Raw genomic sequence first — 288358 nt, 5'->3', positions numbered from 1 at the left:
CTTGAAATGTTGACAGTGGCATACGGTGAAACTGTTCTGAGTAAATGTTTACAAGTGGTACAAACTCTTCCAAGATGGCCGGGAAGATGCCAATGACGAGCCTCGCTCTGGACTCCCAAGCGAGAGCGACAACTGATGAAAACGTTCAAGCAGTGAAGAAAATTGTTTTGGAAAATCGTAGAATCACTATCAGAGAAGTTGCTGTCGGTATATCGCTTTGCTCGTGATATGAAATTTTTTCAAACGCTTTGGGCATGAGTCGTGTGTCAGCGAAGTTTGTTCCAAAATTGCTGAATTTTGAAGAAAAGAACCGTCGCATGGGCATCGCTCAAGAGCTGTTGGATGACGTCAACGACGACCCAGATTTACTCAAAAGGGTCATAACTGGTGACGAATCATGGGTATATGGTTATGATTTCGAAACCAAAGCCCAATCGTCACAATAGAAGAGCCCAGGTAGTTTTTGATCACTGTATTCTTCGATTACCATGGCGTGGTGCATCAGGAGTTCTTACCATATGGTCGTACGGTCAATAAACAGTATTATCTGGCATATGCAGTATATGCGCCGTTTGCGAGAAGCAATACGAAAGAAACGTCCAGAATTGTGGAAAAACAATTCATGGCTTTTGCATCACGATAATGCCCCTGCTCACTCATCTTTGCTTGTGAGAGATTTTTTGGCCAAAAACAACAACACAATAATGCCTCAGCCACCATATTCACCGGATTTGGCCCCATGTGACTTTTTCTTGTTCCCAAAACTAAAGAGACCTATGAAAGGACGGAGATTTGCAACGATTGAAGAGATAAAGACTGCATCGCTGGAAGAGCTCAAGGCTATACCGAAAAGTGCTTATGGGAAAGGCTTTGAGGATTGGAAAAACCGTTGGCATAAGTGTATTGTATCTGAGGGGGATTACTTTGAAGGGGACAACATTAATATTGATAAATAAATTAAAAGTTTTTCTTGAGAATACAAAGTCACCTTACTTTTTGAACAAACCTCGTACTTCAAAAACTGGCGGCCACCAAATTGACCGCGATCAAAAAACTGTATTCTGTACGCAATATAGCCATTCCATTCCAACACGAAAGTATTATCCTCTAATTTGCCATTCTATATTCTATTTTGCTTTCTATGTAATAAATATAACAACATTTATAATTTAATTTGCATTTAAACTTCTATCCCGGTATTAAAAACTAATATTTTAACTCATTTGCTTTATTCTTAGTTGTGACTTTTATTGTCATTTGTATCCAGTCTCAAATTCAATATTATTAAAATTAGGATATTCATAACTTCAGTATAAAGTAACTTGCAATCCTTCGAAAACAGAGATCGCACTGGCGACCACCAAGTTGACCGCGATCAGAAAACTTTACTCTGTACGAATGAAAACCATTCCATCCCAACACGAAAGTATTATTCCCCTAATTTGCCACGATGTACATCAAATTTATGTATGCACGAGACCTTTTGATTTCTATGTAATAAATATATCAACATTTATCATTTAATTTGCATTTAAACTTCTATCCCGGTATTAAAAACTAATATTTTAATTCATTTGCTTCATTCTTAGTTGTGCCTTTTATTGTCATTTGTGTCCAGTCTCTATTTGCTTTATGTATCTTCCTCACGAACTCGAATTTGTTGCCCAAATTGATAATATTGCCACGCGTGTGATAAGCATGTGCTTGGTGTCGTTGGGCCAGTTGTATGTACTGTTCGAATATGGGTTCTCACATTAGGATCAGAGGAAATGAACGCACTGACACAGCGGCGAAAGATGCAACAATTTCACCCCTAATTTCCATACCAAATCTAAAATACGGACGCCATATCGATATTACGTATCCTCAACTACTGAATCGCACTTCAAGCACATACCCCTAGTAATTTTAATATAAAACAAAGAAGAAAGCTAAAGACGAGTGCCTCGACTATGAGATGCCCGTTAATCAGCTTAAGGGAGCAAAAGGGAAATGGAGATATATAAGCAGCAAAGCGATTTCAGTATACGGTCAATCGATAGGTATTAATGGGGCAAATACATTTAAGCAAAACAATTCTAGCATGAAAATTATGGACAGCCCATTTTTGGGCGGTTTATGAGCGTTAAAGTGAGCGTAGCACATTTTTTTAGGTCAGTCGATATGTACTAATGAGACAAATACATTTCAGCGGGCACCCCGCTGAAACAAACTTGCGCTGCGCAGGAAGCCCTGGAATCTGTAGTATAAAAAATCGGGTAAGCCATCATATGGAATTTTTAGAAATATGTGGTGGCTGGAACCGATTTTAATGTTCTCAACAGTCATTGCTATTTCGATGTAAATTTGAATTTTCAAATGATCCAAAGTTGTTTAACATCTTTGTTAATGCCAAGCGTAAGTCATCGGCATTGCCGATGCGTCTAACTCAATGGAGGCATCGACGTATTCAACACGACAGCTTGGTCAAATTCTAAATACCCTAATCCCTTAAATAGGGCAAACTGTATTATTTACCCGTTACTCGTAGTGTAAAAGGGTATACTAGATTCGTCGGAAAGTATGTAACAGGCAGAAGGAAGCGTTTCCGACCCCACAAAGTATATTTATTCTTGATAAGGATCACTAGCCGACTCGATCTAGCCATGTGGTCGGTTCGTCTGTCCGTAAGAACGCTGAGATTTCGGAAACTATAAGAGCTAGAGGACTCAGACTTGGCATGTACATTCCTGGGTTTTCTGCGCAGTGCAAGTTTGTTTCAACGGGGTTTCAGTTAACATTTTATATTTAATTTTATTTATTCATATTTTTAATCTAATTTTTAATTTTCTAATTTCATTTCATTTTCATTAATTTTAATTTTTAATTTCAATTTATATAAGTTCTCACTTTTTCTCTAAATTTAAATTCCAGTACGCTAAGTTGTGATGTTTAATGGTCAGGTGGTGCCCTTAAATAGTCTTCCAGTGTGTTTTTTAATTGAGTTGCCTTGATAATGTGTGGCAGTTGGTTCCAAATGCGAACAGCATATACAAGGAACTGCCTCCTTGTGCATAGGTACTTATACTTACGGCTTATTATATTTTTGGTTCTTCTTGACGAACTAAAAGTCAGTTTTTCATAAAGGTACAACGGCTCTTATCTGCTTATAATTTTATGGAGTAGTAATAGAGCCCTAAGGTTTGTGCACGATTTTGGTGTCATGTTAGAGACTTTAAATGTAACATCACTTATATGGTCAGCTCTTTGTCTATTATAAATATATCTTGCCACATTATTGAACGCTATCTGCAATTTGCGCTGACCTACGGAGCTGCAGTCCCTACATACCTCTATTCCGTAGAACAGTACCGGTATGAGGTACATTTTTGCAATAGTCTCTTTTATTTTGGTCGGTAAAAAGTCTTTGGTCAAGGATAAGTTTCTAAGTATTGCATACATTTTTCCCACAGATGTATCAATGTGATCATCCCACGTCAATGTTTGATTAAACGTAAATCCTAGATTAATTGCGGTTTTGCATACTCAATAGGAGCCTTATTAAAGGTTAATTTCTGCAATACATCCAAGCCCATTGACTTTCGCCCACTGGCTAACAATTTGCAGTTCAGTTTGACAAACACCTATACATTTATTAATTCTACGAATACGACGGCTTCATACATTTGAACATAACCAGCATACATGTGTACTTCACAGTTCGACATATCACTAGGTAAATCATTTACATGCACTGAGGACAGTAATGGACCTAGGACGGATCCTTGAGGCACACCACGTTTCAGACAGGCTGCCCACGATTGCACAAATAAGAAGAAATAAGTTGCACTGATGCATGCGAGAAATTACATAGACGTTTTAACTTAGTACAATGAATTTCGTGATTTACCGTGTCAAATGCTTTGCTATAATCTAAAAGAGTCAAAAATTTTATGTTGTCAGTATCCATTTTTACCCTGATGTCTTCAACTAATTTAATTATAGCTGTTGTACAGCTTCTGCCAACACGGAACCCTGATTGCTTATCAGTTAGAATGTTGTTAGCTTTTAAATAGTTCGTCATCTGATCAGCAATAAGTCGTTTGAAGATTTTTGACAGATATGGCAGGACTGAAATTGGCCTGTACTCATTTGCAGATTTTAGGATTGGTATTATTTTAGCTAATTTCCAAGAGTCTGAATATAAAAGTTATGATTGGTAATATTTTTGGCAATATTATCTTTTTTTGCAATTGGAGTCGATGATGGGAGTGACTCTATCGATAGGTTGGGCCGATAGGGCGATAGCCGCAGCAGCGGGATGAATCTGGCGGGCGATCTGGCTGAGGATTAGACCCAGTTCGCTCCGAGATTATCTTTGATGGCATTCATATGTCCAATGACCCAATTTTGGGAGAGGCCATGTAATATGGCAGGGGGCAGAAGCGAAGATGATCAGCAGATATGGGTATAGTCGCAGCCATGTTGCCGCAGCACGCAGATGCAGCTAGAAGCGTAAGCTAAGTTTTGTGCCAAAAACAAAATAAAAAGGAGTGGTAGTTTGTTAGTTCAAATAGAGTGTAGTATTTATTATTAATTATTTATAGGGCAATCTGGGTCCCGGCACAAAGCGCCCCGGCAGGTTTACTTAGGAGTTCGGCTACATACTTGGCTGATCTACTTGAGAGCTTGACAATTTACTTGGGAGTTTGACTACATACGGTGGAAATTTACTTCATTCTTGGGAATTCTGCTACACTACTCTTTATACTACCCACAATTTGGCTGCCAGTCACCGGCGTCACGCAAGGAAGACCAGCCGAGAACGCCTTCGCCATCCTCGTCGCCGACATCCAGTATTTCCCGGTGAGTCCGTTCCGGACTACAAGTCCACCTCACTTTGTTTATCATGTAATGATATAGTCTTTATGGATAGTGTAGTCACAACCCTTTAAATTTAAGCTGCCATATATGCCACGTTATAATATTTTATAAGGGTACTCCCACGTTTATCAATTATTTTTTTAAAACTACGCCAACCGACCGTATATATTCAGTTAACGATTTAGAATTTATAAGAGATGATATTGATTCTGCAGAACTTGTAAACCGCCTAACACTCAATGTTCTTGTTAGTAATAAATAGACCATTATTTATCATTTAATATGCATTTAAACTTCTATCCCGGTATTAAAAACTAATATTTTAATTCATTTGCTTCATTCTTAGTTGTGCCTTTTATTGTCATTTGTGTCCAGTCTCTATTTGCTTTATGTATCTTCCTCACGAACTCGAATTTGTTGCCCAAATTGATAATATTGCCACGCGTGTGATAAGCACGTGCTTGGTGTCGTTGGGCCAGTTGTATGTACTGTTCGAATATGGGTTCTTCACATTGGGATCAGAGGAAATGAACGCACTGACACAGCAGCGAAAGATGCAACAATTTCACCCCTAATTTCCAAACCAAATCTAAAATACGGACGCCATATCGATATTACGTATCCTTAACTACTGAATCGCACTTCAAGCACATACCCCTAGTAACTTTAATATAAAACAATGAAGAAAGCTAAAGACGAGTGCCTCGACTATGAGATGCCCGTTAATCAGCTTAAGGGAGCAAAAGGGAAATGGAGATATATAAGCAGCAAAGCGATTTCAGTATACGGTCAATCGATAGGTATTAATGGGGCAAATACATTTAAGCAAAACAATTTTTCCAGCATGAAAATTATGGACAGCACATTTTTGGGCGGTTTATGAGCGTTAAAGTGAGCGTAGCACATTTTTTTAGGTCAGTCGATATGTACTAATGAGACAAATACATTTCAGCGGGCACCCCGCTGAAACAAACTTGCGCTGCGCAGGAAGCCCAGGAATCTGTAGTATAAAAAATCGCGTAAGCCATCATATGGAATTTTTAGAAATATGTGGTGGCTGGAACCGATTTTAATGTTCTCAACAGTCATTGCTATTTCGATGTAAATTTGAATTTTCAAATGATCCAAAGTTGTTTAACATCTTTGTTAATGCCAAGCGTAAGTCATCGGCATTGCCGATGCGTCTAACTCAATGGAGGCATCGACGGATTCAACACGACAGCTTGGTCAAATTCTAAATACCCTAATCCCTTAAATAGGGCAAACTGTATTATTTACCCGTTACTCGTAGTGGAAAAGGGTATACTAGATTCGTCGGAAAGTATGTAACAGGCAGAAGGAAGCGTTTCCGACCCCACAAAGTATATTTATTCTTGATAAGGATCACTAGCCGACTCGATCTAGCCATGTGGTCGGTTCGTCTGTCCGTATGAACGCTGAGATTTCGGAAACTATAAGAGCTAGAGGACTCAGACTTGACATGTACATTCCTGGGTTTTCTGCGCAGTGCAAGTTTGTTTCAACGGGGTTTCAGTTAACATTTTAAATTTAATTTTATTTATTCATATTTTTAATCTAATTTTTAATTTGCTAATTTCAGCTTTAAAATTTTAATTCTTAGTTTCAATTTTTATAAGTTCTCACTTTCTCTCTAAATTTAAATTTGTGATGTTTAATGGTCAGGTGGTGCCCTTAAATAGTCTTCCAGTGTGTTTTTAAATTGAGTTTCGTTACTGATTGCCATTGTGTGGCAGTTGGTTCCAAGTGCGAACAGCATATACAAGGAACTGCCTCCTTGTGCATAGGTACTTATACTTAAGGCTTATTATATTTTTGTTTCTTCTTGACGAACTAAAAGTCAGTTTTTCATAAAGGTACAACGGCTCTTATCTGCTTATAATTTTATGGAGTAGTAATAGAGCCCTAAGGTTTGTGCACGATTTTGGTGTCATGTTAGAGACTTTAAATGTAACATCACTTATATGGTCAGCTCTTTGTCTATTATAAATATATCTTGCCACATTATTGAACGCTACCTGCAGCTTGCGCTGACCTACGGAGCTGCAGTCCCTACATACCTCTATTCCGTAGAACAGTACCGGTATGAGGTACATTTTTGCAATAGTCTCTTTTATTTTGGTCGGTAAAAAGTCTTTGGTCAAGGATAAGTTTCTAAGTATTGCATACATTTTTCCCACAAATGTATCAATGTGATCATCCCACGTCAATGTTTGATTAAATTTAAATCCTAGATTAATTGCGGTTTTACAAACTCAATAGGAGCCTTATTAATGGTTAATTTTTGCAATACATCGGTAGCTATCCCTCTTTTACCTACAACAAGACATTTACACTTTTTTGGGTTTAAGCCAAGCCCATTGACTTTCGCCCACTGGCTAACAATTTGCAGTTCAGTTTGACAAACACCTATACATTTATTAATTCTACGAATAGGACGGCTTACATACATTTGAACATAATCAGCATACATGTGTAAATTAAAACAAGTAATATTCCAATTTGTGTAAATTGATAATATTGCAAAGCCGGCTGTCTATGCCTCCGTGGCAGGGGTAGAGCCGGCTGATTAGGTATTGGTGACCGCCAAGGTTGGCAGCCACTGGAGAGTCGGGTGGTCGCTTCGACTTCCTTCCTCAATTGATTGTCCGGGCCGGCGGTAGGTCACTGCCGCTGGTTGGATATCCGTTGCGAGGGTCGGCGGAAGGTAACTGTCGCTGGTGGCCTACGTCGCTGTAGATCCCAAGGGATGGTCGTACTGCTCCTATGTTGAGATAGGGAGATTACGGTGGAAAGATGACTGTCCTTCGATACCGCTGGCCTAGTGACTCAGTCAGTATAATAATTAATAAAAGAGTTAACGGCTAAGTGCCGGTGTTTCATGCATGAGAGCTGGTGCTCTTTATTTATTGAATATCAAATATGAACTGAATATGTGAAAAGAACTTAAAGCTAACAAAGGCTCACAGCGGCCACGCAAATATGCAGTGTCTGCTGTCTGTGCACGAGCATACGGCCCATTGCTGGGTCAGCAGTATGGCCAGAGCTTCATTATGATGTTGACTGTGGTCAACGACTCTGGTCTGGCTGACCATAGTTAACTACTCCCCCTCTAAGTTAAGGCCGCCCTCGGCCGTATGTAATTCGTCGATGACCTGCCTAATCTGACCTGCGGATTTCCTTGCTTAGTGAAGTGCCTGTAGGTGAGCCCGATGCAGATGAGTGCGCAGCATATTGCTCCTGCAATAATTGCTGCGAGACGTGATCGGTTGTTATCGATCTCTTCTCTGAACTCCTTGATGAACTCCAAGTTTCGTTCACTCAGGCGGTGAAGATACGGGAGGCTGAGGACATCTTGGGTGGCGGTGATGTTTAATAAGGGAAGACTTGGTGTCCCTGGAGCTCTCTTATGGGTGTTATCATGGTTGATGAAGAGCGTGTCATTTATCGCGGCCTTTTTCTCAAAGGTAATGAGGTGCGTGCCGTGAGTCCATGTCTCTGTGCCGTTGTGCACTCGCACTTTGGCCGACCTGTCATTGATGATTACAATCCCTTCGTCCACGTAGGTTATCGGGTGCAGGTCACTCTCTTGTAGTCGGCAGTGTGCCACCCCTCCAGCGTGCAGTTCTCTGGCGCACGTACTCTCTGAGGCAAGGCGGCAGAATGCGGCTCCCGGTGATACGGAGCAGTTTTTAATGGCGTAGATTTCTCCGCTGCATTCGGCTATGACGTTGTCTATTATCTGCAGCATTGTCCCCCCATGGGCAACTGGAAAAACTGTGATCTTTTTGCAGGATAGTTTACTTTTGGGAAATTTAATGATAAAATGTAAAATGTTAATGGACTGTAGAATTTTTACGGACGAGACGGACAAAAGATCCCCTATGGGTGTGTCGGTGGGTTCCTCAAGCCAAACTGATTTTAAGTCTTCATGATCTAAAATGTTCGGATTAACAATATTAATTTTGGCTAGGGTTATTGCAAGCATTAAATTTTGTAATTCCGTCATCAACATACGGTTTCTAGCAAGCAGTGTCTCATATAAATGTCCAGTGTCTACTTGTGAATTTTTAGCTGATCTCAATATTGAATTGACGGTGTGGGTAAGTTGGTTAATTTGGTTTTGGACTTCGTCCTGAATCATTGCCAGCGTGTGCAAGTCGCAAAGAATGGCGTTTACGCCCTTAGGAACGATTGTGTCTGCGAGTTCATCAATTAATGACTCTTTTCAGGAGAAGTTAATCGCAGGCCGTCTCTTGTTTCCAAAGAGGACGAAGCTGCGTTTTGATGGAAAGCGTGCCTCCTCCAGAGTTATCTGGTTTTGGAAGCAGTTCAGGGGCTTATCAGTTGTCTCGATTGTGTGTGTCAAGGAGAGCTCGCTGTGAATGGTGGCTGCGCACGATTGGGCTTCATGCTCCTCCATGACGTTAAGTTGTTGTCGTGACAACGCATCGGCAACCAGATTTTCTTTTACCGCGTACAGATAATGTCGCAGCTTGGCCAATGCCCAGACTATGGCCAAGAGTTCCCTCTCGTTAGTGGCGTAGTTAACTTCCCTGTCTTTCAATGTCCTTAAGATCATTGTTATTGGGCGTCCCTCTTGGGACAATACTGCGCCAATGCCATCGGCCGAGGCATCTGTCGTTAGATCAAATGCCTTTTTGTAGTCGGGGTACCTTAGCATTACGTCGTCGGATGCCAAGATATTTCGTAATTTCTGGAACGCTTGTTGTTGCGCTCCAGAGAATTAAACCGGAATGTTTCGTGACCTGTGTCTACTAACTGTTCAGTTTTCCCCTTTTAGGATGTCCGATATAGGTCTCGCTATAGCTGCGAAGTCCTTAATGAAACATCGATAGTAACTGGCTAGGCCTAGAAACGATCGTACCTCAAAAACACTTTTGGGTTCCGGAAATTCTTTTATGGCCTTAACCTTCTCTGGGTGTGTTGTAGCACCGTTACAAGTGACTATAAACCCGAGGAAACTCACACTTTTCTTAAAAAAGCTGGATTTCTCTATAGATACTCTCATATTCGCCTCGTACAGGCTCTTAAGAACCCAATCTACGTGCTTGATGTGAGAGTTTTCGTCTTCCGAATAGATGATTACGTCGTCCACGTAAACATAGCAGAACTTGCCGATCTGTTCCCGTAGGATGTCGTCGATGGTCCTCTGAAAAATGCTGCCTGCATTTTTGAGACCAAACGGTAGTCTGCGGAATTCATATTTCCCCCCATTCACTGAGAAAGAAGTTTTTTCTCTGTCGCGTTCTGCGAGTATGATCTGGTGGTAGCCAAACTTGAGGTCGAGCGTTGAGAAATATTTAGCATTGCCCAGGTTGCCTAATATCATGTTAATATTTGGGATGGGGTATTTGTCGGGCATGGTTCTTTCGTTTAGCTTGCGAAAGTCAATAACTAGTCGCATTTTCCGGTTGCCGTGCTCATAGGTCCCTTTTTTATCCATAACCTAAATTGGATTGTTGTAGGGGGATACCGACTTCTGAATTATCCCGTTCTTAAGCAGATCTTCAATCTCTTTGTTGACGAAATCCGCTGCTCCCATGGGGTACGGGTATAATTTTGCGTATATGGGCTCCTCATCAACTGTTCGGATGGTGGCTACCACCGATGTGTTGTAAGGCAAAGTCTCATTAGGGTTTGCGAAAGCCTTTTTCCTGGTCCTCAGCATTTTCAGAAACGAGTCTTTTGCCGATGGCGGTGCATCTGAGCAGTTCACGCTGGTGAAATTTACGTCAGTGCACGTGTGGAACTCGATTTTCTCCGCCTCGGTGCCCCAATTTAGGCTACCGGAAGCTAGGCAAAGCGTTGCCCCTGCCTGCTTTAATAAGTCAAGGCCGATTATTCCATCAAAGGTGGCTAAGTCCGGTAGTAGAAAAAACGTAGTTTTTAAATTAAATAAGGACACAAAGCATTTTGTTGTGATGGTAGTAACGCCATGAAGTGAATGAATAGTGAAAGGGAATCGACGGGGCGAACGCCTTTTAAACCTTCGTGAGGTCGAATGAAATTTTTCGACGCGCCCGTGTCGATGAGGAACTTCATTTCTTTCCCCGCTACTCTTCGTCTAAAGACGGGTAGCAGGGATTTTCCCCTAAAAAATTAATCGTTTCTGAATCGTGTTCAGAGATGGCGTCATCGTCGACTTTGGCCGCTGCGCTGGAAGCTGCGGCTGCGTACGCACCCTCAGCTTGATCTGCGCTTTGGGCGATATGGTTAACCCTCTGTCTTTTGTGAGGGCCTGATCGACCGGAGGGGGTCGGCTTCCCGTTTCGGTAAGCCTGTGTCTGGGTCGGTTGTCTCATCCTGGAAATGGATGGGTCAATGTCCATCGGTTCCGGGGTATTTCCTTGCGGTACAGAATGTACCTGCGCCCTATGCTGTTTGCTAAAGTGAGGGTTTTTACCAGCACCGAACTGTTGATTTGCGTGAGGAAAGGATTTTTCCTGTTGGCGATCTTGTGGCTTTGAGGTTTGCCTACGATCCCTATCCTCTGGGCTCTTTGCAAACGAAGTTGCGACTGTATATCTGTCGTGATTAGATTCCACTTCCTGGGCTAATGCCAATGCAGTTGGCATGTCTTTCGGCTTCGCTATCTAGGTAGTTCCTGAATATGAAATATGCGGCTACCGCCGCCTGCCGCCAAGAGACATATGACTCTTGTGCTCCCGTAAACTCGGGCAAGCATTTTACGGCGTCCAGCGGCTCATTGCACTGGATGTTGCCCTTAATATCAATGGGCACATATACCTTGATTTTGGGGGCTGCCGTCTGCGCGGGTGCTGCTTGCACCGCTGCAACTTGGGCGGCTAATTCTTGAATGGTTTGGCGTAATTCAGCTTCTCTGGCCATGGCTTGGCCGGCCGCCTCTGCCAGGGCTTGGCTAACGGCGGCCTGGATAACATCCCTCAGCTGGTTCGAGTCCATCATCTCTACTTGGGGGGTATTAGGGGGTTCTTGAGTGGGTGTGGAAGTGCGCGGGGGCTTTTCTCTGTCGGATTCTGAGTCACTACCAAACCCCTTATTCTGCCTGTATTGCGTGAACTGAGAGTTCATGTGTAGTGGAGCTAAATCGCACTGGTAAGAACTGCACGCTTAATCTGTTTTGGAGGCAGTTGGCATGGTAAGGTGTACGCGGGGACGGAGCCGCCGCTTATCAACGATGTCTGTGTGCTCGTTGAATTGAGCTGCCGCCTTGCCAAGCACTGGCAAGGTGAGGGGTACGCGGGGCCTGAGCCTCTGCTAAGATAAACAAAGAAAAAAATAAAAAACAACGATTGCCACACAAATGCATTTGCGACCGTATCGGGTTCGCAGCAGTAAAGTGGAGACAAAGAATAAAAAATGAAATTGGACTGCGAAGCTAATACCGAGAATTTTTATTCGAGCGAAGCGACAAATAGAAACAAAATAAAATATCTGCACACAGGAAAAAAGGTTTTCCTTTTATATATTTAAATAATAAATGCCCAATAAAAATCCGAATTTGGTATGCTCAATTATAAGAGTCTTGGCTCTGATATTTATCCTCCACAATACGCTAATTTATACACTAAAAGTATCTGAAGGGTAACAGTACACCGCTGCATAGAGTTTATGTTGCGTACACAGTGCGAAAAAATATTAGTGAAAGAAATAAACACTAAACACTATTAACGTCGTAACGTTTTATATTGAGATTCTTTTTTATTTATTTATTTTTTTTTTTCACTTTAGACTTGTTAATTTGTGCCCTGGTCCGAACTATGGATTATTTTTTATTCGAAGACGTAAAAAGTTTGGCCGAAGGGCCCACTTACATGGTCTGTAATGGTGTGTTTATATCTCTGAACGGTAGCGCTGCTGTCACCTTCCAACTTCTGCTAGTTGGGCGCCAATTAAAACAAGTAATATTCCAATTTGTGTAAATTGATAATATTGCAAAGCCGGCTGGCTATGCCTCCGTGGCAGGGGTAGAGCCGGCTGATTAGGTATTGGTGACCGCCAAGGTTGGCAGCCACTGAAGAGTCGGGTGGTCGCTTCGACTTCCTTCCTCAATTGATTGTCCGGGCCGGCGGTAGGTCACTGCCGCTGGTTGGATATCCGTTGCGAGGGTCGGCGGAAGGTAACTGCCGCTGGTGGCCTACGTCGCTGTAGATCCCAAGGGATGGTCGTACTGCTCCTATGTTGAGATAGGGAGATTACGGTGGAAGGATGACTGTCCTTCGATACCGCTGGCCTAGTGACTCAGTCAGTATAATAATTAATAAAAGAGTTAACGGCTAAGTGCCGGAGTTTCATGCATGAGAGCTGGTGCTCTTTATTTATTGAATATCAAATATGAACTGAATATGTGAAAAGAACTTAAAGCTAACAAAGGCTCACAGCGGCCACGCAAATATGCAGTGTCTGCCGTCTGTGCACGAGCATCCGGCCCATTGCTGGGTCAGCAGTCTGGCCGGAGCTTCATTATGATGTTGACTGTGGTCAACGACTCTGGTCTGGCTGACCATAGTTAGCTTGTACTTCACAGTTCGACATATCACTAGGTAAATCATTTACATGCACTGAGAACAGTAATGGACCTAGGACGGATCCTTGAGGCACACCACGTTTCAGACAGGCTGCCCACGATTGCACAAATAAGAAAAAATAAGTTGCACTGATGCATGCGAGAAATTACATAGACGTTTTAACTTAGTACAATGAATTTCGTGATTTACCGTGTCAAATGCTTTGCTATAATCTAAAAGAGTCAAAAATGTTATGTTGTCAGTATCCATTTTTACCCTGATGTCTTTAACTAATTTAATTATAGCTGTTGTACAGCTTCTGCCAACACGGAACCCTGATTGCTTATCAGTTAGAATGTTGTTAGCTTTTAAATAGTTCGTCATCTGATCAGCAATAAGTCGTTTGAAGATTTTTGACAGATATGGCAGGACTGAAATTGGCCTGTACTCATTTGCAGATTTTAGGATTGGTATTATTTTAGCTAATTTCCAAGAGTCTGAATATAAAAGTTATGATTGGTAATATTTTTGGCAATATTATCTTTTTTTGCAATTGGAGTCGATGATGGGAGTGACTCTATCGATAGGTTGGGCCGATAGGGCGATAGCCGCAGCAGCGGGATGAATCTGGCGGGCGATCTGGCTGAGGATTAGACCCAGTTCGCTCCGAGATTATCTTTGATGGCATTCATATGTCCAATGACCCAATTTTGGGAGAGGCCATGTAATATGGCAGGGGGCAGAAGCGAAGATGATCAGCAGATATGGGTATAGTCGCAGCCATGTTGCCGCAGCACGCAGATGCAGCTAGAAGCGTAAGCTAAGTTTTATGCCAAAAACAAAATAAAAGTGAGTGGTAGTTTGTTAGTTCAAATAGAGTGTGGTATTTATTATTAATCATTTATAGGGCAATCTGGGTCCCGGCACAAAGGGCCCCGGCAGGTTTACTTAGGAGTTCGGCTACATACTTGGCTGATCTACTTGAGAGCTTGACAATTTACTTGGGAGTTTGACTACATACGGTGGAAATTTACTTCATTCTTGGGAATTCTGCTACACTACTCTTTATACTACCCACAATTTGGCTGCCAGTCACCGGCGTCACGCAAGGAAGACCAGCCGAGAACGCCTTCGCCATCCTCGTCGCCGACATCCAGTATTTCCCGGTGAGTCCGTTCCGGACTACAAGTCCACCTCACTTTGTTTATCATGTAATGATATAGTCTTTATGGATAGTGTAGTCACAACCCTTTAAATTTAAGCTGCCATATATGCCACGTTATTATATTTTATAAGGGTACTCCCAATTTTATCAATTATTTTTTTAAAACTACGCCAACCGACCGTATATATTCAGTTAACGATTTAGAAGTTCTTCTAGACCCCAAACTTAAGTTTGACTGCCACATAATGTCCACTGTTAACAAAGCGATGATTGTTCTTCGGTTTATAAAGCGTTGGTCAATAAAATTTCATGACCCTTATACAACCATATTATTATTTATCTCCATTGTCTGTCCTGTTTTTGAATAATTTTCGGCAGTTGAGAGTCCGAAACATCAACGCCACACCGAGCGTATTGTGTCGGTAAAAAAAAAATTATTTTATTTGTCGTGCGTAGTTTTCTACCAGAGTAGATTACAATTGCTTAATTTACCTACACTTGTAAATCGTAGAACAATGCTTGGTACTACTATAAGAGATGATATTGATTCTGCAGAACTTGTAAACCGCCTAACACTCAATGTTCTTGTTAGACTAACACGAAAGTATTATCCTCTTAATTTGCCACGATATACATCAAATTTTTGTATGCACGAGACCTTTTGCTTTCTATGTAATAAATAGACCATTATTTATCATTTAATATGCATTTAAACTTCTATCCCGGTATTAAAAACTAATATTTTAATTCATTTGCTTCATTCTTAGTTGTGCCTTTTATTGTCATTTGTGTCCAGTCTCTATTTGCTTTATGTATCTTCCTCACGAACTCGAATTTGTTGCCCAAATTGATAATATTGCCACGCGTGTGATAAGCATGTGCTTGGTGTCGTTGGGCCAGTTGTATGTACTGTTCGAATATGGGTTCTTCACATTGGGATCAGAGGAAATGAACGCACTGACACAGCGGCGAAAGATGCAACAATTTCACCTCTAATTTCCAAACCAAATCTAAAATACGGACGATCTTACGTATCCTCAACCACTGAATCGCACTTCAAGCACATACCCCTAGTAACTTTAATATAAAACAAAGAAGAAAGCTAAAGTCGAGTGCCTCGACTATGAGATGCCCGTTAATCAGCTTAAGGGAGCAAAAGGGAAATGGAGATATATAAGCAGCAAAGCGATTTCAGTATACGGTCAATCGATAGGTATTAATGGGGCAAATACATTTAAGCAAAACAATTTTTCCAGCATGAAAATTATGGACAGCACATTTTTGGGCGGTTTATGAGCGTTAAAGTGGGAGTAGCACATTTTTTAGGTCAGTTGATATGTACTAATGAGACAAATACATTTCAGCGGGCACCCCGCTGAAACAAACTTGCGCTGCGCAGGAAGCCCAAGAATCTGCATGCCAAGCACTTATAAAAAGTATAAAAAATCGGGTAAACCATCATATGGAATTTTTAGAAATATGTGGTGGCTGGAACCGATTTTAATGTTCTCAACAGTCATTGCTATTTCGATGTAAATTTGAATTTTCAAATGATCCAAAGTTGTTTAACATCTTTGTTAATGCCAAGCGTAAGTCATCGGCATTGCCGATGCGTCTAACTCAATGGAGGCATCGACGGATTCAACACGACAGCTTGGTCAAATTCTAAATACCCTAATCCATTAAATAGGGCAAACTGTATTTTTTACCCGTTACTCGTAGTGTAAAAGGGTATACTAGATTCGTCGGAAAGTATGTAACAGGCAGAAGGAAGCGTTTCCGACCCCACAAAGTATATTTATTCTTGATAAGGATCACTAGCCGACTCGATCTAGCCATGTGGTCGGTTCGTCTGTCCGTATGAACGCTGAGATTTCGGAAACTATAAGAGCTAGAGGACTTGACTTGACTTGACATGTACATTCCTGGGTTTTCTGCGCAGTGCAAGTTTGTTTCAACGGGGTTTCAGTTAACATTTTATATTTAATTTTATTTATTCATATTTTTAATCTAATTTTTAATTTGCTAATTTCAGCTTTAAAATTTTAATTTTTAATTTCAATTTTTATAAGTTCTCACTTTCTCTCTAAATTTAAATTCCAATACGCTAAGTTGTGATGTTTAATGGTCAGGTGGTGCCCTTAAATAGTCTTCCAGTGTGTTTTTAAATTGAGTTTCTTTACTGATTGCCTTGATAATGTGTGGCAGTTGGTTCCAAGTGCGAACAGCATATACAAGGAACTACCTCCTTGTGCATTGGTACTTATACTTACGGCTTATTATATTTTTGGTTCTTCTTGACGAACTAAAAGTCAGTTTTTCATAAAGGTACAACGGAGCCTTATTAATGGTTAATTTTTGCAATACATCGGTAGCTATCCCTCTTTTACCTACAACAAGACATTTACACTTTTTTGGGTTTGAGCCAAGCCCATTGACTTTCGCCCACTGGCTAACAATTTGCAGTTCAGTTTGACAAACACCTATACATTTATTAATTCTACGAATAGGACGGCTTACTTACATTTGAACATAACCAGTACTTCACAGTTCGACATATCACTAGGTAAATCATTTACATGCACTGAGAACAGTAATGGACCTAGGACGGATCCTTGAGGCACACCACGTTTCAGACAGGCTGCCCACGATTGCACAAATAAGAAGAAATAAGTTGCACTGATGCATGCGAGAAATTACATAGACGTTTTAACTTAGTACAAAGAATTTCGTGATTTACCGTGTCAAATGCTTTGCTATAATCTAAAAGAGTCAAAAATGTTATGTTGTCAGTATCCATTTTTACGCTGATGTCTTTAACTAATTTAATTATAGCTGTTGTGCAGCTTCTGCCAACACGGAACCCTGATTGCTCATCAGTTAGAATGTTGTTAGCTTTTAAATAGTTCGTCATCTGATCAGCAATAAGTCGTTTAAAGACTTTTGACAAATACGGCATGACTGAAATTGGCCTGTACTCATTACCAAGAGTGGGAATATAAAAGTTATGATTGGTAATATTTTTGGCAATATTATCTTTTTTTTCAATGTAATATGGCGGGGGGCAGAAGCGAAGGTGATCAGCAGATATGGGTAAAGTCGCAGCCATGTTGCCGAAGCACGCAGATGCAGCTAGAAGCGTAAGCTAAGTTTTATGCCAAAAACAAAATAAAAGTGAGTGGTAGTTTGTTAGTTCAAAGAGAGCGTGGTATTTATTATTAATCATTTATAGGGCAATCTGGGTCCCGGCACAAAGGGCCCCGGCAGGTTTACTTAGGAGTTCGGCTACATACTTGGCTGATCTACTTGAGAGCTTGACAATTTACTTGGGAGTTTGACTACATACGGTGGAAATTTACTTCATTCTTGGGAATTCTGCTACACTACTCTTTATACTACCCACAATTTGGCTGCCAGTCACCGGCGTCACGCAAGGAAGACCAGCCGAGAACGCCTTCGCCATCCTCGTCGAAGACATTCAGTATTTCCCGGTGAGTCCGTTCCGGACTACAAAGGCCACCTCATTTCGGGATCTCCTCGTCGTCAGGCAGCGGCCTGGCGAATTATCGCCTTTTCGCTTTGGGGCTGTCGAGTGTGCCGGCTAGCTATCTTGAAGAGGTCCCTGTCCTCCAGCAAAAGACGCTCGCCCTCCGTGGCTGAAAATTTAAAATTTAAATTAAAACACATGTACCTTGAATGTAACATTTACTTGCCTGCGTAATTGTGCATTTATCCGGACTTAGACCCGAGAGCCGTATTTGTCCTCGTCATTTGTCTGGAATAAGAAAGGTCGCGAGTGTTAGTTAAATGGTATATTTTACAGTGCAGTTACGTACCTTTAGGCCTGTCCCTTCTTTTCCCCAGGAGCTCCACAGGATTAGGTGACCCAACATGCACACCCTGCGTGTGTACTTTTTGAGGGCCGCCTTTCCATACGAGCTCTACCAATACATGGTAGAGCATAACTTTCCGCGGTGCCTGTAGCCTTTTCCACCAAAACAGATCCTCTGCTTTAACCGATTAAATCCCGAAGACGGTGGCCGAGTCTTGGTCTTGAAGGCAAGGAAGGATAGATCAGTTAGGAAGAAAATGAACACAAATTATTGTACTTACCATATTCAGTAAATGTTTATAAAATCCACCATGTGTGAGTAAATTGTCCCAGTGGGGGAAATGGAACCGCCGTAGTCGCGAGGAGGGGCGCCATCCGCATATAGAGGGTTCCCATGGTAGGGTGGTAGCGCTTGGCTCAAACATCAAAAGCCACCAAATAAAAGCCGAATTTCCTTCGATGTTTGTAAATATTTAACTTTGTTTACGTTTTGTTCTTAGTGATATAGTTTCAGTGATGCGAGACAGCGGAGTTGTCTATGTTTTTTTATGTTGCGAGCTGTGCCATTAGAGGTACTCTGCCCTGAAGCAGACTGAGCTAGCGGCACTGCCACCGACAATAAGCAGTTCTAAACACTTTATAAATTTTGGGTTTATTTCGTCGACTTCAGTTGCATTTGACTTAATTAGTTACATTGATTTAAGGACATCTGACTCAGTTAGAAACGAGAAACTAAAACTACTATCACAGATACCATTATCAAGTCCACAATTGATATTATCACAATTTCGATATGTAGTTTGTAGAAGGGGGTCAAGATAGTCATATTTTGTTACATTAGGTACTCTACAGTATAAAAATTGTTTATTAAGTTCATCAAGATTGGCATTGGTGTTCGATTTACCAATGCCTAGTTTATTAATATCAGCCTATTTCTGCTGACTCATTGTTGCCCTAGTAAATCTGTTAAAGAAATATTTACGTTTCTCTTGATTTAATAACTTTGAAACTTTTTTTCTTAAAGTTTTATATTGCGCTGCGTGCTTTTATATCGCTTCCATTTTTTAAATGCAGTATCCCGATTGTCAAGAAGCCACGGATTTTCACGATGCTTGGGTATTTTTTGTCATTAACGGTACTGATTGGTTGTATAAGTATATTATATTATCTAGTAGGACAGTCAATTGAGAATTAATATTTGTATAGTCATAAATAGAGTCCCAGTTACATAAATTACAGTCGGTTCTTAGCAAGGCGTAGTCAATATTTTTAAAGTCCCTATTAACTATATGGATAATTTCAGATAAGTCTGTATTAATATGTTTTTGAAAACATTGGCGTTGAAAGTTGACTATACATGGACATTTTATCGCATTCAGTTACAAAAAATAAGTCAAGTAGTGTATCACAGTGGTTTGAAAAATATGTAGGTACTAACTAAATTTTAGCAAATCTATTCGATTTCGTCCGATAATAAATTTTCCCTAATATCCGAATAAGAGATAGACCTAGAGGATAATAAGTCAATTAAATTTTGGTAGTCAATAAATCGGTGGTCTATAAATGCAGCCTATCAAAGATTTTGATAAGTATAAAGTATTTGTGATCTGAACCTATATTAATTCAACGGAATTATCACTCGGATGTTTACAGCGTCTGAACGAAAGAGATCGTAGCCACTACACTTTACTAACGAATCACTAAGATTAGATGAAAACCACGTTTCGGAAAAATTACAAAGTACTCTAAACATCGTATAGCTGCACGCACTCGGCGTGCATACATTGTCATCCATCTTAAAAAAAAACCAGACAATCAGTAACTCATACGCATCTATTGCTTTTGCTATAATATTTAGTCTACGCACCACTATTAAACAGATAAAAAAGAGTCTTAAGAGAAAGTGAGATAACTAATTAGGAGAGTCGTAATTTTAAGAGTTAGAAAAATCGTAAGTCTAATAAAGAGAGAATATACAAATTTAAAGTACCTACCTATAATTAGATTGAGATACAGGAACATATCAACGGCGAAATCCTTCACAATTCGCGGTGATTCAACGGTAGAGGAGAAGCTGGTTTATCAGCGCCAAGGTCTTGCGAGAGCGCCAAAAGCTGATCCATACTCTCGACGCAGTAGATTTTCCCACTGCACCGGACGTGGACTAGGCCTCTGCGGGTAAACACAGCAAAGAGCAGTCTGCGCTTTTTTTTTTTTTTGAGGCAATGAAGTTTTACAAATCACATAGTGCTCTCTCAACTCTCTTGAGAGTCAAAGCCCATCATATGCAGCAGACTGATTTTTTCGTGCTGATTTGCCATGCAAATTATGACCAACGGGTCTACAGAATAATTTTTTGCTTTTCTGGCCCGGAATAGCTCCTTGATTTTCGGTGGTTTAACTGACAAACAGAGCCTGTTATATGACACCTTTAAATTTTCCCCCTCAATAAATGTAATTCCATGCACGCGTAAGTCACATGCATGATAAAAATAAAATTAAATTAAAATTTTTCTCATCTTCACACACATAGGAAAACAAATATTTCCATAAACTCTTGCTTAAGAATTTTTCCTATTAACGATATATTTAATTTTCCTACTGTGATAGTTAATAATACAACTCATATCGGCTATCTTCTTTCATTGTAGTGTGAAAAATTCAAAGTTCGCCCGCAATGCATGTAGGATGGACTTGCCGTCAAGCCGCGACAGAGACAATGTGCCCCTTGAATTTTCCATGAAGCCTGGACTTCTTATTTCTTAGGTGGCTCAACTCTTCATTAATCCAATGATAGCCTGATATATATGAATTTAAACTTTGAAAATAAGCTTTGCGAAAACAATGTAATCGCTCAGTTTACTTCTCTGATTTTTCTTCAAACAAAGCACCATTGTCGATTGAGACTCGAAAACAGAATAGTAACAAACGGAAAATGGCATTTCTAATTAATTGAATAAATGATATGTCAAGAAAACCTTTATTCAAATCATGTTCTTTCTTTTGTGGACCATGTTATTTCATCTGGGAATTCAGATGCAGGCGGAATGCACAAGCAAGAGATAATAAAACTACCAGGAATCAATAGCTTTATACATTCAAATTCAGTATTAATAATCAACACCCCATAGAATAGGCCCTTCCTACATACGGCACTTCAATGAAATCTGTTCTTGAACCAATAAAAAGATTTCTGCTCAACGACTACAAATTACTTTGAACCAAACATCCAATCAATAGAAGATCGAACCGAATATCTTAGAGCACTAATTTTCAGTCCAAAGTCACCCCGCTCAACCAAATCATACAACCCATCTCAAAAAAAAAAAAATAATACAAGGAAGAACGCTATAGTCGAGTGCCTCGACTATCACATACCCGTTACATAGCTTGAGCAGGCAATCAATCGATAGGTATTGATGAGACAAATGTGGGATGTGGTAGTGGATCGACAAGGACCACTAGAAGTGGTCTCACCTTCTGAGCTTACATCATTCGTTTCATGTACTCGATATTTTTAAATATTACTCGATACTCCCAAATTGTACTGGATACTCAGTTGCAACTTGAGTGAAAACGGGCAACACACCGTCATACTCGCTGCCAGAATCTCACTAAGGACAGTTGAATAAACGCACGTATTTTGTAAAATCTAAATGTAAGCCAGTCGAATGTGAATAAAGCATATCATCATACTACATCAAAGTCAGCATAATCTTTTCTATAAAAGAAATTCCTGCAATTTTTGGAGGCTCAACCGAGATATAGCCTTCCATTTGACTGAACCTTTAATTTGATAAAAAAAAAAAAACACGTAGAATGCGGCGAAAGCGGAATACCGCAAACCGACCTGGAAAAGATCGTGATAAGCAATTTGGCTGGAGTATGACAAAGAGGCCGGAGATAGAGCAGACACAGTTGGTGGCTTTTGTAAAGGTTAGTTAAAGTTAAAAAAGAAAAGTTAATTTCAAGTTGTTTGTAAGGTAGTAGGATAACACTGAAATCAAGCAGTTCACAGACAGGGTGGTTAATCTTTTGATATTATATTTAAGACAACATTGCTTAAACTTAATAATCTACTGGACTAAGTTGTAAAATGGAGAGAAGCGAAATCTTGGCACTGCGAGTTGAAGAGTTGTGCCGGAAGTTGTCGGAGTTGCAATTGGGTACGACTGGATCGAAAGTAGAACTGCAAGACAGGTTGTTGTCCTACTATGTCCTAAATAACGAAAGTGAGTCGGAAACGGAAGATAATGGTGAAGATGGTGTATCAGTGACGTCCGCAGAAACCACTATAAATCGGCCAACACAGCAGGTTGCCATCAAGGGCAGGGAATTGAAAGGGAGGGCAGGCAGGGTTCACATTGAAAGATGTCAAAGGCAAAGTTTCCCAGTTTTTTGGGTAGATGTCTCCAGATATAAATCAATGGATAGGAGAGTTAGAAGATTGTGCAGCTACATTACAGTGGAACTCTTTACAGTGTAACGAACTGATTTATTTTCTTTCCGCTCGCTACGCGATTTGTGCGGCTAGCTCAGTAGATTGTGTGTGTTCGTCCCACCAAATTTATATAAACGTGACCGCCCAGTAGTTCAGTAAGAAAGCTAAAAATTCACGGGTTCGGAGTGGGTTTATTGCGGGTATAACTGCATTCGGCTTTATAGTTAGCTTGTCTCGCTGTCTCCGACAGTATGGGTTGTCTCGATGTTCGCTCGCCTCGTTGACACGGTGTTCCAGTTTTGTCGCTGCTTGCTCCTGACGCGTTGGCTTGGTGGCGGTGGCCACGATTCAGACTCGCTACGGGGTCAGCCGTGCGGGCTTAGGGAAGCGTCACCGTTTTCAGACTAGGGTAAACAGACTGACTATTTCTCCAGGATCACTCCTCTCGACACACGACCGCATGTCTCTTGCTCTGTCCCGGGTGTTCCTACTGGGGTTTCCGCTCAGATCGTGCGGACAGTCAAGGCGAAACGCCAGGAAGCTGCCTCGCTCTTCACTTCGCTCCACGCCTCACGTAAACGAACGTTCCACCCTAGCCTCACCCTTTCGCGTACTGTACCTTGCGTGGCTGTTGCGGTGTGGTGTCCTGCTTGCTGATGGCGGTGTCCTGCGAACTGCTCCTGACTGGGTGGCTGTACGCAGCGTGACCTCTGTCTTGGGTTCGTGGGCATATGCCGATCCGGGACTCCTCTCCCTTCTGGCTCGTTAATCTCGCGCTGCTCCTGGAAAATTGCACTCGAGACCGTACCCGTCTACCGCTCTCCCTTCTGGCTGATCGCGCCAGGACACGCCAAAGTAGTGCTTTGGGCGAGGTACACTGGGGTTCGACAGGCTTACCCCCGAGCTTACGATTTTTTGTCTGCGGTCTTCACTGCTCCAAGTTTGGTAGACCCTCCTGGCGTAACGCCAAAACTTCGTCGGCAGGAATGCACAGACCGCCTTGACTTAGCCGTGTGGTGCCTTCTTAGACCTCAGCCACCTGTGTCTCAGTTCAGATTCCTTGTAATTCCCAATCCCGAACGTCTCGTAGTGACAATCTTGCTCCTTGTAGACTCCCACGGCGCTGCTTCCGACGACTCGCCTTGTTGTGGCTCCCTCGTAGTTTGCTTGGTTGGTATTCGTTCAACTGCTTGTCTTAACTCTCGACTGATTGATTTCCACTCTCTGACTGCTTTTGACTGAATGATCCCGCTGCTAGCGCCCTACGGGTTTATATAGGACCTCCGGGAACCGTTATTTCCCTTTTGCACACGGCCCACCGAAACTCTCCACACCGGGTCCAAAGTTCATGGCTCCTGTTTGACCCTCTTGTCCTTCACGCACTGCTTGCCATCGTCTAGTCTGTTGCTGCCGTCCCGCTGATTCCGGTGATGCATGTGGCATGTTTGTGTGCCGCACCGCTGCCGAGATATGGCACCTTCTTTCTCGGTCCAAAGTTCACGGGCGCGTCCAAAATCCGGCGGCGTCCCGTTACTCCTTTTTGCACACGGCACTCTCGCTCAGCCCGCCAAGTCTCCGCTCTCTCTTTCTCCATTGTTGGTCTTAAAACTCTCTTGGTCTCCCAACCTTCTTGCTCTCCAAACTCTCTTGCTCTCCCAACTCCCTTGTCTCCAAACTCTCTTGTTCTCCAAACTCCCACGTTCTCCAAACTGTCACTTTCTCCAACTCTCACGTTGTCCAAACTCTCACGTTCTCCAACCGCTCTTCGCCGCGCCGCCACTACGCGAATTTGCCGCGTACCTGGTGAGCGGCCGGCCATCTGCTGCTGGGATTTGTGTGGAGTTTTCAACTCCTCACAACAGTTCTTTTTGTAAGCAAAACAGTTGCTTAGTGGAGCAGAAAAGATGTTTGTGCATCAAAGACTGGGAAAGTTTGATGTCAGCATTGTTGGAAGAGTTTGGTTATCCTCAGCAGAAGTTCACCGCAGGTTGGGAAAATGACAGCAGCATAAAGGCGAATCCATGCACGAATTTTTTTATGCAGTTATGGAAATTGCCAAACCCATTTGTTTGGAAGAATAGAGCTGGATCGAGTATTTCGTGAGGTATTCCAGATGTTAGATCAAATAAAGCAATGCTATATCAGGCCATAAACCTTAAGGATCTGAAGCTAGAAATCGACGAGTACCAAAAATCACGTGGTTCATCCAAACCAATAAACAAATTTGGCCTACAGGGTAGCTAAGCTGTGCATGACACAAATAGAGAAGCGGTAGCTGTTTCGGTTAGGAAATGTTTTCGCTGCGGAAATTCGTCGCACATGAAGACGAACTGTCCTGTGAGGGAGAAATGTTTCAAATGCGATCAACCAGGACATAGAGCAGCGCAGTGTAAGGCAGAGGCACAGGTTAAAACAAAGAGATCTATAAATGTCGTTCAGGATGATAAAGTTTGAGGCGTAAGCGTGTGTTTTTGAAGTTAGACGTAGGAGTTGGCAGTCTAATGAGGCAATGGCAATCAGAGAGTTTTGACAGGTATCGGTGAAAACATTCGGAAGCTTAATAACAGATGTTGTTATACCAGATGACGATATGAAGTTTGTCGCAATTTTAGACACAACAATCCTCGACAGCTTTGACATGAAGGTAACCAAGTCCGGCAAGATATTTTCGCCACGAGTTTTTTCCGTAGAAAAGGACAATCGAAAGAATTAGACCATAACCAGGAAGGACAAAATTCTTGGGTGCAGGTAATTAGTCTTAGTCTTAAAAGTCTGTGCATGATCAGTACGAACGAGTCTACGACAGTTTCTGCAGTAGATTCGGAGCCTCTGAGTCAGGAAGTATCTTCAGGAGTGGTGTCATTGATCGACAATTATAAGCCCAAAAGAAATCGCACTTCCCCAGTTGAGATGAAGATCCTGTTGACAGACGAGTTGCCTGTTTTGCAACATCCGAGGCGTTTGGCTTATTTTGATTAGAAAATTGTGAATGATCAGGTTCAAGAATGGCTAGAGAAAGGGGCTATCACGCCTAGTACATCCGAGTTCGCCTCGCCAGTGATTCTTGTAGATAAAAAGAACGAGAAGAACGCTTGTGTTGCGATTATCGCAAGTTAAACTAAAAGATTGTCCGAAATAACTTTTCAACAGCTCAAATGGATTATGTGATCGGAAAGCTACAGGGTGGACAGGTTTTTACAAAGCTACACTTAACCAATGGTTTCTTTCAGACTCCCAAAAGTATATATCGTTTGTAGCGCAGCGTGGTCAGTATGAGTTCCTGTTTGTTACATTCGGTATAACAAACTCTCCAGCAGTGTTTACCAGGTTTATTATGGCAGTCTTGCTTGATCTGATTAAGAACGTGGATGCGGTCGTATACATAGACGATGTTTTCATCGCAAGTAAGAGTATTGATGAGGGCGTGCAGAAATTGAAGCGAGTCTTGGAAGTGGAACAAGAAAATGGCATTAAAATTGTAGTAAAAGTCAGGTGTTGAAACGCAAAGTAAACTTCTTAGACTATGAAGTAGAAAACGTTAAGCCCGGGGATGAAAAGATTCGAGCAGTAGCTGATTTTCCGATTCCGCGCGATAAGAAAGTTGTACAAACATTCTTAGGATTGACGTCGTATTTTTGTAGGTTAGTGGAAGGATATGCCGTAGTTGCGAAACCGTTGCCCGACTTGTTGAGCAAGAAAGTGAAATTTGAGTTTCAAGATAAACAATTAGCAGCATTTCAAAAGCTAAAAGAGGTGTTGATCAGTGGACCAGTGGATACAGGGAAGTTCGGACTTGGAGCCGTTTTGCTTCAACGAGATTCCGGTGATAATCTGTGGCATGACATGAGCCTTAAAACCAAACCATGTGAGGAAAAGTATCATTCCTACAAACTTTAAGTACTTGCAGTCATTGGAGCCTTGATAAAGTGGCGGGAAAGAAGATTAAGATTGTCACGGTCTGTAACGCTTTTACCATGACCATGAAGAAGAAATAGATTCCGCTCAGAGTGTCTAGATGGGCAATGTATCTAGAAGATTTTGACTACGAAATAGAACACAGATCAGGTTCGAAAATGCGACATGTCGATGCGCTGAGAAGGGTGGCATATTTTATGTTGACTGATAGTTTGTTTGATAGGACCAAAGTGCTCAAAAGTGTTAAGACCAAAGGCTATGAAGACTTCTACATAGTGAACGAGATTCTGTTCAAAGATCCCAATAAAGAGTTACTAGTGGTTTCTTTGCTCAAGCAAGGACAAGAATCGAAAAGTCATACTATATTCCGAAACTGAAAAATAAAGTCGAACGAGTGGTTAATAGCTATGTAGAGTGCATCCTTGTGAATGCGAAAGCTGGTGGGCAAGAGGGGTTTTTTACACAGATAGAAGAAGGTGATAAGCCGCTTGTCATATACCACGCCGATCATGAGCTATAATCACATCTTCGAGATAGTAGATGCCTTTTCTAAATTTGAGTGGTTGTATCCTACTCGAAGCACAGGAGTTGATGAAGTCGTAAGTTGTTTGGATCGCCAGGCTGTTTGCTTTGGAAATATGATGCATTCACATCCCACTTGTTTAGGGGGTACTGCGACAAGTAACACGCATGCATAAAATAGTTGTAACAATGCTCTCCAAATTTAGCCTCGCAAGTCCACGTTGCTGATATAAGCATTTAAGAAAGGTACAGCAGACCATGGACAATACAGAGCCGAAGAGGACAAAAGTTTCACCACTCAAACTATTTACCGGACTAGATCTGTGTCTTTTTGGAGATGTCCAACTTAAGTCTTTGATACAGAACTGTTTAATATCCGATGATTGATGATGAACTCGACAAGCTAAGGAAGGAAGCAAGGGAGAACATTCAGCTTTTGATGCTAAAAGAAAGGTAGAGAAGAAGTTCGAGGTTATTGATTTGGTAGCCATTAGACACACCCAGTATGGTACCAGATTGAAATTGAAAGGAAAATACTTAGGACCATATAATGTAGTCAAAGTAGGAAACCACGGACGGTACGACGTGGAAAGGGTAGAAGAAGGTAATGGGCTATATAAAACATCAACCGTCGCAGAGTACATGAAGGCATTTGGGGCGAATCCTGCGTCAGGAGGGCCGATTGTGCGATGTGGTAGTGGAGCGACAAGGACCACTAGAAGTGGTCTCACCTTCTGAGCTTACATCTTCCCCATACTTTCCGATGAATCTAGTATACACTTTTACTCTACGAGTGGCGGGTATAAATACAGAAATTCTACCATCAACCAATGCAATAATAGCTGCCATGATATTTCTATTCGGGCTCCTCCACTCAAGCCAAAAAAACCACCCTATCTTTTAAGCACAAGCTTAACAGACATCTAATTTAGCAGTACCAAACAAATCGACCACTTACAAGGGTATTTAGCTTAATAAGTTCCTGGACATCAAACATAAAATAATAGACAAGAAGTTTTCTTTGACATATTCCGATGGATTCAAGAACAACCAATTCAAAGCTTTTGCAGTTACAAAAGAAGTGGCGATTATCAAGCAAGCTGTCCTACCAGATAACTCCTCAGTATACACAAAATCAGAGGCTATTGCTATTTTGAAAGCTCTAAAAATAGCGAGAAAAAAAGAGGTAAAACCTGCATTTGTTCCAAATGTGTTAGGAATTTTTAATAGATCTTCCAGTAAAGGGGTATGTATTTATAGTTATTTTAACATTTCTATTAGATTTGTTAAATCTCTTAGCTTTGTTAGTGTCACTTGCGCTTTTTAAACTTGCTAGAACTCCTTTACTCCCTCTCAATCTCTCCCGCTCTATTCTATAACTGTGATTTACACCTTCCATAAACCTTCTGAGTTTCTGGTACACCTTTTCTAGTCCTAGAAAAGAGGCGATCGAGTATGGCTAGATGGCCTCATGCCCAAGGTCAAGAAAGACTTGCCTGACTACACAAGCTTCTTGTGTCGTACACAACACATTCAACGACTGCATTTTCAAAGCTGGAGCCCCGCAAGGAAGCATGCTAGGGCCTACTCTGTTCCTGCTATACACAGCGGAGATTCCCACGAACGAGCAGCTGACAACATCTACGTTCGCTGACGACACCGCAATTTTAAGTAGCTCGGGGTGCCCAGGCCGAGCCACAACAAACCGCCTCCTCATAGCAGGGAGATGGCTGATTGACGGATTAAAATAAATGAACATAAATGTATACACCCACCATTATCATTGAATAATACGAAGATTCCCCAAGTCAACGACGTAAGATATCTCGGCGTCCACCTTAGCAGACGACTAACTTAGAGAAGACACATCGAACGCAGGTAAATACATCTAAAACTAAAAGCCAGCACCTTCCATTGGATTCTTAACGCTCGTTCTCTCCTTTTCCTGGACTACAAGGTCCATCTGGACATCACCAGCAGCAGCAACACAGGTGTTATACAGCGCCTTTAATCGAAAATCCGGCGAACTATCACTGGGCACCCATAAAAGATGAAATAGACAAACAAAAAGCGTCCTACAATGAAAAACTCTCTGAGCACCTCAATCGCATTGCATGGCGCCTGACTTGAGTTTCCAGCCAGTCCCTTCTGCAACGCAACGACCTTCCAAGCCAGCAATAACTTAAATTTCAATCATACAAATGTTAGATTGATTAGTTTAAGATTTGATACAATTATTGTTAGTATGCAAGGGAAAAGATTCAATAGATAAATAGAAAAAAGCAAAAAAAAAAAACTGCAGAAATTATTGGTACAGTTGTGCGATTTTGTATCGAGTTGCCACATTCATACGAAATTCGGGCGGAGGTTGTACCATGAAAATCAAGCACGCACGGGTATACTCGACTGGCAGCTTCTCGGCTGTGGAAATGGATAAAAATCCTTAGCTCCATGAAGTTCCCTTTATTAATGGTAATCAAAATTTAATCTCAAAAAGTTCCCCAATACCCTGGCAGAGGCTCAAACTTACCTCGCTAGATGTTCCCGAGGCCCCTTAGTCCTGACCGACTTATTTAAATAAAAGTTACCCTATCGCGGATTTATTCTAGCTGCGGCAACGAACTGCTAATTTAGTTCATTATAAAGTTTTTATTACCAGCTAAGAAAGTGAGTTCCTAAACATACAGGATTATATAATTTACATATGGGTACGATTAGATGAGATAGAAACTTTAAATTACAATTAACAAAATCACAGTACTGGGCTAGCTATTCCCTTGTTGTGAAAGGAAATTTAATTTTAAATACAACCGTATAAAATTAATGATGCAAGAAATACGAAATAAATAAAAATAAAACACTTATTAAAAAGCCACAAGGAGAGATCTTGACATTTCGATCTGCCTGATTGCAAGTCATTTGGGTGCGGTGTGATTTAGATTTTTTTCTTCTTTTTTTATACCGCCTTAAGTTTATTTTCCATCTTCTAAATGCCAAAATTTAGGCACTCACCGCTTGCAGGAACAGTCATCGACGAAAGCGTATTCGCCGAGACGTTTGCGGCGACCGAAATTCACTTCCAAAACAAGAAAGGAAGTTAACTTCGGCAAGCCGAAGTTTGTATACGCTTGCAGTTATAGAAAATAATCATGTGAACTTTTTAAGAATTGTTGCTGACTTCAGTGATTTTATAAAAAAAATATATTTTTAATTCTTATTTGAGACCATTTTTTTGACATGTATATGTTAGAGTAGTCTGATTTTTATTAAATTGAATTCAAAATTCTTAAAAATTTAAAAAAAGTTATTTCCAAGTCTAGAAGGTTGTATGTGAAAAAACACGAAAAATATAATTTTTTTCATATTTTCCGACTAATTTTCCGATAGTTTCTATGGCAGCTATATGATATAGTCGTCCGATTTTAATAAAATTTAATTCTAAATTTTCGAAGATATTTCCAAGCCTAGAAGGTTATGAGTTAAAAAACAAAGAAGAAGAAAATTTTTTTTAATTTTTTCCCAGATAGTTCTAATGGGAGCTATAAGATATAGTTGTCCGATCCGGCTGGTTCCGACTTATATACTACCTGCAATATAAAAAAGACTTTTGGGAAAGTTTCAGCCAGATAGCTTGAAAACTGAGAGACTAGTTTGCGTAGAAACGGACAGTCAGACAGACGTGGCTAGATCGGCTCGTCTAGTGACGCTGATCAAATATATATATATATATATATACTTTATGCTGCATTTCTGACTGCAGTTACACTCTGCAAGATTTGCATGTCTTTAAACTGCTTCTCCATCAACCACTATATAATGTTATTCATTTTTAAAACTTCACATAAACTAATTCGCATTACATAATAATTTTCCTTTCGTGTGTCTTCACAATTTTCTCAACCATACTGAATATAGCCGGTTACAAAATCTCTCATCAACATATTTAACAGGGCGGGGTGACAAAAACCCATGGAGGGTTAAATTTTCCGATTTCCCGTCCTCTCCCCTTTTAAATCTTAACTTAATTTTTAGACATTTTCACGGCAAATTTACGGCTCTATGACAAAAACTCCGCCGCGGTTTCGCGATGGACCGACATCTCATAGCGCTTTTGCTTTCTTCTGTTTTTCCAGCAGCTTGACAGACTCCGATTAGGGGATGATTTTCACAAATTTCGCTCAAAAAAACGCCGGCCGCAAAAGACCTTTTGTGGACGGGCCAGTAGCTGTCTGACCCAGAACATTCTGATATCTGCTGCAACTCAACCTAATCCACAGTTAATTTCCGGATTTTATTATAGCTGAAAACGTAGAACGTAGGCTAACCTTAGTCACTCGAGGATAAGCTTTGCAGATTGGACGCTTATAAATAAACTTTCATCTCTGATCGCCTAGGCTGCCAAAACGGAAAATACCGAGTCTGATGTCAAAATTCGGGCGGTCACCCAAACCCCGGAGTATGAGGTGGAAAACTAGATCCCAGAAAACCTGACACTTGACCCTGTTGAAAACTGTCACAGATTATTTTCCCCCACGAATGCTAAATGCCGCCACCCCTGTGTCACTACAAGCCACAGCCACTTCTGCTGAAGCAATCTCTACAAAAATCAAAAAATTCAGAAAAACCTTCTTTGAGTTTTTAACGACCTAGGCAATGGAAATTCCCACATAGCTGATATTTTATCTGGGTCTTTACGTACAGCACCTTTACCTACGATACGCTCTTCATGTAGAACTTGCTTTTCTCTATCCAAAGGCATCCTTCGGATCCAGACTGGTTATAAAATCTACTTAAAATACCAACTATCTATGGGAGAGGGTAACCGTCTTTTGTGGATACATAACCGTACCTTTTCTGGTTTCTGAACTAGTATAAAAGGCGACGACCACGCACTTTCCGACTCATCGATGACTTCAAGCTTGAGAATTCTGTCAACATCAGCGTATAAAAGCTTTTCCACCGATGGAGATACAGGAAAATGCCCCTTCTTAACCGGCTTGGCATCGCCAATATCGATTGAATGCGATATAAAGCTCGTCTTTCTCAAACCAGAGATTGCGATGGACGGAAATTTCTTGATCACTGCCGTCATCTCGTTGCTCTGACAGACAAGGCATACGAATTATATGCTACTTCAGCTATATTCATGTAGGATTGGCAGCCCTATTTTGTAACAGACCAGCTGTTCTGTACCATAACGTTGCTTCTTGAGTGTTGAGAAGCGTAATGAATACGCGACGAGGATTTGAGATTGAGCATCGGCAGAGGAGTGTGTCTCACATATATTAAAGTGTTAACTGAAGTAAAGAAAACTTTATCAGATAACTGTATTTATCGGAGAATAAACCGTTTATAATTATTTAATAAATCTACGGCAGTCTCGACTTGACCGAGAACACTCGACCAACGTGCCAATTGAGTATGATACGCGGCCAAAGAACCATCAAGTTTTTGTGCTAAAAATCTATCGATCGCAGTTTTATAATTAAAACCAAACGCAGAGACTAGTAAGTTAAAAAACTGATGTGATTACCATACAAAAAGACTAAAAATTCATACAGAAGAGCTGTATTCCACCAAAATTGCAAAGTATGGTAAAATTCTAAAACTAAAAAATTTATTGCTCAGTTTGGCAATCTAAGTGCAAAATTGGTTCTGTGGCAACAAGTAAATTCCTAACGGAAGACGATGAAAGTCTTTTATACAATCCTTTGCCATAGAGAGCGACAAACGGCTATAGCGAAGACTTGACCAGGGGGAGAACATGGAAGCGTAAAAGCTGGAGAAGATTACGACAATGGAGCAGAGATCCAGATAGGGTGATTGAGGCGAGGCGGAAAGCTTGATCGAATCTGAAGGTTTGATTGATGGCGTGATTGAAGGCGCGAGTGAAGACAAAGTTGAAAAGCAGTTCGAAAAGCAGTCATCAGAGCAGACAACGGTTGCAGCTTTTAGTTCAACGAATTACCAGAGACGAATGTAAAAGCAGAGGCAAATATCAGAGATGAGCAACAAAAGACGAGAGATAGCAGGCGTTTCGCAAGTATAAATCCATAAAAGCATATCCATATAAATCCATATATTTAATTGATACCACGAATTTAGAGTTTAACATTTTCTTTTGTATTAATTTAAGAGAAAAGTAAAGAAGAGATCACACGATTTTCTTTTCAAGTTCATTTACGGCACACAGTTGGTAAGGGGAGCAGTAAAATTATTCTTGGGCAGCCAACTAGGATTAAATAATTGGAACATTGAAAAAAGCTTTAAAAAATGAATTTGGAGAAAAGCTTACAGCAAAACCGGTGCACAATATGCTCGAAAATAGGAAGAAAACCCAGAAAGAGAGTCTAATAGAATACTTCTACAGTATGACCGCATTGGCAAATCAGTCATAGTTGGATGAAGAAGGTTTTATAGAATATATAGTGGAGGGTATTGCAGATTCAAAACAAAACAAAAGTTTACCAGGCGTCTAATCTTAAGAAGTTTCGGGAGAAACTTAAGTTTTACGAGAAGATTGGTGCGAGCCAGGGGTTTAAACCATGTTAGAAGTCGTTTGACCCCTCACAAATAGCGGCAACAACAGCAGCCGCAAAGCCCAAAGGCGTTGCCAACAACAGCGGCAACCAGCAGCAACAACTGCGGCCGCCAGCAGCACCAACAACGGCCGCCAGCAACAACAACAACACCAACCAGCGGCAATAACAACAGCAGCCAGCGGCAACAACAACAGTAGCTAGCAGCAAAACAAAACCAAAACAAACCATCGTCGGCCAAGAGCCGGAACAAAACAAAACCCTCGCGTATAACTTTGTAAAGAACTTTGTACATTTCATTTAATATGTAATCTTAACCAATAATTGTAAGATTTGTAGTTATATTTGTACATAATAATTATCTTAGCTTAAGCCTAAGCGATAGTTTCTGTTTATCTTTCCCCCTCCGTTCTCGCATTACCAGTAGCCACACACACCAGCAGAGCAACGAAATATTCACACACAGGAGCACAGGAGCAAGGGAGAGCGGACATCAATCGAGCAGAAGAAAAACAACCCCCGAAAACTGGCACGCGCCATGGAAAGAGTGAGAGAAGAGGAGTACCGACACTTCGAGAAATGGAAAAAACCCAGAGCGGACAAAAACTTGAAAAACGCGTGGCAAAGTTTTACTCTTGCGGACGTGGCAAACTTGATCGGAAGTGCGGGCGGAGTAATTAATTTTGACTACCAGATTATGTGCGGATTCCAAGTGCGGAAAAGTTGTGAAGAAAGTCGAGTGACTTGAACCCGAGACCCACAGGTGGCTCTCGACGAGGAAGTGCCAAAGTGACCAAGGAACCACCAGCGAGATTCGCGGCTGCCCATCAGTGGCCAGAGCGAAAAGCCAGGCTTCGACGCGTGAGGTCAACAGCGGCGGAGATACCGCTAACCGTTTCCAGCCATCGGCTGACGATTTTTGGAAGGAGCGACAACCAGGCGATCTCGAGGGAAGTATGCCGGCCCAGGACCAGCGGCGGGGAGTAGGCTAGAATTTATATAACCATGACCTAACCTAACTCGTTAACCTTTGAGCACTGAGAAAAACATGATCCAAGAAATGAAAATGAACAAAACGCAAAAACGACGCAAACTGAAATGAATAAAGCAATAAAAATTCTCCATTAAATGTACTTCTTGCCTAATTTTAATACAACTCGTAGGAAATGAATATAATTAAGCTGGCCACTCATCAATATAAATATTTCAAAACAAATGCCTAGATTTTAGGCCATAAATTCTTCCCTAGGGAAAAATTGACTCCATAATCGATCCTCTCTCTCTCCGCCTTCTCGTAGCGAATGCTATGAGCCAGGCCCAAATGCGCGTTACCGCTGACCCTTTTCACTCTGCTGCAGACACCGAATAATCTATTTCTATCACTCCGTATCGCGGTGGATGGCACTCTACATCTCACGCCAGCAAACCGATTTTCGTCCTAGACCTTTTTGTCCCATATCTTTACAAATATTTTCGGTAAAGAGACCCTGGCGGGACTGAGTATATCCCAGCCTACGAGACTTCATTACAAAAGTATGCTGCTGCCTTTTCACCAAGACTTCTAGCTGATGCCTTGACACGCGACCAGACTTTGTCAAACAATATGGAGTCGGCTCTATTTCGTTCACTCAATGCGTTGTTTGTAGAATATGCAATAACGTGCTCTTCCAGTGGGGTTATTCCTTGATCACCGCGTTCCAAACGTTTCTGTAACTTTGTACCCGGTCCACAAAAATTATAACCCGGAGTATGGACTTCAAACGGTAAAGTATTGATAAGCTTATCGACAAGACCACCATCGTGTTTACAATTAAAAACACGACTGAAGCTATTACGTTCCCTCATTTAATTGATATTTAATCATCAAAGATTTCTCATTGAATGAAGTACATTAGATTGAAAGATGCGTTTAATAAGCCAAAAACAAAAAATTGTAGTTAGAAATAATAACGATGAAAACGAAAAAAATCTACCGCCACGAAGCGAAATTAATCAAACCGTTCTCCCATAATGACGGTGTACTACACCCCAGTGATGCCAAAAATATTCCCATTAAGATTATCGATGACGTATCTTGTGAAAAACAAGACAACATAAAATCCTAATTTTGTATGGGTCGACATAAAAAAAATATTTATGTCAAACATAGTCATATACCAAAACATTTGATTCGTGACAATGCCAACTTTATTGTAATGTTTAAACAAGATAATTTAAATATGCGACATATATATCGGGATCATATTAACACTGATATGAATTATGAAACATTTGTAAAAATTTGTCAAAAGTGTTGGGAGGATAAGATTAACAAGGATGATGAAATGGATTTATGACCCTTTGTGGAAAGGAGAGAATTTACCAGTAAAACGTTCTATAAGTTCTAAAACATTTTCCACATCTGAGAATCATTAACGTATGATATTTATTTCATTGGGGTTCTTTTGATTTCTTAACTTGTCTTGCAATCATAGAAAACATTATTCCCAAACATGATCGGTCAGGTTTCTTTGAGATAATAGCCTTTTAATACTTTGGGTGTGCGACCTTTCTCAAGTGCATAGCAAGTCCTGGGATAATGACGTAAAAGGGTACGTAATAACGACCTTCGGATACTATAGGGATCATTAATCAGCAAATTGTCTCAGAACTCGAGTTTCCTATCTACTCTTATTGCCGCTGACCTCCAGCCCTGGATATTTTTAGCCTCCTGACGTATGTAGCTTGATTACTATATTTAATTTTCTGTTTATTTGTGAATTTATCAGTATTTAGAATCGAGAGCCTTTGTTTGTCCTTAAATGGTCATTCGTTTTGTTCTTAGTAATGACCGTCGGTGTTTTATATTGCGAGCTCTGGCATTAGGGATAAGATTGAGCTAGTGGCACTGCATCCGTAACACATTCAGTTCGTAACATTGTTATTTCTAGAATTTTTTATGACTCAACCATCTGTTTTATTTAGTGGAACTTGAACTTCCCTTCAGTTCTGCAGTAGGCTCTGAGTGACATGTCAGACGGCAAGAACAATTTTTTTTGTGCCTACAACTCAGTGCCGCTGTCGATGTTAGCAGAGAAGCCGGCGCAGCGTGAAAGAGTGCTAAAAAAAGCGGTTGTGCAACAAAAACAGGATGATCTTCAGAGATACCGGTCTTCTAGTGTCTTATAATCTGCTTGCCCGCGGCTCTCAGAAAGACAACCATCGTTCGGTCTTCGTTTTTCAGCTAGCGACCGAAAAATTGTTGAGGAGAATCGACATTTGAATACCCTGATATTTGAAAAGCATTTTTGTATTTGGAAATAACAACAAGCAAATTATTTCTTCAAGTCAAAATTACGTGAACTGAATTCACCTATAGTGTTAAGCTTATGTATAATACATTATTATTATATTATAATTTTCAGTTTATAGAAATTATGTCCGTTAAAATAAATTTCAATAATTTTAAGATTTTAGTATCAACATTTAAAAACATGCATATTGTCATTTTTTTTTTTGATACTCAAATTTTTAAATTGGTCAAAGTAATATTATTCTCAAGGAGTACAAGTTATATTGTCGGATTGCTTAAGAAAGGGTATTGGGGCATTGCCACGCGCCAACAGCGAAGAGAAAAAAAAAGAAGATCTGGTGCATTCTGTTTAAGTTATTAAAGGAGAAGCAGCATACTGTTTAAATAGTGCACTGCGAAACATATGTGATTTATTAATAACAGTAATATTTTTGTTGCCAGCTTAAGTGCAATATTTTGTTCATTGATCTAAGTTTAAAGAACGTCCCTTATTAATATGCTTTGTAGGTTTTCCAACAGGCTAACTAACAAGACCTGTAATTCAACAGAAAACTTAAACAACACAATCGAATAAAAATCTATTAAAAGGTGAATAAAAATGAATGTATTTGAAATTCAATACTTTGTAGGTGGCAACTCTATCTATATTGAGTGTAACTTGTTCTTCACTCTTTATTCAAAGCCAATTCTTGAGTGAAATTTTTTTTCGGAACTGAAGGGTTAATACACTAACATTATTACATCAAAAATCTTTTACTTTATATTATTAAGTATGATCGATCCCGACTCCAATCCAATGAACCTCGAAAAGAAGCTTTTCTTCTAAAACTTTAGTTCTTTAATTTTCGTTTAAAATAATTGCTTATGCTAAAACTCTCGAAGCTCATTGTAAAATAAAATTAATTTGACCGATGCAATTCAATTGAAAATCGAAACCTATATGATCTGAACTTAGAACGCAATACATTGGGCTTTCAACGACGGTTGGAAGCTTGTGTTTATCTTAGCAGGGCGATTATTCGCAACCTTCGAAGTCAACGGGAAAGCCAAAGACAAAATCTTAAGCAAAGGCAATATCGCTTAGGACAATAGCAATAAAGCTCAGACAACTTAAGTATTAGTTTATGAATTCCATAAGTGACACCGTTTCACTGGTTAGGTAACACGAACGCAAAACTTGTTTTTACGTAAGCCCTCCGTGTAAAGAAGATTCACATATACGACTAGAAATAAACAATGAATCTTGAGCCGAAGGGAAGGGTGCATGTAATAAGCCAGACTCAGGCTAGTAAAAACAGAAGAAGTTGCTGTCGGGTGGCCAGAATAACGACCACGATCGACCTACTGGTAACCGTTCTCCGGCAGGTGGCAAAGTTCAAAAACCGACCAGTAACTTCTCAGATAAGGGAAATAAAGAAACATTATCCCTAGGTGGGAACACCTAGTTAATTTGTCCAATATGGGAGGGCTAGAAATAGCCCTAATCCGCTTTCAAAGACGTCAGACAGAATTTGTTGTGATCTCCTCTGGCACCAGTCTAGAAGTATCACCTCCCTACACTGAAGTAGAACCGATAACTCATACAAGAAATTGGAGCTGCACTGACCAGCTCAAGCATTGATACTGCCGCTGTGAAACTCCCGTACGATGCATACATATTTAAATATTTATACAGCTATAGTGCTATTTCTTATGTAACGTAATTTTCGTGTTATGTTTTTGTGCACCGCCATCAAATATCGCACGTATATACACATATAAACCATTCATAACACCTTCCACAACACAGGATCCGGAGCGTCGAGATCTCATTGCACAGGATTGAAAAGAGGGGTAAGTGTGTCGAAACGAAGTTTCCACTTTTATGAATATATCTATGTATATATGAAGTGAAGTGAAGAGACTGGTGCCAAGTGACCCAGGAAGGAGTTTACCTAGACGACCTCGAGGAGAGTGTGCCGGCCCAGGACCAGCGGCGGAGCACCCGGAGTCACGCGTGGGTGTGTGCGTGAGAGCGAGACGGGTGAGTGAGTGAAGTAAACCGCATTTTGGCCAGCGAAAGTCCCGTGCAATGAGAAATTTCTCGAGAGCCCCGATGCGGCTTCGCCCAGACTAGGCTAGAATTTATAAACCCTGACCTAAGCTAACCCGTTAACCTGCGAGCACTGAGAAAAACATGAACCAAAAAATAAAAATGCTCTAATAAATATAAAATATTTCTCGCCTTATTTTAATCCAACTCGTAGGAAAAGAATACAATCAAGCTGGCCACGCGTAAATATATATAAATCAAGACAAATGCCTAGATTTTAGGGCATAAGTTCTGCCCTAGGGAAAAGTTGTCTCCATAATCGATCCCCTCTCTCTCTCGGCCTTCTCGTAGCGACCCTTTTTACATACCCACCGAATAAACTATTTCTCCCACTCCCTACCCCGATGGCTGGCACTCTACATCTTACACCAACAAACCGATTTTCGTCCTAGACCTTTTTGTCCCATATCTTTACAAATATTTTCGGTACAGAGACCCTGGCAGGACCGAATATATCCCAGCCTACGAGACTTCTTTTCAGAATGGCGCCCAAACAGGGACATGGGGTTTACGAAATTTTAGACGACCTAAATATGGCCTAAAGACCCATCTGGGTACATGGAGTTTGAAAATTTTCGGTTCAGCCACTTAGAAGAGAAATTTTTAAGTCGGAAAGTAAGGATAGTCATATATCGAGGGACACAAAAATGTACAGGGCAGAAAACAGGGAAATATATATATTTTTTATAAAATATACCAGCGCATCGAAAAAAAAAAAACTTAGAATTTAAGCAGAGCACAGAAGAGCAAAGTATACTCACACACAGCGAGAAATTTCTAACGCACGCAGACACACAGACATTTCTAAGCATAGCAAAGTAAATAACCTAAAATCAGGGATTATTAGTTCCAAGATCACGTGGTCAGCAAATCCCGTGAGGAAGAATCACACACAGGCAGATAAACGGAGAGAGAGAGAGCGAGAGCCCTCACGAGGTAGGGAAAAGCAAACGTATACCCTCCACAGCGCAGCCATTTTGTTTTTCGTTAAACTCTCATCGTCGTCTCGCTCACACCAGCAGGAGTCGATCGAGTACAGCCAACGGCATCACATGGGTTGCTCCTCTCATAAAACCGTCGCGGGGTCAACACGTGCATCCGCAGCTCTCTAAAAAATCGTTGTGCTAACTAATTTAAAAAAAACTACCTCGTCGTCGAACAAAATTGAATCACCGTCGGGGAAAATTTAGGAATTAAAATCATCGGTTGACATCGGATTGTGGTACCAGTTTGACGTCACCTATCGACGCGGGAGCCAGAACATTATTGCAGATGCACTTTCTCGACAGCCTTTGGAAGTACTGCATATGATCGAGGAGGGTAAGCCGGGATGTACATGGTACCAGCGGATGCTGAAACTTGTTCAGGACAGGCCTGAAGATTTCCCGGACTACGCGTACGAGAACCAACACCAACAGCGAGTACTGTCGGAATGCCATGACCAGCCCACGGCAGGACATCTCGGAATCAGGCAGATAACCACCGGGATCGCGCAGGGATATTACTGGCCGGGTCTTTTTTGCAATATTGCCAGGTATGTCCGCAAGTGTGACACTTGCCAACTGTTCAAAGTCAGCCAAATCCTTCCGGGAGAGGATTTTGAATCACTTTGGTATTCCCCGAACATTTGTCTGCGATAATGGGAAACAATTTACGAGTCGTTCATTAAAAGCTTTCTGCAAGCAGGCGGGAATGGAGATCCAACATACAGCACCTTATACTCCGGAGCAGAACCCGACTGAAAGGGCCAATCGCACCATTAAAACTATGGTCGCCCAGTATATCGAGGAAAAGCAGACGTCGTGGGACGGACTTCTGCCCGAAATGAATCTGGCAATTAACAGCAGCATCTCAGACTCAACCGGATTCAGTATGGCGTTCATCGTCCAAGCAGAAAGCCACGACAGATGGCGGAGCAAGTTTAGCGATCGATTGACGCTAAAAACCCGTAGCAGAACAACAGCCAGGGATACCTGCATCAAGGTGGAAGCAAAGGAGAAGCCAGCACGAAGAAATGTCCACATCAAGACGAGAGCAGCAGAGAAGCATCCAAGGATACCCGCAGACGGCGGGAGCATACACGAAGATAGTAGCGCAGCAGCAGCTCCAGGAGTCCGTACGAAGACGGCACAATAGCAACGAACTTGCTACAAACAAGCCGGCGAGTGACACTCGATCTAGCCGAGGCGAGAGCCAACCAGGAACACTGCGATGGGAGCCAATGTTTGAGTCACTGAGGCCACTTGCTGGAGGGAACTCAACGCTCCCAGTGCCACTTTAGCGAATCTTTACCCCATAATTACTAACTAAACAATTAAAACCCAGATAGTAATCGTCAAAACAAAGCACTAATTCACTTTTGTTCTCCCCTACAGACATGGCGTCGGACAACTCGTCCCACCTATGGCGCATGTCGACGCAAGCCCAGCCACCTGTCGACGCAAGCCAGCTCGACCCTGGGGGCGTACCCCACTTGGCGGGAAAAGGGCTGCCTGGGCAAAGCGGCCGTACACGTACACGGGTAGCCGCGGTGGTGCAAAGCTTGGTGCCATCCGATTTCCGTCTTGTGACTTTCGGGGACGTGACCGGGGTGGTCATACCCCCACGAGATGGTCATTACCCCAGCAGCAGCGACGAGGACAGCGACGAGGGCTACTATTTGGACAGCATCAGCGACGACCCCCGGAGGTCCAATTCCGACCATGCCGCCCACGAGGAGGAAATGGCCCGTTGGAGAGCAGAGCTGGAAACAATTGTGGACTACGTCGAGTCAGAGAAGGCCGGAAGGAGCAAGCGCAGCGTCCTGAGGACAGCCCGATACCCCGGCAAACCTGGCCAAAGAGGAACGTGCCGAATACCCGCCGGCCGACGAAGACTGGGTATTGCTTGAGACACGTCATCAGTGAGGAGGGAATTCACACGGATCCAGGCAAGATTTCTACGGTATGACAACTGAGTCCGCGCAATACGTGCAAGGAGTTGAGGAGATGTCTAGGGATCGCGTTATGGTACAGGAGATTTGTACTCAACTTTGCCAGCGTAGTGCAGACCATGTCTATACTACTTCAACGAGAAGTTCGTGTTGCAAACATACGCCAGCGACATCGGCCTAGGAGCAGTTTTAACGCAGAAAATCTAGGGAGAAGAACGAGTCATCGCATTCGCCAGCAGCCGCCTCATCGCCGCCGAGGAGAACTACTCCGCCACAGAAAAGGAGTGTCTGGCTATCATATGGGCCATCAGGAAACTCAGATGCTACTTGGAAGGTTATCGATTTGAGGTGATAACGGACCACCTCGCCTTGAAGTGGCTTAACTCGATTGATTATACCACCGGCCGCATAGCGCGCTGGGCGTTGGAACTGCAGCAGTACCAGTTTGACGTCACATATCGACGCGGGAGCCAGAACATTGTTGCAGATGCACTTTCTCGACAGCATTTGGAAGTACTTCAGATGATCCAGGAGGATAAGCCGGAATACACATGGTACCAGCGGATGCTGAAACTTGTTCAGGACAGGCCTGAAGATTTCCCGGACTACGCGTACGAGAACCAACAGCTATATCGATACCTGAAGACGAAGACTCCGTGCCCTGGAAACTGTGCGTGCCCAAGGAACACCGACAGCAAGTACTGTCGGAATTCCATGACCAGCCCACGGCAGGACATCTCGGAATCAGGAAGACAACCACCCGTATCGCCCAGAGATATTACTGGCCGGGTCTTTTTCGCGAAATTGCCAGGTATGTCCGCAAGTGTGACACTTGCCAACGGTTCAAAGTCAGCCAAACCAATCCGGCGGCTAAAATGTTCACCAGACAGATTAACGAGCCGATCGATACTGTCTGCGCCGATTTTATTGGGCCCTTTCCGCGATCCAAGAGTGGGAATACGATGCTGCTCTTATTTTTCGACGCCTTTTCGAAATGGGTTGAGTTGGTCCCCTTGAGAAAAGCTACTTCACCGCATCTCGAAAAATCCTTTCGGGAGAGGATTTTGAATTACTTTGGTATTCCCCGAATATTTGTCTGAGATAATGGGACACAATTTACGATTCGTTCATTAAAAGCTTTCTGCAAGCAGGCGGGAATGGAGATCCAACATACAGCACCTTATACTCCGCAGCAGAACCCGACAGTAAGGGCTAATCGCACCAACTATGATCGCCCAGTATATGGAGGACAAGCAGACGTCGTGGGACGAACTTCTGCCCGAACTGAGCCGAGCCACGACAGATGGCGGAGCAAGTTTAGCGATCGATTGACGCTAAAAACCCGTAGCAGAACAACAGCCAGGGATACCTGCATCAAGGTGGAAGCAAAGGAGAAGCCAGCACGAAGAAATGTCCACATCAAGACGAGAGCAGCAGAGAAGCATCCAAGGATACCCGCAGACGGCGGGAGCATACACGAAGATAGTAGCGCAGCAGCAGCTCCAGGAGTCCGTACGAAGACGGCACAATAGCAACGAACTTGCTACAAACAAGCCGGCGAGTGACACTCGATCTGGCCGAGGCGAGAGCCAACCAGGAACACTGCGATGGGAGCCAATGTTTGAGTCACTGAGGCCACTTGCTGGAGGGAACTCAACGCTCCCAGTGCCACTTTAGCGAACCTTTTACCTTAGGTGGCAAGCCCAGCCACCTTAGAAGACTTGGATCCGAACGGAGCCGCCATTGACTATCCGGCCGAGAAGGACGACGACCAACGCGCGGCGCTTCTACCGGGCGAAAGCGCAGCCCGATCCTGGGGGCGTACCCCACTTGGCGGGAAAAGGGTTGCCTGGGCAAAGCGGCCGTTCACGTACACGGGTAGCCGCGGTGGTGCAAAGCTTGGTGCCATCCGATTTCCGTCTTGTGACTTTCGGGGACGTGACCGAGGTGGTCATACCCCTACGAGATGGTCATTACCCCAGCAGCGACGAGGGCTACTATTTGGACAGCATCAGCGACGACCCCCGGAGGTCCAATTCCGACCATGCCGCCCACGAGGAGGAAATGGCCCGTTGGAGAGCAGAGCTGCAAACAATTGTGGACTACGTCGAGTCAGAGAAGGCCGGAAGGAGCAAGCGCAGCGTCCTGAGAACAGCCCGATACCCCGGCAAACCTGGCCAAAGAGGAACGTGCCGAATACCCGCCGGCCGACGAAGACTGGGTATTGCTTGAGACACGTCATCAGTGAGGAGGGAATTCACACGGATCCAGGCAAGATTTCTACGGTATGACAACTGAGTCCGCGCAATACGTGCAAGGAGTTGAGGAGATGTCTAGGGATCGCGTTATGGTACAGGAGATTTGTACTCAACTTTGCCAGCGTAGTGCAGACCATGTCTATACTACTTCAACGAGAAGTTCGTGTTGCAAACATACGCCAGCGACATCGGCCTAGGAGCAGTTTTAACGCAGAAAATCTAGGGAGAAGAACGAGTCATCGCATTCGCCAGCAGCCGCCTCATCGCCGCCGAGGAGAACTACTCCGCCACAGAAAAGGAGTGTCTGGCTATCATATGGGCCATCAGGAAACTCAGATGCTACTTGGAAGGTTATCGATTTGAGGTGATAACGGACCACCTCGCCTTGAAGTGGCTTAACTCGATTGATAATACCACCGGCCGCATAGCGCGCTGGGCGTTGGAACTGCAGCAGTACCAGTTTGACGTCACATATCGACGCGGGAGCCAGAACATTGTTGCAGATGCACTTTCTCGACAGCATTTGGAAGTACTTCAGATGATCCAGGAGGATAAGCCGGAATGCACATGGTACCAGCGGATGCTGAAACTTGTTCAGGACAGGCCTGAAGATTTCCCGGACTACGCGTACGAGAACCAACAGCTATATCGATACCTGAAGTACTGTCGGAATTCCATGACCAGCCCACGGCAGGACATCTCGGAATCAGGAAGACAACCACCCGTATCGCCCAGAGATATTACTGGCCGGGTCTTTTTCGCGAAATTGCCAGGTATGTCCGCAAGTGTGACACTTGCCAACGGTTCAAAGTCAGCCAAACCAATCCGGCGGCTAAAATGTTCACCAGACAGATTAACGAGCCGATCGATACTGTCTGCGCCGATTTTATTGGTCCCTTTCCGCGATCCAAGAGTGGGAATACGATGCTGCTCTTATTTTTCGACGCCTTTTCGAAATGGGTTGAGTTGGTCCCCTTAAGAAAAGCTACTTCACCGCATCTCGAAAAATCCTTTCGGGAGAGGATTTTGAATTACTTTGGTATTCCCCGAATATTTGTCTGAGATAATGGGACACAATTTACGATTCGTTCATTAAAAGCTTTCTGCAAGCCGGCGGGAATGGAGATCCAACATACAGCACCTTATACTCCGCAGCAGAACCCGACAGTAAGGGCTAATCGCACCAACTATGATCGCCCAGTATATGGAGGACAAGCAGACGTCGTGGGACGAACTTCTGCCCGAACTGAGCCGAGCCACGACAGATGGCGGAGCAAGTTTAGCGATCGATTGACGCTAAAAACCCGTAGCAGAACAACAGCCAGGGATACCTGCATCAAGGTGGAAGCAAAGGAGAAGCCAGCACGAAGAAATGTCCACATCAAGACGAGAGCAGCAGAGAAGCATCCAAGGATACCCGCAGACGGCGGGAGCATACACGAAGATAGTAGCGCAGCAGCAGCTCCAGGAGTCCGTACGAAGACGGCACAATAGCAACGAACTTGCTACAAACAAGCCGGCGAGTGACACTCGATCTGGCCGAGGCGAGAGCCAACCAGGAACACTGCGATGGGAGCCAATGTTTGAGTCACTGAGGCCACTTGCTGGAGGGAACTCAACGCTCCCAGTGCCACTTTAGCGAACCTTTTACCTTAGGTGGCAAGCCCAGCCACCTTAGAAGACTTGGATCCGAACGGAGCCGCCATTGACTATCCGGCCGAGAAGGACGACGACCAACGCGCGGCGCTTCTACCGGGCGAAAGCGCAGCCCGATCCTGGGGGCGTACCCCACTTGGCGGGAAAAGGGTTGCCTGGGCAAAGCGGCCGTTCACGTACACGGGTAGCCGCGGTGGTGCAAAGCTTGGTGCCATCCGATTTCCGTCTTGTGACTTTCGGGGACGTGACCGAGGTGGTCATACCCCTACGAGATGGTCATTACCCCAGCAGCGACGAGGGCTACTATTTGGACAGCATCAGCGACGACCCCCGGAGGTCCAATTCCGACCATGCCGCCCACGAGGAGGAAATGGCCCGTTGGAGAGCAGAGCTGCAAACAATTGTGGACTACGTCGAGTCAGAGAAGGCCGGAAGGAGCAAGCGCAGCGTCCTGAGAACAGCCCGATACCCCGGCAAACCTGGCCAAAGAGGAACGTGCCGAATACCCGCCGGCCGACGAAGACTGGGTATTGCTTGAGACACGTCATCAGTGAAAAGGGAATTCACACGGATCCCGGCACAATTTCTGCAGTAAGACAACTGAGTCCGCGCAATACGTGCAAGGAGTTGAGGAGATGTCTGGGGATCGCGTTATGGTACAGGAGATTTGTACTCAACTTTGCCAGCGTAGTGCAGACCATGTCTTTACTACTCAAGAAAGGAAAAAAATGGCAATGAAAGCAGGAGCAGCAAGATGCGTTCGACGAACTCAAAAGAAAACTCACGGAGGCGCCGGTTCTCGCCTGCCCCGACTTCAACGAGAAGTTCGTGTTGCAAACACACGCCAGCGACATCGGCCTAGGAGCAGTTTTAACGCAGAAAATCCAGGGAGAAGAACGAGTCATCGCATTTGCCAGCAGATGCCTCATCGACGCAGAGGAGAACTACTCCGCCACAGAAAAGGAGTGTCTGGCTATCATATGGACCATCAGGAAAGTCAGATGCTTGGAAGGTTATCGATTTGAGGTGATAACGGACCACCTCGCCTTGAAGTGGCTCAACTCGATTGATAATACCACCGGCCGCATAGCGCGCTGGGCGTTGGAACTGCAGCAGTACCAGTTTGACGTCACCTATCGACGCGGGAGCCAGAACATTGTTGCAGATGCACTTTCTCGACAGCATTTGGAAGTGCTTCAGATGATCCAGGAGGATAAGCCGGGATGCACATGGTACCACCGTATGCTGAAACTTGTTCAGGACAAGCCTGAAGATTTCCCGGACTACGCGTACGAGAACCAACAGCTATATTGATACCTGAAGACGAAGACTCCGTGCCCTGGAAACTGTGCGTGCCCAAGGAACACCGACAGAAAGTACTGTCGGAATGCCATGACCAGCCCACATCAGGACATCTCGGAATCAGGAAGACAACCACCCGTATCGCCCAGAGATATTACTGGCCGGGTCTTTTTCGCGATATTGCCAGGTATGTCCGCAAGTGTGACACTTGCCAACGGTTCAAAGTCAGCCAAACTAATCAGGCGGGTAAAATGTTCACCAGATAGATTAACGAGCCGTTCGATACTGTCTGCGCCGATTTTATTGGGCACCTTTCGCGATCCAAGAGTGGGAATACGATGCTGCTCGTATTCTTCGACGCCTTTTCGAAATGGGTTGAGTTGGTCCCCTTGAGAAAAGCTACTTCACCGCATCTCGAAAAATCCTTTCGGGAGAGGATTTTGAATTACTTTGGTATTCCCCGAATATTTGTCTGAGATAATGGGACACAATTTACGATTCGTTCATTAATAGCTTTCTGCAAGCAGGCGGGAATGGAGATCCAACATACAGCACCTTATACTCCGCAGCAGAACCCGACAGAAAGGGCCAATCGCACCATTAAAACTATGGTCGCCCAGTATATCGAGGAGAAGCAGGCGTCGTGGGACGAACTTCTGCCCGAACTGAATCTGGCAATTGATAGCAGCATCTCAGACTCAACCGGATTCAGTCCGGCGTTCATCGTCCATGGCAGAGAGCCACGACAGATGGCGGAGCAAGTTTAGCGATCGATTGACGCTAAAAACCCGTAGCAGAACAACAGCCAGGGATACCTGCATCAAGGCGGAAGCAAAGGAGAAGCCAGCACGAAGAAATGTCCACATCAAGACGAGAGCAGCAGAGAAGTATCCAAGGATACCCGCAGACGGCGGGAGCATACACGAAGATAGTAGCGCAGCAGCAGCTCCAGAAGTCCGTACGAAGACGGCACAATAGCAACGAACTTGCTACAAACAAGCCGGCGAGTGACACTCGATCTGGCCGAGGCGAGAGCCAACCAGGAACACTGCGATGGGAGACAATGTTTGAGTCACTGAGGCCACTTGCTGGAGGGAACTCAACGCTCCCAGTGCCACTTTAGCGAACCTTTTACCCCATAATTACTAACTAAACAATTAAAACCCAGTTAGTAATCGTCAAAACAAAGCACTAATTCACTTTTGTTCTCCCCTACAGACATGGCGTCGGGCAACTCGTCCCACCTATGGCGCATGTCGACGCAAGCCCAGCCATCTTAGAAGACTTGGACCCGAACGGAGTCGCCATTGACTATCCGGCCGAGAAGGACGACGACCAACGCGCGGTGCTTCTACCGGGCGAAAGCGCAGCCCGACCCTGGGGGCGTACCCCACTTGGCGGGAAAGGGGCTGCCTGGGCAAAGCGGCCGTACACGCCTGGGTAGCCGCGGTGGTGAAAAGTTTGGTGCCATCCCCTTCCCGTCTGGTGACTTTCGGGGACGTGACCGAGGTGGTCATACCCCCAGCAGCAGCAACGAGGACAGCGACGAGGACTACTATTTGGAAAGCATCAGCGATGACCCCCTATTCCGTCTAATTCCGATCATGCCGCCCACGAGGAGGAAATGGCCCCTTGGAAAGCAGAGCTGCAAACAATTGTGGACTACGTCGAGTCAGAGAAGGCCGGAAGGAGCAAGCGCAGCGTCCTGAGAACAGCCCGATACCCCGGCAAACCTGGCCAAAGAGGAACGTGCCGAATACCCGCCGGCCGACGAAGACTGGGTATTGCTTGAGACACGTCATCAGTGAAAAGGGAATTCACACGGATCCCGGCACAATTTCTGCAGTAAGACAACTGAGTCCGCGCAATACGTGCAAGGAGTTGAGGAGATGTCTGGGGATCGCGTTATGGTACAGGAGATTTGTACTCAACTTTGCCAGCGTAGTGCAGACCATGTCTTTACTACTCAAGAAAGGAAAAAAAATGGCAATGAAAGCAGGAGCAGCAAGATGCGTTCGACGAACTCAAAAGAAAACTCACGGAGGCGCCGGTTCTCGCCTGCCCCGACTTCAACGAGAAGTTCGTGCTGCAAACACACGCCAGCGACATCGGCCTAGGAGCAGTTTTAACGCAGGAAAATCCAGGGAGAAGAACGAGTCATCGCATTTGCCAGCGGATGCCTCATCGACGCAGAGGAGAACTACTCCGCCACAGAAAAGGAGTGTCTGGCTATCATATGGACCATCAGGAAAGTCAGATGCTTGGAAGGTTATCGATTTGAGGTGATAACGGACCACCTCGCCTTGAAGTGGCTCAACTCGATTGATAATACCACCGGCCGCATAGCGCGCTGGGCGTTGGAACTGCAGCAGTACCAGTTTGACGTCACCTATCGACGCGGGAGCCAGAACATTGTTGCAGATGCACTTTCTCGACAGCATTTGGAAGTGCTTCAGATGATCCAGGAGGATAAGCCGGGATGCACATGGTACCACCGTATGCTGAAACTTGTTCAGGACAAGCCTGAAGATTTCCCGGACTACGCGTACGAGAACCAACAGCTATATCGATACCTGAAGACGAAGACTCCGTGCCCTGGAAACTGTGCGTGCCCAAGGAACACCGACAGAAAGTACTGTCGGAATGCCATGACCAGCCCACATCAGGACATCTCGGAATCAGGAAGACAACCACCCGCATCGCCCAGAGATATTACTGGCCGGGTCTTTTTCGCGATATTGCCAGGTATGTCCGCAAGTGTGACACTTGCCAACGGTTCAAAGTCAGCCAAACTAATCAGGCGGGTAAAATGTTCACCAGACAGATTAACTAGCCGTTCGATACTGTCTGCGCCGATTTTATTGGGCACCTTTCGCGATCCAAGAGTGGGAATACGATGCTGCTCGTATTCTTCGACGCCTTTTCGAAATGGGTTGAGTTGGTCCCCTTGAGAAAAGCTACTTCACCGCATCTCGAAAAATCCTTTCGGGAGAGGATTTTGAATTACTTTGGTATTCCCCGAATATTTGTCTGAGATAATGGGACACAATTTACGATTCGTTCTTTAATAGCTTTCTGCAAGCAGGCGGGAATGGAGATCCAACATACAGCACCTTATACTCCGCAGCAGAACCCGACAGAAAGGGCCAATCGCACCATTAAAACTATGGTCGCCCAGTATATCGAGGAGAAGCAGGCGTCGTGGGACGAACTTCTGCCCGAACTGAATCTGGCAATTGATAGCAGCATCTCAGACTCAACCGGATTCAGTCCGGCGTTCATCGTCCATGGCAGAGAGCCACGACAGATGGCGGAGCAAGTTTAGCGATCGATTGACGCTAAAAACCCGTAGCAGAACAACAGCCAGGGATACCTGCATCAAGGCGGAAGCAAAGGAGAAGCCAGCACGAAGAAATGTCCACATCAAGACGAGAGCAGCAGAGAAGCATCCAAGGATACCCGCAGACGGCGGGAGCATACACGAAGATAGTAGCGCAGCAGCAGCTCCAGAAGTCCGTACGAAGACGGCACAATAGCAACGAACTTGCTACAAACAAGCCGGCGAGTGACACTCGATCTGGCCGAGGCGAGAGCCAACCAGGAACACTGCGATGGGAGACAATGTTTGAGTCACTGAGGCCACTTGCTGGAGGGAACTCAACGCTCCCAGTGCCACTTTAGCGAACCTTTTACCCCATAATTACTAACTAAACAATTAAAACCCAGTTAGTAATCGTCAAAACAAAGCACTAATTCACTTTTGTTCTCCCCTACAGACATGGCGTCGGGCAACTCGTCCCACCTATGGCGCATGTCGACGCAAGCCCAGCCATCTTAGAAGACTTGGACCCGAACGGAGTCGCCATTGACTATCCGGCCGAGAAGGACGACGACCAACGCGCGGTGCTTCTACCGGGCGAAAGCGCAGCCCGACCCTGGGGGCGTACCCCACTTGGCGGGAAAGGGGCTGCCTGGGCAAAGCGGCCGTACACGCCTGGGTAGCCGCGGTGGTGAAAAGTTTGGTGCCATCCCCTTCCCGTCTGGTGACTTTCGGGGACGTGACCGAGGTGGTCATACCCCCAGCAGCAGCAACGAGGACAGCGACGAGGACTACTATTTGGACAGCATCAGCGATGACCCCCTATTCCGTCTAATTCCGATCATGCCGCCCACGAGGAGGAAATGGCCCCTTGGAAAGCAGAGCTGCAAACAATTGTGGACTACGTCGAGTCAGAGAAGGCCGGAAGGAGCAAGCGCAGCGTCCTGAGAACAGCCCGATACCCCGGCAAACCTGGCCAAAGAGGAACGTGCCGAATACCCGCCGGCCGACGAAGACTGGGTATTGCTTGAGACACGTCATCAGTGAAAAGGGAATTCACACGGATCCCGGCACAATTTCTGCAGTAAGACAACTGAGTCCGCGCAATACGTGCAAGGAGTTGAGGAGATGTCTGGGGATCGCGTTATGGTACAGGAGATTTGTACTCAACTTTGCCAGCGTAGTGCAGACCATGTCTTTACTACTCAAGAAAGGAAAAAAAATGGCAATGAAAGCAGGAGCAGCAAGATGCGTTCGACGAACTCAAAAGAAAACTCACGGAGGCGCCGGTTCTCGCCTGCCCCGACTTCAACGAGAAGTTCGTGCTGCAAACACACGCCAGCGACATCGGCCTAGGAGCAGTTTTAACGCAGAAAATCCAGGGAGAAGAACGAGTCATCGCATTTGCCAGTGGATGCCTCATCGACGCAGAGGAGAACTACTCCGCCACAGAAAAGGAGTGTCTGGCTATCATATGGACCATCAGGAAAGTCAGATGCTTGGAAGGTTATCGATTTGAGGTGATAACGGACCACCTCGCCTTGAAGTGGCTCAACTCGATTGATAATACCACCGGCCGCATAGCGCGCTGGGCGTTGGAACTGCAGCAGTACCAGTTTGACGTCACCTATCGACGCGGGAGCCAGAACATTGTTGCAGATGCACTTTCTCGACAGCATTTGGAAGTACTTCAGATGATCCAGGAGGTTAAGCCGGGATGCACATGGTACCACCGAATGCTGAAACTTGTTCAGGACAGGCCTGAAGATTTCCCGGACTACGCGTACGAGAACAAACAGCTATATCGATACCTGAAGACGAAGACTCCGTGCCCTGGAAACTGTGCGTGCCCAAGGAACACCGACAGAAAGTACTGTCGGAATGCCATGACCAGCCCACATCAGGACATCTCGGAATCAGGAAGACAACCACCCGTATCGCCCAGAGATATTACTGGCCGGGTCTTTTACGCAATATTGCCAGGTATGTCCGCAAGTGTGACACTTGCCAACGGTTCAAAGTCAGCCAAACTAATCAGGCGGGTAAAATGTTCACCAGACAGATTAACGAGCCGTTCGATACTGTCTGCGCCGATTTTATTGGGCACCTTTCGCGATCCAAGAGTGGGAATACGATGCTGCTCGTATTCTTCGACGCCTTTTCGAAATGGGTTGAGTTGGTCCCCTTGAGAAAAGCTACTTCACCGCATCTCGAAAAATCCTTTCGGGAGAGGATTTTGAATTACTTTGGTATTCCCCGAATATTTGTCTGAGATAATGGGACACAATTTACGATTCGTTCATTAATAGCTTTCTGCAAGCAGGCGGGAATGGAGATCCAACATACAGCACCTTATACTCCGCAGCAGAACCCGACAGAAAGGGCCAATCGCACCATTAAAACTATGGTCGCCCAGTATATCGAGGAGAAGCAGGCGTCGTGGGACGAACTTCTGCCCGAACTGAATCTGGCAATTGATAGCAGCATCTCAGACTCAACCGGATTCAGTCCGGCGTTCATCGTCCATGGCAGAGAGCCACGACAGATGGCGGAGCAAGTTTAGCGATCGATTGACGCTAAAAACCCGTAGCAGAACAACAGCCAGGGATACCTGCATCAAGGCGGAAGCAAAGGAGAAGCCAGCACGAAGAAATGTCCACATCAAGACGAGAGCTGCAGAGAAGCATCCAAGGATACCCGCAGACGGCGGGAGCATACACGAAGATAGTAGCGCAGCAGCAGCTCCAGAAGTCCGTACGAAGACGGCACAATAGCAACGAACTTGCTACAAACAAGCCGGCGAGTGACACTCGATCTGGCCGAGGCGAGAGCCAACCAGGAACACTGCGATGGGAGACAATGTTTGAGTCACTGAGGCCACTTGCTGGAGGGAACTCAACGCTCCCAGTGCCACTTTAGCGAACCTTTTACCCCATAATTACTAACTAAACAATTAAAATCCAGTTAGTAATCGTCAAAACAAAGCACTAATTCACTTTTGTTCTCCCCTACAGACATGGCGTCGGGCAACTCGTCCCACCTATGGCGCATGTCGACGCAAGCCCAGCCATCTTAGAAGACTTGGACCCGAACGGAGTCGCCATTGACTATCCGGCCGAGAAGGACGACGACCAACGCGCGGTGCTTCTACCGGGCGAAAGCGCAGCCCGACCCTGGGGGCGTACCCCACTTGGCGGGAAAGGGGCTGCCTGGGCAAAGCGGCCGTACACGCCTGGGTAGCCGCGGTGGTGAAAAGTTTGGTGCCATCCCCTTCCCGTCTGGTGACTTTCGGGGACGTGACCGAGGTGGTCATACCCCCAGCAGCAGCAACGAGGACAGCGACGAGGACTACTATTTGGACAGCATCAGCGATGACCCCCTATTCCGTCTAATTCCGATCATGCCGCCCACGAGGAGGAAATGGCCCCTTGGAAAGCAGAGCTGCAAACAATTGTGGACTACGTCGAGTCAGAGAAGGCCGGAAGGAGCAAGCGCAGCGTCCTGAGAACAGCCCGATACCCCGGCAAACCTGGCCAAAGAGGAACGTGCCGAATACCCGCCGGCCGACGAAGACTGGGTATTGCTTGAGACACGTCATCAGTGAAAAGGGAATTCACACGGATCCCGGCACAATTTCTGCAGTAAGACAACTGAGTCCGCGCAATACGTGCAAGGAGTTGAGGAGATGTCTGGGGATCGCGTTATGGTACAGGAGATTTGTACTCAACTTTGCCAGCGTAGTGCAGACCATGTCTTTACTACTCAAGAAAGGAAAAAAAATGGCAATGAAAGCAGGAGCAGCAAGATGCGTTCGACGAACTCAAAAGAAAACTCACGGAGGCGCCGGTTCTCGCCTGCCCCGACTTCAACGAGAAGTTCGTGCTGCAAACACACGCCAGCGACATCGGCCTAGGAGCAGTTTTAACGCAGAAAATCCAGGGAGAAGAACGAGTCATCGCATTTGCCAGTGGATGCCTCATCGACGCAGAGGAGAACTACTCCGCCACAGAAAAGGAGTGTCTGGCTATCATATGGACCATCAGGAAAGTCAGATGCTTGGAAGGTTATCGATTTGAGGTGATAACGGACCACCTCGCCTTGAAGTGGCTCAACTCGATTGATAATACCACCGGCCGCATAGCGCGCTGGGCGTTGGAACTGCAGCAGTACCAGTTTGACGTCACCTATCGACGCGGGAGCCAGAACATTGTTGCAGATGCACTTTCTCGACAGCATTTGGAAGTACTTCAGATGATCCAGGAGGTTAAGCCGGGATGCACATGGTACCACCGAATGCTGAAACTTGTTCAGGACAGGCCTGAAGATTTCCCGGACTACGCGTACGAGAACAAACAGCTATATCGATACCTGAAGACGAAGACTCCGTGCCCTGGAAACTGTGCGTGCCCAAGGAACACCGACAGAAAGTACTGTCGGAATGCCATGACCAGCCCACATCAGGACATCTCGGAATCAGGAAGACAACCACCCGTATCGCCCAGAGATATTACTGGCCGGGTCTTTTTCGCAATATTGCCAGGTATGTCCGCAAGTGTGACACTTGCCAACGGTTCAAAGTCAGCCAAACTAATCAGGCGGGTAAAATGTTCACCAGACAGATTAACGAGCCGTTCGATACTGTCTGCGCCGATTTTATTGGGCACCTTCCGCGATCCAAGAGTGGGAATACGATGCTGCTCGTATTCTTCGACGCCTTTGGGTTGAGTTGGTCCCCTTGAGAAAAGCTCTTCACCGCATCTCGAAAAATCCTTTCGGGAGAGGATTTTGAATTTGTAAGCAGTGCACAACAGCAGTTTTAACAGCGAATGTTTCTGCTGCTAATGTTAGCAGCACACGACACGACGAAGAAGACATAAGGAGAAGCTGGTCGCGTTTATAACCGAGCTATTTCATAATTTGTAAATCAAAGTTAGCATTAAGTCAAAGATTGAAAGTATACATATGAATACAACTGGTGAAGTTCAACATATTTCCGAGTTTTTATTACAAAGTGTGTGAAAGACCACCAGAGTATACTTCTGCTCAACTTTGACGATCGGATGCGAATCGTCACAACATTTTTGTGGCCCATGAGGGGAACATACACTCATAACTTCATTAGCTTCCAATATTTGTAAACATACTTCAATCTTTGTGCTTACTTGTGTGCAAATTTACTATTAATTTAAACCAGCAAAGTTACGCAACCTTTGCCATTTACATCGCCATAACGAAGCCTCGAATAACGGAGGAATCAAGAAGTCGAGGAGAATAGCGGATTCAACCCATGCCTATTGCCTTCTCATGCGACACACTAGTCTCGTGAAGTTTGCCTTCCCCTTCCTTCAAAGCTTGATCGCAACACGAGCGGAACGACTGAAAATGGTGAGTGTGTTTGTGAAAGTATTTGTGCGTGGTTTTTCAAAGCAGAGTGCAATAGGAAAACATTAAAAAGGGTAAAAATGAAAGTAATGGTAGTGATTTGGCACAACAGAGCTCGGCAGCTTTGGCTGCGGTCGAGCCTTTTGCAGATATGTACGCAATGCAGATGGACTTATCTTCCAGGTTGACCCAACTAATTAAAAATACTAAAAAAGACGTTCAAATAAAGAAAACTTAATCCTACTATGAGTTTCGCCTCAACAAGCTCAACGAGCTTTCGAAACAATTTTACACAAATCATCAAGCGCTCATTTTACAGCAATGTCCACGATCGCATCCATATTTTGCGGATGCTGTTGAAGACAACTTGGAGCAAGCATACAGCCACATTTATTGTTCTTTCGCCGATGAATACGAAACCAAGTTTTCGGTCCCAATACAGGTATCAGGTGATCAATCCATAAACAACACCCTTGTGGCCATTCCTATTTGCACAATTCAGCTGCCCAAATTGCCCGTACCCCACTTTTCAGGAAAGTTTGCAGATTGGCCATCTTTTTATGACAGCTTTACGCGCTAATACATGAAAATCAATCTTTTTCAAACATTCAAAAATTTCATTTCTTGAAACAAGCATTACCGCGCGGACGAAACCAGGATATAAACCATATGGCATTAACAGAAACCAACTATGCAGTGGCATGGATCCTTGTGGTAAAACGATACAACAACCCTTGGCTGCAGTTCATGTACAATATGAATGCACTGTACGGAATCGATCCACTGTCCAACGAGATCGCGGTGGACCTTAGAAATTTGTTAAACTTGGCAAATGTATGTATTAGTGAATTCCGACGACTACACATTGCCATTGATTCCTGTGATCAGATCATCTATACAATCGACCAACCATCGCCAGACAACCAAACCATCGGGAAACTCCACTGTTAGGGGACACAGCTTCCACAGTACTCTTGAGTCTGGATCCATCAGGTGCTCGCTCTGCCAACAGAATCACGTTCTAAAACGGTGCCCGGACTTCCTTGCCAAGGATTGTTTCGCGCGAAAGTTATAGTCGACCGCTCGAAGGCATGCATCAATTGCTTCCCATTCTCTCAGTCAATACAGCAGCAACCGAAACTGCTCGCAGTGCTCAACAAAGTCCTTCATTGACTCCTGGGGTATCCAGACAGCATACTTCAGACTCTGGTCGGAGCGCAGACGCGGTACAAAATGCACCATCAACGCAACTCTTCAGCGCAGTTGCCTCCCATCTGAACTCAACGACCCTTCTTGCTACTGCACTGGTTCGGATCGTAAATAACTCCACTGGGCAGTCAGCTTTAGTTCGAGCTCTCCCTCATCAAACATCGTTCAAGCGCTTAGACTCAAATGGCATCCTGTTCGAGCTGAGATCACGGGAATTGGTAATACGTCGCATAATCAGTGCAGGCACAAAACCGACTTCACCATAATCTCATGTTCAGGATCGGATTTTAATGCCTACGTATCCTCAGCCTTCATCCTTCGGTCAATAACAGGTCATTTACCAAAACAAAATGTAAACATTAAGTCCTGTAAACATCTCCAAGGGTTATCCTTTGCAGATCCTTATTTCATCAAGTCGGGTCGCATTGACCTACTTATCGGTGTCGACATAATCCCGCAATTAATGCTTTCGGACATACGCAAAGGGACGGTTGTAGAACCAATTGCACAAAACACACAGCTGGGCTGGATAGTTTTTGGACCAGCTGAAGCAGCCCAGACGACATCGATCTCCATCCGTTGTAATTTGGAAAACCTAAACAACATGGTACAGAGGTTTTTCGAATTGGATCAGGTCTCCACAACAAGACAACTCAACGCAGAGGAAAGATGGTGTGAAGACCATTTTCAACAAACCCATATCCGTCAGCCGAATGGGAAATATCTGGTTCGTTTGCCTTTAAAAACGTTGTTTGATCCCACACAGGTGATCGGCCGGTCAAGGCAAATCGCATTAAACCGTTTTCACGCCCTGGATAGGGCGTGTATCACAGTGGTTTGAAAATTGTGTAGGTACTGATGAGTTTATGAAATTTAAGCCAATAAATTCGATTTGGTCCGGGAATTTATTTTCCCTTCGTGTGTTGCTGTTGAAAGCCCCAGCAAGGATAATATCCGAATAAGAGATAGACTTTGAGGATAATAAGTCAATTAAATTTTGGTAGTTAATATATCGGTGTGGTCTATAAATGCAGCCTATCAAAGTTTTTGATGAGTATAATGATGATGAGTATTTTAAGAGTTTAAAAAGTCTAATGAAGAGAGAACATACGAATTTAAAGTACCTATTTATAATTAGATTAAGATACAGGAACATATCAGCGGCGAAATCCCTCACAATTCGCGGAGATTCCATCTATCGCAGATGACGAAAATGCAGAGCGCGACGGGAGAGGAAAAGGTTGTGAGGAGTTGAATAACTCCCCACAAATCCCAGCAGCAGATGGCCGGCCGCTCACCAGGTACGCGGCGAATTCGCGTAGTGGCGGCGCGGCGAAGAGCGAGGACGAGAGAGAGAGAGAGAGTTTGGAGATCGAGGACGGAGAACGAGAGAGTTTGGAGATCGAGGACGGAGAACCGGAGAGTTTAGAGAGGAAGAGAGTTTGGAGAGCGAGAGAGTTTGGAGAGGAAGAGAGGTTGGAGACAAGAGTTTGGAGAGCGAGAGAGTTTTGGGGAGCAAGAGGGTTCGGAGACCAAGAGAGTTTGGAGATCAACAATGGAGACGGAGAGAGCGGAGACTTGGCGGGCGGAGCGAGAGTGCCGTGTGCAAAAAGGAGTAGCGGGACGCCGCCGGACTTTGGACTTTGGAAAGAAGGTGCCGCATCTCAGCAGCGGTGCGGCACACAAACATGCCGCATGCGTCTCCGGGATCAGCGGGACGGCAGCATCAGGCTGGACGGCTGCGGGAGGCAGTGCGTCAAGGCCAAGAGGGTCAAACAGAAACCATGGACTTTGGACCCGATGTGGAGAGTTTTGGCGGGCCGTGTGCAAAAGGGAAGTAACGGTTCCCAGAGGCCCTATATAAACCCGCAGGGCGCTGGCAGCGAGATCAGTCAGTCAAGGCAGTCATTGAGAAGAGTCAGTCAAGATCAGTCATTCAGCATCAGTCATCCAGTGGAGAGCATAGAGTCAAGAGCGAGCAGTCAGTCGAGAGCAAGGAGTCGTCGGAGGCAGCGCCGTGGGAGCCTACGAGTAGCAAGATCGTCACGTCGAGACGTTCGGGATTGGGATTACTAGGAATCTCCGAACTGAGACACAGGTGGCTGAGGTCTAAGGAGGCGCCACACGGCCAAGTTCTGTTCTGTCCTGCCGACGAAGTCCTGGCGGTACGCCTGGAGGGTCTACTAGACTGAGATTTGAAATCGAGAGTAGCAAGCCAGAAGGGAGAGAGGTCCCGGAGCGGCGTAACAGAACCCCTAGAGTAGCCAGCCAGAAGGGAGAGAAGTCCCGGAGCGGCGCAACGGAACCCCTAGAGTAGCGGGCCAGAAGGGAGAGAAGTCCCGGAACGGCGCAACAGAACCACTAGAGTAGCGAGCCAGAAGGGAGAGAAGTCCCGGATCGGCGTATACCCTCGAACCCAGCACAGAAGTCAAGACCTACAGCCACCTGTCAGGAGTAGTTCGCAGGACATCGCCACCAGCAAGCAGGATACCACACCGCAACGGCCACGCAAGGAGGATCGAGCCCGCAGGAACGGCACGGACAGTACGCGGAAGGGTGAGGCTAGGGTGGAACGTTCGTTTACACGTGGCACAGAAGCGAAGTGAAAAGCGAGGCAGCTTCCTGGCGTTCTGCCTTGACTGTCCACACGATCTGAGCGGAAGCCCGTGGGACCATCCGGGACAGAGCAAGGGACAGGCGGTCGGGTATCGAGAGGAGTGATCCTGGAGAGATCGTCAGTCTGTTCACCCTAGTCTGAGAACGGTGACGCTTCCCTAAGCCCGCACGGCTGACCCCATAGCGAGTCCGAACCGTGGCCGAGCAGTCACCAAGCCAGCCATTTCAGGAGCAATCAGCGGTCAAGGATCTTCGAGGAGCGACAAGACAGCCAGCTACGTCAGGAGCAATCAGCGGTCAAGGATCTTCGAGGAGCGACAAGACGACCCACACCGTCGGAGACAGCGAGACGAGCAAGTTATAAAGCCGACTGCAGTCATACCCGCAATAAACCAACTCCGAACCCGAGAATTCTGTGCTTTTTCACTGAACTACTGGGCGGTCACGTTTATATAAATTTGGTGGGACGAACACACACAATCTACTGAGCTAGCCGCACAAATACCGTAGCGAGCAGAAACCAAAGAAATCAGTTCGTTACAAGGTGTCTTACTTTTAATTATTATTGTAATATTTTAAAGAGTTAATTGTGTAGTTAGTTTCTGATTTAAAATGCATTAATTTTTTTGTTCTTTATTTAAAAGGTTTATTTGTTTTAAATCGCATTTTATCAATGATGAGCACTCCATAAAAAAGCATGGAGCCGTCTCCCTTAACAAAGAGCGTTCTCTGTGAAAAGCCTTTAGAGGCCGCTCAGCAGGCCAGGACCGATTGTGGGCATAAGTTCCACAAAATATATAGAGATGGGTTCGGACGTAGGACAGAGGCCTAATAAAGTTGGCCTTATTATTAATGGATGGAAACTGAGATTTAATGGTCAAGATGAGTTAAGCGTTGATAACTTATATATAGAGTAGAGGCGCTGTGTTGTGCAGCAATGCTAGCATATTATTTGACGGAAAAGAACGGGAGTTCTACTAAGGGTATTAAAAATCGTCGAGGAATTTGGGGTGGTTTTCTTTGTGTGAGGCTTTACGTAAGCAATTTAGAGATACCCAAACCGACGTAGACTTCAGAGAAGCGATCCAGAATAGTAATCAACAGGAAAAAAAAAATTCAGATAGCTGACTGTCTAGAGGTACCTATGCTGGAGAAGGACTTGGTAGAGAAGCCTCGCAGGAATCTCAGGCCAGAAATAAGGCTTGAACTACTGAACATGAGTGTGGATTCTATAGCAAAACTTCGAAATATTTGTCGACGCAGAGTGAGATTTCTCGAGGATGTAAGGAGAAGCTACGGTTACCAGAAATCAACACCATTCCGTCGGGGTGTTGGGATAACGAACAGACGGCCACGTCGACAGTGGTGTGTTCCCCGCCAAAAGTCGACCATTTTCGAGATAAGTCAATAACCAACATAGATTCAACGACACCAGCTAAGACAAATGAATACAAAATGGTAAAAAGTAAGGGGAATTTGTTCGTAAAGTGAAAATTCTTTATTTTTTCTCCTGAATCAATTTCATCCCCTTCGAAGTAATCTCCTTCCGATAAAATACACTTATACCAACGTTTTTTCAAATCCTCGAAACAGGCCATATAGTCCCTTTCCGGTATAGCCAGGAGCCGTCTTGTCGATTTCGCTTTTATCTCTTCAATCGACTCGAAACGCGTTCCCCGGAATGGTCTCTTGAGTTTTGAGCTTGAGAAGTCACGCGGAGCCAAATCAAGAGAACGATATGCGTCGAGTTCTTGGCGAAATGGTCACGAAGAACGAGTTCACTGTCTGACGGTGCATTATCGTGATGCAAAACCACACCACGAAAATCGAAAAAAACTTGAGCTTGTCCTGATAGTCAGAAAGCATTGTTTCACAGACATCAACGCGATGACTTTTTTGCATGAAATTTACCGTTTGGGTCCTTCTGATATTCCGATCATATCAGTAAGGTCTCTTACAGTCAACCGACGATTTTTGAGCATTAATTCCTTCACTTCATTGACGTGTTGGTCATCTGTTGACGTCGATGGTCGTCCGGCGTGCTCTTATGGCACTTATCTGCTCAATTAAAATAGACATTGTAAAAATCGACAAATGCACTCTTGATCGTTTGGTAAGCGTAAATATAGTACTGATATTGACACTGACATGAAATTACCGCCAGATGTCATTAACAGTCCTGCCAACTCAAGAAAAAAAACTAGTCCGCCATCTTAAGCCCGCGAATTTTAAGATGAAAATTCACCTTACTTTTTGCCCACAGTAGGAAGAGCAACGATAAAGGTCCGTATGAGGAAGTTAGTTTTTTAGGTCTTTTAGACACGGGAGCCGCGATAAGAGCTAAAGGAGGAAAATTGTCCAAACAAGTCATTAGAAACCGAATAAGGTTTAAAAGGGTTTTGGGATCTAGCAGTACTGCAGATGGTAGGAAACAGGATGTGGTTGGCCGCTTGAAAACATGAGTCCAATATGACGACGTTGTCAAGGAGTTGGATCTTCACACATTTGTCTCTCTTAGTCAAGAGCTGTATGTATGTAGAGAAAGACTTCCGTTGACTGTCGTAGATTTATTAAATAATTATAAACGGTTTATTCTCCGATGAACACAGGTATCTGATACAGTTTTCTTTACTTCAGTTAACACTTTAATATATTTGAGACTCACACGACCTTCCTCTGCCGATGCTCAATATCTACTCGTCGTCGCATATTCGTTACGCTTCTCTCCTGACATTGAGCCTGTTGAATTCAATGTCTGACTGAATCTTGGAGCAACAAGGTATGAAAGCGGCTTAAAGCGTCGACATTCATCGTCGTTTCGTCCTTGTGCATGGGCGATGCTCTATTATGTTTTGAAAATTTGACCCAACGAGATACTTTCATTAGGGCCTGTACTATAGCGAGTACTTCTTGCTCATAAGAAGGATATTTCTCCTCTGCATCTGTTGGTGAAACTCTTGATCAGCTGAATTTTTTTGAAGAAGAACTGCTCCATATCCGTACACGCTTCCATCACAATGGACCTCGGTAGCACTCCTTTGTTCGAATAACTTCAGCACTGGCGAACTAAGTATACTTTTAATTGCTTTAACGATGCTAAGGTGTTCTTTCTTAGCAAGTTCGACAAAAGACTGGCAATAATAGCGAAATCTTTGAAAAACCTTCGGAAATAGGATGTTAGGCTAAAATACCGTTGAACGCGTACTATATAGTATTGGCCGCTTTCGGTGACGAACGCACTGTGTTTGCGATAGCTTTCCTGCACGGGGACATGAAAAAATGTCCAACTTTGTGGACAATGATAAGTCCAACGTTGTAGATACTTTCCCCTTCTGAAGCTTGTGTAAATTATCGTCGATCAAGGACATAGGGAAATTATTACAAATAATTTTCTGGTTCAATTTGTGGTAGTCACAACAGAGTCTTTTGGTGCCATCCTTTTTTGCAACAAAAACTATGGGTGAGGCGTGTTTGGAAACACTTTGACCTTAAGCCAATCTCTGACCTGCTTGTCAACTTTTTCCGATTCTTCGTATGGTGAGCGCCTAGGCCTTTGATAGATTGGGACTTCATCTGTAAGGAGTAATTAATGGCTTGTAATTCTGGAGAAAACCAACCAGTGCTGATCTTACGTCGTTGCTTATGTGAAACAGATCTAAATAAAGAACAGTATCTACAATGAAATTAGATGCCATTAACTGATGGAAAGTTTCTGTCAAGTCTGAAATGCCTGTGAAGGTCGCATCTATACCCACATTCTGGTTGTCACTATAATGAGTGAGATCTCTGTCATGGTTTGGAATATTTTCATCTCTACCTACGGTGAGATTAGACATATGGCCAAGATGAACTGCGTGGAAAACGATTCCTTTTGCTCCAATTGTTGCGATTACTGTATTAAGGACATCGCTACCGATCACACCTTCATAAAGGGTATCCTTGTCACGCACTACCTGAAAGCACATGGCAGCTGTGAGTGAGCTCAGAGTGTATATCTTCTTGCCACTTATTCCAACTAGCTCCTTAATATCAGGTGTGACAATATTAGGGTGGATGCGAGTGTACGCCTTCTAGCAAATGGTACAAATGTCGCTGCCAGAATCGAATAACGCCGTTATCTGGTCGTTACCAATGTTAATGGTCTTAAACACTCTGTTGAAAGTCAACTGTGACAGCTGCGGAATGTTTGAGTTTTCACTTTTAACTTCCTTGCGAGCTTCCTATGCCTTATGACCGAACTGATTGCATTTGAAACATTTTATGCCAACTTAATTACAATCCTTTGCGATATGATTGCTGCCACCTCATTTGAAGCAACTTCTGGCATTTTGGTTAGTTTTGACTAAAAAACTGTCAAACTTCGGCTTTGGTTGTAAAGAAGTCTCGACTGGGATATAATCAGTCCAGCCAGGGTCTCTTTACCGAAAATATTTGTAAAGATATGGGACAAAACGGTCTGGGATGAAAATCGGTTTGCTGGCGTGAGATGTAGAGTGTCAGCCACCGGAATACGGAGTGAGAGAAATAGATTATTCGGTGTTTGCAGCAGAGTGAAAAGGGTCAGCGTAACGCGCATTTGGGCCTGGAGAAGGTCGAGAGAGAGAAGATCGATTAGGGAGACAACTTTTTTTGATGGGCTGCCGCGAATCTCGCTGGTGGTTCTTTGGTCACTTTGGCACTTCCTCGACCCACCTGTGGGTCTCGGGTTCAAGTCACTCGACTTTCTTCACAACTTTTACGCACTTAGAATTGATCGTCAAAATTAATTACTCCGCCCACACTTCTGATCAAGTTCCCCACGTCCGCAGGAGTAAAACTTTGGCACGCGTTTTTCAAGTTTTTTTCCGCTCTGGGTTTTTTCCATATCTTGAAGTGTCGGTACTCTTCTTCTCTCGTTCTTTCCTTGACGTGGGCAATTTTCGGGGGTTGTTTTTCTTCTGCTCGATCGTATGTCCTCTCTCCGTTGCTCCTGTGCTGCTGTGTGTGAATATTTCGTTGCTCTCCTGGTGTGTCTGTGTGTGTGTCTGCTGGTGATGCGAGAACGGAGGGGGAAAGATAAACAGAATCTATTGCTTAAGCTTAAGCTAAGATAATTATTCTGTACAAATATAACTACAAATCTTACAATTATTGGTTTAGCTTACATAATAAGTGAAATGTTCAAAGTTTTTTACAAAGTTATTCGCGAGGGTTTTGTTTTGTTCCGGCTCTTGGCCGACGCCGGTTTGTTTTGGTTTTGTTTTTGCGACCCCTAGACATCACCTCAACTCCTTGCACGTATTGCGCGGACTCAGTTGTCGTACTGCAGAAATCTTGCCGGGATCCGTGTGAATTGCCTCCTCACTGATGATGTGTCTCAAGCAATACCCAGTCTTCGTTTGCCGGCGGGTATTCGGCACGTTCCTCTTTGGCCAGGTTTGCCGGGGTATCGGGCTGTCCTCAGGACGCTGCTCTTGCTCCTTGCGGCCTTCTCTGACTCGACGTAGTCCACAATTGTTTGCAGCTCTGCTCTCCAACGGGCCATTTCCTCCTCGTGGGCGGCATGGTCGGAATTGGACCTCCGGGGGTCGTCGCTGATGCTGTCCAAATAGTAGCCCTCGTCGCTGTCCTCGTCGCTGCTGCTGGGGTCACGTCCCCGAAAGTCACCAGACGGGAAGCGAATGGCACCAAGCTTTACACCACCGCGGCTACCCAGGCGTGTACGGCCGCTTTGCGCAGGCAGCCCCTTTCCCGCCAAGTGGGGTACGCCCCAGGGTCGGGCTGCGCTTTCGCCCGGTAGAAGCACCGCGCGTTGGTCGTCGTCCTTCTCGGCCGGATAGTCAATGGCGACTCCGTTCGGGTCCAAGTCTTCTAAGATGGCTGGGCTTGCGTCGACATGCGCCATAGGTGGGACGAGTTGCCCGACGCCATGTCTGTAGGGGAGAACAAAAGTGAATTAGTGCTTTGTTTTGACGATTACTAACTGGGTTTTAATTGTTTAGTTGGTAATTATGGGGTAAAAGGTTCGCTAAAGTGGCACTGGGAGCGTTGAGTTCCCTCCAGCAAGTGGCCTCAGTGACTCAAACATTGTCTCCCATTCTACTGGGCGAAAGCGCAGCCCGACCCTGGGGGCGTAACCCACTCGGCAGGAAAAGGGCTGCCTGCGCAAAGCGGCCGTACACGCCTGGGTAGCCGCGGTGGTGCAAAGCTTGGTGCCATTCGCTTCCCGTCTGGTGACTTTCGGGGACGTGACCCCAGCAGCAGCGAAGAGGACAGCGACGAGGGCTACTATTTGGACAGCATCAGCGACGACCCCCGGAGGTCCAATTCGGACCATGCCGCCCACGAGGAGGAAATGGCCCGTTGGAGAGCAGAGCTGCAAACAATTGTGGACTACGTCGAGTCAGAGAAGGCCGCAAGGAGCAAGCGCAGCGTCCTGAGGACAGCCCGATACCCCGGCAAACCTGGCCAAAGAGGAACGTGCCGAATACCCGCCGGCAAACGAAGACTGGGTATTGCTTGAGACACATCATCAGTGAGGAGGCAATTCACACGGATCCCGGCAAGATTTCTGCAGTACGACAACTGAGTCCGCGCAATACGTGCAAGGAGTTGAGGTGATGTCTAGGGGTCGCAAAAACAAAACCAAAACAAACCGGCGTCGGCCAAGAGCCGGAACAAAACAAAACCCTCGCGAATAACTTTGTAAAAAACTTTGAACATTTCACTTATTATGTAAGCTAAACCAATAATTGTAAGATTTGTAGTTATATTTGTACAGAATAATTATCTTAGCTTAAGCTTAAGCAATAGATTCTGTTTATCTTTCCCCCTCCGTTCTCGCATCACCAGCAGACACACACACAGACACACCAGGAGAGCAACGAAATATTCACACACAGCAGCACAGGAGCAACGGAGAGAGGACATACGATCGAGCAGAAGAAAAACAACCCCCGAAAATTGCCCACGTCAAGGAAAGAACGAGAGAAGAAGAGTACCGACACTTCAAGATATGGAAAAAACCCAGAGCGGAAAAAAACTTGAAAAACGCGTGCCAAAGTTTTACTCCTGCGGACGTGGGGAACTTGATCAGAAGTGTGGGCGGAGTAATTAATTTTGACGATCAGATTTTGTGCGGATTCTAAGTGCGTAAAAGTTGTGAAGAAAGTCGAGTGACTTGAACCCGAGACCCACAGGTGGGTCGAGGAAGTGCCAAAGTGACCAAAGAACCACCAGCGAGATTCGCGGCAGCCCATCAAAAAAAGTTGTCTCCCTAATCGATCTTCTCTCTCTCGACCTTCTCCAGGCCCAAATGCGCGTTACGCTGACCCTTTTCACTCTGCTGCAAACACCGAATAATCTATTTCTCTCACTCCGTATTCCGGTGGCTGACACTCTACATCTCACGCCAGCAAACCGATTTTCATCCCAGACCGTTTTGTCCCATATCTTTACAAATATTTTCGGTAAAGAGACCCTGGCTGGACTGATTATATCCCAGTCGAGACTTCTTTACAACCAAAGCCGAAGTTTGACAGTTTTTTAGTCAAAACTAACCAAAATGCCAGAAGTTGCTTCAAATGAGGTGGCAGCAATCATATCGCAAAGGATTGTAATTAAGTTGGCATAAAATGTTTCAAATGCAATCAGTTCGGTCATAAGGCATAGGAAGCTCGCAAGGAAGTTAAAAGTGAAAACTCAAACATTCCGCAGCTGTCACAGTTGACTTTCAACAGAGTGTTTAAGACCATTAACATTGGTAACGACCAGATAACGGCGTTATTCGATTCTGGCAGCGACATTTGTACCATTTGCTAGAAGGCGTACACTCGCATCCACCCTAATATTGTCACACCTGATATTAAGGAGCTAGTTGGAATAAGTGGCAAGAAGATATACACTCTGAGCTCACTCACAGCTGCCATGTGCTTTCAGGTAGTGCGTGACAAGGATACCCTTTATGAAGGTGTGATCGGTAGCGATGTCCTTAATACAGTAACCGCAACAATTGGAGCAAAAGGAATCGTTTTCCACGCAGTTCATCTTGGCCATATGTCTAATCTCACCGTAGGTAGAGATGAAAATATTCCAAACCATGACAGAGATCTCACTCATTATAGTGACAACCAGAATGTGGGTATAGATGCGACCTTCACAGGCATTTCAGACTTGACAGAAACTTTCCATCAGTTAATGGCATCTAATTTCATTGTAGATACTGTTCTTTATTTAGATCTGTTTCACATAAGCAACGACGTAAGATCAGCACTGGTTGGTTTTCTCCAGAATTACAAGCCATTAATTACTCCTTACAGATGAAGTCCCAATCTATCAAAGGCCTAGGCGCTCACCATACGAAGAATCGGAAAAAGTTGACAAGCAGGTCAGAGATTGGCTTAAGGTCAAAGTGTTTCCAAACACGCCTCACCCATAGTTTTTGTTGCAAAAAAGGATGGCACCAAAAGACTGTGTTGTGACTACCACAAATTGAACCAGAAAATTATTTGTAATAATTTCCCTATGTCCTTGATCGACGATAATTTACACAAGCTTCAGAAGGGGAAAGTATCTACAACGTTGGACTTATCATTGTCCACAAAGTTGGACATTTTTTCATGTCCCCGTGCAGGAAAGCTATCGCAAACACAGTGCGTTCGTCACCGAAAGCGGCCAATACTATATAGTACGCGTTCAACGGTATTTTAGCCTAACATCCTATTTCCGAAGGTTTTTCAAAGATTTCGCTATTATTGCCAGTCTTTTGTCGAACTTGCTAAGAAAGAACACCTTAGCATCGTTAAAGCAATTAAAAGTATACTTAGTTCGCCAGTGCTGAAGTTATTCGAACAAAGGAGTGCTACCGAGGTCCATTGTGATGGAAGCGTGTACGGATATGGAGCAGTTCTTCTTCAAAAAAATTCAGCTGATCAAGAGTTTCACCAACAGATGCAGAGGAGAAATATCCTTCTTATGAGCAAGAAGTACTCGCTATAGTACAGGCCCTAATGAAGTGGAGAATCTACTTGCTGGGAGAAAGATTAAGATCGTCACCGACTGCAATGCTTTTGCTATGACCATGCGGAAGAATGATGTCCCAGTGAAAGTATCTCGTTGGGTCAAATTTTTAAAACATAATACTGACGCTTTAAGCCGCTTTCATACCTTGTTGCTCCAAGATTCAGTCAGACATTGAATTCAACAGGCTCAATGTCAGGAGAGAAGCGTAACGAATATGCGACGACGAGTAGATATTGAGCATCGGCAGAGGAAGGTCGTGTGAGTCTCAAATATATTAAAGTGTTAACTGAAGTAAAGAAAACTGTATCAGATACCTGTGTTCATCGGAGAATAAACCGTTTATAATTATTTAATAAATCTACGACAGTCAACGGAAGTCTTTCTCTACATACATACAGCTCTTGACTAAGAGAGACAAATGTGTGAAGATCCAACTTCTTGACAACGTCGTCATATTGGACTCATGTTTTCAAGCGGCCAACCACATCCTGTTTCCTACCATCTGCAGTACTGCTAGATCCCAAAACCCTTTTAAACCTTATTCGGTTTCTAATGACTTGTTCGGACAATTTTCCTCCTTTAGCTCTTATCGCGGCTCCCGTGTCTAAAAGACCTAAAAAACTAACTTCCTCATACGGACCGTAATCGTTGCTCTTCCTACTGTGGGCAAAAAGTAAGGTGAATTTTCATCTTAAAATTCGCGGGCTTAAGATGGCGGACTAGTTTTTTTTCTTGAGTTGGCAGGACTGTTAATGACATCTGGCGGTAATTTCATGTCAGTGTCAATATCAGTACTATATTTACGCTTACCAAACGATCAAGAGTGCATATGTCGATTTTTACAATGTCTATTTTAATTGAGCAGATAAGTGCCATAAGAGCACGCCGGACGACAATCGACGTCAACAGATGACCAACACGTCAATGAAGTGAAGGAATTAATGCTCAAAAATCGTCGGTTGACTGTAAGAGACCTTACTGATATGATCGGAATATCAGAAGGACCCAAACGGTAAATTTCATGCAAAAAAGTCATCGCGTTGATGTCTGTGAAACAATGCTTTCTGACTATCAGGACAAGCTCCAGTTTTTTTCGATTTTCGTGGTGTGGTTTTGCATCACGATAATGCACCGTCAGACAGTGAACTCGTTCTTCGTGACCATTTCGCCAAGAACTCGACGCATATCGTTCTCTTGATTTGGCTCCGCGTGACTTCTCAAGCTCAAAACTCAAGAGACCATTCCGGGGAACGCGTTTCGAGTCGATTGAAGAGATAAAAGCGAAATCGACAAGACGGCTCATGGCTATACCGGAAAGGGACTATATGGCCTGTTTCGAGGATTTGAAAAAACGTTGGTATAAGTGTATTTTATCGGAAGGAGATTACTTCGAAGGGGATGAAATTGATTCAGGAGAAAAAATAAGGAATTTTCACTTTACGAACAAATTCCCCTTACTTTTTACCATTTTGTATTCATTTGTCTTAGCTGGTGTCGTTGAATCTATGTTGGTTATTGACTTATCTCGGAAATGGTCGACTTTTGGAGGGGAACACACTACTGTCGACGTGGCCGTCTGTTCGTTATCCCAACACCCCGACGGAATGGTGTTGATTTCTGGTAACCGTAGCTTCTCCTTACATCCTCGAGAAAGCTCTCTCTGCGTCGACAAATATTTCGAAGTTTTGCTATAGAATCCACACTCATGTTCAGTAGTTCAAGCCTTATTTCTGGCCTGAGATTCCTGCGAGGCTTCTCTACCAAGTCCTTCTCCAGCATAGGTACCTCTAGACAGTCAGCTATCTGAATTTTTTTTTTTCTGTTGATTTCGATTCTGGATCGCTTCTCTGAAGTCTACGTCGGTTTGGGTATTTCTAAATTGCTTACGTAAAGCCTCACACAAAGAAATCCACCCCAAATTCCTCGACGATTTTTGATACCCTTAGTAGAACTCCCGTTCTTTTCCGTCAAATAATATGCTTGCATTGCTGCACAACACAGCGCCTCTACTCTATATATAAGTTATCAACGCTTAACTCATCTTGACCATGAAATCTCAGTTTCCACCCATTAATAATAAGGCCAACTTTATCAGGCCTCTGTCCTACGTCCGAACCCATCTCTATATATTTTGTGGAACTTATGCCCACAATCGGTCCTGGCCTGCTGAGCGGCCTCTAAAGGCTTTTCACAGAGAACGCTCTTTGTTAAGGGAGACGGCTCCATGCTTTTTTATGGAGTGCTCATCATTGATAAAATGCGATTTAAAACAAATAAACCTTTTAAATAAAGAACAAAAAAATTAATGCATTTTAAATCAGAAACTAACTACACAATTAACTCTTTAAAATATTACAATAATAATTAAAAGTAAGACACCTTGTAACGAACTGATTTCTTTGGTTTCTGCTCGCTACGGTATTTGTGCGGCTAGCTCAGTAGATTGTGTGTGTTCGTCCCACCAAATTTATATAAACGTGACCGCCCAGTAGTTCAGTGAAAAAGCACAGAATTCTCGGGTTCGGAGTTGGTTTATTGCGGGTATGACTGCAGTCGGCTTTATAACTTGCTCGTCTCGCTGTCTCCGACGGTGTGGGTCGTCTTGTCGCTCCTCGAAGATCCTTGACCGCTGATTGCTCCTGACGTAGCTGGCTGTCTTGTCGCTCCTCGAAGATCCTTGACCGCTGATTGCTCCTGAAGTGGCTGGCTTGGTGACTGCTCGGCCACGGTTCAGACTCGCTATGGGGTCAGCCGTGCGGGCTTAGGGAAGCGTCACCGTTCTCAGACTAGGGTGAACAGACTGACGAGCTCTCCAGGATCACTCCTCTCGATACCCGACCGCCTGTCCCTTGCTCTGTCCCGGATGGTCCCACGGGCTTCCGCTCAGATCGTGCGGACAGTCAAGGCAGAACGCCAGGAAGCTGCCTCGCTTTTCACTTCGCTTCTGTGCCACGTATAAACGAACGTTCCACCCTAGCCTCACCCTTCCGCGTACTGTCCGTGCCGTTCCTGCGGCCTCGATCCTCCTTGCGTGGCCGTTGCGGTGTGGTATCCTGCTTGCTGGTGGCGATGTCCTGCGAACTACTCCTGACAGGTGGCTGTAGGTCTTGACTTCTGTGCTGGGTTCGAGGGTATACGCCGATCCGGGACTTCTCTCCCTTCTGGCTCGTGATTCTCAGGGTTCTGTTGCGCCGCTCCGGGACTTCTCTCCCTTCTGGCTCGCTACTCTAGTGGTTCTGTTGCGCCGTTCCGGGACTTCTCTCCCTTCTGGCCCGCTACTCTAGGGGTTCCGTTGCGCCGCTCCGGGACTTCTCTCCCTTCTGGCTGGCTACTCTAGGGGTTCTGTTACGCCGCTCCGGGACCTCTCTCCCTTCTGGCTTGCTACTCTCGATTTCAAATCTCAGTCTAGTAGACCCTCCAGGCGTACCGCCAGGACTTCGTCGGCAGGACAGAACAGAACTTGGCCGTGTGGCGCCTCCTTAGACCTCAGCCACCTGTGTCTCAGTTCGGAGATTCCTAGTAATCCCAATCCCGAACGTCTCGACGTGACGATCTTGCTACTCGTAGGCTCCCACGGCGCTGCCTCCGACGACTCCTTGCTCTCGACTGACTGCTCGCTCTTGACTGTATGCTCTCCACTGGATGACTGATGCTGAATGACTGATCTTGACTGACTCTTCTCAATGACTGCCTTGACTGATTGATCTCGCTGCCAGCGCCCTGCGGGTTTATATAGGGCCTCTGGGAACCGTTACTTCCCTTTTGCACACGGCCCGCCAAAACTCTCCACATCGGGTCCAAAGTCCATGGTTTCTGTTTGACCCTCTTGTCCTTGACGCACTACCTCCCGCAGCCGTCCAGCCTGATGCTGCCGTCCCGCTGATCCCGGAGACGCATGCGGCATGTTTGTGTGCCGCACCGCTGCTGAGATGGGGCACCTTCTTTCCAAAGTCCAAAGTCCGGCGGCGTCCCGCTACTCCTTTTTGCACACGGCACTCTCGCTCCGCCCAAACTCCTCTCCAAACTCTTGTCTCCAAACTCTCTTCCTCTCCAAACTCTCCCGTTCTCCGTCCTCGATCTCCAAACTCTCTCGTTCTCCGTCCTCGATCTCCAAACTCTCTCGTTCTCCGTCCTCGATCTCCAAAATCTCTCGTTCTACGTCCTCGCTCTTCGCCGCGCCGCCACTACGCGAATTCGCCGCGTACCTGGTGAGCGGCCGGCCATCTGCTACTGGGATTTGTGGGGAGTTATTCAACTCCTCACATTCCCCTCTTACTTCGGGAAAGATTAAGAAAACTCAGCGCTCCCACTCTCCGGCGTTCCCTTGTATATCCTAGCCATTGAGTCAGGGCGCATCTCGTTCCGGTTCCCTCGGTGCTCCCTCGTTGCTCCCTCGACGTTCCCTCGACGCTTTCCATCTTGTTTCCTTTCCACAGCGCCGGTCGTCCTCCGTATAGCAATTTCGAACCTCCCGCGCCGATCCTCCATCTGTTCCCACTGGGCACCGATATCAATCAGCTATCGATACCCAGAGGGCCTGCTCACGGTATCGATATCGCAGGTGCGGCGTTGCCACTTGCGAGCCGCGATGTTCATCATCACCGATATTTCCATTTTCTTGTGCCCATCGATCGCACTATCGTCCAGAGCCAATCGACCGCCTATCGAGGCGCCCCCTTCCCTGTTGAATGGTGATTTTGCAAATTGTTTATGCCCGTGCACCGGTCGGCAGAAGTTTAGTTTTTTTCTACCCCTCAGCCCGGCGTTTCTCATCACACACCCGACTCCTTGTATGTGCTCATCACCTTCCTTTCTTTTGGCAGGTTGCCTTTGTTGACCACGAGTGCCCTTTCAGACTCCAGCAGCTGTGCTTCCTGGTTTGGACCCCGATCCGGCCCGCGATCCCGTCTCCTCGTCTGGGCATGATGTCCTTCTCCGTGATGCTTGGCCTCTTTCGGTACATCTTTCAGCTGTGCCGACTTCCCCCTTCCTTCGGCAGACTGCTGCTGCCAGTCCTAATCAGATCCTTGTAGACCTTCTCCTCGCGTCCTTGGAGCTATCCTTGGACCCCTTTCCTCGCGTCCTTTGGATATCCTTGGAGCTATCCTTGGACCCCTTTCCTTGTGTCCTCCGGGTATCCTTGGAGCTATCCTTGGACCCCTTTCCTTGTGTCCTTCGGGTATCCTTGGAGCTATCCTTGGACCCCTTTCCTCGTGTCCTTCGGGTATCCTTGGAGGTATCCTTGAACCCCTTTCCTCTGTCCTTCTGGTATCCTTGGAGGTATCCTTGCCTTTTGTCTATCGTATCTGTTTGTAGCTGCTCGTATGTGTTCTGTGTTTGTTGTTGTTTCAGCTCGCTCACATGGATAGTCCTCTCTTTCTTAAGGCGGTAGATCCCATTCTTTCCCATTCTGTTTATGTTGCTTTCACCGCTGGGACAATCACGTTTTGGGCGCCAGATGTAACGAACTGATTTCTTTGGTTTCTGCTCGCTACGGTATTTGTGCGGCTAGCTCAGTAGATTGTGTGTGTTCGTCCCACCAAATTTATATAAACGTGACCGCCCAGTAGTTCAGTGAAAAAGCACAGAATTCTCGGGTTCGGAGTTGGTTTATTGCGGGTATGACTGCAGTCGGCTTTATAACTTGCTCGTCTCGCTGTCTCCGACGGTGTGGGTCGTCTTGTCGCTCCTCGAAGATCCTTGACCGCTGATTGCTCCTGACGTGGCTAGCTGTATTGTCGCTCCTCGAAGATCCTTGACCGCTGATTGCTCCTGAAATGGCTGGCTTGGTGACTGCTCGGCCACGGTTCGGACTCGCTATGGGGTCAGCCGTGCGGGCTTAGGGAAGCGTCACCGTTCTCAGACTAGGGTGAACAGACTGACGAGCTCTCCAGGATCACTCCTCTCGATACCCGACCGCCTGTCCCTTGCTCTGTCCCGGATGGTCCCACGGGCTTCCGCTCAGATCGTGTGGACAGTCAAGGCAGAACGCCAGGAAGCTGCCTCGCTCTTCACTTCGCTTCTGTGCCACGTGTAAACGAACGTTCCACCCTAGCCTCACCCTTCCGCGTACTGTCCGTGCCGTTCCTGCGGGCTCGATCCTCCTTGCGTGGCCGTTGCGGTGTGGTATCCTGCTTGCTGGTGGCGATGTCCTGCGAACTACTCCTGACAGGTGGCTGTAGGTCTTGACTTCTGTGCTGGGTTCGAGGGTATACGCCGATCCGGGACTTCTCTCCCTTCTGGCTCGTGATTCTCAGGGTTCTGTTGCGCCGCTCCGGGACTTCTCTCCCTTCTGGCTCGCTACTCTAGTGGTTCTGTTGCGCCGTTCCGGGACTTCTCTCCCTTCTGGCCCGCTACTCTAGGGGTTCCGTTGCGCCGCTCCGGGACTTCTCTCCCTTCTGGCTCGCTACTCTAGGGGTTCTGTTACGCCGCTCCGGGACCTCTCTCCCTTCTGGCTTGCTACTCTCGATTTCAAATCTCAGTCTAGTAGACCCTCCAGGCGTACCGCCAGGACTTCGTCGGCAGGACAGAACAGAACTTGGCCGTGTGGCGCCTCCTTAGACCTCAGCCACCTGTGTCTCAGTTCGGAGATTCCTAGTAATCCCAATCCCGAACGTCTCGACGTGACGATCTTGCTACTCGTAGGCTCCCACGGCGCTGCCTCCGACGACTCCTTGCTCTCGACTGACTGCTCGCTCTTGACTGTATGCTCTCCACTGGATGACTGATGCTGAATGACTGATCTTGACTGACTCTTCTCAATGACTGCCTTGACTGACTGATCTCGCTGCCAGCGCCCTGCGGGTTTATATAGGGCCTCTGGGAACCGTTACTTCCCTTTTGCACACGGCCCGCCAAAACTCTCCACATCGGGTCCAAAGTCCATGGTTTCTGTTTGACCCTCTTGGCCTTGACGCACTGCCTCCCGCAGCCGTCCAGCCTGATGCTGCCGTCCCGCTGATCCCGGAGACGCATGCGGCATGTTTGTGTGCCGCACCGCTGCTGAGATGCGGCACCTTCTTTCCAAAGTCCAAAGTCCGGCGGCGTCCCGCTACTCCTTTTTGCACACGGCACTCTCGCTCCGCCCGCCAAGTCTCCGCTCTCTCCGTCTCCATTGTTGATCTCCAAACTCTCTTGGTCTCCGAACCCTCTTGCTCCCCAAAACTCTCTCGCTCTCCAAACTCTTGTCTCCAACCTCTCTTCCTCTCCAAACTCTCTTGCTCTCCAAACTCTTGTCTCCAAACTCTCTTCCTCTCCAAACTCTCCCGTTCTCCGTCCTCGATCTCCAAACTCTCTCGTTCTCCGTCCTCGATCTCCAAACTCTCTCGTTCTCCGTCCTCGATCTCCAAAATCTCTCGTTCTACGTCCTCGCTCTTCGCCGCGCCGCCACTAAGCGAATTCGCCGCGTACCTGGTGAGCGGCCGGCCATCTGCTACTGGGATTTGTGGGGAGTTATTCAACTCCTCACATTCCCCTCTTACTTCGGGAAAGATTAAGAAAACTCAGCGCTCCCACTCTCCGGCGTTCCCTTGTATATCCTAGCCATTGAGTCAGGGCGCATCTCGTTCCGGTTCCCTCGGTGCTCCCTCGTTGCTCCCTCAACGTTCCCTCGACGCTTTCCATCTTGTTTCCTTTCCACAGCGCCGGTCGTCCTCCGTATAGCAATTTCGAATCTCCCGCGCCGATCCTCCATCTGTTCCCACTGGGCACCGATATCAATCAGCTATCGATACCCAGAGGGCCTGCTCACGGTATCGATATCGCAGGTGCGGCGTTGCCACTTGCGAGCCGCGATGTTCATCATCACCGATATTTCCATTTTCTTGTGCCCATCGATCGCACTATCGTCCAGAGCCAATCGACCGCCTATCGAGGCGCCCCCTTCCCTGTTGAATGGTGATTTTGCAAATTGTTTATGCCCGTGCACCGGTCGGCAGAAGTTTAGTTTTTTTCTACCCCTCAGCCCGGCGTTTCTCATCACACACCCGACTCCTTGTATGTGCTCATCAGCTTCCTTTCTTTTGGCAGGTTGCCTTTGTTGACCACGAGTGCCCTTTCAGACTCCAGCAGCTGTGCTTCCTGGTTTGGACCCCGATCCGGCCCGCGATCCCGTCTCCTCGTCTGGGCATGATGTCCTTCTCCGTGATGCTTGGCCTCTTTCGGTACATCTTTCAGCTGTGCCGACTTCCCCCTTCCTTCGGCAGACTGCTGCTGCCAGTCCTAATCAGATCCTTGTAGACCTTCTCCTCGCGTCCTTGGAGCTATCCTTGGACCCCTTTCCTCGCGTCCTTTGGATATCCTTGGAGCTATCCTTGGACCCCTTTCCTCGTGTCCTTTGGGTATCCTTGGAGCTATCCTTGGACCCCTTTCCTCGTGTCCTTCGGGTATCCTTGGAGCTATCCTTGGACCCCTTTCCTCGTGTCCTTCGGGTATCCTTGGAGGTATCCTTGGACCCCTTTCCTCGTGTCCTTCTGGTATCCTTGGAGGTATCCTTGCCTTTTGTCTATCGTATCTGTTTGTAGCTGCTCGTATGTGTTCTGTGTTTGTTGTTGTTTCAGCTCGCTCACATGGATAGTCCTCTCTTTCTTAAGGCGGTAGATCCCATTCTTTCCCATTCTGTTTATGTTGCTTTCACCGCTGGGACAATCACGTTTTGGGCGCCAGATGTAACGAACTGATTTCTTTGGTTTCTGCTCGCTACGGTATTTGTGCGGCTAGCTCAGTAGATTGTGTGTGTTCGTCCCACCAAATTTATATAAACGTGACCGCCCAGTAGTTCAGTGAAAAAGCACAGAATTCTCGGGTTCGGAGTTGGTTTATTGCGGGTATGACTGCAGTCGGCTTTATAACTTGCTCGTCTCGCTGTCTCCGACGGTGTGGGTCGTCTTGTCGCTCCTCGAAGATCCTTGACCGCTGATTGCTCCTGACGTAGCTGGCTGTCTTGTCGCTCCTCGAAGATCCTTGACCGCTGATTGCTCCTGAAGTGGCTGGCTTGGTGACTGCTCGGCCACGGTTCAGACTCGCTATGGGGTCAGCCGTGCGGGCTTAGGGAAGCGTCACCGTTCTCAGACTAGGGTGAACAGACTGACGAGCTCTCCAGGATCACTCCTCTCGATACCCGACCGCCTGTCCCTTGCTCTGTCCCGGATGGTCCCACGGGCTTCCGCTCAGATCGTGCGGACAGTCAAGGCAGAACGCCAGGAAGCTGCCTCGCTTTTCACTTCGCTTCTGTGCCACGTATAAACGAACGTTCCACCCTAGCCTCACCCTTCCGCGTACTGTCCGTGCCGTTCCTGCGGCCTCGATCCTCCTTGCGTGGCCGTTGCGGTGTGGTATCCTGCTTGCTGGTGGCGATGTCCTGCGAACTACTCCTGACAGGTGGCTGTAGGTCTTGACTTCTGTGCTGGGTTCGAGGGTATACGCCGATCCGGGACTTCTCTCCCTTCTGGCTCGTGATTCTCAGGGTTCTGTTGCGCCGCTCCGGGACTTCTCTCCCTTCTGGCTCGCTACTCTAGTGGTTCTGTTGCGCCGTTCCGGGACTTCTCTCCCTTCTGGCCCGCTACTCTAGGGGTTCCGTTGCGCCGCTCCGGGACTTCTCTCCCTTCTGGCTGGCTACTCTAGGGGTTCTGTTACGCCGCTCCGGGACCTCTCTCCCTTCTGGCTTGCTACTCTCGATTTCAAATCTCAGTCTAGTAGACCCTCCAGGCGTACCGCCAGGACTTCGTCGGCAGGACAGAACAGAACTTGGCCGTGTGGCGCCTCCTTAGACCTCAGCCACCTGTGTCTCAGTTCGGAGATTCCTAGTAATCCCAATCCCGAACGTCTCGACGTGACGATCTTGCTACTCGTAGGCTCCCACGGCGCTGCCTCCGACGACTCCTTGCTCTCGACTGACTGCTCGCTCTTGACTGTATGCTCTCCACTGGATGACTGATGCTGAATGACTGATCTTGACTGACTCTTCTCAATGACTGCCTTGACTGACTGATCTCGCTGCCAGCGCCCTGCGGGTTTATATAGGGCCTCTGGGAACCGTTACTTCCCTTTTGCACACGGCCCGCCAAAACTCTCCACATCGGGTCCAAAGTCCATGGTTTCTGTTTGACCCTCTTGTCCTTGACGCACTGCCTCCCGCAGCCGTCCAGCCTGATGCTGCCGTCCCGCTGATCCCGGAGACGCATGCGGCATGTTTGTGTGCCGCACCGCTGCTGAGATGGGGCACCTTCTTTCCAAAGTCCAAAGTCCGGCGGCGTCCCGCTACTCCTTTTTGCACACGGCACTCTCGCTCCGCCCGCCAAGTCTCCGCTCTCTCCGTCTCCATTGTTGATCTCCAAACTCTCTTGGTCTCCGAACCCTCTTGCTCCCCAAAACTCTCTCGCTCTCCAAACTCTTGTCTCCAACCTCTCTTCCTCTCCAAACTCTCTTGCTCTCCAAACTCTTGTCTCCAAACTCTCTTCCTCTCCAAACTCTCCCGTTCTCCGTCCTCGATCTCCAAACTCTCTCGTTCTCCGTCCTCGATCTCCAAACTCTCTCGTTCTCCGTCCTCGATCTCCAAACTCTCTCGTTCTCCGTCCTCGATCTCCAAAATCTCTCGTTCTACGTCCTCGCTCTTCGCCGCGCCGCCACTAAGCGAATTCGCCGCGTACCTGGTGAGCGGCCGGCCATCTGCTACTGGGATTTGTGGGGAGTTATTCAACTCCTCACATTCCCCTCTTACTTCGGGAAAGATTAAGAAAACTCAGCGCTCCCACTCTCCGGCGTTCCCTTGTATATCCTAGCCATTGAGTCAGGACGCATCTCGTTCCGGTTCCCTCGGTGCTCCCTCGTTGCTCCCTCAACGTTCCCTCGACGCTTTCCATCTTGTTTCCTTTCCACAGCGCCGGTCGTCCTCCGTATAGCAATTTCGAATATCCCGCGCCGATCCTCCATCTGTTCCCACTGGGCACCGATATCAATCAGCTATCGATACCCAGAGGGCCTGCTCACGGTATCGATATCGCAGGTGCGGCGTTGCCACTTGCGAGCCGCGATGTTCATCCTCACCGATATTTCCATTTTCTTTTGCCCATCGATCGCACTATCGTCCAGAGCCAATCGACCGCCTATCGAGGCGCCCCCTTCCCTGTTGAATGGTGATTTTGCAAATTGTTTATGCCCGTGCACCGGTCGGCAGAAGTTTAGTTTTTTTCTACCCCTCAGCCCGGCGTTTCTCATCACACACCCGACTCCTTGTATGTGCTCATCAGCTTCCTTTCTTTTGGCAGGTTGCCTTTGTTGACCACGAGTGCCCTTTCAGACTCCAGCAGCTGTGCTTCCTGGTTTGGACCCCGATCCGGCCCGCGATCCCGTCTCCTCGTCTGGGCATGATGTCCTTCTCCGTGATGCTTGGCCTCTTTCGGTACATCTTTCAGCTGTGCCGACTTCCCCCTTCCTTCGGCAGACTGCTGCTGCCAGTCCTAATCAGATCCTTGTAGACCTTCTCCTCGCGTCCTTGGAGCTATCCTTGGACCCCTTTCCTCGCGTCCTTTGGATATCCTTGGAGCTATCCTTGGACCCCTTTCCTCGTGTCCTTTGGGTATCCTTGGAGCTATCCTTGGACCCCTTTCCTCGTGTCCTTTGGGTATCCTTGGAGCTATCCTTGGACCCCTTTCCTCGTGTCCTTTGGGTATCCTTGGAGCTATCCTTGGACCCATTTCCTCGTGTCCTTCGGGTATCCTTGGAGCTATCCTTGGACCCCTTTCCTTGTGTCCTCCGGGTATCCTTGGAGCTATCCTTGGACCCCTTTCCTTGTGTCCTTCGGGTATCCTTGGAGCTATCCTTGGACCCCTTTCCTCGTGTCCTTCGGGTATCCTTGGAGGTATCCTTGGACCCCTTGCCTCGTGTCCTTCTGGTATCCTTGGAGGTATCCTTGCCTTTTGTCTATCGTATCTGTTTGTAGCTGCTCGTATGTGTTCTGTGTTTGTTGTTGTTTCAGCTCGCTCACATGGATAGTCCTCTCTTTCTTAAGGCGGTAGATCCCATTCTTTCCCATTCTGTTTATGTTGCTTTCACCGCTGGGACAATCACGTTTTGGGCGCCAGATGTAACGAACTGATTTCTTTGGTTTCTGCTCGCTACGGTATTTGTGCGGCTAGCTCAGTAGATTGTGTGTGTTCGTCCCACCAAATTTATATAAACGTGACCGCCCAGTAGTTCAGTGAAAAAGCACAGAATTCTCGGGTTCGGAGTTGGTTTATTGCGGGTATGACTGCAGTCGGCTTTATAACTTGCTCGTCTCGCTGTCTCCGACGGTGTGGGTCGTCTTGTCGCTCCTCGAAGATCCTTGACCGCTGATTGCTCCTGACGTAGCTGGCTGTCTTGTCGCTCCTCGAAGATCCTTGACCGCTGATTGCTCCTGAAGTGGCTGGCTTGGTGACTGCTCGGCCACGGTTCAGACTCGCTATGGGGTCAGCCGTGCGGGCTTAGGGAAGCGTCACCGTTCTCAGACTAGGGTGAACAGACTGACGAGCTCTCCAGGATCACTCCTCTCGATACCCGACCGCCTGTCCCTTGCTCTGTCCCGGATGGTCCCACGGGCTTCCGCTCAGATCGTGCGGACAGTCAAGGCAGAACGCCAGGAAGCTGCCTCGCTTTTCACTTCGCTTCTGTGCCACGTATAAACGAACGTTCCACCCTAGCCTCACCCTTCCGCGTACTGTCCGTGCCGTTCCTGCGGCCTCGATCCTCCTTGCGTGGCCGTTGCGGTGTGGTATCCTGCTTGCTGGTGGCGATGTCCTGCGAACTACTCCTGACAGGTGGCTGTAGGTCTTGACTTCTGTGCTGGGTTCGAAGGTATACGCCGATCTCTCCCTTCTGGCTCGTGATTCTCAGGGTTCTGTTGCGCCGCTCCGGGACTTCTCTCCCTTCTGGCTCGCTACTCTAGTGGTTCTGTTGCGCCGTTCCGGGACTTCTCTCCCTTCTGGCTCGCTACTCTAGGGGTTCTGTTACGCCGCTCCGGGACCTCTCTCCCTTCTGGCTTGCTACTCTCAATTTCAAATCTCAGTCTAGTAGACCCTCCAGGCGTACCGCCAGGACTTCGTCGGCAGGACAGAACAGAACTTGGCCGTGTGGCGCCTCCTTAGACCTAATCCCAATCCCGAACGTCTCGACGTGACGATCTTGCTACTCGTAGGCTCCCACGGCGCTGCCTCCGACGACTCCTTGCTCTCGACTGACTGCTCGCTCTTGACTGTATGCTCTCCACTGGATGACTGATGCTGAATGACTGATCTTGACTGACTCTTCTCAATGACTGCCTTGACTGATTGATCTCGCTGCCAGCGCCCTGCGGGTTTATATAGGGCCTCTGGGAACCGTTACTTCCCTTTTGCACACGGCCCGCCAAAACTCTCCACATCGGGTCCAAAGTCCATGGTTTCTGTTTGACCCTCTTGTCCTTGACGCACTACCTCCCGCAGCCGTCCAGCCTGATGCTGCCGTCCCGCTGATCCCGGAGACGCATGCGGCATGTTTGTGTGCCGCACCGCTGCTGAGATGGGGCACCTTCTTTCCAAAGTCCAAAGTCCGGCGGCGTCCCGCTACTCCTTTTTGCACACGGCACTCTTGCTCCCCAAAACTCTCTCGCTCTCCAAACTCTTGTCTCCAACCTCTCTTCTTCTCCAAACTCTCTCGCTCTCCAAACTCTTGTCTCCAAACTCTCTTCCTCTCCAAACTCTCCCGTTCTCCGTCCTCGATCTCCAAACTCTCTCGTTCTCCGTCCTCGATCTCCAAACTCTCTCGTTCCCTCGACGCTTTCCATCTTGTTTCCTTTCCACAGCGCCGGTCGTCCTCCGTATAGCAATTTCGAATCTCCCGCGCCGATCCTCCATCTGTTCCCACTGGGCACCGATATCAATCAGCTATCGATACCCAGAGGGCCTGCTCACGGTATCGATATCGCAGGTGCGGCGTTGCCACTTGCGAGCCGCGATGTTCATCATCACCGATATTTCCATTTTCTTGTGCCCATCGATCGCACTATCGTCCAGAGCCAATCGACCGCCTATCGAGGCGCCCCCTTCCCTGTTGAATGGTGATTTTGCAAATTGTTTATGCCCGTGCACCGGTCGGCAGAAGTTTATTTTTTTTCTACCCCTCAGCCCGGCGTTTCTCATCACACACCCGACTCCTTGTATGTGCTCATCAGCTTCCTTTCTTTTGGCAGGTTGCCTTTGTTGACCACGAGTGCCCTTTCAGACTCCAGCAGCTGTGCTTCCTGGTTTGGACCCCGATCCGGCCCGCGATCCCGTCTCCTCGTCTGGGCATGATGTCCTTCTCCGTGATGCTTGGCCTCTTTCGGTACATCTTTCAGCTGTGCCGACTTCCCTCTTCCTTCGGCAGACTGCTGCTGCCAGTCCTAATCAGATCCTTGTAAACCTTCTCCTCGCGTCCTTGGAGCTATCCTTGGACCCCTTTCCTCGTGTCCTTTGGGTATCCTTGGAGCTATCCTTGGACCCCTTTCCTCGTGTCCTTTGGGTATCCTTGGAGCTATCCTTGGACCCCTTTCCTTGTGTCCTCCGGGTATCCTTGGAGCTATCCTTGGACCCCTTTCCTTGTGTCCTTCGGGTATCCTTGGAGCTATCCTTGGACCCCTTTCCTCGTGTCCTTCGGGTATCCTTGGAGGTATCCTTGGACCCCTTTCCTCGTGTCCTTCTGGTATCCTTGGAGGTATCCTTGCCTTTTGTCTATCGTATCTGTTTGTAGCTGCTCGTATGTGTTCTGTGTTTGTTGTTGTTTCAGCTCGCTCACATGGATAGTCCTCTCTTTCTTAAGGCGGTAGATCCCATTCTTTCCCATTCTGTTTATGTTGCTTTCACCGCTGGGACAATCACGTTTTGGGCGCCAGATGTAACGAACTGATTTCTTTGGTTTCTGCTCGCTACGGTATTTGTGCGGCTAGCTCAGTAGATTGTGTGTGTTCGTCCCACCAAATTTATATAAACGTGACCGCCCAGTAGTTCAGTGAAAAAGCACAGAATTCTCGGGTTCGGAGTTGGTTTATTGCGGGTATGACTGCAGTCGGCTTTATAACTTGCTCGTCTCGCTGTCTCCGACGGTGTGGGTCGTCTTGTCGCTCCTCGAAGATCCTTGACCGCTGATTGCTCCTGACGTAGCTGGCTGTCTTGTCGCTCCTCGAAGATCCTTGACCGCTGATTGCTCCTGAAGTGGCTGGCTTGGTGACTGCTCGGCCACGGTTCAGACTCGCTATGGGGTCAGCCGTGCGGGCTTAGGGAAGCGTCACCGTTCTCAGACTAGGGTGAACAGACTGACGAGCTCTCAAGGATCACTCCTCTCGATACCCGACCGCCTGTCCCTTGCTCTGTCCCGGATGGTCCCACGGGCTTCCGCTCAGATCGTGCGGACAGTCAAGGCAGAACGCCAGGAAGCTGCCTCGCTTTTCACTTCGCTTCTGTGCCACGTATAAACGAACGTTCCACCCTAGCCTCACCCTTCCGCGTACTGTCCGTGCCGTTCCTGCGGCCTCGATCCTCCTTGCGTGGCCGTTGCGGTGTGGTATCCTGCTTGCTGGTGGCGATGTCCTGCGAACTACTCCTGACAGGTGGCTGTAGGTCTTGACTTCTGTGCTGGGTTCGAGGGTATACGCCGATCCGGGACTTCTCTCCCTTCTGGCTCGTGATTCTCAGGGTTCTGTTGCGCCGCTCCGGGACTTCTCTCCCTTCTGGCTCGCTACTCTAGTGGTTCTGTTGCGCCGTTCCGGGACTTCTCTCCCTTCTGGCCCGCTACTCTAGGGGTTCCGTTGCGCCGCTCCGGGACTTCTCTCCCTTCTGGCTGGCTACTCTAGGGGTTCTGTTACGCCGCTCCGGGACCTCTCTCCCTTCTGGCTTGCTACTCTCGATTTCAAATCTCAGTCTAGTAGACCCTCCAGGCGTACCGCCAGGACTTCGTCGGCAGGACAGAACAGAACTTGGCCGTGTGGCGCCTCCTTAGACCTCAGCCACCTGTGTCTCAGTTCGGAGATTCCTAGTAATCCCAATCCCGAACGTCTCGACGTGACGATCTTGCTACTCGTAGGCTCCCACGGCGCTGCCTCCGACGACTCCTTGCTCTCGACTGACTGCTCGCTCTTGACTGTATGCTCTCCACTGGATGACTGATGCTGAATGACTGATCTTGACTGACTCTTCTCAATGACTGCCTTGACTGACTGATCTCGCTGCCAGCGCCCTGCGGGTTTATATAGGGCCTCTGGGAACCGTTACTTCCCTTTTGCACACGGCCCGCCAAAACTCTCCACATCGGGTCCAAAGTCCATGGTTTCTGTTTGACCCTCTTGTCCTTGACGCACTGCCTCCCGCAGCCGTCCAGCCTGATGCTGCCGTCCCGCTGATCCCGGAGACGCATGCGGCATGTTTGTGTGCCGCACCGCTGCTGAGATGGGGCACCTTCTTTCCAAAGTCCAAAGTCCGGCGGCGTCCCGCTACTCCTTTTTGCACACGGCACTCTCGCTCCGCCCGCCAAGTCTCCGCTCTCTCCGTCTCCATTGTTGATCTCCAAACTCTCTTGGTCTCCGAACCCTCTTGCTCCCCAAAACTCTCTCGCTCTCCAAACTCTTGTCTCCAACCTCTCTTCCTCTCCAAACTCTCTTGCTCTCCAAACTCTTGTCTCCAAACTCTCTTCCTCTCCAAACTCTCCCGTTCTCCGTCCTCGATCTCCAAACTCTCTCGTTCTCCGTCCTCGATCTCCAAACTCTCTCGTTCTCCGTCCTCGATCTCCAAACTCTCTCGTTCTCCGTCCTCGATCTCCAAAATCTCTCGTTCTACGTCCTCGCTCTTCGCCGCGCCGCCACTAAGCGAATTCGCCGCGTACCTGGTGAGCGGCCGGCCATCTGCTACTGGGATTTGTGGGGAGTTATTCAACTCCTCACATTCCCCTCTTACTTCGGGAAAGATTAAGAAAACTCAGCGCTCCCACTCTCCGGCGTTCCCTTGTATATCCTAGCCATTGAGTCAGGACGCATCTCGTTCCGGTTCCCTCGGTGCTCCCTCGTTGCTCCCTCAACGTTCCCTCGACGCTTTCCATCTTGTTTCCTTTCCACAGCGCCGGTCGTCCTCCGTATAGCAATTTCGAATATCCCGCGCCGATCCTCCATCTGTTCCCACTGGGCACCGATATCAATCAGCTATCGATACCCAGAGGGCCTGCTCACGGTATCGATATCGCAGGTGCGGCGTTGCCACTTGCGAGCCGCGATGTTCATCCTCACCGATATTTCCATTTTCTTTTGCCCATCGATCGCACTATCGTCCAGAGCCAATCGACCGCCTATCGAGGCGCCCCCTTCCCTGTTGAATGGTGATTTTGCAAATTGTTTATGCCCGTGCACCGGTCGGCAGAAGTTTAGTTTTTTTCTACCCCTCAGCCCGGCGTTTCTCATCACACACCCGACTCCTTGTATGTGCTCATCAGCTTCCTTTCTTTTGGCAGGTTGCCTTTGTTGACCACGAGTGCCCTTTCAGACTCCAGCAGCTGTGCTTCCTGGTTTGGACCCCGATCCGGCCCGCGATCCCGTCTCCTCGTCTGGGCATGATGTCCTTCTCCGTGATGCTTGGCCTCTTTCGGTACATCTTTCAGCTGTGCCGACTTCCCCCTTCCTTCGGCAGACTGCTGCTGCCAGTCCTAATCAGATCCTTGTAGACCTTCTCCTCGCGTCCTTGGAGCTATCCTTGGACCCCTTTCCTCGCGTCCTTTGGATATCCTTGGAGCTATCCTTGGACCCCTTTCCTCGTGTCCTTTGGGTATCCTTGGAGCTATCCTTGGACCCCTTTCCTCGTGTCCTTTGGGTATCCTTGGAGCTATCCTTGGACCCCTTTCCTCGTGTCCTTTGGGTATCCTTGGAGCTATCCTTGGACCCATTTCCTCGTGTCCTTCGGGTATCCTTGGAGCTATCCTTGGACCCCTTTCCTTGTGTCCTCCGGGTATCCTTGGAGCTATCCTTGGACCCCTTTCCTTGTGTCCTTCGGGTATCCTTGGAGCTATCCTTGGACCCCTTTCCTCGTGTCCTTCGGGTATCCTTGGAGGTATCCTTGGACCCCTTGCCTCGTGTCCTTCTGGTATCCTTGGAGGTATCCTTGCCTTTTGTCTATCGTATCTGTTTGTAGCTGCTCGTATGTGTTCTGTGTTTGTTGTTGTTTCAGCTCGCTCACATGGATAGTCCTCTCTTTCTTAAGGCGGTAGATCCCATTCTTTCCCATTCTGTTTATGTTGCTTTCACCGCTGGGACAATCACGTTTTGGGCGCCAGATGTAACGAACTGATTTCTTTGGTTTCTGCTCGCTACGGTATTTGTGCGGCTAGCTCAGTAGATTGTGTGTGTTCGTCCCACCAAATTTATATAAACGTGACCGCCCAGTAGTTCAGTGAAAAAGCACAGAATTCTCGGGTTCGGAGTTGGTTTATTGCGGGTATGACTGCAGTCGGCTTTATAACTTGCTCGTCTCGCTGTCTCCGACGGTGTGGGTCGTCTTGTCGCTCCTCGAAGATCCTTGACCGCTGATTGCTCCTGACGTAGCTGGCTGTCTTGTCGCTCCTCGAAGATCCTTGACCGCTGATTGCTCCTGAAGTGGCTGGCTTGGTGACTGCTCGGCCACGGTTCAGACTCGCTATGGGGTCAGCCGTGCGGGCTTAGGGAAGCGTCACCGTTCTCAGACTAGGGTGAACAGACTGACGAGCTCTCCAGGATCACTCCTCTCGATACCCGACCGCCTGTCCCTTGCTCTGTCCCGGATGGTCCCACGGGCTTCCGCTCAGATCGTGCGGACAGTCAAGGCAGAACGCCAGGAAGCTGCCTCGCTTTTCACTTCGCTTCTGTGCCACGTATAAACGAACGTTCCACCCTAGCCTCACCCTTCCGCGTACTGTCCGTGCCGTTCCTGCGGCCTCGATCCTCCTTGCGTGGCCGTTGCGGTGTGGTATCCTGCTTGCTGGTGGCGATGTCCTGCGAACTACTCCTGACAGGTGGCTGTAGGTCTTGACTTCTGTGCTGGGTTCGAAGGTATACGCCGATCTCTCCCTTCTGGCTCGTGATTCTCAGGGTTCTGTTGCGCCGCTCCGGGACTTCTCTCCCTTCTGGCTCGCTACTCTAGTGGTTCTGTTGCGCCGTTCCGGGACTTCTCTCCCTTCTGGCTCGCTACTCTAGGGGTTCTGTTACGCCGCTCCGGGACCTCTCTCCCTTCTGGCTTGCTACTCTCAATTTCAAATCTCAGTCTAGTAGACCCTCCAGGCGTACCGCCAGGACTTCGTCGGCAGGACAGAACAGAACTTGGCCGTGTGGCGCCTCCTTAGACCTAATCCCAATCCCGAACGTCTCGACGTGACGATCTTGCTACTCGTAGGCTCCCACGGCGCTGCCTCCGACGACTCCTTGCTCTCGACTGACTGCTCGCTCTTGACTGTATGCTCTCCACTGGATGACTGATGCTGAATGACTGATCTTGACTGACTCTTCTCAATGACTGCCTTGACTGATTGATCTCGCTGCCAGCGCCCTGCGGGTTTATATAGGGCCTCTGGGAACCGTTACTTCCCTTTTGCACACGGCCCGCCAAAACTCTCCACATCGGGTCCAAAGTCCATGGTTTCTGTTTGACCCTCTTGTCCTTGACGCACTACCTCCCGCAGCCGTCCAGCCTGATGCTGCCGTCCCGCTGATCCCGGAGACGCATGCGGCATGTTTGTGTGCCGCACCGCTGCTGAGATGGGGCACCTTCTTTCCAAAGTCCAAAGTCCGGCGGCGTCCCGCTACTCCTTTTTGCACACGGCACTCTTGCTCCCCAAAACTCTCTCGCTCTCCAAACTCTTGTCTCCAACCTCTCTTCTTCTCCAAACTCTCTCGCTCTCCAAACTCTTGTCTCCAAACTCTCTTCCTCTCCAAACTCTCCCGTTCTCCGTCCTCGATCTCCAAACTCTCTCGTTCTCCGTCCTCGATCTCCAAACTCTCTCGTTCCCTCGACGCTTTCCATCTTGTTTCCTTTCCACAGCGCCGGTCGTCCTCCGTATAGCAATTTCGAATCTCCCGCGCCGATCCTCCATCTGTTCCCACTGGGCACCGATATCAATCAGCTATCGATACCCAGAGGGCCTGCTCACGGTATCGATATCGCAGGTGCGGCGTTGCCACTTGCGAGCCGCGATGTTCATCATCACCGATATTTCCATTTTCTTGTGCCCATCGATCGCACTATCGTCCAGAGCCAATCGACCGCCTATCGAGGCGCCCCCTTCCCTGTTGAATGGTGATTTTGCAAATTGTTTATGCCCGTGCACCGGTCGGCAGAAGTTTATTTTTTTTCTACCCCTCAGCCCGGCGTTTCTCATCACACACCCGACTCCTTGTATGTGCTCATCAGCTTCCTTTCTTTTGGCAGGTTGCCTTTGTTGACCACGAGTGCCCTTTCAGACTCCAGCAGCTGTGCTTCCTGGTTTGGACCCCGATCCGGCCCGCGATCCCGTCTCCTCGTCTGGGCATGATGTCCTTCTCCGTGATGCTTGGCCTCTTTCGGTACATCTTTCAGCTGTGCCGACTTCCCTCTTCCTTCGGCAGACTGCTGCTGCCAGTCCTAATCAGATCCTTGTAAACCTTCTCCTCGCGTCCTTGGAGCTATCCTTGGACCCCTTTCCTCGTGTCCTTTGGGTATCCTTGGAGCTATCCTTGGACCCCTTTCCTCGTGTCCTTTGGGTATCCTTGGAGCTATCCTTGGACCCCTTTCCTTGTGTCCTCCGGGTATCCTTGGAGCTATCCTTGGACCCCTTTCCTTGTGTCCTTCGGGTATCCTTGGAGCTATCCTTGGACCCCTTTCCTCGTGTCCTTCGGGTATCCTTGGAGGTATCCTTGGACCCCTTTCCTCGTGTCCTTCTGGTATCCTTGGAGGTATCCTTGCCTTTTGTCTATCGTATCTGTTTGTAGCTGCTCGTATGTGTTCTGTGTTTGTTGTTGTTTCAGCTCGCTCACATGGATAGTCCTCTCTTTCTTAAGGCGGTAGATCCCATTCTTTCCCATTCTGTTTATGTTGCTTTCACCGCTGGGACAATCACGTTTTGGGCGCCAGATGTAACGAACTGATTTCTTTGGTTTCTGCTCGCTACGGTATTTGTGCGGCTAGCTCAGTAGATTGTGTGTGTTCGTCCCACCAAATTTATATAAACGTGACCGCCCAGTAGTTCAGTGAAAAAGCACAGAATTCTCGGGTTCGGAGTTGGTTTATTGCGGGTATGACTGCAGTCGGCTTTATAACTTGCTCGTCTCGCTGTCTCCGACGGTGTGGGTCGTCTTGTCACTCCTCGAAGATCCTTGACCGCTGATTGCTCCTGACGTAGCTGGCTGTCTTGTCGCTCCTCGAAGATCCTTGACCGCTGATTGCTCCTGAAGTGGCTGGCTTGGTGACTGCTCGGCCACGGTTCAGACTCGCTATGGGGTCAGCCGTGCGGGCTTAGGGAAGCGTCACCGTTCTCAGACTAGGGTGAACAGACTGACGAGCTCTCCAGGATCACTCCTCTCGATACCCGACCGCCTGTCCCTTGCTCTGTCCCGGATGGTTCCACGGGCTTCCGCTCAGATCGTGCGGACAGTCAAGGCAGAACGCCAGGAAGCTGCCTCGCTTTTCACTTCGCTTCTGTGCCACGTATAAACGAACGTTCCACCCTAGCCTCACCCTTCCGCGTACTGTCCGTGCCGTTCCTGCGGCCTCGATCCTCCTTGCATGGCCGTTGCGGTGTGGTATCCTGCTTGCTGGTGGCGATGTCCTGCGAACTACTCCTGACAGGTGGCTGTAGGTCTTGACTTCTGTGCTGGGTTCGAGGGTATACGCCGATCCGGGACTTCTCTCCCTTCTGGCTCGTGATTCTCAGGGTTCTGTTGCGCCGCTCCGGGACTTCTCTCCCTTCTGGCTCGCTACTCTAGTGGTTCTGTTGCGCCGTTCCGGGACTTCTCTCCCTTCTGGCCCGCTACTCTAGGGGTTCCGTTGCGCCGCTCCGGGACTTCTCTCCCTTCTGGCTCGCTACTCTAGGGGTTCTGTTACGCCGCTCCGGGACCTCTCTCCCTTCTGGCTTGCTACTCTCGATTTCAAATCTCAGTCTAGTAGACCCTCCAGGCGTACCGCCAGGACTTCGTCGGCAGGACAGAACAGAACTTGGCCGTGTGGCGCCTCCTTAGACCTCAGCCACCTGTGTCTCAGTTCGGAGATTCCTAGTAATCCCAATCCCGAACGTCTCGACGTGACGATCTTGCTACTCGTAGGCTCCCACGGCGCTGCCTCCGACGACTCCTTGCTCTCGACTGACTGCTCGCTCTTGACTGTATGCTCTCCACTGGATGACTGATGCTGAATGACTGATCTTGACTGACTCTTCTCAATGACTGCCTTGACTGACTGATCTCGCTGCCAGCGCCCTGCGGGTTTATATAGGGCCTCTGGGAACCGTTACTTCCCTTTTGCACACGGCCCGCCAAAACTCTCCACATCGGGTCCAAAGTCCATGGTTTCTGTTTGACCCTCTTGTCCTTGACGCACTGCCTCCCGCAGCCGTCCAGCCTGATGCTGCCGTCCCGCTGATCCCGGAGACGCATGCGGCATGTTTGTGTGCCGCACCGCTGCTGAGATGGGGCACCTTCTTTCCAAAGTCCAAAGTCCGGCGGCGTCCCGCTACTCCTTTTTGCACACGGCACTCTCGCTCCGCCCGCCAAGTCTCCGCTCTCTCCGTCTCCATTGTTGATCTCCAAACTCTCTTGGTCTCCGAACCCTCTTGCTCCCCAAAACTCTCTCGCTCTCCAAACTCTTGTCTCCAACCTCTCTTCCTCTCCAAACTCTCTTGCTCTCCAAACTCTTGTCTCCAAACTCTCTTCCTCTCCAAACTCTCCCGTTCTCCGTCCTCGATCTCCAAACTCTCTCGTTCTCCGTCCTCGATCTCCAAACTCTCTCGTTCTCCGTCCTCGATCTCCAAAATCTCTCGTTCTACGTCCTCGCTCTTCGCCGCGCCGCCACTAAGCGAATTCGCCGCGTACCTGGTGAGCGGCCGGCCATCTGCTACTGGGATTTGTGGGGAGTTATTCAACTCCTCACATTCCCCTCTTACTTCGGGAAAGATTAAGAAAACTCAGCGCTCCCACTCTCCGGCGTTCCCTTGTATATCCTAGCCATTGAGTCAGGGCGCATCTCGTTCCGGTTCCCTCGGTGCTCCCTCGTTGCTCCCTCAACGTTCCCTCGACGCTTTCCATCTTGTTTCCTTTCCACAGCGCCGGTCGTCCTCCGTATAGCAATTTCGAATCTCCCGCGCCGATCCTCCATCTGTTCCCACTGGGCACCGATATCAATCAGCTATCCATACCCAGAGGGCCTGCTCACGGTATCGATATCGCAGGTGCGGCGTTGCCACTTGCGAGCCGCGATGTTCATCATCACCGATATTTCCATTTTCTTGTGCCCATCGATCGCACTATCGTCCAGAGCCAATCGACCGCCTATCGAGGCGCCCCCTTCCCTGTTGAATGGTGATTTTGCAAATTGTTTATGCCCGTGCACCGGTCGGCAGAAGTTTAGTTTTTTTCTACCCCTCAGCCCGGCGTTTCTCATCACACACCCGACTCCTTGTATGTGCTCATCAGCTTCCTTTCTTTTGGCAGGTTGCCTTTGTTGACCACGAGTGCCCTTTCAGACTCCAGCAGCTGTGCTTCCTGGTTTGGACCCCGATCCGGCCCGCGATCCCGTCTCCTCGTCTGGGCATGATGTCCTTCTCCGTGATGCTTGGCCTCTTTCGGTACATCTTTCAGCTGTGCCGACTTCCCCCTTCCTTCGGCAGACTGCTGCTGCCAGTCCTAATCAGATCCTTGTAGACCTTCTCCTCGCGTCCTTGGAGCTATCCTTGGACCCCTTTCCTCGCGTCCTTTGGATATCCTTGGAGCTATCCTTGGACCCCTTTCCTCGTGTCCTTCGGGTATCCTTGGAGCTATCCTTGGACCCCTTTCCTCGTGTCCTTCGGGTATCCTTGGAGGTATCCTTGGACCCCTTTCCTCGTGTCCTTCTGGTATCCTTGGAGGTATCCTTGCCTTTTGTCTATCGTATCTGTTTGTAGCTGCTCGTATGTGTTCTGTGTTTGTTGTTGTTTCAGCTCGCTCACATGGATAGTCCTCTCTTTCTTAAGGCGGTAGATCCCATTCTTTCCCATTCTGTTTATGTTGCTTTCACCGCTGGGACAATCACGTTTTGGGCGCCAGATGTAACGAACTGATTTCTTTGGTTTCTGCTCGCTACGGTATTTGTGCGGCTAGCTCAGTAGATTGTGTGTGTTCGTCCCACCAAATTTATATAAACGTGACCGCCCAGTAGTTCAGTGAAAAAGCACAGAATTCTCGGGTTCGGAGTTGGTTTATTGCGGGTATGACTGCAGTCGGCTTTATAACTTGCTCGTCTCGCTGTCTCCGACGGTGTGGGTCGTCTTGTCGCTCCTCGAAGATCCTTGACCGCTGATTGCTCCTGACGTAGCTGGCTGTCTTGTCGCTCCTCGAAGATCCTTGACCGCTGATTGCTCCTGAAGTGGCTGGCTTGGTGACTGCTCGGCCACGGTTCAGACTCGCTATGGGGTCAGCCGTGCGGGCTTAGGGAAGCGTCACCGTTCTCAGACTAGGGTGAACAGACTGACGAGCTCTCAAGGATCACTCCTCTCGATACCCGACCGCCTGTCCCTTGCTCTGTCCCGGATGGTCCCACGGGCTTCCGCTCAGATCGTGCGGACAGTCAAGGCAGAACGCCAGGAAGCTGCCTCGCTTTTCACTTCGCTTCTGTGCCACGTATAAACGAACGTTCCACCCTAGCCTCACCCTTCCGCGTACTGTCCGTGCCGTTCCTGCGGCCTCGATCCTCCTTGCGTGGCCGTTGCGGTGTGGTATCCTGCTTGCTGGTGGCGATGTCCTGCGAACTACTCCTGACAGGTGGCTGTAGGTCTTGACTTCTGTGCTGGGTTCGAGGGTATACGCCGATCCGGGACTTCTCTCCCTTCTGGCTCGTGATTCTCAGGGTTCTGTTGCGCCGCTCCGGGACTTCTCTCCCTTCTGGCTCGCTACTCTAGTGGTTCTGTTGCGCCGTTCCGGGACTTCTCTCCCTTCTGGCCCGCTACTCTAGGGGTTCCGTTGCGCCGCTCCGGGACTTCTCTCCCTTCTGGCTCGCTACTCTAGGGGTTCTGTTACGCCGCTCCGGGACCTCTCTCCCTTCTGGCTTGCTACTCTCGATTTCAAATCTCAGTCTAGTAGACCCTCCAGGCGTACCGCCAGGACTTCGTCGGCAGGACAGAACAGAACTTGGCCGTGTGGCGCCTCCTTAGACCTCAGCCACCTGTGTCTCATTTCGGAGATTCCTAGTAATCCCAATCCCGAACGTCTCGACGTGACGATCTTGCTACTCGTAGGCTCCCACGGCGCTGCCTCCGACGACTCCTTGCTCTCGACTGACTGCTCGCTCTTGACTGTATGCTCTCCACTGGATGACTGATGCTGAATGACTGATCTTGACTGACTCTTCTCAATGACTGCCTTGACTGACTGATCTCGCTGCCAGCGCCCTGCGGGTTTATATAGGGCCTCTAGGAACCGTTACTTCCCTTTTGCACACGGCCCGCCAAAACTCTCCACATCGGGTCCAAAGTCCATGGTTTCTGTTTGACCCTCTTGTCCTTGACGCACTGCCTCCCGCAGCCGTCCAGCCTGATGCTGCCGTCCCGCTGATCCCGGAGACGCATGCGGCATGTTTGTGTGCCGCACCGCTGCTGAGATGGGGCACCTTCTTTCCAAAGTCCAAAGTCCGGCGGCGTCCCGCTACTCCTTTTTGCACACGGCACTCTCGCTCCGCCCGCCAAGTCTCCGCTCTCTCTGTCTCCATTGTTGATCTCCAAACTCTCTTGGTCTCCGAACCCTCTTGCTCCCCAAAACTCTCTCGCTCTCCAAACTCTTGTCTCCAACCTCTCTTCCTCTCCAAACTCTCTCGCTCTCCAAACTCTTGTCTCCAAACTCTCTTCCTCTCCAAACTCTCCCGTTCTCCGTCCTCGATCTCCAAACTCTCTCGTTCTCCGTCCTCGATCTCCAAACTCTCTCGTTCTCCGTCCTCGATCTCCAAAATCTCTCGTTCTACGTCCTCGCTCTTCGCCGCGCCGCCACTAAGCGAATTCGCCGCGTACCTGGTGAGCGGCCGGCCATCTGCTACTGGGATTTGTGGGGAGTTATTCAACTCCTCACATTCCCCTCTTACTTCGGGAAAGATTAAGAAAACTCAGCGCTCCCACTCTCCGGCGTTCCCTTGTATATCCTAGCCATTGAGTCAGGGCGCATCTCGTTCCGGTTCCCTCGGTGCTCCCTCGTTGCTCCCTCGACGTTCCCTCGACGCTTTCCATCTTGTTTCCTTTCCACAGCGCCGGTCGTCCTCCGTATAGCAATTTCGAATCTCCCGCGCCGATCCTCCATCTGTTCCCACTGGGCACCGATATCAATCAGCTATCGATACCCAGAGGGCCTGCTCACGGTATCGATATCGCAGGTGCGGCGTTGCCACTTGCGAGCCGCGATGTTCATCATCACCGATATTTCCATTTTCTTGTGCCCATCGATCGCACTATCGTCCAGAGCCAATCGACCGCCTATCGAGGCGCCCCCTTCCCTGTTGAATGGTGATTTTGCAAATTGTTTATGCCCGTGCACCGGTCGGCAGAAGTTTAGTTTTTTTCTACCCCTCAGCCCGGCGTTTCTCATCACACACCCGACTCCTTGTATGTGCTCATCAGCTTCCTTTCTTTTGGCAAGTTGCCTTTGTTGACCACGAGTGCCCTTTCAGACTCCAGCAGCTGTGCTTCCTGGTTTGGACCCCGATCCGGCCCGCGATCCCGTCTCCTCGTCTGGGCATGATGTCCTTCTCCGTGATGCTTGGCCTCTTTCGGTACATCTTTCAGCTGTGCCGACTTCCCCCTTCCTTCGGCAGACTGCTGCTGCCAGTCCTAATCAGATCCTTGTAGACCTTCTCCTCGCGTCCTTGGAGCTATCCTTGGACCCCTTTCCTCGCGTCCTTTGGATATCCTTGGAGCTATCCTTGGACCCCTTTCCTCGTGTCCTTTGGGTATCCTTGGAGCTATCCTTGGACCCCTTTCCTCGTGTCCTTTGGGTATCCTTGGAGCTATCCTTGGACCCCTTTCCTTGTGTCCTCCGGGTATCCTTGGAGCTATCCTTGGACCCCTTTCCTTGTGTCCTTCGGGTATCCTTGGAGCTATCCTTGGACCCCTTTCCTCGTGTCCTTCGGGTATCCTTGGAGGTATCCTTGGACCCCTTTCCTCTGTCCTTCTGGTATCCTTGGAGGTATCCTTGCCTTTTGTCTATCGTATCTGTTTGTAGCTGCTCGTATGTGTTCTGTGTTTGTTGTTGTTTCAGCTCGCTCACATGGATAGTCCTCTCTTTCTTAAGGCGGTAGATCCCATTCTTTCCCATTCTGTTTATGTTGCTTTCACCGCTGGGACAATCACGTTTTGGGCGCCAGATGTAACGAACTGATTTCTTTGGTTTCTGCTCGCTACGGTATTTGTGCGGCTAGCTCAGTAGATTGTGTGTGTTCGTCCCACCAAATTTATATAAACGTGACCGCCCAGTAGTTCAGTGAAAAAGCACAGAATTCTCGGGTTCGGAGTTGGTTTATTGCGGGTATGACTGCAGTCGGCTTTATAACTTGCTCGTCTCGCTGTCTCCGACGGTGTGGGTCGTCTTGTCGCTCCTCGAAGATCCTTGACCGCTGATTGCTCCTGACGTAGCTGGCTGTCTTGTCGCTCCTCGAAGATCCTTGACCGCTGATTGCTCCTGAAGTGGCTGGCTTGGTGACTGCTCGGCCACGGTTCAGACTCGCTATGGGGTCAGCCGTGCGGGCTTAGGGAAGCGTCACCGTTCTCAGACTAGGGTGAACAGACTGACTAGCTCTCCAGGATCACTCCTCTCGATACCCGACCGCCTGTCCCTTGCTCTGTCCCGGATGGTCCCACGGGCTTCCGCTCAGATCGTGCGGACAGTCAAGGCAGAACGCCAGGAAGCTGCCTCGCTTTTCACTTCGCTTCTGTGCCACGTATAAACGAACGTTCCACCCTAGCCTCACCCTTCCGCGTACTGTCCGTGCCGTTCCTGCGGCCTCGGTCCTCCTTGCGTGGCCGTTGCGGTGTGGTATCCTGCTTGCTGGTGGCGATGTCCTGCGAACTACTCCTGACAGGTGGCTGTAGGTCTTGACTTCTGTGCTGGGTTCGAGGGTATACGCCGATCCGGGACTTCTCTCCCTTCTGGCTCGTGATTCTCAGGGTTCTGTTGCGCCGCTCCGGGACTTCTCTCCCTTCTGGCTCGCTACTCTAGTGGTTCTGTTGCGCCGTTCCGGGACTTCTCTCCCTTCTGGCCCGCTACTCTAGGGGTTCCGTTGCGCCGCTCCGGGACTTCTCTCCCTTCTGGCTCGCTACTCTAGGGGTTCTGTTACGCCGCTCCGGGACCTCTCTCCCTTCTGGCTTGCTACTCTCGATTTCAAATCTCAGTCTAGTAGACCCTCCAGGCGTACCGCCAGGACTTCGTCGGCAGGACAGAACAGAACTTGGCCGTGTGGCGCCTCCTTAGACCTCAGCCACCTGTGTCTCAGTTCGGAGATTCCTAGTAATCCCAATCCCGAACGTCTCGACGTGACGATCTTGCTACTCGTAGGCTCCCACGGCGCTGCCTCCGACGACTCCTTGCTCTCGACTGACTGCTCGCTCTTGACTGTATGCTCTCCACTGGATGACTGATGCTGAATGACTGATCTTGACTGACTCTTCTCAATGACTGCCTTGACTGACTGATCTCGCTGCCAGCGCCCTGCGGGTTTATATAGGGCCTCTGGGAACCGTTACTTCCCTTTTGCACACGGCCCGCCAAAACTCTCCACATCGGGTCCAAAGTCCATGGTTTCTGTTTGACCCTCTTGGCCTTGACGCACTGCCTCCCGCAGCCGTCCAGCCTGATGCTGCCGTCCCGCTGATCCCGGAGACGCATGCGGCATGTTTGTGTGCCGCACCGCTGCTGAGATGCGGCACCTTCTTTCCAAAGTCCAAAGTCCGGCGGCGTCCCGCTACTCCTTTTTGCACACGGCACTCTCGCTCCGCCCGCCAAGTCTCCGCTCTCTCCGTCTCCATTGTTGATCTCCAAACTCTCTTGGTCTCCGAACCCTCTTGCTCCCCAAAACTCTCTCGCTCTCCAAACTCTTGTCTCCAACCTCTCTTCCTCTCCAAACTCTCTCGCTCTCCAAACTCTTGTCTCCAAACTCTCTTCCTCTCCAAACTCTCCCGTTCTCCGTCCTCGATCTCCAAACTCTCTCGTTCTCCGTCCTCGATCTCCAAACTCTCTCGTTCTCCGTCCTCGATCTCCAAACTCTCTCGTTCTACGTCCGCGCTCTTCGCCGCGCCGCCACCACGCGAATTCGCCGCGTACCTGGTGAGCGGCCGGCCATCTGCTGCTGGGATTTGTGGGGAGTTATTCAACTCCTCACAACCTTTTCCTCTCCCGTCGCGCTCTGCATTTTCGTCATCTGCGATAGATGAAATCTCCGCGAATTGTGAGGGATTTCGCCGCTGATATGTTCCTGTATCTTAATCTAATTATAAATAGGTACTTTAAATTCGTATATTCTCTCTTCATTAGACTTTTTAAACTCTTAAAATACTCATCATCATTATACTCATCAAAAACTTTGATAGGCTGCATTTATAGACCACACAGATATATTAACTACCAAAATTAAATTGACTTATTATCCTCAAAGTCTATCTCTTATTCGGATATTATCCTTGCTGGGGCTTTCAACAGCAACACACGAAGGGAAAATAAATTCCCGGACCAAATCGAATTTATTGGCTTAAATTTCGTAAACTCATCAGTACCTACACAATTTTTAAACCACTGTGATCACTACTTGACTTATTTTTTGTAACTGACTGCGATAAAATGTCCATGTATAGTCAACTTTCCACGCCAATATTTTCAAAACACGATCTAATTTATTTAATTTATAATATTAATACAAACTTATCTGAAAACCATATAGTTTATAGGGACTTTAAAAATATTGACTACGCCTTGTTAAGTACCGACTGTAATTTATTTGACTGGGACTCTATTTATGAATATACAAATATTAATTCTCAACTGACTGTCCTACAATATAATATAATATACTTATACAACCGATCGTACTGATTAGTGACGAAAATCACCAAATCTCTTGAAAATCCATGGTTTAATTAAGCAATTAAAGTACTTATTGACATTTAAAAATTGGAAGCGATACAAGACAAGCCAGCACGCAGCGCAATATAACACTCTAAAAAAATTTCACAATTAATTAATCGAGAGGAACGTAAATACTTCTTTAACAGATTTACTAGGGCAACAACGAGAAAGCAGAAATGGGCTGATATTAATAAAATAGGCATTGGCAAATCCAACACCAATGCCAATATTGATGAACTTAATAAAAAAATTTTAGACTGTGAAGTACCGGATTTAACAAAAGATAACTCTCTTGACCACCTTCCCCAAAATACATATCGAAATTGTGATAATATAAATTGCGGCTGTCATAATGGTACCTGTGATAGTAGTTTTAGTTTTACATGTGTAACTGAGTCTGATGTCCTTAAATCAATGTTACTACTTAAGACAAATCCAACTGAAGTCGACGACATAAGCCCAAAATTTAAAAAGATAATATTGCCAAAAATATTACCATTCATAACTTTCATATATAATGCTGCCTTGATACAATCAATATTTTCCGACTCTGGGAAATTAGCTAACTAAATAACAACCCAAAATCTGCAAATGAGTATAGGCCGTTTTCAGTCCATATCTGTCAAAAGTCTTCGAACGACCTATGGCTGATCAAATGACGAATTATTTTAAAGCTAACAACATTGTAACTGATAAGCAATCAGGGTTCCGTGTTGGCAGAAGCTGTACAACAGCTATAATTAAAATAGTCGAAGACAACACAGTAAAAAATGAATACTGACAACATAACATTTTTGACTCTTTTAGATTATAGCAAAGCCTTTGACACGGTAAATCATGAAATTCTTTGTATTAAGTTAAAACGTCTATGTAATTTCTTGCGTGCTTCAGTGCAGCAGTGCAACTTATTTCTTCTTATTTGTGCAATCGTGGGCAGTCTGTTTTCGTAAATAATGTGTATTCGTCTTTTCTACGTCTGAAACGTGGTGTGCCTCAGGATCCGTCCTAGGTCTACACCTGTTGTCAGTGCATGTAAATGATTTACCTAGTAATATGTCGAACTGTGAAGTACACAGTGTGTATGTAAGCCGTCCTATTCGTAGAGTTAATGAATGTATAAGAGTTTGTCAAACTGAATTGCAAATTGTTAGCCAGTGGGCGAAAGTCAATGGGCTTTGCTTAAACCCAAAACAGTGTAAATGTCTTGTTGTAGGTAAAAGAGGGATTGCTACCGATGTATTGTAAAGACTTCTTACCGACCAAAATAAAAGAGACTATTGCCAAAATGTACCTCATACCGGTACTGTTCTACGGAATAGAGGTATGAGCTGCAGGTAGCGTTCAGTAATGAGGCAAGATATATCTATAATAGACACAGAGCTGACCGTTTAAGTGCTACTAAAATCCTTGACAAACCTAAGGGCTCTATTACTACTCCATAAAATTATAAGCAGACAAGAGCCGTCGTATCTATAAGAAAAACTCACTTTTAGTTCGTCAAGAAGAACCAGAAACATAATAAGCCTTAAGTATAAGTATCTATGCACATATGTATATGCTGTTCGGGCATGGAAGCAACTGCACACACCATCAAGGAAATCAGTAACGAAACTCAATTTAAAAACGCACTGAACTTAGCGTATTGGAATTTAAATTTAGAGAGAAAGTGAGAACTTATAAAAATTGAAATTAAAAATAAAAAATTAACATTTTAAAGCTAATAGAAAATTAAAAATTAAAATAAAAATAAGAATTAATAAAATTAAATATTAAGAACTAAAAATTTTTAAAATAATAATAATGCAAATAATAATAATAGTAATAATGAAACTGATTATTTATTCCAATTGTATTTTTTAAGATAAGTAATTATTTGCATTTAAGTTAAAATAAAATATTACAATTGTGACTAACGCCTTATAAGTATGCCACATGCTTGTTATGCTGGGATAAGCAATAAAATGAATAATAATAATTTCCGAGATCTCAACGTTCATACGGACGAACAGACAGACGGACAGTTGGACTGACGGGCATGGCTAGATCGACTCGGCTAGTGATCCTAGTCAAGACTATGCATGCATACTTTCCGACGAATCCAGTATACCCTTTTACTCTACGAGTAACGGGTATAAGTACAGAAACTCTACCATCAACCAATGCATTAATAGCTGCCATTATATCCCTATTCGGGCTCCTCACACACTCAAACCAACACAACCACCCTGTCTTTTAAGCACAAGTTTAACAGTAATCCAATTAAGCAGTTCCAAAAATATCGACCACGATTTACATTAATAAGTTCCTGGACATCAAACATAATATAATAGACAAGAAATTTTCTTTCGCATATTCCGATGGATTCAAGAAAAACCAAATAATACATTTTTCAGCTACCACAGAAGTGGAGATTATTAAGCAAGCTGTCTTACCAGATTACTCTTCAGTATACACAACAGAGATGCCAATTGCTATTTTGGAAGCTGCTAGAAAAGCCGAGAAGAAAAAAGGTTAAACCTGCACCTGCATATCATAAAACACGCTCCGAAAATTATATCGTTCGATATAGCAACTCTTGTGAACAGCTTTGTTTACTTTTCGCTTGGACTCTGTAGTTCCATTAATGTTATTTCTTTGTTGACGGGTAAATCGAACTTCGGGTGTTTAGAAATTTTTAGATCCCTAACAATCTGAAATTATTGATCCCAAAGGTTTTTAAATTTTTAATGACGTATATTTCTACGTCGGCGTTTTCAGGATTTGCTGATCCCAAACTTTCCTCGCTACTTTCAAAAAATTATCAAATCTGTGTATTCGCAAATTTTTCCATACATTTTTCCATGCAGTAGAGGGCCGGTCGCTCACCAGGTACGTGGCGAATTTGCGTAGTGGCGGCGCGGCGAAGAGCGATGGGAGAACGAGAGAGTTTGGAGATCGAGGACGGAGAACGAGAGAGTTTGGAGATCGAGGACCGAGAACGTGAGAGTTGGAGAACGTGAGAGTTTGGAGAAAGTGAGAGCTTGGAGAACGTGAGAGTTTGGAGAGGAAGAGAGTTTGGAGACAAGGGAATTTGGAGAGCGAGAGATTTTGGAGAGCAAGAGGGTTCTTTGGGACTTGGACGCGGCCGTGAAATTTGGACCGAGAAAGAAGGTGCCACATCTTGGCAGCGGTGCGGCACACAAACATGCCGCATGCGTCTATGGGATCAGCGGGACGGCAGCATCAGGTTGGACGGCGGCGGGAAGCAGTGCGTCAAGGACAAGAGGGTCAAACAGGAGCCATGGACTTTGGACCCGGTGTGGAGAGTTTTGGCAAGCCGTGTGCAAAAAGGAAATAACGGTTCCCAGAGGCCCTATATAAACCCGCAGGGCGCAGGCAAGAGGGATCGTTCAGTCGAGAGCAGTCAGTCAAGAGCTAGCAGTCAGTCGAGAGCCTCAGTCGAGTACGACCATCAAGAGTTAAGACAAGCAGTCGAACGAACACCAACCAAGCAAACTACGAGGGTGCCACACCAGGGCGAGTCGTGGGAAGCAGCGCCGTGGGAGCCTACAAGGAGCAAGATCGTCACGTCGAGACGTTCGGGATTGGGATTACTAGGAATCACCGAACTCAGACACAGGTGGCTGAGGTCTAAGGAGGCGCCACACGGCTAAGTTCTGTTCTTTCCTGCCAACGAAGTCCTGGCGTTACGCCTGGAGGGTCTACTGGACTTAGATCAGTGAAAGCCGGCGATTTGAAATCGTGAGCTCGGGGGTAAGCCTGTCGAGCCCCAATGTACCTCGCCCAAGCACCACGCGGACGTATCCCGGCGTGAGCCCAGTACGCCAAGTGGGGTTGAGCAGGTCCTGGCGCGATCAGCCAGAAGGGAGAGAAGTCCCGGAGCGGCGCGAAAGAACCCCGAGAGTAGTGAGCCAGAAGGGAGAGAAGTCCCGGAGCGGCGCAACAGAACCCCGAGAGTAGCGAGCCAGAAGGGAGAGAAGTCCCGGAGCGGCGCAACAGAACCCCGAGAGTCACGAGCCAGAAGGGAGATAAGTCCCGGATCGGCGTATGCCCACGAACCCAGCACAGAAGTCAAGACGTACAGCCACCCCGTCAGGAGCAGTTCGCAGGACATCGCCACCAGCAAGCAGGACACCACAACGCAACGGCCACGCAAGGAGGATCGAGCCCGCAGGAACGGCACGGACAGTACACGAAAGAGTGGGCTAGGGTGGAACGTTCGTTACCACGAGGCACAGAAGCGAAGTGAAGAGCGAGGCAGCTTTCTGGCCTTCCGCCTTGACTGTCCGCACGATCTGAGCGGAAGCCCGTGGGACCATCCGGGACAGAGCAAGGGACAGGCGGTCGGGTATCGAGAGGAGTGATCCTGGAGAGCTCGTCAGTCTGTTCACCCTAGTCTGAGAACGGTGATGCTTCCCTAAGCCCTCACGGCTGATCTCAAAGCGAGTCTGAATCGTGGCCGAGCAGTCACCGCGCCAATCGCGTCAGGAGCAAGCAGCGGTCAAGGATCTTCAAGGAGCGATAAAACGGGAACACCGTGTCAACGAAGCGAGCCAACATCGAGACAACCCACACCGTCGGAGACAGCAAGACAAGCAAAGTTTAAAGCCAATAAACCCACTACGAACTTGTGAGTTTTGTGCTTTCTCACTGAACTACTGGGCGGTCACGTTTATATAAATTTGGTGGGACGAACACACACAATCTACTGAGCTAGCCGCACAAATACCGTAACGAGCAGAAACCAAAGAAATCAGTTCGTTACATCTGGCGCCCAAAACGTGATTGTCCCAGCGGTGAAAGCAAAGTAAACAGAATGGGAAAGAAGTGGATTTGCCGCCTTAAGAAGGAGGACTTCGCCCATGTCACACAAAGGCTTAATGTCGCCCTGGACGGCAGATTAGAGGACATAAGGAGGACATTGCCGACATCTGGGATGAGTTGAAAGCCATGTATTACGACAGAAGCGGCCCGAGTATCACCCTAACTAACGCTGAAGGGGATAACCTAGTAGCAAGCTTGAGCGTCGACAACTTGCAAAGGGACGCTCACAGGAGAGAGTCAAGCCAGTTGTCTTCCTGGTGCTGACCTCTAGACACAGCCAGGCGGATTATGCAAGGGTCGCTAAACAAGTCGCGAGTGGTCATTCAGGTTCGACGGGGCGGAGAAACCGTTCGAGTTCCTGGAACAAGTCGAATGGTCCGCCAACACCTACGGCTTAGACCTTGACATGATCCCCCGAGCAATGCCGGAGTTGCTAAAAGTAAGGGCGTTGAAGTGGTTTATCGCCAACAATAAACAATGGTAAACCTGGGCGGAGTTCATTGAGAGCTTCCATCTTTACTTTCTGCCGAGAGATTTCTTTACAAGGCTGTCGGATCAGGTCAGGCAACGAAAGCAGGGTTTCAGTGAGTCATTTAAACGCAGACGATGTCGAGGCCACTTAACTATTCTGCGAGAGACACCTTAAAGATCATAAAGGAAAACTGCACCCCAAGCTTAATGATCTTCCTAAGGGCGTACGAAGTGCCGGACCTGGACACGTTGATGCTATTAGCCGATGAATACGAAGAACTGGAAAAGGAGCGGGAAGCGTTCGCCCAAGAAAACAAGTTCTCAAAGGCAAAGTCATCACCACCAACGCAGGTAACGTGCAGAAGAAGCGAGGAGACAGATAGCCAGGAGTCACGGAGAAATTACCAATTTTCTCCACCGCAACGAGTCCCAGGACAGCAGGCAACAGGAGCACCACGAGGAGGCCAATGGACGCCACCACAGCAGCAACAGATACAACCAGCGAACACGGTGTGGAGACCGCCAAACACAACACAGAGGCCGCGGAGAACGACACACATTGCAGATCCCCATGAGGCCTGCTGAAGGTGCGGCGGCCACGGACACTGGGCACGAGGATGTCGACTCCAACGCCTGTTGTTCTGCTGGATGTGTGGGAGACTAGGTGTCAGGAGAGTCGAGTGCTGCCAGCAGGCAGGAAATGCCCAGCGACCTCAGCCGCAGAGAGGCGAGCGGGGGTCGCAAGATGCTACCTCTCCAAACTAACGGGCAAGCTAATCGAGGAGGAGCAGCAGTTGTCCGCAGCGGTGACGATTGGGGGAGACACGTACAAGGCCACGATCGACACCGGGGCAACAGCGAGCTTTATAGGCAAGGAACTGACGGACAACCTGGCTGCCCTCGGGAAGATTACGAGGACACGGCAAGTTAGGTTGGCAGACGGAAGGTGCGGCGGATTCGATGAGCAGCTGGAGGTGGAGATCGCATTCGGGAACAAGCGACTAACCATGAACCTGTTGATACTACCAGGGGTAGTGGATTCATTGGTGTTAGGATGGAACTTTCTAACTCAAGTCGGAACCGAGATAAGGTGCGCTGGACACGAGGTGAGAATACCGGCCAGGAACCGACACAATGGGTGGCTCGAGGAGAGGCTATCGGTAGCAGTCCTACAACAGGAAACAGAATATGACGACACAGAGAAGTTCCTGGAGCTAGCCAGTTTCAAAACCATGACAGGAACGTCAAACATGGCAGAGCGTCAAATAACGAAGTTCAAGGGGAGATCAATGCGAAGGTGGACAAGCTACTCTAAATGGGATGCATAGAGCACTCAACCAGCCCATACAGCTCTCCCAGCGTAATGGTTAGGAATAAGACGGGCAAGTGGAGACTGTGCGTCGACTTCAGGCAGATCAACGCCAAATCGATAAAGGATGCCTACCCGATGCCTCGAATAAATGATATCCTCGACCAGCTGAGAGATGCACGGTGCATAAGCAGTTTGGACCTGAAGGATGGCTACTGGCAAATCCCGCTGAAAGAAAGCAGCAGGCAGTACACTGCATTTAAAGTGCCGGGAAAGGGCTTATTCTAGTGGAGAGTAATGCCGTTTGGACTCTATTCGGCATCTGCGACCTTCCAGCGGGTGTTGGACCGGGTAATTGGTACCGAGATGTCGCCGCACGCATTTGTGTACCAGGACGATATCATAGTGATCGGACGCACACTAGAAGAGCACAAGGCAAACTTGAAAGAGGTATTCCGGCGACTGAAAGACGCTAACCTGAGATTAAACCCGGAAAAATGCCAATTTTTCAAGAAGAAGCTGCTGTATTTGCGTCATAAAGTGACTAGCGACGGGATAGGCACGGACCCGGAAAAGGTAGCAGCCATTGCCGAATTGGAGCCGCCGTGAACAGTTAGAGAGCTCCGACAGTACCTGGGAGTAGCATCATGGTATCGGCGATTTGGACCTGACTTCGCAAAAATAGTCAAACCACTCAACGATCTGCTGCGCAAGGGCAACAAGTGGGTGTGGACACAGGAACATCAGTCGGCATTCGAAGAGGTAAAGGCAAGGCTGGTGGCAGACCCTGTACTGGCGTGCCCGGATTTTGAAAAACCATTTGTCCTGCAGACGGACACAAGTGATTCCGGTATTGGGGCTATTTTGACCCAGGAAACCGAACGTGGCGAAAAGGTGATCTCTTACTCAAGCCGAACGCTTAACGGGGCTGAGTAAAACTACTCCACGACTCAGAAGGAGTGTTTGGCAATAGTCTGGGCGATCCGGAAACTGAAGCCATATTTGGAAGGGTACCACTTCAAGGTGGTAACCGACCACATGGCGCTGAAGTGGCTCAACAGCATCGAGAGCCCTTCAGGAAGGATCGCCAGATGGGCCCTGGAGTTGCAGCAGTATGACTTCGAAGTAGCGTACAGGAAGGGACAACTCAATGTGGTGGCAGACGCATTATCAAGGCAGCCACTACCAGTAAGACTGAGAGGGATCAAGGAGACATCGGCGGCGGAAGCCTCCGCAGCATGCAGCTGGATTCAGGACATGCGCGGTAAGATTAGGACCCAGCCACAAAAGTACAGGGATTACGCAATGGAGGGAGACAGCTTGTACAGGAACATTCCACACAGAGCAGGCAGTGAGGATGTCGCGACGTGGAAGATGTGCGTCCCGAAAGTTCTACGAGAAGCGGTGCCACTACTCACCGGCAGCTGGCCATGTAGGAAGCAGAAGGACAATAGCACGTCTGGCAGCCCGGTACTACTGGCCAGGCATGAACCGAGACGCTCGACCCCACGTAAGAGGGTGCGAGACATGTATCAGATTCAAGCCGAATCAGATGCAGGCAGCTGGGAAAATGTTAACGCAGGTGCCAGAGAAACCCCAAGATACGACGGACCTTACGAGGTCACAGATTTTGCGTCACCAGTAATCTGCAAAATACGGCACGTGAACACAAAAAAAGAGAGGACCATCCACGTGAGCGAGCTGAAACAACAACAAACACAGAACCCAGGCGAGCAGCTACAAGCAGATACGGTAGACAAAAGGCAACAGTAAAGTTTCAAAGAGTCTCGACGGACACGAGGAAAGGGGTCCAAGGATAGCTCCAGGGTACCCGAAGGACGCGAGGAGAAGGGTCCAAGGATAGCTCCAAGGATGCCCAAAGGATACAAAGAAAAGAGCCCGAGGATAATTCCAAGGATGCTCAGGAATAGAGAAAGACTCCGAGGATCACTCCTAGGATTCTTAAAGTCTACTCAGATAAAACTCGAGGGATTATCTACAAGGCACTACGATAAAATTATATACAGTACAAGGAACACGTCAAGGATAACGAATGCGGAAAGGAACGATTCAAGGTATACAATGATCTGATTAGGCAGCAGCAGTCTGCCGAAGGAAGGGGGAAGTCGGCACAGCTAATGTATTATTATGCTAGAAAATAAACTTGTGACTTTTTATTTCGAGTTTAAATTACAGGTGCGTTGTACTCTTGGGAACGTGTCAGAGATAAGTAGTCAGTGAGCGTGACCCTCGCACTTGTGTGCGGCATAAGGTCTTTGACGCGTGTCCCTTTTATTGCGGGCCAGTGATGTTCTCAATGAGCGTGCCCCTCGGACTTGTGCGTGTTTCTCTTTTATTGTGGTCACGTTCATGTTCATGTTCATGTTCATGTTTGTGGAAAGGAGAGAATCTTTGACAACTTACCAGTAAAACGTTCTGGCCCGGAAGCGAAAATATAAGTTCCAAAATATTTCCCACATCTGAGAATCATTAACTTATGAGATTTATTTCGTTGGGGTTCTTTTGATTTCTAAACTTGTCTTGCAATCATAGAAAACATTATTCCCAAACATGATCGGTCAGGTTTCTTTGAGATAATAGCCTTTTAATACTTTTGGTGTGCGACCTTTCTCAAGTGCATAGCAACTCCTGGGATAATGACGTAAAAGGGTACGTGATAACGACCTTCGGATACTATAGGGATCATTAATCAGCAAATTGTCTCAGAACTCGAGTTTCATATCTACTCTTATTGCCGCTGACCTCCAGCCCTGGATATTTTTAGCCTCCTGACGTATGTAGCTTGATTACTATATTTAATTTTCTGTTTATTTGTTAATTTATCAGTATTTAGAAACGAAAGCCTTTGTTTGTCCTTAAATGGTCATTCGTTTTATTCTTAGTAATGACCGTCGGTGTTTTATATTGCGAGCTGTGGCATTAGGGATAAGACTGAGCTAGTGGCACTGCATCCGTAAAACATTCAGTTCGTAACATTGTTATTTCTGGAATTTTTTATGACTCAACCTTACGCTTTATTTAGTGGAACTTGAACTTCCCTTCGGTTCTGCAGTAGGCTCTGAGTGACATGTCAGACGGCAAGAAAAATTTTTTTTGTGCCTACAACTCAGTGCCGCTGTCGATGTTAGCAGAGAAGCCGGCGCAGCGTGAAAGAGTGCTAAAAAAAACGGTTGTGCAACAAAAACAGGATGATCTTCAGAGATACCGGTCTTCTAGTGTCTTATAATCTGCTTGCCCGCGGCTCTCAGAGAGACAACCATCGTTCGGTCTTCTTTTTTCAGCTAGCGACCGAAAAATTGTTGAGAAGAATCGACATTTGAATACCCTGATATTTGAAAAGCATTTTTGTATTTGGAAATAACAACAAGCAAATTATTTCTTCAAGTCAAAATTACGTAAACTGAATTCACCTATAGTGTTAAGCTTATGTATAATACATCATTATTTTATTATAATTTTCAGTTTATAGAAATTATTTCCGTTAAAATGTATTTAAATAATTTTAAGATTTTAATATCAACATTTAAAAAAATGCATATTGTCATTTTTTTTTTTTTTTTTTGATACTCAAATTTTTAAATTGATTAAATTAATATTATTCTCAAGGAGTACAAGTTATATTGTCGAATTGCTTAAGAAAGGGTATTGGGGCATTGCCACGCGCCAACAGCGAAGAGAAAAAAAAAAGAAGATCTTGTGCATTCTGTTTTAGTTATTAAAGGAGAAGCAGCATACTGTTTAAATAGTGCACTGCGAAACATAAGTGATTTATTAATAACAGTAATATTTTTGTTGCCAGCTTAAGTGCAATATTTTGTGCATTGATCTAAGTTTAAAGAACGTCCCTTGTTAATATGCTTTGTAGGTTTTCCAACAGGCTAACTAACAAGACCTGTAATTCAACAGAAAAGTTAAACAACACAATCGAATAAAAACCTATTAAAAGGTGAATAAAAATGAATGTATTTGAAATTCAATACTTTGATAGGTGGAAACTTTATCTATATTGAGTGAAACTTGGTCTTCACTCGTTATTCAAAGCCAATTCTTGAGTGAAAAATTTTTTTTGGAACTGAAGGGTTAATACACTAACACTATTACATCAAAAAACTTTTACTTATTATTATTAAGTATGATCGATCCCGACTCCAATCCAATGAACCTCGAAAAGAAGCTTTTCTTCTAAAACTTCAGTTCTTTAATTTTCGTTTTAAATAATTGCTTATGCTAAAACTCTCGAAGCTCATTGTAAAATAAAATTAATTTGACCGATGCAATTCATTTGAAAATCGAAACCTATATGATCTGAACTTAGAACGCAATACATTGGGCTTCCAACGACGGTTGGAAGCTTGTGTTTTCTATACGATTGGTTTGTTTATCTTAGCAGGGCGGTTATTCGCAACCTTCGAAGTCAACGGGAAAGCCAAAGACAAAATCTTAAGCAAAGGCAATATCGCTTAGGACAATAGCAACAAAGGTTAAGTCAACTTAAGTATTAGTTTATGAATTCCATAAGCGCCCTCCGTGTAAAGAAGATTCAAATATACGAGCAGAAACAAACAATGAATCTTGAGCCAAAGGGAAGGGTGCATGTGACTAGCCAGACTCAGGCTAGTAAAAACAGAAGAAATTGCAGTCGGGTGGCCAGAATAACGACCACGTTCGACCTACCGGTAGCCGTACTCCGGCAGGTGGCAAAGTTCAAAAACCGACCAGTAACTTCTCAGATAAGGGAAATAAAGAAACATTATCCCTAGGTGGGAACACCTAGTTAATTTGTCCAATATGGAAGGGCTAGCCTTAGCTCTAATCCGCTTTCAAAAACGTCAGACAGAATTTTTTGTGATCTCCTCTGGCACCAGTCTAGAAGTATCACCTCCCCACACTGAAGTAGAACCGATAACTCATACAAGAAATTGGAGCTGCACTGACCAGCTCAAGCATTGATACTGCCGCTGTGAAACTCCCGTACGATGCATACATATTTACATATTTATACGGCTATAGTGCTATTTCTTATGTAACGTAATTTTCGTTTTATATTTTTGTGCACCGCCATCAAATATCGCACGTATATACCATTCATAATATCTTCCACAACCCAGGATCCGGAGCGTCGAGATCTCTTTGCACAGGATTGAAAAGAGGGGTAAGTGTGTCGAAACGAAGTTTCCACTTTTATGAATATAGTTCAATATTTACTATCAAAAACATCCCTAACCAGCTGTAGATGATTTAGAAAAATTATATATTGAGACCTTCCGTCTAGAATATAATATCAACAGTTCCCACAGTTATTGTTTTCTCTTGTCTAGACAAGAACATTTTTTTGGGCAATGTTAGTATATTCCTAGTTAAGGCAAAAAAATTAATTCTATCCAAAATAACTATTTTTTTATAGCCCTTAGTTCTATATTCCTTTTTATACGTTTTCTTTTTTTACTTTTATTCATATATAATAATTAAGTGGGGTAGGTTAAAAACAATGACATAACTTTCGACGAACAACCTTAACAATAGGGGATCGTATTGTGCGACCCGCGACGATATATTGGCACACGAATGTGTGATGGGGAGGGGATATGGCCGAGACACGGCCCGATCGTACTGCGATCAAACGACAGCTAAGCTTATGGGGCAGTGTGCGCTGACGACTGACGAACTTTACGCTTTAAATTTATTTTTCCAGGCACTTTAAATAATTATTGTCGTCATTGAAGAGGAGGAAGGCTTACCAAGATCCCACGACTTAGCTTATGCCGGCGAAAATGGTGCCGGAACATCGTCCTTGTCAGGACTCAGACCCTGAGTATGGCATAGCTTTCATCTTTGATGACTCTTGGACTCATCTAAAGAGCAGGGAGATTAAGATGTTTAAAATATGCACGAGCTTACCTAATTGCACTTGCGGTGCAGATTTACTGTTTGTATCTCGATCCAGGACTGATGGGGGGGGTGGCGGAACTGACAGGAAACGTAAAGCCGATGCCCTACAACGTACTAAGAAGTGTTTCGGTCGCTTGCTTGGTTCAAGTCTTTACTGTTTCCCTTGACATATTTTGGCGGGGACGATCTTTAGTTTCTCTGGCCGACTCCCCACAACGTATTAGGTCGTAGTTTGTCAGGTCTTTTGCTTGGTTTGAGTCCAGAGAAACAGGTAGGCAGTTGTGGAACCCGAGAATGATCGGTCAAACAAGCTGATTTCCGACGACTGGCGGAAGGGGGTTTTTGGACAGATTCCTGGTCTAGATGCAGCCCGTTTCCGTTTGGAACATTTGCGCTGACTAGAAAAGGAAAATAAGAGCATGTTAGCTTAGCGGAACCCAGTTGTGTAGAGGGGGCTGTCACCCCTAGTTATGGAAACTTGTTTTGTTTTGTTTTTAGTGCTTAAATATCGGACGGTTCTTGACCGAAGAGAGACTTGAGGATCAGAGAGCAAAACCCCCCACTATATACACATTATTATTGTCAACTTATTCAGCATTTACGTCGCTGACCGGGTGCTTGGTAAAGAATCACGTGATCCGGTTATATCAAACGTTAAATGGAAAAGTGAGTGCTTGCATTAGTCTGCACAAGTGACAATCTATAATAAAAAAGCGAAGGCTATAGAAAAAGGGTCAACTTTATAAATTTAGGGGCCAAATGGAAGGTCCTGTTCCAACCCAGCACCGGAAGAGTGACCCGCGCAACGACGCGCGGAGAAAACCACCAATCCCGGAGTGCGAGCGCGCCAAGGCTAGGAGATTCACCTGAAAAAGAGCCGTTGGAGCTCGCCTTGAATCAACGAGGACAGGTAGTTACCCTGTCCGAAGAGAATTTATCTCTCGGCACTCCTAGAGGGAGATGAAGTATGCTTCCCCATGCCGAGTGACGTGAACAGATATTGATGGAGCTCTTGAGGCAGAGCAACGAAATGCAGCGTGGTGTGAGCGCCCAGAGAGAAGCATTGAAAACGCAAGAAGCAGGGATGCAGTCCTCAACATCTAGGGGGCCCGTACAGAAGGGACTGCCTTTACCAACCCGAACTTTTCCGAATCCCACTAACAGCTTTTTGAGATACGAACAGACTCCGCCTGTGGAAGCGGTAACGCAAGACATGCTCAATAGACAGATGCACCGTTTAAGAACACCCAGGCGAACGGGTACTCCGCAGACAATCCCGACCAGACGAGAGGAAGACGAGTCCCCAATTGCATCCATCCAAAGTTCCTTTTCCGCGTTGACCGATTGCAAGAATTGTATGACCTCAGCCGCCAACAAGTCTTTCGTGAGTTTCATCTTCTGTTGACAGGTGCGGTATTGGTATTGGCAACTAATGGAGGACAAGGCTTCGACTACTACTCATTGACCCACGAAATGGGACGGGCGTATTCCACTACCGCGAGCGACCTCATGAAAGTCAAAGAACTAATAAATCTCAGACAGAAAAGCACAAAAATTTTAGCGATTATGTTTCGTATATGCACAACTTGCATTTCAAGCTCAAGCACAAAATCGCTGAAGAAGAATTTGTCGACCTTTTGAAGGACAATATGAACTCCCAAATGTGGGGATTGCTGTTTACATCTCGAATAACCTCATTGGCAGAGCTCAAAAGAGGGGATCTCCGAGTTAACAGCTGGTTAACGAGCACCAGGAGAAACGTGCGACGCCGAGCTGCGGTCAACGAAATAGAGGAGTTCCCGACCCTGGAGGATTTGCCGCACACGGTCACAGTGGAAGAGTTTATCCGGCATCGAAAAGATCCTCGGGAGCGTTTTGAGGATGGACAAGAATGCCCAGGTCCACTACACGCCCTAGTGAGCTATAAGTATGGCAAAATGGGAATGCTTCTACAGGAAGCACCCTTCGAAGGAAGAATCTTGGCCGAGAAAATTCCATGATGCCACTTGTAGGTTCTGTAAAGACATAAGGAAGGATTCCGACAACCACCCAGCCCTTGTCCGTCAGGCAAAACCGCGAAAGCAGGGCGTACAATGACCAATCCTTTCCGGTATAAACCCCAAAACCAAAAACGAGAATGGAAGTACAAATTCGCTCGCGAACATATCTTCACCGGCTCGGAAGATTGCGAAGGCGAGACACGAACAACACGAAAGATACTGAAATTAAATCAGAGCGGACTATCGCCGGTTCAAACAAAAAGAGGTGGTCACGGTAGTGAGCATGCAAACGAAGGTCGATGGAGAAGAAAAACTCGCGTTACTAGACACAAGCGCTAGTGCGAACTGTATTGCTTTCTTGAAAAACAGGACGGGTCAATAAGAAAGCTAAATGAAGCTTAGCCGCACAGCCAGCGGTGGTGAAACCCAAGTAATCGGAGCAATAACGGTACCGGTAGAATGGGAAGAAGAAAACAAGGACCTAGAGTTCTTGATAGTGCCAGGTCTGACACAACGATTTTATTTCGGAATTAATTTCTGGAATTCGATTGGCCTCACATTCCTCGGCAAAGGTAGACGCGAGCTTGCCACCGTTGAAAAAACACCAGAGGTCGACCTTTTGACCGGAGACCTGTATATGAACGACACGCTCAAGCACGAAACAGCTTAAACCCCACATCAGCTTACCCCAGAACAACATTTGAGGCTGCAGCAAGTTTCCCTCATGCCTGGAAAATGGATTAGGAAAGATCAGTGTAGAGCAGCATATAATTGAAGTAACCAACGAGGACCTACCAATCAAACATCGGCATTACCCAATATCCCCAACTAAACAAAAGCTGGTGAATGCCGAAATAGACCGTATGCTAGGTCTAGGCGTGATCGAGGATAGCAACAGTAGCTGGAGTTCCCCGGTGACTTTGGTACAAAAGGGCCAGAAAAATCGCCTTTACCTCGATGCACGTAAGGTCAATTCCCGTACGATCAAAGATGCATACTTGTTACCGTTAGAGGGTCTGTTAAGTCGACTACAGGAAACATATTGAATTTCCGCCATTAACTTAACATACGCCTTTTGGCAAAATACCTCTAAAAGCCAAAAGTAGAGAGAAACCCGTATTCACAGTACCCGGCATACCACTAAATAAGTTTACAGTCATGCCGTTTGGCTTGTGCCACAGTGAATGTGCCGACTAATAGATCTAGTTATACCAGCGGCGCTACGCGAAAATGTGTGTATCTGGATGACTTACTGGTTTGTTCACCTACATTTGAAAATCACCTTGATATGTTGAGCGAGGCTTTCCTCAGCCTAGCTTCACCAAACAGATGCGGAGGTTCCTGGGGATGACTGGCTGGTACAGGAGGTTTATTCAAACCTATGCCCAGACATCGGCTCCACTTCACGAGTACTTGAAGAAAGACCGGGTGAAGAATTTTAAGATTTTGGAAGAATCTATTAAGGCGTTTGAACTGTTGAAAACCAGCATGGCTTCAACACCTGTACTCGCTTCCCCAGACTTCAAGAAACCATTTACCCTCCAATGTGATACGTTCACCACCGGAAAGGGAGGAGTTCTGTTCCAAACCGATGACTCAGGCGGGGAACACCCGATTGCCTAAATGTCAGCCACGTTGAACAATGCGCAACGGAACTACAGCATAACCGAGTTGGAATGTTACGCCGTTATCCTCAGCATTACCAAATCACCCATCACGCTAGTCTAAAATGGCTGATGGATCAGAAAGACTTGTCAGGCAGACTCGCACGGTGGAGTCTGAAGCTGCAAGCGTTTGACTTTACCATAGAACTCAGGAAAGGAGCATTAAATGTATTTAAAGATGCACTCTCACGAGTTCATATGGACGAACTACAGAAGACTAATGCGGAAGAACTGGACCTACACATCAACCTGGACTCGACAGCGTTTCAATCACCGGATTATGTCAAACTGGTGCAGGCGGTGGAACAACAATTAAGTAAAAGTCTAGACTTTCAAACATCGGAAGGCTACGTCTACAAAAGGATGGGATTCTGCCTAATCGACGCCGAGGATGAAAGCCGAGCATGAAAGCTCTGGGTTTCCACCGAGCTGCGACCCGACTTAGTCTGGACAGCACATCATGCCATAACCGCGGGGCATAGGGGTTGCACAAGTCACTAGCCAAACTAAGACAGTTCTACAACTGGCCAGGGATGGCTGTAGATGTCCAAAAGATAGTGAAAGAGTGCGAGGTCTGTAAGATCACCAAGATCGCCAACAAAAATGACCGAGCACCAATGGGAGAACAGCGTGTCACGGAGCGGGCTGGACAGAAATTGTTTATCGACTTTATGGGACCATACCCGAGGACCAAAGACGGGAATTTTTTGATTTTTGTATGCTTAGACCAGTTTTCAAAGTTTATCTGGCTGCAGCCGATGAGGCATGCAGTAGCTACAAAAGTCATCAAATTCTTCGAAACGAAAATTCCACCAGTACGGAGTCCCTGAGTTCATACACACGGACAACGGCAATCAATTTGTGTCCCAAATATTTGGCGAGCTGGACTTTACTCCCCGCAAGCAAACGCGGCTGAGAGGGTAAACCGATCGGTACTCCAAATTTTACGAGCAACAATTGCAACGGATCAGCGAAATTGGGATACCCAATTAAGTCGAATAGAGTGTGCTCTGAGGAATGGCCAACATGAGTCAATAGGCATGGAACCTTATTACGCCATATACGGAAGGCGTATGGTTACTCATAGAACAGCCTATCCGGTTTTACGGAAGATAGGTGGAATACCGGCAGGAGACTTCCAGATAAGACTCCCAGACAAGATGGAACTCATACGCCAAAAAGTGACTCAGGGAATCAACCGTACTCATGATCGCGCGAAAAAGGGCATATAATACCAGCAGGAAGATAGTAGAAATTTTCGTAGGACAAGTTGTCTACAGGAAAAACTACAAACAAAGTAATAAAGCTGTCGGATATAATGCCAAGCTTAGCCCAAACCGAATTCGTTGTGGTGTACTCCAACAAAAGGAAAAGCGCTATATGAGCTCGGCAATGCAGCGGGGAAAAGTGTCGCAGTTTTTATGCCATGGGCGTAATCCGACGACCAGAACTGAAGCATTGCACAAAAGAGTAGGAGCTCACGATCACATGATGAGTAGAACACGTCATCAGACTAGCCTGCCGCTACTATAAAGACCCCAACCATTCACCGAAGTAGTACCGCTCAGCCTGCCGGCTTCGCAAGCTAAAGGTGCGGTGCGAGAACAAAGCATCGTATCTGGCACTCCTGATCGAGTGGATGAAGGGCTTGAACCGGAGCATCCAGTTCGAGAGGAGGGTACCCATCAATGCTTTCTTAATGAATGTTTTAATTATACCCGTTACTCGTAGAGTAAAAGGGTATACTAGATTCGTAGGAAAGTATGTAACAGGTAAAAGGAAGCGTTTCCGACCCCATAAAGTATATATATTCTTGATCTGGATCACCGGCCGAGTCTATCTAGCCATGTCCGTCTGTACTTATTAAGGCTGAGATCTTGGAAACTATAAAAGCTAGAACCGTCAGACTTGACATGCAAGTTAATTGCCAGCCGGTAAAATAAAATAAAAAAAATTAATTTTTTATTTTTAAATATATTTTGGTGAAAGACCTTAATTGAAAATTATTAACACAATTATTTTTATTCACTTCTCATACTTCTTTATGATTATCAACCGATCGATCAAATTCGGACTGCCTACTCTAATCTTGAACCAAATCCAATAAACCTCGACCAGGAGCTTTTCTTTTTTAACTTTTAGAACTTCAATTTATGTTTAGATTAAAAGCTTGAAATGAAACTGTCGCATCAAATGGTGAAATTTAATTATGCTGACCGATGCAATTTGGCGGACAATTGGAACGCAAAAGGCGCCATTGATTGTGCTTCGAACGGAAGCTGATGTTAACTTTAATTTTTATTTGTTTAACTTAGCTGGGAAGCCAAAATCGGACATCAAAGCCAAAGGCAAAAACAAAGGCAAATGCAGAGATTTAAATTTTTGTTTATAAAGATTGAAATTTTTGTTTATAAAAGCCATAAGTGGCCTGGTTTCAGGGGTTGGATAACTCTCCCCCTTCTAAAATGGATCGTCCCTTTTCTGTTATCATTGTGTGTTTCTAACATTTTTTCTTGAGTATATTTTAAAATTTGAGGAATATTATCGTGCTCTATTTTATTGTATAGTAAGTCAAAGGGTTCTTGGTTCGTTGATGAATGAATGCTCTGATCATATTCGTGAGCGCCTCTAATTACTATTTCGGAATAGTCAGTTAAATTAAATTCTTCTTTAATGCATCGAGCTAATTCTGTTAATGTAGAATGTGCCCTTTCAACTTGTCCGTTTGAGGTACTGTGCCTCGGGTCTGCGTAATGTAAAGTCAAACCGCACATATGTGCAAAAGATTTAAATTGGGCCGAGGTACAGCTCGGTTCATTATCGGTCAATTTTACTTTGGCTTGTGGAAATTGTTGAAGTAATTCCATTACTTTGTTTTCGATATTTAATTTATTTTGGATTGCTTTTACTACTAGAAATTTTGAATAGGCGTCAATGCAAGTTATAAAAGTGAGACTTTGCGGGTAATATATGTCAATGTGTAAATTTTCTCCTTCTTTACTTGGGATTGGGGCTTCTCCAATTGGAATTTTAATTGGATATCGGTTATATTTGTTTTCATTGCAAATTTTACAATTGTTTATATATTCTTTTAGTTTTATGAGAAAGCCAATAATACAATCTAATGATTTGCTTATAATTTCCATCAAGTCCCCTGTGTGCTCTACAATGTGTTTCTTCTTCTGTCTTCAGAATTTTCCACATCTTGGACAAATATTCTTGTATACAAAAATTTATTCATAAAATGTTCTTTAAGTGGTTTTTGAATTCTATAAAGGTACAATGAATTCCTACTGTTATATTAAGAGGAATGTATTCTCTTAAGATTGTTATCAAATTTTTGGGAGTGTCAAATTCTACTATATGTTTGGTATTTTCGAATATGTTTACAATACATGATTGTAAACTTAAACTGGTTTAAGGATTTTCGGGTTTCTTGTATAACACTCAAAACTACTCTCTGATGAATGCTGAGTGTTTTGATCTGGGACCGATTCGTTACTTTCAGTTATGTTGTTAATCTGAATCCTCGATAAGGCGTCTGCAACTACATTAGTTGTACCTGCTTTATAAATGACTTTTGGAGTGATACTTTCGATTTCAATTCCAATCACTCCGCATAAGTAATTTCTTAGATTTTTAGGAGCCCATACTATAGCTAAAAGTTCTTTTTTATTAGTTGCATAAACTTGATCTGTTTTAGATAAGGTTTTTGAAATAAAAGTAATCGGTTTACCTTCTTGAGATAGAACTGCACCAATTGCAACGTCCGAAGCGTCGGTGGTCAGGGTAAATTTTTTATTATAGTCCGGTTGAACTAATTCTACTTGAGCAATGAGATTTTCTTTCAGCTCGTTAAATGCTTTGATAGCTGGGTCATCCAGCTGAATTAACAATTTTGTTGACAATCTTTTTGAAATTTTGCCATTATGACCGCCAAGTTATTTTGTTAGAGGTTTGGCTATGAAGGCGTAATTTAAAACACATTTTCTATTATAGCCCGTAAGGCCTAGGAAACTTTTTAGTTTCCGAATATTTTTTGGAAGCGGATATTTAGTAATGGTGTCAATTTTTTCTGGGTCTGTCTTAATGACGTTATAAGACACAATGTATCCTAAAAAACTGGTTTTGCGTTTAAAAAACATTGATTTTTCCAAAGAGATTTTCATGATTGCATTTAATAATATATTTATAGTTTTGTTTAAGTCTTCATATTGTTGTTCAATCGAATTTGAGAATATTATAATGTCGTCCACGTAGACATGGCATGTTTTCCCTATTTGTTCTCTTAGGATGTCATCCATTGTTCGCTTAATAAATTCGTATTTTCCATTATTTATTGAAAAAGATATTTGTTTCGACATTCTAAATCTATTGTTGAAAAATATCTTGCTTTCCCCAAATTGGATAGAATTACTGATGGGTCTTGCATTGGGTACCTGTCAGGTATAGTACTTTCACTTAAGTTTTTATAATCAATAACGAGTCTTAATTTTCTCCTTTCTTTGGTACTACAAGAACTGGTGAATTGTAAGGACTTCGGCTAGGCCTTATAATTTCTTCTGATAACATTCTACTTATTTCGCTATTCACAAAGTCGGTGACAGAGAAAGCATACGGATATTGATTCCCGAATATTGGCCTATCGTGAATAAGATTTATTTTCCCCTTTATGTCTGTTCTAAAAGGAATTTGCATATTTATCTTTGAATGCTCTTTTTCAATATAGGAAACTATGTTTTCCTTTAGTCCTTCTAATTGATCTTTACCTATATTATTTTTGTTGTTTGTCGGTTACCTCAACGCCGGCGGGCTTGAAATTTTTACATTTCAAACTATTTTTATTTTTTTGGTTTTTTTACGGTATTTTCTTCGTCGGCACTCTCAGGATTTTTTATTCCCAAGATTTTTGTATTTTTGTTGACGGATATTTCTACGTCGGCGTTCTCAGGATTTTTAGTTCCCAAGATATTTGTATTTTTGTTAATGGATATTTCTACGTCGGCGTTCTCAGGATTTTTAGTTCCCAAGCCTTTCTCACTATTTTCCACAAATAATAATCTGTATCTTCTCTACTTTTCTCATCAAAATATTATTTTATAATAAATTCTTTTAACGGAGGAATATTATTTTTTTCTTCAATTAAACTTATTCATCTTTTCCCTCATTATCGTAATATTTTAACTTTTCTGCTTTCCCTTTATATTCCAAAACTCCCTTTGCTATACTTATTATAGCCCCAATTTTTCTTAGTAAATTGAATCCAATTAGAAGATCAGATTCTAATCCTTCTATTTCATAAAATAAATGTCGTATCTCAAATATAGTTATAATGCGGTAATACTTAATAATTGAGTACCCATGAACTGTAGTTACCTTTTTATATATTGATAACTTATTTTTATTTTCAAAAATTCCCTTTTTTATATAACAAGCAGTGGCTCTTGTGGGGTCTTGCGGTCTTGTCTAAAAAATGATCTTCATTAATATTATTTAATCTAGTTACTTTATTCGCTGGCTGATTTACGGTTTCCTCTGGTTCCCTTTTTTGAGCTTGAGTTTGCTCTCTATTTTGATTTGGGCGATAATAATTTGAACGATTATTATTTTGATAATAATTATTATATCTTCCTTGATAATTATTTGCCTGCCAATTGTTACTTCTTCCTTGATTATTATTTGCCTGCCAATTATTATTCGGCTGCCGATGGTTATTAGGTTTATTCTGGAGTTGAATCGATGAATCAACATCAATTGGCTCGACAGCTTGCTGCTTTTGAGGAATATTTTGGTTATTGTTTTGCCAAAAATTTCCCTTTTGTGGCCGGTTATAACTTTGTTTATTACCCCAATGTTTTCCCGTTTTATTATGATTTGGTCGTACTTGATCAAATCGTAAGTTGTTTCCCTGATATTTATTTTCATTTTTAAACCCATTAAACCTGTTCGCAAATTGAGCACGGAAATTTTTTGATTCTAATTCCTGGACCTTTACCAAAGCATTGGGTAAATCTAGTGGATTTAATGAGAAAAGAGTTTCTGAGATAGATCCATTTAATCCGGATATAAATATTCGTAGAGCGTTGCCCCTTATTGTTTTGTTTGTTTCTTTGGTGATTACACTGTCCTTTCCGTGTGTCATAATGGTTTTGTTTATTAGTAAAGTCATTTTTTATTAACTTCGTTATAGTATTCGGTAACTGTCATTCGTCCCTGCCTGAAAATACTTAGTTCAGATTCTTGGATATGTATTGGTCCTTTATCGTTATATATAAAATCCAATCTAGATATGATTGCTTGAAAATTTAAACGGTGCCATGATTGGTAAGAGCATCATTGGCAGCTCCCATAATTTTATATCGTAAAATTGTTAAAGCAATAAAGTATTGTTCGCTTTGAATTTTATTAAGACTCATAGCAGTTTCTGCAGCTTCCCTCCAACCTACATATTGTGTTGGTTCCCCGGTGAACTTTGGTAAAGATTTTACCACTTCAAGCGTTGTATCCCACTTTATAGTTGGGTCGATTGTTTGTATTTTATAATCATCCACAGTGTTTACATCTGTGGCAAATCTACCTTCCAAACCTTATATTTTCCTGCTCACTTCATTGAACTGAACATTTATTAATCTATTAATTAATTCCACTGTTAGGCTGCCAGTTGTGGCTACACTTCCTGCAGAGACATTTGGTGTTGGACCTCCGGTTGCCATTTTTAATTTTAATTCACCAAAGCTATTTATTAAATCTTCCAGATTATTCTTTAATTCGCATATCTAACTTATTAATTTCATCAATTATATTAGTTTTCTCAATTCCCTGAACTTACATTCAAATTATTAATTTTTTATTATTTATTATTTTAAATTAATTCCTCACGAAACTGTCCCGATGAGGTCTTCCTTCTGTGAGGTTGTGGGTTGATTTTGCTTCCTTAGTTTGTTTGATCGTTGTCGTGCTGATTTTGGCGAGGGATGGCCCCTCAGCCCTTCCTTCCTTTTCAAATTTTTTTATTTGTAAACGTGTAGAGTTTGGCGAGGGATTGCCTCACAGCCCTTCCTTCGTTTATAATTTATTCGAAGATTTTCTTAATTCACTTTGTTTTTCCTTGTTAAATATATTGTCTTTATTTTTGCAACTGTATTTTTAGTTTTTATATTTGGTTGTTGGTTTTGGTTTTTTTTTTTTTTTTTGGTTTTTGTGTTAATAATTTATCTTTCGGTCCACCGTTAATGTACTTCCGGGTTTTAAATGGATTATTACATTAATTAATTTCCATTTAATTTTTGAACAACGATCACTGTCACAATGTTAGGTGTCGTCGGTTGGTGATGGATTTTTTCATTTTTGCACTAAAAATGTTGGGTTATTGGCAGCGCGAGCTCCGTTCATATTTAACTTATTTTTCATTAAATAAATATTTGGAACTTTTTAATGACGCGGCCCACGTTGGGCGCCAGTTAATTGCCAGTCGGAAAAATTAAATAAAAAAATTAATTTTTTATTTTTAAATATATTTTGGTGAAAGACCTTAATTGAAAATTATTAACACAATTATTTTTATTCACTTCTCATACTTCTTTATTATTATCTTGAACCAAATCCAATAAACCTCGGCCAGGAGATTTTCTTTTTGAACTTTTAGAACTTCAATTTATGTTTAGATTAAAAGCTTGAAATGAAACTTTCGCATCTTATGGTGAAATTCAATTATGCTGACCGATGAAATTTGGCGGACAATTGGAACGCAAAAGGCGCAATTGATTGTGCTTCGAACGGAAGGTGATGTTTACTTTCATTTTGATTTATTTGACTTAGCTGGGAAGCCAAGATCAGACCTCAAAGCCAAAGGCAAAAACAAAGGCAAATGCAGAGATTGAAATTTTTGTTTATAAAAGCCATAAGTGGCCTGGTTTCAGGGGTTGGATAGCTTGCAAACTGCCCAAAACTGTGGTGGCCACAGTTGTCACGCTAAAAAATTTACTTTTGCTAAAACGTATGTCTCATCAATACCTATCGATTGACCCAAAAAAAAATTGCCACTCCCAAAACCGCCCAAAACTGTCGTGTTTTTTTCTTGCTATTTGTCTCATTAAAACCTTTCGATTGCCTTAAAAATATTTGCCACGCTAACTCTAACGCCCCCAAACGGCGTATATAACATATACTAACATAGCCGGTAGATCGCCATCTATCTTTGGAATATTTCTTTACCTCTATCTGATACTCGACTATAGCGTTCTTCCTTGTTTTCACTAAAAAGAATAAGAACTCTAAGTTGCACCGATAAAATATCGCCTAACTATCTGATAAAGGAGTCAGTCCAATTTGGATGGGAAACCGTAAAACCTTATGGATCATCCGTTCAAGAGAAGATAGGTTTAAAATTGATAAATTAAAAAGTATTTTGAGTCGCGCATTTGGAGTGCTCATCTTGTGCAATTTAAGCGAGGCGGTGCACCCGAATCTTAGTCACGTATAGCCTCCGTGTGAGAAATAAAAAATCATTTAAATATTTTAGAGAGTGTGCTAAGTAGCGTCAGAAAACTGTAAAGAAACTGTAAAGAAATCTTGACCCAGAGGGAGGGGTGCATGTGACTAGCCAGACTAAGGCTAGTAAAATCAGAAGAAATTGCAATTCGGCAAATTGCGGCTTTCGGGTGGCCAGAACAACGACCACGATCGACATACTGGTAACCGTACTCCGGCAGGTGGCAAACTTCAAAAACCGACCAGTAACTTCTCAGATAAGGGAAATAAAGAAACTTTATCCCTAGGTGGGAACACCTAGTTAATTTGTTCAATATGGGAGGCTAGCAAAAGCTCTAGTCCGCTATAAAAGACGCCAGCCAAATGTAGAAGTCAGATAGAATTTGTTCTGATCTCCTCTGGCACCGGTCTAGAAGTATTATTACATGTTTTAGGCAACTTTATATTGCTTATCCACGACATATGCCGACATACACATATTAATGAATAAATTTATAATGTGAAAACGAATTAATGCTGAGGTATGAGGTCTTTAAATTTATAAGAATCATTCTTTCTATCGTCAATAAAAAAAATAATTTTTTCATCAGTAATTTGTATTAAACAATTATTTCTTAGGAAAACATCGGTAATACCGTTCAAATCGTTTGGAAGTGGCGCTCTTGAAAGATACACTCCCTCATATAATGTGTTCTGACCATACATAAATGATCGAATGAAGATATTTCCAATGAGTTGAAGTTAAACAAATCAACTGTGTATTGTCTTTTGATAAGTGTCGGTTATATTTTAAAGCTAGCTTCATGTTAGACGCATCATTTGAATGAAACAAAAAAGAAAAATGTCGATTTAGCGCTTGTGAACAGCTGTGCTCCGAATTTTTGTCTTTTCCAGTGATTTTGTGCGAGTGTTCTGTGTGTATTTATTTACAAAGATTAGCCTAACAATTGAGCTAGTAATTCTAAATAGATCTCCCAGTAAACGGGTACGTGTTAATAGTTATTTTAGCATTTCTATTAGATTTGTTTAATCTCATAGCTTTGTTTTTGTAACTTACGCTCCTAAACTTGCTAAAACTCTTTTACTCTCTCTCAATCTCCCTCGCTCTATTTTATAACTGTAACCTGCTCTCTACGCACCCGCTGAATTTCTAGTAAAAATAATAATAATTTCTCTCTCTCTCTCTTGCTTGATTTACTTTGTATTTGTTCGTACTGACAGTTGTTAGTGTTGCACAAGCCACGCTCAGTCGATAGAATATTTTTTTCTCTCGTGCTCTCTTACGTTTTGATAAATTTTCGCGATCTCGCGCTCTTATTTTTTTTGTGTTTTGTGCCTCTGTGATTTTTGAATTGGATCCCAGTGCCAAATTTACTTTGAGGTATTTTTGATATTTTATTTCATTTCTTTGTCTTATAATGGCCCTTGTCTGTTCCAAGAAAAACTGCACACTTGCGTCTTCAACGAAAGACCACTTTATTTTTTGCTGGCTCTGCGATTCGATGATGCACGTCAAATGTGCAGGATTCACCGGCAGAGTTAAAGATTTTATTGATCTTAACTCTGGTCTTATGTGGTCATGTGGTTCCTGCAAGGAAATGGCGGTTGAGATGAGCGGCTTTATGAAGCAGACACGAGACAGCCTCTTGAATATCTCGGGTGCTTTTAGGCAACTCAATGAGGGGTTCAATACCGTCTGTGCCCAGTTTAATAATAAAAAATTATTAACAGAGTCGCATAAACGCAAAAAAAGCCAGCTTAACCGCCGTTAATACCACCATGGAATCCAATCCAAATCCGAACTTGGTAGCAGCAGTTCCTGTCGACACAGGGTTAAGCGAATCAACTGTGCGTATGAATACAGCTAGCTCGAGTGTAGTCCATGTTTCCGGACTAAAAGCTGCTGTACTGGCTAAGTCAAAGAAATCGGTGCCGACCGTTCCTATAGGTACTGTAGGCACCGTTCCTGTATCTCAGCCTAGTGAGGTTCAGACTGCTGCTGGGGAGCGTAAACAACTTTCAGTTGTTCCAAAAAGGAAGCAATTATTTGTTTCTAGATTCACCCCAGATACCACATCTGAGGATGTTCTGGAATTTATTCGTGAAAAATGCCCATCCGAAGATATTGCAGTTGAACAATTTCGATTTTCATCTGCTCGTAGGATATCTTCTTTTAAAATATTTGCTCCGCCTGACATTTTTAATGTTTTACTTTCTGAAAGCTTTTGGCTTAATGATGGTTAAGTAATTAAAGAATTTGTCCCAAATAAACCGAGAACAAATAACAGGCCCTCCACTGTGTCAAAAAACTAAAAAGTTTTATGTTGGCGTATCAAAATGTTAGGGGATTAAATATGAAGCTACCCAAGCTTTATGCTGACTCCTGTGCATTTACGGAAACTTGGCTAAAACCAGGGATATCCGACTCCGAAGTTCTGGCTAATAACTTTAATACTTATAGGACCGATCGCCACTCACGTAGGGGGGCGGTGTCCTGATTGCCGTTACCTAACCTAACATTTGAGAGAATTCTCATTCATATACCCAATGAAATTGAATTTCTAAGTGTAAAAGTTTCTTTGCAATCGTTATCTGTTTTTCTTACATGTTCTTATTTTCCACCTGGCTCTGACCTAGTAATTTATGAGCACCATCTGTCTGCAATAAAATCTGTTTTATCCCTTCTTTCTAACAGAGACCTTTTGATTGTTTTAGGTGGCTTTAACCTACCTGATATCCTCCAACTGACTCATTTGTCGCTATGCCGTTATCCGACCATGATTTTGTTGATGGCCTTTTAGAATTATCGCTACAGCAAGTAAGCTTTATAAAAAAAATCCTTAAGAAGACAATTAGATCTTGTGTTTGTTTCAGACCCGTCTTAAATCACAGTATGTAGAATTGAAGCTCTTGTTGTACCTGAAGACCCATATCATCCAACCATGGAACTGACAATTTGCCTCCCCTGCTGATACCCTCTCTCCTTTAGTTTCTCGAACTAAGTTTCTCGTAAATGTGACTATAATAAACTAACGATATGATTTCTCATTATAATTGGACAGACTTGTACAATTCTACAGACATTAAAAGTGCCACTGAACTATTCTATACAGTCTTAAATACGTTTTTTAATGAATGCGTACCTGATGGGTTTCTTTCAAACCTAAACAGACCTCCTTGGTTTAACAATGCGCTTCAAAGACTTTAAAACCTTAAATCTAACACTTATAAAAAGTATAAAAAATCGGGTAGACCAGCAGATTTTTCAAAATATGTTGTGGCTCAAACAGATTTTAATGTTCTCATCAGTTATTGCTACTCTATGTATCTAAGTCGATGTAAATTTGAATTTTCAAACGATCCGAAACAGTTTTACAATTTTGTTAATGCCAAGCGTAAGGCATCGGCATTGCCTTCATCGGTACGTCTAAACTCAATGGAGGCATCGACGGATTCTGAAATTGCTGATTTATTTGCTGAGTTTTTCCAAACTCCTTATAGTTCGACAGCTTGGTCAAATTCTAACTACCCTAATCCCTTAAATAGGGCAAATTTTATTTTCTCCATCACCGAAAGCTCTCTCGTAAGAGATTTAGCAAAAACAACGCCAACATGTTCTCCCGGTCCAGATGGATTTGCTGGATGTGTGCTTAAGTTTTGTGCGTCAACCATTTGTAAACCCATTCTTAAACTTTTTAATTTGTCTATTTAATCATCAGTTTTTCCTTCTATCTGGAAGGACTCTTTAATTATTCCACTTCATAAAAAAGGTGCGAAAGCAGATGCCCAAAATTATAGAGGTATTTCTAAATTGTCGGCAATTCCTAAAGCATTTGAACGTATTATAACTTCTCATTTGCAACATTTATGTTCCTTGCTTATATCACCGTGTCAGCATGGTTTTGTTAACACATTCTCGTGTACTAATGTATGCTGATGATGTAAAGCTTTGTTTATCATATAATGATATAGCGTCGGGATTTAACTTACAGTCGGATATTGATTGTTTTCATGGATGGTGTGAGTACAACCTTTTTACTTTGAACTGCCTTATGACTTTTTTATAGGGGTACTCCTACGTTTATCAGTTACTTTCTTAAAAATACGCCACTTGACCGTATTTATTCAGTTAACGATTTAGGTATTCTTCTTGACCTTAAACTTAAATTTGACTGCCACATTATGTCCATTGTTAACAAACCCATGAGCGTTCTTGGGTTTATAAAGCGTTGGTCAAAAGAATTTGATGACCCTTATACGACCAAATTATTATTTACCTCCCTTGTCCGTCCTATTTTGGAATATTGTTCGTCGGTTTGGAGTCCATAATATCAAGTGCACATTGACCGTATTGAGTCTTATTTGCACTGCGTAGTTTGAACTGGGATAAAAACGTAAGGCTTCCTTCCTACGAGAGTAGATTACAATTGCTTAATTTACCTACACTTGAAAATCGTAGAACAATGCTTGGTACTATTTTTATACAAAATCTTGTAAGAGGTGACATTGATTCTGAAGAACTTTTAAACCGCCTAACATTCAAAGTTCCTGTTAGATTAACACGAAATGATTATCCTCTAAATTTGCCACGATGTATCATCATCATCATCAAATTTTTGTCTGCACGAGTCCTTTTGCGTTCTATGTCATTTAATTTGCATTTCAACATCTATCCCGGTATTAAAAACTAATATTTTAACTCATTTCCTTCAATCTTAGTTTTGTATTATGTATGTATCTTCCTCGCGAACTCGCATTTTTTGCCCAAATTGATAAAAGGGACCCGCGCGTAACTAGCACGTGCTTGGTGTCGTTGGGCCACTTGTTCGAAGTGCATCAACGTCCATATATATAATTATTAAAATTTAAAGGTTTATCACGCAATGGAGGAAAAACAGATTCGACTGAAAACACAAATTCTTCGGCCTTTCTTTATCGGTTAATGGTAATTGTAAGATATTCAATATGTCAGATAAGCACTCCATTGTTTTTGTAACCACTTCATAATAAAATCAGCAATTTTCAAAAATAAATGTGACACCGATTTCCACAGAGCACATCCAGTATCTATCATCCGATAAAACATTACCTGAAGACCTAGGGCTAATCAAACCAAAGCTGGTGCTTCGGCACCTCCCAATGTGAATCTCGGATTCCTACAGAGCACATCTACCATCTTCCATCCCATAACAGCTGATCTGAAGACGTGTGGCTAATCAAACCAAACATGCTGCTTTTTCGCCTCCCAATTTAAATTGTAAAACTCCGATTCCCTCAAAGCACACCCACCATCTATTATATGAAAACTATCGATTTGGCTAATCTAACCAAATCTGTTGCTTCTGAGCCTTCCATTTTCGATTGTTCCCTGTCATCACTGTTGACATTTTCTTAATGAATGTTATAATTATACCCGTTACTCGTAGAGTAAAAGGGTATACTAGATTCGTCGGAAAGTATGTAACAGGTAAAAGGAAGCGTTTCCGACCCCATAAAGTATATATATTCTTGATCAGGATCACTAGCCGAGTCGATCTAGCCATGTCCGTCTGTCCTTATGAAGGCTGAGATCTCGGAAACTATAAAAGCTAGAACCGTCAGACTTGGCATGCAGATTCCTGCGCAGAACAAGTTTGATTTAGCGAGGTATCACGCCCCCTTTAACGCCCACAATCCGCAAATTTGTAGCGCCTACAGTTTTTATGATAGAATAAAAATTTAAATTAAATAAATTTGTCTCATCAATACCTATCGATTGACATAATAAAAATGTGCCACGCCCACTCTAACGCTCACTAACTGCCCAAAACTGTGGTGGCCACAATTGTCATGCTAAAAAATTTCTTTTTGCTAAAACGTATGTCTCATCAATACCTATCGATTCACCCAAAAAAAAATTGCCACGCCCAAAACCGCCCAAAACTGTCGTTTTTTTCTTGCTATTTGTCTCATTTAAACCTTTCGATTGCTATAAAAATATTTGCCACGCTAACTCTAACGCCCCCAAACGGCGTATATAACATATACTAACATAGCCGGTAGATCGCCATCTATCTTTGGAATATTTCTTTACGTCTATCTGATACTCGACTATAGCGTTCTTCTATCGCCTAACTATCTGATAAAGGAGTCAGTCCAATTTGGATGGGAAACCGTAAAACCTAAAAATTGATAAATTAAAAAGTATTTTGAGTCGCGCATTTGGAGTGCTCATCTTGTGCAATTTAAGCGAGGCGGTGCACCCGAATCTTAGTCACGTATAGCCTCCGTGTGCGAAATAAAAAATCATTTAAATATTTTAAGTCTTCTTTCTTGTATAGAAAATGAATCATTAGGAGCAGAGTGTGCTAAGTAGCGTCAGAAAACTGTAAAGAAACTGTAAAGAAATCTTGACCCAGAGGGAGGGTGCATGTGACTAGCCAGACTAAGGCTAGTAAAATCAGAAGAAATTGCAATTCGGCAAATTGCGGCTTTCGGGTGGCCAGAACAACGACCACGATCGACATACTGGTAACCGTACTCCGGCAGGTGGCAAACTTCAAAAACCGACCAGTAACTTCTCAGATAAGGGAAATAAAGAAACTTTATCCCTAGGTGGGAACACCTAGTTAATTTGTTCAATATGGGAGGCTAGCAAAAGCTCTAGTCCGCTATAAAAGACGCCAGCCAAATGTAGAAGTCAGATAGAATTTGTTCTGATCTCCTCTGGCACCGGTCTAGAAGTATTATTACATGTTTTAGGCAACTTTATATTGCTTATCCACGACATATGCCGACATACACATATTAATGAATAAATTTATAATGTGAAAACGAATTAATGCTGAGGTATGAGGTCTTTAAATTTATAAGAATCATTCTTTCTATCGTCAATAAAAAAAATAATTTTTTCATCAGTAATTTGTATTAAACAATTATTTCTTAGGAAAACATCGGTACCGTTCAAATCGTTTGGAAGTGGCGCTCTTGAAAGATACACTCCCTCATATAATGTGTTCTGACCATACATAAATGATCGAATGAAGATATTTCCAATGAGTTGAAGTTAAACAAATCAACTGTGTATTGTCTTTTGATAAGTGTCGGTTATATTTTAAAGCTAGCTTCATGTTAGACGCATCATTTGAATGAAACAAAAAAGAAAAATGTCGATTTAGCGCTTGTGAACAGCTGTGCTCCGAATTTTTGTCTTTTCCAGTGATTTTGTGCGAGTGTTCTGTGTGTATTTATTTACAAAGATTAGCCTAACAATTGAGCTAGTAATTCTAAATAGATCTCCCAGTAAACGGGTACGTGTTAATAGTTATTTTAGCATTTCTATTAGATTTGTTTAATCTCATAGCTTTGTTTTTGTAACTTACGCTCCTAAACTTGCTAAAACTCTTTTACTCTCTCTCAATCTCCCTCGCTCTATTTTATAACTGTAACCTGCTCTCTACGCACCCGCTGAATTTCTAGTAAAAATAATAATAATTTCTCTCTCTCTCTCTTGCTTGATTTACTTTGTATTTGTTCGTACTGACAGTTGTTAGTGTTGCACAAGCCACGCTCAGTCGATAGAATATTTTTTTCTCTCGTGCTCTCTTACGTTTTGATAAATTTTCGCGATCTCGCGCTCTTATTTTTTTTGTGTTTTGTGCCTCTGTGATTTTTGAATTGGATCCCAGTGCCAAATTTACTTTGAGGTATTTTTGATATTTTATTTCATTTCTTTGTCTTATAATGGCCCTTGTCTGTTCCAAGAAAAACTGCACACTTGCGTCTTCAACGAAAGACCACTTTATTTTTTGCTGGCTCTGCGATTCGATGATGCACGTCAAGTGTGCAGGATTCACCGGCAGAGTTAAAGATTTTATTGATCTTAACTCTGGTCTTATGTGGTCATGTGGTTCCTGCAAGGAAATGGCGGTTGAGATGAGCGGCTTTATGAAGCAGACACGAGACAGCCTCTTTAATAATAAAAAATTATTAACAGAGTCGCATAAACGCAAAAAAAGCCAGCTTAACCGCCGTTAATACCACCATGGAATCCAATCCAAATCCGAACTTGGTAGCAGCAGTTCCTGTCGACACAGGGTTAAGCGAATCAACTGTGCGTATGAATACAGCTAGCTCGAGTGTAGTCCATGTTTCCGGACTAAAAGCTGCAGTATGGGCTAAGTCAAAGAAATCGGTGCCGACCGTTCCTATAGGTACTGTAGGCACCGTTCCTGTATCTCAGCCTAGTGAGGTTCAGACTGCTGCTGGGGAGCGTAAAAAACTTTCAGTTGTTCCAAAAAGGAAGCAATTATTTGTTTCTAGATTCACCCCAGATACCACATCTGAGGATGTTCTGGAATTTATTCGTGAAAAATGCCCATCCGAAGATATTGCAGTTGAACAATTTCGATTTTCATATGCTCGTAGGATATCTTCTTTTAAAATATTTGCTCCGCCTGACAGTTTTAATGTTTTACTTTCTGAAAGCTTTTGGCTTAATGATGGTTTAGTAGTTAAAGAATTTGTCCCAAATAAACCGAGAACAAATAACAGGCCCTCCACTGTGTCAAAAAACTAAAAAGTTTTATGTTGGCGTATCAAAATGTTAGGGGATTAAATATGAAGCTACCCAAGCTTTATGCTGACTCCTCTGCATTTACAGAAGATTTTTTAGCTTTTACGAAAACTTGGCTAAAGCCAGGGATATCCGACTCCGAAGTTCTGGCTAGTAACTTTAATACTTATAGGACCGATCGCCACTCACGTAGGGGGGCGGTGTCCTGATTGCCGTTACCTAACCTAACATTTGAAAGAATTCTCATTCATATACCCAATGAAATTGAATTTCTAAGTGTAAAAGTTTCTTTGCAATCTTTATCTGTTTTTCGTACATGTTCTTATATTCCACCTGGCTCTGACCTAGTAATTTATGAGCACCATCTGTCTGCAATAAAATCTGTTTTATCCCTTCTTTCTAACAGAGACCTTTTGATTGTTTTAGGTGGCTTTAACCTACCTGATATCCTCCTACTGACTCATTTGTCGCTATGCCGTTATCCGACCATGATTTTGTTGATGGCCTTTTAGAATTATCGCTACAGCAAGTAAGCTTTATAAAAAAAATCCTTAAGAAGACAATTAGATCTTGTGTTTGTTTCAGACCCGTCTTAAATCACAGTATGTAGAATTGAAGCTCTTGTTGTACCTGAAGACCCATATCATCCAACCATGGAACTGACAATTTGCCTCCCCTGCTCTGATACCCTCTCTCCTTTAGTTTCTCGAACTAAGTTTCTCGTAAATGTGACTATAATAAACTAACGATATGATTTCTCATTATAATTGGACAGACTTGTACAATTCTACAGACATTGAAAGTGCCACTAAACTATTCTATACAGTCTTAAATACGTTTTTTAATGAATGCGTACCTGATGGGTTTCTTTCAAACCTAAACAGACCTCCTTGGTTTAACAATGCGCTTCAAAGACTTTAAAACCTTAAATCTAACACTTATAAAAAGTATAAAAAATCGGGTAGACCAGCAGACTTTTCAAAATATGTTGTGGCTCAAACAGATTTTAATGTTCTCATCAGTCATTGCTACTCTATGTATCTAAGTCGATGTAAATTTGAATTTTCAAACGATCCGAAACAGTTTTACAATTTTGTTAATGCCAAGCGTAAGGCATCGGCATTGCCTTCATCGGTACGTCTAAACTCAATGGAGGCATCGACGGATTCTGAAATTGCTGATTTATTTGCTGAGTTTTTCCAAACTCCTTATAGTTCGACAGCTTGGTCAAATTCTAACTACCCTAATCCCTTAAATAGGGCAAATTTTATTTTCTCCATCACCGAAAGCTCTCTCGTAAGAGATTTAGCAAAAACAACGCCAACATGTTCTCCCGGTCCAGATGGACTTGCTGGATGTGTGCTTAAGTTTTGTGCGTCAACCATTTGTAAACCCATTCTTAAACTTTTTAATTTGTCTATTTAATCATCAGTTTTTCCTTCTATCTGGAAGGACTCTTTAATTATTCCACTTCATAAAAAAGGTGCGAAAGCAGATGCCCAAAATTATAGAGGTATTTCTAAAGTGTCGGCAATTCCTAAAGCATTTGAACGTATTATCACTTCTCATTTGCAACATTTATGTTCCTCGCTTATATCACCGTGTCAGCATGGTTTTGTTAAGCGAAGATCGACCACCACCAATCTTCTTGAACTAACATCTATTGTAATAATTGGGTTTAAGAAAAACAAGAAAGGAAATTAACTTCGGCAATCCGAAGTTTGTATACCCTTGCAGTTGCAGGATTGTTTCTGACTCCAGTGATATAAAAAAAAACTTTTTTCATTTTTTGACATCTATTTATTAGAGTAGTCCGCTTTTTATTATTTATATCGAAATTCAGAACTAAATAAAAAATGTTATTTCCAAGCTTAGAAGGTTATATGTTAAAACACTTAGATATAATTTTTTCATATTTTTTTACCACGAATTTTTCGATCGTTCCTATGGCAGCTTTATAATATAGTCGTCCGATTTTGATAACATTTAATTCGAAATTCAAAACCAAATAAAAAATGTCATTTCCAAGCATAGGCGGTTATATGTTAAAAAACACCAAAGATATAATTTTTTTTTAAATCTTTTCCCGAAAGTTCCTAAGATATAGTTGTCCGATCCGGCTGGTTCCGACTTATATACTACCTGCAATTGAAAGAAGACTTTTGGCCCGATAGCTTTAAAACTGAGAGACTAGTTTGCGCAGAAACGGACAGACAGAAGGTCAGACGGACAGACGGACATGGCAAGATCGACTCGTCTAGTGACGCTGGTCAAGAATATGTATACTTTATGGGGTCGGAAACATCTCGTTCACTGCGTTGCAAACTTCTGACTGAAACCATTATACTCTCTGCAAAGTTATAAAAAGCAGACTGGCGTTATATATACAGATTTTAGTTAGGCCTTTGACACCGTAAACTACTCTCTTCTTCTATTCAAATTAGATCTGCTTGGGTTTCCTGGTAATCTATTAACTTGGATTTCAAGTTACTTGAATTGTAGGACTCAGAGGGTTATATTCAAGAATGTGGTTTTAAAATTGATCTATGTGACATCTGGAGCGCCTCAGGGTAGTCATTTATGACCTTTGCTGTTTACTATGTTTATTAACGATCTTCCCTCTATCATAACACATTCTCGTGAACTAATGTATGCTGATGATGTCAAGCTTTGTTTATCATATAATGATATAGCGTCGGGATTGAACTTACAGTCAGATATTGTTTTCATGGATGGTGTGGGTACATTTAAACTGCCCTAAATGCAACGTTATGATATCTTATAGGGGTGCTTCTACGCTTATCAATTACTTTATTAAAAATTCGTCACTCGACCGTATATATTCAGTTAACGATTAAGATGTTCTTCTGGACCCTTAACTTAAATTTGACTGCCACAAAATGTCTACTGTTAACAAAGCCATGAGAGTTTTTGGGTTTATAAAGCGTTGATCAAAAGAATTTGATGACCTTATACGAGAAATTATTATTTACCCCCCTTGTCCGACCTATTTTGGAATATTGTTCGTCGGTTTGGAGTCCACAATATTAAATGCACATCGACCGTACAAACATGGGTACAAAGAAGATTTATTTTGCTCTTCCTAGTTTGAACTGGGATCAAAACGTAAGACTACCTTCCTACCAGAGTAGATTACATTTGCTTAATTTACCTACACTTGTAAATCGTAGAACAATGCTTGGTACTATTTTTATACAAAATCTTGTAAGAGGTGACATTGATTCTGAAGAACTTTTAAACCGCCTAACATTCAAAGTTCCTGTTAGATTAACACGAAATGATTATCCTCTAAATTTGCCACGATGTATCATCATCATCATCAAATTTTTGTCTGCACGAGCCCTTTTGCGTTCTATGTCATTTAATTTGCATTTCAACATCTATCCCGGTATTAAAAACTAATATTTTAACTCATTTCCTTCAATCTTAGTTTTGTATTATGTATGTATCTTCCTCGCGAACTCGCATTTTTTGCCCAAATTGATAAAAGGGACCCGCGCGTAACTAGCACGTGCTTGGTGTCGTTGGGCCACTTGTTCGAAGTGCATCAACGTCCATATATATAATTATTAAAATTTAAAGGTTTATCACGCAATGGAGGAAAAACAGATTCGACTGAAAACACAAATTCTTCGGCCTTTCTTTATCGGTTAATGGTAATTGTAAGATATTCAATATGTCAGATAAGCACTCCATTGTTTTTGTAACCACTTCATAATAAAATCAGCAATTTTCAAAAATAAATGTGACACCGATTTCCACAGAGCACATCCAGTATCTATCATCCGATAAAACATTACCTGAAGACCTAGGGCTAATCAAACCAAAGCTGGTGCTTCGGCACCTCCCAATGTGAATCTCGGATTCCTACAGAGCACATCTACCATCTTCCATCCCATAACAGCTGATCTGAAGACGTGTGGCTAATCAAACCAAACATGCTGCTTTTTCGCCTCCCAATTTAAATTGTAAAACTCCGATTCCCTCAAAGCACACCCACCATCTATTATATGAAAACTATCGATTTGGCTAATCTAACCAAATCTGTTGCTTCTGAGCCTTCCATTTTCGATTGTTCCCTGTCATCACTGTTGACATTTTCTTAATGAATGTTATAATTATACCCGTTACTCGTAGAGTAAAAGGGTATACTAGATTCGTCGGAAAGTATGTAACAGGTAAAAGGAAGCGTTTCCGACCCCATAAAGTATATATATTCTTGATCAGGATCACTAGCCGAGTCGATCTAGCCATGTCCGTCTGTCCTTATGAAGGCTGAGATCTCTGAAACTATAAAAGCTAGAACCGTCAGACTTGGCATGCAGATTCCTGCGCAGAACAAGTTTGATTTAGCGAGGTATCACGCCCCCTTTAACGCCCACAATCCGCAAATTTGTAGCGCCTACAGTTTTTATGATAGAATAAAAATTTAAATTAAATGAATTTGTCTCATCAATACCTATCGATTGACATAATAAAAATGTGCCACGCCCACTCTAACGCTCACTAACTGCCCAAAACTGTGGTGGCCACAATTGTCATGCTAAAAAATTTCTTTTTGCTAAAACGTATGCCTCATTAATACCTATAGATTCACCCAAAAAAAAATTGCCACGCCCAAAACCGCCCAAAACTGTCGTTTTTTTTCTTGCTATTTGTCTCATTAAAACCTTTCGATTGACCTAAAAAATATTTGCCACGCTAACTCTAACGCCCACAAACGGCGTATACAACATATACTAACATAGCCGGTAGATAGCGTTTTAGAATATTTCTTTGCTGCTTACATACCTCCATTTTTATTTTTCTCTCTCAAGCTGAGTAACGGGTATCTGATACTCGACTATAGCGTTCTTCCTTGTTTTCACTAAAAAGATAAGAGCTCTAAGGTGCACCGAGGCGGCCCGAATCTCAGTCACGTAAAGCCTCCGTGTGCGATAAGCATTTAAATATCATCATTTTATTAGTCATTTAAATATTTTAATTCTTATTTCTTGTATAGAAAATAAAGCATTAGGAGCAGTATGTGCTAAGTAGCGTCAGAAAACTGTAAAGAAACTCCGTGTGCACGATTTATCTCATATTCCACTCTACTAGCTACGAAATACAACGCTTTGGTTCTCACGCGAAGAAAGATTTTAACGTTTCACATGACTTCTCGGTATATCTGAAGTTAAATTTGCCTTTTAATCATTTGGCGCACTAATGACAGATGAATACGTCATACTGTTTCATACGAGAAGCCGAAACAAGACGTTTCACCTATAAGCTTAGTTCTCAGATTTGCTAAAGGTTTCAGTGGGTGAACATCTTATTCTCATCCCAAAATTCACCCGCAATGCGTGTATTGTCAAGCCGAGAAAAATGGAAGCAAAAGGGACGAATCTGAATAAATGGAATTTTTAAAGGAAATATTTTTATTTATCCCACATGCTTCACAAATTTCTATGCCGGGATGAGAAATTAGGTGCACCTTGACCTCCAGCTGTCCTTTTCCCTTCTTTCTAAGCCAACGGCCGGATAGGACAACTATATCTTATAGCTCCCATAAGAACTGTCGGGGAAAAAATTGAAAAAAATTTTATCTTCGGTGTTTTTTAGCATATAACCTTCTAAGCTTGGATATAACATTTTTTAATTAGTTCTGAATCTCGAATTAAATTTTATCAAAATCGGTCGACTATAGATGCCATAGAAACGATCGGAAAATTAGTTGTAAAATAATATGAAAAAATTATATCTTCGGTGTTTTCAACGTGTAACCTTCTTAGCTTGGAAATAACATTTTTAAATTATTTCTGAATTTCGAATTAAATTTTATCAAAATCGGACGACTATATCATAAAGCTGTCATAGGAACGATCGGGAAATTGGTGGGAAAATAATATGAAAAAATTATTTACTAAAGTTGTTTATTTCTATAACTGCAAGGGTATACAAACTTCGGCTTGCCGAAGTTAACTTCCTTTCTTGTTAATCTGTACTTCTGACCTTTTGAAGGCTTCTCTACGAAAGTTTTTGGTTTTTTCCTTACATTTTTAATTTTTGGTTTTTGTTTGGTTAAATATGGTACTTTTCCTGTTAATTTCTTAGCTCATCGAAGAACCGCGCTAAAAAGCGATTGGTTTTGGTAATTAAACAAAATTGTAGGGTTTAACCGCTCTGGAAAAAAGCATTCAGATATATTGTAGTCTTAAAATATAAAATCTATTGCTTTTGGTAATTAAACAAAACAGATAATAATAAAGTTTACGAAAGTCTTGCAGAAAAAAAATGACACCTTCCTTATCTCTTGAAAATCAACGGAAAATCAATCCCTATAACTGTTCGCTGACAGTTGCATTGGGCCATTCATTTTTTGTGTCCGCCAACTATTTGCCTCGCGTCCGATCTCATAAATAATGATTACTGTTTCAGAAACGCAGTCATTCTAAACAGGGTATTAAAAAACTTTTATAATTACGGATATGTATGAAATCGTATACTGTGGGAACTGTACATAATAAGGACGGGCTCTTGATGGAAATAGTCTGTAATAATAAATGCTTCTTTTACTTTTATCAAAAACTCGCAATGGAACTAGTTTCATTTTTACACCTATATACAAGTTTAAATTAAAAATTGTGCTGTCATTTTAGTACATAGTTTTTTTACATTGTTTAAATTCTCAAATAATGATAATATGATAGTCGAAGTATAGTGACTATGTAGTTGTATATATTATAAAATCATTTGGGTATGTCAAAGAGGACAATGTATTTAATAATGTTTACACATTTTTAAACAAACTACCTTATTAAGACATACGTAACTATGGTCTAAATTTGTTGGTAATGAATTCAAATCGATAATGGATTTCATTAAAAGAATAAAACCTATTTGCGTATCACGAAAACTGAAAAAAATCGATACAGTAATTCGCCCTAATAAAACATATAGAAGTGTGAGGCAGTGTAAATACACACGTATGTATGTTTTAATTACTTTTTTTTTTGATTATACAGGATAAAATAGTTAAATCAAAACTCGACAACAAAATCTGTTCAGTACACACTGAGGGGCGTGGTTCTATTATTTAAATATACAGCATCTAGCCAGTGTACAATATAACTTATTTTTGATAACTTTATATGTATGTACCTATAAAAGTCAATCAAGCTAGCATGCAACTTAATTGTTCTATGTATATGTTCATATTCAGTAGTAAGACAGAGGTATGTATGTTTAGTAAATCCTATTTACATTAGGATTAACATAAGAATTAAGTTAAATTATGACAAAGAATTCTTAACTCTTTAATTTCGAGGGGAAACATTTTGCGAAGGACAAATTTTTTTTAGGAAAACATTTTTTCTTCAAAATATTAGATTGTGTAAAATGTGTGTTAATTATGTTTATTATAATTATAATTTTAGGTTCAACTAGAAGATAATTTTATACTGAACACTGTTCCGATATAACATTTACTTTTCCCTCATCTTTCCCGCCAATTATGTATGTACATATGTATATAAAATCGTAAAAAGGAAAATCCAATAAATCGCACGTCAAAGTTTTCCGGCTGCTTGTTTACCTCCCCGACGCTTGCTGGCTATTTCTTCTGTAACTTTCAATTTACTTCGAGTTTGGTCCTGAAATTTTGGGGACACGTTTTGGACTACATTAAAGCAAGATCCCGCCTTAACCCATTAAGTACTTATTGAAAATGTGTGTGGAAATCTACTTTTTAAGATCTGCGCACACTGGGGCGACGCCGCTTGCGGAACGCACATTCAAGCGAAGTCGTCGGGGCGAATGTACATATTTTAACCAATATATTCGATTTCATTTCGACTTCTTTCTTTGCTTTCTTGGAACTCACTTATTGTCAATTGTCTATTCCATTCTATTTTTTTCGGCCCAAAACTAATGCCTTAAAAATTGTCGATAACAGCCGGAATTGAATTCTTCTTAGAGGATTCACCCGGTATTACCCTGCGTCGGATCGAGACGCTCCGCGTCAGTGTGCGGGCTTTCATATAATTACATGCAAACTTCTCTACGCGGTAAAAAAAGAAGCGAAGAGCAGAAGTTTCTCCAAACAAAACTTATATTATTTTATGATTTTTTGAAAATGTTTAGAAATATGAATTTAAGCCAGATTATTCTCTTTTCTTCTCTTATTAATTTTTTTCGACGTTGTCACATTCCAAAAATCATATCAAAAATAAGCACTTTTTTTTTGAAAATTTGTTTGCAATTACTATTATTTGCAATTATTTTTTGCATCAAAATATTTAAGATTTTAAGACCATTTGATTGATTTAATTACCTTTCCAATCACAAATAGAAAAACCGTACTTTTTTCTATTTTTATGGTCATTGATGTATATGAACAGTAAACAAAAACCAAACGTATGGGATTTGGCTGAAAATGCAATAATAAGCCTCCAGAACTCTGGAAAGAATAACTTTTTAGCGACGAAAGCAAGTTTTGTATGTTCGGGATAAAGGGCCGTAAGCGCGTGTGGCGAATGATTGTTTCTGCCGCTTACAACCCAAACTTTGTGCGAACCAATAAACATGGTGGTGTGGCGTTTTGGTTTGGTTTGGGGATAAATGGCGCCAGTTGAGTTGGGAATCTGGTTTTCATTAAATCAATAATGCATAACAAGATGCATTGTAACATCTTGAAGAAAACTTTACAACAAAACGCCATGAAGCTGAGATTAAAGGATGACTTTTGGTTCCAACATAACAACTATTTAAAGCTATTACTCCGAAATAATGTGATAAATCAGTTGAGATAGCCACCGCATTCTTCTGATCTCAATCCCAAGGGCAATGGGAATTTCTTCAAAAGGTATGATTAAGCAGGTACTCCTTAATTGATCTAGTCAATGCCAAAAAGGTTAAATAAAGATAAAAACAAGAAAGGAAGTTAACTTAGGCAAGCCGAAGTTTGTATACAGTTATAAAAAATGATCAATAATTTTATTAAATTGAATTCAAAATTCTTAAAAATATAAAAATGTATATTCCCAATATTATAAGATAATATGTCAAAAGCTATAATTTGTTTCACATTATTTCCCACCAATTATCCGATCGTTGCTATGACAGCTATATGATATAGTCGTCCGATTTCAATAAAATTTAATTGGAAATTCAGAACTAATTTAAAAATGTTATATCCAAGCTTAGAAAGGTATATGTTAAAAAACACGAAAGATATAATTTTTTTTAAAATTTTTTCCCCGATAGTTTCTAAAGTTTTTTCTAAAATTATGAACTATTCTTATGATTTCTCTATATGTACGCTTATTTTCATTAATAGAAAATATGGCCACTTGTTACCGGCTTAATTTATTAAGAAAAGTTTGAGTGCTAAAAACATAAAAAGTAAATGAACAAAATACTACAATTTAGTGCTGAAAGTCCTCTAATGTGTAGATATAAGCAGTTTTATTGAAATTGTAAGGATTTCTTCTCAATCCTTAGCAAATCAGATCTTTTCACAAACAAAATTCGCGCTTTGCATGCCTTGCAATTAACAAAGTTACTTGTAGAGTTCTTAGAGAAAAGTATTTTTCCGACCTTTTTAATTATACATATACACCAGTGCAAAAAAAATAGTAAATGGTCAGCCTGACCAAACAATTTATAAGAAATAGTTTACTTAATTTACTTTATCTTTATATAGCAGTATCTAAGAAATAAATTAAATATAATTACATTTCTTAACATACGAGGTGTGTTTAAAAAGTAAGGTGACTTCAAATTTCCCGGGCAACATATTTTTGATTATCGATTTTTTTGTTTTGTTATGTTGGTACACTCTTCCCTAACATCTGTACCAAGTTTCAATTGAACCCTCTTTTTTGTTTAGTTGTGAGAGGCGAAAGGTAACAAGTTGTTTTGCGTGCTCAGCGATTTTTTGCTATCGAAAAATTTGGATCAAAGGACTTACATCAAATTTTGTGAAAAAATAAAATTAAGTGCTCCGAAACACTTGAAATGTTGACAGTGGCATACGGTGAAACTGTTCTGAGTAAATGTTTACAATGACGACCCTCGCTCTGGACGCCCAAGCACATCAACAAACGTGATGAAAACGTTCAAGCAGTGAAGAAAATTGTTTTGGAAAATCGTCGAATCACTATCAGAGAAGTTGCTGAAGATGTCGGTATATCGCTTGTCTCGTGCCATGAAATTTTTTCAAACGTTTTGGGCATGAGTCGTGTGTCAGCGAAGTTTGTTCCAAAATTGCTGAATTTTGACCAAAAGAAAGGTATAATGATTTCATATTAATTTCCTACCAATTTTCCGATCGTTCCTATGGCAGCTATAAGATACAGTCAGATTTTCATAAAATTAAATTCGCAATTCATAATTAATTAAAAATTGTTATATCCAAGCCTAGAAAGCTATATGTTAAAAAAAACATAAGAGATGTAATTTTTATACCCTTGCAGAGGGTATAATAATTTCAGTCAGAAGTTTGCAACGCAGTGAAGAAGACGTTTCCGTCTTTCCGTCTTCTTTCTATTACAGGTAGTATATAAGTCGGAACCAGCCGGATCGGACAATTATATCTTACAGCTCCCATAGGAACTATCGGAGAAAAAATGTACAAAAAATTATATCTTTGGTGTTTTTTAACATATACCTTTCTAAGCTTGGATATAACATTTTTAAATTAATTTTGAATTTCGAATTAAATTATATCAAAATCGGACGACTATATCATTTAGCTCCCATAGGAACAATCGGAAAATTAGTTGTAAAATAATATTGAAAATTATATCTTCTGTGTTTTTTAACATATAAGCTCCTACGCTTGGAAATAACATTTTTTATTGTGTTTTGAATTTCGAATAAAATTTTATCAAAATCGGATGACTATATCATACAGTTGCCATAGGAACGATCGGAAAATTAGTCGGAAAACATGAAATGAAAATTATATCTTTAGTTTTTTTTTAAATATAACTTTATTAGCTTGAAAATAACATTTTATAATTAGTTCTGAATTTCGAATTAAATTTAATTAAAATCAGACGACTGACTATATCATAAACCTGTCATAGGGACGATCGGATAATTGAGAGTAAATAATATGAAACAAATTATATATTTGGGGCTTTTTGACATATTATCTTATAATACTGGGAATATACATTTTTATATTTTTAAGAATTTCCAATTCAAATTATTTAAATTATTGATTATTTTTTACAACTGCAAGGGTATATAAACTTCGGCTTACCGAAGTTAACTTCCTTTCTTGTTTTATATTATTTTTCCACCAATTTTCCGATTGTTCATATGGCAGCTACATGATATAGTCGTCCGATTTTGGTAAAATTAAATACGAAATTCAGTACTAATTAAAAAGTGTTGTTTCCATGCGTAGGAGGTTATATCTTTAAAAACACCAGAGAATTATACGTTCTAAAGTTGAAAACAAATTTTCGAAACAATAATTTTAATATCCGTTCGATTTTTTTTAAATATCTTAAATACTATTTAATAAGAAACTCGACTTTCCATATTGCCTGTGGCGTTGTGGTACTATTATTTTTTCGGAACTACATTACAATAACTTACAGCTACAGCTTACAGCCCTAAAAGAATTCAAATGGATAAGTTCTTAAAAACGTTTTCAAGAAATTTGTTTGATATCTCCGAGTTGTAGTTTGTTTGCGCTTGGCAAGTGTATTAAATATATGTTTTAGTTTACAACTATAATATTACCCTTAATGTTTGCCGTGCAAATAAAGAGGATACATTCATTAAAAATGCAAATTTTTTTAAACAATTATGTGACTCAAAAAATGGTTGTAAAAAAACCCAAATATCCTGTAAGTGGACAATAAATGGTTTAATTTTATTTATAATTTTACTTTGCTAGGCAAAAAATGGTTGAATAGATTTAACTTTATTTAGGCCAGTAAGAAAACAGTGCCTTAAATTTATATTTTTAGTAGGCTTGGATCCACCTTATATCCTTCTTTAAACTAGAACAAAGATGATAATTGCAAATAATCCATAAAAACAAAAATAAAAATTCTAAAATAAGCGTCTATTTCCGAGATTACGCATTTTATTTTCTTGTTACTTTTTAAATAATCTTCCGATTTCAACCATTTTGAAAATAAGGGTGCGGAGGGATTTAAGCTGTAGTTAATAGTCGCCGAATTAGGAAGTGGGCGGGTGATAAGTTGTTGGTTCCGGTACGTAGCATAAGAAGCTCTGATTGGAGCAAGCAGGGTGCAACTTTTCGAAGGTGAGCATTAAATTGCCGGTGATTGTGCAGAGATGCAGTTATACACAGCAACGAACGATGTGTGGTAGCGTTGACAAATGCAATATAAATAGTTGTGTGTTATTCTGCGAATGAGATTACGTCTTTTAATTATTAGAATTAGAAACGCCATCGAGAAGGCTTACTCGGTGCTCGTGTTTCAGGATCATCTTAAAGATGCCATGCGTCTTTAGTAGCAAAACTAAGAACTTTGCCACACGTATCAATTGCGCTTGCTGCAGTCGTCCCCTACCACCAGCAAATCATTTTCGTCAGTCCTTGGCGCTAGTTTGACCAGCTGCGATCGGTTCTTTAGAGGTTTCCTATCAAAGGAGTAGTTGATAGTCCTCTTGGAAATAGCCTTATGCGTGTTTAATACAAATAATCCTTGCTTAACCCCGTCAGATGTAAAAGCTGGTGCAGATGGATTTCGTGTCTTTAGAATAAATCGTTTCATTTAAAAAAGAAGCCGTAGCCACAAAGTCTACTTCACCTTAAATGGAAGCCGATGAGGTCAGCAGCCATCAGATTCCTGCAATCGCAGAGAGCTGGATTTCATTTGAAGTCTACGTAATGCCAGGCCTTTTTAGGAATGGCTTCAAGCATTTCCGAAGTAGCTCATCTTCACTGTTTGACCCAGTAAGAACATCATCCATATAAAAGTCCTCCTGTAGCATTTTTGAAGCATTCGGGTTTTTATCTTTATGATGCACATCGTAGGTTACAGTATACAATGCTTGATCGGATCGGATGGATCGCCTCTCCAAACGTTTTCTGTTAGTTTTTGTGCCTCTTGTTAACCCATATTTCACAGAACATTTTAACGATGTCCGCTGAGTAAATGCGTACTTCTAAATAAGAAAGCAAAGGCAAACCATAAGGGTGCGAAAGGATCCTTAAAAAATTAGTAAGATTCGCAGTTTTCGGCCTAGCTTCCGGTGCTGTGTCCCAAGTTGATATTCTCCCGCATACATACTAATACTCTCACGTATATGTACTGTTTGCGCAGCCGCTCGTTTTTTTTTTTTTGAGTCGTCGCTTCACCGATTTTAAGCGTTTAAGAGCTGTATGCCGATATTTTCCGAATTCGTGTTGATTGGCAGTTTTAGGACATACTTCTCGTTTTCATCGCGACTGTAGGTGGCGAGAAAGAGCGTCTCAAACTGTTCGTCTTTTGGTTCCAATTTTGTGCTGCTTTGAACGTTTTCCAGTTCCCGTAATTTTTGAAGAGTTTAGTCGATATCCATTGTTGTGGTTAATACAATAGCGTTCCTTGCGTTCGAAGCGATGAGTATCCGAACACCGACAAAATGGCGATAAGATTGCTCTTGTTGACGTACATTTTGGGCCTGTAAACAATGAACATACGCGTTCGCTTCCAAAAAAAAGATATGAACTGCTGTGTTTGTGTTCAAATGTGTACCCGCCAACTGCAGATTCTTAAACACCTCGAGGAAGAACTTTATAGTCGAGTGCCCCGACTATCAGCTATGGAGATATACATATAAGCAGCAATGCGGTACTGTAAAGCTACAAGCTATTTCAGTTCAGGTGATGTAGGCGGTAGACAAATTTAAGCGTTACAAAATTTTTTTTTTTTGAATCGATAGGAATTGATAAGACATACATTTTAGCAAAAAAAATGGCCAGCACAGTTTTGCGCGGTTGGTGGGCGTTAGAGTGTGCGTGACACACTCTTTTTAGATCGATAATAACTGTTCTAACTTTTATAGTTATCGAGATCTCAGATCTTATACGGTTAGACGGACGGACGGACAGACGAACATATCTAGATCGACTCGACTAGTGATCCTGATCGAAAATATATATACTTGATGGGGTCGGAAACGCTTCCTTCTACCTGTTACGTACTTTCCGACTCTACGAGTAACGGGTATAAAAATGATGGAACAAGCAATCGTTTATTTTTGGTTCCTAGGAAGTTAGCACTCAATAAGAGTTTAAGATATTTTTACAGTTTTTTAATACTATTCATTTGTTCATTAATATACACCATTTCTTGTTTCTCGTTACAAAAACTAATATATTTCACTGCAATTTTTTTGCACCACTTGTTTTTACTTTTACTGTTTAAAAAATATTGGTCTGTGGGAGACTAACTTGGGAATCGTGTATAAATTTTTTTAAATCACTAGTTTGGTATATACATCAATGTTAGCGTGGGTAACTCCAACTACTTCACAAAAATAAACAAACGCATGTGAAAAAGATGAAGAAGGAAAAACAACAAGCAACAACAACGGTTTCGCTAATCCGATGTTTTTTTGTTTTTTTTGGCATGTCCAGTTTGTCTATGCATGTTCCGATGCACATAAAAGCAGGGTATTTATGGACATGTTCGATTATGCAAGTACTTATTTAATACAATAGTTTTTAAAATTCACTTATTTATAAATAACTAATAACAAACTTATTACCTAAAAAAATATATATATATTAAAACAGCATACAAATTATTTAAATAATTTGTATTTACATTTACCAAAAATGTTGTATTATTTAAAATGAAAGGGTGTTCAAAAGTCTAGGCACTTTAACTGCTCGGCATATTTGCCTTCACCCGCATTTTTCAGGGAAACTATGGCGGGATTGGACAAGGGGAAACATTTTTTGTTGCGTTCTCTCCCGCGCCAAAGATCGCGGCTATCATTTGGCTCAATCGATTTCGTCCTGATTGAGTTCTTAAGCTGAATTGTGGAACTGCAGGGAACGAATCTTGCCTACCATTTTACTTTACAAGTAATAACACATATGTACATGTACACATGTCGTATAAGTAATTTTAAGCAAACTTTGGGGACGATTCAAAAGGTCTTAAAAAAAAATGTTATTTTTTATTTCATTGGTGAGAGCAATATTTGCTTTTGAACCACCCAATTTATTTACTTATGTTGCCGCCTATAGATAGATATATATAGATATTTATTGGAACCTGCTCAGCAAAAATGGTTTTTAAATAAAAAAAAAATAATTTATTTGGAGCACCGTTTGCCTTTTTTTATGGTCGTTTACTTTGTGTTTCTTAATTCTCTAAAACAGGAATGGTCAATCCGGCAGTGAAGCAGTAGGTACTAATACATATCAATGTATATAATCGCGGCGACAATATAGCCGCTTGAATGAGAGAGTATCACACAGTATGGGAGTGGTCGCGGACGCCAGAAATGCCGACTCAGCACTTAGGATGTGGTTATATTACTCCGCAGTAAAGAATAACTTAATATTTTGAAGTTATTCTGTTAGTATATATTATATATTTATTTTTATTTACTGTGTGCTGATTGCCGTTGCCTGAAGCCTAACATCTATATTAATTCTTATTCAAGCAAGCTTTATACAAAATTCCTTAAATAGAAAATTAGATCTTGTGTTTGTTTCAGACCGTCGCAGTATGTAGAAGTGACGGTCTTGTTGTACCTGAAGATCGATATTATCCAACTTCAAAATTGACAGTTTGCCTCCCCTGCTCTGATATTCTTTCTCCTTTAGTTTCTCAAAAATGTTTTTCGTAAATGTGACTATAGTAACTTAAACGATATGTTTTCTCATTATAATTGGACAGATTTGTACAATTGTACAGACATTGAAAGTGCCACTGAACTATTCTCTATAGTGTTATTTACGTTTTTTAATGGATGCTAACTTAATAGGTTTCTTTCAAACCTAAACAGTCTTCCTTGGTTTACCAATGCGCTTCAAAGACTTAAAAACCTGGTGGCTTGCACGGAATTTTTTGTTTTCAACAGTCATTGGTATTCTATGTATCTAAATGGATTAAATTTGAATTTTCAAATGATCCGAAACAATTTTACAACTTTGTTAAGTCATCGGCATTGCTTGTATTGTGTATTGTATTTTTGTATTTTCTCCTGTAATTTAGCTACAACAACGGCAACTTATTCTCCCGGTCCAGATGGTCTTCCTGTTTTTGTTTTGTGCGTCAACCATTTGTAAATCGATTCTTAAACTTTTTAATTTGCTTGTTAGTGTCGCACAAGCCACGCTCTGTAGTAAGAATATTTTTTCTCTCGTGATAAGTGAAGTCCATGTTTCCGAAATAAAAGCTTCTATACTGGCTAAGTCAAAGAAATCGGTGCCGACCTTACCTATAGTTACAGTGGGCACCATTCCTGGATCTCAGCCTAGTGAGTTTCAGACTGCTGCTGGGGGGCGTAAGAAACGTTCAGTTGTTCCACAAAGGAAGCTATTATTTGTTTCTAGATTCACCCCAGATACCACATCTGAGGATGTTCTGGAATTTATTCGTGAAAAATGCCCATCCGAAGATATTGTAGTTGAACAATTTCGATTTTCATATGCTCGTAGGATATCCTCTTTTAAAATATTTGCTCCGCCTGACAGTTTTAATGTTTTACTTTCTGAAAGCTTTTGGCTTAATGATGGTTTAGTAGTTAAAGAATTTGTCCCAAATAAACCGAGAACAAATAACAGGCCCTCCACTGTGTCAAAAAACTAAAAAGTTTTATGTTGGCGTATCAAAATGTTAGGGGATTAAATATGAAGCTACCCAAGCTTTATGCTGACTCCTCTGCATTTACAGAAGATTTTTTAGCTTTTACGAAAACTTGGCTAAAGCCAGGAATATCCGACTCCGAAGTTCTGGCTAGTAACTTTAATACTTATAGGACCGATCGCCACTCACGTAGGGGGGCGGTGTCCTGATTGCCGTTACCTAACCTAACATTTGAAAGAATTCTCATTCATATACCCAATGAAATTGAATTTCTAAGTGTAAAAGTTTCTTTGCAATCGTTATCTGTTTTTCTTACATGTTCTTATTTTCCACCTGGCTCTGACCTAGTAATTTATGAGCACCATTTGTCTGCAATAAAATCTGTTTTATCCCTTCTTTCTAACAGAGACCTTTTGATTGTTTTAGGTGGCTTTAACCTACCTGATATCCTCCTACTGACTCATTTGTCGCTATGCCGTTATCCGCCCATGATTTTGTTGATGGCCTTTTAGAATTATCGCTACAGCAAGTAAGCTTTATAAAAAAAATCCTTAAGAAGACAATTAGATCTTGTGTTTGTTTCAGACCCGTCTTAAATCACAGTAGAATTGAAGCTCTTGTTGTACCTGAAGACCCATATCATCCAACCATGGAACTGACAATTTGCCTCCCCTGCTGATACCCTCTCTCCTTTAGTTTCTCGAACTAAGTTTCTCGTAAATGTGACTATAATAAACTAACGATATGATTTCTCATTATAATTGGACAGACTTGTACAATTCTACAGACATTAAAAGTGCCACTGAACTATTCTATACAGTCTTAAATACGTTTTTTAATGAATGCGTACCTGATGGGTTTCTTTCAAACCTAAACAGACCTCCTTGGTTTAACAATGCGCTTCAAAGACTTTAAAACCTTAAATCTAACACTTATAAAAAGTATAAAAAATCGGGTAGACCAGCAGATTTTTCAAAATATGTTGTGGCTCAAACAGATTTTAATGTTCTCATCAGTCATTGCTACTCTATGTATCTAAGTCGATGTAAATTTGAATTTTCAAACGATCCGAAACAGTTTTACAATTTTGTTAATGCCAAGCGTAAGGCATCGGCATTGCCTTCATCGGTACGTCTAAACTCAATGGAGGCATCGACGGATTCTGAAATTGCTGATTTATTTGCTGAGTTTTTCCAAACTCCTTATAGTTCGACAGCTTGGTCAAATTCTAACTACCCTAATCCCTTAAATAGGGCAAATTTTATTTTCTCCATCACCGAAAGCTCTCTCGTAAGAGATTTAGCAAAAACAACGCCAACATGTTCTCCCGGTCCAGATGGACTTGCTGGATGTGTGCTTAAGTTTTGTGCGTCAACCATTTGTAAACCCATTCTTAAACTTTTTAATTTGTCTATTTAATCATCAGTTTTTCCTTCTATCTGGAAGGACTCTTTAATTATTCCACTTCATAAAAAAGGTGCGAAAGCAGATGCCCAAAATTATAGAGGTATTTCTAAAGTGTCGGCAATTCCTAAAGCATTTGAGCGTATTATCACTTCTCATTTGCAACATTTATGTTCCTCGCTTATATCACCGTGTCAGCATGGTTTTGTTAAGCGAAGATCGACCACCACCAATCTTCTTGAACTAACATCTATTGTAATAATTGGGTTTAAGAAAAACAAGAAAGGAAATTAACTTCGGCAAGCCGAAGTTTGTATACCCTTGCAGTTGCAGGATTGTTTCTGACTCCAGTGATATAAAAAAAAACTTTTTTCATTTTTTGACATCTATTTATTAGAGTAGTCCGCTTTTTATTATTTATATCGAAATTCAGAACTAAATAAAAAATGTTATTTCCAAGCTTAGAAGGTTATATGTTAAAACACTTAGATATAATTTTTTCATATTTTTTTACCACGAATTTTTCGATCGTTCCTATGGCAGCTTTATAATATAGTCGTCCGATTTTGATAACATTTAATTCGAAATTCAAAACCAAATAAAAAATGTCATTTCCAAGCGTAGGCGGTTATATGTTAAAAAACACCAAAGATATAATTTTTTTTTAAATCTTTTCCCGAAAGTTCCTAAGATATAGTTGTCCGATCCGGCTGGTTCCGACTTATATACTACCTGCAATTGAAAGAAGACTTTTGGCCCGATAGCTTTAAAACTGAGAGACTAGTTTGCGCAGAAACGGACAGACAGAAGGTCAGACGGACAGACGGACATGGCAAGATCGACTCGTCTAGTGACGCTGGTCAAGAATATGTATACTTTATGGGGTGGAAACATCTCGTTCACTGCGTTGCAAACTTCTGACTGAAACCATTATACTCTCTGCAAAGTTATAAAAAGCAGACTGGCGTTATATATACAGATTTTAGTTAGGCCTTTGACACCGTAAACCACTCTCTTCTTCTATTCAAATTAGATCTGCTTGGGTTTCCTGGTAATCTATTAACTTGGATTTCAAGTTACTTGAATTGTAGGACTCAGAGGGTTATATTCAAGAATGTGGTTTTAAAATTGATCTATGTGACATCTGGAGCGCCTCAGGGTAGTCATTTATGACCTTTGCTGTTTACTATGTTTATTAACGATCTTCCCTCTATCATAACACATTCTCGTGAACTAATGTATGCTGATGATGTCAAGCTTTGTTTATCATATAATGATATAGCGTCGGGATTGAACTTACAGTCAGATATTGTTTTCATGGATGGTGTGGGTACATTTAAACTGCCCTAAATGCAACGTTATGATATCTTATAGGGGTGCTTCTACGCTTATCAATTACTTTATTAAAAATTCGTCACTCGACCGTATATATTCAGTTAACGATTAAGATGTTCTTCTGGACCCTTAACTTAAATTTGACTGCCACAAAATGTCTACTGTTAACAAAGCCATGAGAGTTTTTGGGTTTATAAAGCGTTGATCAAAAGAATTTGATGACCTTATACGAGAAATTATTATTTACCCCCCTTGTCCGACCTATTTTGGAATATTGTTCGTCGGTTTGGAGTCCACAATATTAAATGCACATCGACCGTACAAACATGGGTACAAAGAAGATTTATTTTGCTCTTCCTAGTTTGAACTGGGATCAAAACGTAAGACTACCTTCCTACCAGAGTAGATTACATTTGCTTAATTTACCTACATTTGTAAATCGTAGAACAATGATTGGTACTATTTTTATAAAAAATCTTATAAGAGGTGATATAAATTCTGCAGAACTTGTAAACCGCCTAACATTAGACTAACCCGAAAGTATTATCCTCTAAATTTGCCACGATGTACATCAAAATTTTTGTCTGTACGAGCCCTTTTGCGTTCTATGTCATAACTATAACAACCTTTATCATTTAATTTTCATTTCAACTTCTATCCTGGTATAAAAAACTAATATATTAAACCATTTGCTTCATTCTTAGTTGTGCCTAATATTGTCATTTGTGTCCTGCCTCTTTTTGTGTTATGTATCGTAACAAGCACGTGTTTGGTATCGGTGGGCCACTTGTTTGTACTGTTCGAAGAGCATCATCATATATATATAGTTGTATTCTCCATTAAAATAAATGACACCTCAACTGTTAAAATTGGATGCTCCATTCAAAAGCAATTGCATACAAAAGACTTTAAATAAAATCAACAGGTGTGAAAGAAAATGTGATGAAAGTGTAAAAGTCAAGTTGTATTCTCAATTAAAATAAGCGTCGAATGGCACTTCAACTGTCAAAATTGGATGCTCCGTTCAATAGTAATACGTAAAACAAGATTTTCAGGGTCCTCTCAATATGAAAATTTTATTTTTTTTTTGTCCGTTTATCAGTTTGTCCGAAAACTTTTTTTAGAGTCCTGAAAATTCTAGACGGTGCTAAACAGCTCAATATAAGAAGTGTTATAAGTCGTTACAAAAGTATTTTGAAATACTATGTACGCCTTTAAAAACGATTTTTTTTTAGTTTATTTGTATTTATATTTTTGTTTAGCTTTTTTAAATGAAGCGTTTAGGTTTCAACCCCTTCCTCAACTTGGGCATAGAAAACTTTCTTGTAAAAATAGTCGTTTCATAGTTATTATTCAACAAAAATGGCTACATTTACCAGTTCAGAGCATACTACACAAATTTAAGATGACGATAAACAGATCAATATAAGAAACACTTTTGGAAAAACTAGCTAGTTTGGCGAGAAAACAGCTGTAAGTAGCTAGGTCTTGCACTCCAGTAAAAACTTATGATATTTTTTGTTAGTGCTGATTTGAGGTGTTTGAATGCATGCTGACAATCAGCTGTACACCTTTTTTACTTTACCTAGACATGTGAAGAATTCTCTAGAAATAATTTGGTGCTAATTTTATGCCTAATGGGAATCGCGTGGCGCGATGCGAACCTTTGATCGTTAAAAAAGCTGTTATATCGCTATAATTTTTTTAGAGTTCGATTTAATGAAAACCTGACATTAATTCAAGACAAGAATGGTTTTCACCCTAAATAGTTTATCTAAAATGTCACCAACTCTTGGTTTCGGGAATTTACCAGATAACAGTTTTTTGACAATAGTCAATTACTAACGCGAATTGTTCTTGTCGTAGTGCGGAAGCAGATACAGATGTTTCCACAATTTTATCTTTATTTAACTGTTGTGCCTGTGCCCGAATAGCAGACTGTACCAAATCAAATATGGATCTGTAATGGATTATGGCTTTTATAAGGCAAACCGCACTGGAATATCAGTCCTTATCGGCCGTACTTAAGGATCTATCTGATCGGTTTCTAAAGGCTGAATCTACCTTTAAAGGTAGAGTTCGGGTGTCAGAGTCAGTTGGCGGCCTCAGAGCTGATGCTACATTGGAACCAGTTAATTAGGTAAACAGTGTCTCATAAAATGCCTATGTAATTGCTTTTATTGAAACGTAGCTAAATTTATATATAGGTTATCTATATAATTTCTTATTGCCGTGAAGGCCGATCTTGTCTCTCAACGTATTCCGATAATCGGTACGGAGAGTACTAGGACTTTGTTACTGTTCGGATTCAGGGTCACAATTATTATGTCCCCCCTCGGTATGATACTAGTCTCTACCTTCAGCGTATGGCTAAAATACAGGGTATTCATCGACCGTTGGCTGTTACGATTATCTTATCGTTTTGGACTATTTTAACCTTCCTGTCATTCCTTGAATGCCCTCAACTGATCCAAATGTTCTCGATCCATCAAAGTGCCCTTTTGATAGTCGTTTATTCAGTATATCTTAATTCTTTAAAACAAAAATGGCCGTCGGCGATGTCAGCAGCGGTGCAATATGTACGTATGCAATTCAATTTATATAAATCTCGGCGATTGAGAGCTCACACAGTATCGGAGTGGTCGAGCAAGCTAGATATGCCGTCTTAGCCTTAGGCTGCCCATTGCATTTTTGTGTGGTCAAATTACTCCTAACTCGAAATGCTGGGAACATTTGGATTTAAACAAATGCTACACTGTTAAGATATTTAGAATACCGTGTGTATCATTGAGCACCATGACAATTCTAGCTCTCATGTAGTTCATGAGCCCAACCCAGCACCTTTTTGACCGACGAAATAAAACCGTTTTTGATGATATTCCCATTTTTATTATTAGACTATTATGGCAAATAAAACTCGCAAACTCTTGTTAGATTATTGTGTCGCTGGTCATTAACAGTCTCTATTACTTACTTTGATAAGAAAACAAGAAAGGATGTTAACTTCGGCAAACCGAAGTTTGTATACCCTTGCAGCTATAAAAAATAATAAATAATTTTATTAATTTGAATTCGAAATTCTTAAAAGTATAAAAATGTATATTCCCCAAACCTATAATTTGTTTCACATTATTTTCCACCAATTATCCGATCGTTGCTATGACAGCTATATGTTAAATTGTCCGATTTTAATAAAATTTAATTCGAAATTCAGAACTAATTAAAAATGTTATTCTCAAGCTCATAAGGTTATATGTTAAAAAACACGAAAGATATAATTTTTAGTTCATGTTTTCCTATTAATTTTCCGATCGTTCCTATGCCAGCTATATGATATAGTCGTTCGATTTTGATAAAATTTAATTTGAAATTCAATGCCAAATAAAAAATGTTATTTCCAAGCGTAGGAGGTTATAGGTTAAAAAACACCGAAGATATTGAAAATTTATATTATTTTACCACTAATTTTTCGATTGTTCCTATGGGATCTATAAAATATAGTCGTCCAATTTTGATCAAATTTAATTCGAAATTCAGAACTAATTTAAAAATTGTATATCCAAGCTTAAAAGGTATATGTTAAAAAACACGAAAGAAATATTTTTTTTAAAAAATTTTTTCCCCGATAGTTCCTATGGGAGCTATAAGATACAGTTGTCCCATCCGGCTGGTTCCGACTTATATACTACCTGCAATAGAAAGAAGACTTTTGGGAAAGTTTCAGCCCGATAGCTTTAAAACTGAGAGACTAGTTTGCGTAGAAACGGACGGACAGACAGACGGACATGGCTAGATCGACTCGTCTTGTGACGCTGATCAAGAATATATATATGGGGTCGAAAACGTCCTTCACTGCAAACTTCTGATTGAAATCATTATACCCTCTGCAAGGGTATAAAAAACCTCCAAATTAACAAATATATATATAGGTCAGAAGGACAGTAACTTAATTTCAATACAAACAAACAAAAAAAAATAACAGACTATAAAACTCTAAAAGCACTCCAAACTTTTAAAAATGTTTTATTTTGTTAAAATAATCTAGTTTGTTGTAATAATCTATTTCGGCTAAAATAATCTATTTTGTTAAAATAATCTATTTTGTCTCATTTGCGGAGCGTTTGCAAATCGGGTGTCCCAATGTACACGCTCAAACAACTTCTGTGTTAGCCTATGTCTAATTTGACTATGGTGAAAAACAGAACCAACACTCAAAGTATAAATTTACCTTGCATCTGAAATAAAATTTAAATACATTTCTTAAAAATGTCAAACCATTTTTGAAGTTTGAAATATTTTAGAAGGTTAAATGTCTCTATTTATATATTTAAATTTGGGTAGTTCTTTTGCATTAATTATACTATCCAGCAAACAATTAAACGTGTGAGTAGAGAGTTATTTTGGTCGAAAAAGTTATTTTATCTGACCTGACACGCGGGAAAGTTGTTTTATTTTTAGATACGGGGACTTTTTTGAATAGTCGCCGCTAGTGTCTTCAAATGACAAGACGATAGCAGGAATTGGATCGCGTCGCGACAATCGTAACGAAAGCGATGTGCAGATTTTGTAGCTAGTAGAAATTATTAGGAATGTTAGCTTGCGTTCTGTTACTGACTAAACTGTTTTAAAAAATAAAACGGTAAACAATATTAAAGTGAAAACCGGAAACCAACTGTAGATATATCTATTTTTAAGTAAGATTTTGAGAGGTGGATTTGCATTCAACTGACTTTTTTTGTTAAGTAGTGCAAGAGGTGCAAAGTGAAAAACAGAGGCTTAATTAAAATTTTTTGGAGAATTTCTTTTTATCTTTTCGATAAAGGCTCCATAAAACTTTTTCATAAGTTACCAGTGGTCACTGACAAAAAATCAAAATTTTACATCGGCAGAAAAAAGAAATTAACTCCTGAACATATTCGTTCATTCATTTTTCACAACTTTCGACGTGGATTATCAGGACATTATGATGAACTTAAATCGTTGTATGGCGATGAAGAAACATTCTTTGGTATTCGAATAAACTGGTTTAATGAATTCAATCGTGGCTGACGCTTGCTAAAAGACGAAGGTCGTGAAGGCCGTGCCTGAACTAATAACATGTTCATGTGGAATACCGTCAGATAGAGGCATCCTTGGGAATTTCGTCGACCAGCAAACATTCGAGATTGCATAAGCACCTGGCAGTAAAAAAGAGTTGTTCTTGTGGAATTCTGCTCAGCTTGACATTCGCTCAAAAAAAGCGTGGGGTGGATTCGTGCAAAAATTAAAAAATTACAATCTTTGTATTTAAAAATACGTTTATAAGATCGTTGGAGGTGACGAAGCATGGATCTATAAAGTTTTGAGTGTCAAACAAAATTTGTTCCCTCAAGTCTTCCGAGAACCTCCCAAGAAAAATAGAGCAGAATGAATTATTTTTTACAACTGCAAGGGTATATAAACTACGGCTTACCGAAGTTAACTTTCTTTCTTGTTTTTAATAAAACGGATATTTTTTGAAAATTATAATGCCATGTTAGTGCTATTTTAGGTGTAAGATTGTGTACGTCGATCTAAATGTAAATTATGTTAACTTTTTAGATAATTTATAGGTTTTACAACAGAACCTATAAAATCCTGGTTCCGTCCCCGGAGGTACAAATAAAAAAACACTAAAAAGCAGACAACTAGGCTAACTAAAAATAACTGTAGTTCAACAGAAACCCTAAACGCAATCTTTTACGCGAAATTCATCACTGCTTAGATTCATAAGTCTTTTATCAGAACGCCGATTTCGACGAAGTGTTTTTTGCCGATGATAATTTGGTGGTTATTGGTTTTGTTTATGAATCCCAATTACATGCTCACTTATTCACTATTAAAATGTTCAATAAAACGAACTTATTATATTCGATTCGGTTCTCAAAAATGGACTGCTATGCCTCGAGTTCAGTTATCAATAATCAAACCTCGGCCTAAGATATTTATCTCATATATTGATAAAGAGAATCTCTTAAGAGAGTCCAACTATAGGATTATGCAATTTGCTAATTATATTTGAAATCTAAATTCGGCCGGAAATTGGTGTTAACATAACCGTACTTTAGGGATCGCTTTGTTGATTTTTATACCCTTGCAGAGGGTATAATGATTTCAGTCGGAAGTTTGCAACACAGTTAAGGAGACGTTGTGACTCCATAAAGTATATATATTCTTTATCAGTGTCCATGTCCGTCTGTCCGTCCGTCCGACTGTACGTCCGTTTCTACGCAAACTAGTCTCTCAGTTTTAAAGCTATCGGGCTGAAACTTTCCCAAAAGTCTTCTTTGTATTGCAGGTAGTGTATAAGTCGGAACCAGCCGGATCGGACAACTATATCTTATAGTAGGAATTATCAGGGAAAAGATTTAAAAAAAAAATTATATCTTCGGTGTTTTTTAACATATAACCTTCGAAGCTTGGAAATAACATTTTTTAATTAGTTCTGAATTTTAATTTAAATTTTATCAAATTCGGCCGATTATATCATATAGCTGCCATAGAAACAATCGGAAATTTAGTCGGAAAATATGAAAAAATTATATCTTTGGTGTTTTTTAAAATATAACCTCTTAATTTTATCGAAATCGGACGACTATATCATATAGCTGTCATAGGAAAATTTATGGAAAAATAATATGAAACAAATTATAGCTTTGGGGCTCTTTGACATATTATCTTATAATATTGGGAATATAATTTTTTATATTTTTAAGAACTTCGAAATCAATTGCTGCTGAAGCCAGCAGCAATCCTTAATCCGTGTGTCTCCAATGTTTACACTACAGACATACTTTTATTTTTTCATACATTTTTTTTCAAACATTTAAACTTTTTTGCATCAAAAAAATTAAGTTTTTAGGAGTTAAGTTTTATAAGTAGAACTTTACAAAAATTCATTTTCAATAAGTATTGTATCATTAAAACGGCATTAATATTACCTTTCCTTTGATTCCGAAATATAAAAGAAGTAAGTTCAAATTATGAGAATATTTAACTTATTTTTCTGTAAAATACTTATACTGACCAGGGTAGTGGTTCCATGCAAAAAAAAGTTTCATAATTCAGGAAAAAACTAGTTACTGCACGTTATTAATCTTGTATTATTGTTTCAGTTTAAACATGAATTCAACTCATAATGTAAAAATGGATCTATCTTTGGCGCACGAGTCAGGAAATATGCAAACCCAATTTGCATCTTTTCAAAACTTTGAACAATTTTCGGCATCAGGATATTCAAACACGCCTATATATATTACAAGCCCCCCTGTAATCGGTGCCATATCAAGTGTTGCACCGCATTCTTCGGTTCTCGGCCCTCAACATAATATTCAGACCAACTCCTCAGAAATTTCCATTTCCGGTACTGCAAATCATTCATTAACCCCCACAGTGAGATATGTACAAACAGGAAATTTTGAGGATACGCAACCATATGGAGTATCTGGTATACCTTGTGGCATAAACTCCGAGTACACAGATGAATCTGTTGCACCTTACTGCTATACGTCAGAAGCTAACTACACAGGAACTCAATGCACAACTTCAAAAATAAAACCCTTTTCTGGAAGGACTTATAATGATAACCTAAACGGCTCCGAATCAGCCGCAGATTCCCAATGTCGAACGTTTGAAAGTTCAGCGGAATTTAACTTACCGCAATTTGCACTGAGTTCGTTAAACACTGTCCCTCCAAAAATGGAAAATAAGGATGATTATATTGCAGGATCGGATAATGATATTTGTTCCACGATGAGGTGGCGGGATCCAAATCTTTCAGAAGTTATAGGCTTTTTAAGCAGTCCGAGCAGCGCCATAAAGGCAAATGCAGCGGCTTATTTACAGCATTTATGTTACATGGATGATCCTAATAAGCAACGCACAAGATCTCTGGGAGGAATACCACCTTTAGTTCGATTGCTGTCTTATGATTCTCCAGAAATACATAAGTAAGTATAAGGTATTTTCTTAAGAGGTTGTAAACTTTATGTTAATACTATTATTGATCAGATTAAGTCAATGAATGCCTTAAAAATGTGCCAGGAATCGAATGTTCGATAATTGTGAATGAGTGTTAATATTAAAAAAAACCTTAATTGAAAGGGTGAAATGAAAGACTTGACAGACTGACCAGACTCACCTGAAAATGTTTCTCGTTCTGCATTTATTCGCCACCACAATAACCATAATATTTTAAACAAATATTATAAATATTTTAATGAATAGAGTCGTATTTATCAAAACGAACAAACGAGTTATGTTTATAATTAAGCTATCAGCTAGTATTGTTAGTGTTATTTCTGGTGTTCCTTAACGCAGTAACTTTTTATCATTCCTTTTCATACTTTTTACAATGAATCTAAATAAATAAAGCTATATATAGATTAAATATATATAGGAGTCTCGTTAAACGTATAAGTACGTATAATAAAAACCTTTATAGACACCTACAACTTGACTTACCTTTTCCAATACCATTCCAAATGCAAACTTTAAGGCAGGTTTCCAAAAAGTGCACTTTTTTTTACGAATTTTTTTTTTTTGAAAATGATTTAAAGATACAGCTTATAGATTTTCGTCTGAATATGACCATATATTTATTTAAAGAATATACTTTTTGAACTGGAAAAAATCCAAAAAGGGGAAGGATGGGGCGCTCATTGGTGGCGGCATGCATTTTGCTCCCATGCAGTATTGGCTTAAAACCCGTGACCTGAAACACAAAAACCGAACTCATTCTCATGATATTAATAAAAATTTATTTTATTATTTCTCTGACCTTTTTTTTGTCACCCATATGTCAGAGTCGTCAGATTTTTATTAATTTTAATTTGAAATTCTTAAAAATATAAAAATGATATTCCCAATATTATAAGATATAACACCGAAGCTATAATTTGTTTCATATTATTTTCCCACACATTTTCTGACCTTAACTATTACAGCTATATGAATCGGAAACGTCTCCTTCACCGCGTTGAAAACTGCTGACTGAAATCAAAATACCTTCTGTAAGGGTATAAAAATAAGCATTTTATAAAGTCTTAAAAAAAGTAGCTTAAAAAACCGTCAGCAAACTGTCCAGCCTGACAATTTGACAGAACTTTGAAATACCAAATTTCGGAGTAGTTATCGAAATATTGTGTTAACTAATAATTTACAATTTACAATTACAAAGAAAATACAAATTTTATTTGAAGGCACAAAAATTATAGGGATGATTATACTTATCATGATTACGAAAAAAAAGTAAATTATTTGGAAAACATGTAATTGGTTCTCAAAAGCATGATTGAGTTAAAAGTTTTCATGACCAGACGGTTTCTGAGCGGATTTATGATAAACTTAACGCTAGAAAATAATTTGCTAACAGGAACACATACTACTGCTTGAGAAATTGTAAACAACTCTGGTAACTTTTCGGAAGATTCAGACCACCATTTAATAATGTCTGCTAACTTGGAAAAGATCCTCTGTTTTAGAAAAATTTTTATTGATTCTAAAAGGCTTCATGTAGACATACATGAAGGTGAGCCAACACATGATGCTTCTTTCAATTTTAGAAATTTATCAACTTCATCGGAGCTTTTTGAAAGACTTTTAAACTTTTCTCAAGAACTGATAATGAATTATTGGATATCGATACAATTTGGAAGTAAATATAGGATAATAGATTAATACAAGTCTGTTTTTGATGTTTGCTTAGGTTAATATTGAATCTGGGATCTAAGAATATTTAAAAAAAAATTAACGATCTTCCAAATCTCTTAACAAAAAATTGCCACCAGAAGCCAAATGTGGTAAAATTCACCGAAAACCAAATTTTGTCTTTGATGTTGCTACCTCAATTTTGCGAATTGAATCCCAAAATTTTTGATAAATGTTAAAATCCGTAGATTTAAAGTGGATCATTTTTCCTTTAGTTTCTTCTTTTATTTGGCTACCACATCACATTAATAAAGTTTTCACATTCTAATCCTTCAATTAACGGATTCAAAATCCGCCTAAATCCGATGTCGTTGATTTAAGAAAATGGTCTTCTATTAACTGTGAACAGCAAAGCACATGCATTTTGTTTATCCTCCCTTGTAGTGGACACACAGACTATTGGTTTTATAAAATCCTGAATCGTTGCAGTACGCACACTATTTTTCTTAGTAATTGTTTGGTTACTACACCTTTGCTCCTCAGTTATCAATGTATTATGAGATCGCTTTATGTGCTTTTCCAAATTACTTCAATTACTACCCTATAAAATGCATACGAATTATGTGCATACATATGTACATAAGAGTCAAGATCTGCGAAGCGTGCCACCCCTGTTCCGAAGGTCCGATTTTCATAGAATTTTTTTGCTTTTCCAGTTCACAACGACAATACAAAATCTTCGTTTGAACGGTTTTGGAAAATTTTGAGTTTTACCGCAGTTATAGGGGTCAAAAAGTTGCCCTCAGTAAATGGTTAAAAATATATTTTTGATGTTTTTAATAATCAACCAATAATCATTTTTATTAATATATATATATATATATATATATATATACATATATATAATATATATATACAAAATTATATATATATAATTACTTTAAATATTTTTTTAAGTTTTATTTTTTCATTGTTCTTCTCCAGCTATTGGGTAAAAACTGAAAAGGCCGTGCATAACATCCAAAGTTCTTGTTTTTCAGTTTTTAAATGAAAAAATCTAAATCTACAATAACGCGAAAAGACGCTATCTGCGATGAAATCGCTAATGTCTATATTGATTAATTTATTAATTATTATAAAACATAACACTGAAACTATATGTAAATCAACCTCGATAGCACACAACGTCAACGTGAGCAAGACGACAGACGGCTCTCACGGTACAAAGAAACAACGCGTACTTCTCTTCTATAGCAACCGAAAAAAATGCAATAATGCAGTAACCCGTGACAAGGCTAGCATAGTTGAAATAGAAACGCTCATGAACTCAAACCGTTGTAAAATCTTGACAGACGCCTATGAGGATGAGGCGACCGAATCTATTGAAGTCGAGAGAAGGAAGCCAAAGTCTCCGCCTATTTATATACGAGAAAAATGTTTATTATTGAGCTTATGGGCAAGGATAACTTACACATAATACTCATTGTAAAGGGCAACATTCAGGAAACAAAAGTTCCAAAGAATTCTGAAGATAATTACAGAGTATTATCAAAATGTCTTACCAAGAATAAAAATAACTTTTACACGTATCAGCTGAAAAGCAGATAGGGCCTGCAAGTCGTACTTAAGGGCATAAATTCCGAGGAAACGCCTGCAGAGATAGCAAAGGCTCTACAAGAGAAGGGATCACCGAGGCACCGTGGTACGTTCGCAACGAAAACGTACATCGCGACTAAAACATTGTACAAGTCAAAGAAGTAATCGCAGAACAGAAGAAAAAATACTTTACCAAGCTATTGCTGCACCCTAACCACCTGGCGAGGGGTCTAGCAATGCGACCGACTTGAGGGACGCGCAACCAGAATTTTGATGTTAAGATTCGTAAGCATATTGTCAGTCTGAAAAATAAGATTCGATTTTATAAATAAAAGCAAAATTCACAAAAAAAAAGAATTTCGAATTAAATTTAATCAAAATCGGAAAACTATATATCTGCCATAGAAAGGATCGGAAAATGGGTGGGCAAACAATATGAAACAAATTATAGCTTCGGTGTATTTTGACATTAACTTATTATATTATATATATTTTTTTTTAATTCACTGAAGCCAGCAACAATCCGTAAAAATTTCACATGCTGTTACTAACTTTGATTATTTCTTATAACTACAAGGGTATACAGAATTCGACTTGCCAAGGGTAACTTCCTTTCTTGTTATTAGGGTCATATTTTGTTTTGTTGTCCATTTTTTTAAATTTATCTATTGAAATATTTTTAAAGATATTAACCCATGGTTCCACTTTAAGTAAGGTATTTTTTTTTTACCAGCCTGCAGTTCAAGTCTTTGGAAAAACCGAGCTAAGTCAATGGTTCCATTAGTATACAAATCTCCAACATCATATCTTTCTGTAATTTTTGTTCCATGTTTTAAAAAACATAAAATATTATTAACATGCAAGGTCACTACTTTACGTACTTAGTCATTGTTAATGACTTCAAATATGTGTTTAGAAGCTTTTATTTTAGATTGCCTAGGCAATTCAACTTTCCTGCGCAGAAATTATGTCTACTTTTTTGTCTTGTAGTGACTTGTCATATATTTGCCGTAATATTTTGAAAATCTCTAACTGTTATTCTAGAGAGGACGTCTGCCACGAAGGTATCTTTTCCCTTTAGATACTCGACTGTGAAATCATATTAGTTTTGAACTAGGATTGACCATTAAAAATAAGTATGTTAGTGGTTTGTGATCAGTTTTAACTGTTTGCCATAAATATATGGTCGAAAATGTTCAATTGCCCAATGAATTACTGCTAGTTCCTGTTCTGTAGTGCTTTTATTGCTTTCAGCATTTGTAAATGAACGTGATGCTCTAGGGAGTTGGAGTCCGTTATGGTTTTGAGTTAATACCGCTCAACATGCTTGTTTACTTGCATCCGTTATTATACAAAATTCTTTAAGGAAAGCATGATATTATAATAAAGTTGGTGCTATAAGTTTATCTTTTAAATATTGTAATGAATTTTGGCATTCCGAAGACTATTTAAATTGAACATTCTTTTTATATAATCTAGTTATGTACCGTGAATAGTCGGCGAAATTTGTATTGAAACGTCTATAATAATTGCAAAACGCTATTAACCGTCTAGCGCTATCTGTTTCATGTGCGACTGTCGTCCGATAATATTCCTTTGTTTGTGCATTTTGTGCATTCATGCATAAAAAATTAACATTTATGTAGATGTAGTTTTAAATTGTATTTTCTGCATGTTTCGAGGATGTTTTTTAAGTTTTTAAGCACTGAAATCAAAATACCTTCTGTAAGGGTATAAAAATAAGCATTTTATAAAGTCTTAAAAAAAGTAGCTTAAAAAACCGTCAGCAAACTGTCCAGCCTGACAATTTGACAGAACTTTGAAATACCAAATTTCGGAGTAGTTATCGAAATATTGTGTTAACTAATAATTTACAATTTACAATTACAAAGAAAATACAAATTTTATTTGAAGGCACAAAAATTATAGGGATGATTATACTTATCATGATTACGAAAAAAAAGTAAATTATTTGGAAAACATGTAATTGGTTCTCAAAAGCATGATTGAGTTAAAAGTTTTCATGACCAGACGGTTTCTGAGCGGATTTATGATAAACTTAACGCTAGAAAATAATTTGCTAACAGGAACACATACTACTGCTTGAGAAATTGTAAACAACTCTGGTAACTTTTCGGAAGATTCAGACCACCATTTAATAATGTCTGCTAACTTGGAAAAGATCCTCTGTTTTAGAAAAATTTTTATTGATTCTAAAAGGCTTCATGTAGACATACATGAAGGTGAGCCAACACATGATGCTTCTTTCAATTTTAGAAATTTATCAACTTCATCGGAGCTTTTTGAAAGACTTTTAAACTTTTCTCAAGAACTGATAATGAATTATTGGATATCGATACAATTTGGAAGTAAATATAGGATAATAGATTAATACAAGTCTGTTTTTGATGTTTGCTTAGGTTAATATTGAATCTGGGATCTAAGAATATTTAAAAAAAAATTAACGATCTTCCAAATCTCTTAACAAAAAATTGCCACCAGAAGCCAAATGTGGTAAAATTCACCGAAAACCAAATTTTGTCTTTGATGTTGCTACCTCAATTTTGCGAATTGAATCCCAAAATTTTTGATAAATGTTAAAATCCGTAGATTTAAAGTGGATCATTTTTCCTTTAGTTTCTTCTTTTATTTGGCTACCACATCACATTAATAAAGTTTTCACATTCTAATCCTTCAATTAACGGATTCAAAATCCGCCTAAATCCGATGTCGTTGATTTAAGAAAATGGTCTTCTATTAACTGTGAACAGCAAAGCACATGCATTTTGTTTATCCTCCCTTGTAGTGGACACACAGACTATTGGTTTTATAAAATCCTGAATCGTTGCAGTACGCACACTATTTTTCTTAGTAATTGTTTGGTTACTACACCTTTGCTCCTCAGTTATCAATGTATTATGAGATCGCTTTATGTGCTTTTCCAAATTACTTCAATTACTACCCTATAAAATGCATACGAATTATGTGCATACATATGTACATAAGAGTCAAGATCTGCGAAGCGTGCCACCCCTGTTCCGAAGGTCCGATTTTCATAGAATTTTTTTGCTTTTCCAGTTCACAACGACAATACAAAATCTTCGTTTGAACGGTTTTGGAAAATTTTGAGTTTTACCGCAGTTATAGGGGTCAAAAAGTTGCCCTCAGTAAATGGTTAAAAATATATTTTTGATGTTTTTAATAATCAACCAATAATCATTTTTATTAATATATATATATATATATATATATATATACATATATATAATATATATATACAAAATTATATATATATAATTACTTTAAATATTTTTTTAAGTTTTATTTTTTCATTGTTCTTCTCCAGCTATTGGGTAAAAACTGAAAAGGCCGTGCATAACATCTGCCATAGAAAGGATCGGAAAATGGGTGGGCAAACAATATGAAACAAATTATAGCTTCGGTGTATTTTGACATTAACTTATTATATTATATATATTTTTTTTTAATTCACTGAAGCCAGCAACAATCCGTAAAAATTTCACATGCTGTTACTAACTTTGATTATTTCTTATAACTACAAGGGTATACAGAATTCGACTTGCCAAGGGTAACTTCCTTTCTTGTTATTAGGGTCATATTTTGTTTTGTTGTCCATTTTTTTAAATTTATCTATTGAAATATTTTTAAAGATATTAACCCATGGTTCCACTTTAAGTAAGGTATTTTTTTTTTACCAGCCTGCAGTTCAAGTCTTTGGAAAAACCGAGCTAAGTCAATGGTTCCATTAGTATACAAATCTCCAACATCATATCTTTCTGTAATTTTTGTTCCATGTTTTAAAAAACATAAAATATTATTAACATGCAAGGTCACTACTTTACGTACTTAGTCATTGTTAATGACTTCAAATATGTGTTTAGAAGCTTTTATTTTAGATTGCCTAGGCAATTCAACTTTCCTGCGCAGAAATTATGTCTACTTTTTTGTCTTGTAGTGACTTGTCATATATTTGCCGTAATATTTTGAAAATCTCTAACTGTTATTCTAGAGAGGACGTCTGCCACGAAGGTATCTTTTCCCTTTAGATACTCGACTGTGAAATCATATTAGTTTTGAACTAGGATTGACCATTAAAAATAAGTATGTTAGTGGTTTGTGATCAGTTTTAACTGTTTGCCATAAATATATGGTCGAAAATGTTCAATTGCCCAATGAATTACTGCTAGTTCCTGTTCTGTAGTGCTTTTATTGCTTTCAGCATTTGTAAATGAACGTGATGCTCTAGGGAGTTGGAGTCCGTTATGGTTTTGAGTTAATACCGCTCAACATGCTTGTTTACTTGCATCCGTTATTATACAAAATTCTTTAAGGAAAGCATGATATTATAATAAAGTTGGTGCTATAAGTTTATCTTTTAAATATTGTAATGAATTTTGGCATTCCGAAGACTATTTAAATTGAACATTCTTTTTATATAATCTAGTTATGTACCGTGAATAGTCGGCGAAATTTGTATTGAAACGTCTATAATAATTGCAAAACGCTATTAACCGTCTAGCGCTATCTGTTTCATGTGCGACTGTCGTCCGATAATATTCCTTTGTTTGTGCATTTTGTGCATTCATGCATAAAAAATTAACATTTATGTAGATGTAGTTTTAAATTGTATTTTCTGCATGTTTCGAGGATGTTTTTTAAGTTTTTAAGCACATGTCTTTCGGAACAAACAATGTCTATTAAATCATTCATATAAAGAATTGCTTGAGAAGCTTAAAGTCCAGAAAATGCAATAATCATCATGCTCTGAAATGAATTTGGGGCTAATTTTAAACGAAAAGGTAATCGCATGAAGCGATATGAGCCATTGCTCGTTGAAAACGACGTTACGTTTCTTGAATTTTCTTCTAGTTCAATTTTATGGAAACCTGACACCAAATCAAGGCATGAGAAAGTTGGTGCAAAGTGTCAACAATTTTTGGGATTGGAAATTTATCAGACAGAAGTTTTTTGTTGATTTAACGATAGTCAACTACTAGTCGTCATTTCTTTTCGGTTAAACCCTGGAGTGTTTTCTTTGGGACAAGTAGAAGTGGCCTGTTGTATTCTGATACAGATGGTATATCGTCTTTAATTAATTTTCTTACTTGTTTTTATATAAATTGGTTCATCGTCCTTTAATCTCACTTTTTGCTTATAAAACTTATTTGTTGTTATTAATTCGGCTTCAAGACCAAATACGTCAGTATATCTTCCGTTAATTGTTGTTCGAATGTTTTCTTCTATGATGTTTTGTGCTCTATTACTTGAAGTGTTTTGAACTATATTATAATCGGAAATTGGTTCACATTTTAAATAAGTTATACTTATCAATTGATCAGTACTAGTTGTGTTAAGTAATCAAACAAATGTATTCTGATTTGATGTGATTATATTGATAATGTAAATACCAGGATGAATCTCCTGATTTTGTATTGATATAGTATCAGCATCGGACATTATTTTGATTTTTCGTACTACTTAAGATCTGGCTGGTAGGAGAATTGTATTGTTACCAGAAGTATATGTTATTGGAATATAAATGTGTCTTGTAAGGATGTTTCTAGGCTGGGCTAGGACTCAGTTTCCCAGGATCACTCACAAAAATATTTATATTCGGAGTAAGGCGAGATAAAACCCCCGACCAACACTCCGAAGGCGATATCAACGACAGGTTCAATTGCTCGTGATGTACCCTGTTTATGCCCTTCGCTGTCACCTGTTCCCTTGGGTTGGTCTATGCTGGGCCCTCGCTGTGCCAAACACGTTTTTCCCCCCGGGTCCCGTTTCCTGGTTTGGGTTACGTGCTCCTCCTGATGCTCCTGATGCGTATATCCGTCGTCCTTCCATATAGTTCCTAGTTTGTCCTTCGGGAAGTTCGCTGCACTCCCAAAGTTAATGCCTTCCTGCAATCGATGTCGGCGTCGGCAGCATTTGGCGCTGGTAGAGCTTTACTCTCATGCGGCTGTGATCGGTTTCTCTCGAGCCGCTCAGTTGCGCCTGATGGCATGTTTCTCTCTCGGGCGTTCGATGCTATGGCCTGCATTCGGGCGTTCGGGTGACGTTGGCCGCAGTAGAGCCAGTGGAATGCAGGTGTTAATTTCCAGGCTTCGGCGCTGCGTTCTCTTTTGTTTGGCCTGTGTTAGCGAGGGTGGGCTTTAAACTTCTTATAAATACTTTGGCCTTCGCTGCTGGGGTTTATAGGGCTAACATTTACATTATCCTACGTGCCTACAAATATGTGTCTTACATGGCAACAAATATATATTTTACAAGGCTACAAATATTTTTCATATGGGTCTTGTAAGAGCCGTTTTACGACTCTTCACCCGACGTCACACAGCGACGTGGTTAGGGGCAATGCTGATCTGGAACTTGGCCCCGCGTATGCGTCTAGCGATGCGTGCCGTCGGCCGATTTGTCTGAGGCCTGGGGTGTTGACCTTCCATGCCGGAGGGGCCTCTTGCCATGGATTCTCGTCCTGGAAGGTGTGCAGCAGTGGTGTGTCGTCGAGGAGCTTCATGAGTTCCCTCGATTCTTCCTTGCTGTGGCCGAGATCGAGGTCCACGGAAAGGGCTTGCTCGGTCTCTATTCCGTCGGGTCCTGTCGAGTCGAACGTGGACTGGAAAACTTGGCTCTCCGAGGGGGCTTTCACGATCCGTTGTAGCCGCGATGGGGCTACCGGGACTTCGTTGCCTAGGGACATTTCTTTGGCGGGTGCCGGCTCGGAATGCTTTGGTTCCGTTTGTGGGTCTGGCTTGCCACTGGTCGGGATCGCGGCCTTCAAGGTTTCGCTGGGTTTTTGGTCGTGGGTCGGTTGCCTGTGAACAGGTCTAATGTCGAGAGGTTTTCGTCTGGGCCATTGCCGTTGGCGCCAGGCTTCTTTCACAGGTGAGGTCCGACCTGGGAGTTGTCATGGCTGTCGGAGCCGTGGGAGCTGCGGTCCTCGGGCTCCTGTGGGTCGTCCTGCGACTCATGAGCGCCATTTGATAGGCCGGAGTTGCCTGTGAACAGGTCCAATGTCGAGAGGTTTTCGTCTGGGCCATTGCCGTTGGCGCCAGGCTTCTTTTACTGGTAAGGTCCGACCTGGGAGTTGTCATGGCTGTCGGAGCCGTGGGATCTGCTCGGGCTGCGGTCCTCGGGCTCTTGTGGGTCGTCCTTCAGCTCATGAGCGCCATTTGATAGGCCGGAGCTGCTGGTGCTGCGAGATCGGTTGTCCCCTGTCTCCTGTAGATCGTCGACCATCGCAGGCTCGTTGGAACTGCTGTCTTCAGGCGCCAGGGGATTGGCGATTATGGCCGAGTCGTCAGAGCTGCTGGAGCTGCTAGGTACGGGAGCATGTTGGCCCAGGCCTTCGGCGAGTCGTTGGGCCGAGGGTTGTGCACCACCCACTCGGACGTTCATCTCCACAGAGCTTCCCGATTTGTTCGAACCCCTTGTTGGGCTGCCGAAGAGAAATTTGGGAACGAGTGCGAGGATTCGGATATGGCGTAGGCTGTCCTCCAGCCTTTCTGGGTCGAAGGCGGGTAGGCCTACTGCGTTTACCCAACTGCTAACGGCCCACATAGGAGGACAGTCTGACGTGGCCGCGGACTACAGCTCTTGCATTCGGGCCAGGCGTTCGGTGGTGACCACCATCGGGTTGGCGGTTCCTGTCTCCATATGAGGTTCCCCTAGCCTCGGGGTCCTCTGGTGGGCGTCGTCGTAGGGGCTGAGGTTGGGCGTTGGCGCTGTCGGACCAGGCTCAAGTCCCTCTGAATCTCCCTGTTGTGGCAAGGTGGAAGGGTATTCCGCTACGCTAGATCTTCTCAGTCTTATTGCGTCGTTATGACGGTGATCCGGGAAAGAGGAAAGACTGGGTCGGGATTCGCACCTCTCTCGGCGTCTGCTTCTGTGTCGTCGCCGCCATTGTTTCCTTGCAAGGGTTTTAAATCGCCTATGTTCGCGTTGCGACTTTTACGTGCTCCCTGGAGCTGGACTCTGCCGATGTTTGGTGAAATGAACCTTAATATCTTGAAGGGGCAGTCATACATTGGGCTAACTTGGCGTTAGGCGCTTCGGACGCCTTTGAGAGGACGTGAGTCCGGTCTCCACTCTCATCGACGCAGGTTGTAGTAGTATTGTCTCTGTCCCCTTGTGGCCATCTCCATAGTTTTGGTAGTTACCACTACCATTTCATCTACCTCTATCACGGTTGTTTTTACGTCTATAGGCCTGTCCTCTTCTTAAAAAAGAACTGCGTTGGCTTCATTTCAGTCCTACAATGTATGTAGTTGGTGACAGCCTCATTCATTGATGAGAAGTTGCCTGCCTCAAGGATTGTTTTGAGTCGGCATTGCTCACAATTTTTGACCATTGTGTTTATAGCCTCCTTGGTGCTGAATTTGTCTGCATGTTCAGCGGGTAATCCTTCATCAATATACAAAGCTTCAAGTAGCTTTCGTAAGTTGTAAACTTCAGTTGTGAATTTTTCAGCTGTTTTTCTTATTGAGTAGCTTTTGCAATTTTTGCTTTGACTACATCAGATGTTTCACCAATAATAGTGTCTTGTAATTTTTATACCCTTGCAGAGGGTATAATGATTTCACTCAGAAGTTTGCAACGAAGTGATGAAACGTTTCCGACCACATAAAGTATATATATTCTTAATCAGCGTCACTAGACGAGTTGATCTAGCTATGTCCGTCCGTCTGTCTCTCCGTTTCTACGCAAACTAGTCTCTTAGTTTTATAGCTTTCGGGCTTAAAATTTCCCAAATGTCTTTATATTGCAGGTAGTATATAAGTTGAACCAGCCGGATCGGACAACTATATCTTATAGCTTCCATAGGAACCATCGGCATAAAAATTTAAAAAAAAATTATAGCTTTGGTGTTTTTTTAACATATAACCTCCTACTCTTGGAAATAACAATTTTTCATTCTAAATTTCTAATTAAATTTGATCAAAATCGGACAACTATATCATATAGCTGCCATAGGAACGATCGGAAGATTGGTGGAAAAATAATATGAAACAAATTATAGCTTTGAGGTTTTTGACATATTATCTTATAATATTGGGAATATATATTTTTTATATTTTTAAGAAATTCGAATTCAATTTAGTAAAAATCGGAGTACTCTAACATAAATATGTAAAAAAAGTCTTTCTTTTGTGTCTACAAACGCTATCTTGGGAATGTTTTCCAAAATTCTATTTTTATGCCAAGTATTTGGCGAATTGTTATTGTGAATTTCTTTTACTTTATACTATTATTCAGGAATGAAAGGAAATATTGGCTATAGTTATTTTTTCACATGGCAGATTTACAATGTGTCGCTCTACATAATTAAAATTTCTGCCATATGATTTTAGTACAAAGCATAACAAAGGTTAGTAATTTTCAAGCATCGGCTTGTGTAGAACAGTTTAATATTAAAGGTAAATTAGGCAATTACTAACCTTTAAGAATTTCAAAAAATATTAGAAAAACAAGAAAGGAAGTTAGCTTCGGCCAAAACCCTCGCAGTTATAGGAAATAATCAATATTAGTAACACCATATTACATTTTTAAGGATTGTTCACGTACTCAGACCCTACACTACGTCAAGGTCAAAACTACGTAGAGAGATAAAATTAAATTAATTAAAAAAACCATATACAGTTATTTATTTTTTTGTAATCAATTACAATTAATTACAATTTTTACAACTTATATATTTAATTGTACTACCTACTACAAGCTGTATTAAAAAACAATTCTATCGTGGTGGCTATAACGGGTCTCATAAGTAATGTAAAGTATCTTAGAACTATCCATTCCACGAACTTTTTCCACTTCATTTTTAATTTCATTTTGAAATCGTGCAATAGGAAGTCCGGGACTTCTATAAACAATTATAAATGACGTGTCAAGATATTTATATGCAATAGATTGATACGTCCCCCTTGGTTTTGTGGACTTCTTTGTCTCAAACATAAATACATACTACATTTTGCGAAATGTGTTGCTTAGCATAAATAAGTATTCCGTTCTGCCCAAATCCATTCAAACGATAGCTATCAATTCTTCTTAAAATGTCGAAATCCCTTAAAGGGTACTCTTCTTTTGGAAGAAGATATATCTTTGGCAATATCTTTGCGATGCGTGCGAAGAGATTCCACGTTGTGGTAATATAAAGAGATATCAATTTCATTGACAAAAATTCATATTGCGTAGTCAAAGCCTTTTACCCTCTTAAACTTGCAAGTTTTACTTGGACACTTGGAGCTGCAAATCTAGTTGGAGGGACAAAGTCGTCTAAAAGGAAAAAACTCGATACGGTAGTTGCTCTGCTGCAACCTAGAACAACGAAGCTCGCTTAATGGCTCTTTTAAGATGCACTGCGACTTTGTTGTAGGTTGCTCCTTGGCTCTTATGGATGGTAATGGCCTCAGCAGGAATAACTGGAAATTATTTTCGATCGATAGAAGAATGTCCCGAGTTTAATAATAATACTCGGGCTGTTTTTTAAATTTGAGTCCAGTCTGGGTGATCATTTCCGCGAACTTTTGACCTAGCTATAGTACCCAGAGTGGCATGTGCAAACTTAATCCACAGTACGATAACTAATAATGAGCCGTTAACCATGCAGTTGGCAATTCGCATTCATTAACCTGACCCCATTTACAAGTCCATCATTTGTGTCACTATTGACGGAAACCATATATTTTGCAGTTTTCCTCAGGTGTAAAATATATGGTAGACCCTGAGTTTCAGAGGTCTTCATGTTTTGGGCATGTTTAAGAGGGGCTTCTCGACTCCATTCAGACACACAAGGCGAGTTCCAAAATAAACATAACTTAAAAAAAGACAAAAAAATCAATTTAAAATAGTCTCCTTCTGCTTTAATACAGAGTTTTGCACGGTCCAAAATGCACGTCTGCATAACGCTTTCTTTCATCAGCAAATGCATTTTTCCGGAAAGGTAGAAGTCGCACAGTGCCATATCAGGTGAATACGCCGAGTGGTTGCTGGTTAAAATGTGATTTTTGGTCAAATAGTCGGACACAAGCGACGATCGATGAGACGGCTCATTATCGTGCGACAAACGCCAGCTTTCATCTTCGCGATATTCGGGCCGAACACGTCAAATACGGCGCACCAAACGCTTCAAAACTGCAAGGTACAATATCGCATAAACTTTTTTTGCCTCTTTATTGATGTCCTTCGAATGTTGAATTCTAAGCAAATTTTGTGACGTCAGTCAATTTGTGCACAACAAACCGTGAACACACCTTTTTTAAGCCCAAATGTTCGGTCAAAATGCGATAAATCGATGTTTTGGAGATGTTTAATTCTTTTTCCACGAATTTCAATGATGATTTCGGCTGATTTTTTATGAATTCACGCACAGTTTCGATAAAATTTTCGGTGATCACAGATTTTGGTTGGCCCACATGTTCATCGTCATTTATGTCCTCACGGCGAAGTTGAAGCCACTCGTGCACTCTGCTACGGGATAGGCAATCACCGCCATAAAGTTGTTTCATCAATTAAAACATTTCGGTAAAAGTTTTACCAATTTTAAAACAAAATTTAATGTTGGCTCTTTGTTCGAAGCTCATTTACGCACCGATGACAAAAACATACTGACAAAACATAAAACGCAATAACCTCACTTCCCATAGATGAAATGTCACGAAATTTTTACTGAAAGTCGATGAAGGATAGCAGATTCTAACGCACCATTTGACATATGGATGGCGCCACTAGAGGGTAATATTATAAAAAGACCTGATTACTTTGGAACTCACCTTGTATTAGGTGATTTAACTGCAGCCATTGCAATTGACACAAATTCTTGAGTTCTAATTTGGGAAAGATTTAAGGAGTTGTAATGATTTACTTTTGCTTAAAAAAGAATAAGTAAATTGTGTCTTTAGGAACATCGGCTACTGGAAGAACTCTTGTCCTGAAAAGCTCAATATCTGCATCTATCATGTTGGCTTCAGACATATTATTTATAGCCAAAACAACACCGTGGTCCTCACGTTGTCGCATTGTTTCCGTTAGCTCGAAAAACTTAAAGGTATTCCAAAGGTAAACTTCTGTCAGAATATTATAGGGATTAGATGCATTTTTTGCGAATATCCAAGGATCTCCAACTGGGCTAAGCTCTTCCATATCTCCAAAAACTATTATAGACATGTTCCCAAAACTTACATTTTGACTTCTAAAAATTTGAACAAGTCTTTGATCTATGTATGCAAGCATTTTGGATCCGACCATCGAGATCTCATCTACAATAATTAATTGGATATCAATCAACTTTCAACGCATTGAATTTAAAGTGGCATTGCTTAGGGGCCTTAAAGGACCAGATGTTTGATTAACAGGAAGGGAGAAAACTAAATGAAGCGTTAGTCCCCCAAATCCCAAATCCCAAAAGTTGCTTTTCCAGTAGGAGCACAAAGTAATACCTTTGCGGTATCTGTTGCCCCAGGAAGTTTATTCGCTCGCCAAGTTATAGACTGAAATATTGTAGAAATCAATCTGCTTTTTCCTCCACTCCGGCCCCTCCAACAACATATTCATAAAAAGTTTTCTTGGCTCCCACATTATGCATTACGTGAGCGTAATCCTGGCGCTGCTTAAAGTTGAGAGACCGGGTAAGTGAACAAGGTTATCGCCAGCCATCATCGCAGGAAGTCTTATAAGAGGAAACTCGCCATCTTCTGGATAATTTTAATCTTGGAGTACATTAACGTTTTGTCCGACGTTGGGTACTGCCAAAGCCCTGTTGTCCTCTTCGCCAAGGTATTGAGAAGCTGGCACTTCGGGAAGGAGGCCATTTTCTTGTCTATCCACATTATACAGATCTTAAAGAACTCTCTAGCTTCATGTCGTCAAACACATCATACTGCTCTTTATTTCGCTTAATAATTTCAAAATTGTTTCTAAATGTGCTTTCATTGTCGTTCGAAATGAGTTCTGTCTCTTCACTTCTTCACGGGAAAAAGAGCATTACGTGCACTCTAAAATAATCTGGTGGAGAAGAGTTTAAACTGAAGCGAACCCACCTAAGAATTAGGGCATGATTACGTCTTTTTACACTACCTGTCCCATCCAGTATTTGGTAATTTTGAGCAGCAACGATATTTTCTTCATCTGCATCAAAGTCGTTTGGTTCATCATATTCTTCGTTTGACTGTTCTGATCGTACATTTATCTTGGAGAGAACCAAGCCGCAAATTCCGGAAGACATAACGACTCCAGTTGTCTTTGCACGTATTGATCAAGTAAATTTAGCTCAAAAATATCTGTTGAGTTTTCGGGAAGCTGTTCTAATTCCCGGTTAGATTAGACTATTCGGACCCTTTTATGCATTACGTGGAAAGTGGATGGAAAGTGTTAATAAAAACATTCCCTTCACTAGCTTGACATGTGTAAACCTAAAATGTTGTATGCAGTTTCTTTGACAAATATTTCTGTAGCGTTAATAAACTTGCTCCCTAAGTGCTGCAATTTTCTTTTGACGGATACATTTCCATGGCTTATTTCTTTCATTGCTATTCGAAGCAGTTGCGACACGCCACGGTTGGATTTATTTATGTAGTTAATTATATAACTGCAACAGGCGTAAGCATCTAGGATAAATTGAATATCCATGTTTGCTCTATACAAGCTTAAAATATTTACATTATAAGCATTAACATATATTAAAAAACTGACGTCGAAGAAATACTTGAAGCTTTTTTAAGCTAGACCAAAGGCGAATTTGTACTCTTCATATAAAATTTCAAGACGGCTGAGAAAATATTCAAAATTATTAAATATGGCAGATTGTTCTTCGAAACTAGATATTAATAGCTCTTTAACATTTTTTAAATATGTCCTTATATTCCTCAACGTTGGCTTCGTATTCTTCAAATTGTTACAAAACCAAAGTTTCAGGCATTGGTGGGTATGGCATATTAAAACAGCAGAATCGTTGTCCTTGCAGTTCCCTTAAACATGAAGCTCTGTGCTTATGGCGCTGATATTGAATTATTTCTTGCAACTCAGGATTGTTCCCGCTCGTACTAATGCAACTATCAATAAAGCTGGCGACCTCTTCGGCGTTATCGGGTCCATCTAGCTTTGGGGCACCAGAAAACCAGTACATGCCATGAGAGTGCCGCGATCCTCTGTGCTGGAATTCGGTCTTCCAATAATAATGAACGAGTCTTAACTCACCAAATATCTCGGAGCTTTTAAATAATTTCATTAATTGTTGGTACCTGTAATCGAAGTACTGGGAGCACGTTACTGGGTCAGATCTGATTAATCTAGCTTTTTGCTATCCAATAAAAAAGATAGAATAAATAAGAGTTCGTTCCAGTAAGATTCAGCAGCAGAGGAGAAAAGAATGTAGGCAACCCAAATTGTCTATTCATAGCTATAACTTTCTTTTTTTTGCCTCCCAGTGGGCTGGAGCTGATCGGAGGTCTTTTAAAATGTGAAATCCATCGTCATGTTGTACGAGACTGTCAACAAATGAATTATCCCTCACATTTGCAGCACTTACTTCACCTGATATATTCCGGAGGGTAATGGAAATCGAATTTTGAATTCGTTGCATTTCATAAAATTTGTACATATAAAGGACTTTAGGAACTACTCCGCAACGACGGTCGTAAAAGCGAATTTGCGATCTTGCTATTTTTGGAGAGGTCTAATTTCCTTTAGATATTCCGCCGCAAGATATAGTTGGGAAGGAAAGTTATTTTGCGTCGTTGTCAAGGGTTAATTTTGTTGGAATGCGGCCTCCTCCGGGAGCCATAGCAATACGCTGAAGACCAATATCTTCGTTTTCTAATGGGGTTTCGTGACCTCCGGGATTTAAATCACCTTCTTGCTGGTCATTTGATTGAGATTGAGATTGCCGAAGAAGCTCTTGTACAACTTCTCGGTCAGATTCATCTGCGGTGAAAGGTATCTTTTCTTCGGCTGCCATTTGATTGAGTCAATCACCGGGAAAGGAAATGTGGTGCTTTCTGTTAACCAAGTTTCGCCAAAGTATCCGAGCGGGTCGAATAGCTTCTGTCATGAAATTATAGGAATATTCGAACTTTCCTTTTAAGTGAACCTGAATTACATGGGTCGAATCAAAGGTGCGCAGGAGTACGCTTACTGAAACTGGAACATTGACTACAGTGCCTCTTATTCCGTATTGCCTTTCTTATCCAAGGGATGAATTGCGCATGAAGGGGATTCGAGGAGAGATAAGGTGCTTCTAAAGACATGTCAAGTGTTTGGGACATTCAGGTATCTCTGGAAAGTCGAAGCCATTACAAGTATGGTATCCTACTGCAAAATTGATATTTGCCGGACAGACTCGGAAACATTCTACTTAAATAAAAAGCATTGCTTACACTAAGGTTGAGTTATTTAGAAGAAATAGTACGTATGTTCAAACCACTAACCTGATATGGAAACCACGTTCCTCCATAGCACGTACAAAATTTAGTTGGTCCGTCCTTAACGCTTTGAAGATATTGTTTCCTCGCCGTAGCTTGTTTACTCCGTCGCTGGCGTTCCCGTTGATCTTCTCGTTCGTCCTACGAAAGTTGAGCTCTTGCAGTAATGATGCGTTGTGACTGCCTTGAAGATTCAGCCTGTCGATTTTGTGAACTCGACCTATCTGTGAGTAGTCGGTCGTCAGCCATTTCCTGAATTTGTTGTTCCCGAAGTCTTCGCTGAAGTCTTGTGCCCCGATGATCCACTGTGTTAGTCCTTTGCTGCCGTGTCCTGGCGATGGGGTTGTACCTAATGATCCTATAGGCAGCTGCGTCCCGCGAACTCTTGGGTCCTCGATCCTGTCGACTGAGTGCGCTGCGGTATTTCGCGACTGCTCTCGTTGTCGCTCCACGGAATCCGACCTGACAGTTGCACGTGCAGCAAGGGTCTCGTGTCCTCGATATTCCTCGATCGATCTCCAGGTAGCGTGGTTAACAGTATTTTGCACCTGTTGTCGTCGTCGCTCTTCCGGATTCGACCTGGTGCTTGCGTGCGCTGCAGCGTCCCGTGCACGCTCGGGTCCTCTATTTTCCTCGGCCGATCTCCAGGTGGCATGATCAGCATGATCGTCACCAGCATGATCGTCGTCGCCCCTCGGAATAGGACACGACAATTGCGCGAGCTGCAGCGTCCCGTGCGCGCTCTGATTTTCCTGCAGCTATTGAATATAGTCGTCCGATTTTGATAAAATTAAATTCAAAACTAATTAAAAAATGCTATTTTCAAGAGAAGGAGTTTATATGTCAAAAAACACCGAGGCTATAAATTGTTTCATTTTACCAATTTTCCGATCGCTCCTATGGCAGCTATATGATATAGTCATCCGATTTCGATTTCGAGCAAAAAAAATTAAAAAAAGTATTTTTTTAAAAAAATTCGTATTTTTTAATAAATATTGAATGAGTTAAGAAAATAATTGTATAATTCAAACGGCATTTAAATTACCTTTCCATCGATGCCAAAAGTCAAACGAGACAAGTTTAAGTTTCGAGTATACTTAACTTTTGTTTTGTCAAAATACTTATACTTAGAGGCCCTTGCCCAATTTATAAACAACATTGAGCCAAGAGCTTTTTAACATTCTTTAAACAAAGCCTCCAATCGATTTCCACCCAGATCAGTTTCACACTCTCCGCTTAAAACGGATTCTGAAAACATCCAACCCGATATTGTAAGCCCCAAAAAGGGAGCCCCAAGTCCGCTAACGTAAACATCGTTTTCCGGCAGAATTTCAGTTCTGCAAAATTGCAATTTCAAATTTAATTGACAATTTTTATCATTCTATTTTTCGACTCTCTTGGATGATTCTCTTAATCAGATTTTTGAGATAAATCTCTTAAGCCGAGGTTTGATTATGGATTATTGAACCAAAGTCAGGCTGTACGTTTTTGAATCCGAATTGATCGGTCGACAACTTGAATATCGCGAGCAGTGAAAATTAAGTTCGGTACTAATAAAAATTGTGTAAACTAGTTAACTATATTTTTTTTAATTCAATAAGCAAGAATTTAATTGGCGCCCAACGTGGGGCGCTGCTTTGAAAAAAATTCCTGAAATAAGTTTCAAAAACAAAACTGTTTTCGAAAACAAAAAGGGAATTCGCCCCGCTCAAAAACCCAACTGATGACATAAAAAAAAGTTTTTACATCGTGAAAATAGCTAAAGGAGGAATACAATAAATGTAAAAATCGCCCTTTGTTTGCAACAATCCTTTAATTAGTGACCGTAACAAAACAACACACTTCTCAAAAAAAACTATTACTTTCAAAAAGAAATATTAAACAAAAATAAAGAAAAAAAACAGATATATTATAAAATCAAACGGATAAATAAAAAATTGATTAAAAATCGAATACAAATTCAACAAAACAAGGAAGAGCCGAGAAATAAATTAAAGGAAGAGCTGAGGGCCATCCCTCGCGACACGGAAATAAATTGAAGGAAGAGCTGAGAGCCATCCTCCATCCAAACGTAAGGTGAAATACTTTTTATGAAATCATTAAGTCGGTTCGAGAATATAAAGGCGGAGATGATAGTTATGTTAGCTGGAGAGAATCGGCGGAAATAGCAATGGGACAATACAAAAGGGGAAGTGAAAAATACTTTTCGGCATTATCTATTCTTCGAAACAAAATTACAAGCATTGCCAATGATGCCTTAACTCATAATAGAACCGTATTGAATTTTTACGCTATAATGGCAAGACTAGATTTTGTTTTTTGTGACAAGCAACCTAAACATATTTTAGAACAGGACTTAAGTGTATTAAGTCAGGGGAAATTATCGGCTATGGAATTTTATAATTTGGTAAATAAAAAATTTACTCTCTTGATTAACAAAACCATTATGACACATGGGAGGAATAAGCCAATTACATCTGAACTTAATGAAAAACATAGAAAGACAGCCCTACGAGTGTTCATAACTGGCCTTAACGGCCATATCTCAGATGTAATATTTTCAATGAATCCACCCGATTTACCGAACGCATGGTATTAGTACAAGAACTTGATAGCAACAATTTGAGGGCCCAATTCGCAAAAAATTTTATATCATCACAACGCAAGACTAATGAGTCAAACTTATATAAGCAACAAAACTCAAATAACAAACCAAGACAATATAACAATAATAATAATAATCAAAACTATACTAATAACTTAAGGTTTAATCAATCAAATAATCAAAACAGAAATAATTGTAACAATTTTAATCAAAATAGAAACAATACCTGGAATCAGGATAGATTTAATAATGACCAACAAAATCAGTGGAACTCTTTTAGACAACAACAAATTAAGCCAGAGCCAATGGATGTTGATAAATCAATTCAGATGCCAAATAGACACCATAACAGTAATAATCAGGGATATAATAATTATCAAAATAAATGGAACTAAACTAAAAGAATCGAAACACAAAACGCTCAACAGGAGCAACCTCAAAATAAAAGAGTACAAACAGGAACTGTTAACCAACTGGCTAACAAGACTATAAGGTTGAACAATATTGAAGGGGACCATTTTTTAGGGCAAACTCAGGAGTAGGCCTACCGTACGTAATAAGACCTACCGTACGATAAGACAAATAAATAAAAAATTAAAGATAATAGTTGATACAGGGGCAACTTCTTGTTATATTAAAACAGGAATTTATAAGAACAAAAATTCACTACCAATATATAAAAAAATATCCACAGTGAATGGAAATTCAATAATTAAGTTAACTATTTTCGATACGCGGAATACTTTTTATGAAATAGATGGGCTAGACTCAGATTTACTTGTTGGCTACAACCTATTGAAAAAAATCGGAGCTGTAATTAATACAGCAAAAGAGTTAATAAAGTATAATGGAAAGGAGGAAAAATTAAATTACGATAACGGTAATATTTTAAACCAACATTCTTTGACAAAAGAAAACTATTTTTCCGTTAAAAGAATTTATAATAAAAAAAATAATTTGATCAAAAGTCTCAAATCAGATCCGAATCTGAAGAGGGACTCTTGTTTGGGAAACATATATCCTGAACACGCCGTCGTTGAATTATCCAACAAAAATAAAAGTTTGGGATATAAAAATCCTGAACGCGCAGTCGACGGAATATCCGACAAAAATAAAAGTTTGGGATACAAAAATCCTGAACGCGCCGTCGTAGAAGTATCCGACAACCAAAAAACTAACAATATACAGAATTCATCCTCATATCAAAGAAAATATTTGGAGGACAAAATATTAAATCTTATTAAAAAAGAACATTCCAAAAAATATATGCAGATTCCTTTTAGGACTGACATACGCGGTGAAATAAATACCGAAAATGATAGGGCTATTTATAGTAAGCAATACCCTTATGCTCTATCAGCCTCAGATTTTGTAAATTCTGAAGTCGCCAGAATGCTTAAAGAAGAAATTGTGAGGCCAATCAATATCCCTTATAATTTTCCAGTATTGTCGTACCAAAAAAGGGTTTTAACGAAGATGGATCTCCCAAACTTAGACTAGTAATAGATTATCAGAAACTTAACGAAAACACCATACCGGATAGGTATCCAATGCAGGATCCTTCCGTAATTTTGTCAAACCTCGGGAAGGCTAAATACTTTTCCACAATTAATTTGCAATCAGGATTCCACGAAATTTTCATTAATGAAACAGACATTCAAAAACCTCATTCTCAATAAATAATGGAATATACGAATTCCTGAGAATGTCATTTGGGTTGACAAACGCCCCTAGAATATTCCAAAGAGCAATGGATGATATTTTTAGAGAACAAGTTGGAAAAACGTGTCATGTCTATATGGATGACATTATTATTTTCTCAAAAACAATTGAACTGCATTATAAAGATTTGATTGTTATAATTAAAATTTGGCTGGACGCAAACATGAAAATTTCGATTGAAAAATCAAAGTTCTTCAAATTGGAAACAAACTTTCTCGGTTACGTTGTTTCTCACAATGTGATCAAAACTGATCCCGAAAAAATTTCCACAATCGTAAAGTATCCAATAAAATATTCGAGAGCTATGTCGTTTTCAAAACGTCATATCTCCGTGCGGAGTTATGTCGCTTTTAAAACGACATATCTCCGCTGAACAAAAAGCGAAATATTTCCGCGCGGAGATATGACATTTCAAGACGACATATCTCCGCGCGGAGTTATGTCGCTATGAAAAAATACATCTCCGCCGATTTATAAGCAACTCATCTTCAAATAGAATAAATTTAATGTTTTTTTTAAATTAATTTCATACAGAAAGTTGAATAGAAAATCTTAATAATTTAACCATAATGTCAATCCCTTAAAAAACGCAGTTTCCCACAAGTCTTTATTAAGTATATGTATTAGTTTTATTAATTTTTACATAAATCAGTTCAACCTATATATTAAACATATGAAAAATTCTCTGACCGAATTTGTGTGAACGTCATTACAGTGAAAAAAAACATAAACTACACACATTTTGAAAAAAAGGGAAGGGGTATTCTCATAGCTCTAGATTAGTAAGAATCACTCACTTATTTTCAAGTTGGTTTAGTTTATGTTTTTTTCACTGTAAAGACGGTAGCACAAATTCTGTCAGAGAATTGCCCATATTTATACATTTATTTAATGTGCATGAAACTTAGTTTATTATTTTAATTTTTTAATTATATATATAAGCATTACGGATAGCTTCTTTGACAACTTGTTGACACGTTGGACATTTTGATTCACCAATGTCAGGATCGTTAGGATCATCGTTCTGTTCTTGATTATGAGCCAGAATTTGATCCCAACATGCTGCACAAATATTATGATATGATTATGATTACATGGGCGCAATAAAACCATAAAAATTTTGGTTCGATGAGACATACATTGCAGGGATTAATTTGAATGATTTTGAGTCACTTGACGAAAGCGATGATGTTGATGCCTTCATTTTAGATGACATTCCCGACAAATTGGAGTCCATATGCACACTGTCGAATAGGTCCTGTTTGTCAATTTCTCCCTTGTCAAACAAATCCATTGCATCCATAATTTTTTGAGCGCGATCCTGAAATTAAACTTTTATTATATTTTAATGGCTTTAATTTTATTTCGTATATACATACACGTATAGGTTTTCGTTGTATTGAATTACCTATCCCACCATTTTGAAAGAGAAGAGCGAATTCTCGACTTTTTTCATACTCCGCATCAATGATACATTCCACAAATTTGAAGAAGTGTCCCTTTGCTCGAATTTTATTGCCCAGATTTAAATTGTATGCTTCAACTGAGCCCGTGGTTCTTGTGGATTGTTTGTATACCGATATATTTTTAGGTCCTTCCTATTAAAATTCAAAGATGAATGAATAAGAGCATACATTTAAAATGATGAAAAAATTACCTTCTTAAGCCACTGCTTCTTAAAAATTTTAAAAAGGGAGAAAACATCTTCTTATCTAAGGCTTGAGCTTCAAGAAGACTATATGCTTCAACAATCTTTCATTCCGGTAAAAGAGCTAAATATAGAAATTTCATAAAAAGCATATACGCAAGTTTATTGCATATACGCATGTTTATGGCACGAAAGCATTTTCAACAAACCAATAGTTTTGATTGCATTTTTTTTGGGTAAAATGGCACCAGCAAGCAAAGAAATTCATGTTTGGATGCAAATTTTTCAAAGCGTTGCGCATCGCCTTCTCATAATCCGATATAAATGATGCACCATTTAGACAGCAAATATTCGAGTCAACATATGTAAATAGGTGTTGGTAACAGAGCTCTGTTTTTCGAGTCATCAAAACAAATAGGAACGGTGTTATCTAAGAAATAAATAATAATGTCAAAGAAAAAATAAAATTAAACAAACAATAAAATAATTACCTTTTGCATGTGTTTAACATAAATAGGAAGCAGTTGCTTAAAGTCCCCGAAAAGGCAAACATTAAAAAATGCCTATTCTGCTCCTCAATATTGGCTTGCATCAAAGTGATGACCTTGTCAGACGCAAATACACAATAGGCAAATGAACTTGATGCATATAATTTCTTAAAAAAAACTTTCGGAAAATTTCCTTTTGTCATGCCAAAACGGTTCATGATATTTTCATCATTGAAAGCATCGCGAACGTCCTCGGGAGTAATTGGAGATTTTGGAAGAAAGGGTTGTCTTTTTCGCTGTAGAGTGCGTTTCACCGTATCATAACTTATTTCTATTTCCTCTTCTCCATTTGTTTTTCTAAATGATTATAAATAGAAACAAAAAATATTAAATTCAATTATGTATATCAATTTCTGAATAATACACACACACACACCGTCATGTTTTTGAATAAATATACATATGTACCATTTATGCATACTAATTCTTGTATGTATGCGTGCATGTATGTGTACTTACCTCGCGAGAACATCATTAAATATTTTTTTGGTGTCGCCGGAATTGGTTTGACACTTCAATTTTATTTGCGACAGCACTTCGATTTTTTCCATTTCATGGGCTTGTGGTCCATGAATATGCTTAATTTTTTCAGGATTGGAAAAGACGCGAGCCCTATCTGCACTTAAATAAACCCGTGCTCTGTAATCCTTTGAACGATTTAATTGTTTATTTTTTTTGTAAATTTGTTGGTTACTTGGAGTATATAATAATTGAGAGCAACCTGCACGGCTTCCTTCCTTAAACTCAAATTTGATATTGTCCAAATCCATTTTACTTGCTGTTATAAAACCGACAACGCTCACTTAGTGAAAGCCCGGAATCGATTGATTGCATTTGCCAGCGAAGATCAACGAAAATTTTTCGTTGCACACGCTAATTCCGTTATTTCTATTATAGTATTATACATTGAAAAAAATGTCTATGAAACTAAAAAATGCATGTTTATTTAGTGTTATAGAAATTTTTTCAATATAATAGAAATAACGGAATTGGCGTATGCGAAAAATACTCGCTGATCTTCGCTTTGCAAATGCATATATATATATTTATATATATATACATATATATATAATTTCCCAAATTTTTTAAAAGTGTACTTAACGTACTAGCAAAAAATGGGATTCCACGAACTTTGCAATTCTGGCGCGTTACCACTCATACATATAAGTGGAAAAAAGAAAAAAAGTCGTTTCGAAAGTAAAAGAACTGAGTGGCAGTGGAAATAGGCTATACTGAACAACAAGAGGCGAAATCAGAACGTATATCGGTAATCGAGCTTGAAAACTAGCCAAGTGGTTATAGCGCGCTGGTTATTTGAATAGATTTCTGTTAAGGCCGCTGTCTCTGCTGTTCAATTTGAGCGTCGAAAACCCTCAATGGGGAATATTATTTTGCTGCGTATACAAATATATTTTTTTGACATAATTATACATACGTATGTTCAAATACATATAGTTACATATGTAAATAACAAACGTATATGCATGTATATGTACGTATATATTATATATTATATATCATATCTCCGCTGAACAAAAAACGGCATATCTCCGCGCGGAGATATGACGTTTCAAGTCGCGTTAAAACGTCATATCTCCGTGCGGAGATATGTCGCGCGGAGATATGTCGTTACCCCATATAAATTAATAACTTAAAGTATCGAGTCGGTCTCAGATAAAAACACTCAGCATTTAGCAGAGAGTAGTTTTGAGAATTGTTTACAAGAAACCCGAAAACCCTTAAACCAGTTAAAGCAACAATTGCTATTAGCAACGGGAGGTATACAATACATGAGTCGATTAACGTGTTCGGAATTACTAGACACATAATAGAGTATGACACTCAGGAAATTTGAATAACTCTCTTAAAGGAATACATTCCACCTAATATAACAATCGGAATTCATTGTAGCTTAGAAGACCTTTATATAATTTAAAAACCACTTAAGGATAATTTTATAAATAAATTTTTATTTACTAGAATATTTGTCTAAGACGTAGAAAACGCTGAAGACAGATCACTTATAATAACAGAAAAGCATTGTCGAGCACACAGAGGGCTTGATGAAAATTATAAACAAATTAACCGGCTTTATAATTGGCCTAACTTATATCAAAAACTAAAGGAGTTTGTTAGGAATTGCACAATCTGGAATCAAAACAAATATAACAGACATCCATTGCAAATTCCTATCGGTCAAGCACCTATTCCGGATAGAGAAGGTGAAAGTTTGCAAATCTTATATTCAACACTCGTAGATTCATATTCAAAATTTTTAGTCGTAAAAGAAATCCGAAGTAAATTAAATATAGAAAACAAAGCTTCAGAGATTCTGCAACAATTCCCATTAGCCAAAACCTTGATAATAGATAACGAACCAAGTTGTTCTTCATCCCAATTTAAACCTTTTGCACAAAGAAATGAGAAAGAAAGAAAGTCCTCATTTATGAATCATAAGCGGATTTATTTCATATAACTAATTTATGTTTTTATAAAGATATTATTACTTTTGAAACAGAATTTTTTTAACAGTCATAACGTTCAGAATTCACAATGGGAAATAACCAACGATTTAAAAATTATTAAAATTCTTATTTCTTAAATAATACCCACTAGTTCAAAAAGAGGCATTAATGAATTAGGCACAATCTGGAAATGGATAGCAGGAGCATCAGATCATGATGATTTCATAACAGTTCAAAATAAAATTTATGATTTGATAGAAAACAATAACGATCAATTAACTATATCTGACAACTTTAATACCGCCTTTAAAGATCAAGAAATTCCACTCAGAAAATACCGCCTTCGTTTGCTGACTTACGATCTTATGAATTTAATGGACACAATTACATTAGCAAAAATATATGTTTTCAACACAAAAATTGGAAACAGTGATGACATACTGGAAATTTATTACCATGAACAAAAATCTGTTATTATTACTGATCTATTGGATATATCTGAATTTAAAATCGCTTTGCACCAAGATCTTATTATTATATATATTAAATACCCTATAATTATCGATCGTTATGAAGTTTACATCTCAAGATCCATTTCAATAATCATGTCGCAAAATGTAAAAATAAGTTTTATGTAATGTCTAATTTTAAGACAAAATTATTTAACTGTCGCACATTAAACCCAGAAGATTCTTGCTTTACCAGATTACTAAATGGAGAAAAATCTTTATGTAATAAAAAAAAAGAAAAAAAAAAAAATGTACGAGTATATGTAATTCAAGAAGGAGCCATTTTTATAAACGGAGTTAATACAGTTAATGACACTTATTTAGATGGGTCATATTTACATATACATAATTCGGCCATCCTGATCGGTTGATCACCTGATCAAGACATATATATAGATACTTAAGTGGTATTTTTTCGTTATTGTTACATTTTTATTTCTGTTTTTTAGCTTTTTTAGTTTTTATCCAATGTCTTAAATTTTGCGCACTCCAAACACCTAGATAAGGACTACGTGCTACTTGAAAACCTTCGACGTCTTTTAATAAGAATCTGTCATTGTGCATCGCTTTTGCAATCACATATGGTCCTTTATGTTTGGGAATCAGTTTCCTAGCAGTCCCAACAGTCGAGTCAAAATGTACATAGTCTCCTTTTTTAATGACTTCTAGCCTTTACTCGACTTTTGTTATACAGCTTTTCATTATAATCTTGAACTTGCTTTTGGTGGGCATCAGTTTTTTCCTTATCTTTGTTTCCTTTTTGTTCTACTCCAAACAGCATTTTACTCGGAAGTTGTCTTATACTTCTGTGCAACGTATTATTTAGAGCATGTTCTATTTTATCTATAACATTGACCCCGTATACACCTTTACTTTGATCAACTAATTTCGCTATCATTGGTCCAAGGCTCCTGTTAATCCTTTTAACTTGACCATTGGCTTGTGGTGAGCCTGTGGCTATCTTGATGTGCTTTACATTATATTCTTCCATGAATTCTTCAAAGTCTTTAGACGTAAAACGACTACCCCGCCCTGAAATTATGCATTTTGGCCTACTATAGGCCCTAATGTAATGCCGTTATAGCCTCCCTAGTGCTTGTTGATTTATTTAACAATTTTCTACACGTGCGACGCACTTTTCTTTTAAATTTGGAAACCAATAAGTTTTTAAAATTATGTCCATCATTTTATCTCTCCCTATATGTCCTATTTCTTGTGGTATTTATATAGTACCTGATCTTCCATTTCTTCTGGCACATAAAATAATATCCTATCGTCATTTGCTTTTCTGTACACTACACCATTTCTCATTTCAAATAATTTAAGTTCTGCCTTCTCTTAAATCGTTCTAAACTTCTTAATTTTTAAATCCTAAATTTTCCTCAAAGCTGTTGGCTTCCACTATTAGAATATTATTGTACCCGCTGAGAGCATCCACATGCTGCATTTTGTTTCCCGCTCTGTGACATATCAAAATCATAGTTTTCCATCTCCAAAGCCCATCTTGATATCTTCGGTTTAAGTTCTGCTTTATGGATTGTTAACTTAAGTGCAATACAGTCAGTTTACCAATGTCACATGTTTCCCTTGCAAATATATCCTAAATCTACGAAGAGCATAGATAACCGCCAAAGTCTCAAGCTCAAAACTGTGTAACTAAGCCTCATCTGCTGTAGTCGCTTAAAGAAATAGAACACAGGATGTAACTTGCCATCATCTTTCCTCTGCAACAGTACAGCACCAAATCCTAGAGCGCTTGCATCACAATGTAATTCCGTATCGTCCTTGTGATTATATAACGCTAGTACTGGTGACTCAATAAGTTTTTCCTTTAATGTGAGAAAACAACTCATCTCTTCTTCACCAAATTGAAATGGTTTGTCCCTCCTTAACAAGTCATACAAAGGTTTTGCTATTGTAGAGAAACCTTCGAAAATATGAAGAAAGTCCCAAAAAACTGTCTACTGCCTGAACCTTCGTGGGAATCGTAAAATTTTTTACGGCTTCAATGGCTTTATCATCTGCCCTAATGCCATTCTCAGAAATAAAAAAATCCCAAATACTTTATATTTGCTTTCAAAAACTCACATTTATCCATTCTAAGTTTTAATCTGTTCTGTGTAAGCCTTTTAAAAATTTAATCTAATGTTTCTAAATGTTCATTAACATCTTTGCTGGCGACCATTATATCATTCATATACACTACTACTTTGTTTTCTGTAATCATATCATCGAAAATTTTATTAACAAAGCGTTGAAAAACCGCTGGTGCATTTTTGATACCCATTGGCATTCTTAAAAACTCGAATTGTCCGAGTGGTGTTATGGATGAAGTATATTTTGCATCAACAAAAACATGAAAATATCCATTTTTAAGATCTGACTTTGAGAATACTTTTTTGTCAACTAATCTATCTAATAAATCATCTATGTGTGGCAGAGGGTAATTGTCTTTTAGCAGTGTTTTGTTCAGTTTCCTATAACCAATGCATAATCTAATCTTACCTGTTTTTTTTTTTACTAATACTATCGGAGATGCAAATTCTGATTCGCTTGGTCTTATTATCTCGCTTTTTAAATATTCGTCTAGTAATTTTTGTAGCTTGTCCTTTCTTTATATGATAATCGTCGAGGACTGCAACTGAAAGGTTTTGCATTATTTAGACATAGTTTCATTTCTGCTCTAATCATTAGTTTTTCAGGTCTAGTTGCTTTCACATAACTGTTTTCAAGTATTTTTAAGAAACGACATTGTATTTGGTTAAATTTATTGTTTCGCTGCTTGTAAAGTCGATTTTAAGTATTCGGTTTCATAATTTACAATTTCCAGTTGCCCTTTTGTCCCTATAGTCGTTGGTTCTTTAATGATTGTTTTCTGTGTATTTTGATTGTCTTGCTTTGAATTTGTAAATTCAGTTGTTACGACGTTAAATCTCATAACTGTCTGATCGATATTTTCGTTGTTTTGCCTTGTAACTGTTTGACCTATGTTTTTACTATTCTGTCCCATAACTATTTGACTTACATTTTCACTATTTTGTCTTATAACTGTTTGACCTTTGCTTTTACTATTCTGTCCCATAACTGTTTGACTTACATTTTCACTATTTTGTCTCATAACTGTATGACTCGTTTCTTCATTACTTTGTATCATGGCCGTGTGGCCTATCTGTTCATTATGATTTTTTACGACTGCGTGTTCTGCTTTTAAAACTTTAATCGACAATTCCAAAACGTTATCGGTTAAAAAGTCATCTAAACACTCAATATTATGATTTACTTCAGCGACGCGCAAAGGCAGATCCCTAGCAGCAGTCGTTGGTTGTATCTTCTACAGTTATCATCTTTAAAGTTCTTAAATCTAAATTTAAATCACAAGCTTGCATAAAATTTCTACCCAAAACTACATCATGTATCATAGACTCATGGGTGACAACTGTTAAATTAAAGTAAAATTTTACTGTTCCTTTTAATACAAAACATAAAATTTTCCCGTAGATTTGTAATGGGCTTCTATTTATACCAAAATATTGTTCTTTGACTTGATGTAATTGGGCCTCCCTGGGCAACAAAGATATTTTAAGCAATGAAATTGGACTGCCATAGTCTAAGATGCATGCTGTAACCATAGGAGATATAATTTGACTGTCAAAATGGATTTTAATACACCTTACATATTTATTTACAGCATTCTCCTTTCTTTCCCCACATTGGGCTACAAAGTGGCCAAACTTGCCACAAGCATAGTAGGATCCTGGATCCCTTGCTAGCTTTGGACATTCCTTAGCGATGTGTCCTCTGGCGTTGCACTTACTGCAGCGGAATCCTCCGGTGCTGCTCCTATTTTTGTTGAGCTCCTTTGACGCCGACTCATTTGACTTATCCAAACGGATACCAACAAACGCACGAAAAATTTGCATCGGATCTGTGAAGCATTGGATGCGGGCCTGATCCCGCAAATTCTGTGATGGTATTCCCTCGACTATCTGGTCAATCAATTCGTCTGGATCAATGTTGATGCTGCTTGCCAGCATTGTCTTTGCCTCAAAATACACCGCGAACTTTTCGCCATAATGCCACTTCAAACCCTCAAATTTGCGTCGCGCCTCTGCTTTTGACAGCTTATCGCCGAATGCTAGGATCAGCTGTTCCAACAGATTCTCTGCCGGCTCCATAATACGCGTTGCATTTGCATGCAACCAGCGCTGGGCGATGCCTTTTAGTTTAGGCTCAATCACCATTTTTACGCACACTGCATCCAAGTTGTACATTTCAGCAAAGTTGCGTACTGGCTGGGTCCAAACGTTTGCGCAAGATGATCCATCGTAATCCATTATCATTTCTTTGGCAAACGAAAGTGAAAAACTTTGCGATTCTAATTCTTTGTTTACCACTGCCATTCGTCGTTGCTCAACACATACATCGATATCGGTGCCGCTATCGATATGAGCACTTCCATCGGTGTTTGGTATTTTTTCGCTCGCAGATTCCTGGAAGTTTTCGCATTAAACTGCTTGGTTACCTCCATCGATGCTCACTGCTTGATTGCAGTTTTCGGGCTTGCTGATGACGTTATTGGCAACTGTTTGCGACGCGGCTCTTACTTGCACAAGAATGTTCTGAAGCTCCTTTCTTCCAGCTTCGATTTCAGCGCGTATTTGTTGTAGCGACGATACTCCTTCGGCCATGGCAAGCCACTCGTCTCCCTTGGGCCTTGCAGGAATCTGATCCGACTTAGGGTCGGCATCCTCCGCAGAGAACTGCTCCCCCAAGTCATCCTCTAGGTCAAACTACTGAACGTGATCAGCCAAGTCTTCGTTTTCAGCGTCCACCGGTACTGGGGACTCCGGGCGAGTTCCACGAACTAACAAGTCCACGCCGTTTAGTCGGGCCACGAGTTCGGCCTTATTGCCGATTGTCGGCAAGTTCAGTGCCGCCAACCACCGTTTGAGCTGGACGACCGTAAATTGTTGTGCATCAATTAGATCCATTTTATGGGTCAGGACCACTTCTGAAGTTTATAGCAGTATAAACTGTTACACGAATTAAATAACTTTATTAATCTTGACCGTTCTCTTTCACTTCTTATTCGCAATTGCCCGGTTTTACATAAAGTCGGTTTTAACATACGATTACTTGAAGTTGGCTGCGATCAATATCGATACTTATAATTTTATCAGAGTTTCCAGATTGACCGCTTTACCGCAGAAGATACTTGTAAATGCTAAGGACTATTAAATAGCTATCCGTTACATTCAAATACTAGTTAATATACACTTACATCGAAATGTTAGAGTTAGCTATACATATACATAGCAGAGTTGTACTTAGTTATACTTATAGCAAGTCACTTATCCTACTACATACTCAAACCACGGCCAATTTAAATTAAAATACAACCAGAAACTAATATCCCCGACAATGAAAATACTGTAGAGGAAAATATCATTGTCGAATTGGCTACATTCATTATACCCATCAGTTCCAATGAAGAGACCTTCCATTCTTTAATCAAAGTCTCCAATCGATTCCCAGATCAGTTTCACACTCTCCGCATCAAACGGATTCTGTAAACATCCAAGCCGATATGGTAAGCCCCAGAGCCCCAAAAAGGGAGCCCCAAGTCCGCTTACGTAAACATCGTTTTCCGGCAGAATTTCAGTTCTGCAAAATTGCAATTTCAAATTTAATTGACAATTTTTATCATTCTATTTTTCGACTCTCTTGGATGATTCTCTTAATCAGATTTTTGAGATAAATCTCTTAAGCTGAGGTTTGATTATGGATTATTGAACCAAAGTCAGGCTGTACGTTTTTGAATCCGAATTGATCGGTCGACAACTTGAATATCGCGAGCAGTAAAAATTAAGTTCGGTACTAATAAAAAATGTGTAAACTAGTGAATAAGAATTAACAATAAATTTTTTTTTTTTTAAATTCACCAAGCAAGAATTTAATTTGTGTGTCTGCACTCAGGCCATGGGAATATGCTGAAACTAGCACTTCCCATAAGTTGGGCTCTGAGGCACGTTCATATTACGGTTGCCTGAACGAGTTTGGCGGCCGAGACTTTTGTAGTTATTTAAGTACACTGTAACACAATGTTGGTATCGGTATAGTAGGTACACGTTACAATGATGCGTACTTCAATATCCAGGACCCTGGAAAAATGTGCAAGTGTACAAGAAAAAAGGTCAAAGCTAAGACAGTGTTCCATTTTCTAAACTAATAAATGTGGCCATTTTTGTTGAATAATAATTTTTTAAATCTTTTAAAATCTGAATAAAAAAAACTTGACAATACATTTTAACCGATAGTAGTTTGAAACAGCACAAAAAAACAAAAAAAAAGTGTGTGGAAAAGTGTGAAAAATATTTCAAAATACATTTTTTACGATATAAAGCACAAGCCTTAAGCTTAGGAAGATACGAGTGTCCGATATTTAGCTACCTATAGCAGATTTACCGCCAAACTTCTGAACATTTCCAAAAGTGTTGGAACTAAAGTTTTTATACTTAGCTGCTTAACATCATTTAAAATTTCCAGGACCTTTAAATAGATTTTTTGTTGAATAATAAATAACTAAAACGTGATATTTTACAACTTAAATATTTTTGATCAGCATAGCTGAACAATTGGAAAAATGGGGGGAAAAAAAATCATACAAATTATAGCTTCGGTGTTTTTTGACATGTTATCTTCTAATATTGGGAATACAATTTTTAAAAAATAATTTTAATACAAATCGGACGAATCTAACAAATAATTAAAGAAACGGTTAACACCTTTCCTCTCTGAAGTCAAAACAGATAGTAAAATCCATCCTGATCACAAAAATAGACTCCTGTCTGCCCATTTACGGAAAAGCTCCTAAACACCTATAAAACCGTATAAAAACTTCCATAAACTCAGAAATAAGATAAGCGCTAGGTACATAGAGCAACACCAACCAACAATTTACTTTTAGAAGCCAATATAAGCAAACTAAAACACAGAACACAGTTCTTAAAAGGCAAACTTTCAAACAAATTATACACTCAGTTGACACCCCCCTAAAAACCTCACTAAAACCATGCAAACATGCTATTTGCTCAGACTCACTGTCTTCACTAAAGTCCCTCACAAACTCTAATAACCATTCCTACTATCCCTCAACCATCATAAACCTCGTTTCGAACCACTTCCCAAAACTATATAAATAAGAATTCCCAGCCACATCGCCATGACAGGGAACAAAAACGCCGATAAAACAGCCAAAGAAGCCCATAAGTGCCCCCTCACCTACTCCACAAACAAGAACTATAATGACATTTCACACTTCTTAAGAAAAACATATACAACCTAAATAAGCTGACATGTACAACAATGTATCTCCTAGATACAAACATGTGCTTAAGGCCTCACCACAATCCATCTGCCAGATACCCCCAAACTACGATAGGAAAAACCAAATACTCATACACCGAATACGACTAGGTCATGCCAAACTGACCAATGCCCATTACATGGATAGAACACTTCCCAACACATGCCCATTCTGCAACCACTCCCAATTAGACATCGACATACCTGAGAAAAACCTAAGGCCATAGGTGCCAGAGTTCTTTACTTACTTAGCTGATAGTGTTAACTTTAAGCTAGCTTTATATAAACAAAAACAAAACAACTTTTTCGGGGTCCCCTCAAATGAAAATGTTATTTTCTTATTTTGTTTGTCAATTTGTCCCAAAACGTTATTTTAGAGTCCTGAAAATTCTAGACGAAGGTAAACAGCTCAATATAAGAAACATTAGTTCTACCTCTTTTGGAAAAACTAGCTAGTTTGTCGAGAAAATAGCTATATAACTTGTTAACTACTAAAGCTACAGGCTTGTTCTATACGTCGTTAGAAAGGTATTTTGAAATACTACGTTTTAAACACAATTTGTCTAAATACAACCATTTAAAAATTATGGACAAAAGATTTTTTTTTTTTTTGGTTTTCTGTAGCTATTTTCTGATTGCTCAAAAACGGCTCTAACGGTTTTAAATTAATTTTTAAGGTTTATAGCCCTTGAGATTCCTCAACTTTTGGCATGGGACTTCTTGTAAAAATATCCGTTATAAAGTTATTAATAAACAAAAATTTACCAGATCAGATACTGCTTGAGCATAAACATTTTTTTTGCATATCCAAACTCTATTGGAAGGACTTGGAAATCTTACATGTTAAACGGCTTTAAAAAAGAAACTTTACTCTTACTTTTTTTTGGAAAAACTAGCTAGATCTTTTACAAACCGAACAAATTCAACAAAAAATTTCACATTTTTGATTTGCCTGCATCTTTTTTTAGTTATACCATTCGGAAAATAAGTAAAGGCGTTTATCAGGATTTGGCCGAAAAAAAAAGATTGTTTAGTTCCTTTTTTTTTAAATTTGTAAAAAAGGCTAGTTTTAAAAAAGTACCCTCTGTTTTCAAATCTATATCTCCATCAGTAGTTGCTTTTGCATAAAATCCTCTGAAACCTCTACATTTTAAATACATTTTCTAACATACAATATCAACTTAAAATAGATATTTTGTTTGTAAAAGAACGGCCCATAATTAATTTAATTTATTAATTTAATTTTGTACACCAGTAACTTGTGAACAACTAAAGCTAGATGTTTTAAAATGTTCTTTGTTCAAATTTTTTTTTAACTTTTTTCTGATTTTTGAAAAGTGCTAAAACGATTTCGGGTAAAATTTTAAAGTTAAAATTTTGTTTCTATCATAAAAAGTGTAGGCGCTACAGATTTTTGCGTATTTCGCGAAACAAACTTGCGATGCATAGGAAGCTCAGGAATCTGCATGCCGAGTATGAATATTCTAGCTCTTATAGTTTCCGAGATCTCAGCGTTTAAATTCTTAAACAGTTCCCGCATAGGGAACTTAAATTCTGGGAAAGTATACGTATAACATGATTTATGTTTAAAACAAAACTTCTGATATTAAACAAAAATACCTCTTAACGACGAACAAATATAGTGACGATCGCACCTTTAACAAACAAAACTTCTGATATCAATTTTTGTGACGAAAATGTAATATGCGGTCTACTAAATAAAAACACTTTATACCATTTGTACATTAGGAACGCTTCATTAAAACCAAACACTTAATGTAAAAAAATGTAGCTTCAGTAGTTTGAAAGTTACGGGTGTACGAAATTGAACTATTTATAGTTGTTCTACCGCAAAACTAGTAAACTTTAACAAAAGTGGCAGAACTACATTTTTTTTATATTAAGCTGTTTAACATCATCTAAAATTCCAAGGATCAAAAAAATTTTATTGCTGAGGGAATGTTACCTGCTTTGAACTAATAAACGAAGCCATTTTTGTTGAAGATTAATTTTAAAACGTGGCGTCTTAGAACAATAGCTTGCATGTCAAAAGTTGTGGCATGTGAAGGGGTATACACTCTGAGGCTTAGCCCGAAATCGCTTGACACACTTTTGATAAGTGGAAAAAAAGCTAATAAAATGAAAATAAAAAAAAACTATTGCCAATTTATATTAGTATTTATATATAATATAATTAATTATAATATTAATTTATATTAATATTTAATATTATTTTGAGAAATAAGAAAAAAAGTTTTTAAAAAACATAATCTGTAAACGATGGTATTTGGACAAATCTTGTTAAGAAAGTGTAAAAAGTATCTTAAAAAGCCTTATTAACGGCATATACAAGCCTGTAGCTTCAGTATTTCGAAAGATACGGGTGTACCAAATTGAGCTATGTCTAGCTGTTTTCCCTCCAAACTAGCGAAAGTGGCAGAGCTAAAGCTTTTTATATGTAGAACCCACACACTGTCCACGGAGTTAGCCATCCGGTTCAAACAAAAACCGGATAAAAAGCCACGATCAACGCCCTATTGGATCATGGATCCGAAGCAACCATAATCTCGGAGCATACAGTCCAATCGCTACGTCTTAAGAAGGTTTCCACGCGCACCACGATTGCAGAAGTTGGAGCAAGTAAAACTTAGCAGTTCAAGGCACCGTTAGCTTCAGCATTTGTCCACAGAGCAGCAGCTCACCCAGTTTAGAAGTCGGTGCTGCCTTTATCCTAAATTCCTTAAGAAAATTTTTTTCCGGCCATAGCATCCTTTCTCGGAACTGGGAACATCTCACTGGCCTCGCGCTAGCATACCGCTCCAAACGAATCGACCCAATAATCGGAGCCAATTTGTTGTTTTAAATATTTCTGCCAGGTCTACGAGCCAGATCAGTAGCCGATCCCATGGCACAAAACACAATCTTCGTGTGGGCCCGTCCTGTCCGGACAAGCAGGATTTGCCGAGCCCAACCAGCAACTGCATTGTCATCACACCGCAATAGACAAAGAAAATCTAGCAAAAAAGTTTTGCGAAATAGATGCAGTTACTGAACGCCATCCTCTCCATTGAACAGTCTTGGTGCGAAGAATTCTTTAAAGAAACCCACCGGCACCTAGAGAGTGGACGTTATGAAGTCAGATTGCTGTTCAAAACACTTCGACCAGAAATGACCATCGGACGATCCCATCAGATGGCCCTAAACAGATTCCTACACCTGGAACGTCACTTTAAACGATCACCAGATAAATAGATCCGTTATTGCAACAGAATTAACGAATATTTTGGGTTTGGCCAGATAACGCAAGCGAAAAGTACCGAGCGACAGAACACCCAAGTTAACGCTAGCAACATATCCCCTTGTTTTCTTCCACGTCACGTGGTTATCAAGGAAGAAATCCTGTCCACCAAACATAGGATCCTGTTTAACGCATTCGCCACATCCACATTCTGTATGTATGAATTGGAGAAAATATCCATATGCATTCAAAGCAGGTATCCAAAAGATGTATCGATGCATGCTGACGGCGACATCAACAAAAAGTGTCTCACAACGGTAAGTTCCGGAGTAGCATTCGCTCCGTTTACAGCGATTCGAGTGCTACATCAAATTGGCGACGACGAAACTAGCAGATATCCGAGGGCGAAACAGGTCCTGCATGCAGTTAAGAAAGTGGGCAAGCAACAGTCCATCATTGTTGGCAGAAATTCGTCGAGCACAGATGCAGTAGTACTTTGCTACAATGGGACAATGAGGACCCGGTCAAGACATCGGAAATGTACTGGATACCAAGTTTAGATGTGTGCAAATACAAAATCCTTCATAAACCTCCGATCATCAATACGAAAAAACTAATCCTATCTAATATATCACTATTATTCGATCCTATCGGACTGATTGCCCCGATCATCATATCGGCTAAAATTATATGAAAAGAAATAATGTTGTCAACGATCACCCAGTGCGATAGAAACATTACTGGATTGCAATGGGATGACGCAGTTTCTTCGCATTTCGCGGGATTCTGGACGCGTTTCCCTCGCATCTCGCGGCATGCTGGACGCAATTTCTCAATGCTTTAGATGACATTACTCTGGACCGGACTTTCCTATGACTCTGGCGAGCGCTTTCAAATCCATGTCTTTTATGACGGCTCATACAGTAAACTAGCTCACTATGTTTCCTTACTTACAGCCACAACCAAAGTTTCTCCTACAAAACCCTTAACTATTCTAAGAACCGAATTAAGCGGAGCAGTTTTCGGCGTTAAGCTGGTACGATGGGTATAGGAAAATAATACATGGACCAACGAGTCCATCCCGGTATTTTACTGGACGGATGCAACGATCGTCTTATATTGGATAAATGTGGACCCAAACCGTTGGATAAAATTCGTGGCGAACAGGGTGGCATATATCCATACACACTCAAACCCACAATTGTCACCAATGAAGACAAGTGAGCACCAACAAAAATCCTGCCGATCTTGCCATACGCGGGAAAAGTCGCAAGGAGCTTTCCACATCGTCAATGTGGTGGAAGGGCCCAAGTATTCCAGAAGCCAAACCAGACAAGATCAACATTCGCATGCTTGTCAAGAAAGACAGCATTCTCAACCGCTATTCAACCGTTAGCCATTTTATCCGCATAACCGACTACATTCTCAGGCTTAGTATAAACTCGCGGCACAAGGCTGATCGACTTACTGTCCATAGTTCAATTGGTTAAAGCTAAATCGTTTACAATTCACTCTTCCAAACTACTTCCGAAGCTAAGCAAACTGCGAAGTCTAAACTCATTTATCGAAGATAACGTTCTTCGCGTCTGTGGCCGCTTAAGTCTCGCGCATTTGTCGTTCCATCGTAAACATTCATTAATCTTACCAGCACATCACTCATTCACAGATCTTGTCATTAAGGATACACATCATTCCACGCTTCATGGTTCAGCTGACATTAGCGCAGACACGTTTACGATTTTATTTCGCCGCGATCGCCGAGTTTTGAGGGCTATGAGAGGCGAAAGTTAAATCAATTAAACGGCTGGAAGCTCCCGCATCACTTATGAAGAGCTTTCGACGGTACTTATATATAACCATGTCTGAATTCGCGGCCACTGTGCCCCCCCTCCGCAGAAAGGAAGATCTGAACTACCTCACTCTAGGAAAAAAATTTTCTAAAAGGCGATGCCAAGCTTGCGCTCCACCAGAATGTAGAGCCCCATAAAGAAAGTTTAAAGAAAACTTTCTCAACCAGCAGAGGATGATCTATGGATACAGGAAGAAATGGACTCAGGATTGGCTTGCCCATTTGCAGAAACGGCCAAGATGGTGTGAAGTCACAGAAAATCTGCAACTCAATGAGCTGGTAATTCTAAAAAATGAAGAGACTCCGCCTGCTCAATGGAAGTTAGGCGGTTCATTCAGTTACATCCCGGCTCGGATGAACTCGTACGGGTCGTATTCATCAAAACTTAAAATGCAACATTTAAACGGGCAATTACCAAGATCTGCCGTTTACCACTAAATCACTAACGCAGTCTAATCCTGTTATATATATTCTCAACTAATCTTACATCTTTCAGAGCTGACGCAGTTTCAGTTTTGTCAGTTTGTTAGTTGTCAGTTTTTGGCGAGGGAGCCGTGAGATTAGGGAAAAACAGAACGGTTTGAGTTGGTCACACAGAGAAGAACTTGGAATTGAAAAGAAGACACCAGTGAATTTGATCCGAGAATATTGCTTGAATTGTAAACTTAGTGCACAATATATAACACTATATTTCAGTATAAACCCTAATCTTTTTCATTGTTTGCCTCTTCAATCAAACACAAACAAACACCAAAGATATAATTTTTCTTAGTATTTTCCCACCAATTTGCCAATCAGCTAGCAACAATCCTTACTCATGGTTGTTACTCATGTTGATTAACTTCTGTTAAATTATTTTCCCACCAATTTTCCGACCCTTTTTATGGCATCTATATAATATATTCCGTCCGATTTTGATAAAATGAAAATCAAAATTCGGAACTTATTAAAAAATTTTAATACCAAGCGTAGAAGGTTATATGTTAAAATACACCAAAGATATTATTTTTATACATTTACTTTTCCGATTATTCCTAAGGGAGCTATAAGTTATAATGGTCAAACATGGCTGACTTATACACTACCTGCGTTTAATGATAAATCTCTTGGTGTAACAGATGTGCTTTCTTATAAAAAGTCAAATGGTGTCACCGTGTGTCACTTAACGAGTATAAATATTCACCTAAAATAACAATTGCTTATTCTCCTTGCTTACAGGGTGAGTTCCAAAGTAAACAGGACTTTTTTAATCTAGCGCCCTCTAGTGGCGCCATCTATATGTCACCTGGTGCGTTAGATTCTGCTGTCGTTTATCGACTTCCAGACATTTTATCTATTGGAAGTGAGGTTCGAACAAAGAGCCAACATTAAATTTTGTTTTAAAATTTTTTCCGAAACGTTTCAATTGATAAAACAAGTTTATGGCGATGATTGCCTATTTGGGCTGAAGTTATGCGGACGTAGAGGCCATTCAAAAGGCTTGCAACGGCACCCTGGCGGACATACCGGGCAACGAGCGCTGGTAGACGTTTGTAGGCGGCGGCGTCACTTTGCTGGTGCGGCTGGCGTTAGACGGTTTGCTGCGGGTTGCTGCTACGCTGTAGGGAAAAGAAACTCGATTCTCGAAGTGCACCGGTGACCGAATAGAACACAAACTTTAACTTTTAAGCGGAGTCGGACGAGCGACCGTTTATTTGTAATCAGTCTCAGAAACGAACTGCCTTAGCCTAAAAAGCCTTCAGCGCTCCATTGCGCATTGGAGACTCCAAGAAGGGGAGATGGGACAAGAGCGGGAGAGTGAGACTAGGAGAGTGGTGCAATAGGGGGTGCCAGTGTGACCGCAAGGTATACGCAGATATTACCACAATAATCAACACTGCACCCTCAAGAAATAATGGTCTAAAAATTGTATTTTTTTAGTTGGCCAGTTTTTTTTTAGCTTGATGAGACTAAGCCTTAGTGTTATTTGGTCTTTGAGAAGCTAAATTTTGGCATTATTTAATATTTATCAACGAATTTTCTTTTTAGAAATGCTTGCGGTGCTCTGCGAAATTTGTCTTATGGCAGACAAAATGATGAAAACAAACGTGCAATAAAGAACGCTGGTGGAATAGGCGCCTTGGTCCACCTGCTCTGCCGGACTCAAGAAACAGAAGTTAAAGAGTTGGTGACAGGAGTTTTGTGGAACATGTCTTCTTGTGAAGATTTAAAACGGTCAATTATTGATGAATCACTTGTTTCTCTAGTCTGCAGCGTTATTAAACCTCATTCCGGATGGGATGCTGTTTGTTGCGGAGAAACATGTTTTTCTACAGTATTTCGAAATGCTTCTGGAGTATTACGAAATGTCAGTTCTGCTGGAGAACATGCAAGAGGATGTCTTCGTAATTGCGAACACTTAGTTGAGTGTCTTCTTTATGTAGTACGAACAGCGATTGAGAAAAATAATATTGGAAATAAAACAGTTGAAAATTGCGTTTGTATACTTCGCAATCTTTCATACCGATGTCAAGAAGTTGAAGATCCCAATTACGACAAGCATCCTTTTATAACACCAGAAAGAGTTTTACCATCTCCATCAAAAGGTAATGAAATATTTATTTATTTATTTATTATTAAAGATAGAGAAACTAGAGTTTACAAAACTAGACTAACTTAGTTGGTAAAGCGCTGGCGGAAAAGCCTTCGGCTTTTAAGGTTAATGATAAGAAGTCTATTAGTTTAATTACATATTGTTTGTTGTATTTAGGCAACATAGTTGGTAAATTTTATTTACGTCCATTTTTGGTATTTTTAAATTTTGTGGTATAGGTTTGAAATTTTTAAGAAAGTTAAAATTTTTTCTAAATTATCAGGGTTGAGTTCGTTAAGGAGATTTAATTGGTTTGTATTTTTGAAGATAGATAGTTTAGAAGGGAGGAGTGATGGGCATGAATTTAATAGGTGGGGTATGGTATTGTCGCCTTGGCAGAATGGGCAGGGTGATGTTTGGTTTTGATTAAAATAGTGCTCGTGTGTTATTTTAATTTGATCAAGTCTGCTCGATTTGGAAGGATCTACAATAATTGTCGATGTTTGACTTGTCTTTGTTAATGTTTTTATACCACTGATTGCAGTGTTCTATGTTTCGTTTATTTCTTGTTAGGAATTCTAGTTTTAAGTGTCTGTTTATGTCTGTTAAATTAATGTTGCAAGTTGATTTTGCTGTTTAGTCGGCTAGCTCGTTGCCTGCTATGCCTACATGATCACGGATCCACAATATTTTAATTTTTGGGACTAGTTTTGTAAAAATTGTTCTGATTTTGTTGGAGTAAAAATTGTTGTTGTTTGTGTTTCTTATGGCGTCAATTGCTGAGAGAGATTCACAGCAGATCATGAACTTTCCCCCTGTGCTTTTGACTTGGTCGATCGCTACTAATATGGCTATTATTTCTGTGGAGAGTACTGATGAGCATGGGGGTATGGGGGCATATTTAATAATACAAGTATCTGTTGTGATTTCATATGATATACTTAAGTTCATTTTTGATCCGTCCGTAAATATGAATTTGTGTGTTTTATGGCTGTCTTTGGTATGTTTGTATAGCTTCCTGTATGTACCTGGTAGTGTGGTTTGTTTCTTGTGCTCTCTAAATGTTGTGTCTATGAGGTTTGGGAGATCCCAAGTTGGCAGGTATTTGTGTAGTTTAAGTGGTTCGTAGGGTACGTTTAGTGCTTGACAAAGGTTTATTGTGCAGTCTGGTTTATGTGTTCTTTTTTGATTGTCTTTGTTTGACAAGTTTGTGTATTGGTGTATCTTTGGAAAATATAAGGATTTTTGTGGGTTTGGCTGTTTGAAGGTCTCGTTTTTGCTCTAATGGGAGGATGTTGGCTTCGTATAGCAAGTTATTTATGGGTGTGGTTCGGTATGCGCCGAGGGCTAGACAGATTGCAGTGTTAATGGGTGTTTTTAATTTGTATAGCACGCTTTTCGGAGCCTGTCCGTATAGAAACAGGCCGTATTCCATTTTTGCTATGACTGTTGCTTTTGCGACGTGGAGTAATGTTTGTGTATTACAATTGAATTTGAGGTTGGAGAGGCATTTTATGATATTCAATTTTTGGTGAAGTGATGAAAGAAGTGATTTTATGTGTGTGTCCCATTTATATTTACTGTTTATAGTTATCCCTAAGATTTTGAGTGCTGTTACTTGCTGTATTTGTGTATTGCTACAGCTTATGATGCTAGTGCAATTGTGTTTTTGGCAAATGTGGAGGCATTTAGCTAATGATAGAGATGCCATTGATTATGAGCACCAGCTGCTTATGTCATGTAATAAGCTGTCTAGGTTGAAATTAAGGTTTTTGTTGTTTCTGAGATTTATTATGAGGAAAAAGTCACACCTACTCGATCAAAGGCTCTTGAAAAGTCAAAAGTGACGAGGGAGGTGTGCCTCTTCGACTTCGTTATGAGATGGTCTACGTATAGGAGACTATCCGAAGTCGATTTGCCTTTTTTAAAGCCGAAATGGTTTGTATTTAAAAGTTTGTTGTGGATCACAAACCACCATAGTCTTTTCGATATGATTTTGTCTAGTGTTTTTGCTAGACAGCAGTTTAGGGAAATGGTTGTGTACAAAGATATTTGTTTTGTCAGTTTTTGGCTTAAGTATCGGTATGATTTATTTTGTAGGCTTGAGGTATGTGGCTGTCGAAAATTTGGTTAAAGATGTTTTTTATTCTGTTTTTTGTGGTAAGGGAGTTGTTGCGTGTCATTTCGTAAGAAATTCTGTTTAATCCATGAGTGGATCCTTTCAGTGTTTCTACTGCTGCAATTAATTCAAGTTAGTTATGTTTTCCTCGATAGTTTTGGCTGTTGAGGTCGGTGTAAAATTTGTTGTGTTAATTTTCTATTTGTTATTTCGTAATTCGTCTGAGAAGTATCTGTTGTTGTTGTGTTGTTTTAGTATGGCTTGAATTTGTTTGCTTGGGTTAAGACCGCAGAAGTGTTGCGAGAGGGTGTTGGCTATTTCGAGAGTATCTGTTGTTGTTGTGTTGTTTAAGTATGGCTTGAATTTGTTTGCTTGGGTCAAGACCGCAGAAGCGCCTTATGTTGCTCAATAATATTTTAGATGAAGGAGTTTCTGGCTGTATGGTGGCTGTAAAGGAGCTGGAAGCTTCGCTTTTTCTTTTTTTAATTTCGAACTTGTACTTGGAGTTTATACATTTTTAAGGTTGATGTTGCGATTAAGTGCTTTCCAAGCTAATTGTTTTTCTTTTTTTAACTGTGCTAGTTTTTTGTTCCACCAGGGAACCTTGAAGGGCTTTGTATTTACTGAGGTTTGTAGAATGGAAATGTTTGCGCTATGTAATATAATTTTGTTAAGTTGTGCGGCTTCTTTTACCTCACGTTTAGTGAAGTGGGGAATATTTCGTTATTTTTGTGTGTGAGAGTCTCGAATTGCTCCCAATTGTCTTTTTTTAATATAAAAAATGGTTTTAAAAATTTGTTTATCTTGTTTGGAGGGAATAGAGAGATAACTATCGAAAAATGGTCGCTGCCGTATAGATCATTAAGTGAAAGGTCGATATGCGTGAATGTGTTGTGTGTTGAGAAATGTGTGGGGAATTTGTCATTTAGTAAGATTAGCTGTGTATTGTCAATAAATTGTTGTATGGTTTTTTCTCGAGAATTAGTTTTTGGGAAACCCCAGGAAAGGTGCCATCCGTTAAAGTCTCCTAGAATTAGTGATGGTGTTCGGTTGTTGTACAAAGTGTTTTCAAGCATTTGGTTTGTGACGGTTCTGTTTGCGGCAATGTATGTTGTCTTTATGTGCATGTTCTGTATTGCTAGAGCTTCAAAGTCGTTTGGAACATTTACTATAGAGTATTGAATTGACTTGTGTACTTATAGCGCTACGCCGCCAAATCTATTGGTGGCTATGTTTGTTAGTAGTGTGTATTGGAGTTGGTATATTGTTAGTGTATTGTATGTGTGTTTCGCGGTGTGTGTTCTTGGTTGTGGATGTAGTTTGAGCATTTGAAGATGTTGATGTGAGCGTATTTGGACATCGGGTTCTTATGGTGGTTCTGGTGTTTGTAAGTGTGTTTGCATAAGAGTTTCTTGTTTTGTATCCGTGTCGCTCAAAGTATATACCCAGAGCAGTTTTATGATCGACTTTTTCGGTGGTTTTTATGGCAGTGAGTTCTTGTTGTTTAAGGAATGTGGGGCATTTGCGGTCCAAAGGGCTATGCTGGGTGTCAATTTCAAGATTGTTTGTCCTTTATGCAGAGTTCTTCTTCGGTGCTCTTGCATATGGGTGCAGGGTTTCAAATGTAATTATTATGAGTCCGGTTTCTGTTAGGTTGTTGTTGGTGGTGTTGCTGTAGTTGTTGGTGTTGGTGCTTTGTCTCTCCATTATTTTTGACTTCAATTACTTTCTGTGGTTTTAGTTCTCTGAGGATTGTTTCTTCATCTATGTATCTAAGGTCATTACAGTAGATAACGCCTTTTGAAAAATTAAGTGTATTGTGTTCGGTAGCTGTTATTTCCATGTCTGCGATTTTGGTAAGTTTTAAAAGTTTTGTAGCTTGTGTTTTTTTTTGTTTTTATCAAAAGTTCGCCGTCTGGGGTTTTTTTCACAGAATCAACTCTTCCTCCGCAGGCAAAGTCCACAGATTTTTCGATGATGAAAGGTGAAACGGTTTTAAATAGGGATTCATTTTTACTTTTTTTTGGGCTTTACAATAAATTTGGGTTGTCCTAGTTGATACGATCTGGTAGAGTATTTAGCTATGTCTGGTGGCTCGTGCATGCTTGCTTGCAAAGGGCTTGCGCGCGATTGCTAAGAAATGGTGTGTTTTTTGTTGTTGTCTTTTTTTGTTTTGTGCTTAATATTTGTTTTTTAACTTTTGCTGATAAGCTCAATAGGTTTTTTGCGAACGCGGGATCGATGCTGTTCTAATACGGCTTGTCTCTTCGGAGGTTGGAGTGGTGCTGAGGTAATGAAATATTAAAATAATACTTTTTCCTGGAAGAATGATTTTTTTTTAAATGTCAATGTTAGCCTATATATTTATTACACATAGTATATCTTTAATAAAATGTTTATACAACTATTATTTAGAAATAGGAGCTTAGCAGGCAGTCCTCCGCGTATGTAAAATACAAAAAAGGAAATAGAAATAATCAACGTTAGTAACACCCTGTTAAATTTTTAAGGATTGTTGCCAGCTTCATTAATATAAAAAAAATATTTCATTAGAAACAGACTGTTTCTAAGATAGCTATACGAGTATGTTAGATTCATCCGATTTCTATTAAATTCTTACAAATATAAAAACGATATTCCTAATATTATAAGATAATATGTCAAAAACCAATTATCCGATCATTCCTATGACAGCTATTAATATAGTCGTCTGATTTTGATAAAACTAAAGAATATACATATGTTTCCAAAAGACTCCACTACAATTTAGACATTTTGCAGGCTATGCATTTTTTTAAAGAGATTCTTAAGACTTATGATAAATATACGGATTGGTTTGTTATATATTCTAATTTTAATTTTTCTATTTAAATATAAATATCAGAGTAATTGCACAAATAATTCTTTTTGCACATCTTATTAAATGATATTAGCTATGTCTAAATAAAGAAGTCCCGCGCAGCAGTCGTGATCGAAGCGGTCAGGGGGAGGCTTCAGCGAGTGTCTTTATGGCAATTGGTATTGTTTGGTAACACCTAAACTGTAGAAAATACTACCAATCTACGATGAAAGGATGAGAATTGGTTGCGTCGCCGCAACACAGAAAGGCCAACAAGTCCTTTACGTGGCGTCATCTTTTACTTCAGCAGTAATGTGAAGGAGACCGTATTTGCCTAATAGCCAAACAAACCCTCGGTTTATAGCTGTACGCAAAACAGCAATTTAAAAGTAGCGTATAGCAGTTAAGGAGGAATACTTCACAACCAAGAACACATCAATACGGGTTTCAAGCCTATTCAAAAACAAAGTAAATGACAAAATATTATCGCTATCGAAACGGGAGTTCTTCAAGTAAGAGAGTATTTACGTTTGTTAGATAAATGGCTTTAATGGCTAAGTATATGACTTATATGTGCGTCTACCTATGCTTTAAGACTGATTTCTTAAAGACAACAACTAATCGCATGCTTGTTTGAAATGAATCCGAATCACACAAAGCCTTGCAGTGCAGCAGACATTCTACTATGGGCAACCTGAGGTTTGCTGATGATAGGAAGGGAACGGAAAATTTCTAATCTATCTTTTCTAACTAAACTTTCTAGATGTTTTCTATTAGGCGGTCGCAGCAAAAGTGATCTTTATTGCACATATTTGTACAGGCTTAACGTATTTTACAAGAGTTCAGGGTATACAGTATGAGGGAGTGAGACAACCATAGTGTTTCTTAAGAGTAACAGGGATGTTTATATCTTGTGTGTAATAAAAGTGTGACCTAACTTAATGTAGAATGTAAGTATGACAGATGCTTAGGGATATGTATACGTATGTATGTGTGAGTGTCTGCTTGCTACATATATAATCCTTAAAAATTTCACATGGTGTTACTAAATTTGATTATTTCTTATAACTGCAAGGGTATACAAACTTCGGCTTGCCGAAGTTAACTTCCTTTCTTGTTACATATTATATTATAATATCGGAAATATAATTTTTTTATTTTTAATTAAATATTATAAAAATAGGACTACTCTAATATATAGATGTCAATAAAATAAAGTCAGCAACAATCCTTAAAAATTTCACATGGTGTTGCTGACTTCAAAGATATTAAAAATAAATTATTTCATTCTTTTCCTTAGACCATTTTTTTGACATCTATATGTTAGAGTAGTCCGATTTTTATTAAATTGAATCGAAATTTTTAAAAATTTAAAAAATGTTATTTCCAAGCGTAACAGGTTATATGCTAAAAAACACGAAAGATATAATTTTTTTCACATTTTTCAACTAATTTTCCGATCGTTTCTATGGCAGCTATATGATTTAGTCGTCCGATTTTGATAAAATTTAATTCGAAATTCAAAATTAATTAAAAATGTTATTTCCCAGCGTAGGAGGTTATATGTTAAAAAACACCGAAGAAATAATTTTTTCTATTATTATTTTACCATTAATTTCCCGATCGTTCCTATGGGAGCTAAATGATATAGTCGTCCGATTTTGATTAAATTTAATTCGAAATTCAGAACCAATTAAAAATGTTCTTTCAAGCTTAGAAGGTTATATGTTAAATAACACCGAAGAAATAATTAAAAAAATTTTTTTTTTTCCTGATAGTTCCTATGGGAGCTATAAGATATAGTTGTCCGATACGGCTGGTTCCGACTAATATACTACCTGCAATAGAAAGAAGACTTTTGGGAAAGTTTCAGCCCGATAGCTTTAAAACTGAGAAACTAGTTTGCGTAGAAACGGACGGACAGACGGACGGACAGATGTACAGACAGACGGACATGGCTAGATTGACTCGTCTAGTGTTGCTGATCAAGAATATATATACTTTATGGGGTCGAAAACGTCTCCTTTAGTGCGTTGCAAACTTCTGTCTAAAATCATTATATCCTCCGCAAGGGTATAATGAGATGCAAAAAGATGTAATGTTTCTAAGTTTTAATGAGAAGATAAACAATATAATGGATGTAAAAAAAACTCGTTTGTGCTGCAAATCTACTCAAATCACTAGAATCACACTTAACTGAGAAACTTTTATACTTTTTGTTTTGAAGTTTTTTAAACTTATGCCCGCAAGTAACGTATGCTGGTCCAGATCCTTAGACCAAGCGTGAGATGACAAATTAATGTCTTAAAACATGCAGACATATGAAAGAACTTCTATATTATTTAGGCAACGTTTTTTACATGATCATTGTGAAGAGAATAGAAACCATTCGGCTGTATGTTCGACGCCACAATTAGCAGCGTGTTTTATTAATAAACAACGCAGACTGCAACAAACAGGCTCCTCCGTTGGCTTGTCCCCCTTTGGTATGAGTACCAACCGCTGAGTTTTCCAGCGACTAGGGAACACACCTTCTGTTAGGCATGCATTATACATGTCAACATACTGTTTTATGTTTGCTTTTATGGCTATTTTTAGTACTTTATTCGGGATTCCATCAGGTCCCGGTGCCCTGTCGTACTTTATTGTCTTCAGAACCTCAAGGACTTCCTCAGGACTTGTGAGCTTTATGCTTCTCGTGTCTACGATCTGTGCTATATGCGCCTTACCCTCTTGCTCAGGGAATAGTGTTTCGATTATCCTTTTTAGGATGACTGGGCATGTCGGCGACGGTCTACTAAATGCCCGAAGCCGTTTTGTGACGAGTTTATATGCGAAGCCCCAAGGGTTGGAGTCTATTTCTTCGCATATATTATTAAAGCACCTGCGTTTGCTTTCTTTTATGAGTTTTTCCAGGCCTCGTCTTTTTTTCCTGTAGTATATCTGGAGTGCCCTGAACTCAAATTTTCCTCTTGCTCGTTGGTATGCGCGTCTTGCTCTATGGCATTCTTTCCTGGCTTCCGCAATGGATTGGTTCCACCAGTATGCCGGTCTTCTCCTTGATGGGGGTTTCCCCTTCCTCTGCATAGATGCATCACAGGCTACCTTGGTGTAATCTGCGATGCGGTTTGCCCTTTCGTCTGCTGATCCGTTTGTAGAGAGGTCCTCGAATAACATCTGCACCATCTCCACGTCTAGCGTTTCTACTTTGTACCCTACCACGGTCTTTGGATCGCGTGGTGGGCCATTTGTGGCCTTAATCGTGCAAATTATTGCTGCATGATCACCACCCATATAGGCGTCACTAACCTCCCAGCTGGAATCCAGTAGCGCCCTTCCCCTCGCATTTGTTCGGAGGGAGACCCACTCCGTAGCCCAGGCGTTAAAGTCCCCGGCAATTACGGCAGGGCGATTTTTCCGGGCGTCATCTGCAATCTCTTCGAGCACAGTTATTGCCTGGGGGAGGCTAAGGCTTGGCGGCAGGTAACAGCTATAGAAAGCTATACCATTCACATGGGCCCTGGCGAAGCAATTTCCTCTTTTTTCCTGCTAATCTGCCGCCTTGGGTTTTCGCAGCTCCATATTGCCGATTTTTTGCTACTATTTGCTAGCCATTCATCGTAGTTTTTATTTCTATATTGCTCGCTTATGAGTGCAATGTCTACGTTTTGCTCTATGACATTTTGCTCCCGCAACGATTGGGCAACCTCGCAGTGGTTTAGGTTGATCTGAAGAATCTTCATTAGCCCCTAAGCCCTTGCAAAGCCCTCCTGAAGTACGGACATTTTCCACTCATTGTTGGGTGGTCACAGTCCTCCTCCTTTTTGCGCTTGCAGAGCATACAGCAGGCCTTTGCTTTGCAGCCTCTGGCTTGGTGCTCCTTCGCGCCGCAGTTGTAGAGCAGTCCTCCTGGGATCTGCAGTTCCCTGCTATATGGTTGAACTCCATACACTTAAACCACCTTTTGGGTGTTATTTTTGACCAGATTCTGCAGCAGGTCCATCCCAACCTGAGTTTTCCCTTTTCCATAAGACGCCTCCCTATGTCGGGCATAACTCTTAGTGTGGCGGTTTCGGTGCTCCCGTACGCCGCCCGTAGTCCTACCACCGCAGATTCTGGCAGTTTCACATCAAACTGTGACTTAACCGCACATAAGACATCCGTTTTGTCCGTGGTCTCGTCGATGTCCTTCACCTCGATCAGCGTTGTCTCAGTCAACGCTCTGACGTCGACATTGCTGCCCAGGACCGCTTTCATTTTGCTCTGAAACTCTGCGGCTTTTGGGTCGGAGACCTTATTTAGGAGTATTAGCAGTTCCCCCTTTTCTGTTCGCCTGACGGCCTGTACAGCTTGACCTATGTTCTCCAGCTGCGGATCTGCCTTTACCTTTTTAAGAATATCCGCGTAGGACCCTCCAGTACATTTTGTGGCGGACGTACCTTGGGCTTCCTCGTCTTCGGTTCTACTTTTTTCCACTCCTGTGGGGGTTTTTGGGGCTTAGTGGTGCTCTCGGTCCCAGCATGTTTGCCCCTATTTCCCCCCTTGGCTAGCTTCGCTTGGCGGCGCGTTATGCATCGCCGTTGCCAGGCTGCTTGCAGATGCTCTCCGCCCTTTTTTCTGGCGATCTCGCCATCACGTTGCTTTTTTTGAATTGGTCAGCTCCCATGTTGGCCCAGTCGGGTAAACTGGACAGTGGCGTGTGGAATCCGTCCGCATTAGCCGGCGCCGCCAGTCCTTTGCTTGCCGGCGTACCACCGCCCACCACCAGTCCAACTTCTAGGCTTGCTCCAGGGGGTTGTGTCCTCGGTCCCCTACCCACCATATACCCGCCTGGGGAATTCACCGGTACTGCACGAAATTTGGGCCTTTACCCGCAGTGACCTATTTCTCTTCGATCGGACTTTGCTCAATTATTTGATAGAAAAGGAATAAATCTTAGTGATAAGGTTTAAAAGTTTTTTATTTATAATTTTCCCGCGAACAAAGCTTGCTGCTATGTCACCCGCAGCCCCTTTCGCACACTACGATCAGCTGGTCGCACAAGCGCTTTTTACCACTGATTTAGTGTTTACGAACAAAAAGCGCGAGTGGAAAATTTGGCAACAACTAAACAAACAACTAGTGGAAATAAGGCAGAGGAAAACGAAAAAGATGCCTCCCCTCCCTCGCCTACGACCGGCCCCACCTGGCCGCCAAACCTGTTGGGGATAAATTCCCGGGTTGTTGCTAGATGTCGTCCACGGCCTCCTGGCCACCAGCTGACGTCCAGGTATGTGTCCAGATGCTCCAGGCCGGATAGCCGGCTGTTCTTTCGGGTTTTTTGCTGAAAGCTTGGGAAAAAAGACGGAGCGATTTAAAAACGCGACCGCACTCTCTGCTTTCACAACTCTGAGAGGCTGAGGGAGTGATCTATAGTTTGTGTGCTTTGAAGAAGAGCTTTGGCGAATGGTCTGACGACAGGTCCAAAAGGGCTTCGGCGCTTACTATACGGCGACTTACGGGGATGCTCTACTTATTCACACATCTACAAGGAATAATTAAAGTTTAAATTAATTATCGGATCTTCCTTATCCGCTTGTGAGAAGTTGAATAACTCCACACAAATCCCAGCAGCAGATGGCCGGCCGCTCACCAGGTTCGCGGCAAATTCGCGTAGTGGCGGCGCGGCAAAGAGCGAGGACGGAGAACGAGAAAGTTTGGAGATCGAGGACGGAGAACGAGAGAGTTTGGAGACCGAGGACGGAGAACGAGAGAGTTTGGAGATCGAGGACGGAGAACGAGAGAGTTTGGAGATCGAGGACGGAGAACGAGAGAGTTTGGAGATCGAGGACGGAGAACGTGAGAGTTTGGAGAACGTGAGAGTTTGGAGAGGAAGAGAGTTTGGAGACAAGGGAATTTGAATACCAACAATGGAGAAGGAGAGAGCGGAGACTTGGCGGGCGGAGCGACAGTGCCGTGTGCAAAAAGGAGTAACGGGACGCCGCCGGACTTTGGACTTTGGAAAGAAGGTGCCACATCTCAGCAGCGGTGCGGCACACAAACATGCCGCATGCGTCTCCGGGATCAGCGGGACGGCAGCATCAGGCGGCGGGAGGCAGTGCGTCAAGGACAAGAGGGTCAAACAGAAACCATGGACTTTGGACCCGATGTGGAGAGTTTTGGCGGGCCGTGTGCAAAAGGGAAATAACGGTTCCCAGAGGCCCTATATAAACCCGCAGGGTGCTGGCAGCGGAATCAATCATTCAGTCGAGAGCATTCAGTCGAGATCAGTCAGTCAAGAGCGAGCAGTCAGTCGAGAGCAAGGAGTCGAAAGAAATCCAACCAAGCAAGCTACGAGGGAGTCACACCAGGGCGAGTCGTCGGAAGCAGCGCCGTGGGAGCCTACGAGGAGCAAGATCGTCACGTCGAGACGTTCGGGATTGGGATTACTAGGAATCTCCGAACTGAGACACAGGTGGCTGAGGTCTAAGGAGGCACCACACGGCTAAGTTCTGTTATGTCCTGCCGACGAAGTCCTGGCGTTACGCCTGGAGGGTCTACTAGACTTAGATTTAAAATCGAGAGTAGCAAGCCAGAAGGGAGAGAAGTCCTGGAGCGGCGTAACATAACCCCTAGAGTAGCGAGCCAGAAGGGAGAGAAGTCCCGGAGCGGCGCAACGGAATCCCTAGAGTAGCGAGCCAGAAGGGAGAGAAGTCCCGGAACGGCGCAACAGAACCCCTAGAGTAGCGAGCCAGAAGGGAGAGAAGTCCCGGAGCGGCGCAACAGAACCCTGAGAGTCACGAGCCAGAAGGGAGAGAAGTCCCGGATCGGCGTATGCCCTCGAACCCAGCACAGAAGTCAAGACCTACAACCACCTGTCAGGAGCAGTTCGCAGGACATCGCCACCAGCAAGCAGGACACCACACCGCAACGGCCACGCAAGGAGGATCGAGCCCGCAGGAACGGCACGGACAGTTCGCAAAAGGGTGAGGCTAGGGTGGAACGTTCGTATACACGAGGCACAGAAGCGAAGTGAAGAGCGAGGCAGCTTCCTGGCCTTCCGCCTTGACTGTCCGCACGATCTGGGCGGAAGCCCGTGGAACCATCCGGGACAGAGCAAGGGACAGGAGGTCGGGTATCGAGAGGAGTGATCCTGGAGAGCTCGTCAGTCTTTTCACCCTAGTCTGAGAACGGTGACGCTTCCCTAAGCCCGCACGGCTGACCCCATAGCGAGTCTGAATCGTGGCCGAGCAGTCACCGCGCCAATCGCGTCAGGAGCAAGCAGCGGTCAAGGATCTTCAAGGAGCGATAAAACGGGAACACCGTGTCAACGAAGCGAGCCAACATCGAGACAACCCACACCGTCGGAGACAGCAAGACAAGCAAAGTTTAAAGCCAATAAACCCACTACGAACCTGCGAGTTTTGTGCTTTCTCACTGAACTACTGGGCGGTCACGTTTATATAAATTTGGTGGGACGAACACACACAATCTACTGAGCTAGCCGCACAAATACCGTAGCGAGCAGAAACCAAAGAAATCAGTTCGTTACATCTGGCGCCCAAAACGTGATTGTCCCAGCGGTGAAAACAAAATAAACAGAATGGGAAAGAAGTGGATTTACCGCCTTAAGAAGGAGGACTTCGCCCATGTCGCACAAAGGCTTAATGTCGTCCTGGACGGCAGATTAGAGGACATGAGGAGGACATTGTCGGAGTATTACTCCGAAACAGAGAACGACCCTCAACTTGCCGACATCTGGGCTGAGCTGGAAGCCATGTATTACGACAGAACCGGACGGAGTATCACGCTAACTAACGCTTAAGGGGATAACCTAGTAGCAAGCTTGAGCGTCGACAACTTGCAAAGGGAGGCTCACAGGAGAGAGTCAAGCCAGGACAGGAAGACAACGGTGCTGACCTCTAGACACAGCCAGGAGGATTATGCAAGGGTCGCTAAACAAGTCCGCGAGTGGTCATTCAGGTTCGACGGGGCGGAGAAACCGTTCGAGTTCCTGGAACAAGTTGAATGGTCCGCCAACACCTACGGTTTAGACCTAGACATGATCCCCCGAGCAATGCCGGAGTTGCTGAAAGGAAGAGCGTTGAAGTGGCCGAGAGATTTCTTTACAAGGCTGTCGGATCAGGTTAGGCAACGAAAGCAGGGTTTCAGTTAGTCATTTAAAGACTACATGATCGACATGCAGACGATGTCGAGGCCACTAAACTATTCTGCGAAAGACACCTTAAAGATCATAAAGGAAAACTGCACCCCAAGCCTAAGGATCTTTTTAAGGGCGTACAAAGTGCCGGACCTGGACACGTTGATGCTATTAGCCGATGAATACGAAGAACTGGAAAAGGAGCGGGAAGCGTTCGCCCAAGAAAACAAGTTCTCAAAGGCATAGCCGTTACCACCAACGCAGGTCACGTGCACAAAATGCGAGGAGACAGATAGACACGGAGAGATGATTTTCACCGCCGCAACGAGTCCCACGACAGCAGGCAACAGGAGCACCACGAGGAGGCCAATGGACGCCACCACAGCAGCAACAGATACAACCAGCGAACACGGTGTGGAGACCGCCAAACACAACACAGAGGCCGCGGGGCACGACACACCTTGCAGATCCCCATGAGGCCTGCCGAAGGTGCGGCGGCCACGGACACTGGGCACGAGGATGTCGACTCCAACGCCTGTTGCGGGAGAGTAGGTGTCAGGAGCGTCGAGTGCTCTCAGCAGCCGGGAAATGCCCAGCGACCTCAGCCGCAGAGAGGCGAGCGGGGGTCGCAAGATGCTACCTCTCCAAACTAACGGGCAAGCTAATCGAGGAGGAGCAGCAGTTGTCCGCAGCGGTGACGATTGGGGGAGGCACGTACAAGGCCACAATCGACACCGGGGCAACAGCGAGCTTTATAGGCAAGGAACTGGCGGACAACCTGGCTGCCCTCGGGAAGATTACGAGGACACGGCGGTAAGTTAGGTTGGCAGACGGAAGGTGCGGCGGAATCGATGAACAGCTGGAGGTGGAGATCGCATTCGGGAACAAGCGACTAACCATGAACCTGTTGATACTACCAGGGGTAGTGGATTCATTGGTGCTAGGATGGGACTTTCTAACTCAAGTCGGAACCCAGATAAGGCGCGCTGGACACGAGGTAAGAATACCGGCCAGGAACCGACACAATGGGAGGTTTGAGGAGAGGCTATCGGTAGCAGTCGTATAGCAGGAAGCAGAGTATGACGTCACAGCGAAGTTCCTGGAGGCAGAGCTAGCCAGTTTTAAAACCATGACAGGAACGTCGAACATGGCAGAGCATCAAATAACGATGAAGGAAGACAAGCCAATAAAACAGCGATACTACCCGAAGAATCCGAAAGTTCAAGGGGAGATCAATGGGCTTATTCCAGTGGAGAGTAATGCCGTTCGGACTCCATTCGGCATCTGCGACCTTCCAGCGGGTGTTGGATCGGGTAATTGGTCCCGAGATGTCGCCGCACGCATTTGTGTACCAGGACGATATCATAGTGATCGGACGCACACTAGAAGAGCACAAGGCAAACTTGAAAGAGGTATTCCGGCGGCTGAAAGACGCTAATCTGAGATTGAATCCGGAAAAATGCCAGATTTTCAAGAGGGAGCTGCTTTATTTGGGTCATAGAGTGACTAGCGACGGGATAGGCACGGATCCGGAAAAGGTAGCGGCCATCGTCGAATTAGAGCCGCCGGCAACAGCTAACATTCCACACAGAGCAGGCAGTGAGGATGTCGCGACGTGGAAGATGTGCGTCCCGAAAGCTCTGCGAGAAGCGGTGCTGAAAGAGAACCACGACTCACCGGCAGCTGGCCATGTAGGAAGCAGAAGCAGAAGCACGTCTGGCAGCCCGGTACTACTGGCCAGGCATGCACCGAGACGCTCGAGCCCACGTAAGAGGGTGCGAGACATGTATCAGATTCAAGCCGAATCAGACGCAGGCAGCTGGTAAAATGCTAACGCAGGAGCCAGAGGAACTATGGGCTACAGTGTGCGCAGACTTCGTCGGACCCTTGTCGCGTTCAAAACACGGAAAACCAAATGCTGCTGGTGGTGATAGACAGGTTCTCCAAGTGGACTGAATTGGTGCCGCTGCGGAGCGCGACAGCCGAGTCCCTAAAGAAAGCGTTCAGGGAGCGCATCATCGCAAGGTTTGGGGTCCCGAAGGTGGTCATAACGGACAACGGAGTACAGTTTAACAGCAAAATCTTCAAGAGTTTCCTGGCCGAGATGGGAGCCAAGCAACAGTTCACTGCTCCATATACCCCGCAAGAGAACCCGAAAGAAAGAGCAAATAGGACCGTGAAGACAATGATAGCGCAGTTCACAGGGTAGAATCAGAGAAACTGGTACGAGAAATGGCCTGAGATCATGCTGGCAGTAAATACGAGTGTTTCGGAACCCACAGGATACACGCCGGCGTTTATTACTCAAGGCAGAGAACCGAGACCACCGAGCGCCCTATACGACAGAGAGACCTTGGGAACAGGGCGACCCACTGAGACTCCAGGGGAGAAGGCCAACAAACTCGGGGAAATCTTCCAGATTGTAAGGCGGAATCTGAAGAGAGCTTCCGAGGATCAGGCTAGGCATTACAACCTAAGGAGGATAAAATGGTGGGGGACGTCGTGTGGACCAAGGAATACATTTGTCAAAGGCGGCCGAGGGGTTCGCAGCAAAGTTGGCCCCAAGATACGATGGACCTTATCAGGTCACGGATTTTGCGTCACCCGTAATCTGCAAAATACGGCACGTGAACACAAAAAAAGAGAGGACCATCCACGTGAGCGAGCTGAAACAACAACAAACACAGAACACCAGCGAGCAGCCACAAGCAGATACGGTATACAAAAGGCAACAGTAAAGTTTCAAAGAGTCTCGAAGGAGACGAGAAAAGGGGTCCAAGGATAGCTCCAAGGATACCCGAAGGACACGAGGAAAGGGGTCCAAGGATAGCTCCAAAGATACCCGAAGGACACAAGGAAAGGGGTCCAAGTATAGCTCCAAGGATACCCGAAGGACACGAGGGAAGGGGTCCAAGGAGAGCTGCAAGGATACCCGAAGGACACAAGGAAAGGGGTCCAAGGATAGCTCCAAGGATACCCAAAGGACGCGAGGAAAGGGGTCCAAGGATAGCTCCAAGGATACCCAAAGGACGCGAGGAGAAGGGTCCAAGGATAGCTCCAAGGATGCCCAAAGGATACAAAGAAAAGAGCCCGAGGATAATTCCAAGGATGTTCAGGAATAAGGAAAGACTCCGAGGATCACTCCTAGGATTCTTAAAGGCTACACAGATAAAACTCGAAGGATTCTCTACAAGGCACTACGATACAATCATATACAGTACAAGGAACACGTCAAGGATAACGAATGCGGAAAGGAACGCACCAAGGTCTACAAGGATCTGATTAAGACTGGCAGCAGCAGTCTGCCGAAGGAAGGGGGAAGTCGGCACAGCTAAGAGAGCTGTACCGAAAGAGGGCAAGCATCACGGAGAAGGGCATCATGCCCAGACGAGGAGACGGGATCACAGGCCGGATCGGGGTCCAAACCAGGAAGAACAGCTGCTGGAGTCTGAAAGGGCACTCGCGGTCAACAAAGGCAACCTGCCAAAAGAAAAGAAGCTGATGAGCACATGCACCGACCGGTGCACGGGCATAAACAATTTGCAAAATCACCATTCAACAGGGAAGGGGGCGCCTCGATAGGCGGTCGATTGGCACTGGACGATAGTGCGATCGATGGGCACAAGAAAATGGAAATATCGGTGATGATGAACATCGCGGCTCGCAAGTGGCAACGCCGCACCTGCGATATCGATATCGTGAGCAGGCCCTCTGGGTATCGATAGCTGATTAATATCGGTGCCCAGTAGGAACAGATGGAGGATCGGCGCGGGAGATTTGAAATTGCTATACGGAGGACGACCGGCGCTGTGGAAAGGAAACAAGATGGAAAGCGTCGAGGGAGCAACGAGGGAACACCGAGGGAACCGGAACGAGATGCGCCCTGACGCAATGGCTAGGATATACAAGTGAACGCCGGAGAGTGGGAGCGCTGAGTTTTCTTAATCTTTCCCGAAGTAAGGGGGGAATGTGAGGAGTTGAATAACTCCACACAAATCCCAGCAGCAGATGGCCGGCCGCTCACCAGGTTCGCGGCAAATTCGCGTAGTGGCGGCGCGGCAAAGAGCGAGGACGGAGAACGAGAGAGTTTGGAGATCGAGGACGGAGAACGAGAGAGTTTGGAGATCGAGGACGGAGAACGAGAGAGTTTGGAGAACGTGAGAGTTTGGAGAACGTGAGAGTTTGGAGAACGTGAGAGTTTGGAGAGGAAGAGAGTTTGGAGAGGAAGAGAGTTTGGAGACAAGGGAATTTGAATACCAACAATGGAGAAGGAGTAACGGGACGCCGCCGGACTTTGGACTTTGGACAGAAGGTGCCACATCTCAACAGCGGTGCGGCACACAAACATGCCGCATGCGTCTCCGGGATCAGCGGGACGGCAGCATCAGGCTGGACGGCGGCGGGAGGCATAATAATAACGGTTCCCAGAGGCCCTATATAAACCCGCAGGGTGCTGGCAGCGGAATCAATCATTCAGTCGAGAGCATTAAGTCGAGATCAGTCAGTCAAGAGCGAGCAGTCAGTCGAGAGCAAGGAGTCGAAAGAAATCCAACCAAGCAAGCTACGAGGGAGTCACACCAGGGCGAGTCGTCGGAAGCAGCGCCGTGGGAGCCTACGAGGAGCAAGATCGTCACGTCGAGACGTTCGGGATTGGGATTACTAGGAATCTCCGAACTGAGACACAGGTGGCTGAGGTCTAAGGAGGCACCACACGGCTAAGTTCTGTTATGTCCTGCCGACGAAGTCCTGGCGTTACGCCTGGAGGGTCTACTAGACTTAGATTTGAAATCGAGAGTAGCAAGCCAGAAGGGAGAGAAGTCCTGGAGCGGCGTAACAGAACCCCTAGAGTAGCGAGCCAGAAGGGAGAGAAGTCCCGGAGCGGCGCAACGGAATCCCTAGAGTAGCGAGCCAGAAGGGAGAGAAGTCCCGGAACGGCGCAACAGAACCCCTAGAGTAGCGAGCCAGAAGGGAGAGAAGTCCCGGAGCGGCGCAACAGAACCCTGAGAGTCACGAGCCAGAAGGGAGAGAAGTCCCGGATCGGCGTATGCCCTCGAACCCAGCACAGAAGTCAAGACCTACAACCACCTGTCAGGAGCAGTTCGCAGGACATCGCCACCAGCAAGCAGGACACCACACCGCAACGGCCACGCAAGGAGGATCGAGCCCGCAGGAACGGCACGGACAGTACGCAAAAGGGTGAGGCTAGGGTGGAACGTTCGTATACACGAGGCACAGAAGCGAAGTGAAGAGCGAGGCAGCTTCCTGGCCTTCCGCCTTGACTGTCCGCACGATCTGGGCGGAAGCCCGTGGAACCATCCGGGACAGAGCAAGGGACAGGAGGTCGGGTATCGAGAGGAGTGATCCTGGAGAGCTCGTCAGTCTTTTCACCCTAGTCTGAGAACGGTGACGCTTCCCTAAGCCCGCACGGCTGACCCCATAGCGAGTCTGAATCGTGGCCGAGCAGTCACCGAGCCAGCCACGTCAGGAGCAATCAGCGGTCAAGACAACCCACACCGTCGGAGACAGCGAGACAAGTTATAAAGCCGACTGCAGTTATACCCGCAATAAACCCACTCCGAACCCGAGAATTCTGTGCTTTTTCACTGAACTACTGGGCGGTCACGTTTATATAAATTTGGTGGGACGAACACACACAATCTACTGAGCTAGCCGCACAAATACCGTAGCGAGCAGAAACCAAAAAAAAACAGTTCGTTTCACGCTACTGAATGACTTCCATTTAATCTTGACGAAAACGTTTTTCCATTTAGGAAAAAAAAATTGTTAAAAATTACCGAGACCTGCAATGTAATCTACGAGCTTAGACATCAAAAGTTATGTTATTTTTTATTGGCTACAAAACATCGTACAACACTAGGAAAATGTTTTGTACTTTTAGGCGACACGCAAATCTCTGTGCGAATTTTGGGGTTTGGAATGAGACATTACTTAAATCTAGTTTTTGGTAACTAACATTTAATTAAAATATGTAGCCGAGTCCGTCCGTCAGTATGAACGCTGAGGTCTCGAAAACTATTGTAGCAACATAGTATATAGATTCTGCAGAATAACTGCTACAGATTTGTTTCACAAACGCCCATAACGCTACCCTACATTTTTGAAGATTTTATTTCAATTAATTTGAAATTGATTTAAATGCTAAGAATCGTTCCAATCACATTGTTATTCTAAAATTTATTACTAATTAAGTTTGACAAGCCAAGTAGTACCGCTATCGACTGCTATGAGCCGTGGCGCTGGTAAGGGTGGTGTTTGCTAACCGAAATGCTCATAAATTGTATTTTAGAGAAAAAAGTATCAGATATTTTAGGCTTTCGCCGACTACAAAGTTTCTTCTTTTTCTAATAAATATATATTTTTCTTTAATTTTTTATTTTCAGGAGAACATTTAGGCTGTTTTGGAACAAGCAAAAAAAGGAAAGATGGTACTAGTAATTCCGACGCGTTAGATGAGTATCACATTTCTACAGATTATTCTAAGAATTCAGCAACACATAACCAAGTAAATAAGGGATATGAGCAATTATGGCAGCCTGAAGTAGTTCAATACTATTTGTCATTATTGCAAAGTTGTTCTAATCCAGAAACTCTCGAAGCCGCTGCAGGGGCAATTCAAAATTTATCTGCATGTTATTGGCAACCCAGTACTGATATTCGCGCAACGGTACGCAAGGAGAAAGGTCTACCGATACTTGTAGAGCTTCTTAGAATGGAAGTGGATCGAGTAGTCTGTGCAGTTGCCACAGCACTCCGTAATTTAGCTATTGATCAACGCAATAAAGAACTTATTGGAAAGTACGCAATGCGAGACTTAGTTCAAAAACTACCATCTGGAAATATACAACATGACCAAAATACTTCAGATGATACAATAACAGCTGTGTTGGCAACAATTAACGAGGTTATAAGGAAAAATCCTGAGTTTTCACGTTCCCTATTAGATTCTGGTGGAATCGATCGACTTATGAATATAACAAGACGGAAAGATAAATATACTTCTTGTGTATTGAAATTTGCTAGTCAAGTTTTATACTCCATGTGGCAACATAACGAATTACGTGACGCTTATAAGAAAAACGGATGGAAAGAGCAAGATTTTATCAATAAACTTTTTGCTGCACATAACACTCCACCAAATTCCCCAAATAATGCAAACAATACCCTCAATAGACCTATGGCTTCACAGGGACGTACTCGCTACGAAGACAGGACTATTCAGCGCCCAACAAGTAGCTCATTTGGGGCCAAGGATTCTAACTCAGTTATGTCAAATAATGAGTCTGAGTTGCTTTCGGAAATGGTTAGAAAACAACTATAAATCGTTTGATTTCTTCAATATTATATGATTTGTAATTACATGAAAAGTATTTGATATATTGAGAAAAAAGCTTATTAAGGGGGTTGGCTCGAAAATTTCAACGATCGGTTTTGGCGTGATAATTGTATTTATATACGTTAGTATTGCATCTAAGTTCCGTCCGATGAAATTTCTGTGCCAAACCCGTTTTTATATTCCCAAAGCAAAATGGATTTTACATAATTTATCCTACCTAATTGTAGAATATCATTTTATTTAAATACTTAGTACACTAATCTGATAACTTTATGAATAAACTAAGATATATTCAAACAATATTACATACTGTTTAATTTTTTGGTAGAAATACTAGATTTTGGCTTATATATGTGCTTTGCGATGTACTATCGAGTCGGTACCCCCGTATTAGAAATGATTGCTGGTTTTGCTTGGATTTCTAATTTTTTGAGCAGAAGAAAGAGTATAAATTAAGCAATTCTTATTCTTTAAATCTGCGCGCCGATTACCAAAGCTGTAATGCAGAAGCAGAAGCAGAAGCTGTGTTCTGCATCCATCCCACCCTTGTTTATAAATACAAATTCGTGTTTGAAGCGAATTACCGTAAGCGGCGAAATAGAAAAGGATAACAGAACCATCATGAAAAAGAAGAAAATATGTCGATGTAGCGTTAAGCTTTGCACAAGTTTCTTAGCTTAGTGTTCTAATCTTTTGTAAATACTTATATATCTATAAAAAATATTTTATCAATTACGCAGCCACACGCTGCTAAATGCAAAATTTTAGCATTTTTGTCAGTAAATAAAGCCAAAGTTTTTGTACCCTTGTAGGTCGTTCCTTTTGGCTTTCCAATTTTGAGTAGATTAAAAAATGTACAGAAATATTTAAAAAAAGTCAAAAGTCAAAACACTGAGATGCGTAACCAGAACACTGCGCGCTGTCAAAAATTGCAAATTCGATTCAAAGGTATCGACATAAAAGGCATATTGTGAGTAACGATTGTACGCGCACTGCCAGTGCCACGTATTGCTAATTCTTTGTAATATTTTTTCAAGCTTTACTTTTTACATTATTTTTTTTAACTATAGTTTTTTTTTTATTCTTTTTTATTCTTCCCGAAGGCTCATTGAGACGATCACTGACTGCCTATCTCTGCTCGTCCCATAAAGGGGTTGAAGTCATCGCGCGACAAAGCAAAAGTACACCTCTAATTCAAACTCGAAATAATAATTCATTCAATTATTTTGGTATTGGTAACCATATATTGAAATTAATTGTTTGGCTCCGTTCCGGTGATTTGCGTAGAGGCATGACCGCGTTTCTGATGTTAGTTACGGATTACTAAATGTAAAGTGTTGACCACAATTCGTAGTTTCGTGTCCACCTTGATTCATGAACAAAGTTTTTTTTTTTTTAAAGTATTGAAAGTGCTTAACAATTATTTGTTCTTTAAATTGTTCGATGTATTGGTCAACTTCCTCATGAAATTTCATTTTATTAATCTTGTTTTATTGTAACCCTTTATACATCTAGACTCAACTTTAAAATGATGTACATAAAAGTATTTTCTTGTTTTGGTGCTACTTTTAAAAAATGTCGAAATATAGTATGCTTTGATTAGAGCACAGACCTCACCCTTAAGATGTGTTTGACAATATGGAAACCGGTTTCTAAAAAATGTTGTGATGCCTATTGGTTAGCCAAATTGCAGTCTTTCGAGATTTTATATTTAGCAAAGTAAAATCATATTGTAGTTCTATTAAAAAACTATTATTCAAGCTTGGATCTTTTTCGAATACAATTCTTATTTCCTTTGGAATAAAATTATAATTATTGTCAAAGAAACTTTGAACATTTTCTTAACTTTTAACAACTCGTTGTTTATCATGTACAGCGTTTGCTGTTTGAACTATCGATAATTTTGACTTTGAAATTTTGAATGTCGTTGTCAATGTTTCAAATATTTAGTAGAAGGTATACGGTTTACGAAATGTTTAAGTTGGGAAATATTGAAAACTTCTTCCAAAGTGGAAAGTCTTCAACCGAAACTGCAAGAAAATTGCGGTCGAAACTCGGGAAAAAAAGCGCCTGAGGCCCTTTTCCACCTCGGTGGTTATGTTAATAATAAAAACTGTCGCATTTGGGGTTCAGAAAATCTACATGTCGTCTTGGATAAGCCAATGCATCCACAACGAGTGACTGTTTGGTGCGGTATGTGGCATTATTGGGCCGTTTTTCTTTGAAAACGAGGAAGGAGCCGCCGTAACCGTTAATGGTGTGCGCTAAAACGGCATGTTGGAAGACTTTTTATTTCCCCGAATCGAAGCAACATGTGGTTCCAGAAGGACGGCGCTACGTGCCACACAGCCAACGTCACAATCGGTCTTTTGCGACGATTGACGACCTAAATTACGAAATTGAAGTGGCTGTCAGGGCCATTGAGGGCCATACCATCGAAATTATGTTTAAGAATTGGGTCGACCGAATGTGAAGCCAGCCGAAGCAGCCATATAAACGAACTGGTGTTTCATACACAAACCGCAATGTTGAGGCAAACAAGTAAACAATTTTTTTTTATAAATATATACTCGCTGTTTTTTTATAGCGATTATAAAACGATTATTAAACAGACCTTTTTTATAATTCGCAGAAAATTTGGATAGTATCTTTGTGAGGAGTTGAATAACTCCACACAAATCCCAGCAGCAGATGGCCGGCCGTTCACCAGGTACGCGGCGAATTCGCGTAGTGACGGCGCGGCGTAGAGCGGTTGGAGAACGTGAGAGTTTGGAGATCAAGGATGGAGAATGTGAGAGTTGGAGAACATGAGAGTTTGGAGAACGTGGGAGTTTGGAGAGCAAGAGAGTTTGGAGAGAAAGAGGGCTTGGAGACCAAGAGAGTTTGGAGACCAAGGATGGAGAAAGAGAGATCGGAGACTTGACGAGCGAAGAGAATGTGCCGTGTGCAAAAGGAAGTAAGGGTACGCCGCCGTACTTTGGACGCGGCCGTTGAACTTTGGACCAAGAGAGAAGGTGCCACACCTCGGCAGCGGAGCGGCACAAAAGCATGCCATATGCATCACGGGAATCAGCGGGACGGCAGCATCAGGCTGGACGTCGACGGGACACAGCGCATGAAGGACAAGAGGGACTTTGAACCCGGTGTGGAGAGTTTCTGAGGGCCATGCGCAAAAGGGAAATAACGGTTCCCTGAGGACCTATATAAACCCGCAGACGCTGTCAGCAGGGTCAGTCGATCTCGGTCAGTCGATTACGGCCAGTCGGTCACGATCAGTCGATCACAATCAGTCGATCCCGAGGAGCCAACAAGGGAGCCAACAAGGTGTGTTGTCGAAAGCAGCGCCGTGGGAGCCTATCAGGAGTAAGATCGCTATGTCGAGACTTTCGTGATTGGGATTACAAGGAATCTCCGAACTGAGACACAGATGGCTGAGGTCCAAGGGGCACCTCGCGTTTAAGTCAAGGCGATCTGCTTATTCCCGCCAACGAAGTTCTGGCATTACACCTATAGGGTCTGCCAGACTTGGAGTAGTAAAGGACAGCGACAAGAAATCGTGAGCTCGGGGGTAAGCCTGTCGAACCCCAGTGTACCTCGCCCCAAGCACTACTTTGGCGTGTCTCGGCGTGAGCCCCGTGGAATTGAGAAGGTCCTGGCGCGATCAGCCAGAAAGGCTGACCAGTACGGTCTCGAGTGGAACTTTCCAGGAGAGCCTACGGTTCCGACTTGTGAAGTCGTGGAGCGGCGCGACCGAACCCCGAGATTAACGAGCCAGAAGGGAGAGAAGTCCCGGATCACGCTACGTACAGTCACCCAGTCAGGAGCAGTTCGCATATAAATCTATTGATAAACTGTGGGACTGTACGTATCTTACCCAGCTTTTATTGTTCCTTCGTTTCTGTTCCTTCCGTTATCCATTTCATTATCCTTGCTAAATAATAAAAATCCATGATTTTCCTCCCAACAGTTTTGACAAATTTTTAAAATTTTTCTTAATTTAATTTAATACACTTATGTATATTTAAATCATATTGTACAAACATTATTCAAAAGTTGTCATTTTCACGAATCAAATGTCTCGATATATAACTATATGTTCGACGAAAATAAAAAGACTCGATATTTTTATGTCGAACCATACAAAAATAAGACCTTATGTTTTTTGTTCCTTTTTTTTCACAAGCTACGTCATCGAATACCATAATGGAATTGTTTTTGGCCTCACTCGGGTCTAGTACACAGTCATTATGAGAGAATGTATTTTGTTAAAACTGTTAAAAAATAATCATAAGTCGATACAGATTTTAGGTGATTATTGGACCACCCTAATGTTTAGTTGCAAAATCAGCATAAACATCTTTAGGGGCCGTGCCTGGTTCTTATTGGTACACTGTATGGTGGGGTATGTTGATTTTGCTAGTGTCAGCACTTTGCTACACAAGCGGTCGGCTTGCCGGCCGCGCATAGCTCACGTAAAGTTAGATACTTTTCCAGTTCAATTTTGTAATTCAAGAAATAAAGAACACAAGTTCTTTACAAAATAACTCCGGCAAGCGCCGTTAGAAATCTTATTATTTTAATCATGACTGAGTCTCTATGCCAGCAGGAAAAGGAAAATAGTTTTCTCCCAAATAATCATCCTAATTCTACAGTGAATGACCAGTGGCCAGTCGGCCCAGAGAAACAGTGACCGCAGCGAGGGACTGTTCCCCCGTGCCCACAACTCTGTCAGCGGCCAGCAGCCCGGCCGCCACCGCTCGGAGTCTCCACGCGCCACGAGCCTAAGGACAGCATTGGATATCTTCTTCTACTGGACGGCTGCGCGGGATCACAGGATCTTAAACATAATTTGTTATCCCATTCCTTTTATCGGTTTGATTACTTTCTCCAAGTAACCAAATTTCGGTTGGTATAAACTTTTAAAAAATAAAGAACCATTTTTGAATATTAATTCATTGGGACTTTCTATTAAACTAAGCATAATATTAGTTTTGCACCAATTGCAAGACTAATTTATAAATCAAAAGAACACTTCAAAATAAATCTCACAAGATTCTCAGATGTCGGAAACATTTTCAAACACATATTTTTGTTTCCGACTTAGAACGTTTAACCCAATTTTTATTCACCGCACAAGTATACCTGTAATTAAAACTCGAAATAAAAAGCCGGATTTTATTATGTAGCATAATAATACATTTATTCAATTATTTTAGTATTGGTAAACAATTTATTGAAATTAATTTTCTGGCTCCGTTCCGGCGAATTGCATACAGGCAAGCAAGCGCACGTTTCTGATGTTAATTAAGGATTACAAAATGTAAAGTTTTCTGTAGTATGCGCACTTATGTACACACTGCACATTAACAACATGAAATTATAAGTATATAAAAAGGCAAAACAGCTACCAAAAAGAATCAAGGAGTGTCCTAAGGATTGCCCGGGACCACTAGAGAGCCCCCATTGAAAATTAACTTGCTTAAAAACCTGTGCGATGACCAGTACCGCCTGAGCTTATAGGCGCAGTACATCTGCGGTGCAAGTGTGAGGAGCCGGCTGCACCTTATGCAAGCGAGCCAACCGCCTGATCAAGCCAAAGATGGAAACATCCCAAATAGTTCTACGAACTATGCTATACATCTACAACTTATACATCTGAAACTATATTAAACTATAGAAATACTTTTATATATAATCCTATATCTTACATAATAAGTGCATAGCTAAAAGTGTATAACTAACGTTAGCCAAGCTAACGATCTAAACAAGATCCAAACCAATAAAGGAACAAACAATTGTAAAAAAAATATATTCAAGAAAAAAAATATGTATACGAGTATATTGTTGCTTTTAAAAATCCACGCGATAAGCTTAAATTTCAATGTTTAGCAAGACTTATGTATCATAAAAACCCAACGGAGTTATTTAGAATATATAAGAAGTAACGGAGCAACCACACTGATATTTACTTATTAATCTCTCTCAGGGAGTTAACGATTTTTTAAGATTTAGATCAGACATTTTTAATTCCAAACACACTTTGTTTGCAACAATCGCTTGAAAGCGAACAAGCATTTATTGTATGTACTCAAAAAGGCTGAAATTAGAATACGTAAGGCTATTATAAGCAATAGTGATAGTGACCTATTAAAAACCATAATGGAGATTGTATTAAACACATTACAAGGTAACCATAAAGTTACTAAGCCACATTTAAATGCTCAATAAAAGTATAAAAATGCTTTGCGATATCTTTCGAGTCCAAAGTGTACATTAAACCCTACGAGAAAAATCCTTATCCAAAAAAGGGCATTTTTATCTATTCCGTTAAGTTCGTTGCTTTATGGAGTTTTTAGAAAACTTTTAAAAAATTATTGCATACTAAGATTTCTATGAATGTTTTCTCTGATAACGTACAGTGTGTATTCATAAACATTCTAAATATCCCTGAAGACATGAACAACGATTGGAAAGTCGGTATTACAGATATAATTTTGAATAATTACATTAAACATACACCTAATCAAGATAAAAGTGTTTAAGAAGCCGAGTTTGATAGTTTAGTAAGTGCTGAAACATTTAGGTATAAAAATGTATCCCATGAGTCAAAAATACCTGAAAATAAATTGATTTTTATTTACACGGACATAATAAAACAACGGTAAAAAAAAACAGAAAATAGATAAATATTCAATTTAAAAATATCCTTTGTATATATGGTCCCCAAATAAAGTCTCAATACTAAGTACGGATTCAAATGGATACAAGATCCCATTTGAAGCTTCAGCTGTTCCTATTTTCGTTACTCTTCACTTTAGAAGAAGGCAAAGCATACCTAAAAACTATAAATAAAACTTACACAAAAATTATTTACCTAGAACACAAATAGTCATCATAGTGAAATTTTATCAGGATTATTATGTAAATCAGGGTGGCGGGGGATTAAGCAACATCGGAAGCCTTTATGTACCACTTTTTCTTTCGGGCATAGCTGCTATAAAAAATCAGCCCGCTAAGACTGGTAAGGCTGTAATAAATGAATTTGGGAGAAGTCCGCTCAGAAATATAATTTAAGAACAAAGTAAAATTACTTTACAAAATGTATCAAACAAATCAATTGATAAAATGACACGATTTCAATATGGAAGTGGAAAAAGAAATAAGAAAAGGGGTGCTAGAAAAAAACGACTTCATTCCAAGACGCATCATAAAAACAAAAAACAAAGTTAACTTCGGCAAGCCGAGGTTTGTATACCCTTGCAGTTATAAAAAAATCATAAATTTTATTAAATTGAATTCGAAATTGTTAAAAATATAAAAAGTTATATTCCCAATATTATAAGATAATATGTTAAAAAGCTATAATTTGTGTAGAAAAACTAAAAAGTTTAATGTTGGCGTATTAAAATGTTAGGGGATTAAATATGAAGCTACCCAAGCTTTATGCTGACTCCTCTGCATTTACAGAAGATATTTTGGCTTTTACGGAAACTTGGCTGAAACCAGGGATATCCGACTCTGAAGTTCTGGGTAATAACTTTAATACTTATAGGACCGATCGCCACTCACGTAGGGGGGGCGGTGTCCTGATTGCCGTTACCTCTAGCCTAACATCTGAACGAATTCTCATTCATATACCCAATGAAATTGAATTTCTGAGTGTAAAAGTTTCTTTGCAATCGTTATCTGTTTTTGTTACATGTTCTTATATTCCACCTGGCTCTGACCTAGTAATTTATGAGCACCATCTGTCTGCAATAAAATCTGTTTCATCCCTTCTTTCTAACAGAGACATTTTTATTGTTTTAGTTGACTTTAATCTATCTGATATTTCTTGGTCTGCTCCTACTGAATCATTTGTCGCTATGCCTTCATCCGCCCATGATTTTGTGGATGGCCTTTTAGAATTATCGTTACAGCAAGTAAGCTCTATAAAAAATTCCTTAAGTAGACAATTAAATCTTGTGTTTGATTCAGAACCGTATGATATCACAGTGTGTAGAATTGACGCTCTTGTTGTACCTGAAGACCGATATCATCTAACTATGGAACTGACAATTTGCCTCCTCTGCTCTGACACCCTCTCTCCTTTAGTTTCTCCAACTAAAATGAGATGTTTTCGTAAATGTGACTATAATAAACTTAACGATATGATTTCTCATTATAATTGGACAGACTTGTACAATTGTACAGACATTGAAAGCGCCACTGAACTATTCTATACAGTGTTAAATACGTTTTTTAATGAATGCGTACCTGATAGTTTTCTTTCAAACCTAAACAGGCCTCCTTGGTTTACCAATGCACTTCAAAGACTTAAAAACCTTAAATCTAACATTTATAAAAAGTATAAAAAATCGGGTAGATCATCAGATTTTTCGAAATATGTGGTGACTCGAACAGATTTTAATGTTCTTAACAGTCATTGCTATTCAATGTATCTAAGTCGATGTAAATTTGAATTTTTCAACGATCCGACGCAGTTTTACAACTTTGTTAATGCCAAGCGTAAGTAATCGGCATTGGCATCATCGGTAAATTTAAACTCAATGGATGCATCGACGGATTCTAAAATTGCTGATTTATTTGCAGAGTTTTTCCAAACTACCTATAGTTCGACAGCTTGGTCAAATTCTTACTACCCTAATCCCTTAAAAAGGGCAAATCGTATTTTTTCTCAAGTAATCACCGAAAGCTCTCTTTTAAGAGATTTAGCAACAACAACGCCAACTTGTTCTCCCGGTCCAGATGGACTTTCTGGATGTGTGCGTAAGTTTTGTGCGTCAACCATTTGTAAACCGATTCTTAAACTTTTTAATTTGTCTATTTCATCAGCAGTTTTTCCTTTTATCCGCGAAAGCGGATGCCCAAAATTATAGAGGTATTTCTATATTGTAAATTCTAAATTCTCATTTTCAACATTTATATTCCTCGCGTATATCACCGTGTCAGCATGGTTTGGTCAAGCGAAGATCGACCACCACAAACCTTCTTGAATTGTCATTTATTGTAATAAATGGGCTTAAGAAAAAAATTCAGACTGACATTGTATATACAGATTTAAGTAAGGCCTTTGACTCCGTTAACCACTCACTTCTTTTATTTTAATTAGATCAGCTTGGGTTTCCTTGTAATCTATTATCTTGGATTTCATGTTACTTGAATGGTAGGACTCAGAGGGTTATATTCAAGAATGCTACCTCAGGGTAGTCATTTGGGCCCTTTGCTGCTTACTTTGTTTATTAACGATCTTCCCTCAATCATAACACATTCTCGTGTACTAATGTATGCTGATGATGTTAAGCTTTGTTTATCATATAATGATATAGCGTCGGGATTTAACTTACAGTCGGATATTGATTGTTTTCATGGATGGTGTGAGTACAACCTTTTTACTTTGAACTGCCTTAAATGCAACGTTAAGACCTTTTATAGGGGTACTCCTACGTTTATCAGTTACTTTCTTAAAAACGATTTAGGTGTTTTTCTGGACCCTAAACTTAAATTTGACTGCTACATTATGTCCACTGTTAGCAAAGCCATGAGTGTTCTTGGGCTTATAAAGCGTTGGTCAAAGGAATTTTATGACCCTTATACGACCAAATTATTATTTACCTCCCTTGTCCGTCCTATTTTGGAATATAGTTCGTCGGTTTGGAGTCCACAATATCAAGTGCACATTGACCGTATTGAGTCGGTACAAAAAAAATTTTAGCTTATTTGCCCTTCGTAGTTTGAACTGGGATCAAACGTAATCTAAGAGAGTAGATTACAATGGCTTAATTTACCTACATTTGTAAATCGTAGAACAATGCTTGGTACTATTTTTATACAAAATCTTATAAGAGACATTGATTCTGCAGAACTTTTAATCCGCCTAACATTCAACGTTCCTGTTAGACTAACACGAAATTATTATCCTTTAAATTTGCCACGATGTACATCAAATTTTTTTTGCACGAGCCCTTTCGCGTTCTATGTAATAACTATAATAAACTTTATTATTTAATTTGCATTTCAACATCTATCCCGGTATTAAAACCTAATATTTTAACTCATTTGCTTAATTCTTAGTTGTGCCTTTTATTTTCTTTTGTGTCCCGTCTCTATTTGTTTTATGTATATATCTACCTCGCGAATTCGCATTTTTTGCCAAAATTGATAAAAGGGCCCCGCGCGTAACAAGCACGTGCTTGGTGTCGTTGGGCCAAGGGTTTGTACTGTTCAAAGTGCATCAACGTCCATATATATATAATAATATTAAAAGTGGTGTAAACCTACCAATCGCATTCCGGAGGTGGGATTCGTATGATAACCCCAATAGGGGCATGACAGCCAACACAGCTGGAATATAAAATTTTCGTCGAAAAACAACGATTTGCCACAATTGTACTTAAACTAAATGGAGAACTTATCACAAATAATTTATCAAACTAAAGTTTACTTGAATTCTGACTCAAATTCAAATGATAATCTAAATGTCGATTTTAGTAACAATCAGTATGCTCTAGAAAAGCTTGAAAAAAAAAGTGTTCACAAGTTTTGTTCTCGTCTGTTCGAATTATTAGTTGAAATTAAATTGCCGTTGTGGCGCCCACCGTGAGGATATTTTGTGCCATAAAATTGGACACTTTGAGGAGTTTTTATATTTGGACATTTTCGTCGTACCCATTTTGTTGGAGCCGTTGTACATCTCGTTGGTGCCACATCGTTGGAGGCATTTTAAAAAATTTGGTTGCAGCCGATTTCTGGACGCCGGACAATTAAATTTGGATTAAAAGCGCTCATCGCTAAAATTGGTTTGAGAGTGAGAATGCCCTATTAAAAAAATAGTTGGCATCAAAAAAATAAGGTAAAAACTTAATAAAATATGTTTCATATAAAGGCCTGAAGACATGAACGACGATTGGAAAGTCGGTATTACAGATATATATTTGAATAATTACTTTAAACATACACCTAATCAAGATAAAAGTGTTTAAGAAGCCGAGTTTGATAGTTTAGTAAGTGCTGAAACATTTAGGTATAAAAATGTATCCCATGAGTCAAAAATACCTGAAAATAAATTGATTTTTATTTACACGGACATAATAAAACAAAGGTAAAAAAAACAGAAAATAGATAAATATTCAATTTAAAAATATCCTTTGTATATATGGTCCCCAAATGAAGTCTCAATACTAAGTACGGATTCAAATGGATACAAGATCCCATTTGAAGCTTCAGCTGTTCCTATTTTCGTTACTCTTCACTTTAGAAGAAGGCAAAGCATACCTAAAAACTATAAATAAAACTTACACAAAAATTATTTACCTAGAACACAAATAGTCATCATAGTGAAATTTTATCAGGATTATTATGTAAATCAGGGTGGCGGGGGATTAAGCAACATCGGAAGCCTTTATGTACCACTTTTTCTTTCGGGCATAGCTGCTACAAAAAATCAGCCCGCTAAGACTGGTAAGGCTGTAATAAATGAATTTGGGAGAAGTCCGCTCAGAAATATAATTTAAGAACAAAGTAAAATTACTTTACAAAATGTATCAAACAAATCAATTGATAAAATGACACGATTTCAATATGGAAGTGGAAAAAGAAATAAGAAAAGGGGTGCTAGAAAAAAACGACTTCATTCCAAGACGCATCATAAAAACAAAAAACAAAATTAACTTCGGCAAGCCGAGGTTTGTATACCCTTGCAGTTATAAAAAAATCATAAATTTTATTAAATTGAATTCGAAATTGTTAAAAATATAAAAAGTTATATTCCCAATATTATAAGATAATATGTTAAAAAGCTATAATTTGTGTAGAAAAACTAAAAAGTTTAATGTTGGCGTATTAAAATGTTAGGGGATTAAATATGAAGCTACCCAAGCTTTATGCTGACTCCTCTGCATTTACAAAAGATATTTTGGCTTTTACGGAAACTTGGCTGAAACCAGGGATATCCGACTCTGAAGTTCTGGGTAATAACTTTAATACTTATAGGACCGATCGCCACTCACGTAGGGGGGGCGGTGTCCTGATTGCCGTTACCTCTAGCCTAACATCTGAAAGAATTCTCATTCATATACCCAATGAAATTGAATTTCTGAGTGTAAAAGTTTCTTTGCAATCGTTATCTGTTTTTGTTACATGTTCTTATATTCCACCTGGCTCTGACCTAGTAATTTATGAGCACCATCTGTCTGCAATAAAATCTGTTTCATCCCTTCTTTCTAACAGAGACATTTTTATTGTTTTAGTTGACTTTAATCTATCTGATATTTCTTGGTCTGCTCCTACTGAATCATTTGTCGCTATGCCTTCATCCGCCCATGATTTTGTGGATGGCCTTTTAGAATTATCGTTACAGCAAGTAAGCTCTATGAAAAATTACTTAAGTAGACAATTAAATCTTGTGTTTGATTCAGAACCGTATGATATCACAGTGTGTAGAATTGACGCTCTTGTTGTACCTGAAGACCGATATCATCTAACTATGGAACTGACAATTTGCCTCCTCTGCTCTGACACCCTCTCTCCTTTAGTTTCTCCAACTAAAATGAGATGTTTTCGTAAATGTGACTATAATAAACTTAACGATATGATTTCTCATTATAATTGGACAGACTTGTACAATTGTACAGACATTGAAAGCGCCACTGAACTATTCTATACAGTGTTAAATACGTTTTTTAATGAATGCGTACCTGATAGTTTTCTTTCAAACCTAAACAGGCCTCCTTGGTTTACCAATGCACTTCAAAGACTTAAAAACCTTAAATCTAACACTTATAAAAAGTATAAAAAATCGGGTAGATCATCAGATTTTTCGAAATATGTGGTGACTCGAACAGATTTTAATGTTCTTAACAGTCATTGCTATTCAATGTATCTAAGTCGATGTAAATTTGAATTTTTCAACGATCCGACGCAGTTTTACAACTTTGTTAATGCCAAGCGTAAGTAATCGGCATTGGCATCATCGGTACATTTAAACTCAATGGATGCATCGACGGATTCTAAAATTGCTGATTTATTTGCAGAGTTTTTCCAAACTACCTATAGTTCGACAGCTTGGTCAAATTCTTACTACCCTAATCCCTTAAAAAGGGCAAATCGTATTTTTTCTCAAGTAATCACCGAAAGCTCTCTTTTAAGAGATTTAGCAACAACAACGCCAACTTGTTCTCCCGGTCCAGATGGACTTTCTGGATGTGTGCGTAAGTTTTGTGCGTCAACCATTTGTAAACCGATTCTTAAACTTTTTAATTTGTCTATTTCATCAGCAGTTTTTCCTTTTATCCGCGAAAGCGGATGCCCAAAATTATAGAGGTATTTCTATATTGTAAATTCTAAATTCTCATTTTCAACATTTATATTCCTCGCGTATATCACCGTGTCAGCATGGTTTGGTCAAGCGAAGATCGACCACCACAAACCTTCTTGAATTGTCATTTATTGTAATAAATGGGCTTAAGAAAAAAATTCAGACTGACATTGTATATACAGATTTAAGTAAGGCCTTTGACTCCGTTAACCACTCACTTCTTTTATTTTAATTAGATCAGCTTGGGTTTCCTTGTAATCTATTATCTTGGATTTCATGTTACTTGAATGGTAGGACTCAGAGGGTTATATTCAAGAATGCTACCTCAGGGTAGTCATTTGGGCCCTTTGCTGCTTACTTTGTTTATTAACGATCTTCCCTCAATCATAACACATTCTCGTGTACTAATGTATGCTGATGATGTTAAGCTTTGTTTATCATATAATGATATAGCGTCGGGATTTAACTTACAGTCGGATATTGATTGTTTTCATGGATGGTGTGAGTACAACCTTTTTACTTTGAACTGCCTTAAATGCAACGTTAAGACCTTTTATAGGGGTACTCCTACGTTTATCAGTTACTTTCTTAAAAACACGCCACTTGACCGTATAGATTCAGTTAACGATTTAGGTGTTTTTCTGGACCCTAAACTTAAATTTGACTGCTACATTATGTCCACTGTTAGCAAAGCCATGAGTGTTCTTGGGCTTATAAAGCGTTGGTCAAAGGAATTTTATGACCCTTATACGACCAAATTATTATTTACCTCCCTTGTCCGTCCTATTTTGGAATATAGTTCGTCGGTTTGGAGTCCACAATATCAAGTGCACATTGACCGTATTGAGTCGTTACAAAAAAAATTTATCTTATTTACCCTTCGTAGTTTGAACTGGGATCAAACGTAATCTACGAGAGTAGATTACAATGGCTTAATTTACCTACATTTGTAAATCGTAGAACAATGCTTGGTACTATTTTTATACAAAATCTTATAACATTATATCTTATAATTATCTTATCTTATAACATTCAACGTTCCTCCTGTTAGACAAACACGAAATTATTATCCTTTAAATTTGCCACGATGTACATCAAATTTTTTTTGCACGAGCCCTTTCGCGTTCTATGTAATAACTATAATAAACTTTATTATTTAATTTGCATTTCAACATCTATCCCGGTATTAAAACCTAATATTTTAACTCATTTGCTTAATTCTTAGTTGTGCCTTTTATTTTCTTTTGTTTCCCGTCTCTATTTGTTTTATGTATATATCTACCTCGCGAATTCGCATTTTTTGCCAAAATTGATAAAAGGGCCCCGCGCGTAACAAGCACGGGCTTGGTGTCGTTGGGCCAAGGGTTTGTACTGTTCAAAGTGCATCAACGTCCATATATATATAATAATATTAAAAGTGGTGTAAACCTACCAATCGCATTCCGGAGGTGGGATTCGTATGATAACCCCAATAGGGGCATGACAGCCAACACAGCTGGAATATAAAATTTTCGTCGATAAACAACGATTTGCCACAATTGTACTTAAACTAAATGGAGAACTTATCACAAATAATTTATCAAACTAAAGTTTACTTGAATTCTGACTCAAATTCAAATGATAATCTTAATGTCGATTTTAGTAACAATCAGTATGCTCTAGAAAAGCTTGAAAAAAAAGTGTTCACAAGTTTTGTTCTCGTCTGTTCGAATTATTAGTTGAAATTAAATTGCCGTTGTGGCGCCCACCGTGAGGATATTTTGTGCCATAAAATTGGACACTTTGAGGAGTTTTTATATTTGGACATTTTCGTCGTACCCATTTTGTTGGAGCCGATTTCTGGACGCCGGACAATTAAATTTGGATTAAAAGCCCTCATCGCTAAAATTGGTTTGAGAGTGAGAATGCCCTATTAAAAAAATAGTTGGCATCAAAAAAATAAGGTAAAAACTTAATAAAATATGTTTCATATAAAGGCATATGAACATTGCATAAGGCCACATATATATTACAACTAATTCGCAAGCACCAGTACAATGCTTTGGGAAGAGGTTCGCAACATAATTACCTTTCCATTCGATAGTGTTGTCCTTTGGTCCGATCCTGAAGTAGTTATTCACTGGATACAAACTCATCCATCTCAGTTGGCTTCATTTGTCTTATATGTATCGATTTATCAACCGAAGAAAAAAGATATCTTGGTTTCTTAAAGTAGTTGAAGCTATTCAAAGGCCGGCGTTCGCTGAAGAAATTGTGTAACTAGAAAAATCCGCTAATATCCGTGCTGGAATTCAAAAATGAAATCCTTTTCTGTTGAACAGTTTGGAACGTCGTCATACTTTTTGTTGCGAGTAGGTGGTTGTCTGCTACATGCCCCCATTGCTCACAACCCTAAATTCCCCTTGTTAATGCCTAAAAATTGCAAATTTGTGTTCCTATACTTGAGACACTTACATAGAACCAACTGTCACGCGGGTCCCAACTGTCATGCGGGTTGGGCCCCTTTGAAGTAAGCGTAGTGGATCTCTTTGGGCCTGTTAAAGTCTCACTTGGAATTCGGGGAAAGCAGCCAATCAAGATGTTCATAGCAGTGTTTATCTGCTTTGCTTTCAAGGCTGTACGAAAGGAAATTTTGAAAGATTTGACGTCTAATACATTTATTTTATGCTTATATAGATTGCGACTTTGTTCCGACAACGTCACGAATTTTGTGGGAGCTGGCCTGTTCGAGGCCGCTCATTATAGACAGTGGCAGTCCCAAAGAGGGAGAGGTTGTCACGCCAGCTCATCTGCTAGTAGGCACAACGCTAGCAACGGTGCCGCCCGCATCCGCGTAGCCAAATGCAAACGGAAACAAAACGTACATGCAGAGATGGCAGCTAGTCTCAGCAATCAAACAGCGGATTTGGAGCGACTGGTCGAGGGACTATCTTCTGGGCCTACAGCAGCGAGGGAAATGGACCAAAGCCGTGGACAATCTTCAGATCGGAACAGTGGTGGCAATCCACGAAGATAACGTTTCCATTAAACGGACTATTACAAGAAGTTGTTTAAAGTTAAGAAAATGATTAAAGATACTGTTTCGATTTATGTTAATGTTTTCTTTAAAATAATAATTTTATTCTTAAGGAAATTGGAATTGTATTCTAAAAATATCCAAGCTTGAATAAAAGTTTTTAATACCACATACTACCATATGATTTTACTTTGCTAAATAAAAAATCTCGTAAGACTGCAATTTGGTTAACCAATAAGCATAACAAAATTTCTAAAAACGCCGGAGAAAATAGATTTCCACAAACTCGAAAGTTTTTGAGGACAATTACAAACGGAAAACAGATTATTTGTATAGGTGTTCAAAAGAAACGATTTCTAGAGTAGTTTTTTGGGAATCGTCAGCTCATGCATATCTAGGAAATGTGCTGTCCATCATTAAATAGGTTTAAAAGAAAACGATTTCCATTTTGTCAAACACATATTAAGGGTAGCTTAATGAAGCTGGGTTCGGTAAAATGAAATTTTTGAAATTTGAAAACGCGAATCGTTTGTCCATAGTTTGTTGTTGTTGACGTATGTCCACGTCGGTTTCGAAAATATCAAACTCCAAAAATTTTCAAAAATCATAAAATTTAATTTTTAAAATTTTTTTTTTTCTTGGAATCGTTTGTTTATTGTTTGTCCACATTTGTCCCTTCTTTAGAAATTTAAAAAACTCGAAACTTTATAAAATATGCCAATTTTAAGTTTTTCTCCACATTTCAAAAAACCAAGAAGTCGCATTTTTCAAATTTCTAAAGGGTGGACAAAAGATAGACAAATGATTCCACTAAAAAAAATTTGACTTTTTGGTTTTTTTGAAAAATTAAAATTGGCATATTTTCTAAAGTTTGGACTTTTTTAAAATTCTAAAGGGAGAACAAACAATAACTAGCGGTAGGCAAAAATTTCATGCAAAAATTTTGAAAATTGTGATTTTTTGGTATCTGAAATATGGTGACAATTTTTAAATTGGTATATTTTCTAAATTTTGATTTTTTCACAATTTTAAAGGGTGGACAGACTTGAACTTTATTGAAATTATTGAAATTTATTTTTTTTGAAACCGGACGTTGACAAAAAAAACTAAAAGGTTTTCAAATTTTAAAAATGTAATTTTTCCGAACCTGGTTTTGTTAAGCTCTTAAGGGCGGGGTTTGTGCTCTTATCAATGCATAAAATATTTTGACATTTTTTAAAAGTAGCACCAAAACAAGAAAATAATTTTGTATACATCGTTTTAAAATTCAGACTAGATGTTTAAAAAGCTACAAGAAAACCAGATTAATAAAATTAAATTTCATAAGGAAATATAATAAGGATAGATAATTGGTCAGCACTCCTTCTAAACACAAAAACTGATCATGATCTGAAAACTACCTACTATTTCAAACTATAGTTCTTCTTGTCGCCATCGCAATGTATTTATTATTATTGCCAGTGCAGCTCATCACACTTGTAGTAATCACTGGTTCGTTTTATTTTAGACTAAAATGTAAGTTTCGCTTAATCTTAAGTCTGGTTAATGGCCATTCGGCAGTAGCAGTTGCTTACAATGCACTTGTGTAAACCAGTTCCGCCGTAGGCTCGTCGGGGCATCTCCGAGCGCAAAAAGCTTTTTTTTTTTTGTATGCTGCTGCCGACGTCAGCAGAGAATTCTGAGCAGCGCGGAAGAGTGCCAACAAAAGCGGTCAGGCAAAAAAGAGGGGCAGATCTTCGGAGGTTATCCTCTTTTCCTGTGTCTTATAATCTGCCTGCCCGCGGCTCTCAGATAGACAAGCCGTTCCTTTTGTTTTGCGCTTCTCTGTCATGTTCAGAAAGGAACCCAAAGAAGAAGAAGACCTGGTGCATTCTATTTGAGTTATGAAAAGAGAAGCAGAGACTTTTTAAATTGTACGCTGCAATACATTTTAATTTATTAATATAAGTGATATTTTTTGAAAAAAAAAATCAAGACAGGTAGGTGCTTCCTTAAGTTGAAGATGTTGAGCGTTGATCCACGTTTAAAAAACGACCCATTTTGAAATTTTGAATAGATTTTATAACATAACCTAGAAAATTCTGGTTCCGTGACCCGTAGGTGGCGTGATGAAATACCTCAAATGGTTTTACACAGTTTGAAAAGGTAAGTATATAAGTTGAAGTAAAGCACATTTTTTTAAACACATATTTTTTTCAGATGCGTTGGACAGGGATTCCGAGGACCCGGACCAATGTTTAAGAAAAGCAATGACAAACATTAAAAACAAATTATCAAAACAAAAACATAAATTTACGAACAATAACTCTTATTCCATACAAATTTTAACGATTTAATTTAAATAAAATAAAAATAAATAAACCAAAAATAAAATAAAAACAAGAATTTCCGAAGTGATTTCCCTAGAACGATTCCCTTGCAAGAGATTTCACAGGTGAGAGCTCAATGGAAAATTGAACATTTTCGAAGTGATTTCCCTGTGACGATTCCCTTGCAAGGTATTTCACAGGCTAAACTCTGGGACGTTCCCCTTGCATGGGACAAGCCATACAACAAATAAGTATAAGTAACAATGGAAATCCGAGAGGACTTCAAAAAAGTCTCCTTTGCATTTCCCCTTGGAAAAAGCGGAAATCCCATACAATTTTCTATAAGGGGCGTCTCTTGTTCTTCTTCCGCGCAAGCGGACAGGCCCCTCCGGAATCTCACGGGGAAGGGAAACTTTTTTCGGAGTTGAAGGGTATATTCACCACGCTGGCAACCAATTAAATCAAATCACATCCGCTTAAGGAGGCTTGTGCTGAATGGCCAGTTGAGATGTCAATATTCTTATAGACTACTTCTTGCCCATTAGTTTATATATATGGTATGCAGTGCACGCGACATTTAAATCGTATTCAAATAAGTCGGCCTGTGTGTGAAACGTACCAAGCGGATATATATATTTTTATAATTTAATGCTATTAATGTACAGTGTGTACCCGATATGTGCGCATACTACATCTCCCTCTTTTTGATAATTAACGTAATATAGTTGAGTTATTTTCTAGAGATTATATATATTAAATATTATGATTTTTTTGTATATAAAACGTTGTATGATTAAAAATAAAAGAAATTAAAAAAAATATTGTTTATACATATATATTTTTTTTTAAATTGTTTCAACTTATATGAATAAAATTGTTTTGGTACGGTATGAGGTATATGTAATAAAATAAAGGAGATAATTAAATAAAAATTTTTATAAATGAGGTTATATTTTATAAAGTTGAATTAATTATAATTAATGAAAATGTAAGGTTTATATTTAAAAAATAAAAAAAATATTTAGAAAATGTTTAAGTTCTACGTATTAAACATTTTTAATCTGTCTTTATGTAATAGCCAGTGGCGGATTTACCGAGTAGGCACACAAGGCAACTGCCTAGGGCGGCAAATTTTTAGGGACGGCAAATTTCGACTGTTAACACTACATAAAATACTACTTTTTAATGGACACAAAAAATTTGTACTCTAAGGTCTTCAACTCTAACATTTTCTTCAATATACTTCTTTTCGCTGCCGCGAACACGCGGAAATTCAAACGCACAATCATTATAACCGAAAATTACCGTGCGTTTGAATTTCCCGCGCGTTCGCGGCAGCCATCTTCGCGGCAATTCGCGAAGGTACGCTCCCGATGTGAACAGGCTCGTGTTATTGTTGTGAAGACATATGTGTGCAATATCGCGCACACATCACATTGTTGAAAATGTGTCAATCGTAAAAATTTCTTTTAAGTTTTCATCAATTTGAATTGAAAGATCCATATATCGATAAAGAGAATAGTTATTTTTTAACTTTCAAAAAAAATGAGTGACGGGCGAAATCGATTAAGCGGTGCCGAATATCGCAAGCAAGCCGCAAAAGAAAAATTAAAGATGACGAGATTATAGCAAAAACCAAAAAAACTCTCCTCGTATTTCACGCTTCACGGAAGTCAAAGTGATGCGGGTAGTTCGAGTAGTTCGACAGTTGCTGAAAAAAGCCAAATTTCTGAAGAAACAACAGATTTCGCAGATAAATTAAAGTTTCGAATTCCATGAATTTTTGTTTCTCTATGATTTACTATTTTTTTTAATTCTTTTCTCATTATAATTGATTCAAGGTTATACTTCTGGTTTCTAGATTTTCTGTATTTTTGTTAAAAAAAATTTGTGCGCAGATTAAAAAAAATTTTTCAGAAGCTACGGAAGAGATAGCATCAGATGTTCATAACAAGTCGAAATTTTCATTCAGCGATGACCCTGCGGAATGGCCCTACGGAAGAGATAGCATCAGACGTTCATAACAAGTCGACATTTTCATTCAGCGATGACCCTGCGGAATGGCTCATAAATGACGAATTACGTGATCATATCGCTAAGTATAATTATAAGAGAAATGAACATCTGAATTTTTCGCAGTCAAAGTGAACAATAATATAACGCGTTCTTTGAATTATTCCATGTTCGAAAGAAAACTTGTGAATGGTGAAAAAACTTCCCGTGTCTGGTTAGTATATTCTGTAAGCAAAGGATCGGTATATTGTGCTCCATGCCTTCTTTGGCGGTGAATCTGCTTTCTCTGACAAAGATGGATTCAGTGATTGGAAAAATGCGGGCGTAAGAATGAGTCAACATGAAAATTCTGAAAAGCATCAAACTTGTTTGAAAACTTTGAAAGATAGAGCGAGTGCTTTTGGTCGAATCGACCAAACTCTGCTCGCTGAATATGACAAAAAGGTAGCTTACAGGAAAAATGTTTTGAAACGTGTCGTCGGTGTCATTAAGAGTTTAGCTTCACGTGGATTGCCTTTTAGAGGGCACGAAGAAAAGTTTGGTCCTCTTCACAACGGAAACTATTTGATGCTTTTAGAATTGATAGCCGAATTCGATCCATTTTTAAAAGATCATATTTTGAAATTTGGAAATAAAGGCATCGGTAGTACCAGATATCTGTCCAAAACAATTTGCGAAGAGTTCATCCAAATATTAGTTGATAAGGTATTAAATGTAATCATTCAAGAGGTCAATTGTTGATTCCACACCTGACATTTCACATGTGTATCATCTGTGTCTCTTACTGCGTTACGTGAAAAAAGACGGTATGCCAGTAGAGCGTTTCGTGAAATTTCTACAAAGTGCGGGCCACAGGGCTGTCGAAATGGAAAATGTTGTAATTTCTACTTTGGGTTATTTACAAATTGATATCAAAGATTGTCGAGGTCAGTCGTATGACACAGCCCGAAATATGTCCGGTATTTATGCGGGATGGCAACAATTGATCAAAAATCGTAACGAATACGCTGAATATGTTCCCTGTGCAGCTCATTCGCTTAATTTAGTTGGAAATCACGCAGTTGAAAGTAGTTCCACAGCTGCTGCTTTTTTTAATGATCTTCAAAGTTTATAAAATTTTTTCTCAGCATCTACGAGTCGTTGGGATATTCCCCAATCTTACTGCAAGAAATCTGAGAAAATTACTGTGAAATCTCTTTCATTAACACGTTGGTCAGCTCGCAACGATGCCGTTCGCACTCTCGATCAGTATTATACTGAAATACTTCAAGCTTTGTATTACATAGAAAACGATCTTTCACAAAAAGCTGTTACACGAAATGAAGCCAAAGGTATTAGGACTCATTTCGAATTGCTTGAAACAGCTTTTATGCGATCTTTGTGGAGTTTTTTACTTTCCAAATTCAATGCTGTGAGCAAAAAATTACAATCCACGCCTACCAACCTAAATGAAGTAGTTCAATTGTATCAAAGTCTTATAAAAGTTGCAAGTGATGCACGTGATGATTTTGACTTTTTCGAAAAAAAAGCATTCGAGTTGTCAGTCAACCAAGAATACAAAACACTTCAAGGCAGGGAAAAATTTATGAAGATGAAACAGGAACGGAGGAGGTAACATTGCTTGGAAAAGATGACTTTAGAGTCAACACGTACAATGTCATCTTTGACAATTTATTATTTGAATTAAGTGAAAGGTGCAAAAAATTTGAAGAAGTTTGCGATAAGTTCTCTGTTTTGATTGATTTGAAAAACATGAATAATGTGGAAATCCGTGAAAAAGCAAAAGCTTTGCAAGAAGCATTCAATGAAGATTTGGAAAGTTGTTTGGATGATGAATTGATTAATTTCAAAGCATATCTTGAATGTGATCTGGGTTTGAAAAGACACACACTTATTAAAACTTTCAACTTTTTCAGATGTAAATTTCTTGTCGAAGTTTTTCCTAATGTCGACATTGCTTACAGAATTTTCCTTTCCATAGGTATCACAAACTGCTGCGTTGAGAGATCGTTTTCTTGTTTGAAACGAGTTAAAAATGACTTTAGATCAACTATTGGACAAAATCGCTTGAATTCTTTGGCTTTGTTGACAATAGAAGCGGAAGTTTTACGTGAGGTAGACTGCGATGCAATCATCTCTGATTTTGCGATTCGTAAAGCACGACGTAAGAATACATAAACCGAATAAACGCAAAAACCACTGATATGAAACAACCGAATAAACGAACAAACGCACAGATATACAAATACTTATGTTAATATGTACAACTGACAAAAAAGATGATATTAAAAAAGAATTCTTAACCATCACTACCTGCTTCTCTAATTGAACCCATATTCCTAATGTGGAAATTCATGCAACCGTGTAACATAAGGTCAATAAAACAATGATATAAAAATGAAAATTAGGCTGCAGTGTAGAACGGCAAAATCAAAACTGCTTAGGGCGGCAAATTGGCTTAATCCGCCCCTATTAATACCTACCGTTTGTTCTTAATGTCTTTTATCTTAATATTGGCATTTTTATTAATTTCGATTACTAAGTAGCGTCCTAAGTATTTTTGACCTATTTCATTTTTAATAAATCTTTCTTTATAATTTTTATATTAAAATCTTTAGTGCTTTTGTCATTTATTTATTTTTGCCGTTTTTTTTTTGTTCAATCATTATTCGTGCTCTTTTATATGCATTTTCGAGTCTGAACTACTAGACTACTAGGCAACTAGGTTTTTCTTTTTGCCATTCCTGTATTGGATCATTATGTAGTCTAGACAGTAAAGCTTTTTTATCTTTTTTATTTTTATTGTGGTCACCGGCTTGTGTAGCACTACTCTTACATTCATATATATTTTATTGCCCATTTTTGTAAACATATCTATTGAATAGTTTCAAAGATCTTTTCGCTCGGTGCCATCTTAAGTTGGCTGTACTATACCATTGTTGTATAGATCATTAACAATAAGTGTTGTTGTTTTTTCCTTTTTTAAGGAAACAATATTTTGGGCATAGAAGCTGTCGGTTGCTTTTGCAAATCCGAACCTAAATTTGAAATGGCGCAGCTTGTATTATTCTGTATATTTTGTAATCTTGTAGTGACTTTTAAAATTTGTTTGTTTATGTTTTTGAGTTCTGTCATGCTTATTCTTGATAAGGCATCTGCAACGTAATTTTTTTCCCCCTAAGGTATTTGGGTGTGAATTGAAATTCTAGAAGTCTAGTGGCATTCTTGTTAACTTGTAGTGAAATTTTTGCCATATTAATATGGTCTAAAGTGATTTAAAGGACAATGTTTAGCTTATAATTCTTGTTCAGTTCTTGATTTATACTTCGCCTTTTGGAAATGTTCTTGAGGCGTATGCTAAGGGAACATCCACCCCATCATGTGATTGATTAAAGACTGCTCTACAAGCTTGCTTACTAGCATCTATTGTTATGCAAAATTCTTTATTGAATTCTGGGTATTGTAATAGGGATGCTTTAATTAATGCATTTTTCAAAAGCTATTTAACGTTCAGGTGTCCTATTAAATGATACATTTCTCTTTCAAAGGTGAGTTAAATGTCTTGAGTAATGGCACAAATTTGATTTAAAACATCCGTAATAATTTCAGAAAGCGAAAAATTTTCTCGATTCATTTGCATCAAAAGGAATAGGGTATTTAGTTATTTCATCATATTTTTTATCATCGGAAAATTCCCTTGTTTGTGCATTTATGGCCTAAGAACGTGACTTCGTGCATAATAAATCAATATTTTTCTGGATACAGCTTATGATTGTGTTTTCCACATAGGTTAAATACGTTTTTACGTTTTTAATCATATGGTTTTCGGAACAACGTATTACTATTAGATCGTCCATGTAAAGGAAAGCTTGGGATGGTTCTAGTCCCGAGAAGGCTAGTGGCGTCAACACCGAAAGATAATCGTTAAAAGTGGTATTAGCAAGTGCTCGTTGATTATTTTTCTAAAGTAATTTGGTGGAAATCAGGCATTAAATCTAAACAGGAAAAGAATTTTGCTCTGCCAAGTTGTTCGGGTATATCGTCGATTATTAATAATTTTGTTTTTATCTGTCGGTAGTCAATTACTTATCTCCACCGTTTTTCTTCTGTTCCAGGAAGTGATTTCTTTGAAAGTAATGGGCTGTTGTACTCTGATACGGAGGGTTCTACTGTACCATCATTAATTAGTTTTTCGTCTTGGCTATCTATTTTTTCTTTTTGGCTATGGGGTGTTCTATAGTTTTTATTAAAAACTGGAACGTCATCTTTGACTCTTAATTTTTGTTCATAAAAATATTGAAGGAAATTGGTTCTGTTTCTCTCTGAATATATCAGTGAATTCGATGCATAATTTAGTGAGAGTACTTTAACACATTTTAGGAGTTTTTTTGTTAATTTAGATAGGACCTCATTGTGTCTGATTTTAAGTCCATTCCTACTAAACCATCACAGGCTATCGGAAAATTATCATTAACTTTTTGAAAGTTGAAAGGCATTATATTTGTGTTTCTAGAAATGCTAAGCATTTTGATTTAAGAGAACTTATTTTTAAAATACTTAAATCAGCGCCTGTATCAATTAAAAGGGTTAAGGAAGTTTTTGTTTGATAATTTTATAATTGAATGTTAATGTTGAGAATAAGATTTACTTTATATATAGTGGTTTTGCGTTGCTTTTTTTTAAGGAAATTTCTTAGTTTTCCTGTTCAGTTTTAATAGTTCTGACCTGAACATTCGGATTTCCTCTATTGTTGGAGTTACTTTGAGAGGTGGCCTTTTGAGTTTCGTCTATTGTTGTATAGATTTCTGTCATAACTTGCATTTTGGTTTCTGTAATAAATTTGGTTTTGGCCTTAGCCACAATTTCCATGATAATTATTATGTTGGTAAAATTTGCGTCTGCCACGATAATTTCCATGGTAGAATTTTTTTTTCTCTTGTGAAATTACCTCGACAGTTCCTCGGTTATTTGTATACATTACACTGTGGTTGGTTGTTAGTTGCACTGTATGTATTTTGTTATAGCGCCTATCATATTATTAAATGAGCTAGTTCCCAAAATTGTTGTACTTTTTCCGCTTTCGTTATTCAATATCATCATTTGTGCTGAATTTGTCAGCATGTTCAGCATTTAATCCTTCGTCCATATATGATGCTTCTAGCAATTTACGCAAGGTATCTAGTTCGTTTTTTAACTGAGTTGCGGTTTGGTAAATATTTGCCATTTTTCCTTTGATTACCCCTGAGGTTCGCTTACAATTGTGCTTTGTAGTTTATTAGTATTGGCATCAATTCTGCGTACATTTTGTACCTTAAATATGTTGAACCAATTATTCTTCATTTAATTATTCGTCTTCCGTTGAATCTATTTATACTTTTGATCCTTACTAGTATCTATTTTTAAAGGGGTATTTAAGATTGTCGGTATTAATATATCTAATTTTTGACATTGATAGTTATTAAATTTGAAACAATCCACAAAAATGTTTGCATGTTTTTTAATTGTTTCTTTCTCTATAACCCTATTCTTAATTACACATTTTTAAGACTTACCAAAAGTTTCTTTGATTTTACGGATGAAGTTGTATCAATTATTATTTGATTTTATTTCTTTGTAATTGATAATACAATTATTTGCCCTAGCATTGGGTGTGTATTTATTTCCGAAAATCTTTTGCAATTTCTCATAGTAGACTGTACTATTGTCTTCTGAGTGCTATTGGAATGGATAAGGGGGGAAAAGTTAAGTTGTACTTATCCATATATTTATTTCCTTATATTTCTGACTATCGATAATACCCTATTCTCAAAATCTGGTTCCCTATCTAACGTAATTCTTGTACACTATTGAGTGTTCGTGTTTATAGGTTTTATTTAATACGAGGTGTGTTCAAAAAGTAAGGTGACTTTGTATTTTCACGAAAAACTTTTAATTTATTTATCAATATTAATGTTGTCCCCTTCAAAGTAATCCCCCTCAGATACAATACACTTATGCCAACGGTTTTTCCAATCCTCAAAGCATTTCCCATAAGCACTTTTCGGTAAAGCCTTGAGCTCTTCCAGCGATGCAGTCTTTATCTCTTCAATCGTTGCAAATCTCCGTCCTTTCATAGGTCTCTTTAGTTTTGGGAACAAGAAAAAGTCACATGGGGCCAAATCCGGTGAATATGGTGGCTGAGGCATTATTATGGTGTTGTTTTTGGCCAAAAATCTCTCACAAGCAAAGATGAGTGAGCAGGGGCATTATCGTGATGCAAAAGCCATGAATTGTTTTCCCACAATTCTGGACGTTTCTTTCGTATTGCTTCTCGCAAACGGCGCATAACTTCCAGATAATACTGTTTATTGAACGTACGACCATATGGTAAGAACTCCTGATGCACCACGCCATGGTAATTGAAGAATACAGTGATCAAAACTTTGACATTTGATCGAACTTGGCGTGCTTTTTTCGGTCTTGGTTCACCTGGGCTCTTCCATTGTGACGATTGGGCTTTGGTTTCGATATCATAACCATACACCCATGATTCGTCACCAGTTATGACCCTTTTGAGTAAATCTGGGTCGTCGTTGACGTCATCCAACAGCTCTTGAGCGATGCTCATGCGACGGTTCTTTTGGTCAAAATTCAGCAATTTTGGAACAAACTCATGCCCAAAACGTTTGAAAAAATTTCATGGCACGAGCCAAGCGATATACCGACATCTTCAGCAACTTCTCTGATAGTGATTCGACGGTTTTCCAAAACAATTTTCTTCACTGCTTGAACGTTTTCATCAGTTGTTGACGTGCTAGGGCGTCCAGAGCGAGGCTCGTCATTGGCATCTTCCCGGCCATCTTGGATTAGCGCTTTCCTCTCCATAACACCAAATATTTCGATCTATTGAAATATCATATAGCTCCCATAGGAGAAAACGGAAATTAATGGTAAAATAATATGGAAAAATTATATCTTCGGTGTTTTTTAACATATAACCTCCTACGATTGGAAATAACATTGTTTATTTGATTTTGAATTAAATTTTATTAAAATTGGACGACTATATCATATAGCTGTTATAGGAACCATCCAAAAATTGGTGGGAAATAATATGAAACAAATTAAAGCTTTGGGGCTTTTTAACATATTATCTTATAATATTGGGAATATACATTTTTATATTTTTAACAATTTCGAATTATTGATTTTTTATAACTGCAAGGGTATACAAAATTCGACTTGCTGAAGTTAACTTCATTTCTTGTTTTTATGATGCATCTTGGTATGTTTACGTTGTCGTTTAGATGTTAAATGAAATCGTTTTTTTTCTAGAACCCCTTTTTTTTATTTATTTTTCCACTTCCATATTGAAATCGTGCCATTTTATCAATTGCTTTATTTGATACATTTTGTAAAGTAATTTTACTTTGTTCTTAAATTATATTTCTGAGCGGACTTCTCCCAAATTCATTTATTACAGCCTTACCAGTCTTAGCGGGCTGATTTTTTATAGCAGTTATGCCCGAAAGAAAAAGTGGTTTAATGTAATTAAAACGAACACTAAAAAAGTTTCCGATTGCTCGTCCTTGTTGCACTATTTGCGGTGATACATAAAGGCTTCCGATGTTGCTTAATCCCCCGCCACCCAGATTTACATAATAATCCTGTTAAGATTTCACTATGATGACTATTTGTGTTCTAAGTAAATATTTTTTGTGTAAGTTTTATTTATAGAGTTTTTAGGTACGCTTTGCCTATAGAGGTAACCTTCTTCCAAAGTGAAGAGTAACGAAAATAGGAACAGCTGAAGCTTCAAATGGGATCTTGTATCCATTTGAATCCGTAATTAGTATTGAGATTTCATTTGGGGACCATATATCCAAAGGATAATATTCAATATTTTTAAATTGAATATTTTTCTCTTTTCCGTTGTAATGCATTACACGAGGGCATTTTGATCTTTTACTACCTACTGACCTTGGTTTTATTATGTCCGTGTAAATAAAAATCAATTCATTTTGAGGTATTTTTGACTCATGGGATACATTTTTATACCTAAATGATTCAGCATTACTAAACTATCAAACTCGGCTTCTTAAACACTTTTATCTTGATTTGGTGTATTTTTAATGTAATTAGTCAAATATATATCTGTAATACCGACTTTCCAATCGTCGTTCATGTCTTCAGGGATATTTAGAATGTTTATGAATACACACTGTACGTTATCAGAGAAAACATTCATAGAAATCTTACTAAGTAATGTTATAAAAATCTCTTTTAAATAACAAATAGTTGGTCCCTTAACTTTAGTTATCGATACGAAATCCAATTAATTTTGTTTTTGATAGATTTCGTAAAGTTTGTACTGGATTTTTTATTCGAACCGATCGTAGTAACTTCTTACTTTCTGTTACATATCTAAGATCTTGATATGGTAATGTTTTCGTTTTTAATTTTTCTAGTTTTGCTTTTAATTTACGTTGTCGTTCAGTAAGCTTCACATTTGACACTGCCTTTTCCAATCCTAATTTCTTTATATCTATTTTACTATTCAGAAAAGAAGTATCTCTTAACTTTCGTTTTTCTGGTAAAATATTTTCGTTTGAATTTAAATTTTCGTCATCTATTTCAGGTGGTAATTGGAGGAGTTTTAATTTTTCTGGTAGAGAATGTTTATACTTTAATATTGATTTTGGTGTAATGGGTTTATATCTATCCAATCTGTGGTTTGAGTTTTGTTTGTTCTGGTTGAAATACGAGGCGATTTTTGTTCATTTTGAACATTCCATGACTTGCTACGTTTTTTATTTTGGTAGAAACTCAATTCTTGACGAATTTGGATCCACTAGGTGAAACTTGTATATCTATTAGTTCTTTCATTGTCTAACAATTTCTGATAGGAGTTAGTATGCATTAAAATAACTTTGGTCAAATTGTGTTTATTTTTAATAATTTTTTAAAAGTTTTCCAAAAACTCCTTAAAGCAACGAACTTAACGGAATGCTCCTTTTTGAATAAGGATTTTTCTCGTAGAGTTTAATGTACACTTTGGACTCGAAAGATATAGCAAAGCATTTTTATACTGTTGTATGATAATTTAGTCGTTCCTTTTAGTTTTTATTTCGGGTTTATTTTTATTTAGTTGGAGCAGCTCCAACGATTGAAGTGTCTCTGATCTTTTACCATATTCTTTAAGTCTAAGTAAGGTTAAGTCTCGTAGCTGCGCTGCTCGCAGGCGGCAGATAGACGGCTATGTACCTATATACTTATGTATAAAGGAGTGTACTTGTATACGTTGCTATGCGCTCTTAAGTGGATGCGCGAGGGGTATGCATATGCTGTCCGTTCGTTACAATTATACCGACGGTAGCACTTTCTGTGTGCGGGCTAAGCCATATGAAATAGAGATTTTTAATCTGTTTGTTTCTAATGTTTATTATTTGTTATTACAATGTTATCTTTATCTCCTATTTCCGTTACTATATACGGACCTGTATATTTAGGATCTAATTTATGACCTGTCTCGTTTTTTAATAAAACTTTGTCACCCACTGATATATTTATACCCCTTACTTTATGATCGTATAGTAGTTTATTTCTATTCTTATTTGCTTCTAACATAACTCTAGCTCCTTTATAGGCTACTTCTAATCCATACTTACTCTCCTTAGCATAGTCATCTATATTATATAGTGCTTCTACACTATCTATGCTACTAAAATGTTTTGGTAAATTACTTGTTTTACCGAATACTAGCTCACATGGACAATAGGTATGTGCCATAGAAGGGGTCGTGTTGAAACAGAAGACAAAATATTGAAGCCATACGTCCCAATCAGTTTTATGAACCGATAAGTAAAATCGTTTGTACTCATTGAAAGTTCTATGACTTCTTTCTATTGTTGCAACTGTCTGGTGGTGGTGTGCTGTGGATGTAATATTTGCAATATTTAAATATTTGCACAAATCGTCTATAATTGAATTCTTATATTCTGTTCCCATGTCCGTAATGAACGTCAGTCTACATTGGACCGTACCTCAGGATAAAAGATTCAAATATTGCTTTAGCGACAGTATTGGCATTTTTATTCGGAACAGGTATGGCAACTAAATACTTAGTTAAATCACATATTAAAGTGACTGCATACTTATTGCCTTTTTCTGATTTTGGCAGTGGACCAGTATTGTCCACTATCACTCTGTCGAAAGCACTTATTGAAGTGTCTGTAATTGTTAAAGGGGTCTTTGTGTGTTTAGTTTTTTTTGGCTTTCTGGCATTTTTGACATTTTCTTACGTACTCATTTATATCTTTAGACTTGCTTTTCTAGTAATAGTGTCTTTTTACTTTGACCAAAGTTTTTGATATTAATATTATTATTATAATATTGATATTATTTTAAATTTGTTATTTGGGTGACCGGGTTGAGTAGCGCTACTTTTAATGTTTTCGAAATTTTATTGCCCATTCATTTGAAATTATCTATTGAAGTATGTTCAAAGATATTTTCCCACGGTGCCACTTTGAGTTGGCTGATTTTGTGTATACCGGCTTGCATTTTAAGCCTTTGGAAAAATTGATCTATGTCAATAACTCCATTAGTATATAAATCGGTAACATCATATCTTGCAGTAATTTTTCTGCCTTGTTTAAATAAACATAACGTGCTTTACGTGCTTCATCATTGTTTATGACGTCGTATACGTTGGGCCTAGAAGCTTTATTTAAAGATTGCATGGCAACTCTTGTTTTTCATTTTCCGCGCGGAGTTTTTGTCTACTTTGATATCTAGGAGTGACTTTTAATATATTTCTAGCTATATATATATATGTATATATATTTTGTAGATCTTTGATGGTTATCCTTGATAACGCATCAGCTACATGATTATCTTTTCCCTTTAAATATTCGACTGTAAAGTCGTATTCTTCTAGTTCGAGCCTCATACGTGTCAGTTTAAACCTGGGATTGATCATTGAGAAAAAGTATATTAAAGGCCTATGGTCTGTTCTTATTAAGAAATGTTTTCCATGTATATATGGTCTGAAATGTAATATGGCCCAATGAATTGCAGCTAATTCCTGCTCAGTGGTACTTTTCTTACTTTCACCTTTTGTAAATGCTCTTGATGCGTAAGCAATGGGAAGTTGGAGACCATTATGGTTTTGAGTTAAAACCGCTCCATATGCTTTCTTAGTTGCATCTGTTATTATACAGAATTCTTTAGTGAAATCTGGATATTTTAGCAAGGTAGGTTCCATAAGTTTTGTTTTTTAGTATTGAAATGCATTCTTTTACATAATCTTGTTATGTGCCGTGAATAGTCGGCGAAATTTTTTATAAAATGTCTATAATAGTTACAGAATGTTACGAAACGTCTAGCACTGTCCGAGTTGTGCGAAACTGGGTTGTTCATAATGACATTGTATTTCTTGTCATCTGGAAGTATTCCTTTATCAGTGCATTTATGACCTAGAAAAGTCACTTCATGCATAAAAAATGAACATTTTTCTGGATGTAACTTTAGGTTGTATTTCCTGCATTTCTCAAAAACGTCTGTTAAGTACTTAAGCATATGTTTTTCGGAACGACGGATTACTATTAAGTCATCCATATAAAGAAATGCTTGAGAAGGTTCTAGACCAGAGAAGAATCATTCTCTGAAACGAATTAGGAGCTATTTTTAATCCGAAGGGTAATCGCGTGAAGGGATATGAGCCGTTGCTCGTTGAAAAAGGCGTTATATCTCTTGAACCTTTTTCTAGTCAAGAAATCATCTAAGAAATCATCCCCAGGATCAAATGTAAAGAAATAGCGATAAGTAATTGACTACATTTATACAATACAATACATTTATGCCAGCGGTTTTTCCAATCCTCAAAGCACTTCCCATAAGCACTTTTCGGTATGGCCTTGAGCTCTCCTAGCGATGCAGTCTTTATCTCTTCAATCGTTGCAAATCTCCGTCCTTTCATAGGTCTCTTTAATTTTGGGAACAAGAAAAAGTCACATGGAGCCAAATCCGGTGAATATGGTGGCTGAGGCATTATTGTGGTGTTGTTTTTGGCCAAAAAATCTCTCACAAGCAAAGATGAGTGAGCAGGGGCATTATCGTGATGCAAAAGCCATGAATTGTTTTTCCACAATTGTGGACGTTTCTTTCGTATTGCTTCCCGCAAACGGCGCATAACTTCCAGATAATACTGTTTATTGAACGTACGACCATATGGTAAGAACTCCTGATGCACCACGCCATGGTAATCGAAGAATACAGTGATCAAAACTTTGACATTTGATCGAACTTGGCGTGCTTTTTTCGGTCTTGGTTCACATGGGCTCTTCCATTGTGACGATTGGGCTTTGGTTTCGATATCATAACCATACACCCATGATTCGTCACCAGTTATGACCCTTTTGAGTAAATCTGGTCGTCGTTGACGTCATCCAACAGCTCTTGAGCGATGCTCATGCGACGGTTCTTTTGGTCAAAATTCAGCAATTTTGGAACAAACTCATGCCCAAAACGTTTGAAAAAATTTCATGGCACGAGCCAAGCGATAAACCGACATCTTCAGCAACTTCTCTGATAGTGATTCGACGGTTTTCCAAAACAATTTTTTTCACTGCTTGAACGTTTTCATCAGTTGTTGACGTGCTGGGGCGTCCAATGGCTCGTCATTGGCATCTTCCCGGCCATCTTGGATTAGCGCTTTCCTCTCCATAACACCAAATATTTCGATCTATTGAAATATCATATAGCTCCCATAGGAGAAAACGGAAATTAATGGTAAAATAATATGGAAAAATTATATCTTCGGTGTTTTTTAACATATAACCTCCTACGATTGGAAATAACATTGTTTATTTGGTTTTGAATTAAAATTTATCAAAATTGGACGACTATATCATATAGCCGTCATAGGAACGATCCAAAAATTGGTGGGAAATAATATAAAACAAATTAAAGCTTTGGGGCTTTTTAACAAATTATCTTATAATATTGGGAATATACATTTTTATATTTTTAACAATTTCGAATTAAATTTATTAAAATTATTGATTTTTTATAACTGCAAGGGTATACAAAATTCGACTTGCTGAAGTTAACTTCATTTCTTGTTTTTGTGATGCATCTTGGTATGTTAGATGTTAAATGAAGTCGTTTTTTTCTAGAACCCCTTTTTTTAATTTCTATTTCCACTTCCATATTGAAATCGTGCCATTTTATCAATTCCTTTATTTGATACATTTTGTAAAGCAATTTTACTTTGTTCTTAAATTATATTTCCGAAAGAAGAAGTGGTTTAATGTAATTAAAAAGAACACTAAAAAAGTTTCCGATTGCTCGTCCTTGTTGCACTATTTGCGGTGATACATAAAGGCTTCCGATGTTGCTTAATCCCCCGCCACCCTGATTTACATAATAATCCTGTTAAGATTTCACTATGATGACTATTTGTGTTCTAAGTAAATATTTTTTGTGTAAGTTTTATTTATAGAGTTTTTAGGTACGCTTTGCCTATAGAGGTAACCTTCTTCTAAAGTGAAGAGTAACGAAAATAGGAACAGCTGAAGAAGAAGATTTCATTTGGAGACCATATATCCAAAGGATAATATTCAATATTTTTAAATTGAATATTTTTCTCTTTTCCGTTGTAATGCATTACACGAGGGCATATTGGTCTTTTACTACCTACTGACCTTGGTTTTATTATGTCCGTGTAAATAAAAATCAATTAATTTTGAGGTATTTTTAACTCATGGGATACATTTTTATACCTAAATGTTTCAGCACTTACTAAACTATCAAACTCGGCTTCTTAAACACTTTTATCTTGATTAGGTGTATATTTAATGTAATTATTCAAATATATATCTTTAATTCCGACTTTAATTCCGACTTTCGTCGTTCATGTCTTCAGCGATATTTAGAATGTTTATGAATACACACTGTACGTTATCAGAGAAAACATTCATAGAAATCTTACTAAGTAATGTTATAAAAATCTCTTTTGAATAACAAATAGTTGGTCCCTTAACTTTAGTTATTGATACGAAATCCAATTAATTTTGTTTTTGATAGATTTCGTAAAGTTTGTACTGGATTTTTTATTCGAACCGATCGTAGTAACTTCTTACTTTCTGTTACATATCTAAGATCTTGATATGGTAATGTTTTCGTTTTTAATTTTTCTAGTTTTGCTTTTAATTTACGTTGTCGTTCAGTAAGCTTCACATTTGACACTGCCTTTTCCAATCCTAATTTCTTTATATCTATTTTACTATTCAGAAAAGAAGTATCTCTTAACTTTCGTTTTTCTGGTAAAATATTTTCGTTTGAATTTAAATTTTCGTCATCTTTTTCAGGTGGTAATTGGAGGAGTTTTAATTTTTCTGGTAGAGAATGTTTATACTTTGATATTGATTTTGGTGTAATGGGTTTATATCTATCCAATCTGTGGTTTGAGTTTTGTTTGTTCTGGTTGAAATACGAGGCGATTTTTGTTCATTTTGAACATTCCATGACTTGCTACGTTTTTTATTTTGGTAGAAACTCAATTCTTGACGAATTTGGATCCACTAGGTGAAACTTGTATATCTATTAGTTCTTTCATTGTCTAACAATTTCTGATAGGAGTTAGTATGCATTAAAATAACTTTGGTCAAATTGTGTTTATTTTTAATAATTTTTTAAAAGTTTTCCAAAAACTCCATAAAGCAACGAACTTAACGGAATGCTCCTTTTTGAATAAGGATTTTTCTCGTAGAGTTTAATGTACACTTTGGACTCGAAAGATATAGCAAAGCATTTTTATACTGTTGTATGATAATTTAGTCGTTCCTTTTAGTTTTTATTTCGGGTTTATTTTTATTTAGTTGGAGCAGCTCCAACGATTGAAGTGTCTCTGATCTTTTACCATATTCTTTAAGTCTAAGTAAGGTTAAGTCTCGTAGCTGCGCTGCTCGTAGGCGGCAGATAGACGGCTATGTACCTATATACTTATGTATAATGGAGTGTACTTGTATACGTTGCTATGCGCTCTTAAGTGGATGCGCGAGGGGTATGCATATGCTGTCCGTTCGTTACAATTATACCGACGGTAGCACTTTCTGTGTGCGGGCTAAGCCATATGAAATAGAGATTTTTAATCTGTTTGTTTCTAATGTTTATTATTTGTTATTACAATGTTATCTTTATCTCCTATTTCCGTTACTATATACGGACCTGTATATTTAGGATCTAATTTATGACCTGTCTCGTTTTTTAATAAAACTTTGTCACCCACTGATATATTTATACCCCTTACTTTATGATCGTATAGTAGTTTATTTCTATTCTTATTTGCTTCTAACATAACTCTAGCTCCTTTATAGGCTACTTCTAATCCATACTTACTCTCCTTAGCATAGTCATCTATATTATATAGTGCTTCTACACTATCTATGCTACTAAAATGTTTTGGTAAATTACTTGTTTTACCGAATACTAGCTCACATGGACAATAGGTATGTGCCATAGAAGGGGTCGTGTTGAAACAGAAGACAAAATATTGAAGCCATACGTCCCAATCAGTTTTATGAACCGATAAGTAAAATCGTTTGTACTCATTGAAAGTTCTATGACTTCTTTCTATTGTTGCAACTGTCTGGTGGTGGTGTGCTGTGGATGTAATATTTGCAATATTTAAATATTTGCACAAATCGTCTATAATTGAATTCTTATATTCTGTTCCCATGTCCGTAATGAACGTCAGTCTACATTGGACCGTACCTCAGGATAAAAGATTCAAATATTGCTTTAGCGACAGTATTGGCATTTTTATTCGGAACAGGTATGGCAACTAAATACTTAGTTAAATCACATATTAAAGTGACTGCATACTTATTGCCTTTTTCTGATTTTGGCAGTGGACCAGTATTGTCCACTATCACTCTGTCGAAAGCACTTATTGAAGTGTCTGTAATTGTTAAAGGGGTCTTTGTGTGTTTAGTTTTTTTGGCTTTCTGGCATTTTTGACATTTTCTTACGTACTTATTTATATCTTTAGACTTGCTTTTCTAGTAATAGTGTCTTTTTACTTTGACCAAAGTTTTTGATATTAATATTATTATTATAATATTGATATTATTTTAAATTTGTTATTTGGGTGACCGGGTTGAGTAGCGCTACTTTTAATGTTTTCGAAATTTTATTGCCCATTCATTTGAAATTATCTATTGAAGTATGTTCAAAGATATTTTCCCACGGTGCCACTTTGAGTTGGCTGATTTTGTGTATACCGGCTTGCATTTTAAGCCTTTGGAAAAATTGATCTATGTCAATAACTCCATTAGTATATAAATCGGTAACATCATATCTTGCAGTAATTTTTCTGCCTTGTTTAAATAAACATAACGTGCTTTACGTGCTTCATCATTGTTTATGACGTCGTATACGTTGGGCCTAGAAGCTTTATTTAAAGATTGCATGGCAACTCTTGTTTTTGATTTTCCGCGCGGAGTTTTTGTCTACTTTGATATCTAGGAGTGACTTTTAATATATTTCTAGCTATATATATATATGTATATATATTTTGTAGATCTTTGATGGTTATCCTTGATAACGCATCAGCTACATGATTATCTTTTCCCTTTAAATATTCGACTGTAAAGTCGTATTCTTCTAGTTCGAGCCTCATACGTGTCAGTTTAAACCTGGGATTGATCATTGAGAAAAAGTATATTAAAGGCCTATGGTCTGTTCTTATTAAGAAATGTTTTCCATGTATATATGGTCTGAAATGTAATATGGCCCAATGAATTGCAGCTAATTCCTGCTCAGTGGTACTTTTCTTACTTTCACCTTTTGTAAATGCTCTTGATGCGTAAGCAATGGGAAGTTGGAGACCATTATGGTTTTGAGTTAAAACCGCTCCATATGCTTTCTTAGTTGCATCTGTTATTATACAGAATTCTTTAGTGAAATCTGGATATTTTAGCAAGGTAGGTTCCATAAGTTTTGTTTTTTAGTATTGAAATGCATTCTTTTACATAATCTTGTTATGTGCCGTGAATAGTCGGCGAAATTTTTTATAAAATGTCTATAATAGTTACAGAATGTTACGAAACGTCTAGCACTGTCCGAGTTGTGCGAAACTGGGTTGTTCATAATGACATTGTATTTCTTGTCATCTGGAAGTATTCCTTTATCAGTGCATTTATGACCTAGAAAAGTCACTTCATGCATAAAAAATGAACATTTTTCTGGATGTAACTTTAGGTTGTATTTCCTGCATTTCTCAAAAACGTCTGTTAAGTACTTAAGCATATGTTTTTCGGAACGACGGATTACTATTAAGTCATCCATATAAAGAAATGCTTGAGAAGGTTCTAGACCAGAGAAGAATCATTCTCTGAAACGAATTAGGAGCTATTTTTAATCCGAAGGGTAATCGCGTGAAGGGATATGAGCCGTTGCTCGTTGAAAAAGGCGTTATATCTCTTGAACCTTTTCACGTCTAGCACTGTCCGAGTCGTGCGAAACTGGGTTGTTCATAATGACATTGTATTTCTTGTCATCTGGAAGTATTCCTTTATCAGTGCATTTATGACCTAGAAAAGTCACTTCATGCATAAAAAATGAACATTTTTCTGGATGTAACTTTAGGTTGTATTTCCTGCATTTCTCAAAAACGTCTGTTAAGTACTTAAGCATATGTTTTTCGGAATAACGGATTACTATTAAGTCATCCATATAAAGAAATGCTTGAGAAGGTTCTAGACCAGAGAAGAATCATTCTCTGAAACGAATTAGGAGCTATTTTTAATCCGAAGGGTAATCGCGTGAAGGGATATGAGCCGTTGCTCGTTGAAAAAGGCGTTATATCTCTTGAACCTTTTTCTAGTCAAGAAATCATCTAAGAAATCATCCCCAGGATCAAATGTAAAGAAATGGCGATAAGTAATTGACTACATTTATACAATACAATACATTTATGCCAGCGGTTTTTCCAATCCTCAAAGCACTTCCCATAAGCACTTTTCGGTATGGCCTTGAGCTCTCCTAGCGATTCAGTCTTTATCTCTTCAATCGTTGCAAATCTCCGTCCTTTCATAGGTCTCTTTAATTTTGGGAACAAGAAAAAGTCACATGGAGCCAAATCCGGTGAATATGGTGGCTGAGGCATTATTGTGGTGTTGTTTTTGGCCAAAAAATCTCTCACAAGCAAAGATGAGTGAGCAGGGGCATTATCGTGATGCAAAAGCCATGAATTGTTTTTCCACAATTGTGGACGTTTCTTTCGTATTGCTTCCCGCAAACGGCGCATAACTTCCAGATAATACTGTTTATTGAACGTACGACCATATGGTAAGACTCCTGATGCACCACGCCATGGTAATCGAAGAATACAGTGATCAAAACTTTGACATTTGATCGAACTTGGCGTGCTTTTTTCGGTCTTGGTTCACCTGGGCTCTTCCATTGTGACGATTGGGCTTTGGTTTCGATATCATAACCATACACCCATGATTCGTCACCAGTTATGACCCTTTTGAGTAAATCTGGGTCGTCGTTGACGTCATCCAACAGCTCTTGAGCGATGCTCATGCGACGGTTCTTTTGGTCAAAATTCAGCAATTTTGGAACAAACTCATGCCCAAAACGTTTGAAAAAATTTCATGGCACGAGCCAAGCGATATACCGACATCTTCAGCAACTTCTCTGATAGTGATTCGACGGTTTTCCAAAACAATTTTCTTCACTGCTTGAACGTTTTCATCAGTTGTTGACGTGCTAGGGCGTCCAGAGCGAGGCTCTTCATTGGCATCTTCCCGGCCATCTTGGATTAGCGCTTTCCTCTCCATAACACCAAATATTTCGATCTATTGAAATATCATATAGCTCCCATAGGAGAAAACGGAAATTAATGGTAAAATAATATGGAAAAATTATATCTTCGGTGTTTTTTAACATATAACCTCCTACGATTGGAAATAACATTGTTTATTTGATTTTGAATTAAATTTTATTAAAATTGGACGACTATATCATATAGCTGTCATAGGAACCATCCAAAAATTGGTTGGAAATAATATAAAACAAATTAAAGCTTTGGGGCTTTTTAACATATTATCTTATAATATTGGGAATATACATTTTTATATTTTTAACAATTTCGAATTATTGATTTTTTATAACTGCAAGGGTATACAAAATTCGACTTGCTGAAGCTAACTTCATTTCTTGTTTTTATGATGCATCTTGGTATGTTTACGTTGTCGTTTAGATGTTAAATGAAATCGTTTTTTTTCTAGAACCCCTTTTTTTTATTTATTTTTCCATAAATCGTGCCATTTTATCAATTGCTTTATTTGATACATTTTGTAAAGTAATTTTACTTTGTTCTTAAATTATATTTCTGAGCGGACTTCTCCCAAATTCATTTATTACAGCCTTACCAGTCTTAGCGGGCTGATTTTTTATAGCAGTTATGCCCGAAAGAAAAAGTGGTTTAATGTAATTAAAACGAACACTAAAAAAGTTTCCGATTGCTCGTCCTTGTTGCACTATTTGCGGTGATACATAAAGGCTTCCGATGTTGCTTAATCCCCCGCCACCCAGATTTACATAATAATCCTGTTAAGATTTCACTATGATGACTATTTGTGTTCTAAGTAAATATTTTTTGTGTAAGTTTTATTTATAGAGTTTTTAGGTACGCTTTGCCTATAGAGGTAACCTTCTTCCAAAGTGAAGAGTAACGAAAATAGGAACAGCTGAAGCTTCAAATGGGATCTTGTATCCATTTGAATCCGTAATTAGTATTGAGATTTCATTTGGGGACCATATATCCAAAGGATAATATTCAATATTTTTAAATTGAATATTTTTCTCTTTTCCGTTGTAATGCATTACACGAGGGCATTTTGATCTTTTACTACCTACTGACCTTGGTTTTATTATGTCCGTGTAAATAAAAATCAATTCATTTTGAGGTATTTTTGACTCATGGGATACATTTTTATACCTAAATGATTCAGCATTACTAAACTATCAAACTCGGCTTCTTAAACACTTTTATCTTGATTTGGTGTATTTTTAATGTAATTAGTCAAATATATATCTGTAATACCGACTTTCCAATCGTCGTTCATGTCTTCAGGGATATTTAGAATGTTTATGAATACACACTGTACGTTATCAGAGAAAACATTCATAGAAATCTTACTAAGTAATGTTATAAAAATCTCTTTTAAATAACAAATAGTTGGTCCCTTAACTTTAGTTATCGATACGAAATCCAATTAATTTTGTTTTTGATAGATTTCGTAAAGTTTGTACTGGATTTTTTATTCGAACCGATCGTAGTAACTTCTTACTTTCTGTTACATATCTAAGATCTTGATATGGTAATGTTTTCGTTTTTAATTTTTCTAGTTTTGCTTTTAATTTACGTTGTCGTTCAGTAAGCTTCACATTTGACACTGCCTTTTCCAATCCTAATTTCTTTATATCTATTTTACTATTCAGAAAAGAAGTATCTCTTAACTTTCGTTTTTCTGGTAAAATATTTTCGTTTGAATTTAAATTTTCGTCATCTATTTCAGGTGGTAATTGGAGGAGTTTTAATTTTTCTGGTAGAGAATGTTTATACTTTGATATTGATTTTGGTGTAATGGGTTTATATCTATCCAATCTGTGGTTTGAGTTTTGTTTGTTCTGGTTGAAATACGAGGCGATTTTTGTTCATTTTGAACATTCCATGACTTGCTACGTTTTTTATTTTGGTAGAAACTCAATTCTTGACGAATTTGGATCCACTAGGTAAAACTTGTATATCTATAAGTTCTTTCATTGTTTAACAATTTCTGATAGGAGTTAGTATGCAATAATTTTTTAAAAGTTTTCTAAAAACTCCATAAAGCAACGAACTTAACGGAATAGATAAAAATGCCCCTTTTTGGATAAGGATTTTTTCGTAGAGTTTAATGTACACTTTGGACTCGAAAGATATCGCAAAGCATTTTTATACTGTTGTATGATAATTTAGTCGTTCCTTTTAGTTTTTATTTCGGGTTTATTTTTATTTAGTTGGAGCAGCTCCAGCGATTGAAGTGTCTCTGATCTTTTACCATATTCTTTAAGTCTAAGTAAGGTTAAGTCTCGTAGCTGCGCTGCTCGCAGGCGGCGGCAGATAGACGGCTATGTACCTATATAATTATGTATAAAGGAGTGTACTTGTATGCGTTGCTATGCGCTCTTAAGTGTATGCGCGAGGGGTATGCATATGCTGTCCGTTCGTTACAATTATGCCGACGGTAGAACTTTCTGTGTGCGGGCTAAGCCATAGCGATCGGTTCATATTTCGGCTACTTAGGGCTTATGACAGGAACTTTGAAATGTGTAAACACTGCAACAAAGTGTTACAGTGCGCACCCTTTGAGTACTTTCGGTACAGTGGGTGTTCAATATATGTGCATACTACATCTCCCTCCTTTTGAAAAATAACGTAATATAATGAAGTTATTTTTATAATAAAAATTTCTAATTAATACATCCCCTTTTTTTTATTTATTTTTTTTTGTGTATTATGTTATTAGAATCAAAGAAAATGAAATTATTGAAAGAATATGTATATTTATTTATCTATATATGTGTGTCTTTGTATGGCCATACTAAGTGCAATTTATGAAATAAAGATTTTTAATCTATCCTTATGAACTGTTTGTTTATTATGTTTATTATTTGTTATTACTATGTTATCTTTATCTCCTATTTCCGTTACTATATACGGACCTGTATATTTAGGATCTAATTTATGACCTGTCTCGTTTTTTATTAAAACTTTGTTACCCACTGATATATTTATACCCCCTAATTTATGATCGTATAGTAGTTTATTTCTATTCTTATTTGCTTCTAACAAAACTAGCTCTTTTATAGGCTACTTCTAATCCATACTTACTCTCCTTAGCATAGTCATCTATATTATATAGTGCTTCTACACTATCTATGCTACTAAAATGTTTTGGTAAATTACTTGTTTTACCGAATACTAGCTCACATGGACAATAAGTATGTGCCATAGAAGGGGTCGTGTTGAAACAGAAGACAAAATATTGAAGCCATACGTCCCAATCAGTTTTATCAACAGATAAGTAAAATCGTATGTACTCATTGAAAGTTCTATGACTTCTTTCTATTGTTGCAACTGTCTGGTGGTGGTGTGCTGTGGATGTAATATTTGCAATATTTAAATATTTGCACAAATCGTCTATAATTGAATTCTTATATTCTGTTCCCATGTCCGTAATGAACGTCAGTCTTCATTGGACCGTACCTCAGGATAAAAGATTCAAATATTGCTTTAGCGACAGTATTGGCATTTTTATTCGGAACAGGTATGGCAACTAAATACTTAGTTAAATCACATATTAAAGTGACTGCATACTTATTGCCTTTTTCTGATTTTGGCAGTGGACCAGTATTGTCCACTATCACTCTGTCGAAAGCACTTATTGGTGTGTCTGTAATTGTTAAAGGGGTCTTTGTGTGTTTAGTTTTTTTGGCTTTCTGGCATTTTTGACATTTTCTTACGTACTCATTTATATCTTTAGACATGCTTTTCCAGTAATAGTGTCTTTTTACTTTGACCAAAGTTTTTATGCCAGTTGGATCATCATGAAATGAAGACAAAATTGCTTCTTTTTCTTTTAAATTTGTTATTTGGGTGACCGGGTTGAGTAGCGCTACTCTTAATGTTTTCGAAATTTTATTGCCCATTAATTTGAAATTATCTATTGAAGTATGTTCAAAGATATTTTCCCACGGTGCCACTTTGAGTTGGCTGATTTTGTGTATAACGGCTTGCATTTTAAGCCTTTGGAAAAATTGATCTAAGTCAAAAACTCCATTAGTATATAAATCGGTAACATCATATCTTGCAGTAATTTTTCTGCCTTGTTTAAATAAACATAACGTATCTTTTATCTGCAAGGTCACTACTTTACGTGCTTCATCATTGTTTATGACGTCGTATACGTTGGGCCTAGAAGCTTTATTTAAAGATTGCATGGCAACTCTTGTTTTTGATTTTCCGCGCGGAGTTTTTGTCTACTTTGATATCTAGGAGTGACTTTTAATATATTTCTAGCTATATATATATATGTATATATATTTTGTAGATCTTTGATGGTTATCCTTGATAACGCATCAGCTACATGATTATCTTTTCCCTTTAAATATTCGACTGTAAAGTCGGATTCTTCTAGTTCGAGCCTCATACGTGTCAGTTTAAACCTGGGATTGGTCATTGAGAAAAAGTATATTAACGGCCTATGGTCTGTTCTTATTAAGAAAAGTTTTCCATGTATATATGGTCTGAAATGTAATATGGTCCAATGAATTGCAGCTAATTCCTGCTCAGTAGTACATTTGTTACTTTCACCTTATGTAAATGCTCTTGATGCGTAAGAAATGGGAAGTTGGAGACCATTATGGTTTTGAGTTAAAACCGCTCCATATGCTTGCTTAGTTGCAAGGTAGGTTCCATAAGTTTTGTTTTTAAGTATTGAAATGCATTCTTACACTCATCCGTCCATTTAAAAGGAACATTCTTTTTACATAATCTTGTTATATGCCGTGAATAGTCGGCGAAATTTTTTTATAAAATGTCTATAATAGTTACATTTTACATTTTTCTGGATGTAACTTTAGGTTGTACTTCCTGCATTTCTCAAAAACGTCTGTTAAGTACTTAAGCATACGTTTTTCGGAACAACCGGTTACTATTAAGTCATCCATATAAAGAAATGCTTGAGAAGGTTCTAGACCAGAGAACGCAATAGTCATTATTCTCTGAAACGTCTGAGCTATTTTTAATCCGAAGGGTAATCGCGTGAAGGGATATGAGCCGTTGCTCGTTGAAAAAGGCGTTATATCTATTGAACCTTTTTCTAGTCAAGAAATCATCTAAGAAATCATCCCCAGGATCAAATGTAAAGAAATGGCGATAAGTAATTGACTACATTTATACAATACAATACACTTATGCCAGCGGTTTTTCCAATCCTCAAAGCACTTCCCATAAGCACTTTTCGGTATGGCCTTGAGCTCTCCCAGCGATGCAGTCTTTATCTCTTCAATCGTTGCAAATCTCCGTCCTTTCATAGGTCTCTTTAGTTTTGAGAACAAGAAAAAGTCACATGGAGCCAAATCCGGTGAATATGGTGGCTGAGGCATTATTATGGTGTTGTTTTTGGCCAAAAATCTCTCACAAGCAAAGATAAGTGAGCAGGGGCATTATCGTGATGCAAAAGCCATGAATTGTTTTCCCACAATTCTGGACGTTTCTTTCGTATTGCTTCTCGCAAACGGCGCATAACTTCCAGATAATACTGTTTATTGAAGGTACGACCATATGGTAAGAACTCCTGATGCACCACGCCATGGTAATCGAAGAATACAGTGATCAAAACTTTGACATTTGATCGAACTTGGCGTGCTTTTTTCGGTCTTGGTTCACCTGGGCTCTTCCATTGTGACGATTGGGCTTTGGTTTCGATATCATAACCATACACCCATGATTCGTCACCAGTTATGACCCTTTTGAGTAAATCTGGGTCGTCGTTGACGTCATCCAACAGCTCTTGAGCGATGCTCATGCGACGGTTCTTTTGGTCAAAATTCAGCAATTTTGGAACAAACTCATGCCCAAAACGTTTGAAAAAATTTCATGGCACGAGCCAAGCGATATACCGACATCTTCAGCAACTTCTCTGATAGTGATTCGACGGTTTTCCAAAACAATTTTCTTCACTGCTTGAACGTTTTCATCAGTTGTTGACGTGCTAGGGCGTCCAGAGCGAGGCTCGTCATTGGCATCTTCCCGGCCATCTTGGATTAGCGCTTTCCTCTCCATAACACCAAATATTTCGATCTATTGAAATATCATATAGCTCCCATAGGAGAAAACGGAAATTAATGGTAAAATAATATGGAAAAATTATATCTTCGGTGTTTTTTAACATATAACCTCCTACGATTGGAAATAACATTGTTTATTTGATTTTTAATTAAATTTTATTAAAATTGGACGACTATATCATATAGCTGTCATAGGAACCATCCAAAAATTGGTGGGAAATAATATGAAACAAATTAAAGCTTTGGGGCTTTTTAACATATTATCTTATAATATTGGGAATATACACTTTTATATTTTTGACAATTTCGAATTAAATTTATTAAAATTATTGATTTTTTATAACTGCAAGGGTATACAAAATTCGACTTGCTGAAGTTAACTTCATTTCTTGTTTTTATGATGCATCTTGGTATGTTTAGGTTTTCGTTTAGATGTTAAATGAAGTCGTTTTTTTCTAGAACCCCTTTTTTTTATTTATTTTTCCACTTCCATATTGAAATCGTGTTATTTTATCAATTGCTTTATTTGATACATTTTGTGAAGCAATTTTACTTTGTTCTTAAATTATATTTCCGAAAGAAGAAGTGGTTTAATGTAATTAAAAAGAACACTAAAAAAGTTTCGGATTGCTCGTCCTTGTTGCACTATTTGTGGTGATACATAAAGACTTCCGATGTTGCTTATTCCCCCGCCACCCTGATTTACATAATAATCCTGTTAAGATTTCACTATGATGACTATTTGTGTTCTAAGTAAATATTTTTTGTGTAAGTTTTATTTATAGAGTTTTTAGGTACGCTTTGCCTATAGAGGTAACCTTCTTCTAAAGTGAAGAGTAACGAAAATAGGAACAGCTGAAGAAGAAGATTTCATTTGGAGACCATATATCCAAAGGATAATATTCAATATTTTTAAATTGAATATTTTTCTCTTTTCCGTTGTAATGCATTACACGAGGGCATATTGGTCTTTTATTACATACTGACCTCGGTTTTATTATGTCCGTGTAAATAAAAATCAATTAATTTTGAGGTATTTTTAACTCATGGGATACATTTTTATACCTAAATGTTTCAGCACTTACTAAACTATCAAACTCGGCTTCTTAAACACTTTTATCTTGATTAGGTGTATATTTAATGTAATTATTCAAATATATATCTTTAATTCCGACTTTAATTCCGACTTTCGTCGTTCATGTCTTCAGCGATATTTAGAATGTTTATGAATACACACTGTACGTTATCAGAGAAAACATTCATAGAAATCTTACTAAGTAATGTTATAAAAATCTCTTTTAAATAACAAATAGTTGGTCCCTTAACTTTAGTTATCGATACGAAATCCAATTAATTTTGTTTTTGATAGATTTCGTAAAGTTTGTACTGGATTTTTTATTCGAACCGATCGTAGTAACTTCTTACTTTCTGTTACATATCTAAGATCTTGATATGGTAATGTTTTCGTTTTTAATTTTTCTAGTTTTGCTTTTAATTTACGTTGTCGTTCAGTAAGCTTCACATTTGACACTGCCTTTTCCAATCCTAATTTCTTTATATCTATTTTACTATTCAGAAAAGAAGTATCTCTTAACTTTCGTTTTTCTGGTAAAATATTTTCGTTTGAATTTAAATTTTCGTCATCTATTTCAGGTGGTAATTGGAGGAGTTTTAATTTTTCTGGTAGAGAATGTTTATACTTTGATATTGATTTTGGTGTAATGGGTTTATATCTATCCAATCTGTGGTTTGAGTTTTGTTTGTTCTGGTTGAAATACGAGGCGATTTTTGTTCATTTTGAACATTCCATGACTTGCTACGTTTTTTATTTTGGTAGAAACTCAATTCTTGACGAATTTGGATCCACTAGGTAAAACTTGTATATCTATAAGTTCTTTCATTGTTTAACAATTTCTGATAGGAGTTAGTATGCAATAATTTTTTAAAAGTTTTCTAAAAACTCCATAAAGCAACGAACTTAACGGAATAGATAAAAATGCCCCTTTTTGGATAAGGATTTTTTCGTAGAGTTTAATGTACACTTTGGACTCGAAAGATATCGCAAAGCATTTTTATACTGTTGTATGATAATTTAGTCGTTCCTTTTAGTTTTTATTTCGGGTTTATTTTTATTTAGTTGGAGCAGCTCCAGCGATTGAAGTGTCTCTGATCTTTTACCATATTCTTTAAGTCTAAGTAAGGTTAAGTCTCGTAGCTGCGCTGCTCGCAGGCGGCGGCAGATAGACGGCTATGTACCTATATAATTATGTATAAAGGAGTGTACTTGTATGCGTTGCTATGCGCTCTTAAGTGTATGCGCGAGGGGTATGCATATGCTGTCCGTTCGTTACAATTATGCCGACGGTAGAACTTTCTGTGTGCGGGCTAAGCCATAGCGATCGGTTCATATTTCGGCTACTTAGGGCTTATGACAGGAACTTTGAAATGTGTAAACACTGCAACAAAGTGTTACAGTGCGCACCCTTTGAGTACTTTCGGTACAGTGGGTGTTCAATATATGTGCATACTACATCTCCCTCCTTTTGAAAAATAACGTAATATAATGAAGTTATTTTTATAATAAAAATTTCTAATTAATACATCCCCTTTTTTATTTATTTTTTTTTGTGTATTATGTTATTAGAATCAAAGAAAATGAAATTATTGAAAGAATATGTGTATTTATTTATCTATATATGTGTGTCTTTGTATGGCCATACTAAGTGCAATTTATGAAATAAAGATTTTTAATCTATCTTTATGAACTGTTTGTTTCTTATGTTTATTATTTGTTATTACTATGTTATCTTTATCTCCTATTTCCGTTACTATATACGGACCTGTATATTTAGGATCTAATTTATGACCTGTCTCGTTTTTTATTAAAACTTTGTTACTCACTGATATATTTATACCCCTTACTTTATGATCGTATAGTAGTTTATTTCTATTCTTATTTGCTTCTAACAAAACTAGCTCTTTTATAGGCTACTTCTAATCCATACTTACTCTCCTTAGCATAGTCATCTATATTATATAGTGCTTCTACACTATCTATGCTACTAAAATGTTTTGGTAAATTACTTGTTTTACCGAATACTAGCTCACATGGACATGTGCCTTAGAAGGGATGCCATAGAAGGGGTCGTGTTGAAACAGAAGAAAAAATATTGAAGCCATACGTCCCAATCAGTTTTATCGATAAGTAAAATCGTATGTATTGTTGCAACTGTCTGGTGGTGGTGTGCTGTGGATGTAATATTTGCAATATTTAAATATATTTGCACAAATCGTCTATAATTGAATTCTTATATTCTGTTCCCATGTCCGTAATGAACGTCAGTCTTCATTGGACCGTACCTCAGGATAAAAGATTCAAATATTGCTTTAGCGACAGTATTGGCATTTTTATTCGGAACAGGTATGGCAACTAAATACTTAGTTAAATCACATATTAAAGTGACTGCATACTTATTGCCTTTTTCTGATTTTGGCAGTGGACCAGTATTGTCCACTATCACTCTGTCGAAAGCACTTATTGAAGTGTCTGTAATTGTTAAAGGGGTCTTTGTGTGTTTAGTTTTTTTGGCTTTCTGGCATTTTTGACATTTTCTTACGTACTTATTTATATCTTTAGACTTGCTTTTCTAGTAATAGTGTCTTTTTACTTTGACCAAAGTTTTTGATATTAATATTATTATTATAATATTGATATTATTTTAAATTTGTTATTTGGGTGACCGGGTTGAGTAGCGCTACTTTTAATGTTTTCGAAATTTTATTGCCCATTCATTTGAAATTATCTATTGAAGTATGTTCAAAGATATTTTCCCACGGTGCCACTTTGAGTTGGCTGATTTTGTGTATACCGGCTTGCATTTTAAGCCTTTGGAAAAATTGATCTATGTAAATAACTCCATTAGTATATAAATCGGTAACATCATATCTTGCAGTAATTTTTCTGCCTTGTTTAAATAAACATAACGTGCTTTACGTGCTTCATCATTGTTTATGACGTCGTATACGTTGGGCCTAGAAGCTTTATTTAAAGATTGCATGGCAACTCTTGTTTTTGATTTTCCGCGCGGAGTTTTTGTCTACTTTGATATCTAGGAGTGACTTTTAATATATTTCTAGCTATATATATATATGTATATATATTTTGTAGATCTTTGATGGTTATCCTTGATAACGCATCAGCTACATGATTATCTTTTCCCTTTAAATATTCGACTGTAAAGTCGTATTCTTCTAGTTCGAGCCTCATACGTGTCAGTTTAAACCTGGGATTGATCATTGAGAAAAAGTATATTAAAGGCCTATGGTCTGTTCTTATTAAGAAATGTTTTCCATGTATATATGGTCTGAAATGTAATATGGCCCAATGAATTGCAGCTAATTCCTGCTCAGTGGTACTTTTCTTACTTTCACCTTTTGTAAATGCTCTTGATGCGTAAGCAATGGGAAGTTGGAGACCATTATGGTTTTGAGTTAAAACCGCTCCATATGCTTTCTTAGTTGCATCTGTTATTATACAGAATTCTTTAGTGAAATCTGGATATTTTAGCAAGGTAGGTTCCATAAGTTTTGTTTTTTAGTATTGAAATGCATTCTTTTACATAATCTTGTTATGTGCCGTGAATAGTCGGCGAAATTTTTTATAAAATGTCTATAATAGTTACAGAATGTTACGAAACGTCTAGCACTGTCCGAGTTGTGCGAAACTGGGTTGTTCATAATGACATTGTATTTCTTGTCATCTGGAAGTATTCCTTTATCAGTGCATTTATGACCTAGAAAAGTCACTTCATGCATAAAAAATGAACATTTTTCTGGATGTAACTTTAGGTTGTATTTCCTGCATTTCTCAAAAACGTCTGTTAAGTACTTAAGCATATGTTTTTCGGAACGACGGATTACTATTAAGTCATCCATATAAAGAAATGCTTGAGAAGGTTCTAGACCAGAGAAGAATCATTCTCTGAAACGAATTAGGAGCTATTTTTAATCCGAAGGGTAATCGCGTGAAGGGATATGAGCCGTTGCTCGTTGAAAAAGGCGTTATATCTCTTGAACCTTTTCACGTCTAGCACTGTCCGAGTCGTGCGAAACTGGGTTGTTCATAATGACATTGTATTTCTTGTCATCTGGAAGTATTCCTTTATCAGTGCATTTATGACCTAGAAAAGTCACTTCATGCATAAAAAATGAACATTTTTCTGGATGTAACTTTAGGTTGTATTTCCTGCATTTCTCAAAAACGTCTGTTAAGTACTTAAGCATATGTTTTTCGGAATAACGGATTACTATTAAGTCATCCATATAAAGAAATGCTTGAGAAGGTTCTAGACCAGAGAAGAATCATTCTCTGAAACGAATTAGGAGCTATTTTTAATCCGAAGGGTAATCGCGTGAAGGGATATGAGCCGTTGCTCGTTGAAAAAGGCGTTATATCTCTTGAACCTTTTTCTAGTCAAGAAATCATCTAAGAAATCATCCCCAGGATCAAATGTAAAGAAATGGCGATAAGTAATTGACTACATTTATACAATACAATACATTTATGCCAGCGGTTTTTCCAATCCTCAAAGCACTTCCCATAAGCACTTTTCGGTATGGCCTTGAGCTCTCCTAGCGATGCAGTCTTTATCTCTTCAATCGTTGCAAATCTCCGTCCTTTCATAGGTCTCTTTAATTTTGGGAACAAGAAAAAGTCACATGGAGCCAAATCCGGTGAATATGGTGGCTGAGGCATTATTGTGGTGTTGTTTTTGGCCAAAAAATCTCTCACAAGCAAAGATGAGTGAGCAGGGGCATTATCGTGATGCAAAAGCCATGAATTGTTTTCCCACAATTCTGGACGTTTCTTTCGTATTGCTTCTCGCAAACGGCGCATAACTTCCAGATAATACTGTTTATTGAAGGTACGACCATATGGTAAGAACTCCTGATGCACCACGCCATGGTAATCGAAGAATACAGTGATCAAAACTTTGACATTTGATCGAACTTGGCGTGCTTTTTTCGGTCTTGGTTCACCTGGGCTCTTCCATTGTGACGATTGGGCTTTGGTTTCGATATCATAACCATACACCCATGATTCGTCACCAGTTATGACCCTTTTGAGTAAATCTGGGTCGTCGTTGACGTCATCCAACAGCTCTTGAGCGATGCTCATGCGACGGTTCTTTTGGTCAAAATTCAGCAATTTTGGAACAAACTCATGCCCAAAACGTTTGAAAAAATTTCATGGCACGAGCCAAGCGATAAACCGACATCTTCAGCAACTTCTCTGATAGTGATTCGACGGTTTTCCAAAACAATTTTTTTCACTGCTTGAACGTTTTCATCAGTTGTTGACGTGCTGGGGCGTCCAATGGCTCGTCATTGGCATCTTCCCGGCCATCTTGGATTAGCGCTTTCCTCTCCATAACACCAAATATTTCGATCTATTGAAATATCATATAGCTCCCATAGGAGAAAACGGAAATTAATGGTAAAATAATATGGAAAAATTATATCTTCGGTGTTTTTTAACATATAACCTCCTACGATTGGAAATAACATTGTTTATTTGGTTTTGAATTAAAATTTATCAAAATTGGACGACTATATCATATAGCCGTCATAGGAACGATCCAAAAATTGGTGGGAAATAATATAAAACAAATTAAAGCTTTGGGGCTTTTTAACAAATTATCTTATAATATTGGGAATATACATTTTTATATTTTTAACAATTTCGAATTAAATTTATTAAAATTATTGATTTTTTATAACTGCAAGGGTATACAAAATTCGACTTGCTGAAGTTAACTTCATTTCTTGTTTTTGTGATGCATCTTGGTATGTTAGATGTTAAATGAAGTCGTTTTTTTCTAGAACCCCTTTTTTTAATTTATATTTCCACTTCCATATTGAAATCGTGCCATTTTATCAATTCCTTTATTTGATACATTTTGTAAAGCAATTTTACTTTCTTCTTAAATTATATTTCCGAAAGAAGAAGTGGTTTAATGTAATTAAAAAGAACACTAAAAAAGTTTCGGATTGCTCGTCCTTGTTGCACTATTTGTGGTGATACATAAAGACTTCCGATGTTGCTTATTCCCCCGCCACCCTGATTTACATAATAATCCTGTTAAGATTTCACTATGATGACTATTTGTGTTCTAAGTAAATATTTTTTGTGTAAGTTTTATTTATAGAGTTTTTAGGTACGCTTTGCCTATAGAGGTAACCTTCTTCTAAAGTGAAGAGTAACGAAAATAGGAACAGCTGAAGAAGAAGATTTCATTTGGAGACCATATATCCAAAGGATAATATTCAATATTTTTAAATTGAATATTTTTCTCTTTTCCGTTGTAATGCATTACACGAGGGCATATTGGTCTTTTATTACATACTGACCTCGGTTTTATTATGTCCGTGTAAATAAAAATCAATTCATTTTGAGGTATTTTTAACTCATGGGATACATTTTTATACCTAAATGTTTCAGCACTTACTAAACTATCAAACTCGGCTTCTTAAACACTTTTATCTTGATTTGGTATATGTTTAATGTAATTATTCAAATATATATCTGTAATACCGACTTTCCAATCGTCGTTCATGTCTTCAGGGATATTTAGAATGTTTATGAATACACACTGTAAAGAGAAAACATTCATAGAAATCTTACTAAGTAATGTTATAAAAATCTCTTTTGAATAACAAATAGTTGGTCCCTTAACTTTAGTTATTGATACGAAATCCAATTAATTTTGTTTTTGATAGATTTCGTAAAGTTTGTACTGGATTTTTTATTCGAACCGATCGTAGTAAATTCTTACTTTCTGTTACATATCTAAGATCTTGATATGGTAATGTTTTCGTTTTTAATTTTTCTAGTTTTGCTTTTAATTTACGTTGTCGTTCAGTAAGCTTCACATTTGACACTGCCTTTTCCAATCCTAATTTCTTTATATCTATTTTACTATTCAGAAAAGAAGTATCTCTTAACTTTCGTTTTTCTGGTAAAATATTTTCGTTTGAATTTAAATTTTCGTCATCTATTTCAGGTGGTAATTGGAGGAGTTTTAATTTTTCTGGTAGAGAATGTTTATACTTTGATATTGATTTTGGTGTAATGGGTTTATATCTATCCAATCTGTGGTTTGAGTTTTGTTTGTTCTGGTTGAAATACGAGGCGATTTTTGTTCATTTTGAACATTCCATGACTTGCTACGTTTTTTATTTTGGTAGAAACTCAATTCTTGACGAATTTGGATCCACTAGGTGAAACTTGTATATCTATTAGTTCTTTCATTGTCTAACAATTTCTGATAGGAGTTAGTATGCATTAAAATAACTTTGGTCAAATTGTGTTTATTTTTAATAATTTTTTAAAAGTTTTCCAAAAACTCCATAAAGCAACGAACTTAACGGAATGCTCCTTTTTGAATAAGGATTTTTCTCGTAGAGTTTAATGTACACTTTGGACTCGAAAGATATAGCAAAGCATTTTTATACTGTTGTATGATAATTTAGTCGTTCCTTTTAGTTTTTATTTCGGGTTTATTTTTATTTAGTTGGAGCAGCTCCAACGATTGAAGTGTCTCTGATCTTTTACCATATTCTTTAAGTCTAAGTAAGGTTAAGTCTCGTAGCTGCGCTGCTCGCAGGCGGCAGATAGACGGCTATGTACCTATATACTTATGTATAAAGGAGTGTACTTGTATACGTTGCTATGCGCTCTTAAGTGGATGCGCGAGGGGTATGCATATGCTGTCCGTTCGTTACAATTATACCGACGGTAGCACTTTCTGTGTGCGGGCTAAGCCATATGAAATAGAGATTTTTAATCTGTTTGTTTCTAATGTTTATTATTTGTTATTACAATGTTATCTTTATCTCCTATTTCCGTTACTATATACGGACCTGTATATTTAGGATCTAATTTATGACCTGTCTCGTTTTTTAATAAAACTTTGTCACCCACTGATATATTTATACCACTTACTTTATGATCGTATAGTAGTTTATTTCTATTCTTATTTGCTTCTAACATAACTCTAGCTCCTTTATAGGCTACTTCTAATCCATACTTACTCTCCTTAGCATAGTCATCTATATTATATAGTGCTTCTACACTATCTACTATCTGCTACTAAAATGTTTTGGTAAATTACTTGTTTTACCGAATACTAGCTCACATGGACAATAGGTATGTGCCATAGAAGGGGTCGTGTTGAAACAGAAGACAAAATATTGAAGCCATACGTCCCAATCAGTTTTATGAACCGATAAGTAAAATCGTTTGTACTCATTGAAAGTTCTATGACTTCTTTCTATTGTTGCAACTGTCTGGTGGTGGTGTGCTGTGGATGTAATATTTGCAATATTTAAATATTTGCACAAATCGTCTATAATTGAATTCTTATATTCTGTTCCCATGTCCGTAATGAACGTCAGTCTACATTGGACCGTACCTCAGGATAAAAGATTCAAATATTGCTTTAGCGACAGTATTGGCATTTTTATTCGGAACAGGTATGGCAACTAAATACTTAGTTAAATCACATATTAAAGTGACTGCATACTTATTGCCTTTTTCTGATTTTGGCAGTGGACCAGTATTGTCCACTATCACTCTGTCGAAAGCACTTATTGAAGTGTCTGTAATTGTTAAAGGGGTCTTTGTGTGTTTAGTTTTTTTTGGCTTTCTGGCATTTTTGACATTTTCTTACATACTCATTTATATCTTTAGACTTGCTTTTCTAGTAATAGTGTCTTTTTACTTTGACCAAAGTTTTTGATATTAATATTATTATTATAATATTGATATTATTTTAAATTTGTTATTTGGGTGACCGGGTTGAGTAGCGCTACTTTTAATGTTTTCGAAATTTTATTGCCCATTCATTTGAAATTATCTATTGAAGTATGTTCAAAGATATTTTCCCACGGTGCCACTTTGAGTTGGCTGATTTTGTGTATACCGGCTTGCATTTTAAGCCTTTGGAAAAATTGATCTATGTCAATAACTCCATTAGTATATAAATCGGTAACATCATATCTTGCAGTAATTTTTCTGCCTTGTTTAAATAAACATAACGTGCTTTACGTGCTTCATCATTGTTTATGACGTCGTATACGTTGGGCCTAGAAGCTTTATTTAAAGATTGCATGGCAACTCTTGTTTTTGATTTTCCGCGCGGAGTTTTTGTCTACTTTGATATCTAGGAGTGACTTTTAATATATTTCTAGCTATATATATATATGTATATATATTTTGTAGATCTTTGATGGTTATCCTTGATAACGCATCAGCTACATGATTATCTTTTCCCTTTAAATATTCGACTGTAAAGTCGTATTCTTCTAGTTCGAGCCTCATACGTGTCAGTTTAAACCTGGGATTGATCATTGAGAAAAAGTATATTAAAGGCCTATGGTCTGTTCTTATTAAGAAATGTTTTCCATGTATATATGGTCTGAAATGTAATATGGCCCAATGAATTGCAGCTAATTCCTGCTCAGTGGTACTTTTCTTACTTTCACCTTTTGTAAATGCTCTTGATGCGTAAGCAATGGGAAGTTGGAGACCATTATGGTTTTGAGTTAAAACCGCTCCATATGCTTTCTTAGTTGCATCTGTTATTATACAGAATTCTTTAGTGAAATCTGGATATTTTAGCAAGGTAGGTTCCATAAGTTTTGTTTTTTAGTATTGAAATGCATTCTTTTACATAATCTTGTTATGTGCCGTGAATAGTCGGCGAAATTTTTTATAAAATGTCTATAATAGTTACAGAATGTTACGAAACGTCTAGCACTGTCCGAGTTGTGCGAAACTGGGTTGTTCATAATGACATTGTATTTCTTGTCATCTGGAAGTATTCCTTTATCAGTGCATTTATGACCTAGAAAAGTCACTTCATGCATAAAAAATGAACATTTTTCTGGATGTAACTTTAGGTTGTATTTCCTGCATTTCTCAAAAACGTCTGTTAAGTACTTAAGCATATGTTTTTCGGAACGACGGATTACTATTAAGTCATCCATATAAAGAAATGCTTGAGAAGGTTCTAGACCAGAGAAGAATCATTCTCTGAAACGAATTAGGAGCTATTTTTAATCCGAAGGGTAATCGCGTGAAGGGATATGAGCCGTTGCTCGTTGAAAAAGGCGTTATATCTCTTGAACCTTTTCACGTCTAGCACTGTCCGAGTCGTGCGAAACTGGGTTGTTCATAATGACATTGTATTTCTTGTCATCTGGAAGTATTCCTTTATCAGTGCATTTATGACCTAGAAAAGTCACTTCATGCATAAAAAATGAACATTTTTCTGGATGTAACTTTAGGTTGTATTTCCTGCATTTCTCAAAAACGTCTGTTAAGTACTTAAGCATATGTTTTTCGGAACGACGGATTACTATTAAGTCATCCATATAAAGAAATGCTTGAGAAGGTTCTAGACCAGAGAAGAATCATTCTCTGAAACGAATTAGGAGCTATTTTTAATCCGAAGGGTAATCGCGTGAAGGGATATGAGCCGTTGCTCGTTGAAAAAGGCGTTATATCTCTTGAACCTTTTCACGTCTAGCACTGTCCGAGTCGTGCGAAACTGGGTTGTTCATAATGACATTGTATTTCTTGTCATCTGGAAGTATTCCTTTATCAGTGCATTTATGACCTAGAAAAGTCACTTCATGCATAAAAAATGAACATTTTTCTGGATGTAACTTTAGGTTGTATTTCCTGCATTTCTCAAAAACGTCTGTTAAGTACTTAAGCATATGTTTTTCGGAATAACGGATTACTATTAAGTCATCCATATAAAGAAATGCTTGAGAAGGTTCTAGACCAGAGAAGAATCATTCTCTGAAACGAATTAGGCGCTATTTTTAATCCGAAGGGTAATCGCGTGAAGGGATATGAGCCGTTGCTCGTTGAAAAAGGCGTTATATCTCTTGAACCTTTTTCTAGTCAAGAAATCATCTATGAAATCATCCCCAGGATCAAATGTAAAGAAATGGCGATAAGTAATTGACTACATTTATACAATACAATACATTTATGCCAGCGGTTTTTCCAATCCTCAAAGCACTTCCCATAAGCACTTTTCGGTATGGCCTTGAGCTCTCCTAGCGATGCAGTCTTTATCTCTTCAATCGTTGCAAATCTCCGTCCTTTCATAGGTCTCTTTAATTTTGGGAACAAGAAAAAGTCACATGGAGCCAAATCCGGTGAATATGGTGGCTGAGGCATTATTGTGGTGTTGTTTTTGGCCAAAAAATCTCTCACAAGCAAAGATGAGTGAGCAGGGGCATTATCGTGATGCAAAAGCCATGAATTGTTTTTTCACAATTGTGGACGTTTCTTTCGTATTGCTTCCCGCAAACGGCGCATAACTTCCAGATAATACTGTTTATTGAACGTACGACCATATGGTAAGACTCCTGATGCACCACGCCATGGTAATCGAAGAATACAGTGATCAAAACTTTGACATTTGATCGAACTTGGCGTGCTTTTTTCGGTCTTGGTTCACCTGGGCTCTTCCATTGTGACGATTGGGCTTTGGTTTCGATATCATAACCATACACCCATGATTCGTCACCAGTTATGACCCTTTTGAGTAAATCTGGGTCGTCGTTGACGTCATCCAACAGCTCTTGAGCGATGCTCATGCGACGGTTCTTTTGGTCAAAATTCAGCAATTTTGGAACAAACTCATGCCCAAAACGTTTGAAAAAATTTCATGGCACGAGCCAAGCGATAAACCGACATCTTCAGCAACTTCTCTGATAGTGATTCGACGGTTTTCCAAAACAATTTTTTTCACTGCTTGAACGTTTTCATCAGTTGTTGACGTGCTAGGGCGTCCAGAGCGAGGCTCGTCATTGGCATCTTCCCGGCCATCTTGGATTAGCGCTTTCCTCTCCATAACACCAAATATTTCGATCTATTGAAATATCATATAGCTCCCATAGGAGAAAACGGAAATTAATGGTAAAATAATATGGAAAAATTATATTTTCGGTGTTTTTTAACATATAACCTCCTACGATTGGAAATAACATTGTTTATTTGGTTTTGAATTAAAATTTATCAAAATTGGACGACTATATCATATAGCCGTCATAGGAACGATCCAAAAATTGGTGGGAAATAATATAAAACAAATTAAAGCTTTGGGGCTTTTTAACAAATTATCTTATAATATTGGGAATATACATTTTTATATTTTTAACAATTTCGAATTAAATTTATTAAAATTATTGATTTTTTATAACTGCAAGGGTATACAAAATTCGACTTGCTGAAGTTAACTTCATTTCTTGTTTTTGTGATGCATCTTTGTATGTTAGATGTTAAATGAAGTCGTTTTTTTCTAGAACCCCTTTTTTTAATTTCTATTTCCACTTCCATATTGAAATCGTGCCATTTTATCAATTCCTTTATTTGATACATTTTGTAAAGCAATTTTACTTTGTTCTTAAATTATATTTCCGAAAGAAGAAGTGGTTTAATGTAATTAAAAAGAACACTAAAAAAGTTTCCGATTGCTCGTCCTTGTTGCACTATTTGCGGTGATACATAAAGGCTTCCGATGTTGCTTAATCCCCCGCCACCCTGATTTACATAATAATCCTGTTAAGATTTCACTATGATGACTATTTGTGTTCTAAGTAAATATTTTTTGTGTAAGTTTTATTTATAGAGTTTTTAGGTACGCTTTGCCTATAGAGGTAACCTTCTTCTAAAGTGAAGAGTAACGAAAATAGGAACATCTGAAGAAGAAGATTTCATTTGGAGACCATATATCCAAAGGATAATATTCAATATTTTTAAATTGAATATTTTTCTCTTTTCCGTTGTAATGCATTACACGAGGGCATATTGGTCTTTTATTACATACTGACCTTGGTTTTATTATGTCCGTGTAAATAAAAATCAATTCATTTTGAGGTATTTTTAACTCATGGGATACATTTTTATACCTAAATGTTTCAGCACTTACTAAACTATCAAACTCGGCTTCTTAAACACTTTTATCTTGATTAGGTGTATATTTAATGTAATTATTCAAATATATATCTTTAATTCCGACTTTAATTCCGACTTTCGTCGTTCATGTCTTCAGCGATATTTAGAATGTTTATGAATACACACTGTACGTTATCAGAGAAAACATTCATAGAAATCTTACTAAGTAATGTTATAAAAATCTCTTTTAAATAACAAATAGTTGGTCCCTTAACTTTAGTTATCGATACGAAATCCAATTAATTTTGTTTTTGATAGATTTCGTAAAGTTTGTACTGGATTTTTTATTCGAACCGATCGTAGTAACTTCTTACTTTCTGTTACATATCTAAGATCTTGATATGGTAATGTTTTCGTTTTTAATTTTTCTAGTTTTGCTTTTAATTTACGTTGTCGTTCAGTAAGCTTCACATTTGACACTGCCTTTTCCAATCCTAATTTCTTTATATCTATTTTACTATTCAGAAAAGAAGTATCTCTTAACTTTCGTTTTTCTGGTAAAATATTTTCGTTTGAATTTAAATTTTCGTCATCTATTTCAGGTGGTAATTGGAGGAGTTTTAATTTTTCTGGTAGAGAATGTTTATACTTTGATATTGATTTTGGTGTAATGGGTTTATATCTATCCAATCTGTGGTTTGAGTTTTGTTTGCTCTGGTTGAAATACGAGGCGATTTTTGTTCATTTTGAACATTCCATGACTTGCTACGTTTTTTATTTTGGTAGAAACTCAATTCTTGACGAATTTGGATCCACTAGGTAAAACTTGTATATCTATTAGTTCTTTCATTTGTTATGAACAACGTTTACAATGGCAGCTGGAAAAACTTTCGATGCAACGCACGCTCTTATGTTTCAGCTGCGCTCGTCGGCTTGAGGGGATGTTATAGTGTCTCTCTTCCCACGGCCCCTTCCACATTCCTACCGGTGCTGCCCCAGCCCGAGTTCAACTACAAAATCTCTTAGAAAATCATTATCATTATTAAACATTAGCTTAGATGCATTTGTGGATCTGATAGAAGCAAAACTACAAACATAAAAATCCCTCGGCAATGGCCGGGATGCGATACCAGGCGCGCATGCGCGACTGCTAGCGAGCTCTGACGCCGCTGCTTGTGCGCCCAAGTGGCGGTAAGGGTGAAAGGGAGGGATGCTAGCGGGCGACTACGTTCTTATCTTCTTTTCATTTACTTCTCGCGTTTCTTTGCGACGGCGCGCTTTAGTTTGCCCTGCGGGGTTTTTTTTTTTTTCGTTGTTCGTCTATATGACCGACTGTTCTTTTGTGTTTCTCGGAGTTATTGGACTTAGGTTTAAATAAAAATAATGACAATAAAAATAAAGTGCATTTAACTAATCATGTTGACCTTCTTCAGGTGGTCAGGAATATTAATTGGTGGATTTCAGTGTTTTCATCACATTAAGGAAAAGCACAGTGCTGCCCTGTGGAACGCCGCCTTTGAGGGAAAACCTCGATACGCCTTGCCGCTGGCGGTTGATCCAAAAAAAAAAAACGCTTGCGCTAAACAACCAAATGCGCCTGTGCAATTCTCTTTGTTGATTGGCGCTTAGAAGCGCCGTGGTTTGCTTGCGCCAACTCTTGGGTGTGGTTGCCACAATCCAGGCTCGCCGCCGTGGTGGAGATACCCTCTTTGGCAATACTCGTCGTGGTGCTCCGAGATCGCTCTTCCTCGTCGCTGTCGCTTGCCGCTGCGCCACAAAGTCAAAGTTAAACGCAAACTGGGAGGAAATGCCTAACTCACCCTTTGAGCCACTGCTGTTACAAGGGGTTGAATCACTCCTCACGGGATTAAGTTCAAAATGTCTAAGCTGCAAAAGGTGCAAATTAGCATTTGAAAAACCACAACCTTTTCACTTTCACCCATTTGAAATTGCACTTAGAGTCTCACTTGCTATGAGCGGCTGACACCAGCCTTTTATACCCCCTGCAAGACGCCACCAAACCGCGATTCCACCACTCCGCCGTTTGTCCACAGAGAGGCGCGAAAATCTTTTTCTCCTTATTCTCGATCAGTCTCTCCTAGCAACCCACACAGCCACAGTTTTTCCGGACCTACTAGGAGCGCAGCATGTTGCCTTGTTTCTCCCAGATGTTCTTAAGAGACATGTTGCTAAGCATCCGCAAAAACATTGTTGCTAAGCAACCATAGGTGCTGGTCCAGGCTATCCGAAACCCAGATACATTACTGGTACACGCGCACTTACAAATACCCCCTGCCTAAATCAGACTGGGGATCACAGAGTAACCAGGACTGATCCCGCGTGTAGCCAGTTATTGCCGTATGTCTTTGGCATGATATTTGCCCAAAAATTTTCCCTGCATGTCTTTCAGAGCATAGTAAGTGTCACCCAACTTTTTCCTTACTCGGGCTTTTAGAAATCTTGGGGCAAGCTTGGCTTTGTAGCCCTCGGCAAAATTACTTTGCTTAAAATTCCTGCGGAAAACTTCTTGACCTTCGACAAAGTTCACTACTCTAGCCCTTAGATTATTCTCATTATTCTCGTACTGTTGTTGCATAATTTCCCCGGCTCGACTGCGAACTACTTCAAGAGAGTCCTTTTGAATCAGGTTCAAAGAGTGATCTTCTAATAAATTCAACTTCCGTAGAAGCGTGTAAGAGGTTCCCGAGGTAATCATTTGCTGACCAAACGCCATATAGTACGGACTGGACCCTACACTGGAATGTACTGCTGATCTCAAAGCGCAGCATATATGTGACAAATACTTGTCCCAATCCTTCTGGTCTCCCTTGACATACGAGCGAATAGCCGCAACCACCGAACGATTTACTCGTTCTGTAGCATTCCCTTGCGGAGCATGCACTGCCGTAAAAGAGTGCGAGACATTATATTCATCTAAAAGTTTCTTGAATGTCTGTGACCGAAACTGAGAGCCATTGTCCGAGATTATAACCTCCGGAACGCCAAAAACGTGAAACAACTCTGTCTCCAGATATTTCACAACCACGTCCGCAGTAATCTTCTTCACAGGTTGGAAAAACACAAATTTGGACAAATGATGAAGGACTATAAATATGCCAATGTTTCCATTTCGAGATCTAGGGTAAGGTCCCAGAAAATCTATATAGAGCTCCTGGAAAAATCGTTCTGATTCTGACGGTTTGGCTCTAGGGGGAAGTAGCGGATAATTGGGTGCTTTAGAAGCCTTACATGTCTCACACGAGTTCACATATTTCTTAACATCCGGAACTAGACCTGGCCAGAAATAGAACTGCCGAATTCGCTTAATAGTTTTGTGAATTCCCCCATGAGCTGCTAAAGGGTCATCATGCTCTTTTTTAAGGATCTCAGCCACTGCCTCTTTCGAAATCCACAGCTTCCAATTATACTTGTCGTGGACCGGCTCGCCCACTGCGTGCTCGGCTCGTCTAAAGACCCTACCATCCTGGACTTTTACATTCGGAAGCCGATCCTTGCAGTCTTCAATTCGTGCAATCAAGTCCAAATATTCGGGAGAGCTAAAATGCCTAGACTCCACATCAACTAGCCTTTCGTCCAAGCAGTTTAGCTCGTCTACTTCTTCCTCGTGTACCCTAGAAAGGACATCCGGGACGACATTCAACTTTCCACGCCTGTGTTCAATCTTGAAAGAGTAGCTCTGCAACTTCAACGCCCATCTTGCCAACCTTGAGCTTAAATCTGTCTGAGACATTAACCATTTCAACGAAGCATGGTCCGTGATTATGGTAAAATCGTGTCCTTCGACATATGCCCGAAAATTTTTTAAACAAACAACAGCTGCTAAACACTCCTGTTCCGTTACCGAGTAGTTTTGTTGGGCCTTGTTTAATTTCTTGGAAACAAAAGCGATGGGACATTCATCTCCTTCATCAGAAAGCTGAACCAAGACCCCTCCAACTCCTGTTTTGCTGGCATCGCAATGTATAAAAAAAGGTTTTGAAAAATCAGCACTTTTAAGAATAGGGGCTTTGGTTAACCTTGTCTTCAAGTCCTCAAACACCTTTAAAGCTTGTTCCGTAAATGCGAATTTTCGCTTTGGAGTAAGCAGATCCGTCAGCGGAGCCGTCAATGCCGCAAAGTTGCCTATAAACTTCCGATACCATCCGCATAGTCCTAAGAAGCTCCTCAAAGACCTGAGAGTCTTGGGCACGGGAAACTCAGTAATGGCGGCTATCTTCTCTGGATCCATTCGGATTCCGCCATCTCCCACTATATGCCCCAGGTATTTCACCCTTTTGGAGCATAACTTGCTTTTTCCGATGTTAATCGTAAGTCCAGCTCGCTTTATGTGAAACGCTACCTCACGTAAAACCTCGAGATGCCTTTCCAAAGAATCTGAGACAATTAGCAAATCATCGAAGTAGACAAATACCTCGCTACGCAGCTGAGGAGGTATAACTTTGTCCATTAGTCTGGACATGGTTTGCGTGGCGTTACAAAAATGGTAAAGCGGTCGTCCTGGCACCGTAAAAGCTGTCTTGTCCCTTGAATCTACCTCCAAGGGAACCTGCCAATATGCGTCTTTTAAATCGAGGCTGGTTATAAATTCGGCTTTCGGCAATCGACTAAGTATCCCGCTAATCTGTGGAAGTGGAGAAGCATCCTTTTCAGTAAGTGCATTTACCTTCCTGCTATCCAGACAGAGACGAAATTTTCCTGGCTTCTGCACTATGACTAAGGGCGAAGACCACGAACTATCAGATTCTTCTATCACTCCCAACTCAATCATTCGGTCTGTTTCCGCATAAATTAACTTTTCCATCGCGGGAGACACAGGATAATGCCTCTGCTTCACAGGTTAAGCCGGACCTACATCAATCGAATGGGAAATTAAGTTGGTCTTACCCAGCCCTTCGTAAGCAAACGACGGAAACAAATTTACCACGTTTGATAGCTGCTTTTTCTCTGCCTCCGATAAGTCATGCTCTATAGCTTTCACATTTAATTCGGACACATTTGGTAAATTCGGCAGCAAATTTGCGCCAAAAATCGATCCCTAAATATAAATCTTGTTTTAGCGTGGGGACAATGTATATATCTATATCTTCAGTCCTTCGGCCGTAGATCACTGGAAGACAAACTTTTCCCACAATTTCTTGCATATTTCCGTCAGCAGTGCTCACTTTGGAATGTATTTTTTTGAATGGTATGCCCTCTTCTAA

The 288358-nt window shown here is 40.6% G+C and overlaps 2 protein-coding genes and 2 long non-coding RNA genes across 15 annotated transcripts; 3 read left to right on the top strand and 1 right to left on the bottom strand.

Moving 5' to 3' along the window:
- Window positions 1-138992: 138992 nt before the first annotated feature.
- Window positions 138993-223916, top strand: LOC108036882 (catenin delta-2). Of its 2 annotated transcripts, none has more exons than XM_017113257.3 (4): window positions 138993-139155; window positions 159073-159906; window positions 202619-203175; window positions 222662-223916. In XM_017113257.3, the coding sequence occupies exons 2-4, from the start codon at window positions 159080-159082 to the stop codon at window positions 223597-223599; spliced, it is 2322 nt and encodes a 773-aa protein (XP_016968746.1). In that variant the 5' UTR covers window positions 138993-139155; window positions 159073-159079; the 3' UTR covers window positions 223600-223916. The 2 variants fall into 2 exon arrangements, with proteins under 2 accessions (XP_016968746.1, XP_016968747.1); XM_017113258.3 differs by lacking the exon at window positions 138993-139155 and adding an exon at window positions 139229-139384.
- LOC108036885 (uncharacterized) lies at window positions 183747-239105 on the bottom strand. 6 transcript variants are annotated; one of them, XR_007765009.1, is made up of 6 exons: window positions 238362-238507; window positions 185108-185461; window positions 184826-185046; window positions 184626-184740; window positions 184348-184566; window positions 183822-184289 (listed from the first exon to the last, which is right to left on the bottom strand). It is a non-coding gene; the product is annotated as an uncharacterized LOC108036885 (long non-coding RNA). The 6 variants fall into 6 exon arrangements; XR_007765008.1 differs by lacking the exon at window positions 238362-238507 and adding an exon at window positions 233896-234058 and having other exon boundaries at window positions 183748-184289; window positions 184626-185046; XR_007765005.1 differs by lacking the exon at window positions 238362-238507 and adding an exon at window positions 185624-186119 and having other exon boundaries at window positions 183748-184289; window positions 184626-185046.
- LOC127011730 (uncharacterized) lies at window positions 234228-240118 on the top strand. Of its 6 annotated transcripts, XM_050889792.1 has the most exons (3): window positions 239093-239184; window positions 239251-239280; window positions 239606-240118. In XM_050889792.1, exons 1-3 carry the CDS (start codon window positions 239093-239095, stop codon window positions 239943-239945), a joined length of 462 nt encoding a protein of 153 aa, XP_050745749.1. In that variant the 3' UTR covers window positions 239946-240118. The 6 variants fall into 6 exon arrangements, 2 of the variants coding, with proteins under 2 accessions (XP_050745749.1, XP_050745750.1); XR_007765003.1 differs by lacking the exons at window positions 239093-239184; window positions 239251-239280 and adding an exon at window positions 234228-234466; XR_007765001.1 differs by lacking the exons at window positions 239093-239184; window positions 239251-239280 and adding an exon at window positions 238629-238872.
- A 1880-nt stretch (window positions 240119-241998) lies between these two features.
- LOC127011731 (uncharacterized) lies at window positions 241999-242964 on the top strand. The gene is made up of 3 exons (XR_007765010.1): window positions 241999-242090; window positions 242145-242379; window positions 242444-242964. It is a non-coding gene; the product is annotated as an uncharacterized LOC127011731 (long non-coding RNA).
- The last annotated feature ends 45394 nt before the right edge of the window (window positions 242965-288358 follow it).

This window comes from Drosophila biarmipes, unplaced genomic scaffold (assembly GCF_025231255.1).
Source record: "Drosophila biarmipes strain raj3 unplaced genomic scaffold, RU_DBia_V1.1 ptg000007l, whole genome shotgun sequence".
Classification (NCBI taxonomy): Eukaryota; Metazoa; Arthropoda; class Insecta; order Diptera; family Drosophilidae; genus Drosophila; species Drosophila biarmipes.
Note: the sequence above shows the minus strand (reverse complement) of the source record. Positions and strands in the feature narration are given on the sequence as shown.

What these genes read in the sequence shown, in the direction of transcription:
- LOC108036882 (XM_017113257.3), top strand. Translation starts at nt 159,080, where the DNA reads ATGAATTCAACTCATAATGTAAAAATGGATCTATCTTTGGCGCACGAG. An exon ending in GATTCTCCAGAAATACATAA is followed by an intron (nt 159,907 to 202,618) that starts GTAAGTATAAGG and finishes TTTTCTTTTTAG; the next exon opens with AAATGCTTGCGGTGCTCTGC. An exon ending in TTTACCATCTCCATCAAAAG is followed by an intron (nt 203,176 to 222,661) that starts GTAATGAAATAT and finishes TTTTATTTTCAG; the next exon opens with GAGAACATTTAGGCTGTTTT.
- LOC127011730 (XM_050889792.1), top strand. Translation starts at nt 239,093, where the DNA reads ATGTATCGATTTATCAACCGAAGAAAAAAGATATCTTGGTTTCTTAAA. An exon ending in GCGTTCGCTGAAGAAATTGT is followed by an intron (nt 239,185 to 239,250) that starts GTAACTAGAAAA and finishes TCTGTTGAACAG; the next exon opens with TTTGGAACGTCGTCATACTT. An exon ending in CGTCATACTTTTTGTTGCGA is followed by an intron (nt 239,281 to 239,605) that starts GTAGGTGGTTGT and finishes ATGCTTATATAG; the next exon opens with ATTGCGACTTTGTTCCGACA.